This window comes from Strix uralensis, chromosome 8 (genome assembly GCF_047716275.1).
Source record: "Strix uralensis isolate ZFMK-TIS-50842 chromosome 8, bStrUra1, whole genome shotgun sequence".
In the NCBI taxonomy this organism is placed as follows: domain Eukaryota; kingdom Metazoa; phylum Chordata; class Aves; order Strigiformes; family Strigidae; genus Strix; species Strix uralensis.
Window position 1 is genome coordinate 13,478,352 of NC_133979.1, and position 288,358 is coordinate 13,766,709.

General features: G+C 38.0%; 4 protein-coding genes across 9 annotated transcripts in view; 2 read left to right on the top strand and 2 right to left on the bottom strand.

The window, feature by feature from the left end:
• The first annotated feature begins 4,455 nt into the window (after positions 1-4,455).
• ST6GALNAC5 (ST6 N-acetylgalactosaminide alpha-2,6-sialyltransferase 5) lies at positions 4,456-120,966 on the top strand. 2 transcript variants are annotated; one of them, XM_074876320.1, is made up of 5 exons: positions 4,456-4,708; positions 5,391-5,624; positions 64,064-64,473; positions 69,847-69,954; positions 120,190-120,966. In XM_074876320.1, the coding sequence occupies exons 1-5, from the start codon at positions 4,643-4,645 to the stop codon at positions 120,230-120,232; spliced, it is 861 nt and encodes a 286-aa protein (XP_074732421.1). In that variant the 5' UTR covers positions 4,456-4,642; the 3' UTR covers positions 120,233-120,966. The 2 variants fall into 2 exon arrangements, with proteins under 2 accessions (XP_074732421.1, XP_074732420.1); XM_074876319.1 differs by lacking the exon at positions 120,190-120,966 and adding an exon at positions 77,257-79,618.
• PIGK (phosphatidylinositol glycan anchor biosynthesis class K) lies at positions 88,672-160,518 on the bottom strand. Of its 2 annotated transcripts, XR_012629847.1 has the most exons (12): positions 160,386-160,518; positions 158,806-158,859; positions 156,474-156,565; positions 152,720-152,855; positions 151,418-151,529; positions 150,966-151,062; positions 150,510-150,627; positions 149,632-149,742; positions 144,713-144,885; positions 113,558-113,633; positions 109,941-110,040; positions 88,672-89,893 (listed from the first exon to the last, which is right to left on the bottom strand). XR_012629847.1 is itself a non-coding variant. In XM_074876318.1 (11 exons), the coding sequence occupies exons 1-11, from the start codon at positions 160,479-160,481 to the stop codon at positions 89,777-89,779; spliced, it is 1,182 nt and encodes a 393-aa protein (XP_074732419.1). In that variant the 5' UTR covers positions 160,482-160,518; the 3' UTR covers positions 88,672-89,776. The 2 variants fall into 2 exon arrangements, 1 of the variants encoding a protein (XP_074732419.1); XM_074876318.1 differs by lacking the exon at positions 109,941-110,040.
• Positions 160,519-176,738: 16,220 nt separating this feature from the next.
• On the top strand, positions 176,739-274,108 carry AK5 (adenylate kinase 5). Its single transcript, XM_074876326.1, has 14 exons — positions 176,739-177,162; positions 179,010-179,196; positions 180,168-180,335; positions 186,431-186,600; positions 186,721-186,834; positions 200,287-200,478; positions 227,048-227,138; positions 233,583-233,659; positions 247,025-247,067; positions 248,188-248,232; positions 257,413-257,576; positions 258,610-258,726; positions 262,704-262,892; positions 272,708-274,108. The coding sequence occupies exons 1-14, from the start codon at positions 177,103-177,105 to the stop codon at positions 272,774-272,776; spliced, it is 1,686 nt and encodes a 561-aa protein (XP_074732427.1). The 5' UTR covers positions 176,739-177,102; the 3' UTR covers positions 272,777-274,108.
• Positions 274,109-275,992: 1,884 nt separating this feature from the next.
• ZZZ3 (zinc finger ZZ-type containing 3) overlaps positions 275,993-288,358 on the bottom strand; it is a 61,971-nt gene continuing 49,605 nt past the window's right edge. For all 4 annotated transcript variants that reach the window (XM_074876321.1, XM_074876322.1, XM_074876323.1 and 1 more), the window contains exons 9-13: positions 288,105-288,200; positions 284,034-284,186; positions 280,458-280,592; positions 277,696-277,796; positions 275,993-277,335 (exon numbers count right to left, since the gene is read on the bottom strand). In XM_074876321.1, coding sequence (XP_074732422.1) covers positions 277,191-277,335; positions 277,696-277,796; positions 280,458-280,592; positions 284,034-284,186; positions 288,105-288,200 — 630 coding nt within the window. In that variant the 3' untranslated portion in view covers positions 275,993-277,190. The remainder of the gene's footprint in view (positions 277,336-277,695; positions 277,797-280,457; positions 280,593-284,033; positions 284,187-288,104; positions 288,201-288,358) is intronic.

Consider the following 288,358-nt stretch of genomic DNA (forward strand, 5'->3'; position numbering starts at 1 on the left):
AGAATTTTGAGTATGCTGCATATTCCAAGATGTGCCTTGTTTAACTTCTCCCCACCCAAAGTGATTAGAATGAAGCACAGCATTTTGCATGTGGTCTTAAAGCAGATAAGTCCATTCAGGTGAGCTAGACAGACTGTTTCTGAAACATCCAATACCTTTATTTATGCTTCGTAGATTGGGGAGAAAACTAAGAAATAGAAAAGAAAAAAACAGCAGATTCAGCAGATCTTATCTCACTATTTCCCCCCTTCTGTTTTTATTTGCACTTCTATTTCCATGCAGTATTTCATTTTTTTAATGTATCTATCACTGGCTTCTGTCAGAAGTTCAAAGGCAGCCTGCTTTCATAAAGGAGAGACAGTATTGACTGATCTATAATATTGTTTCTACTTTTTTTTTGACCAATACTCAACACATATTTCCAGTTTTGGAAAGCATTTCATGAATCACTGGGCAGTTTGAAAAATCTATAGTGTAAGCTCATTATTTGCTGGCTGCTGAATGTTTTCCGTTGGTTGTGTTTGCAATGCAAACACATCTTTCAGGTTAACATTTCATATATGCATAAATATAAAATAACATGTGGAGGTGATACCAGTGTGATGTATTTCATTTCCTGTATACCTTTGACTGCCCCTCTGTCCATTAATCCACACAAACTTTCATCATATTCCAACCTCCTTAGCACCTTTAGTCTCATTTTTCTAGCTAAAAATGTTTCTAGTCAAAAAATGGTTACTTCTGCCCCCTGAAATGTGGCACTCCCAGCCATCCTCCCAAATGTCACTGGCTGGAGGCCCAGGACAAGCAATATTCTATTCTACGCTAGTGATCATGGTTTAAGCTCATACCTCATGAGGCTGCAGAGCTAGAAGTGGGAGCTTTATACTTGCTAGTGAGCTCCTTGTCCCAGCAAGCAAAGAGGGATAAAAGATGTATAGGAGTTAATTTCAGTGGGGCCAGGATTTTACTCTTGAGGAGATAGATCCAAGGCTTCACAGACCATGGAATATAATGGAAATGAGAAAATGATGCAATTTTAACAGGAGTCACTTTTAGATTAATTTTATATTTTTAACAAGTATTTTCTCATGCTTAGCCACCTGTAGAATCTTAGTAACTCAGATTCTTCATTTCAAAGGCGTAAGGATATCAAAGTGGTCCTGATATAATTAACCTGCCCCTTCCAATCTATTTTAAGCACTTCTATCACCAATATTTTTCTGAAAAATATCTTCATACAGATAGTGTGGTGGGAATGTAAGTGCTTTCAGCACTCCTGCAGAGTAACATGCAGAACTCACACAGAGTTTAACTACTTGTATCACACCAGATCTTCTCACTCTTTTGTGAAAGGTAGAGATAAACAAAACCTTCATTTTCTTACTCTCTTTAAAACTGGGCAGAGATCTAAATCAGTTCTCTAACATATTATCTTTTTTGCAGCAAAGGAGCCACACTGCCATCAATGAGTCACCAACATTTAAGACTGTCAGGGCTTTCATTCTGAGGAGGTGACAGGGCTGAAGAGTAGCTGCAGCTTCCAGTTTGGAGGCATTCTGTGTACTGACTGCACGTGCAAACACCCTACCTCCAATTATGGTGGAAAGGAGAGAGGGACAGCAAGGTCCAGAGCAGGGTTTGCTGGAGTCACCCAGGTAGTAGCCAGTGCGCTCAGGGAAAACATCCTGGCAAACAACATCTGGGTCATCAGCAGAAATAGTAGCCATTGCCCTCACTCTAACTTGCACTGAATATTTTGGCTGAGATGCACTGGCATAGATGAAAAGTAGGAGGCTCCTCCACTTGAGTACTCATTCCAGACCAACCATAATGTGGAAAGTATGTTTATAATTGTTCCTTCTGTTAAGGTGGAGATTATGCTGTCTTTTCTCTCTATGGACTTCATGATGAATCAACCATAGTTTGAAAGGGTGTTTTATATCTATACAAGGAAATCTCTGAAAGACAACCTGGGTTAAAATGCATTATAAAAAAATTGTTATTTCATTCATCCAGACAACTCAGGGAAAGTTGCTGTTTGGGCAGGTTTATTTAGGAATTGGTGAAAGAGCTCTGTTGTGCCAAGTCCATTGACAGTTTTTGAGAAGTTTGTTTCCATCTGCATCAGTATGATCCATACATGGATTTCTCACTGTACATAGATTTTTATTTTGTCATTTGTGTCTTAGGTCCTCCTGAAGCTGCCACAAGCAGATTTTTATATCATGTGACTGTGTTGTCAGCCTGTAGCTACCAGAAAGGTGAAAGTGAGAAAGGTAAATTGGAAGAGGGGACAATCCAGTTCCTTCCACACAGATGAAAAGCTCTCCTCAGTCAAACTTTGTTGAAAAACCTAACCAGGCTCTGTTACTTTTTCTCCTCGGCTAGGGAAAGCAGCTGTTTATGTTTTAATCTGTCTTTACCCCTAGCTCTAGAGAGGAATGGAAATGCATGGACAGTTCAGTATCCCTTGCATATTGAAAATAAATTGGTTGAAGCAGGAAGTCAGATGGACTTTAAGATGTTCTCCGTATTGACTCGTTTCCAAGTTGATTAAATGCTTATGAGTTCAGCCTATGCTCTTCTCTTGGCAAGTCTAACTGTTGGGTATACAGATGCATATCTACATGTATGTAGAGTCCAAGTGTGTTAAAAAAAACATAGCTAGAACTATTAATTCATAAGAATTTAAAATTAAATTAACTAGCTGGGCTGTTTTCCAGATGATTTCTAAAGTTCCCATGCTTACACATAAAAACCTCCATAGGATTTACATTACACTACTGTATTTGTTTCAGTGAGCATTTGACTGCCAAGAATACTGTCTATGACCATCATGGCAATCTAATTAAATATTTGACGAGCAGAAAGCTGGACATTATTCAAGTCAAGCTCAGCATTAAATTAGAAAATTTAGTTTGTCTCCTTTATCAGTAGATTTTTAAATCAGCCTATTCTACCAAAACCCCTAAGTTTAATGAATTTGGTCAGACATACTGTGTAACAGATGTCTAACATACAGCCATGAGCCTAAATCATAAAAATGATGCTTCAGTTTGGCATGGCAAAATATATTAGAAAAGCTTAGAAAGGTCAGTCACCAGCAACCTGCTTGCTGATAGTTGAGAAACAGCACTGTAAAATGCATGAGCTGCCTTTTGTAGTCTCTTGCAGGAAGCCTTGGAGAGCCACAGATAATTTGCTTTCAATGATTCATCAAGTTGGCCCTTTGTTTCACTAATTTGAGTGTCAAGTGCAACCACATAATAAAGAATTACCAAGACCTGATAAGATTCTTCTTATATTGCTTCGTTTGTCTTAACAACTGGTACTATTGAAACCAAACCCACAAACTGAATAAATAGCAAGCATGCGTGCAATATGGCATTCTTCTTTGAAATGATAAAGCATGTTTACTGTGCTATCCGCTGATGTACCATACATTCTTGTTTCTTTTTTACTTTCTTAAAAGGCACTAAATGCTGCATGCTGTACCAATGCTAGAGATGGCATTTGTTTCACTGTTCGTCCTGCAGTGAATTAGTAAAGATAAAAAATGAATTTCAATGACAATTCCAGCCTTGAGAAAGCTGCTATTGTGACCATGGTTGAGTTAGCCTGCTGATCGTTTTCTCCTTAATGTAATCTTTAATGTTATATAGCTATAGGTTAGATGTGAAGCCGTATATTAGAACTATTATTTCCATGAGTAGTTTCAAGAGAAATATCTTCATGATTAGGAGATAGATTTTTTTTTAAAATGCTATGCTGTCAGTTTAATAACTTCGTAAGAAATCAACCTTAAAATGGCTTATTTTGAAGTGGCACATTTATAAATGTGGAATTCCCAGAGCAAGAAATCTATGTAATTTGAGGTCTGTTAATAAAGTTTTCACGACTGAACGGTACACTGTTAACACAAAGAAAGAAATAATAAAAAACTTTAGAAGGCTGCTTATGAGAGTGGGAAAATGTCTGTCTTCAGAAACCAGAAGGACAGCGTGGGGAGCAAGCCCGTGAGATTTACTTTAAAAAAAAAAAATGGAGAAGTCTTCTGTCAAAAGGTTTTGAAACTGGTTTTTAGGGCTTGGGAAAGACAGTGTGAGAGAGGGTGGTGTTAGTGCCGCACAGGGAGTTGAGGGCGTCGATTTTTTTACTAACGTGAATTTGAAGTATTGCCTGACTGCTGCCAGCTTCAGGAAACCCAGCTAGCGGTGGGAGAATGAGGAATTTTCCGCTGGGGAAAAATACAGATAATGTAACGTGAGGGTCGCGCCCCGGTGCCACAAGCAGGACAGAAGCCTGGGCCGAGGGAGGCAGCCCCTGCCCGCTCGGCCGGCGCCCACCGCGGGCCGGAGAGGCGCGTCCGCCCGCTGCCCGCCCGCCGCCCCCCCCGCGCCGCCGAGGCGCGGACTCGCCGGCGGAGCAGCGCGACCGAGGGGGAGGCAGAAGTTAACTTCCACCTGCCCTGGAGCCGCCGCTGCGCCGGCGGGAGGAGGCGGAGGCGGAGGCGGAGGCAGGCGGGGCAGCCGAGGACCCGGCTCTGGCAGGCTCCGAGGGTCCGGCCGGGTGTAATTCCCCCCTAATCCCCGCCACGGCGGCGCTTCCCTGGCCGAGCCATGTCTGCGGCTTCCCCGCCATGCCGAGCCTAGCGGGGAGCGGGAGGACTGGCGGCCGGGAGGCGTCCAAAATGAAGACCCTGATGGTAAGTGCATTGCCGGCACTGCTCATCCCGGCTCCGGCGGCGGGGAGGAGCGGAGCGGCGCGGCGCGGGGCTGCCCCGGGCACCCTCCACCCGCTCCAGCCTTCCCCGGGCTGCAGCCCCGCGGCTCGTGGGGATCGCGCGAAGGCGAGCAAAACCGCGGCGGCGGCGGCCAAGAACTTTCCGCCTGCTTTCTTTTATTCGTGTTGCTCGTGGTTTGGTGGGGGGTGTGCGGGGTGTGTGTGTGTGTGTGTGCGCGCGTTTTAAGGAGCGTATAGAAAACCGATCTGCTTAAAGGACGAGGCTGGAGGTAGCCGCGCGGGTGCGGGGGGAGCCTTACAGTCCCCAACACTCGTTAAAATGCACGAATGAGATGCCCAAAGGGGGACAGCTGCGTGGGAACGAGAGGCGGGGGGGAGCCGGGCACACAGAGGGGAGAAGGGGCAAGGAAGGGCTGGAAGAGGGAGAGAAGCAGGAGAGCGGGCCGGCGAGGGGGCAGGAGGAGGAGGAGGGAGGAGGGGGTTCCCCTGTTCTCTCCTCGCACTTTTGCCGGGCCTCTGGCGGCGTGAAACTTGCGGGCGCCGCGAGTGCGGCGGGGGGGGGGAGCGGTGCGCCCCGCAGGGCCCGGCGGCGGGGGGAGCCCGCTGCCCCGCGGCGCTGAGCCGCCTCTCTCTGCCCCCTGCAGCGCCACGGGCTGGCCGTCTGCTTGGCGCTCACCACCATGTGCACCAGCTTGTTGCTCATGTACGGCGGCATCGGCGGCGGCGGGGGCCACCCGGAGCCGCGGCGGCGGCAGCAGCAGCAGCAGCAGCAGGTGGCGGCGGTGCCCAGCCCCTCGCCGGGACGCGGCCAGCACCACCCAGCGCTCCCCATCGGGGCCGGCCTCCTGGAGGGCTACATCAGCGTCCTGGAGCACAAGGTGAGCCTCCGGCCGCGGGGCCGCCCCTCGCACCCGGCCCTTGGGGTAGCCGGGACCCCCGCGGTGCCCTGTCCCCCCAAGGGGGCACCCGACACCACCGTAACCTGCAGAGCTCCTCCTGCCCGCGCCGAGATGGCCGCACACCCCCCGCCCCGGCGGGACCCTGGCTGCCTCGCTGTCGGCGCTGGCTTCGGCAGCCCTCGAGGGGCTGTGCCACCTGGCCCCCAGTGCCTCTGTGGATTAACGGGGTCAGGACCCGGTGTCCAGCCTGCAGTTAGGCCTTTGTGGAGTGTCAGTTATCTCTTCCCTTGCCCAGTAGACGATGGGGGGCTGAAGTGTTTTGTTTCTGGTGTTGGATGCTAGAGGCACAGCACAAATGTGTGTTTATGATGATATTGGGAAGGGTTAAAGAGCGAAGTTTAGTTACTGGAAGGGAAAGTCAATAGGTAGGTGTTTATTCTTAGCTCATTTCATCTTGAGAAACTGAAGAGAACTGTATCTCCTGCACAAATGACCTTTTCATCCTCCTCCTGGGAAGCAGAAGTTGTCAACCATAGTCTCCATTCTAGAAATTGGGGACACCTCTTTAATGGTGAACAAAATGATGTCCCTCCCCTTGACACAGGAATTACCAGGCTGGATTGTCAGACTGTAATACCGGTTTACCACAGATAGGCAGACGAAGCTTTGATAGCTCACAGGACAGATGTAATGACATAAACTGAGCAAGATGGCACATCCATGCTGAAGAGATACTTGAGCTTCAGTAATTTTCTCAGAAGCAGATTCTTCTTGTGCAGTGTTCAGTTTGTTGCATTTACCTGGAAACTCCAAGGACCCTCTGCCAAAACCCCAGATAATGTTTAGTATTTTTAATACTTCTTGCAGTTAAAATTTACTGTAAAAATAAGCAAGGGAAGTGAGGGTTCTCAACTTTCTCATATTTTCACATCCAGACTGACATCTTTCTGAAAGATATGTTACCAAACAAGTTACTGGGCTCAGTTTAGAGGTATTGTGTGTGAAGACTAGTGACTTTGATATACGGAGGTTTTTATTGTTCCTTCTGGCTTCACTTTCTATGCAAGAGTTATCTGTAGGGCTCTTAACGCAGAAAAATAGCTCATGATGGTCCCTTGTAGGCTTTATTTGCTTTCTTACATGGTTCTTCTGGAAATTCTCAAATGTAATGTCTGTATAGAAAAAGCAAGTTTGGCCATGGGGCTTCCTGCTGTGTGAGGTGTTCTCTTGTAATTCTTTTGTTCTTCTTGAACATGACTGTAGTGATAAGGTGTAGATATATATGCACATGATTTTGGTAAGCAGTAATAATTGAAAAAGCATCTGTGTTTTTTTTAGGGTGTATATGTGAGTAGCCCTCTGACACTGGTAACCCCTTACATTGGTTTCTCCTGACTCTCAACGACCCCTCATTAATAGAACGTACTTAAAATCACTATTCAGTGTTTATTATTTTCCAGAGTAATTTTAATGTTTCCCTGTGTTTTGGAAAAAAATGATCCTCTGGCTTTTTTAATATATTGTAATATGGCCCAAAACCCACAGATACTTCATTTCTGAATTTCATTTCACATAGCTCATGCCTCACAGTAATAATCTGCTGAAGGTTTAATAACTTTTTCACATAACTTGTGTGGGTCCATAAGAAGATTGTGCAGTCCCTGCTGTGTTCCCAGCTTGCTTTGTCTTATTTTAATGCACATGAGATCATGAAGAGAGCTGTGCCACTGTGGTATACAGAGCAGTGAGGACACTGTATTACCATAAGAAGGTGATGGGGGAGAGAAGAGCTTTAACTCTTGGTAGTGTATTTGTATTAGTAATTTAACAGACCCATATATTTAACATGGATTTACAATCCCAGAATACATAGGTTTCCTGCAGAATAAAACAAGGAGAATGTAAAAGATCACAGGAATTAATGGTTTGGAAAAAGAAGGGTGCAGGATTGGTGATGATGAGTGTAGGGAGAGAGGTTGCAAGAACTGAGAAACTGTGAAAAATTTTTAGAGAACATGGTTTTTGGGTGGGACACTGGAGACTGCAGAGGAGACAGCTTGAATAGCAAGCAGCATGAAAGTCCAGCCCAAAGGAAGAGAAAATGAAGGAATCGGGGAGGTTTACGGAATATTAGGAGAGCTGCAAGAAGAGAGCAAGATAAAATTCTGTAGCTGTGAGAAGGACATGATATTCGAAGAGACAGGGAGGCCTGGAAGGAGATGAAAAGTACCTGTTGTATGAGGACAACAGGCTTGCAAAGGTAGGGGAGGAATGACTTTCACCAATGGTACATGTTGTTTTGGTGGCACAGAGGTGACAGTGTGAAATGACCATGGGTAGTAGACTTTTCACAGTACAGTTTCCTTAATTTCCCATGTAGAATCTTGGGATTATTTGTCAGGTTGAATGACCTCAAGCTGAATGACCGTTATACGAAATTCATCCTTGGTATGTGTTCATGCATGAATGACAGTTAGTAGTAGTCTAAATGTCTAGATCATTCAGATCTAGGAGCTGAAACATATTCTTAACTTTATAAAGACTTTGTTTCTGGATCCCATAGTTTGCTTTAATGGCAAAACCTAGTTTCATCTTTGTGGTGGTGTACCCATTCTAATGCATTTAATGAGAGTAAATACACACATATATGTAGAAGCTATATGATAAGTACTGAAGTTATTATTAATCCATAATTACAATGAGTATTGACACGTACAGAAGGTATGTTATATAGCAGTATAGACATTTCTCTTCAGGGATAAAATTTAACAATTGTCCACATTGTGAAATATGTATTACAAATGTCTGTCACTAGTAGCAATACACCTCATTTAATAGTGCTGGGTGATCATGTATGGAGACTATTTGCCAGAAAATCAAGGTACTTAGTAAAGTACCAATGATTTTGAAATATGGCTTGCAATATTGTAATTACCAATTATTTTCCTTCTTTTATATTCAGTAAGAATTGTAGTTCCTCATCCATCCTGTCAAGATAAGCAGGCAGTCTCTGAGAATACAGCTAAAATACATAATATGCTTTTTATGGAGTTGAAGAGTCTTTTTGCAGGAGTCTGTTGTCACTTGGTCAGATTTGTGATGTTTTGTTTCTTAGTGCTTTGCCTTCCTGGTTTCTGTAAGCCCATTTTTCCCTGCATCAAGCAGCAGAGATCAGAACCCATGTTCTTAGCTTTAGCAGCCTTTTGCAGTTTAGCAGTGCAAACTTTGTTTTTGATGAGCTGAACTCTTAAAACAAGAAAATTCAGAAATACAGTGGATTCAGAGATTGGTTCTTGGCATTTTGCCTCTGCATGTCCCAGAGCAACAGCAGTTGACAGTCATTGTTGATGGATGTTTGAAATGAATGAATGGTATCTTTTTTTGTTCCCAATAGCCAGATGTTTATATTCTAAAGACTCTCACATTTATAACAGAAAACATGGTTTTCTGATAGTTGCTGTTGAGAGGTCAAGGACTGAAACGAAGTGGAGAAGTAGCAGCTACCCTTCTACTTCGAGGAGCTGTTGTTTCTTACAGAGGCACATTGGCAGAGCATAGCACTGCTTAGCTATTACATCTGTTCTGCAGTTAGAAAGGACAAGAGTTTCAGACTGTCAAACTAACATCTTTCATGAATTCTTTGAGTATAATCCTGAGGTTTTGTCACTGGCATCGAGGGAAGCAGAATTATGCTCTTCCATGGGGAGGCATGGGGATAAGACTTTCTGTTGATTTATCATAGTGCTAGCAAGAAATTACAATGCTAATATTTTTAAAGCAATTACTGCATACAAATAAGAGACTGTTAATGACAGTAGGAAACCTAGTGCAATTCCAGAACTTGCAAGGAATAAATATTTAACCATTATATTACTGTTCTGAAATGAATGTGAAAACATGTCTCTGGATAGTTAGAAAGCTTTTTACCCAGTATTGACTCAACAGTTGGTACTGCAAATAAAATATGAGTTTGTCATGTATGTAATTGAATAATATTTCAAGCCATCAAGGATTTTGTTTCTTAGAAAATATAAAAACCCCGTATCAAAATCAATCTTGCAGACAAAATGTATGATTCATTAGAATCATGTTTAAATACCTTGAGAGCGTTGAGATCAACATGATAATTTAAGTGATCACAATGATTTCTTAATTTATGATAATGTAAATTATCATATGCAAAGAAATCTTTGTGATCCTTTTAAATTAATGCAGAGAATAGTGTAGTTAATGGAGTGTTTGAGGAAGAGTCATTCTGCAAATAGTGCCATAGCTCCTTAATCTCTGAGACACAATAAATTGTTCTGGGATGAAATTACTTTCTCTAGAATAGTAAACTTTGTGCACTTAAAATGGGGGTGGGTGGAAATCTTGCTATTTTTTATATTCTTTTTAATAAGTATTGGATAGAAAATAGTTGGAATTTGAATTTTTACCTAGTTAAACCATTGATGGTTCTGGGCTGAATAGTTTGTAGGAGGTCACTAAGCCAACCTTCATAACTAATTTATGTGGAGGTGAGAAGAAATTATTCTGCGGGTGTCTGTGTCTTTCAGATGAGTTTATCATGGAATCATAAGGTATTTTACAACAAAACAGCTTGTCTTGCCTGAGGTGGGATTGAGCCCACTGAGTTGAAGTAAACCATGTACCATGATTTTGTTACATGTTCTTATTTGCCTCTGATATTCTTAGCTGCAAAGGAAGGAGCACAGACTTTATTATGCAATTATTGGATGGAGCTTTTATTATGTGAGAGATCCACAAGGGGGAGACTTTATTCTAGAATAACCTTGTTGGGGGACACTTCCATCTGTCAGAGATCTAGGCAAGATAGGAGTCCAAAAAGCCCCTTGTTCAGTGTTTTGTTGGCTTTTTTAAAATTTTGAGGTACTGTAGTTACCTTTTATGCTGATAAACTGTAGGTTTATTAAAACCTACAGTTGACAGAGTAAAAAAAAAAAAAAAAATTAGGACCATGACAATCAGAGAATGTAATTGAATATCCACACTCACAGAGCAGAGACTATTGTTTTACTAGATTTACCCAACAATTGAATAATGACTATCTTGTGCTTTATATTTTCTTGCTTTTGAGCAACTGCAGTAGTGTGCTTTTTCAGTCTAACAAATCATAATACTGGATTCATTCGTTTTGATGACCCTTGTCTAAGATTTTTAGCAGCTTCTGTGTGCACTAGATGACAATACCTAGTGTGCAATACAGAGCACACAACAATGACAGGAAATGATGGTACATTTTCCTGTTTTCCAGGTTGCTTGGCACCTCTGCAAAGAACCAGTAGTCCTAGCCTGGCACTGTTTCAACTTAGAGTATCTTGAAATATTTTCAGATGTTTACATATAGGTATCAGTTAGCTGTGCAGCTTATGCATTTATTTTATGAAAAAGCCCATATTCTGTAGTTGGACAAATTTTTATAGAATTCTGACTTCAGGGTCTGCTTGAGAGAGGACACAAATGTTAGCTATTGGGATAATAAAAACAAGTAATATTTTACGGTTGTCAGTATTGCCTAATTCTTTCTAAAATAAGTGCCATTAAAGATGAAATCCTACTAGTAGAGATAGTGACTCCGAGCAGAGGTCAGGACCTGTTACTTAAAAGAATTGTCTGAAAGGAGTACAGGTGCTATTAAATATTCAGATGTCCCCGAAAATTGAAGGATGTTTGGCATGCATCTAATACATGGTATTATTACATTCATTCATGTACGTGATGCATAAAAACCTACCCAACCACATAGCTGTGTTCTGATAATTTCCTGGTTATCGAGAAGATAAAGGAGAGTAAATCATTGTCATTATACCAGGTGGAGATCTTGCCCCTTGCAATTTGTGGCATTTTGTGATACAGCTTGATTCTTTCTTAGAAACTGAAGCAGAAAGGTAATTTCAGAAACTGTATCACAAAATCTTGATGATTGATTTCAGTACAAACATAAATAGTGGGTAGATGGTCAGGTCAAGACAGTTAATGCAGAATTGTGTTTTAATTTTCTCACTATTTGAAAAAGTCACATCTCTCAGCAATATCTGATACCATGAAATTGGTCATAATATGTTACCTTGTTTTTACAACTGACTAAGACAAAGTTCTTTTTTTCTTTTTTTTTTTTCTTCGTAGAAGAAAAATTGCAGAAGCAAGAAGATTATTTTATTTTGCGCTTCTGTTTTTTGATTGATTCTGGATTATAGCCTTTATCCTGAATTGTGAAAAGTGAAGAATGAGTAAATATGCTCTTTCCTGTTTTATGAATATCCTGTGCATCATATTGTAATAAGTGGGTGCTGTTTCCCTTTTCTGCTTTCCTGTCTTCTTTTGTGAACATGCAAAATTCTTCATTCGATGGATATGCAAAATACTTCGAGGCAGGGAATTGGTGACACTTTGTTAGTGAGATTTGCCTGTCCCTCGTGCAAAACCCTTTACTACTTTTTTCTTTTCATTTTCATCATTAGTTTCAGTGACCACAGTTATATTTCTAGTATGTACTGAAGTGTGTTATATTTGATAACCATTTAAAGTTACCATATTGTGCACTTTTTTCGCACAGTCTTTCACTGTGAGCATTTTAAGCTATTTTCATCTTCCTGTGAAGACAAAGTGTTCTTCTGAAGGGCTTTAATCCTTAGTGGAAGCAAGTCTGAACTAAATGAGATTTTCAATGACAGGAAATGTAATTTTTGTTCACAGCTGATGGATATCTCTCAATAGAGTTCCTTAAGTTCTCCCTTTCTGCTTGTCCTGGGGCATAAGTGGATATTGAGTGTCATCCTAACTATGTGATATCCTCCGAACAATAGACTGCAGGTACTTTCCTTTTTCTGGTGACCTTCCTTATTAGTTTAACCTGTATTGCTCAGTAACGCTCCGTATGCACACCATTGATGCTGAGGTGGCATTGATAAGAACTCAGTGTATTAATTGGACTTCTAATTAGGGCAATTATGATCAAATCAGCAGTCGTTTGGTGCTGATACAAGCAGATGTGACAGCACAAAAGCTGCTTTGAAGGTGAGGTGAAACATCATGATGCTTCACCTCATCCCTAAGCAATCTCCATTAGTCATCACTCTTTTGCTCTAATAGTTAAAGCTTAAAGTTTTAAGACCAGGTTAATTACTGAAGTTTGCTATCAGCTGGAAAAGCAAATATTTTCAGTTCAGAAACTGCTATTAATTGTTTTCCATTGTTATTCTGAAAATATCCAAATATGGTTAAGAATAAGCCACATAGGTGAGGGGACAAGTCAAAGCTGAAACCTTCTACCTTCAGAGAGTCTGTTTGCAACAGAAGTGCAAAAATACAAATGAAGAAGTGGAGCTCTGAGGTGCCCCTTGATGGTGTTATATGAAAGACAGAATTGGGTGCTGAGACATGTACACATCCGTATGGAGAATATACCACATCTGAACTGAGTTTAGGCAAATCTGGTAATACTGTTAGTGCCTGGACTGTATTCAGAGAGACATACAATGTAAGAGAAGCACAATGTGTATATTAAGTGCAATAATAAATACTAGTTTCTTACTGGAACCTTGTAAGAAAACTTCAGAATAAGATTGGGCTGTTTTAAAGTACGGAGGGGCAAATGACTATACTTAATAGATTACTAGAGTATTTTTTCACAATGACAGTGAACTAGTGCAAAATATTTGTTGTCCAGGAAAAGGGAACAGTAATGGGTTCATATGGTATACAGGCAGCATAGATCAGGTTTTCTTAATTCAGATTTAATAATCTGGACTGTTCTAAGTAACATAGAACAAGAATGTATAAATGTGTTCTTCATCATCGAATACAACACGTTAAAAATTTATTGCAGCTGTAGAAAAATTTCCATTACAGAATGCACAGCTTAGTAAGAAATAACGTGGAAAGGAGGAGGCAAATATTTCTCAGTAAACAGTCAATATATTTGGAATATACATTTTTGTTTAGCAAATATTATATTTTGATTTTAGTGTGTTATTAGCATCCTCAGGTATTGACATGATGTTAATATTGCTGAAACAAAATATTCTGTAAATTTTGTACTGTTGGACAGTATTAAATTAGAATATATCTTGCCCTCAGCTATAGCAGGTCATAAAAGTAGATGTAATAACATTCAGCAGAGCATCAGTCTAAAAGTTATCTCTAAGGAAAAGAAAAATTCAGCAGTGCAAGTTTGTGCAAATGTGTATCTGTATCAGGCTTTGTGCACAGGAAAGCTAAAGGACTATTGTTACGCTTAAGAAATGGTTTGCTGAGAAATAGGCTTCTAGAGACTGCATTCATCACTGAGTATATGCTACTTACCAGTTTGCCTGCATGATGTTAAAACCTTTTCTCCCAGTTTGACACACTAGACTGTGTTTTCTAGATAGTGACGTGAGTTACATTCAGGCTCATTACCTTCTAAACTTTCTCGCCTGCATTTCATTCTCTGTGGATAGACATTTCTATTCTGTTTCAGTGAAATTCACCCTTGTGACTTGTACGAAACATAAGCATCTGAGGAAGCACATAATTGAGGCAACTGACAGGAAGGTACCACGTGGTTACGGACTAATAAAGTGTGATTCAGAGATCCCAAAGCTAGTGGAGGCTGGGTCAGTAAGTCTATGTAAGTGTAGTTCAAGACAGGCTTGTTAGCTTGAATTTGAAAGCAGAATAGTCACACTGTATCTGAGCAAGTAAATCCTGATCTTGGGCAGGTGCATTTCTTCTGGAGCTGGGCTGGCTCTGCACTGTGCTTTCTGTGGCAGTCAGGGTCGGGATAGGCTGAAGCCACACAGGGTGCCTGGGGAACGGTGGTACAGACATGCCCAAAACATTTCTGGACAATTCTGAAGGACTGAAACTGCATTTGAAATGCTAGCTGTTCATTAACTTCAGCCATCCAAACTATATACACCTTGTATTTGCAGAGGCTGAACATTTGGCCACAGCAAAGGTATGTTTAGAAAACATGATTTCCAAGACTTGTCCGTGGCCCTTATGAGAAAGCTTTTGGCCAAATGCATGGAAGCAGTGCTCTGCCAACCTTATCCTCAGTCTTTATGCAGAGTGTGGAGGCTCACGGGGAGTATGTGCTGTTGTACAACCTGTGATGTCCCTTCCCTGCTCCGCTCTAGCTTTCAGTGTGCCATCTTTGGGTCAGTCCTTCAGACACTTGGCTGAATTTTATCCCTGGAGATTAGAATAATGTCAAATGTGCTCCTAAATTTTGTTGCTGTCCATTTTATTCCTAATGCTACTGTAAAAAGGTTAGTTTTACACATCTCAGCATATTGGTTGACTCTAAAATAAGAACATAAAACCTCAAAATACAACCAGTGGTCTGACTGCAGCTGCCAGAGTGATGCAGAGTTAATACTGCCTGTCCTTCCTCAGCTCATCTGCCTGTGCCTGGATAACTGTAGGTGAACTCCTCTTTTTTTAAAAACAAAACATAACAAAACACTTTGTGTTTTATTTAGATAATTTCTTTCTTAATGCTTACATTCCATAAAATGGTCATTATTGATATTATTGATGACTATCCAAAATACATTTTACAAACTACAAACCTGTGACAAAGTCACTGCTATTTTCATTTGTTCATCTACTTATATATTCTCCTTGTAACACTGCTCCAGATTTCCTTCTGTTTTTAATAGTGATTCATGAGCCTTACGAAGACTGAGACAGTTTGTTATAATATTGCTCACATTATGCATGAGAACTACCTCGGACATGAATGGGACTATACATAATAACCAGCACTTCAGTAAGGGTTTCCCCTTCTTGCCGAGTGCCAGCTGACATGATGTCTAAGCATATGTCTATATGGGATTTTGCCAGCAGACGAGAGCATGCTCTGCCCTCCTTTTGAGCTGGTTGGAGTTGCACTGGCTCTGCTCTGGCAGCTGAGTAACTGCAGTTAGCATGTTGCTAAGCCAGAACTAACAAGCTTGACTGAGAGGCAGGGTTTATTATCTTGGGCTCAGCAGCATGTTTAGTGTTATGTAGCTTACACCATAGAGCTTCTCTGTGTCCTACAATCTCGATGCGTGGGCAGAGCTTGATTGTGGTTGGTTGTGCAGAGCATGGTCAGTATTTGCTTGCATCTCCTTGCAAAACCCTGCTAGTCCATATCCTAATGGTTTCCTAACCCTGCTCCAGAGGAGCATTTTCAGTCCTCTGCCACACCACCAAGAATTTCCTACCTAATGCGATTGGAGAATATAACTACAACCTACAGATTTATTGTACAATTGTGTACTTCTCAGTGTTCAGTTGGAAGACTTACATACCTCACGGTACTCTTGGTACTTAAATTTTGGTCATTAGATTGCCACATGTTTAGTGCACTTAACAGAAAAGACTATTTTTCAGCATTTCTCTTTTGTACAGCAGCCTATTATGATAGATGATGTTGTGGATCAGGTTTTCAAATTTTGAAATGAGACCCTAAATTAAGCTCACAGATCATGATTTAGTCATCTAAGTTGCCATTTATGACAAAATCTGCTGTTTTCACTGGGCACATATTTATCAAAGAAAATATTTTAATTGCTTTGCTTTAGAAAATCATGTTTGTGAATGAAGCTGAGTTGGTTTTGCTTCTGACATGGCTATTTCTATGTACATAGGTTATTTGATTTGTAATATTTGTGTATTCTGGTATTCTTACCATGTATATTTCTTCGGAAATGTTGATGAGTGTATCTTAATTTCAGTCAATGAGGAATTTTTGCTGATAGGATATTTAATAATAACTTATGTAAGACTGCTGAGCCTTAATGTTACTCTTTCCGTATGCAATTCTCATATTAATAGATCTAATTTTGATTTATCTTTTAATTTTTATGAATAGCCAAAAGCTCTTGTTTTTTTAACAAGTGGAATCAAAACTAGAGCTAGATTCTTCACTTTTGTATCTGCTTTGTGTCTCAGTAGCAACGCAAAGAAGCAATGAACCTAGTTATAGATATGCTGAATATTCTTTCTCTGGAGTAGTGTTGGTGTATCACTTGATGGTTAAATGAGGTACTTTGTGCAGCTGGTAGATGTGGAGGAGGGATATCAGGGCCAGGAGGGTATCTCTGGTATTAATGTGTCTGATTTCTTCCAGCACAGTGATCCCTTTTGATCTGCAGCAATTTGTGTAATACACAAGAGCTTTCAGGGTATCTTTAATTATGTCTGTGGACATTTTGGCCTGGAAAGTGAAATGAGGCTTTAGAATCACCTTTCACTCCCAGCTGTGCTGATTTGAAACTTCTCACAGCTTGTTACCACCTGTAAGTGTGTGGGGATCATGTTTCTGCTCTCATGAAAGACATTGAATGTGCAGCATCCTGAGCTTCAGCAGGAGGTGCAGCTGGCTCTGTCTTCCCCTCAGAGCTTTCACTGCTGTTAAGATGGAATAACAATGTATCCTATACATACATATACATATAATCTGTAATAGCACGTATCTTCAGATCAAATCTAGATTTGAGACAAGAACCTGAAAACCTGTCTTTGAGGTTTCATATTGATATGAAATACAGTGAAACAGCTGCATTGGGAGCACCTTAAGAGTTTATGCTAAAACCAGACAGAGCCATTATCAGTGCTCTCAGACACATATAGAATAAACTGATTGATGATAAGATGCATCAGCTTTATTAAAGTTTCTCAGAAATGATTTTTTATAATTATGCCACTTCCTAGGGATATTTTTCAGTGTGTTATGAAGATGACATATCCTATTTGTAGTGCATAATGTGAAAAAAATCGTTTTAACATGACAATTAGTGTCCTAACATTTGAACTTTCAGGTATGATGGTTAATTTTCATGGTCTATGCAAATAAAAAAAGATTAATTCCACTCGAAGGTGCAAGAGGTGATTTCAGCCATGTCATACTAAGTTCAAGGACCAATTTAAGTTCTCAAGACTTTTTAAAATTGAGTGCATTGCTCACGGGAAGTGCATGAAAACCTTGTGACTGAGATCAGTATTAAAACCAGCTATAACAGAGCAGCGTGTGAGCCAGTTGAGCTGAAATTGTAGTCCCATTGCCTCTTGATTGTAGATGATGAGGTTGCATCTGCTTGTCTTTTTTTTTTTTTTATTGGAATTGCTTTTTTGTGTTTCAGTCTGTGCAAAGCACTGAGACTTTGAAATTCAAAATAAAAGTAATCTTTAAAAAAAAAGCTAAGTTTTCTAGTTCCTTTTTGTTTTCCTTGGAAAACAAATAGATCTGTCAATCTATTTTTTTTCCTATCCCGTTCTTTACATCAGTAAAACTACTGAAAATTACATTACGCTGTGTTTATTAAAGTTGTGCTCCTATGCAGTAATACACATAAGACATCTTATACTGCCTTAAGGATTAAGTTAAGCTCCTTTGTCAAGCCTGTTGGTATGGCAGGACTGTTAATCTTTTAACTGTCAGAGTCTGGTTAGATCCTTCTTTAGACTGAGGCCACGTCTTAAGTGCAAAAAAATTAAAACGAATCAACTGTCCTAGTATTTATGCCTTCATATTTTTGCACAGAGCCATCAATAAAAAGAGTAGCTGTGTTAGGCGTACATATTTCTGTAAGAAGATTGCATTTCAGGCTCCTATTTAGCAGCATCATAATTTGCTTTATGTTTATGCTTGTGAAATATAAAGTCAAAGTTGACAGTGTTCAAAATATTAAATTTGTGAAAATAAGATGTGCAGTGGGTGACAGCTCATTGAAAGGAGGACAGGGGAAATTTTGTGAACCTACATTTCCTAATTAAAATTCCGTAGAGTTGTCTACAGTATGTTCATGTTTTATTACATCAGTAATTACTCTTACATTTTCCTTTCAAATTACAACATTAAGTCACAAAAGAAGAAATGTGCTACAGTTGCAGCATACTTAGACAAGGCAAGACTTGAAACAGAACTGTATGAAAAGAATGGTGAAGCTGGGAGGCAAAGTTAAACTCATTATGAAAGATTGAAGCTAATATTTTAGCCCTAACAGGGTATAAAACTGGTAGTAAGGAGCCACACTGTTGTGCTATAGGTAGCAAAGGTTTACATTTCACTGTGGGTGTCTGTACCATTTAATTAACGTTGTTCTAGCTAAAACTTGTGAAGAGGAATTTTTTAATAATTATCTGATAATAGCCAACTAGTGCAATTTGTGCAAATATTCATTCAAAGTGGTAACATAATCATCCAGTGAAGTGATACAGGTTGTATGTTGAAGCAGTAGGTAAAATATACTACAGAGAAGCTTTTGAGGGTGGTAGATGCCTAAATTGTACTTTTCTAATCAGACTATATTTTTTGAAATAATGGGAAAAGAAATGCTTAACAAGTAATTTTCTTTTGCATTCTTCTTCAAATACAGTTTCAAGTGGCTGTTTTTGTATTTTACCCACATATAGCCTTCCCATTTTCTGAAACAAGAGGTTCTTTACCTCAACTCATTAAATAATAATGCTTTGTATTACATATCACCTTGTTTCTGAGGATCTCCAAATGCTGTAGAAGCATTAAATGGAGACTCCTGCTTTAAAGTACAGGAGTATTAATTCCTTATGACATAGGGGAATAGTGAAACAAAAAAGTTCAAACCACAGTTTTGACCTTGAGTGTCCAACAAGGAATTTCAGGTAGGAGTTTGAAAAGTGCTGAAGTGTTGAAAACTGAGGAGATTCAACCTCAGGATAGATGCATAAGCAATCACTTGAGATACCTGACTTTCATGCATGGCTTGGAAGTGAAATTTCAGATCTCGTTCTATATAACACTGAAGTTATTTACAGTGGATTGGGAAAGTTACGCACCTGAAATGGATTCGAGGTACCTCTTCTGCTGTGAAGAGCTGCCCAACAGAAAAATGCTTAAGTGAACTTTCAGTCCAGCCTTTCTGCTTGGACAGAATCATGGTTGAGGATGGTTTAGCCCAGATAAAAGATAAGAAAAGAGAATGCAATTTGTGGTCTTGAATTGGGGATTGTACATGGAAACGGCATGTAAAGCATTTGACTTCTTGCTCCAAAAGCTGCTAAAGCACGTATTTTGAGAAGCACATAAATTGGAGATTATAGCATTACCTTGTAACTTTCCAAGGAGCTTTCTAATCTGTTTTACCGAACTGTGTAACTCCCCCAACTTCATAATGTGTGGCAGTGTTAGATGTCCTGGGAGGCTGCCAGATTGAGCCCCTGTCAGATATTATTCAGACACACAGAAAGAGCAGTCTTAAGCACAGATTTAGATAGTGGCTGAACAGGGCTTTTGAAGACCACACTTCTGGTTTTGGCTTTCAGGTTCTGTCAAAGTGTCATCAACTATGTCTGAGACACTGAGCTCTCACTCTAAGTTAGTACACAGACACTAAAATAAGTGACCTGATTTTCATAGCCTGTTGAACCACATGCATTTTGCAACAACTCTGGTGACTTAGGGCAGGTTAACTCTTTAAGCATGGTATTTGATGTGTGCACCAGGGCTCCACAGTCATTTTGGGCTCTAATAAACTTTAACGGGGCATGCAAATGCAGGCACTGAACAGTGTTAAACAGGCACCCTCAGGTCCTTAGGGAAACAGTGTATTCATCATACTGGCACCAACTACTTATACAAAGTTCATTAATTTATTATGCCTTAAAAATATTTGGTATATATTTTATATTGTATTATAGTGTGCATTTGGTATCCACTATATAACATACTAAAATATATTCTGTTTAAAAACCAAATACATGAATTTCATTGATGGGGAGAAGAATCATGATAGCACATCTCAGACTTTGTTTTGCATATTCAAGTAATCTTGTGTAAAGAAAATAAAATCCTTGCCTGACTGCAGAAGATCAACAAATAAGATGATTTAAAATGATTTGTATATAAATGTGCTTGTATAAAGTACCTGACGGATAGTTTTGGAATATGAAGTCTATCACAATCCTGTGAAACAAGAACAGTTTGGGAAGAACAGGAAAAATCTTACCATATACCTGGAAAGATCATCTCTAAGAGCAAAGGTAGAAGTAGTCTTCAGACTGGCAGCTCAGTCCTTAACCTCTCTATGACTGCTGATCCAGAGTTTCCTTGTGCATTGAGTTGTGGCAGAATCACTTGTGGTGTGATTGCATTTGATCTAGTAGATGAAAATGGTAGGTCTCCTGAAATTCCATAGACTGTAAGGGCATCCACTGTATGCTTAGTGTTCAGATAACCCATGTTTTCTTTGCCTAAAATTTGCAGTCTAAAGAGCATGTACAGAAATTGTAAATACAACAATACAGATACAAAAAGTTTCAGTTATTTTCTGTATAGCAGTAGTGAGATATGAGCAACTGGGTACAGAAATACAGGATTTATGGAGTATCATCTTTAGAAAAAAATGGAGGTCGTCTTTCAGGCTTAACATCACGCAGCTGAAGTCTAAGTGACCTCAGTCTTCTTTGCTTTCTATGGATTAGGAGTAAATATTTTTCTCTTCCCTTTCAAAGGGTAAAAATAAAGATAAGACAATCCTGTTCTCATTTAAATGAGGAAAGTTGGAGAACTGCAAGTAGTGAATCCTGTTATCATGGATAATAAAACTGCAATAAAAGCTGCACTGCACAACTTTCAGAGTGAAGGTGTACAAACCAGACCATTCTGATTAGACACTGAAATACTCATATTCCTGCCACAGTGTTGTAGCTTAAGCTAGATACATGACTCACAAATGGTGGACCCTGACAAATAATCCATCAAGTGATGTTGAGACTCTGTCAGGGAAAGCAGCCTTAAACAACTTTTTTTTTTTTCTTTATTATAATCCATCACTTCTTGTTGTGCATCTCCTAGGTCTTATATTGGCAGACATTCTTGAAAGTTTCTTTCTCTTTGTATTTCTTGGGAGAACAAAAAAAAGCATAGCATTGGGTGACTGAGGCCATTCCCACATGCTGCTTTGCAGAGATAGGAGAAGGCACACAAGGTCAGGAAATGCTACGAATGAAATACCATTATTCAGAGAGCCCGATCTTGCTTCTGCTAAAACTCTGTGGAATTCTCCCTGGAAATCAGTGGAAGCAGGATTAGTACCCAGGTCTGCAGCCCAATCAATTGTTATTAGTAGAGGCTGCGGGTGCAGGCCTGCAAGATGTTAAGCATCAGCTGCTGATGACCTAATAGAGCACCTCTCTTACGTTGGTGCATAGACTATTTCCTGGTTCTGCTTTGAAGTGTTGAAATCTATAGATCAATAGAATTTGAAGACAGAAAGGACAAGTAGCATGCAGGGTCAGGCCTTCTTTGTCAGATTCATACAAATTAGGGAAAAGAGTGGGAGGCTGCAGTCTAGGGCTAATAATTGTTAGGTCCCAAATACTTCCTACACCGAATGTTTCTAAAAATCTTTGTATATGGGTCTCGTTATTAAAGGAGCATGAGAACTTAGGATGCTGCAGAAGACATTGGAGCCATAGTGTTAATACAGAAATGGGAGTGGGGAAATAATTATATTATTTAAAACATCGTTTAGGATTCTCTGCGTTAAAAGGGTGACAGCGATAGAAGGTGACGCTTGTTTTCCTATCAACAGGTCTAGGTTTTAATAAAGTACAGACTTCCGCAATCCTTATTGTTACGTGTTACTCTGACAGTGTCTGTGCAATGACCATTTATAGGGAATTCTCATTTGAGGGTTGATGTTTCAGTGGTCATCCTCAGATCTGAGGAAATCTATATGGTTTTATGAGTGGTGCCAGGATTATACTATTGAGAGACACTGAATCTCTGTCTTTTCATTCTCAAAGCTAGCACTGAGCTCAAGTCCCAGCGGTGCCCTGAAAGGCCAGAACTTCCTTTCATAAACCACTGACCTTTCTTGATTATCTTTGTGAACTGGTGCTGTCTTTCAGTTAATAGAACTTTGTAATCAGGGAGCTAAGAGGGATAAAATAGAAGTGACAGTTTTTGCTGCTGCTTAGATGTTAATGTGAGTCCTGAATGCCTTTTAAATTTGTTATTCTAAATCTGAGGAAATGGAGAAGAGCACTTGTATGTATTAAAAGGGCTAGGAAAACAAACAAAAAAACTGTTTGTCTGATGAGATTGAAGGATGTGTCATGCAACTTGAAACTGGAGATACAGGTACAGAAACCCTTTATGAATGCAAAAATAGAATGCGGGCTTATACTTTTGTATTCTTTTTTGAGGGATTTACTATTTTAAATATAAATCCTGTTTGTAAATATTACTACACTGCAACTGGCTTCTGGTTTAGTGCTGTAGTTGAGACTGGAAGAGAAATTCAAACAGCAAAATATTTCCGGAGCTGGAATGTATCTCTCTTGGCCCCTGGTGAGAGTTAGAGCAGCTCTGTGCTATCTCTAAATTTATTCTCTCCTTTTGGTATTATCCTTTGTTATGGTAAACAGAATAGTTCAATTCTGTAGTTCTTGCTGCAGCCTAAACTAATGGCTAAGGGAAAGCTTTGTGTGAAGCCACTCTTGGACACTTCACAATGTCTGCTCACTTGAACACTCTTATATAATATTTTAAATGTATGAAATAGGCTTAGTGTAAAATAGAACCAGGCTAACTAGTCTTAGTTTGAAATCTTTGGATATTAAAACCCCAGCATTTCAGGATGAATCTCTCTTGTGTCTGGATGTGCCCCAGGTTTCAGAGAGGGTGCCCACTCCCAAGAAAATTAAGGCTCCACATCCTGAGATGTTACAGTCTTTCCATCAGTGAGGCATATGGTTGATAACTTTGTAGAAGGCATTAGCAGTATATTTTAGGTGAGGGCTGAAACAGTGGTGGTGAAAGCTCCATGTCTCCTAACCTTTGTTCTAGCTCCCACTTTATAAACACTCAACTCTCATTCCTACAGAGGCTGTTGAGAAACAGCGAAGATACAGAACAAATGCTATCAGCATCCTCATCTGACTGCAAATTCAAGAAATCCAAGGAGTGCATTTTCCTGTGCTAAGCAAATTGTTCAAACATTTCTCTAAACACTCACTGCGGATGTATTCTTCTAGGAGTGATGCTTTCTACAGGTCACACCACCAATGAAATGGTGTTTACCTAATGCTTTGTATTGAAAGCAGCATTTAAAGAAAGCAAATTACAATTGGCTTTAGTGAGTGATGTTTGGCGGTTCATTTGCTTTCTTAATACAGAAATGAAAATAGTATGACAGTATGTGAGAAACTGTTTATTCAAGGCTGTACAAGAAGTAGTCTGCTGTGAACAGACCTTGCTATTGTTCCTCGTAATGGACCAATTGGTTCCAAGGGCAGTGCAGACCGGACACAGTTACAGAATAAGGTGTTTATTTATGTTAACATTATTCCTTTAAGCCTTCTTGCAGAGCAGGCTCTAAGGTGCCAGGTGCTTTCAAACACAGGGCAAGGAGACAATCCCATTCTATTGATTGTTCTTTTAACATGATATACCTAGCACTTGCATAGCTCTTCCTAAAGTGCTTTGAGCCCTTAGGCTAAAGAATGGATCAGTGTTATGACTCTCATTTTAAAGACAAAATTCAAAGTGATAATTTCACTATAAACTAGGCAGATTGTGGGTTCGAAGTGATCCACAGGGCTGCTGCTTAGACTGAAAGTCAGCCTGCGTTGTTTGCAACCATTAAATGGGATAGAGAGTGAAATTGTATGTTATCACTTTTGTGTTAAGCATTTGTCCTACAGAGTTGCATAACTCAAGTATTAGGTGCTGAATCCAGGTGAAATGTCCTCATCCTTAGAAAACTATACACAGAATCACAGAATCATCTAGGTTGGAAAAGACCTTGAAGATCATCCAGTCCAACCATTAACCTCACACTGACCGTTCCCAACTACACCAGATCCCTAAGCGCTGCGTCAACCCGACTCTTAAACACCTCCAGGGATGGGGACTCCACCACCTCCCTGGGCAGCCCATTCCAACGCCCAACAACCCGTTCTGTAAGGAAATACTTCCTAATATCCAGCCTAAACCTTCCCTGGCACAACTTGAGGCCATTCCCTCTTGTCCTATTGCTTGTTACTTGATTAAAGAGGCTCATCCCCAGCTCTCTGCAACCTCCTTTCAGGTAGCTGTAGAGGGCGATGAGGTGTCCCCTCAGCCTCCTCTTCTCCAGACTAAACAACCCCAGTTCCCTCAGCCGCTCATCGTAAGACACGTGCTCCAGACCCTTCACCAGCTTCGTTGCCCTTCTCTGGACACGCTCGAGTAATTCAATGTCCTTTTTGTAGTGAGGGGCCCAAAACTGAACACAGTAATCGAGGTGTGGCCTCACCAGTGCCGAGTACAGGGGTAAGATCACTTCCCTGTCCCTGCTGGACACACTATTTCTGATGCAAGCCAGGATACCATTGGCCCTCTTGGCCACATGGGCATACTGCTGGCTCCTGTTCAGCCAGCTGTCAATCAACACCCCCAGGTCCCTCTCTGACTGATAGGTCTCCAGCCACTCGTCCCCAAGCCTGTAATTCTGCTGGGGGTTGTTGTGGCCAAAGTGAAGAACCCGGCATTTGGCCTTATTGAAACTCCTATAGTTGGCCTTAGCCCATCACTCCAGCCTGTCCAGGTCTCTCTGCAGAGCCTCCCTACCCTCGAGCAGATCAACACTCCCACCCAACTTGGTGTCATCTGCAAACTTACTGAGGGTGCACTCGATCCCCTCATCTAGATCATCAATTAAGATGTTAAACAGGAGTGGCCCCAAAAGCGAGCCCTGGGGGACACCACTCGTGACCGGCCGCCAACCGGATTTAACTCCATTAACCACAACTCTTTGGGCCCGGCCATCCAGCCAGAAAGCATCAGAACCTGGTGTCTGTATTTTGCATGCAATTGTCATGTTCTTTTTTCTGTGGAATGGTTCAATGGTGTTAATTTTTATTTTACCCTGTGTAGCATATCTAACTGCAGAAGTAGCAGGCATTCTTTGCCGCCTTTGCCATTTAATCCAATTGTGTATTTGAAATCACTATTTTTGAAGATATGATGGAGGGGACACCAGATTCAGTATTTTCTCACTAATAAAGCTCTTGGAAAGATTCTTCTAGCTTTTGAAATGGCTCAGTTGTGCCAGCTCAGATTTGAGTTTCAGAATGGTTCATCTTCTTACTTGCAGTAAAAATGAGGATAGGGATGGGATATGGGATGGGATACAGATAGAATATGTATTTTACCTGTAGTGAATTTGTGATACATGGTGGATTTGGTTTAAAAAAAGAAAAGGTTTGGGCTTTAAAGCCCAGTGATGACAATATAAGTAATTTTTAGTTACATCATAGCTGTGTTTACCTCAAATTATTTTGAGACTCCAGTGCTAAAGTGGAATGTAGTGAAACATTTGTTCTCAAGTCAGAGAAACTAGCTCCTTGGTCTTCTTTCAGTAAAGGTTAATCCTGTATTGGAAGAACAGTAGTCTCAAAAATGCTGATTGTACTTCATATATCATCTCAGTGTGACTTTTTTTTTTTTAAAGTTCTTTTTCCTTTGTGTTATTTCCTCATCTCAGTGCAGTCTGTTGCTGTGCATTCAAATGAAATACACCATTAAGATATATAATACTGAAAGCCTCTGCTCTAAAGTCCAGTGAGACACATTTTCCCTTTTACTAGTAGATAGTGATAATGTAAGTCTCTAATCTCATTAGTTTGAAAGAACCACCCCATAGCACTTGGGTGCTTTAAAAAAGCAAGAACTAGAAGAGACATGATTAAGTTTGTAGAAATTGGAAGGAAAATGTTTCTTTTGAGGTAACAATACACTTACGCTAGTTCAGTATTAATGTTCTGGAAGACAATGGAAGAGTATTTGATTCTGAAGTTAATTTGCCTGTGTCCTGCATGAGAAAACTTAGTAATTTGCATTAGTATGTTTGTGATACAACTACAAAATGACGTGTTGATATATTTTTTCCATTTGTAATTTGCCTTGCTGTCAATATTGTTTTATGCTGTTTATTTTCCCACCCTCAGTGAGAGGAGTTGGCAACTGTTTTTGTTTTTAGCTACAGTGTTTATGATTATTCTTAGGTGTGTGTTGCTACTCTTGGCAACTACAGAATCTATCAGCTCTTCACAGACATGTTTAGTAAGTAGCGTTATTGTTTTATTCAAGCCTTTAAATTTGACTGATAAGTTCATCTATGTGGTTTTTGCGAAAGTCTGTGAAATCCATTTATTTGGTATTCTCATATAATTGCCTGTGCTTGTGTTAATGCTGTTTTCCAGAAGATTAAGCATATGCTATAGCATCTAAATTCTGGTTTTTGAAAGAAAAGTGCTGTTGATTTCAGTGTTTGATTTAGATAGAAAATTAAGTTTGATAGGGCACAGACAAGAAGCAAGTGGTAAGAAAAATGTCAGATCAACTCTTCATGTATTGTTATTCACCTGAGCAATTTTACCATCTGATTGGTAGGTCTGTCCCATGCTTCTGGATGTCACAAGTCTCTTATCCCTTTGTGCTGCTCTTAAATGTAAATGTCATCTTAAATTTGTTTCTCAGACTGTTTTGTTGAAAACATGGAAAAAGGCTAAAAGGTCAATCATATTTATTTTAATCCAAATTATTTCCAGTACTTGTATTTTCACTCCTCATTGATTCTAATGGGACATAATGTACTATATGTGCCCTAAAATCAAAATAAAATACACAAGTACTATTTATAGAATTATGAGTTAAAAAAGAGAAATACCGATTATTATTCATGTAATACTGTATGTGTTTTATCAACTGCGCAGTATAATTTATCAGATATGGTACATTGAATCCCATTGAAATCAGTGAGAAATGGATATGTGACTATTCACCATGCTCATTTATTGTAATGTCTTGGTTATTTAGAGCTGCTAGAGATTTATAACCAAAAGTGTATTTTTGTGTGTACTGCAGTTACCCTTAAAACTTACCAGGTAAATTAGCACTGAGAATGGAATAATTTGCTGTAGCAGCATTTCTGATAGGTATACCATGTCATGTCATGTCTTGTCTTTCCTCCCCTTCCTCTCCCTCATTTTGTCCTGTCACACATATATATATATATCATACATATGTGTTTAGAGAGTGGTGGTGATGATGAAGGGGTTTCACATGTGTACTAACACGAGTTTGATCTACTCACTTTGAGTCTTGCTGTGGAAAACTCGGTTGTGCTGTAGGTAGTGAAGCAACAGTCTTTAGAGGTCCATGGCAGGCAGTGTGAAGACTTCCTATATATATGTCATCTAAGAGATTTATGGTAGAAGATGAGCCATATTAAGAAATGAGAGGAAGGGCAACCAGTAATCCTAGGGTTATAGTACCACCACCTTGAATTTGAATAGTTACTGACTGTGCACTCCTCTCCAGAAGGAAAGATGCTTATTTAACTTGTCCATCGGGTTATAGAGAACTATATCCTTACTTGGAGAGTTACAGTCTTAAACCTACTCTTTCTCCTTGCCCTTTTGCAAAGCTTTATCTTGTCACTCTCTGGAAAACTGTTGGCCTGTAGGTACCTTAGTTATTCACCTCTTTTGATAGGAATGCATATGGTGCTGTATTCTACCCCCTTGTTCCACCTCCGGTGAGATGGTCCTCTAAAATTCAGTGCTTTTCCAAACTGTCTGCTCAAATGCATCCTTCAGTAGTGGTTGTGTCTTCTGGAATGTTAATGACTAGTTCTTCCTTAGGGTTATCTTGGTTTTCGTCCTGAATGTCAGGTAGCCCAGTGTGGTGAGCATATTAGGCATTCCGGGAATGTAGACAGCACTTTCATCTTGTACTTGGTCAGAATTTATTAAATGAATATGTCTTTTGTTGGATTGTGATGTTCCAGAGTCAATACCAAATTCATCAGTGACTTCTATGGGGCAACTTAAGGGATAATAATAAATACTGAAACATATTCTGCAATAGCTTTCTATTATTCTTGTCATTGACCCCCCCAAAAAAGTTTCTTCATTTTGGGACAGGCAGTCTGTTGTCTCAAGGAAGCTAGGAGATACATTTCCTTTTGCTTCATTTCCCAGGAACTTCCAGTTATGTAGAATTGAAAGCCACAGTCCTTCCAGCATGTAAGTTCAGATGTTGAGCTGTTCTAATAGGTGTATCAGTATTTTATTTGGTAATGTATGTGACAGACATCAGAGCTTATACTGCAGGTCTGCAGATTTAAAACCAAAGGATGCTGTAGTAGGAGCTAAAGGACTGAACTGCTCTAGCTTGAGCTGTAACAGACTCTATGGTAGAATGTATTTTCACTGGAGAGCTAGCTATATGAGGATATACATATTATATGTGATCATATAATACATTATTGTAATTTGCACACTGAAAACTATTTTGATTCCTGGAATGTGAGAAAACCTGAAATACAGAGGAACTTGTGTCATGAATCTTAACACTCTAGCGTAGGGGTTCTTGAATTAGAAACTTGACTTGTTCATATACCATCTACTCACAGCTTTTAAGTGAATTGATTAAATGCAAAGTGCATTGCCTTTCTCCCATCCTGTACATTCATTAACATAATAATCTCTGGCTTTTTGAAACCAGAAAATGTTTGAGGTTTTGTAGTTTTCCTTCCTTTTGGAATAAAACTCCCCCCCCCCCCCCCCCCCCAAGATTTCAGTTTAAGTTCTCAACTGGTCTGTACACAGTCTGGTATCATTCAGTCTTTTGAACACTTATACAATATTGGTCAAATGATTTCTACTATCTGCATGTGCCTGGAACTAACACAGTTCCCATTTCTTCATAAGTTAGGTCTTTCACTTCGGGTGTAAGGAAAGCCCCTTTCAATGTTCTTAAGTATTCTCTGCAAGATTTCCTGGTTGTTATGCAAGTGTGTCTCTGAAGAGGTGGTGTGCCCTTGTGCTAATTTAGTTCTTAATATTTTAACTCTCCATACAGAAGTGTGATACGGGGTCTGGTTTTATGCACAGATTGGAGAAATAGAATGTAATCCAAGAACATTTTAATCAACAAGTGTAGTTTCATTACTTCTAATAGCTCATTTATCCACTGATGGTTTTGTATTGTAGAAGATCGGGATTGAAATTTTCCTCCCTATAGCTGTAGGTTGAAAGTCAGTGCAGCGGGTCAGCCCCTTAGGAAGACTTCTGTGCTTATCATCATGCTGCGGACCACTGTGCTTGCAGTTCACTGTGGAGTGGTCCTGTGTGGAGTTAGTGTGACCCAGCCCCCCTCCCTCAGGTGCGTCCTGTCCCATAAGCACCTCGCACTGTATTATCTGGTTGGCTGGTAGGTGGAGTGTGCTTTTGATCACCTTTCTTAACCAGGTTTCGGTGTCAGGAAGAAAGTTGATGAGTGCTGCTTTTTCTGATCCTCTCTGAATACCAGTTACAATTGTGAGATGTGTTTGAAGGCGCACGAGTTGTGTTCCCACTTACTGAAGAAATTTTCTTTAAAAATTGTCCCATGTCATTATCAGTTATATTTTCTAGTGCTCTCTTTGAGACTTTTGACTTTTACCTACTCCATAAGTGTAGTTTTCTTCTTTCATATTACAGTGTAACGCTCGTCATGAAATTTCACATTTTCTTGCCTTTAGCCCTTTCTTCTTCTTTGCTTTCTACTTTCTACTTCCTGCTTGCTTAGTTAATCCTGTTTCATGTTTTGTTTTACTTCTGCCTTTCAATTTTCCCAGACTTCAGTTGTATCTTTGTGCTGAGTACATGTTGGAGGCTTATGGTACTAGTCAGGGCTTACGATGCTTGTTTTGCCTATTACATGTAAGGATCGATACCTCAGCTTGATTCCACCTCAGACTTCCGTATCTTTAAACAGGAATTAGGTTTGAGCCCCATAACTCTAGCTAATGCTAGACATGTCCATAGCCAAACTACTGCAGACAGCTTACCTGTTTGGAAACAGATGGGGATTTGGAGGGCCGTAGCTCCTCTGCAACCACTGTCAAATTTCCTGACATTCAGAGCTCAAAAAAGTTGTGCTTCTTTGGAGTAAATCCAGGCAGGCATCCAGCCTGGAACTGTGCAGAATTTCTCAGTCATATTTAATTATGCAGGTCTGTCTTTAAATTGTGTTTCTGCAGGTGCATTTCTTTTGTCATAGAAAGCCTTAATCCTAAAAAAAGGTGGTTTGAATTTAAGCATTGAACAAATTTATGGTTAGTTACCTTCCCAAACTACATTGTAATAAAAGTGAAGTTAAATTTGATGCCAGGCACCCAAATCTTTGTATTAGTTACTAAATAAAAGGTATCCTATATGGTTAGTTATTTGCAGCTGTAAATATTCTTTGTTATTATGTATCAGGTGGTTTTATTAATAGCTTGTTTGTTTAAATACAGTTGTAGATATGTTCTGACAGCTGTGAACATTCATTTTTCCTATGTAGATGATGGCATGGAGAACAAAACTTGCCTTCTAAAAACCTAGTGATATGATGTGTCAGGAATATTGAAGGATATAACAAATGTTATTTTAGCTATTTATTGGGTAAATTAATAGCCTGCACCTTTGCATTTTTTAATGGACATTCATAAGTAACCTATGGGAGAAAGGTAATCTTGAGCATTGCTATATGCTGTCCTAAAATGAGGCTGTGGTTTGGTAACTGTAGTTTGCAAAGGAATTAATTATATTGAGTATACAAAATTACTTTAATATGCAGTGTATTTCCCTGTATTTTGATGATCAAAGAAAGCACAAACATGAAGACAAATAGGATCTATTTACTTATTTTGCTCTAAGATAAAAAGGAATCCCAAGTGAAATTAAATTTATTTTAATTACTGATTTAATATCAAATAATTTGCATGGTAAGAGTGTTTCTTCAGTTGTTTTTAAGTTAATGGAATGGATCTGAAAATGTTACATATAGTTCATATACTTTATGTATTTACCAATGAGCCATATTATAATAGTGATGAGAGGGTGAGTTTCACCGTTCTTCCATATGTGCTGTATATAAAGGGGCCAGTCTTAAAGAAGTACTGTGATATCAGTATATCTGTCTTCTTTCTGAGGGAGAACCTACCAGAAAACGAAAGCATTTTTTAAAACTATATTAAGGTTTTTTCATTTTAGATATTTCAAAACCAGATTTTCATATTAACATATTTTGATATCTGGAAAACTGTGTATTTTTTTAAAACTATGTTGCATTTAAAAATGAAAAATTGCATTTTAGTAGAACCAAGTAAACCTAATACTGAGGGAAAAACACTTTTCAGAAAGCTTAGGGGTCTTTTTTGAAAAAAAAAATTTTTTTCAAAGCACAAGTGTTTTGAAAGGTTTTCTGTGAAGAGAATCTATGTTCAAATGGTGGCCATCAGTATTTTGCTTTTCTTCTAAAGGAATCAGTTAGTATGGTTATGGTGTGATATTAGTTTGAGGGGTAAAGTTATGCCAGATCATTCATTGCCTTTCACAGTGCTGTTACAAAGTTGTAAGTTTGACCATTAAATATATAACTGAAATATTTGCCTACATCTGTAAATTTGTAAGGCCAGGACTCATCTAGCTCCCTTCAAGCAGTTCCCACTCACCCTGTTAGTGACTTTCACTGTACAACTTCAGATTCTTAAAAGAAAACAAACCCCCCAAACCCCCAAACTTCCTTTGTAGTCTGTAACATTGTTATGAACAAACATCGAATGCAGTAATGCAAGTTCCAAGTTCCAACATCAGAGCTGTGTGTTGTAGCATGTCAGGGGTTCAGTGAATAATCAGGGCAAGGCACATTTCTCTGTAACTAACAAATTTGGTATTTTCAACTGTACCATACTTTTCAAACTTTATAAATGTTTGATGATGGCAGCATTTAATTATGTGTTCAAATTCCAGAGATTGTATTTATCATGAATTATTTACTAGGATGAAGATTTTATTCTTTTTTTTTTTGTTCAGTCTAGTAGATTTTAGGAAAGGCTACTTCAGAATCAGTTTTAATGCCTATTTAAATGCCTAACTCGCTTTGGCTTTCTATTGCTTCACAGGCCCTTGGGGAGGCATAATGTTTAGTCAAATAATGCATGTTACTGTATTTTAGAAGCATCACTGCATTGGCTATCTGAATACTTGGGGATATCTCATGTATGGGATAGAGCAGCATGCAAGTTCTAACTGAGAAACTGTTCAGTGACTCTGCTGTTGAGGCCCCCTCCTCTTAGCCACTGTTCTAAGTCTTACTCCAGAAATGTCCACATGCTTTGAGGAATCTTTATTTAGTGATATTGAAAGATACTGTCAGGAAGAATAGGCCATAATTACAGCTGTATTTCAGTGAGGTATTTAAGCATGTAAGTTTGTCTCTTACTTCAGTAAGAATAATTAAACATTTAAGCACATGCTTAACTATCATGCTAGTGAAGGCTTTAGTAGTTAGTGCTGGACTCCTGCTTATCCTAGTCTGATTCCAAAGTGGCGTTGGCTTCTCCTGGTGCATGTAAATGTTGTCAGTGGCTTCTGGAAGTGATGGCCTCTCATGAAGGGATCTGGTATCTTTAGGAATGTGTGGCTACTTAAATCTGCACATGGGTAGCTTTTGATTAGTTACTATCAACATGATGCAATCCATAAAAGTGGTGTTAGTGCTTTTGTATCCAGAACTGAAGCCCTTGGCATAAAAAGGGCTCCTTCTCCCCCAGTTTAATGTTGTACCTTAACGGTATGAAAATTCATGGATTTTTGTGCATTTATGGTGAGAGTCTGTTTGAAAAAGATCACAATAAAGGACAATATCTGTTGGTTCTACCGGAGAGATCAATTGTTACCCTGTCTAAATCAGCACAGACTCCACGAATCCTACAAATCATAGATTATAGAGCATTTTGGGGGTTTTTTTTAAGGATGGTTAAATTCTACTTACTACATTTGGCTGTATGCGTCAAGCTGCGCTGAACTGCTCTTTCTTAGATGGAGTAGTTTTCTGTTGAGTGGAATGTACAAATTTGCATTGCTTTTGGCCAGAGAACTAGAAAGAAACGAGAACTGAGGCGTTGTTGGTGAGCAGTGTCCCTAGGGAATTCCAGTAGAGAACCTTTTCTGTTACTGTGTATGTATTTTAAGGCACAGGTAGGGAACCAAGCCTAAATGTGCCAGGAACTCTACAAACTTGTAATAAATAGATCAGTTACCAGACATAAAGAATTTGAGGACTAAGTAAGATAAAAGGCAGTAGGTAAGGCAAAAAGTGCAGGGTAAAGCATAAAGTAACAGTCAAATGACTTACACTACACTTGCATCTGAACTATGAGAAGTTTTTGAAATGCTAAAGTGTTACAGTCATTGTTTATCTCATATTGGTACAGTTATATAGTAACTTAAATAAATAATGTCGCTGTATCAAACACCAGAAAAAACTCAAGAAAGTTGAAGCATCACAGGATAAAATAAGTAACTGAATTACCTACAAAATTCTGTGCTTCTTGTAAATGCCACTGCAGTAGAAGGTTACAACAGTACTGCAAAATGTTTTGAAGGCTCTAAACTCCTGTGATCCAAAGTCATCTGTCTTAGCAGAAATGGGGTTCTCAATACAAGTGTGAGGATATATGCCTGTGTGTGTCACTCCTGGTTAGGCTGACTGTGTATGGTAGATAAAACAGAACCAAACGTTTTACTGGGTTTAAAAATGTACTAGATGAGATTAAGATTATTAACTGTTTACTAGGCTGCAGAGGAAGGTTGAAATATTTCTTTAGAGCACTGGTATCAAAGCAACGTATCTGATGCATGTGAGACATCCACTGTGGGGATTACCTCATATATCAGGTACATTGTTCAATTAATGTCTGTGTACCTGTTGCTTTCTCAGATCAACCATCTTGTGTCCTTGTATTGGTTCTGATCCATTAAGAATACAAAAGGCCACATTTTTCATATTACTCCAACGTGTGTAGAAGCATCACTGCAAACACACAGTGAAAGTAGGATATTTTGGTGTATGCAGTTAAGCAGTGGCACCTGAATATTAGAGAATTTTGGCATGATGCAGTTAATTTTTGAAGTATATTCCGAAGAAGAAAGCTTAATATTTTGTAGAATATATTTTGAAAGAAAGATTCTGCCTCATTTTGGTTTGCTGTTGTGACACTGCTCATCAGCTGTGTAACACTGTAAGGTACTTCAGCATCTGTCAGACTTGTGATCTGATGAGCTATACTTGGAATAAACCTGAGTTGATGAAACAATCAGTGAGTCTTTGGCACTCTCAGAACTGATTAGTGAAAATCTAGCCAGTCTTTGCTCATGTGACACATAACACTGTGCTATACACTAAGGCTGATTCATCGAGGTTTTCTGCTGTGACTGACCATTACTTAATGCTAATAGCTGCTAAGGGCATGATCGCCTCATTTAGAGAGATCGTATATCCTTTCAAATGTAGAATTGTGATTATGTAGATACTTCAGTATTTGTTGACAGTTAACCACCTATTGAGGGGTTTCTTATTGATATTCCAGAGAGCTCTGGTCATTTTTCCATAGATACCACTAGTGCAGTGACTGCTAAATGCACAGGAATGATTGATTCAAATTTATGCATGTTAATTTTCAGACTTTCCGTCTAGACTCCATAAAATTAACCAGTCATCCACTGAGATATAACTGAATTTCAAGGTACTGCATGACAAACTCTATTGACAGCTCATGTGACACCTCCACAAAAAGCAGCGAGTACTTGCTACATAGCTGATGTATGACACGTACGATACCCTATTTGGAATATAATACTCCATGCATTACACCTGTAATAAACGCACTTAACATGGTTCAGGGAAACAAGTATGCACTTTTCTGTTTGAGAAGGATTTGTACAAACCAATTGATGTGATTACTTGCATGTATCAGATTATGGGATTGGTCCTGAAGCCTGTGGATTTACTTGAAAGTACAGTCAAGGTTTGTGACCTTCATTTGCAAGCAAGCAAGAATACTACAAAATGAACTGATACATACAGCTATGTAGTGTTATGCTGAGTGATTTGAACCAAAATCTGTCTAATAATTCAGTGAAATTCAGGAATGTTTTTGGCACTCTACATTAGTATCAAGTAATTATCTCCAGCTAAGATAAAATGAGGGTCAAGACTGATTCTGGCTATTAGAGTTGGAGTGTTGCTTGCTTTATTGAACATGTTAATTTAAAGCTGCATTAGGAAGAGATGAAAAAAAAAAAGATTCTCCAAAGTGAATTTCATAGTGACTTTTTTGAAAGACTGGTCACAAGTTGGTTTTAGAAATTAAAGGAGGGCTGTTTGCAATTAACTGTATGTTGGTTGGTTGGACACAAGCTGTCCTGAATTGATACTAGTTGATTATTTCTGGTGTTGAACTCAATATCTCACATTTAGGGCTCTTAAATGGAAAGATCTCATCTCTTATTATAAAATAATGACACCAGGTTTAAAATCTGGCATTTTGTAAAACTCATCAGAGTGATACATATGGGTGAAAGATCATAGCCTGGTGTCTTATCCTGACATGCCTTAGACTGGTAAAATTGTAAATGATGTCAGTTGGTTAGTGTGGCTTGGTCTAGCCACACGAGCATGGAATCATTGTACCTAGGAGTGATGGGCAATGCCATCTAAATGTTTTGCCTGGTACCCATAAATATTATAAATATTAATAAATACTATTTGACATATCTATTCTTTCTTTAATGCCTAATTTCAGATCATGAGATCTGAAACTGACATTGCTGTGGGCTGGATACTGCAGCACAAATGGATGCTGGGACCTTCCTGCCCAGCCTTTCCTTTATGACAGGACCCTTTCCGTGCACAGCTGTCTTCTTCACCTGTGTTCTCCTCAAAACCTACAGATACTTTTTGAGTTGCATAGCAGCTCTGGTTTTGCTTTGGAGAAGGATGTGAGCAGCTCTGTCCACTGCTCCTGTGGGCCCAGGAGCCCCATTTCAGCCCAGCCCAAGGCCATGAGTCCCTGCCCCAGTAAGACCAACACAGTAGGAGTGCCGGCCCCCAGCTCTGCCCAGCCCTGCTGAGCTGGGCCCAACTCACAGGCTGACATCCTGGCCTGGCCTCAGCACATCCCTGTCCAGGCAGAGGTGCGTGTTGCCCAGGGCTGGGGCTGCCCTGCAGCTGTCCTACTCCCTGGCTGGGATGGTGAGGCTCTGCCCTGCTGGCTCCCTGGGGAGTCCTGCACCCCAGGGAGCTGCTGGACCTCACTGGTACACATGTGCCACGATGCGTGTTGGGATCAGCGCCTAGCAGTTTTAGTATAATTCAGTATTTCGTGGATTTAGAACCCCGATTTTACAGTTATACCAGCATATTAGCCATTGTGCTAGGAAGGGATCAGGCTGCGCAGAACAATATTAGTGTTTGAAAGAGTTTGAAAATGTTAAAAATTTTAATACGAGATTATTTTCTTCAGTGAGGAGGGTGCTGCAAACCTCAGCTGATGGTTTGCGTGACTAAGCCAATTTCTTTCCTATGTGAATACATTAACTGTGATGATAATACCCTGAGAAATCCAGAGGCGCAGTTCTTCAGAAGTAGTTTGATGAAAATTCTCATTCATTTCAAACATATTTAAGTGTCTATGTGTTTTAAAGATCTAGGGCAAAATATTTTAAAATCCACAACATTAAATAGAAATAATGGAAGTTAACATCTTTTGTCTGTGACTTAGTCTTAGGTGAATGTGTTGGTTAGCTGTTCATCACTGCTGTGGTTCTCACCTAACTCTTTAAATTAGGATTTGTTTGGAGGTTTGTTACAGTTAATCAATTTTTCATAATGGCCCTTGTAAATCCAAATATAAAAATATATTCTCGGTTGTTTATATTCCTTTCTTCTAGCACAAGAGAAATGCTTTAGACTATGAATTTGCATCAGAATAATTCATAAAGCAGAGTATGTTTCAGGGCTATTTATTTCCTCCTAAGCCCTCTCACAAAGTAGCCGTAGCAGAATTATGGATGCTGTGATCTTTCTGTGAATTACTTGTACAATTGTACCAGGAGGGCAACTTGATACTGGACAGCGGTTTAGTAGATCACGGGTGCAAATTAGGATTGCAGGAGGCATTGCCTAAGAATGCAGCTGGAGATAACAGTGCTCAGTGCTTGGGACAACACAACTGTTAACATAAGTTTCCATGCTCTGTAGAGTTGTTGAAGAAGTCCAAGCAGCATAAGACAGTATGTATGTTCATCCTAGCACATCACAGACTGTTCAGAAGCATACGGTTTGAGCTAGGAGGAAAAAAACCTACATGTATGCTGGTGTCACAGCAAAATGTTTTGAATATGTTGGTGGCCAGAATGTATCTGGCCACAGTAGGGAAGATGTAGTATTTTTACATTAAAAATAGTTTGGGTTGTATTCATGAGTTACTTTGGTATTTCAGAGGAACATTTCTGGATAGCAGGTAGGATGGTTCTGTCAGTGTGAGACATTTCGGATTTACTAGTAGATATTCCTGTCTGAGCACCTGTCCTGCAGAGGTCTGTTGCTTTGCTTCTCAGACAGTTTTACGTTGTAAACATTTTGGTTCTTATCAGCCCTGTCAGGAAGCAGACAGTTTGCTGCTCTGTCTATACGTTAAATTGTATTCTGAAAATGGAAATATTTGGAACACAAATACTCTGAATAAATGTTTCAAGCAGCACAGTGATACAAAGCAACAAAAATAATAAAAATGCTAGGCTCAGACTTGCAAAGAGATAACTCCATTGAATGTACTTCATAACTGTGGGTCTATTTCCATCTTCTATAATTACACAATGTGGAAAACTATTAGTGGAAAGTCTGTATGTGCAAACCCTCAGGACAGCATCAATGAGAAGCAAAGTTTCCTTTCTGTTGATAATGGTGTGCCTTTGATGTACAAACAAAAGATAACTGCTTTTTTATGCTTTTTTTTTATCAAGAACCCTGTTTTCCCCATTTTTGTTAAAAAGTGCCCTCTTTGTTGTGACTGGTCTATGTACAGTTTCTATTCAATTATGTTCACATCCCTAATGGAAATAGTTGTCTTCTGCCATGGGCATAGACGTATAGTGTCAAGATGCCTTATCCCAGAAATGCCTTTTATTCTTGTTTTCCAAGACTAGCTTATCATGGAACAAATACCTTTATACCTCTAAGTCTGCATCCATATTAAGACAATTGTACTGTTTTAATTATACTTTTATAACTAAAATGATACGACTTCCGCATGTGCTCTATATTTCAGTGAATTTATTGCTTTTGAAATATTTTTGAAGATATCTTATTCCTAGCATATTTGTCTATAATCCTACCTCTCACTACCAGTAGTCTATTACATGTATCTAAGTCCCTGATGGTGCATTGTATCCTCAGTTTAGCCCTTTCTCTGTTCATAATGATACCACTGACCCCTCTGAGGCAATTCCTTGAAAAAGAGATAACAGTTTTTCCCCTGCCCTTGACCAGTAGGCTGACTGTTATGCTCAGCTCTCCTGAGGACACTGTTCTGTTTCCCTCAGGAATGCGAAAAAGTAATTTCCCCAGATAACAGCCAAAAACCCAATTAAGCTTAGATTAAAGAAAAGGAGGATTTATTGGCATTTTATGGAATAGAGAGAAAAGGAAAATAAAAGATAGGAGATATTAAATTGCCTGAAGTGGAAACACAGACTGTCCAGTTGCTAGCGTTACTCTTCAGTTTACAGAATAATTGGTGGATTTTTAGCTGGTGTTAACCATATAACAGTAAAACACGGGCTCTCTCACAGCCCAAAGCCATGTCTGTCTTTTTCTGTCAGAGCTGGAAAGACCGTGACATGCTGTCTTTGAAACACTGTGTGTGGCTGGAAAACCCCCTCAGTGACTTTGGTCTCTGAATTTGATGTGAAGGTGTCAGTAGTTACAAAACATGTTTGTTTACCCAGTGGGATGCTAAAATACATGCAAATTGGGCCAAGTGTACAAGATTTTAATTTCTGTGTTCCTAGTACATTGTATTTTTAGCACATGATTTTTAAACACCTTTCCAAATCTCATTGTATCTTCCAGAGGATCCATTGTCTTCTCATCACCTATTTAAATGGGCAGTAGGTAGCTACTTCCTACTTGAAACACAGGAAAACAAATTATTTGCATATCTTTAATTAACCCTCTCTTTGTGTAGATTAAGATTGCCTTTAGTAACTGTCAGGTTTCTTGGCCAGTTGAATAAACAGCTTCTTGCATGCATTTCAATTACTGCACTTTTGTATTGCTAATGAGACTAAGCAACAGTTTCTTGGAGGCAATCTTAATTTAGCGATTTCATTCACATTTTTATACAGGTACAGTGTTCCAGCTATGTAATTAATGGTGCCATCTCAGCTTTAGAGGTGGATAGAGAATTAAAAATAAGCATGACAAATACATCAGGTTGAATTCAAATTGTGAAACCATGTTATAAATTAAATAATTTTCGTACTGCAGAGTCCCAAACTGCTTTACAGAGTATATGTAAAATATACATACTACAGACCACTCTGTCCTCAGAAGGCAGCAGCCACGTGGACAATATCTGACTTGGGAAGGTTCAGTCGTGGCCAGAACATGACTGTTGTGAATAAGACATGCCATCTTCGGTCTGGGAGCAGGCAGGACTTCATGGCTTTTGTGGCCTCATTAGGAGGGTTTCCTCATGGTGAACTGAGTGAGCCTCGAATGGTGAAGAGTTGACCTCACCAGTCTTACTAATATAACCAAATTCCTGCCCAAGCCAATGTTTACATGTACAATTACATATTTTGAAGTTTCAGCAGCATTCAGAATGCTCTACAGGCGAAGCTGTGCTCTGGTGGACAGCTGCAAAAGCAGTAGGATAAACTGCAGTAGGATGATTTGTAAATGAGCCTTAGGTCTTTTGTAGTCAGTTAGAGGAAACTTGATTAGAGATAAATCTCATTATACTATTAAAACTAGCATTCAGCTTTTTTGGCCAGATTACTTCAGAGGACTTCGGAACTATTGCACCAGGAAAGCAACCAGAGATATTCCAGGGTCAAATGGTAAAACATCATCAGGCAAGGTTAAAGGCGTGCATTTGCAAGTCAAGAAGACATTGAAGGGGATCTAATTATAGGCTTAATCGCTGTAGGTAATGACAATTCAAGCTACTAAATTTAACATAGCCTGGATAGTATAACTGAGGTCACCCAACAAATGAATCAACACATCCAAAGCAGATTTTCAAGAAACATTTAGAAAGGAATGGAAAGTTTTAGACCTGCTGAAGCCAAGAGAACTGTTGTCAGTGAGTCAGGTTTTCCAGCAGAGCCCAGACTTCACCCTATGCATAGAAGGACTGTGGCTTTGTTTCAGAAAACATCTTCAGTACTACCCTTCATAAATTTCCAGTAATGTATATGCCTATCATTTTGCTGGAGCAGTGCCCATGATACGCTATGGGTTTTACAGCTGGAGGTTGATCCAGAGTACTATGGTCCCATTACCAAATCCATCACTGGCTTGTGTGGTGACTTTGGCTGAGGCACGTGTGAATGTTTATGATTCCCAAGTCTCTCCACATCTAAACTACCTATCTGTCTTCATAAAAAGCTTAAACATCTGTGATGAATAGTGCTATATAAGTGCAATAACTTGATGTTTTCAAGGAGGAGACTAACAAGGGCCAGTGGAAGAGTTGTCTTGGGTGGGTGAAGGTGGATGTATTCTCTGCATTCCTACTTGTCCATAGTTGTAGTTCACAAAAGTGGAAACAGTGTGGTATTAATTCATGGTCTATAAAACAAAATCACATTTTTAGTCTTGCATTTTAGTTGGTCTCATTTTTATGAACTTTGCAGTTGGGTTTCACTGGGATGTATTTGGCTGCTTGACAAAGTGACTGGAGATTTATAATTCCTTATTAGTAACTCAGGGCTCTAAAGGGAATAACAGAGTACTTATTTGCTTTTCTAGGTCAGACTCATGATGTAGGAGTTTAATGAACTTCTGCTAAACAGGAATTGAAGCAGAATTAAAATCTCGGAGTGCATCTGTCCAAAAAGTTTATTAATCTTATTTTCTATAGGTTAGATATTTTTTCCTTGTTTAGGCTGCACATTCTAAGTAATCAGGCAAGTATATGAGATTCTCATATAGAACCTGGTATTAAGTCAATGCACTGATGTGATTTTGCTCTGAAATTACATTATGTCAGATAGCTATTTATGTATCAGTGTTCAGGGCAATAAGATCCCAGTTCAAATGCGCTGAAGAAGAGTTTGTGATTCATGTTAGCTTAACTATTGCTGCAGTTTTTATGCCTCTCAGATATTGTTTGAATCAATAAGGTGGGCATTTCTCTTTCAAGAACATGCTCAAATCTATGTTCAAGAAAAATAGTGCAGTATCTATGCTTCTCTGTAAATGTGAAGGGAAGACAGTGTTTCATATTCTCACAGGAGATATACATTGGGATTTACTTGAAATTACCAAATTAGTGATGTAGATAAAAATGCATGGAACAAACACAAAAACAAGTTATATAACCACTGTCATGCTTTGCACTGGACTTGGGTTGCAGGATATAACATCTCCTCTTTATTGAAAAGAAGAGTTTGTATTACATTCAGAAATGTCTGTGAATCAAATGTGTAAAACAATAATATATTTGAACATCGTAAGTATTTCAGTAGATACTGTTTAAGCCTTGGAGGTATAACTGGGTATGCACATAAAATGTCAAATCTCCTTGATTTATGCAGTATTTAGTAAATATATAACCATTAATGTATGTTTCAGACAGTATACGATTATCTGGGGGAAAAAAAAAAAACAACAAAAATACAAACCAAGAGATAACAGAAAACAATGAGTGAAGGGTTATGTCTTAAATATCCTGTCTTAATGCTTATTCATGGCTCTAAAGAAACACTTTCCTTCATGCTGTCCTAAATGCTGATCCTGAAATAAGTTCCTTCGCCCTTTTCTCAAAAATCAGAGATCAAGATCATCTTTGCAAAAAAACATCTTGTCCTTGATTAAACAAGAAAGTCCTCTGCTTTGCCCTGAAGAGTAGCCTGGAGGTTAGAATGCTTATCTAGAATGCAGAAGGCAAAACCTTCATGTCTTCCTTGGTCAGAGGTGATTTACAGTTATTTCTGTAAGGATACAACCTTAAACTACAAACTAATGTGAGGGTCAGAGTACTTCAAACTGAGCAAGTGGGAGAGCAAGCCAAATGCTGAGAAGAGCTTGGTTCAACCCCTACTCCTCTTTTTGCATATTACCTAATGACCATTTTACATAGAAATCATGAAAGTCCTGGGGGCATTGACTAGCTTCTTTAGCCTTCAGGCAGGCATGTTGTACAGTCTCTGTTCACCATTTATTCTTATTATTCACATTAGATTTTCTTTTCCTTTGGCTGATTTCTGCATTAAATGATGGAAAGAAGTATTGAACTTCGAATTCTTTTTCTGCCTAACTCCTCATCAACCAAGTTGCCAACTGGCAGAGAGTGCAGTATCCTAATTACTCTCTGTGATTTGAGAAAGAGAAAGAACTTAGCTCAACATTTGGATCCCAGGTGCTCAGAGACACATGAGAGAAAAACAAAATGGCCTTTTTATTAAACAAATCTGATGTAGAAGAGAGGGAAGAGGGATTTTATATTTGATTTTCTGGTTTTGACCAGAGAATACTTGGCTCAGGAGCAATAAACTACCATTATTCTTGCTTGTAAAAAGCACTTAAGAAGCAGGACTGCAAATAGCAAGATGAAATTCCTATTTAATAGTAAGCAAGCAAGTGTGCCCATGTGACAGCCAAGCAGAGAAGTGAACAAAGGAAGCTTTCAAAGCATGACTGGTCAGTATGATTTTGTAGTTGTTCAGTGGGAGGACCAGGTGTAGTTGTTTGCCAAAAATAAAGCCTAAAGAAATAGGAATTTCTAGATCTTTTGAGGGGAATGCCTTATTGAAATGACAGAGGAGGTTGTTGGCTTCTTTAGGATGTGGATAATGGGAATAACTTTGTCTGTGCTACTGTTGATGGTGAAGGGAGGAAATCAGATGCTGGTCCTATGCTAAGGAGCCCTGTAGGTGTTGAGAGACGAGAGGAGGTGTGATCATGGACTAGCACAGTTGTTTTGGAAGAAACTGTAATGTAGAAGCATTTGTACCCATAAATCTGGTAGAATTTCTCTTGATTGTGAGGGGGTATACAAAGCACTTCTTTACCATATAGCTGTATAACTGCTAGGACTGCTTTTTTGGCATAATATACTTGTTTTACTCTAACAATAACATGCCTCTAGAATAAAAAGGACCTAAGAATGGGAAAAGCTGAATACAGAGGAAGAGTGTGTCTCTGTTTGGGAGGGGTCAGTAGAGACAATAATGTAATAATAGCATTTCTATCCTATTCATTGATCTGAATTTTTTTTTCCACTAAGATACATAAACTACCTTGAAAACTGGGTCAGCTTAAATGCTGTCACAAATGCTCATCACCAAGCGTGCATACCTGTCACACTCGGCAGCTGGAACAAATTTCGTGAAGAGACTGGGGTAAAAGGTGAAGCTCAGCAGGATTATTGGTTGTGAAGGAATCACACTTTTGCAATTTGTCTGGTACAAAACAAAGGAAATGGGGCAAAATTGTGCCTTAATACTGATAAATACAAATAGTATTTGTCTTTTTGTTTTCAAACTGATATTTGTTGTTAGATTTATTTGCATACATTTGGTAAATGCAGTATTATTCCCATGGTGGATTATTCTTGCTGCTTAAGAGACTGAATTTATTGACATATCTAGACATTGAAATTTACTGGGAATTGCTTGAAACCCTTTAGGGGTTGAAAGTTCTTTAAATTGAGTTAGTTTCAGTGTAATAATGGGATTGTTGGTGATAAATTACAATATTATGTATTTACTGCTAAGCAAGGAAGAGCTTTTTAGAAGATCCTTGCTCTTTTATGCCAAAATGAAGTTACATGGGTGAAAGCCATGGTGCACTTTCATGGCATATCTTTGTTCCATCAACTCTTGATGATCATGGTTCACTGTAGAAGATGTAGGATTTGTGCCAGAGAACAACAGCATCTCATCCTAAGTGAACTGTCCAGTAACGCTTGGGAAATAATAGCATATATGATTGATGGGCCTCTGTGTTGCATGTAAGTAGGTACCTTGCCAGCCTGAAGAGAGCCAACGTCAGGACTCAGGCCTGTACTCTTAACACAAGCTGAAAGCGTCCTCTAGACAGATCATAAGCTTTCCTGTGTGTGTAGGAAAGTGGTAGGGAGCAGTAGTTCACGCCAGCTCTGCAGCTAAAGCCTGCCCTAGGAGTGATTCTGGTCTGCAACTATATCCGTTCAGTCCTTGGCTTTTTCACTGACAATGCCTTCAGGATGCCAGAAGGCATCGGTGGCTTTGTGATGCAAATCAGTGCTGCCAAGTCTTACTTGCTAAAAAGGTGACTCATTCATTCGGGATCAATTTTTAAGGCAGCTTGTAACATCTTTCTCATTGGGCATGAAGGATTTTGCCGAGTGTTTCAATGAGACAATTACAATCTCACTCAATTTTTTTTAAAAAAAAATTTCCTTTCATTCACATTGTCACTCAGAGGTGTATGTGAGTGCCCAGAACTGGTCAGAGAGACTAAAACGTGAGATATTTGCTCTCCCAGGGTGAGCAGAAATTTTGGCTGCAAGAATGAGTTGACGGGTTTTTTTCGAGAGGAAGGCAAGAGCAGAGTGGTCCAAATGACCTAACTGTTTTTACCAGGACATATGGCAGGAGACTCCTTAGTGGCCTGTTCTTCAGGGAAAGTGGAGGGGAAGCAGCACAATAGAGTCTTTTGTTAAAGTGGGAAGAATAAAGCAAATAGAGGCTCCAGTGCATCTGTTTGGGGGGGGGGGGGGGGGGGGAGTAGGAGTAGACTTGCTGAAACCTGTGTGGCATATCCTGGAGTACAGGGATGGAGCCAGCAGCAAGTGGCCAAGCAGAGAGGAGTTGATGTGTTGCTGAAGGCACGTTACCCTGCAGAAGATTTGAGTATACAGGAAATGTTCAGGTTTTGCTGCAAAACTGATTTTGGGAAGGAGAACATATTAAACTGACTCAGAGGAAGTGCTGGGCGTAGTTGGAGGCAGAGCAACTGAAGCACTGTTCTCCCAACCCCTGGTAGGAATCCTGACACTAACAGGGTTACAGAGGAGAGTATGATGCAACACTTTACAGTTAGGACTACTCAAAACTTCTGGGCAGAGAGTAGATACAGATTAAGTAGCAGTGTCTCAGTTGGGATAACTACAGAAGTGAGTTTATATGACTATTCTTCACACGTTGCCTAGATGTCATAGCTCTGGATAATCAAACAATCAGAAATTGTGTCCAACTAATATATAGGTTTAAAAATCGTAAGCTGTAAATACTAATACTACATTTGGAGGTTTTTTCCTTTACTTTTGAAGTTTCATTGTGTACTTAATGTTACACTTTCCAGTTTCTCTGCCACTCTGAGAAACTTGTTCTCTTCTAATCCCATCACTCTGGGAGCTGGAGATTTAAGAAAAACATGTAATGTTATTAAATATATAATAAAATTGTAACAATCGGCAATATGGTAAGAAGAGTAAACAGATCATCAATCTAAGACTACTATATGCAGTAATTCATCCTTCTCAATTGGTGATGCCTGAGTCAGGAAAAGCTTTATTAGGTTGCTAGAAGGAAAGTTGTCTGCTAAGGTCCAGAAATGCTGTTAATTGCAGGTTTAAGTCATAAGCAACGGTCACGGTATTCCCAAGAGAAAAAAATACCCAGAATGTAGACCCTGAACTTGTAAATATATTGAAGTTACCAAAATATGCTTTATTACAGTAACAGCTGTATGTTTTTAACAAGTGACAAATACATACAGAAAACACATTTTATAAACTGTCCATAGGCTGCAGTTTATCCATACAAAGTTTTTAGTAACCCTATGCTGATAGTAAATATGAAAGAAATAGGAAAAAGACTGAAATCTATAGTGTGCCCAGCTGATTTCTAGAACTTCCTAAAATTCACATTCACATCCTCAATTTTTGATGTGCTCCCTTCATCCTTCAGAATGAATTTCAGGGATGTTTCAAATGTGTTCTTAATTTACCATACATGCTTCATGTATGTTGTATCACTGCAATGGCATACATGTGGCATAGAGATTTTAGCCTAGAAAATAAAGATATACTGGGGAGTGAACAACCATGAAAGAAAGGAAAAAACACCGAAAAAATAGTGAGTGGAGAAGCTTGGTGCAAAGGAAGCAGCCTAGATATGAGAGAGAATTCAGTGATGCCAGCCTGCTTTTGAAAGCTTGCTGAAGTATATTAGTTGGAAACAGAGTTGTAAAGGGGAAATTTAATCTCCTTCTTAGAAGACAGCAAAATTTAACTGATGCTGGATAAAGGGGAACCTCCTGTGATGCTGTATGGCTAATTTTCACAGAGAATGTGTAATTCTTTCAGATACTGCAAGACTCCATTTACTGCTTTAGTAAATAGAAATTGCTGCTTGTGAAAATCTGTTTAGTAAATGTTATTTTGGAGGGTGTTGGCATCTTATGCAGTACTGAGGCTTCTTTATCCACTTTTTACTTCACCTGCTAAACAACTGCAAATTTTCCTTCATTCAGTAAGCTTTAGCTGAATTAAAACCCCTACCAATTCTTAATAAAATGATCAGATAAGAAAAGGCATGGTATTAAGGTGAATGGTTATTATGTGGAAAATTATTCAAGGTAGAAACATTGTGCCTGCAGTTCTATTAATTTTATCAATGCATATATAGTGCACAATTATGGTATATAAGAATTACATACACCCATGTGCAGTAAACTGCATGGTATCTACCAAATCTTTACACTGTAAATAATTTACATTTATTGCCAAGCAGAATCAGAATTTTCCAATCTCAGAGGAAAATAAAGTCTTGTCAGCCCATCATGTTGTCGTTATTACTGAATGCCTAGTAACCATTTCCACAAATGTAAAAGTCTAGACATCCTACCTCTTCTTGGATGAGATAAGTTGATTGATTCCTGGAGCCAATTTGCTCAAGATGCAACTGTCTTTCTCGAACTCGATGTAGCATTTGCTCTGGGTAAGAAGAACAAAGAGAATGCTAGTACTTGTTTGTGCTTTGGGCTAATCTGAAAAGGGGAGAATATTTTATTTTATATTTTATATACCCCCTGCTACTATTCTTGCTATCAGGGAGAAAGGAGGCATTTTTTTACTGTGATACTCACAGTGCTTAATTAATACCAGAGCTAAGCCCTGTAGAAAAATGCAGGTAAGGTTCTTTGTTCTTGAAAAGAAGAGGGGGGCTGACCAACTACTAAGACCCAACTTGCCATGGGTAACATAGGAAATATGCAGTTATTTATGATGAAGTTGGTGTGTTAACATTTTGTCTGTCTGTGGGCTTGAGTTGGTCATTCCAGTCTTTTACTCAGGAGGGACAAACACATTTTAAAATATTGTGAGATTATGTTGGATAACTGGTCTTCAAATAGGTTTAAAAGGCCTCATTCAGAATGTGAGAGAAAGCTGTTTCAACATGCAAAATGCACAGAACCAGATTGCTTCAGACTATATTCATCTGCAAATAGTAAATATATATGTAATTCACATTTCCATAGTAAGAGTTTGCACACTGCACAGAGCTTGCATAGCCTATACTTCATAGGCAAATACTGTTGAAACAATTCAGGGTGGCGATCAGTGCAACTTGTGTCACTTCTCTAATTTGAAAGTCCTGTTGATGGAGAGTTGCACAAGAAAGCTGGTTTGACATAAAAAAATACGCATTGAACTTGAATATATAGTTTGTCTGTGATACAAGTGCTGCCTCTGTAATGCAGATTTCCTCTCTCAAGAAACATTCACTTCAAAGTGTTATGCAAACTACTGCACTACAGCAGCAGCCATAGCAATATACCGCAGCATGTCCCAGCTATTACACACACCTGTCGAGTTCAGGGATTGAAAAAACAATCACCCAGCAAGCGCTAGGATTGCACTGGTGCAATATTGTCTGGCAATTGAAAGATAAAGACCTAGGATAGGGTTGGTGTAATGTCCAAGGGAAGCCTGTTGTGGATACCAAGCTATGGCATTATGCTTTCAACCTGCTGTCAGCCCAGAAGAAAAGATGAATCTGTTTTCTTGGGATTATTTGAGGTGCCACTACCTGGCAAACCAGAAATGTCTTCCATTTATGCACACTAAAGTGAGCACTAAGCAGGGCATGTCTTTATTAGCTCTGGGAAAGAGCTTTCCTATTCTTGTGTTAGCAAAGGCTAGGATTTATTACAACATAGTGTGGGAAGAAATTAGTCATCCATGATGTGGAGTAGAATATTTTCTCTTTCACATGGTTTCTCCGTTTTGCCTTGTAAGCCACTAGCACTTTCCTGCATTTTAGATGATAAATTTGCATTTTCGGTTTGTACATTTCCCTTTCTGGTTTTGCTCTTCATTGTCAGATAAGAGGGGAATAGATAAGAGAATTAAGGGGAAAGGTGGTGAGCACACCCAAAGCCGCAGCAGAATGGTTTGGGGAGAAGTGGTGTCTTTAGATGCTGCTATGGCATCTGGATACTTGGAAACTACATCCATGCGTGTGAACTAAACATAGAAATGCCAAGGTACTTACAAAAGGGCCCGGTTTACAAGTCATGTGTAATTTTTGCACTGAATAACTGATTTGTATTTGCAGTTAACACCATTTGTGTCTGAGATGGAAAAGTAAATGTAGTGTCCTTGTTGCTAGCGGTTCAGACTTAGGACTCTAATGTAAAGTATAATGTCGGGCAGTGCCTCGCCTTGTCTAATTTATGGCTTTGGAACAGCTTGTTACACACCCGGTGTGGGACTGGGTGGTGGGAGTAAAGAAACCCCCACCTTTTCATGTGCCCTAACAGCAGATTGCCTGGGTTGCAGAGCTCTGCTGCATCAAAAGTAGATTAAATCTTTATCTAAGAATCACAGGATGGTGATAGTGCTCTTAAACAGTAGCTGCTATTAAAATGTCAGCATTGCTGTCAGTCACCACCGAGTACCTGAGTTAGTGCTGTTTCCCTTGATATTCAGAATGAAAAATAGACAGGTTGCTACTTAAAGTGAACTATTGTAAATGAGGAGCACAGATTTAATCCTTTCTGATATGGCTTATTATCCATCTGTAAGATTAAAAATGTATGTTGTATTACTTCAGGGGTTGCACTGATCTCTAGATTTCATGCTTCTGGATTTTACTACTTACGTACCCTTATTATTTTTATTCCACATTTTGGCAATACCAAGGCTTAGTCATATATGTGAAAGAAAATGTAAAGTTACAGATAACACTGTAATTGTCCATTTTGTGAAAACTTTAGGGCTTTGTCTTGTGAGCATTGTGCAAAATGGCAGATATTGATATCTTAACTAATTATTCAATCAAGGATTTGGCAGGTCAGTCAATGGGAATGATGTACAGTGGACTAGAATTGATCACACTTCATTTCCCATCAATTGGCAGAGCAAATGGTAGTTCAGATGATAAGTTAGGATCATTGCCAGTCATTTTTGGTCTCATGCCTTTTGTTTTTTCTTTCTTTTTTTTCTTCCAAACGAGAACCCCCAGACTATTTGATGACAGTGAATGTCCTCTGATGTTGGTGAATAAAGCAATGCAGAATTTTTGTAGCCTCTGAGGGACATGAAACTATTTCTGGCTCTATAATTGATGCTGCTGCATAGTCCTATAATCACCTAACCTTATTGAATTGTCCCCATGTGAAGATTTGATTTCAAATTTAGTAATCATTATACATCATTTATTTTCACATAGATTACAGGTTCATCTGTAAAGTGACAGAATTTCACCCCAGAGCTCTTTGAATGTTCGGCTCTTCACTTTTACTCTTTTTGGATATGCTTGTGACTCTTCCAACTTTGGTGATTTACTAGCAATTAGTAGGCTTCCATGACAGATTTATTGTAGCCTTCCAAAGAGTGATGAATCAGGTATGTGGCTTCAAAGAAGTGGCTCCCTAGGACTTTTATTTAATAGAGGAACACAGAGTTAGATCCTATGAAGAGCTCTGGTGTGTAAAGCGAGACTTAACCCAATTAAAACTCCACTCCTAAACCTAAACGTAAAAATGCAGTTTAAAAAATTCTTTGCTTAGCTGCTGCCTAACCCTGAAAGCACATAAACCAACTCACTGTTTCCTCATTTGAATTTCAAGTGAACTGGATGCCTACACTTCTTTTTCTGCATCTGCCAAAATCTTTGCCTGATTCCTGTATAAGGCTGCTCAGGACCTGGAAATTAGAATTTCTTTCTCCCAAATGCTCTGCCTGGTTCAGCAGACCCACCCTACATTCATACAGCCAGCCATGCCCCGGGAGACTTAGCTGAAGGGATGGTGTCATCTACCCACAGAAGTTGTTTCTTCATATCACTGTTGTCTAGAGGGTAGAGCTACTGGGTGTGAGGTTTTTGCACGCATTATAGTTTCTGGGGTTGTATTATTTTGTTCCTGTCAAAAAGGTAACGTACTATTTAGCTTTTGGGATAGGGATTGATTCCTTTGGAAATGGTGAATATTCAAAAATAATCTAGTTGTGACAGGACCAAATGTTTTTGCGTTAACGAGCTTTCTTTTGAAAATGCATTGATCTGTTCTTTTTATTTGCTTTCCCAGATTTCCAGTATTGCTCAATTCTGATTGAAAAAAAAAAACCTCATTTCTGATGCGAAATCATCCAGCTGCTAAACAAATACATATTGAACCAAAATAAACTATTTTAATAACTTTATTTTTTAATTAAATGCAAATGTAGCATCCATTGCAGTCTGTTAAAGCAAACAAAACCCTCAGCACGTTTAGCATGTTAAAAAGAAGATTTTTGCTGTGTTCACAATGTTATACAATAATTAAAAAGGAAACCAGCTAAGCCTTCAGAACCTGTCCCCTTCTATAGAATGTAATTAATTTCTGTTTAATTATAATAGTAGGGCTGTAGCGTGATTATTATTTTTGAGGGGTAGAAATCCTGCAGTGTTGCTGTTTTTTTGTGTTTTGGGAAGCAGAACACATGACAGAAAGGGAAAGATTTGAACCACACTCCAGCTGTAATTAAATGCTGTCATGTCAGTGGAGTTTGGCTGCTCGTTTCTTCAAATGTGGATTTCCAGGACAAAGGCTCCTCCCAGCTGTACCGTGCTAACAGGAGCAACGGTTTCTCCTGGGAGGACGTGTTGTTTTCTCCTCGGATGTGCAAATCTGGGAAACAGGCAGGCCTGACACAGTGCAGACATTGCCATGCTCCAGGTGAAATTCCCACTTTGTTCACACTGGCTTTCAGGATGTCAGGGTGCCAGCTGTCCTCAAGGGCTCTCCTTGCCAGCGGTTTGGACACTCATGGTCTCACCATGCCTGCCACCAGGCAGGCCGAGTCAGGATTATGCTCTCGTGCCATCTCCTGGCAGATTCTCACTGTGTTTGCCTCTCCTGTGCTGTCTGTGTCCCTTCTGCCCTGCCCTGTCCTCAGCAGATGTATTTGTCACAGTGTGCCAGCCCTGTGAGATCAGTGTGAAAGCCAGTGGGGCTGCAGGTGGCCTTGTGTGGGCACAGTGGGGGATCGGAGAGGATGGCGCAGGTATGGGGACACTGCGCAGAGCCCTGCTGGGGTGCTGCAGGCTGCGAGGGTCAGATGTTACACCTGCGCAGGGTGGGTGCAGTAAGGTGGGCTCTGAGGGTGTGACGAGAACGTGAAACATCAGGCAGTTCCAGAGAACCTCCTGATATACGTGGACATGTGGGCAGCAGAACCACTTTGCCCTGCCAGTGAGGCGGTGGGGTTGGGGCAGCTGCAGGCAGAGTCTCCTGGCCCATTCTGCTGCAGGGTGAAGCAGCCCCTGAGGGCAACCCAGGGGCCATGCAGTAAAGACAGGATGAACCACCTGATCACATCTTTGTTCAGTGGAGTGAAGCAGTTACACTTGATGAGTAGCTGGTCTTCCTCTTTTTAATTCTTTACTGAAAGATTCCCGTACGAAAAACCCAACATGTCAGTGTTTCTCCCCTAGAAGAAGAAAATACCCTGCCATCTCTCCTGAGAGTTGAAATTGTGGCTCTAGAGAGGTCCAGGTTTGTCAGAAATCCCGTTTAGGTGGGTGAGCATTATTTGGGGCAGTAAAGCTGGAAAGATGACCTACATGTCCAGTGCAGAAAAACTACTTTATAATATGCCTATTGCTGTGAAGAAACTGTTTGACAGAAGTTCATTCACATGAAAGAAGAATCCTGGGCTGCAGCCAGGCATGGTACAGAGACCTAAAAAGCAAGCACTGGTTACAGAATTTAAAATTTCCTGCTGACAGGTACCAGTTTTATGTCAGGGTATGTAGTAATGGTGATTTGAAACAACGAAAGAGTAAGAGATAACTTTGAAAAAGCTCTGCAGCCTAGCACTTCTTGGTCATGCTGCCATGTTCTCATTTTCAGTCTTCCATGACCACCACCACCATCACCCATCTTATCTTAGCATTTTCACAGAATCACAGAATCATCTAGGTTGGAAAAGACCTTGAAGATCATCCAGTCCAACCATTAACCTAACACTGACAGTTCTCAACTCCACCATATCCCTAAGCGCTATGTCAGCCCGACTCTTGAACACCTCCAGGGATGGGGACTCCACCACTTCCCTGGGCAGCCCATTCCAACGCCCAACAACCCGTTCTGTAAAGAAATACTTCCTAATATCCAGCCTAAACCTTCCCTGGCGCAGCTTGAGGCCATTACCTCTTGTCCTATCGCTTGTTACTTGGTTAAAGAGGCTCATCCCCAGTTCTCTGCAACCTCCATTCAGGTAGCTGTAGAGGGCGATGAGGTCTCCCCTCAGCCTCCTCTTCTCCAGACTAAACCACCCCAGTTCCCTCAGCTGCTCCTCGTAAGACCTGTCATCTAGACCCTTCACCAGCTTCGTTGCCCTTCTCTGGACACGCTCGAGTAATTCAATGTCCTTTTTGTAGTGAGGGGCCCAAAACTGAACACAGTAATCGAGGTGCGGCCTCACCAGTGCCGAGTACAGGGGTAAGATCACTTCCCTGTCCCTGCTGGCCACACTATTTCTGATGCAAGCCAGGATACCATTGGCCCTCTTGGCCACCTGGACACGCTGCTGGCTCATGTTCAGCCGGCTGCTGGGGGTTGTTGTGGCCGAAGTGAAGAACCCGGCATTTGGCCTTATTGAAACTCCTACAGTTGGCCTTAGCCCATTGCTCCAGCCTGTCCAGGTCTCTCTGCAGAGCCTCCCTACCCTCGAGCAGATCAACACTCCCACCCAACTTGGTGTCATCTGCAAACTTACTGAGGGTGCACTCGATCCCTCGTCTAGATCATCAATAAAGATGTTAAACAGGAGTGGCCCCAAAACATTTGGGGCTGAATTTTATGTGCATTGTATCACAAAAGAAAGCAATGCTGTCCACCTATCTTCTTTTTTTTTCTGCCTTGTTTGTACTTCTCTTGCCTCCTGTTCCCATTGTGAAATGGATCCATTGTGAAATATACTCCCCACCCCCCCAACCCAGGAAGAAGTGAGCAGGAATTGTTTAATGTCACTACCAGGTAAAATGCACTTCAAATGATACCTACATCACATCCAAGGGGTACAATTTAGGACTAGTAATGTAAAATAAAAAGCAGATAAAGTGTGTAAAGCACCCACAAATCCCCTGGGACTCTGCGTTTCACCTCTTTGCGGGAAGGTTTTGTCTCTACTGCTGCTCACTAAAAGATGACTCCTTTTTTCCTGATTCCTGTGGTATCTGTTCTGAAACCTACCTCTTGCATCCTCTCTGTGGCACACCCTTCTACACTTCAAATTTCTTGAGCAAATGAATTGGGTAACTGTGGATTTAAGTTACATCATCTCCCCAGTTATATAGAAGCAACATCTTTAAGCAAGGAATATTACTGAAGAGTGTTAGCCAAGTGCCTGGGATTGTACTTCACGGTAAAACATAAATAAAAGCATTTATGTGCCACAGCCACAAGAGATGGCACAGTTATAAATGTCTGTGAAATACATAGATATGGAAATAGACATAACGCTACTTCTAGCAAGGTCAAACCCCCTCTCTCGCTGTAATTAGCTGACTTGCTATCAGCTCTTTCCTGGCTCAGTTTTTCAAGGACTCCCTCTTCTCATTTGCCTTGTAGCTCAGGGTACCTTCCTTTGAGAGAGACCTTCCTTTCTCTCCAGCCAGTCTTTTCCTCTGGTTCCTCCAGAGATTCTGGTTAACCTCATTTTTTTCACCTGAACTTACTTATCCCTAACTTATTCAGAAGATAGTTTTGATGTTCTGCTACAAATTGAAGAGCATCTCTTTGGAGAAGCAATGCCACGTTAGCAGATAGAGTACCATCCCTTGTACTTGACTGTCTAATTAACTCTCAGTGGTAGGTGCATTTCAGTGCTATATATTTCCATCCACCAAGTGTTTAATTTCATTTCAACCCGCAGCTGACAAATAGACATGATACAAACATCCTGGTTGGATAAATGTGTTTATTCATTTATTTTTGTCTCCTGATCAGGACTGTGATAATAGTTAAAAATTGGAGAGATGTGTTTGGAATGCTTAAGACCCTTAAAAAAACCCGCAAAAAACTCAGAGCTGACCCCTGAATCCAAAGGATTATTTTTCAAATTCAGTTGTAGTACAAAACCAGTTAAAGTTATAATGGTGTATAGTTGCAGCTATAGATACAGATTTTTAAACATGTCTTCAGGGTGGTTTCTTTTCATCTGGTTTAGTCCAAAACTGAATATACAAATATTTTAGCCCAAAACACATTCTCTTTTTCTTCTGTATATATGTGCATGGGAGAAATTCCCAGTGACTTTCTGCATCTTGTAGCTATTGAATGAAATGGATGTTTTGACCAGTTTTGCTGCCAGGACCTGTTTCCAGCATCTGTCCTTAGTGTCAATATGCCAGTGATTATGGAGGCTACCTTGGGATCCTGCTGCAGAGGTGGTAGAACTTGGTGTATTGCTGAACCTGATACCTCCTCAGAGAAACATTTTAAACTCAGATGCAGTATCTTCTGGAAAAAAAAAAAATCTGCTTTCGTTCACTAATTTCTGATGTGCTGTTAACTCAGAGGGACAGAAGTAAGAGTGTATAGAGCAGTGTGGGTTAATATAAAATAAACTGATGAAGATTACACAGAGCTAGCTACATGAAAATTGAAAGGCTTCAGAGAACACCATGAGGCTGAACATTTTTGAGTTCTTGAAACAATGACCTTTGAACAAAATTTTTGAACAAAGACCTTTCAAAGGAACGAGTAGCCTTATTTTTTATTTCACTCTACTTCAACAAGATAAAGAAATACAAGACAAAATATATGTTAGAGAAAATTCTCTATGGGGGTCAGTAACTTTCTAGGTAGACATTTGGTCTTAAATTTCATCTGGACTGTTCTAGGGACTCTGCATGCTGTGTTGAAGTTATGTTAAAACTGGATGCCATTGGAAAGGCTCACCTGTGTCCTTGCAATTGCTATCATATTATTGTCTTGTTGTGATAATAGTTGTAGTGAGAGTTTAGATTCATTTGGATGAGCCAAATAGTGTCACAGAAGGAAACAGGTGCTTGAATTTAAACTCAGACACAGACTTTAAGAATCAGTGATGCTTAGCTTTAAAGCTAGGTTAGACAAAAAAAGTGACCCTGTAAAACTTGAAGCTCAAAAAAAAATCTTGCACAGCCATGACAGGTGCAGAGAGAGCAGCTGAGGGCATATTTCCATGAAGCATTTAAACTGGAAAGAATTGCCAAAATGTACCAAAGCAGATGAGAAAAGTTGATGCGAAAACTTTCTGAAGCAAAAATCCAAACTGTCCAATACCTTTTCTGTAGACCATTGAAGTAATTCCTGTTTTTCTGACACTTCAGTGATAACAATTTGCATAGTTAAGGCACCATGCCTGTGGCTTTACTGCATTTTAGTGCAGAATGAAAGAAAAGCAGTTTGATGTAATATGGATGTCTATTTGCACTCCTTTTAAGATAAACATTAGGCAATAACCATTTCTTTAGAGCCTGTATATTGTTCATATGATTCTCTCTCTTGTATAACAGCTCATGTTCATCAACATGATACATTCGTGCCTGATTTTCCAGTTCTGTCTTTCATTGAGGATATTCTTTCCTTTCTCTTAGATTGCTTTTTCTTCTTAGACCATTACTCTAGTTGATAGCTTCAGGTTATCATTGTATCCTATCTCCCTCTCCAATAAGCCTATGATTGATACTGATCTTCCTCATGGGACATATTTATAGGATGCAGGATGGAAACTACTCTCTAAATCTTAGTTTTATATGTGCTGACAATTTGCAAGGTTGCACCTTATATTCACTTCAGGTGGCTTAGGGGAAAACATCAGCAACTGGTAATCATGCTTCCAAATAAGAAGAGAAATACGCTCCATATACTAAAAGCTGCCTTGTTGTTCAGTCTCCTGTGCTATTTCTGCTTGTATTTTATGTAACTAGAAAGGGCTCGGTTTCTATAGGTGGTCAATGTCCTGTAACCAAACTCATGCCTTTTCTTTCCAGTGAGAGGAGCCATATTTTAATTAATCTAATGGAAGCTTTGACTAGCAGGCAGTCCCCTGAAAAAGAGTTAATGTGCCGGAAAACACTTCACACAAGCAGAAGACTCTTCATTGACTAATGTGCTTAACGGTACTTTTTCTAAGAAAATTATCCCAGTGAAAGCTTTATGGAGAGCATTTGTTTTTCTATTTTTCTTTTCATAATATAGCCTCATGTTTTGAAATTGAATTAGATATGTCTAGGGACCTTTTGAAAATAGAATTATATTTTTACTACAGGTTTTGCAGATGCCCATCAGTATAGTGTCGTGGAAAACAAAAATATTCCATTCCTTGGAGGAATAAAACCTAGGGCACTGTGATCACTAGTGTGATGAATGCATTTGCTGAAGTTTGGCTGTTTCACTGTTTCTACTTATCAAATGTCTGAAGGCAGAGTCCAGTTATATAATTAATTCTGAAGAATCAATGGGAAATGAAGATGCTAATGTTTCTATGACATTTGCATATTCAAGCTCCACAGCCCAAGAAACAAAGAGAAGTAATAAGAAATTCATTTGTTTTATCTTTTATCTTTTTAAACAGACATGCATTTATCTTTATGAACAGACTTGCCAGACCTTTTTTGAATTGCAAAGTTTTGCTGCAAATGCTTGTTGTTTGGATTTGCATAAGGATTAACAATGTTGGGCAAGTGGTATCTTCTAACCCTTTCTGTTTACTTGTGTGATATCAGTCACTGGGATACAGTTTTCAAAGCAATCAGTGCTTTTAGTTCAGTGGATAATGGAGTTTGTTTTCACGGCAGATTCTCTAACATTTCACAAGTCTAGTTCAACAAAAATTGTAAATGTATTTGCTCAGAGGACTTCTGTTCCCCTCTTTAAGAGCTCTCTTAGCATAAGGGTTAAAGAATGAAAATTTATGAAACTTGAGGGGAAAGTCTGAGCTGGCATGCAGAGTGTAGAAATTAAGCTACATTCCTTATCTGAACATACGTGTGAAAATGTCATGGTCAAAGCAAAATCATCTCTTAGATCAGAACTTGGCACCACAAAATTGAAGCAGCCAGAGACTTGAAAAGGGCGTGTACCACAGCAAGTTGAAGTTGGTTGAAGTTCAATACTCTCTTCACGCTTTAAGTGTTTCAGTCTGGTTTTTTGTTCCAGCTTTTTATACACAGAAGTGTTACCTCAAATATCCCAGTATGCATCTGAATTATTTTTACTGCTCAGAGAAGACTAGTTTGAGAGCATCATTTTATAGTGTGTCAGGTAGATGGGACTTGAAAAATACCAAAGTAAACTCTTTGTGCTTGAATGTTTTTTCATTTTTGGTTCTTTTCATATTATTATGAAAGCACTGTTCCAACATTAATATATTACAAAGCAAAAATTATCAGGGAACTTGCATTATTTTCACAGGATCATGTCTCCCAGAGTACTTGCATTGTGGAAATCATTTCTGAAGTGCACAGCTGTACTTCACTAATGAGACAGCTTAAGCCCCACAGCTTGCTGCATTGAGTTACAGAACAGAAGTTACTTTGCAAATGTGAAGCTTCAGGGTTTCTATTCTACTTTAAGGTAATTGTTGGGAATTTCTCAAAGAAAAGCAGGTTTGGCCTTACAATCATCAGTCTTCTAGCGAAAATATAAAGGAAGAAGGCACACTGATAGAAACAATATGTATCGCTTGCTTATGAGGGATGGATATAATGGCAATAGAAGCTTTATACCTGGAGCAGTGCTGAGTGACAGGCTCACAAGAGCTGGAGCAGCTGTTTGTGATGTGCCAGCAATGCCTTGGGGATGCCTGTAGCTCCTGCAGAGGTTGGGGAGCCCATTGTGACAGGGGGATTGTCCTCAAAGCCTCTGGGAGAGGAGAACTAGGAAGGAGCAGCCAGCCTAGGGGAGCAGTGGTCCTGAGCCAGCAGCTTGTGAGAAACCTCAAAGCTACAAGAAAGTAAAAGTTAGAACTGAAACTGCAGGACGAAATATTGTATTACTGGGAATGCATTAATTACTTAGTGTTGTTGCCGGTGGCTGATGACCCAGCAATCGAGAACAAGCCATAAGTAATAAATTACACTGAACATGGGGTGAACACAGGGTTTATTAACATCACATATGAAATACTGATTAAGTTCTGTGCACATAGCAAAGAACATAAAGAGCAAATACTGAGGTAACATACAGTGAGTGTCATAAGCTGGCTGTTGTGCTTAGGGCAGGCACAATGGGCACTAGGCAGGGGAGACGTGAAACTCCTACCAGTGAAATTATCTGCTTTATAACAAAAGGAGAAAGGTAGACTGCTCTGAAATAAGCTCACTTTGTCCTGAACCAGTACAACTGTCTCTTGTAGTGTTTATGTGTGCTTTTTCAACCATTAATATAGTCCTATACTGCATTAATTCAATTGAAAATATGAACAGTTTTGCTTTCCGGTACATCAGTCTTCGTACTTCTACCACTGCTTTTACTTTAGTGGTCAGTTTGGGACCTCTTGCAGAGAAGGTGGTTGGTTCAGTAATATGGTTCGGGTAGTTAATATAGAGTGAAGAAGCTCTGTAGCTTTTCATTCCAGATCAAACAGACAAGCATGCTGGTGCTGGCTAACAAAATGCTGTAGAGGTGTTGCAGTGCAAGAGAAGAACATAGCTGTCAAGTAACTTATTGATATTTTGCACTTTCAGTCTCAGATGCTTAGTTAAAGGTCATTCATCCAAAATGAATTTGGATATTCTTTAACCTTTCTCAGTCTCTCTTGCTCTCTTCCAATACACTTTGAAATCATCTGTAATATTTCCAAATGTATCTATGAGGAATGCTGGTGTTCATGAACTGACAGGTGGTCTTTTTCTGCTGAACTCAGTAATGAGCTGTTTGTCACTCCAGAAGATCTTTTTCGTCTTTTGATTGTGTGTTCATCATTGCCAAGATAAAATACTTTTATTTATTTATTTATTTATTTATAGAAGGGAAACTTTTATACTACTGATCATGGAGTGATCTGAACACAGGGGGCTTGAAGGTACGTCATTAAGTACTCAGTATAAGAAAAAAATGTGTGTTTTTCAGTGTTCCTGATTTTACTGGAGGGAATTGTCTTGTTTTCTAAATCTTGGCTTTAAAATCAAAAGACTTCTATAAGCAAAAAAAAAAAAAAATCGGTCATTTGATTTCATCACAAAGAAAATAATTATATCTAAGCAGAACATATTTTGAATCAGGAATAGTATTTTTTCATTGATTTTTTTTTTTTTTCTTTTGAGCAATAAAGTGTCTGAAAATAACATTTTTCTGTCATTGGACAACATGGATTTAAAAGTCAATAACAGCAGATTGCTTCAAATTGGAAAATACAGAAACAACTGTGGCACTGCTTTTTGTTTCTGTTTGTCTGTTGGTTGGTATTAAACAGATCAGATGTACTTACTGGGCTATGATCTGCGTAAGTGAAAGTTGCCCAGAGTCAGTTTGCCTGTGGTATTTACAGCAGTGCAAGGCAGCACTCATTTGTTATGGCCGCTAAGGTGCTATCATGGGGCTTACCAGAACCTAGCAAGGTTCACCTGCTCCCTTCATTCCCTTGGAATAGCCCATCTATTCCCAAAAAGCACCAGCTGATTTTGCTGTCTTCTGGGGTTCCTCTGTTCTCCCTCTCCCCATATGTATTTTAGGTGACTAGAACCAAGAGGTAGTTTGATTTGGCTGACTTTTGTTGTAGAAGTAGCCACATGCTCTGCCATGTCGTGCACGGTGCTGTACGTATAGTTCAGGTGCACATGAAACTGTGGCTGCTTATTGACAATGGATACAATTAAATGTCAGCCGCTTTTACATGCATGGTATGTTACCTTTCACGGTAATTAATACGGATGCCATAAAACTCACTGCCTCTTGCCCTATCCCTTTTCTGGGCATTTTGAAGCAAGGCTCATCAAGTAAGGGTTGCATTGCCTACCTAAAATATAACTCATATGTCATGGGTTTGCTTTTTTTTTGGTTTGCTTTTTTTCCCAGATATCACTGTAATAATTACCGTAACAGAGAGCTTTCTGTGGAGTTAATGTTCTTCTGGCTTAATGGCCCCTGGTTATTCTCAGGCCATCAACTTTTCTCAGCTGGTCATCAATCCCAAAGAACTGCCTTGTGCCTCCATTATTATTGCTTAAGTAGATGACATTTCTGGTGCAACCGCTGCCTCCCGATGAGATGATATTACAGCCAATAGCTTTTTTCCCCCTTGCTTTCAATATTGTCAAAGCATTATAAACAGTTGGTACGAGAATGTCGTGGCTGTTGGCTGTGAATTCCTCTGACAATTTTTAGGTGCGGGTTTTGTAGACTTCGACTAAAAGAATCTGAGTGAGGTGACTGAAAATTACTTGCCCGGAGCAGCAGGCTCAGCCCCCATGCATCATTCAAGAAGTAGCTAGGCAATACCTGAATGTTTCAGTCTAAAGACTTTTTCCCGGAAGGAACAGTTTTCAAACAAGATCTGGGACAGATGTTTTGGGGGGTGTTAATGTTTATCATCTAGCAGATGTTGACATCTCGTTCCCTCAACCCCCTCCCCAAGTTTCCACAGCTCCACTGATGGTTGCCCTTGTTTCCTAACAATTGATGAATTCTCTGTCAGACTTTTCAAAGAAACAAGTAAGTTGTAGCTCAGTAGGCCAGAAACCAGCAGATATTGTTTAGGTGAAAATGTCTTGCTATGTGGATATTCAAACCCATGTGAGTTAACATTGGTGCTGACTACATTTCCTTTAACCTCATTAGCACTTCATCTTGCTTTTCCAAGCATGATGGTGGAGCAGCTAGTTCACCTTAGAGCCTTTTGCTAGGCAATTCATCAAAGTGGCAGATGAAAGCTTAAAGGAAAATGCATGTAAATACTGCATTAGGAACCTTGGCTCACAAAGGCATGAACATTTCTACCCATATCATTAGCTCTGGATTACAATCCATATATGTGAAAGGAACTTTGTTGTTTGGGGAAGATGGAGATACAAAGCTCACTGGTTGTATCATTATGCAAATTGTATAGTTTAGTTATTTTCTCTTTAATTAAAAAGCACTTCATCGTTTATTAGCTATTCTCATAGAAAAAAAGCTCAGACTGCAACCACTTATTACCTGCAAAATTAAAACCAAGTTACTTAAGTAAAATATACCCCCTTTAAATACTAGGGGCCTAAGCATTTTCAAACAGGGGATTGAGGTTGTCTCAAACCCAGGTTATGTCTTCTTTTCAGCTTTAGAGTTTTAAGCTGTGCCTCACTGATTTAGTCATTTGATTCCTATATCCAAGTGGTTGATACTAAGTGTAATTATATCTCACCATAACTTCTTCTCATTGCTAATAAACCCACCAGGTTTACACCTGGAGACATGCTAGCCATGTTTGTAATGGTGTGAACAACAAGCTGCCATGGAGAGCCACAGGGTTGGATCTCGAGGTGCTGAGGCCCTCATTGTCAAACATGGGTTTAGGTTGCTATAGCGCTCTTCAGAGCCAATGAATACTGTCACCTCCTTGCTATACTACAGGATCAGGCCAGTGCCACAGTGCAGGAGACGACTGCTCTCAGCATGTTGTGTGTCTGATTTGGAGCCTCTGGAATTAAACAAGCCTATTACTCACCAGGAAGGTATTGGAATGCCATCCTTTATGGTTAACGATGAAAATAAAATTCTGATGGACATCCTTAGGGAAGAAGATCAGTAGATCAAAATGGTCATGAACCAAAATGGCCTTCCAAGGAACCTCAGACTAGTGAGCAACCACAGTTCAGTCTGTTTGCCTTTTTTTTTTTTTTTTTTTTTGCAAAGAAAGTGTAAGATACTGTGTATGTTCTGTAATTGATGTTACTGGTCTTAAATGCTGCAAGATACTGTTCATGGAGGGCCACCAAGGCACACCTTCAAACAGTCTTTATCTCCCAGTTTATTGTATTCTTGTTAAAAAGCAGCACTGTGGGGATACTGTTAACCCTTTGCCCCTTTTTAGTTCTCATGCTGAGCAGCAGATACACTTAGATACTCCTCTTATTGATACCTATATTGGTGACATACTTCAGTAATATGATTTATCATTCATTTTCATTTTCCTGAAAGCTTGTTTTACTCTCCTGATTTCATTAGGTCAGCCACGCGCTGAACAGGCACCTCCTGTTCCATTTTACTGTGTAACTTTTAAACATGACCTGGTAAGCTAGAAAAAGTTCAGTGTACTAACTCACTGTCATGTAAAATACACAAAGACATTAATGACCTGCTCTGACTGTTGAACCACAAAGGAGGTACGAGAGCCCTGCAGTGGTTATGGCACCAACTTCGAAATAGCGTGGAAGGATTGCACCAAGGTATAATTCTCTTCCCTTAGCAAAATGTCTTGACCCCAAGGTTGAAAAGCTATTCACACCTGTGCTTATGAGGACTTACAATTGATTATTTCCTGGAAAAATGAAAAATACTCCAATTACAGCTCATTTATGATAAGTGGAAGAAGTACAATCCTAAGCAGCTGGGAACAGTATAGAAACTGTTGTGATTATTGTATATGAAGCAGCAGTGGAAAGGAGGATTTAAACAGCGGTCGTCTTAACTCCACAGAGGACCTTTAAGGGCTACACCACATTTTCCCTATATACAAAATGTACAGGTAATGTGTCCCCAGTTATTTGGTAAGACTGCTGGGAGAGATTTATGTACTCTGAGATTTTTGCTGTAAAATAGGCCACGTAATGTAAAATACAGTTATCGTGTAATGAATGGGAAGATGTCTACAGCTAATTTTGAAGTATGTATGTCTTTGCAGCCTTTAAAAATGCACTGCAAGAGTTGTGCGTTGGTAACCAGCTCTGGACACCTTCTGGGAAGTAAACAAGGTGACAGAATCGACGAGACAGAGTGCGTAATACGAATGAATGATGCACCTACTCGAGGTTATGGAAAAGATGTTGGAAACAAAACGAGCCTTCGAGTCATTGCACACTCCAGTATTCAGAGGATTCTGCGAAATCGCAATGAACTCTTAAATATGAGCCACGGTGCTGTGTTTATCTTCTGGGGTCCCAGCAGCTACATGAGGAGAGATGGTAAAGGCTTGGTATATAATAACCTGCAGCTGATGAATCAGATACTGCCTCAGTTAAAAGCATATATGATTTCTCGCCACAAGATGCTTCAATTTGATGACCTTTTTAAACGGGAAACTGGGAAAGACAGGTGAGAACTTATGTGGCTACATTTGGGGGATGTCATACAGTAGTAAAATAATGTAGTTTATATATACCAATTTAAGATCTGCTCAGAGAGACCATCATACCCATTAAATCCTCTGCCTCATGAGTTTAATATGGTACGACATGCCAAATAACATCACTTGTAACATAAGTAAAAAATATGCATCAAAATAATTTGTATGGAATATTGCCTCATCAACTTAGAATACCAGAATCTGGATGTACTATTTATACAGCCAAGGAGGCAGGAGCTGTTTAAATCTCACTTTGGGGTAATATACCTGAAAGTTTTTTTACTGATTCTGAAAAATCAGAATGGATAGATTATGTTTTCTTATAGAGGAAATGCCACCATTCAGTGAATTATAATAGCTGTTTATTGAATTTAAGCATTCTTGGAACATTGCAGCTGTAAAGCTTCTTGTAAAACAAATAAACATTAGTCATACATTAGGTGCTTCAGAACAGTTCATCTTACATTTCCAACTGGGAAAAGGAAAGTTATTATGATAGTTACATCTTTATGAGACTGTTTATGACTTGTAGGCTGATCTTCAAATCAAATTTTTAGTAAGTGACCCACTGCAGGACTTGAGCATTTTCACACATAATGTTTGAAAAGCGGCATTTAAACCAAAGACTTTCTAGCAAGAAACACATTTATTTTTAATGAATTCCTATTTTTTACTTATTAAATACGCTGCTGTAAAAACGGAACAGGGTCCCCACTTAGGTACAAATAAAGAGGTAGGTTTATTGTGCAGTAACTCATGGTGAGATTTTTTAGCTTCATAAATACTGTACGTACACACCAAAGCTTGGAGCTGGCTCGATCCTCTTGTAGACAGGGAGGACTCAAGAGCACGGACTTTGTTTTCGGGGCTGCACAACAAAGGCAGAACCAGTGTTAAAGGAAACTCTTACATCCTCTTAGCTGATGGTGATTGTATCTTTGCTTGGCATTTGCTGCCTTTGTCACAGCCCACATGGTTTGCTTGCAGGGCTCTGTTCAGCTATAGTGGATCAAACTACACATCTAAGTTCTTGACTGACTCACAGCAGCTGACTAGAGCACACAGCAACTCGGTCAGTTTATTACTGTTAAAGGTCCTTTTGACTTCATCCTCAAATCAGTGCTTGTGATTCTCTGCCAGAGACCCTGCCTCTGCCAGAACAAGAAGGAAGGAAAACAAGGGGAGGTACCCTGCCAGTTCTGATGTGTTATGGTCTTTTCCAGGTTTTTTCACCCAGAGTAGAGTGAAGTAAGCAGGTGAATTGAGCATTTGAACCCTTCAGGAAAAGTGAAAAGGATCCTCTGTATGTCCAGTATTTACAAAGGCATGAAAGTTAACAAAGCTGTAGTTGGACTGTAACATGGGCTACCCTCAGCCCTGAGGATCAGACCCTGTTCAAGAGGAATGCACACTGCCACCTCCCTGCCTGGATTACTCTTTCAGTGTCAGACCGCATGCAGTCCCCAGTTTTGAGGAACACTTGACCTCCTCTGCTTCAGTCTGGCCAGTTCTGCCATGGAGAGCCAGGGTCCCATTCCTCCCCTGACACTTGCTGTGCACTTTCAGGCAAGCTGCTCTTTCTGGTTCTGCATCACCCATCCGGAGCAAGAGGCCTATAGCTGTGCATGTGATGAAAGCATTTCTTTTTCTGCACAGGCACCAGGCTCAGTCTTGGCTCCTGAAATATTCTCAAGGCATCTGAGACATTAATGACATTATAACAAGTTTATAGTGGACTCGGTTATGGGCACCCTGCGCTCCCAGTGTGAATCAAGGGCACCTGGATGCTAGCAAAATTCAGCCTCATGAACAGGTCCTGTTGCTTTTAAGAAATTGCAGGCTCTGCCGTGTATGAACCACTGCTTTAGAGGGCACATACAGCATATGTGAAGGACTAAGAAGATTAAAATGGGAGATGAAAATAAATGAATAGTCAGCACGGAAAAAGAGAGGGAAGATGAAAAGGAACAAGGGTAGGAAGGAATTTGTAAGGGAAGGAAATTTATGTAGCTGTGGGGGCAGGAGCAGAACATTGTTCAGCCCAGAATGTTGCTGTTCCCTGGGAGGTTTCTGCTAAGCTCTTGACATTAGTGCCTGCAAAAAACAAAGGAGCGAGAGAGAAGGCTGATTGCAAAGTTGCAATAATCAAACCATTCATTTCTGTCTTGAAAATGATGAGAAAAAAGGTAATTGGGAGTATTGTGCTTTTAAAAAAACCCTCTGATATTGAAATGAAGGGAAACCTTCAGAAAACATTGCCAGTTAAATAGTATGGTGAATGACAAAGGCTGCAGAGCAATATACTTGGTATTATAAAGTAACTGCACTTGAAAATAACTTTATAATTGAATAAGGGTACATTAAGAAAATATGATTCAGAACCAATATTATAGTAATTAGATAAAGGAAGCATAAATGAAGTAACTGCAGGAAGAGTATTTCCATAGAGATTATAAATGAGATTTTGGTGGAGCAGAAAGGCCTTTAATTGTAATTTAGTGTGCACTACAGAATTATCAGCACAGTGTGTTAGTTCATCATATAAAAGAATATCTGATAATTTGCCCTAATAAGCACATGACAGTTCTTCATATTCTTTCATTAAAGCTGATTAGGTATAAAAACAGTATTCTTTTGTGGGACTCTTGTTCAGATCTTTTATGAAAAGGCAAGACACTGTAACCCTGTTTCTATATTGCTGTCTTATAGACATGGCATTTAAAGATGCCAAAGTGAGACTTGAATAAGTTTCAAAATCTTTATTTCATTGTTTAGCTTTTAAGCTAGTTTATTTAAATTCAGTTTTCTCCTATTTATTGGAAACACTAATTTACAGCATAAGTGTGAGTAAGCAAAAAGAAAACTAACTCAGCAGACAGCCTAGCTAGGTTGCCTGACCTGTGCAAAGCCCAGCCACTTTAGTCATGCGTTATTGCTCCGTCATTTGGAATTTGGAATGTAACGTCTTAGGCACCTAGAACAGTGGCCTTGTGCAAGCTCCAAAGTACTTTTAGCCTGAATATGTTCCTGAATTACCTAGCGATTCATAGGCTCAGAAACTCTCGAGTCGCAGGAAAGCAAATATTTTAGGCTTTTCCCTATCTTTCCCTTTCCTAATAATTTTGAGCCAAAAATTATTTCCTGTTTTGTATTGTTGCAGTGCCTGAAGGCCTCTGCTCAGCTTATGACCCAGCTATGACATTGTGAAAAATTGCACCCCCCCAAGCTTAAGTGCAAATTCAGAAAATAAATAAGGCCCCTTAATTAGAACTAATGAGATGCTTAAATCATGTTATTCTCCAAATGCTAGCTTAGCCTGAAAGTCTATGTTAGGAGCAGTGAAAAACTTAACGTTTCAGGAGTTCATACGTTACCAGGTGACCTACAAAGGACAGGACAAATTACCTGGGTTCCCCAGCATCTTTCAGGCATTTTTTGTTAAAGAATTCTCTTACATTTAGAAGTGCCTTTTAACCAGCCAGCACTGATACCACCTCTTTTCTTTTTCTTTGCAATAGTCTAATTCACTGAGGAAACGGGAAACCTTGGTACAAGGCATTCCTCAATCTCACGGTGCTCAAAACATCTCCCTCCTACTGCCCCGTAGGTGACCTACTTGGAACCAGCTTGTTCAGCATTAGCTTGGGAAGCTGCATGGTAGGCTCCTGCCTGCTGAATTACATATTAGTGATTGCTGGCACCTGCAGTGGCTGTTGTGACTTCAGGTCCCTGCTTCCAGGACTGTTGTGCACTCCACTATCACTGGGTAAACTCTAAAAGATGGCCTTGGAACTGGGGTCAGGACCTGGGATTCCCAGGTGACTGCTCTGAGAGAGCCTCATGTTCTCAACTGTGCTTTTGCGGGGAGGGTGGGGGGAGTGGGGGGTGTCACAAAATTTTGCAGGTGTCAGGCAGATAGAGGTGTTGTGGATTGGGGTTAATGTAGTTTCCATATTAGTACAATCTGACACAGTGCAGAAGTCATCCAGGAGCCTGCACTTGCTCTCACAGCGCCTCAGCTTTAGTAGGAGATGAAAGAAGAGCCAGTCACTGTGACAGGCTGTCATCAGGAATCTGAGGCCTTTCTGGGTCACAAATGACACAAGCTTGAACTTCTTCCTGCGGGACTTTTCTAGCTGAGTGTGGAGCCATTAGAGAGATCTGCTGTCTCCTTCTTTAACAGTATTTGAAAGGAGATCTTTCAGTGAACTTGTTTTCTCTGGAGCAAATACCCAACTTCATGTGACTCAGTTTCTGAGAGGTGCCTGACTTGGTCCTGTAAAGTACTAAAGTACTGTCCCTAAATATGCTTTTACGACACCTTTAAGACATGCTGGTTTCACTGGCCCTCCTATTACAAGACTGCCAGCGTAGGGACAGTGCAGGAACTTAACACAGGACTGGGACTTCCAGTGCATGTGCCAGGCAACCAGTAACTGTATAGTACCCAGCTCTCACACACTAAACAGCCATGACAAGCAAATGCTAGGAAGTGGAAACATTACTGTTGCCATTTTGCAGATCAGAATCTGTGATACAGCAAAATTTAAGCACAGCTTGAAATCTCAAGCAGTTACATGGAGATAGCTCCCATTTTGCATAAATAATGCTGGGGTCAGTTGTGCTGCTTCTAAGGATTTCTCCCAGCCTGCAGAGGTGGCCAGGAAAGGAGCTGTCTTAGAGGGCTCCCTTGCAGCACTGTCATTCATATTCAAAGGTCCCACCAGGCAGGGATGGGACTCAGGGCAGGCAGAGGGGTTGCACTTAGGATGAAGGTTTCCCAGGCTGGCTAAGGGACAGGCATAGCTGCAGCTAACGAAGAGTTTCCTACCAGCAGTCATGGAAACAAAATCATGGATGGGGTGGGAGGAAGGATGGTTAGACTGAGCACTTGAGGCCAGATCTCACTCCAGCAGACAGGCTCCTCTGCATGCTGTGGGAGGCAGCATTTTAAGCAGCCCTCTTCTCGACCCTGTGATGCATCTTCCTGAGCACTTAGTGGGTAAGCTCCATTAGGTGATTATAGATGTGTATAGATTACTAGCAGAAGAATATAAATATAGGACATAAAGTTTCAGTCATTTAAAGTAAACTTACCAAAAGGTCAGCTAAATATTAACACTGCTGTGCCCAAAATTAATTACAGCAAGGGCAGTTTCTGCATAGATTAGTCCACTGACAGAAGACACTAGCAAAATCATTAAAAGATGAACAAGCAAAGTAGTCTTGGTTGCCCAATTTTCATAACCTTTCACAAGAATGAAAAAAAAGCCCAGAAATTGCTTCAGATAACTCAAGAATTATTTGTCAGCCGAGAAACTTAATTATGTTTTTGCTTTCAGGAAGATATCCAACACTTGGCTTAGCACGGGCTGGTTCACAATGAGTATCGCATTAGAGCTCTGTGACAGGATAAATGTTTACGGCATGGTGCCACCGGATTTCTGCAGGTAGGATTTATTTTGGAACCATTATTAGCCAACAAGGTTGAATGTTACAGATAAATATGAATCTTTTAATTTTTTTTTCTCTGCAACATGTCTTCAGTTGTCTTAAAGCAATTAATTAACATGTCCCCAGATCTGATTCTGAAAACAACAAACAGCATTTAATTATGTTATATAAAATATTTAAAAATTTTGTTTGTAGTGTGGGAGAATTAATCCATCTTGTTGGTTTCTTTTAGTCTCTGAATATTTATCAGCTAAAAGTAATGCAATAATTGGCATGAAATTAATCTGAAAAAAGGAGTACTGGGAAACATTACTTTTAATTTGTTTTTAAAGTTTCCCCCCAGTTAATAGAGGAACAGAGTTCTCACAGTGACTAGTTTCTAGATTGAACTTTCTATGCAACTCAAATTAAGATTGTTGTATCTCTGTCACATGAATCCCAGTCTTCCAGTAAACTATCTTTCTGAATAATCCTCACCAAAAACAACCACAGAATTTGGACCCGCAGAAGATACAATCATTTTGGTCATCTGTGTGGGCCACAAGCGGTAGAAGCAGCACACAAATTCTGTCAGTGGAAGCTATGTGACCCCTTCATGCTGTTTATAAATTAACAGCTTCTGTACATTTTGTGGCTGCATTGTGCCTCCAGCTATATTTGGGACTCAGACCCGAGGTGCTGGTTAAGGTTTCCCGCTGTGGATCAGTGATAGAGGAAAACAGTCTTCAGGACTTCTGGTACTGGACCAAAATCACGTTAGCCACATGATGCAAAGCACTGATCCAGTATAAATTCATACAAACTTGGTTTACACCAGCAATCCTTACACTGACTTAAGTATCACCTGTCCGTCCATTAGTAGGCCTCACACTCTGGCCTTTTAGAAAAATGTGGTTCTGTGCCCACACCCAGCCCTGATCCCATTTGCACCATTAGGTGACCCAGCAGTGCACAGAGCGGGTACTGGCAGTCTGGAACGAGGGCATCAGTGTAACGTTTCATCTCCTGCACATGAATCCCTTTCACTGAGAAGTACTTGCTTGATTTTTTGGTTGCAAATTTAATGATTTCACTGAAGTCTAGTTCATTGACTAATTCAAGATGCCTTTCAGGGGCAAAGGGACCAAGGCTGCAGTGACAGGTTAGCTCATCTATCAAAGAACAGGACTGCTTTGACTTTCTTCTGAGCACTGAAAAGGATCATTCAGGAATATGCATTTGTAGAAATCCCTGAAGAAATTACAGTATAAAATGTCAACACTGAATTCCACTTTGTGAGAATTTCTACAAATTATAACAAAACACTGATGATAAACGCTGTGAGGTACTGCCAGATTTCATCATGAATTCTCCAAGGAAAGTAACAAACTAGATCAGATGTTCCAGACGACATAAATACCTTCCACACCGCAGCATTTCAGTTCCCCTGTCATTTCAGTTGGCCAAAACACACTTCTTCAGTTTCTGTAAGTGGCTGGTCTCTCTTACTCCAGGAGTGGCTGTATTCCAGTGGCACACAGAACTAATTCTTAAATAAACCAATGATCTAAAAATGCAGAAGACAGGAATTCACTGCAAAGCAATGCTCAATCCTAACTTCTCAGGTGAATTCAGATTAGCTTAGATACATACACTTAATTAAAAAAACCCCAAACTCTTAAAAAGAGAGGCTAAAATAGTCACTGAGACCATATGAAAGGCTTTCGCAGAATTGATACACTGAAATCAAATCGATATATTAAATTATAACACAGCAAAGGCTGTAACCAATCCTACCATTGACAGATGGAATAATGCTTACAGCCTGCATAAAAAAAGTCTTAACAAAGGTACACTCACCTGGTTGTAAAAAGGGAAAAGGTCAAAAGAATATAAAGTGTCTTTTTACTTCAGGTTTATCCCCCAGATGATGAAGGGGAAAACTGTAGTTGCCATGACTGGAAGACACATGACGAGCTACGAAAGGAACCTCTTCCCATAAATACAGTTAACCTTCTTAGTTTGCTCTTCAGCCACTCATTATGAAGTTAAACAGTGCTTCCTTTCAAAAAATAAGACAACAGAATAGCAGAAAGAAGGAAATATTCTGTAATTTTAAGCCATATTTACTGGGTTTCAGTCAGACAAAATACAAATTACCATTTAAAAAACCAAAACCCAATCAACAAAAAAACCCACCTTGTCTCATGTGTGCACGATGGTATAGGTACTTTAGTTGCTGTGCAACTAAAAAAATCATTAAGATTTAAAAAAAAAAATTAATACTCCTATTTCTATTCAGAGTTAGTATCACCAAATTTACAACTTCAGCAGATACCCATTACTTTTAAAGTATTAATTTGTGGAGTAAGTAATGAGTGTGGGTGATCAGAGTCATGGAACTAAATTAGTATCACATCTGTAACGTGAAGGACATCTCAAAGGTATTGTGAATATCATACTGTTGATTCTGCTACAGATTATTAGCCTAAGATCATTAACCAAATTGCTTCCCACCCGTGCAGGGAAAATAGTCTAGTGAAGGAAGGAGTCTGGAGTACAGACTAAAAGATTTGTCACTATTAATTGCAACAACGTGTTTTAGTTTCATTTCTATTTACTTTCACTGGACATTGATTTTTATAGCTGAACTGGAATTGGTGACCTGATTATTAAAAATTGTTAGTACTTTACAGCAAAGCTATATGTAATACCGAATCCCTTTGCTACAGATTTATGCTGTAGTAAGGGTTAATGGCTTTTATTCTGCTCTCATACTGTTAAATACATCTGACTTGCACATTCTAGAAGATGAAAGCTTGTGCTGCCATGCACATGGCAAAGATTTTGGAGAGTGTGTGCACCGCTCTCTTCTGTCACAAGAAAGACAAGCCATCTTGCATTTTTTCCAGTGTGCTGGGATCCACTCCTAGCCTTTGCTGGAGCAAACTAGCAGCCCAGCCGGGAAACATGTCCCTCTCTGAGCTCCCTTTGGCAGCCTCCTGAACTGGGACATGAGGGATTTTCCTCCTGCCTCTCTAGCCCAGCAGCCAGACTGTGGTGCACAGACAGATAGCACCACCATTCCTGAAGGCACTGCAGTGCTGCTGCTTTTCTTGGTGGCTGCTCAGCAGCATCGGTGGGAAGGACACAGACAAGCCTGAATGCAGTCTGTAGTAACTCCAGTGAGAGGTTGGTTCCTTGCAGGTATCTCTGGGTACTCAAGCACACAAGGAAAACTAACGGTGTTAGTGAGAAGAGCCCTCTTTAACCCCCTGCCTCTTCATGGGCCTTCTGGAACTCAGAGAAACTTAAAGCTTCATTTTGAGCCTTATTTTAACTCATATGAATAATTTTTGCTCCAATTATGGAGCCAGATAATTTTCCTATAAGAATCCTCATTTGACTGCCAGGCCATTTCCCATCTGTGATAATTTGCCTGAAAATTGGCATTTTAAATCCTTTAATTTATTCCTTTGGGTATAGCTTTTAAATCTAGTGTTTTCTTACCTCCCTCTCTCCACTTTTCAGTTGCTTTAAATCAAGTGCAAAGAAGCAGTTGTTGCTAGCTACAGTTCCCAGGTCTTACAAGGGGCTTAATGGAAGAAGGGGTACTCACAGGACTGTGAGCTATATGGGAGATAGTTATGCCCTTTGGTCCATATGCCTGAATCGCACCTCGTTACCTTAATAACAAAATTCATTAATGGTTTGGAAAACAGGGCTAGTATGGAGGTCAAGGAAATGGGATTCTGGGAATAGAAGGCAAAAAATTACCCAGAAATCTTCACAGTCCTGGCACAGAAGCTTGCCCATCACTCAACATATTAATGACACTTTATTCACCCTTCAAAATATGAATTATTTTACAAAGCATGTGAGTACATACAGTTTTAGTGGGTTGATTTATAATGGCTCTTCATTTGTAAAGGAAGAGGTTGACCAGAATGTGAGATGGGATGGCCTTGTTTTTCTGCCTTGTTTCTTTTGAGGCAAACACTGCTGTATTTTCAGCTTTCACTGTGGGTGGATACCATCTGTAGGAAAATGTGCACTGAAGTGGCAAACAGTAGATGACTGACATTGGGTACAGGCACTTACACAGTTGCTGTGCTGGCAGGCTATTAGGCAGGAAGTATAGTGTATTTTACAGAGGAACTTTCCTAGATTCCTCCCAGCTGTGATATTAATATGCATGCAAAGTCTGACAAAATACTGATTAATGTCCAGTATCAGTCAGTGATAAAACAGCATCTGTTTTAATGTTAATAAATGAGGTGGCAAGCAATTTCCGTATAGAAATTACTCATGCATTTCATTTGCTGGTGACACAAGCTAATTGCAGAGTTAGAAGATAACACAGTACAGTTAATTTGGGTTATGGTGTAGTTACTCAAGCCAGAGTTCAAATCCAAACCTTACTAGCATGCAATCTAGGGGAATCCAGAACTCGCACGAAAGGTGAAGACTTCAGACAAAATGTCCTAGGTATCCAGCTGCCTTTCAGAGTTCCTAAATCTGAAACAGAACATTTGGAACTTAGCCTCAAAGCCTCAGTCAGCTGCAGAGTAGTCTTGGAGAGGTCTAAAGCCATGAGCATTTTTATTTTTGCATTGCATTCATCTCCAGTTCAGCCAGCAGACCTCCACCCATCAGGCAGCACCCATCAGGTAATGCCTGAACCCAGCAGGGTGCCCAGACCATGCTCCTCTGCCTCTCTTGCCTGCCAGGCCCTATGCAGCTGCTGTTCCTGGACTGTTTCTAACAGGACACTGCACAAAATACAGTGCCCTGTTACAACCTAGAGCTAAGGACATCCACTTAAGATACTCTTCATGTTAGCTTCAGAGCCTCTGATGTACTGTGGAATCCCTGTCTTCAAAAGGGAAATCCATTGCTAAAATATCCACTGGTAGAATACTGATAACATGAGTGATAAAGTACTTACTGGGAGGTACAGGCTTCAAAACTGGCTTCAAAGAGGCAACAGAAGAGCGTAACCCTAGGTAAATACTAAGTTATCAGAGTGAGGGAGAAGAAAGAGAACCATTATCAAGCCTTCTCTCCTTCCTCTCTGCACCTGATCCACCTGTATACTTTGGGGTTTGTGTGGAGAAAAAAAAAAATGACCAGCATTTCTATAGATCTCCATGAGAAATCTGATTACGGTTATCACCATCCTCCATTGCTAACTTCAGTGTACAGCGAAGGAACAGGGAAGAGACATACAGCATTAATTTCCTGCTTTTTGCTCTTCCAGGTCATCTTCTACAAACCCAACTCAGGCCTTCATAAAAAATGGGGTGGGGTGGGGCAGCAGAGGGAGGATCCCAACCAAATGTACCCGGAGGTATCGGGGCCAGCAGCCCTGCAGGCTCACTTTGCAGTACGGGGCCCTCAGCAGTTAGTTAACTTATTTCCACTGCACTTGTTCAAAGTCTGTTGGAGATACGATTTCAACTTTAGTAATCCTAACTTTAAAGCAGGAAATTTACATCAAGCAATATAGGTTTACCCTCAAGAACACAAGAGTAAAATCCAGCTTCACTGCAGAAAGGAAGAGCAGTCTTAATGAGAGGCAGATGCCTATTTGTTCAGTAGTTCTTAAGAAAAAATGAATCACATTAAAATGTATCCTGTTAGATTTACAGTAACCATACAAATGATTCATTTAAGAGATTATAATAAGAGGACCAATGTATCAAAAAAGTATGTGAAAAATTAATTGAAGATTGAGATCTAATAGTTGTAGCTAAAAAAAAAAAACCAGAACATTAAATTTCTATACGAAGGGTATTTTTTACTTTACAAATGTTTTCTGTAGGTGAGGTATTGAAGGATTTTTTTTTTACATATTCCAGTGAGAATATATACAGTAAATTTAGAATCCATCTAATGCTAGAAATGTAATTTTATTGTTATTCTGGTCTTGTAAGATTGATCACCGTGTTGTGTTACCAGGAAGCTAGATTGATTGAATTAAAGCATTAATCTAAGGTGCAAATGGAAGGCATCAGCAATGTCATATATTACCACTGCACAGACAATATGGATAATGGTAAAATAAGAAAAATTAAGAGAATTTCATAGGTGACAGAATTACACAGTAAAAATAATGACCAGGACAGAATACTGACAGATAGTGGATGCATTCAGTTGAAAGTGAGCTTAAATATTAGCTCTTCAAAATGAAAATAATCAACTCTCTATTAGAGCTGACAGCCCGGAATCTGCATGAGATTTCTTGCTCTTGTACTAAGGGCCTGTTCAGCTCAGGCTTTAACATAGAACAGTCCCAAGGCTTGGCTAAATGGTAGTATTTGCATTAACTTTTCTGCCACTACAAAATAGTTTGTTGGTAGCAACTGTGGAGATGGGAACAATTGGGTTATTCTGTCTGGGACAGCTATCTCTCTTTGAATTTATGACAGAGACACTGTATGAGTTCTTGTCAGCCCAAAATGCCTGTGCCCAAAGTAAAAATGTATTGGTTACAGTTTAACGTAGAAAATAAAAGGAGAATTAATCACTTTGGCTTACTATAACAGAGATTGCTTTTTACGAATGTAACATTAAAACATCGAGGTTAGAACTGCTAAAACAAACTTTATCTGAAGTATCTAACTGCTCTTTGGCATATCCTGTGTGTCCCCACATGAGTACTTGCCTCTTGCTGGTTAATGCCGATGAGCTCACAAGGACACAAGACGCTATGGGTGAACAGTTTTAATTTTTAGCTTAGACACATGAAAGCTGCCATTGTAAAATGAAAAAGAACTAATTTCTACCTCAGATGTTTGATTATAAACCCAGCGACTATCAGTGACCTGGCATGCAGATACACCCATTGAAGTTGTGCACTCAGAACCTCGTGCACCATGCTGGGAACGTTCAGCTGAGCTGATGTGACACAGATAACCACCTCCCCTCTATCTTCCCCTTCCCTTTCTTCCCCCAGTTCAGTAAATACCTCTGCAAGGCTTTTTACAAGTCACAATCTAGATATAAATCTCTTAAGCAGTTTGTTTCAAATTTCAGAGTAGTAACACAGCCCTGCAGCACTCTTGCTTGTTTTTGAGCTACTGCTGTCCTTTATTTAACTAGGAGGAGAGGATTAAACAAAAGTAATAGAAAGTGCAAAGAAAACACCTTTTTCCCATTCTGATGTATTAAATATGCAAGAAACATACAGCTACCTAGAAATTTGGTTTAACTGGGAGAAAAGGTGGATTTGAGCCCATCCGTTTATTAAAGATAGCATCATTTCAATCAGTAAAAGAGAACATCCTGGGCTTCCATCTATTTTCTTTCTTCCACAGGGATCCTAATCATCTTTCAGTACCTTATCATTATTATGAACCTTTGGGACCTGATGAATGCACAATGTACATTTCACACGAGCGGGGACGAAAGGGCAGTCATCATCGTTTCATCACAGAGAAACGAGTGTTTGAGAACTGGGCACGGACATTCAATATTCACTTTTTCCAACCAGACTGGAAACCAGAACCACTCGCTGTAAATCACCCCGAGATTAAACCAGTGGTCTGAGGGATGAGTGCACAAGGCCGCAACCACAGCCACCTACTGTGTCAGCCTTGGGGGTGTTGGACCTTCTGGGACAGCAAGGCAACCTAGAGGAGAAGGGTAACAGGATTTGCAGCCGATAACTGCAACAGCAGTCAGGAAGTTATGATGAAGGAGCAGAGCGTATCAAGAGTACTTTCTGTCGAACTGTGTATTAATCCAGTATATAGCCTCTTCTGGCCATCTGACTTCCTGTATGTGTATGTGATTTGTGAAAAACAACCCGAGTATCATTAACAGATTGTTAATTCATTATGGTTTTTTAAAGTACAATGCCACTGAATTTTCATAGTGAAAACTTAAGTATTTATTTAATGGAGGTTTTTATGCAACCTAGGCCAGTATTTTTCTAATTCACAGTTACATGGTTGTTTATCTTTCATAATCTTTCAAATCCAAAATTAATATTGCTGATGGTTTGAAAGGCCTAGCTTTTTATTTATAAAATTTGTTGGGAAAATATGATTCTATATAGCATGTAATTAATATTTGATCTGGAAATGTTGCATTTCTTTTAAAAATTTTGGGCTCTGTTCCAGCCTAAAGCCTTTAACAGCAAGAATGGTCCCATGTGCAGATCTAGCTAACTTTACATTCTGACATCTCATGTTAATATGAAAACGGTAGTGAAAATTCTGTTTGATATTAATGTGCATTTGCTGCTGTGCTATCAAGCTGCTGGTTTTTTAATTAGGGGTGGGAGGAAGGAGGGCAAAGTTTATCCAAAAAAAAATCACTGGCTATAGCAGCATGCTTTTCAGTGAAGAGAAAAGGCTAAGGCTGGAGAGGTTGTGTTCTGTTTTGCCTCTTGTAGTCCTGCAAGAGGCTGAAGGAGCACCCAGTCTGAGACAACAGACTACACACCAGGCAACAACTGCTTGGAACAACATGACCAAATTTCTGCAATCAAGAAGTTAAACTACCAGGTACGACAATACCAGCCATAGTAGCCAAAAAGATTACAACACTCCACCTGCAAAAATCTCTGCCTTCCACTGTTCCCAGATCATCACTATCTCAGAGATCCTGGACAGCATTAGAGTTGGGAAGTTAATAGTTCCACGAGTACAAAACCGGCTCCTTCAAAAGAGCAAAGTGACACTTGGCAGTTTTTTTGTGAAGTACACATGCAGAGCGAGTCCCTGCAAAGCAAGGGGATGGACAGTGCTAGTGCTGTATATGGAACCTCACAGTGTGAATTACTGGGTTACATTTGGCTTGTGAATAAAGAAGATTTCAGTTACAGTATTATTTTTCCTTTCGCCTCACAAATATTAAATCTCTAATTTCTTCAAAGTAATCAGTAGGAGTAACTATTGCATGAAACATACCTCAGGTGGCAACAGGTGTCTCTCATAGACAAATACTAAAGCTAGAACAAAGATATTACCTTAAAAAGTATAAATCCAAGAAGATGACCTCAGAGGTGACACGCAGAACTGTGACTAAACTCACTATCATTTAAACCCACTTACAACACAGAGTCTTCCTCTTTCCAAAACTGGACAGCAAGAGCTGCAGCTGCTCTACAGATACCCCAATTCTCTGGGGACAAAGTGACTGCCCTGTCAGGGGCAAAACAGTGTTAGCACTGCCTGGACCTGAAGAGCAGGCCTTCACGAGCCACTCTCCTTGCTGCAGCCCTCCCCACTATCAAAGAGCAAGAAACCATAACCTATTTTGCCTTAAAAGCTTTCTTTTTGTGTTCTTCCTGGTGCACACCACTCAGCATACAAACTGAATGCAAAGCTCTACTATTGCCAATTTCTTGTAACCTGTCTCTTGTCAGCTGATGTTTAACTCTTCCTCTTTCACTGATTGCGTTTTACTCCTTCCACTTGATTTCACAACATTCTACAAAAAACAGAATGAATTTTGAACTAATGGTAATTTGAACATCCCTTTCAGCATGTGTACTGGGGCGTGTATCCGGCATATATTGCTCAAATTGATGAACTCTGTCAAACTGATTTACAGATCATTTCTAATGTGACTGCAAGAGATGGTACAGATCACAGGAGGTCCTCTGATGCCACCATACTTTTGTTATTTTATTAGTGATATAATAATAAAAGATCTTGTCATTCTAAAATAGAGCTCTTAGTTTTTCCATTAGTCAAGGGCTGCAGGATACGTATGCTAAATGTTTAGTTACGTTATTGTTAAAACCAGATCATTTTAAAATAGATTACACTGATCTACTTTTAGTATACAGTAGAAACATGGGGACTTGCCAGACTCCATTGTGCTCCACATGCTTGTTTCCTGTCTGCAAGACTGTTCAATACCAAGTAGCTCAGATGAAGCATTAAGAATGTGAAAAAGAGACATGGGCTAAACTGACACTAAATCTCCTAACTTCTAACAGAGTGAAGCTAAGGATTCTAAATATTGCTTCTTCAGTTTCTGTTAATAACAACTATGTGTTTTTGTTACCCTTACACACATCCAGGCTTTTAAACAAAACAAACCCCAAACTCACTTTAGTCTCATCGACCTCCTGTGAAGTTTCAGCAAGTTCCCCCATCTAACTACAAAAAGTATGAAAGAGTATTTTCTACGAGTAAGTCACACCTGCATATATAAAACTCACTGCAAAAGGCATTTGATGGAGCCAAGCAGACAGCAAGTTTTAAAGAGGATTGATCACACAGATTTATACAGAATATAAATCCAGTCCAAAAAGCACAAGTTATCAGAGTGCAAAAGAAATGTAAATAATTTTTAAAGTGCTGCAATTTTAATTTACAAATTACTGATGTATTTTTCTACAAAAGCAGTTTTTGAACTACAGTATATTCTGCTACATTTCAGCCTGAAGTAAGGTTTTATGGCCTAGTTATAAAACAAACAGATTTATGAGAGAAAATGCTGTCAGACCTGAGATAAGTAGTACAAACTAGGCACTGCTGCCATTCTCTGGTTTATGCTGTCATCTTAGACTCTTCACTGTAATTTGATCGATTCATGATCTTCAGCACGCATCATTTCACACATTAAAAACAGTTGCAAAACAGTGTTTACAGACATCAGCAATTTTAAGATCTATGTTACTGTAGTTCTGAACTCCTTGCATACCTTACGCTTTTATGCTTGGCTTCATCAGAGCAGCTATTTTTCATCTTGAAGAACCATAGCTCTTATGCCGTGATATGTGCAACTGAAATTGAGAATGGTTAAGAAAATACCTCTGCAACTAACAACAGAAAAATGCAACTATTGCCTTCTGTTGTTTTGGCACAGTGGTTGCAAGATGCCCAGCTAACAAACAGCATCATGACACAAAGCAAAAGCACGACACACTTTGAGAAAACCTTCCACCCAGTGTTAAAACACCTCAGAAAGACCAGCTAATTATTCCTGGGTAAGGACACTCAGCAAAGAGGAGGTTAAGAAACTTACTAAGACCAAGTTACAGCCTTAGAACTAGATTTTGGAGAGATTCGGGTCTGCTGACAGCTACTCCTGGCTCTGCCCTGTAGAACACACAATGACAATTCCATGTATTACATATACATACACACAAACAGTTTAAATTGATAAAATTCTGCAAGAGGTGCTTACCTGGGTCTTATCCTGCAGTACTTCTCAAGTAAACTTCATAGGAAATTAAGTGATTTTTACCCAAAATAAGAAGGCAAGGACACAATAATCTAAAAATAGCTGAAAAAACACTGGTGGATGGGGTGCAGGGAATCTAAAGAGTAAGGAATAAAAAGCAGTTTGCACTATCTAGCTATATTCTCCTGGAATATGAAGATCGAAGTCAGGCTGGAGCTGACAGAGTGGAAAGTTGTGGGTCAGTCACAATGGCTGTCCTGCAGAAGTTTCTTTTCAATATTCTACAAATTGATCACATGTGCCACAAAAACTCTTTGAAAAATTCTGATAATCACCTCTGACTAATGAAAGTTAATTATTTTATTTGATGCGAGGAGATGCAATTTCTAGTTCAATTAAAACATAGCTTAGGGATAAAAAAACATAAAGAAGCGGTTATACAGTGAAACAGTACTTGTAAGACAGTGAAATGTAGTGCAAGAGAATAAAGTACAGAAACCTTACAGGTATTAATACTCCATCTTTCCTGGTACATCAGTTAATACTGATCACTTTGAGTTTCCAGATGCCTACTGCCAAAGCACACCTTGCATATCACAAGTATTAAGATTTTATAGGGAGAAAGGAGAAGAAAAAAAAAATTAAGGACAATCTCCTTTAAAAAAACCTAGGAAATATGAAAGGGCAAGAGCCTAAGGTGGTGAGAAATTTCTTTGTACTGAAGCAGAAAAGTATAAAACTCAAAAAGATGTTTTATAAAATGGCTGTAAAATGGCTCTGCTTATGCTAAATACCATTAAAACTACTAGAGTGTTAATGTTTTCTACACTGAAAATAACAACAAAACATGAAATGTCAAATGATACCCTTTGAGTAACCTGTGGATGGAGTTTCAGTATCACAGTGGAAACAAAGATGGTGCCTTTATCATGGCTGACTGTAGCACAGGCTCCACGGCAAATGCAGACGTGCGGAAAGAGGCCGTGAACCAGCATCTCCTTCCCTTCTGTGGCACCCTCCCAGGGGTGCCAGCAAGAGAGCACCCGCTGTCACAGGACACACTCCTGCCCTGCCAGCACAAAAGGAAGACATCTCTTCCTGTTGTCTGTCGTTGAATACCAGACCAAGCCAGAGAAACTACTCAGCAGGTGGTGAACGCATGGTGTCCTTGTTGACTGTGGAGTACTTCGGGAGTTGTCAGGAAGACAGAAAACACAGGAAACAGCAGACAAGCAACCCCAACAACCCAGACAAGTGGGTGGAAAATTGTAACAACAGAATTAGCAGTCACGAAGAAGATACACTGGCTAAGGTGTAATACAGCTTTTGTAAGAAAAGTCATGCCTGGCAAATCCAGAATTCTTCAAAGTTCTCTGAAGCAAGTGGACAAGAAGATCCAGGTGATGAATCCACTTGGGAGTTCCACAACTGGTTTTGCAAGGTGTCTCTTAAAAGACTTCCAAAGAAGCTATGGTACCACAGGGTAAAAGAGAAGATCCTCACCTATGGAACTCATCTGAGCACAGGAAATAAGGCTAAGAGGATGCATCATCAGCCTAAGGCTACAAGCAGAATTCCACAGGAAAATGTCACAATGTGTTTTCTCTGCTTTTCTGTACTCTTCCCTTGGCACCTACCATAGGTAACTCCTAGCCACTGGATACATGAGCTGGACTCTGTCCAAAAAAATAGATAAATAAAAAAATACAAAAAAAGGTATTGTACCCAGTGAACATCAACTTGTACGCTAGAGCCCAGTTACAGTCTTGCCATACTGACAATGTGCCAGGCAGCCACAAGATCCAACAACAGTAACTGCATTCTCATCTTACTGAAAGCGATGTCAAAGCATCTAGCTCAGATGGAGAGCAAGACTGGACCCTTTTTAACAGCCAAGGAAAGTCATCTTAATAATTTGGTTTCTCAGAACAGGTTTATCTCCTTTAGGAGATGCCTAGCAATATTTAAATCTGCCAGCTTCTTTACATATCCTGGACAACTGTTAAGATAACATCAGTAGCTTTTAGGACATTAGATACTTCCTGAAGTACAGGAAGGATAAAGAGAATAATGTATATTTAGCAACGCGTTTTATGACTTTGCTGACCTCACTTTGGCTATTGGATCAGTCAAAGCCTATTACTTAGGATCCAAACATAAAGCATGATGCAAGTCTGTTAATAGTAAAAGGAAGGGAATTCTGAAGGGAACCATTTGGTGTGGCTGAGTTTAACGCAAGAGCTTAGGTTAGGTTTATGTTTTAACAAAAAAGGCAAAAGTGAACAGATTTATAACCTCTGAGGATCTGCTTCCCCCCATTGCATCCTTGCTGTAACCAAGCTGCACACAAAGCCTGAACTGAAAGAGGTTACTGGTATTCTGTGGGGCTGTTCATTTGTGTTGGACAAAATTGGAACATTTCCCAATACAGCAAATTTTTTTTAATATGGCTATACATCTGTAGATGAGCATTACATGAAACACTAAAAAGCTATTCCTTGTCACTCCACTGCAAATGATATTGCAGAGAAAGAGCAGATATACAGAAATGAGCAAGAAAAGCAAGTGCAGAAAACCTGTACACACACACACACAAAAAAAAAAATCAAAGATAGGGACTACTGCAGAGAAGGGTATGTAAAACAACTGTACAAAATACAAACATACATTGCAATGATACACTGATGGCCCTATTTGCCATTCTACTTGCATTATAAAGACCAAAGGAGGTAAGGGGACCCTAAAATTATCACAATTTGAGCCATGATATTTTGAGCTACAAACTTAACCTGGGCAGGAAAACCAGTACAGAAAAAGTAACTTAATGAAAAACAAACTAATGCTTAGTGATGCTCTTCACTAGTAAATATCGAAGCATCTGACAAAGAGAGTAAGTACCATTATATTGGAACTCGATATAAAGTACAGAGCCTAAGCTTAAAATGCCCACTGCAGGCAAAACCAGTGGACCTGGTCAAGCATATAATATATGACAGCATTATTCTGGTAAGGCCTGTTGCAGGCAAGAAAGGAAATATATTTGCTATTTCAAATTAGTCAACTTTGACATAGGGACTAGTATGACATGCCACATACCTCCCAGATAAACCACAGCCCAGTGGCCTGGTCTCTGCAGAACTATGTAGTATGTTGTGTCACCAAAGCTATGTAGCAGTCATCAGTGTGAAAAAAAGTCATTTCATAAGAAATAGCATCTATGCTAGAGCTTTGCCAGCAATGCCATTAGACTACTGAAACAGTCTGTTCCTGATATAGCTTGTTCTGTTCAACAGGTTGCTGTAAACAAACTTCTGCTGATACGAGTCACATCTCTATTAAGCCTGTTGGCCAGAGCAGCAAAACCGGCTCAGTTTTGGACAAGGCTTCAGTGTTCTTTGCGCATATACATTAAAAGAAAGGAAAGACAAAAAAAGTTAAAATTTGCACAGGGAAGGTGACATGGCACAATCAAACATTAATAGATGTATGTCTTCATAAACTTTGAACTGAAACCTTAAACGCTATCAATTTAATGACTAAATCAGGCAGAAATACTCATTAAGGGAAAAAAAGTAACTCATTTTGAAGAACTTGCAAATGAAATTAGTGCTATAAAATACTGATTTCAGAGTACATTATACAGCCTATGCAAGTTTTCATCATAAAACACCAATGCTTTCAAGATGCATTTCACTATAGCGTATTATTTTTAAAAGTTCACAGAAAGAGAGAAAGCAAAAATAATAGCAGAGTGCACACAGCAGAGGATATTATCTTCCATGAGAAACAGTTTTCTCTGGTTTGGTTTTTTTTTAAATTTGCCTTTCACCACTTAAAAAATGCAAAAACTATTATGCTCATTATTGTACAGAAGTGTGGAAGTGATGGTTGAGAAGAGTTTTTGTGGCACATGTGGTTGATTTGTAGAATATTGAAATGAAACTTCTGCAGGACAGCCATTGTGACTGACCCACAACTTTCCACTCTGTCAGTGTCAGCCTGACTTCGATCTTCATATTCCAGGGGAATATAGCTAGATGGTTGAGAATACACTTTCATTATATACACTGCTATTTTCTGTAGTTCATAACTTTATGGATGATTAGTCTCTTGGGTGACATATTTTACGCTCATCCTCAGTCTAAAGGTGAATTAGTCTGGAAGCATGGTAAGATTCCACCAGGTCACACACAGCTCTGACACAGACAGAGCTGGAAGATCTGCACACAGGGACACCTAGTTTTCTGCCGCCGCCAATCGTTGGCCCCATATTGTACCATATACAAAAGTTGTCTTCTCTCCAAATGCCACAGACTCTGTGAAATACACCATTCCACTTCATGAATTGCCTTCCACTTCATCTATTTTTATCAAGTCCATATAATCCTGAACTTGTAGAAGCTTTTCAGCTCACAACACAACATACTGGATCAAATCTATTTACCAGCAACTGGCAGCATCTCATTTCCCCATCTATATTGAAGGGCTAATTGGCTCAGTTTTTGTAAGTCTTCAGCCCAGAAACAACTTTTTATTCCTCCCCTCTAAGCATCCATCGGAGAAGAGAAAGAAGCAGCTCTCAAGCTTCAAAAAAACCTTGAATGACATGCTGTTGCTATCAGGATTGCCAGGGCTGCAGACTTTACTTGTGTCTCAGCAGGACAGTTAGTCCTCCAAAACTCTTTTACAGCAATAAAGTACAACACCTCCCTGTCCTTATCACTTTGCAAATCCTCTCCACCCATGATAAATTCACAGCTGAATCTGGTCTTTGTTCTTTCACAAATCACTGATTTAGTACTATGTGCAACGCAGCCCTGCTTTAGCATGGGATGATGCCCACCTGAAGGCACATTAGGCCACGAGATCCATTCACTTCCAGAATGTTTCATGGATGTGGTACCAAGAATGGACATCCCTGACTGCTGAAACAAGAGGTGGAAATGGGCTCAATTTTTAGACACTCAGCAACAGAATTAGAACCAGATTACATTTGCTTTTCTGTAATCAGTAACGTAGACCAGCTTTTAGGGGGAAAAAACAACTGGAAAAAAAAAAAAAGTCCACTCTCTAGATGCACTATCGCTAATGGTATTTGTGAAGATACTTTTGAACAGTCTATGATCTTTGCTTATGCTAAGATGACAGCATCTTCATGGTGAGAGTCACATAAATATAAAAAGATTCAGCTGGCATAGACCAATGAAACGCTGATTGTCTCATCACTGCTCAGGCTTCTTTCTCCACTGATTTTTGTAGGAATCTCACTTTTCAGTCTGTTACGGAAGCGTAGCTGAAAGTCATACAGTTGTGTAAACATTTAGGCATGGTCATACAAAACAGCATTCCCAAATATGTACTGCATTTCATAGACAGTTCAGAAATCAAATGAAGTGCAGAAAAATGAAAGAATGTGTATGTAAGTATAACCCTAATCTTAACTTACCATTTCTTCAGTTCAATAACAGTAATGCATTTCAATACATGATCCTGAAAGAGAGCTGAAAAACTGAAACAACTTATATTTTTATCATCCATGAGCATTCAAAACAGTGTCTATGAAACCCATTGTAAGACCTGTCAATGCAGTTACACAGTACAAATATGAACGTACAGTATTTTTCAAGCATGGCATGCTTGGTTCACAGACCTATCTATGTAGACTCAAAATGCTGAAATTTAATTCTGCTCTAGAAGTTTCTATGCAAAGAAACATCAAGAAACCGCCATCTGGCTTGTTTTCTGGATTCCATTATAAAGATAATCTGTGCACAATGGAGGAAGCATCTATACTGCACAAGCACATTGTTTGTCCTGTAAAACACAAATGGTTTGTGAGTGAGAACAAGCTGGCTGGTTCCCAGAGCCCAGATCCCAAACAGAGTTTGAAGGGCTTTCAGGGAGAATTAAAAGATTACTAACTTCAAATAAATAAACAAACAAAACACATTTACATACAATTTTTTGACATTCTTTGACATTTCTACACTTCCTTTCAGACTACAACTATTCAAGGAATAAAAGTTAGCACAGTATAGAAAATACTGTCTTGTAAGTGTAGCACAGGCAACTTTATGGTGACACTGAGAATGATCTATTTCAACTCACTTTGTGCATATAAAAATGTTAGAAATGCCTGAAGCATAGTTTGCTGCATTCCAGTCAAATTGTTGTTCTCTCTTCAAATTAATCACCTTCACAGGCACACTTACTGAGTGCTTCTATTCATAAATTGCATTTTAATAACCCACCTAATTGCCTCCTTTTCCCCAAGCAGATAAGCTTTTAAAAAGACAGCATCTTTGGTATCTTCTGCTACTTCCAAAATTCAGCTGAGTTCTGTAGATGTTTCTATCACTTCCTGCAAAAGGTGGCTGAAAGAGGGAAAGAGAAAAATTGAATAAGGCCTGAGGAGTCTGAGTAAGTGTAATTGTAACTGAAGCAAGGCACAAAGCTCTATCAACTTCATTTTTGCCACTTCTTAAAGTGTGACAACTTGCCTATAAAATAATTAAAAATATTAATTACAATTGAAAAACAGTATCAAAGGCTGAATTAAAAAAATGAAAGCCAAGCAAATCCTCTAAGAAATTCTGTAGGATTCATTTCTATACTGTGTCCCTCTGCATTTCCATACAGTCTGTCTACAACAGATCTTGGTTGACTGTCGCACTACAAATAGCTGAAGGTGGGGCAGGGAAAGGTTTTCTGATTTTAAGAAAAGTCACCATTGTAGCAGATTTTGGACACAAAGTCATTGCTTATGAAGGGTGCTATCCAAAAAACCAACCCCAAAACCCAACACATTGTGAGGAGATCCAGAGATCCAGCACTAGGAATGCTGCTCTGAGCCCTTCAACTCCTCCCTCTCCAAGGGAGGCACTTGCAGCAACCAGAGCTTTCATTTCTCACATTAAGTTGCATTGTTGTTGGCAGGCAATACCTGTCCATCAGTTATACAAAAACTTCTCATCAGCAAACTGGGAAGAAATCTAGTATTATTTATCACAGAATATCTGTTTACCGAACTGTAAGGACAGTGGTGTAGGAATGCTTTTGTTTTAAATACAGATTAATTCCTCTTCCTGGTGCTTAGTGCATGCTACTAAAAACAACTCCTGCTGTTCACAGAAAAAGCACAACAAAGAGGTGTAGCAGGCAAGTGTTTACCTCCTGATAAGGGATCATTCTGTACCTTTATCCTCTCCAAGCCTAGAAGATGTATGGAGAATAAAAAATAAGGTTTTAATGCTCAAGAGATGTACTACACTGCTGGTTTTATTGTTCTCTGGCATCAGCCCTTAAAAACAGCTGGAAGCCTCAATGGCTGCCTTCTCTGTAGCCCTCCCTCTCAGTGTATTCGCACAGCTCTTAAGTTCACTATCCCTAACCCAAGGCTATGATTCCACAATCAATCTGAAAGAGAAGAAAAAAGGACAAAAATGTTTATGTGCTCAGATGTGTATGTTCTATGCAATATCAAAACACTCAATGACATATTCTAAGAAAAATATATTGACTCTAATATTATGTGTGATTACAGATAATTCCTAATAACTTTTAGAGATATGTATCTAGCACTTACATGATGTGTACATGGTGCAGGCTTTATTATGATTAAGCTAGAGAACAGGTTCCAAAAGCAAGCTGCAAAAGCTTCTCCTTGCTGACAGACTTGTTTCTATACATGCACAAATTTGCTCTTCACTAATATCAGTATATTATACAGACAAAACCCTTTTAGCATACATTCATCAGTAAATGTTCAAGAACAACAAATCAATATACCAAAACAGAATTTACAAAACCTAGGTGATAAAGCTCATTTTTCCAAGGGCTCAGAAACTACACAACACAGTAGTACAATTTATAACATTTTTCATCCTGATGCCAGAGTCGATTTTCTTCTGTGTAAAAATCCAGTGCACTGAAAATGCTGAAAGCATCCAACTCCATATTGTATAGAGTAAAAATACAACACCTATAAAGAGTTTTAATGGACACAGTGAAGTCATAGTTTCACCTTTTTTTGGTATTTTTTGAAGTAGATTCAGTGAGGTCATCGTATATTTTTGTTTCACTTTCACCAACTCCTAGAATCCTAGACTCAAAACTGCCTAAGTTGAAAGGACTGATCTAAGGGTTGTACTTAACAGGGAAGAAAAAAGGAAAAGAAAAAAAATCAATATATTCTAGAGTATTTTTATTTTTGTGAAGAAAGCTTTCAATACGTCATGCCAAAGTCTGTAAAGTAGCTTAAGTTTTTATTGATAAAATGACATCTTAAATAACGTTCTGCCCAATGTCTAGTTCTTTAGTGATAGGCTGACTACTTCTAAGATTTACTATGAAGTACAGGGGAAAAAATTTGCCCATTTACAATTCACAATCAACCTCAGAAATTCTGTTCCTGTGTTTAGGTCCCTCCTCTTTTTTAAGTTTAACCGGAAAGAAAAATTGCTCTGAAAAGCATTAAAATATGTTTAAAACAAGACAAAGTAAAACAAGAGTCTAATATTAAAAACATTTGTTATAGACTATCTTCAGAAAAAGGGGCAGAAGAGATGACTTCAGAAGAACCTTCAGAAGCGAGATCTCAACACTTTTTCACTACAACCGTAACACACACAGAGAACGCGGATGACACCAGTGAATCCAAAGTAGCAGTCGATGCAATCATCCTGCTCAAATTCAGAAGATGTGTTTCATGTGCTTGATTCCATATGTTTTGAAGAAAACCATGATGATCAATGCCCAGAGTCCTAAAATAAATCCTCCAGGAGGATGCCAGTCCTTTTGTTTTGGTTTCTGAAAAAAAGAAAAACCAAACAAAGAAAAAAACAAAGAATTCATATTCAGTTTTCACATTAAACAGGCACTGTGTTTATCAAGTGCAAAAAAAAAAAAAATCCCTGCAGTAGAGAAAAATACCAATAAGCTGTATGTCTTCATAAAGTAGAAGCATCTTTCTTCTTGATGTGGTGGAAAGGCCGATGGGGAGGTAAGCTGCCACTCAAGCAGGGAGGTTAAGTACCACAAGCAGGCCACTAGAACTGTGCCCTAGACACCACTTCGACGGTGCGCATCAGCGTTGTGGGACATGTTCAAACTCATTTGTTTGGACAGAATTTCTCATATCTGGTCTCATGTTAATACAAAAGAAAAATGCTGTGAGTATGAAAAACAGTTCCTACAAGTGAAAATGTGAAAGAGAAAAGATGGTGTTGTTTTTCCACTACCTAGAATGTTTTCTACAGCTCCTTTTGTACTCAGAATTATGTGAATAAACAGATATCTAACCACATAAGAAGCTAAGATTCATTATTATAGGAATATCATAAAACAAAATAGGATTGTTTTTAATGTCAATCACATTTCCCAGGGGCCTCATTGAGTCTAACTGCCTTTCCTTAATGTAGGAATATATTCTGCAATTCAAATACCTGTCCTTTCAACAACTTTTTCATCTTCAGTAAAAAGCAATACACTGCAATTTGTTTAGGCCTTTTCTATCTCACACTTAGCAGTAAGACAAGATAAAACTTGTCTGTCCTCTTCCTCCTCTTATTTAAAAAAAAATTTAGCTACTCCATATTCAGTGAGAAATAGATTGTAGAAGATAAGAGCTGCTATGTGCCCCAAAATCTGTCTCTGGGGCTAAGAATAAGGTGAAGCTATATGAATGCAAAATTTTAGTTAAGACTATCATAACAAAAATATCAGAATTACAGTATTTAGAAGCATAACTCAGTCCCTCATGCCTGTGCTTACTCCTGCCCTCAGCAGGTATGTTTTACAGATCTTCTAGGCAGACAGAGATGATTTACTATTACAATAATAAATACTGAAGTGCTTGCTGAGCTTTTTATTCCTGCCTTGGTGAAAGACTTGCACTATTTTGTCCGTGTATAGAATGAGACACAAGGGGCATAGAGTATTTTGGTTTTGTTGCATCTAAGTCAAATTTAAAATTCTCTTTCTGCCATGTGAGTAACTATTACAAAAGATGGTACTGTTTCAATTTCTGCATTAATCTGTGTATGGAAGCTTGTCGTTCTCCACTAAATGTACCAGGTGGCTGGTGAACTTTAATGCAATAAGGAACAGTTTGCAGCGTCTGTTCTTTCAAAACAGCTTTCCTATCAACAGGAAAACAATGTTTGTTGATTGCTCAGCTCCCATTTTCTAAGCTACATAGTTTTAGCTTTAGGATTTTTCTTTAAGTACCATGCTTGTAATTAAAAAGTACAACAAATAGTCATGTCACTTGAGACACCTGAAGAACTTGGCATTCTGAAATATTAATGATTTTACTCTGATACAGGAATCACAGAACCAGCATTATAATTTACATCAACAACAACAAAACCAAAGATATGAGCAGAGCTGGTGTCTTTATATGCAAACCACCCAATTTCCTAAGAAGCACTCAGCAGCTGCAGTGTACTTGCTGTTGGTAATCTGCCACCTCGCTGATATTCACAATCACACATCTCCATATAAACATCTCAGAAAATCAAGTCTGCATGTTCAAAAAGGCTGCCAGCACACCTCGCTTCTGAAAGTAACAGCTCATGACACTTCTCCACACAAAGGAACTTTCTTGTTTAAATCCTCCTAATTAACCCGTAACTTCGTATGCATATTGCAGTGCCTGTTTCATCAATCTCTTTGTACTATCAATCTTTCCCTTCTTGGATCTCAGACAAATTCCTTACCACAAAGTGGCACCTGACCCTTCTAGACAAATGACTTCAATTTGCAGACAGTGACACTAAAAGCCTCTCTCTCCTATTTTGTATAGAACACGTAATTTAATTTCTTTAAAGAATTTATATGAATAAATATTTATAAGGTGATCTATGAGTATGGTTTTACATTTTGTCATGCCATGTACTGAAGCCTCCATGGAATTCCACAAGGAAAAGGAGACCAGTGCGGCTGTGGCTCCGCGCTGGGAAATCAAGGACATACATATAGTTGGTTTAAAGCCATGGGATGCAATGTTAAAATGTGAAATATTAAAAACATGAAGGCATGACAAAAAATACATATGAAGCCATACAAGAGCTACATTCTTAGTAAACTTAAAACTAAATTATCTTGATGAGAAAGATTTACACACCCAAAAACTGAAATCTACACATAAATATTAAACCACAATAAAAGGGCAAAGAGATGCAACTCTGTTGTACATCTGTAAGTCAATACTGAGGTTAATTGAGCACAAAATTATACTAAATATGCCAGTATTTTCCACTAGGGGCACACAGACATCAAAACCTTATGAATACCTAAAACTGGATTATACAGATTCATGTTTAAACCTACAAACTATATCTGGAGGAGCTGAAATATGTAATTTTCTTTAAATTAACTTGATCACAGATTCCCAAGAAAGTTCATTACTGAATTAAAAATTTAATTAGCTGTCAAACTGAGAAGTTCATCCTTCTAAAATCATAACAAATACAACATAGAAAACTTCAGTAACAAATCTTCATCCAGCTGGGCATGTCAGCTAAGCAGCAAATAGCACTGAAGTTCCTTTACAAAAAGCTGCATTTTGCGCCTGTGAATCACACCCATTTACAGGTAAGATAGTGTCGCTGCTTCCATAAATTATGTCAGCAATTTGTACTTGTAACATAGACTGGTAGAGAGCTTTCAGCCGGCACCACTGTAACTGCAAACCCAGCAATTCTTTGCTCTTGGCACAGCTGTGTCACTGCCAAAAGCACTGCCAGTGTACCTATGCCAGCGAGGAAGCGCGCATCACTCCGAGCTGTCACAGCTACGCCAGCAGCGTTGTGTAATGAAGTCAGAGGCCAAGGCAGAATGTCCTTCTATAAACATACGTTAGTCTCAGCTGTATTGCTGCAGAAGCTGCTTTGACTATTTTGTGCAGGCAGGCGGAAAGAGTCACAGAGATCTCTCCTAATGGGAAAAACTATTAAAGTAAGCAAGAATCCCTTTAACAGCAAAGGAAAAAGTTTCCTTTTTAGACCTACATACTAGAAAAAGATTTAGAAAAGACAGAATTTCTTTCTATGCTTATACCAGTTCTGTGGCCATAAGCAATCCCTAGATAAACTACCCCTTTATATCAATTTTAGGACTGATCAGAAAGCATTAGTGAATATAAAGTTTTTCACAGATTTCTAAAAAAAAACATAATTCAGTATTTATCCTGTGAACATTGCCTAGTTCAGAGTCTTACTCCAGCAAATTTCTGTGAAAGTCAGGCAATTTTTGAAAGTCAGGCATTTTCTCACTTGCAAGAAAATGCTACATGGACAAAAAAATGTTAAGTGTTGCAGTCTTTTAATTTGCAATTAATTATGTATCTTTATTATGCCTAAATTGATGTGAGAATGTGTACTATTAAAAGACTATAGATTGGTTGCAGTACTTACAAATTATGCATAACTATCTCATATTTGGGACTGATATGGAGGAGCAGAGACAACAGCTCTTTTGGCTCAAGTTATTCTGAATTTCATTGTTGTAGCAGACCCACCTAAGAACTTAGTATACCAAGTCCTGCTTATGTAACTGATATTAGGTTTTGTGATTTACGCCACAATACAACCCCATTATAAATGCCCTCTTTATCTCTACAACAGCAGCAGTAACACATTGGTGAAATGCACGTATAAAATGGTACAGTGTGTCATGAACAAATACATTTAGCAGCTTAAGGGCTAGTCATTATCGAATTGCTGGAGATTCCAAATTAAAAAGATAGGTAGCTAAGCAACAGCAAGCTTCCTCCTGTGAACAGTTTTCTGTTGTATGCTCTCCAGTTCTGGTAGACTCATTATCCTGTGGAACTTAACAACAGTTAACAGAGAGTTGCTCCAAGTACTGTAATTAAGGAGAGGATAAAACAGTGTATTTTCAGACTGGATGGGTCTGTAGGGACCCAAATGGAAAGTATCCAAGACTTTCAATGAAGGTGTTTCATAACACATGCAATACTTCTTACTCCAATTAAAATGAGTTTTATGCAAAAAATAATAAAAAAGTATTAAAGCTGAAGTGGTAATTAGATTAAGAATGGTTTAATTTTAAAATGTTACATCAGAACAGGAATAAGATTTAAAACATCATGTATTAACATTTCACATAGAAAACACTGTGTTAAATATCATTATAATCCAACTCTACAGTCGTCTTCTAACAGAACTCCCTTTACATTAGTGTCCTCAATAAGGACAAAAACATTCATACAGCAAGCTTTGGGTTAAACCCAGAATCTGCATTTGGGCGATAGCAGCAGAGTCAGTGCATACAGCCAGGAATGGAGTAATTCCCAAATGGAAAAGGGATACGCAAATTCTTCAGTCTCCTCTTATTCCAAACAGGGCTTTAAAAAAGTGGGCAAAACCTTAAAAATGAATGTGCACATCACCCTTGTTATGGGGGATGTTCTTCCCAACCTAAGGCAGATGGTGTGTGTTTGTACCATGAGTGCAAAATATCCATATGTAACTGCACAAACATAAAACATTCTAAGTGCTGTGTTCCAACAAGTCCATTAAAGTGGCAGCTATCGTATTTCAAATTAATCCCTGCTTAATTCTCTCTGGAGTTTCAGTGCAGAGTGCCCTGTACCCAGTTTTGTCCTACTTATTGCAGCACGTGTGGTATAAAATATCACCCCGGGTTCTGGGGCTGCCTGTCAAACAGCAGCAGTGACAGCACTGGGGGGAAATCCAGTGCATGCCCCTCTGTGGAGTTCTCCACCTCTACCAGTCTTGGGGTGAGCAAGCACTCGCAGGGAAGTGAAGTACGCTTGCTGCCTGTCTGTGTGGTACTCGCCATCATTATTAGATCACTGGGGTGAATTTTATGTATTCTGGGGTGTAAATTTCCAAGTTTTCTTCTTGGTCGTTCTCCATTTAAACGAACATTTCTATTTCTTCCATTGCAATACTGAAGGTTTTCTTTCTTGTTTCTCAAGATACCTAATGTAATGTTAGGATCTGTGCTAAAGACCAGTATTGAAATTTGAAAAAAGAAAGATTCACATTTCAAAACAGGTCTTTGAAAACCAAGGCCAACCTCAGATCCAAAACTAAAACAACCCGCGCCTGCTTCTCATCACAGAAAAAAACCCACTGATCTCAAACTGAAGGACCAGGAAACTCCTTGGAAAAGCCAAATTCTGCTATGTGGTGTACCGTGCCAAGAGCACATTATGTATTTCCAAGAGGCACTCCACAACAATTCAGGTTTACTTGCAATTTAAAATTTCAAACTGGGTAATCCTCTCAATTCTTACAACAAAGCACATAACAAAGTTTAATTTCAGAATGAACTTATATGTATCACAAGCAAATCACAGCATAAAGTATGTCCTCAAAGCTTTTAGGGGAAGTGTGCACTTCTAATTTGTCAGTTACAGTTTGGATTTGGGGTCCTTGCAGGGGGGTGGGAGAAATCAAATAACCCCAGCCATCTAGTAATAGTTTAATCCTCTTTTGTGCCCACAGCAAGATTAAAGTAATAAGAGAACTCCAACATAAATGGCGCCTGTTAATCTGCAAAACAATTTAAAGCACTTTTGTCTAATCTCCCAGGTTTTATTTATTAACCACAGTGCTGTGATTACTGATATCTCCAATATTAACAAAATAATGAAGAAAGTTCACTCATCAACAACAAAAACTCATGAAGGATATGGGAAAGAACAGCACTTAAACTAAATTAACATATCAATGCCAACAACTGCATTTTAAATATTTACTTTGAAAACTGTATAATCACCGTAATATGAACTACAATACTGTTATGATAGCTTTAGTTTTTCATTTCCTTCCAAAATATGTAATCTATAAGGGCTTTTTAGAAATGAACTTCTACGTATTATTCTCTACTTTCAGTGTTATCTCTCAGCATTTCATAGCACTTTAAAGTGCTTTTAGCGGTTTAACAATTATTCATTAATCTTCCAACCTGTGACACAACACATAATATACTTCTTCTAATCAAAGGGAGCTTTCCCAGCACCTGGGACCCAGTGCAGTTTAATTCCTGGACAAGCCAGCGCTCAGATGAATGATGCCCACCTGGCAAACACAATAGGGACTGTACCAGGGGGCCTCCAAACCAAGGCGTGTGATGTGCTACATCCAAAGCTAACACACACATCTCTGTACTGGAAGCAGTAACCACTCGTATCTGCCTTTGACAGCCTGTCAGAGCAGAGCCCTTACCTCTGCTGAGGTACAAGGGCTGAGCTCTTACCTGCTCAGCTACCACTGAGCTACATTACGGAACTCACGTATGCTTTAGGGTAAAGGTGAAAAAAGTCATAATATAAAGTTGTATTTAGAAAAAAAAAACCAACCCAACTACATCTATTTAAGGTATAGTAAACAAACTATTTTTTAAATTATAATCAAATTCATACTCTTATATGAAGCCATGATCATGATTTTTCATAAAAGGGCAACTAAGTCCACAGCAAATATATGAATTACATTCCCAAACACAAAGCTTCATGCCAACTGAAGCATGCAAAAATATAAGATGAGCAGCTTAATTAAGTAGACTTGGTATTCAAAACTTGGCCACCACTACCTTGAGAAGCATCCTTTTTTTTAATGTTTATATTTAATTAAACAAGATGAGGATTATTAGCAAAAACAAGACTAAAGGCACTCAGTGCACAGTGCCATGCCACAAACGGAGAGATAAACTCCTTGAGATCCTTACACTGGAGGGGGTCAGAAAATGGCAAAAATATTCACTAGTGAGGCAGACAGACCCCAGCTGAGAGGACCTCTAAATATGATCAGATATAAAAGCAGCTCGCTGCTACCACAACTTTGGGTTAAGCAAACAGCAGCAGCAGCTGCAAAGAACAAAGGTGAAAGGGGGGTGTAGAGGCTGCTAGAGGGACAAAGATATTTTGTATTCACAAAAATACAATTGTGTAAGTAGGGCCAAGCTATTCTCAGAGCACTATTCTTCCAAGAAGCACGTATTCGTCACATTCCCCTGGGAAAAGATTATCTCCAAGTCTTCTACGGTGCCGATCTTGTCCATACAAATACAACGTCATGTTGCCAGTGGGAGCAGAACCAGAACCAACCTCTCAGCTCCACAGAGACAAGGCAGTACATGCATGCGTGGTCTCCTACCTGTTCTAGTCTGCAATGATTCCTCCAAGTACCAGCCTCACCCAGCCCAACCTTTCCAAGGGGCACAGCACTCCCACTTCCTCCTTGGAAATCTAACTTGGATTTCCCATAGTGTCTCTCTGGGCCACAAGGTGAGTCCATTCAAATGCTTTTAGATCAATATGCTCTAAGGCAGGTCTTTTTCTTAATCTCGTAAAATTAACTGTATGTCTTAGAACTTCTATTATGAAACATAATTTTGATCATTCAAATTCAAACAAAGTTGTTTCTGTTTATATAGAGAAACCATGATGTTCATAAATTATTATGCTATTCGTTTCAAAATAGTAGTGATGCTTTTAACCACACTTTTTTTTTTGGATATCCCGTAAGTACCTATTCATTTATTTCCAGGTGACAGCCTGTATTAACACCAGATGTTAGACAGCACTAGATCTTATACTCAATATGCTATATTGAGTACAAGAACTAATAAAATATTTCAACAGCCATTTTAAGAAACTGGAATCCAAATAAATATTCCTTATTTATGTAGTTTTTACTGTTATTTTTTTTAATATCTACAACTATAATTTAAAAAGTTCTCCTTAGCCCTGAGCTGTGTGCTACACTATCTGTGTGTGCAGTAGAGCTCCACACTTTCTAGCTCCAGCTGCACAACTCAAAACAGCATTACATTTAAGAGGCAGGCATGAAAAAATGGATGGAGGGAGAAGCAAAGCTGAGGCAAAAGGTGCCTGCAGATTTATATGAACAAGATCAAATATGGATGTGTTTTTATTGAAAAACATTTACATTTTCAGTGAGAAATCAGTATATTACAGCTAGTGATAGATCAGTTTGTTTCCCACCACCACCCAGCTTCTAAAGGCAATTGTTGTATTCAGTAGTTTTGCACTCATAAGCCAGACAAGTACTCTCACCCATGTTTATGTTGCACGTGCTTTCTACGTGAGCAGAAAAAAAGGAAAAGGAAAAAGAATATTCTGAAATACCAGCCTAATACTTCTGGCTATTCTAGATTTGGCTATACAACTTTGAAAACAAATCATAAAACATGGGCACAGCAGTAAGTAATACAGACACTTATTTAGTGGCTGCACATAATTACACCTACACCAGAAAACCACTTCTGTTACGCTTGGTATGTCAAAGAACAAGGAGCCCCGAAGAGTAGATACATTCCTGCAAAGAGTTTTTGTAGGCAGCTGCCATTAAGAAAGAAAGGCAGATTTATGGTATCATAAATATTCACTGTTCCCATATGACATCTGCATGACACTCTGTTCATCAGTTGAATGCTACGTGGGGCTCAACAAAGACCATCTTTCTGGAAGAATGAGTGTAGCTGAGTATACACCCTCCCAGACTGCTACATGTAAACAAGTATCAACATCTTTCCAAAAGGGTAAGTCTTTAAAAAAAGATAAGCCCACAGATAGTTTGATCTAGTGGCAAACCAGTTGCACCTTTCCTGCCTACCATCTAAACTAACTACAGGTTACTAACCTATTGATGTCATGTTGTCACTCAGTCCCCTGTAAGTACTATTCATCATCTGTCAGCCATGTACTTGTAGATGGTCTTTTGTGATAAGCACTCCCTCCTGAAAATATATGATCACTCCCTAATTCACTGAGCCCCACCACTGGAGCTGGACTTCTCCAGGAACACCGAGCCAGAGGAGACTGCTATCAGTGTGCAGGGCCTCTCACCCTGGGGGGAGGCTGAGGGGAGGAGAGCACTGGCTATGGCAGGTGCCACACACTGAGCAAGAAAGCCCGTCACCACAGAAGTAATCGCTTGCACAAAGCTGAATCACAACCTCATGCAACAAATTTGCGCAGGAACGACAATGCAGGGTGCTGTCTTGTCTGTCCAGCAGTATGAATACAACTGCTCCGTTACTGGAGTCTTCATTCATTTACCCCTTCCATTCATTCTTCAAATGGAAATGATTTCATCAAATTTCAACCCTCTGAATTATTTAGGAAAACAATTCTAGACAGAGCACTAGAGAGCAGCCTGCCAATATCTCTATCTCTGGCCATTCATCAGACCTGTCAAGAGCTTGTGAGTTACATTGCTGTGTTCCTCACGGCATGCTACTGAAGGGTAAACAAAATATAATTAACTTAACACAAAAAAATCACCAATAACGCCCCACTAAGTTTACACGGTTAAGTGGGATAAATGTGTGGATATATTTGGAGCTAACAGTGCCTTCACCTGAGGGAAAGTGTTCCTAAAGGTATCTGCCATCACAGCACTGCAAAATACATCAAGCTAAGATTGATAACATTTATATTTCTTCCTTATCAATGTGAGCTTATTGGTAACAGCTACTTTTTATGCTGCATAAGCCCAGAAGAAATATAGTAGATAGAAGAAAAAAACCTAGCAAAACTGTTACTGCTAATTTTACTACTCACTGAAATACCACTTAAATAAACACTATCAGAGAAGCTTCCATGTGTAAACAATAAAAAAGTGATGATTAAATAAAAACTGTACAAGTTTATGTGAGAAATGAAAATGTTACAGAACAGTGACCTGACACCAGAAAACTGAATTAAATCTTGCATCTTGGACAACCTACTATAACATACTTCAGTAATCTTTATATAGAAAGGTCCTGATCCTGCATATATTTAGTGACAGGTGACACAAAGTCAAGAATTTAGTCTTACACTCAAATGACACATGTGCTTACACACACACTAATGTTGTTTCTATGCCCAGTGCAATCAGTATTAAGCAATAAAGTAAGGAATAAAGACTAAGAAATACTTTGACCTTTGCCTAAGGATCTAACAGCATACCCCCTCCTTTCCCTCCACTCCACACGCACATATCCATGCACGCACTTGGCTTTGTTATTCCTGGCATTATTAATCCAGGGACACAAATACAAAACACCAAAAACCTGCAGACTGGAGAACTAATTTATAAGCCAGAACCCTCCTATCCAGGCCTCATCTCACAAAAACTGCACAACCATATTGTACTTTTAGTCAGGTAGTTCCCATTCACAGCTTTTGGGGAGAGAAGAGCTAAGGAAGAATCAGACCACTGTAAAGTACACATCAAGACAAAACGACAGCTGGCCTTGACAGAAGCCATTCAGCAGTGTCAGGAAAGGTGATAAAGCAGAATACACCTCTGTCTTTTTGCCAGTTTCTATTGTAGACAAAGCCAGAAAAATTCTCAACAAGTTGGGCATAATTTGGAGATGCCAAACGCAGCTCTTCTGTAGCCCAAAGGGGCTTCTGCAGAAAAATAAGCTGAAATCCAGGAAAGAGGCCCCTTCTCTGCATATAAAAACAAAAGTCTTACTAATCAGTGATCACTTTGGAGTATTGCTTTGTACTGGTTTTGGCTGGGGTAGAGTTACTTTTCTTCACTGTATCTAATATGGGGCTATGGTTTGGATTTGTGCTGGAAAGTGTTGATAACACAGGGATGTTTTCATTATTGCTAGGCAGTGCTGACACAGAGCCAAGGGCTCTTCTGCCTCTCACCCCACCAGCGAGGAGACTGGGGGTGCACAAGAAGTTGGGAGGGGACACAGCCGGGACAGCTGACCCCAACTGACCCCTGGGATATCCCACACCATATGGCAGCATGCTCTGCTTATAAAGCTGAGGGAAGAAGAAGGAAGGGGGGGACATTCAGAGTTATGGCATTTTGTCTTCTCAAGTAACTGTTAGACGTGATGGAGTCGCCTTCCTGGAGATGGCTGAACACCTGTCAGCTGATGAGAGGTGGTGAATTAATTCTTTGTTTTGCTTTGCTTTGCTTGTGTGCACAGCTTTTGCTTTACTTATTGAACTGTCTTTATCTCAACCCACGAGTTTTCTCTTTTACTCTTCCAATTTTCTTCCCTATCCCAGCAGGGGGGAGTGAGCGAGTGGCTGTGTGGGGCTTAGTTGCTGGCTGGGGTTAAGCCACAACATGCTTACTTTCACATCTGCCAGTAAGTCTCATTCCAAGCGCAAAGCTTGTTCCACTAAGGACTCCTCCTATGGAACAGCAAAACCAATCACCAAACTGAAAGCAACTCTGGAACAGTACTTCTTCTGTTAAATACTGTATTTGCTAAAAGAAAAAGTGATTTAATTTACCATTAAAAGGTTTTGATAAATCAGTTTTCCTTTAATTAGGAAAGTCCTAAAATTATTTTAGGTCAAGCATAAATTTTAGATTACTACACTAGCACTTCATAGGCTGTTATGATACAGACAAGATTTATAATTTTTTAATTCAATAAAGATTAACAAAATAAATGTAGCAGTAGCTCTTCATTCAATGATATTTTCAGTTTTTAATTTACATTAAATGACCATGAATAAAGTAACTTTTTTTTTTTAAACGTAGACTTTTACTGCTACTGTTTTGTTTACTATAATAATGAACATGATAGTCTCTGCAACCCCAAAATTCTACTCCTAGGAATTACGCTTTCTCACTAAGGTTTCTGTGGTTTAATTGTCTTCATGTAATATTGATATTTGGTACTTGGATGTAATTAATAATAGGGGAATCATTCTTAGAATACTATTCCAATCCATTAGGCAAATTTTCTCACTATGATACGAAGATTTTCATCTACTTAATTAGCACACCAACTTCTTCCTAAGTGCACCTAAGCTACGTTTTATGATGGCCCAAGGAAAAAAAGAGAAACCACAACACATCAATTATGCCTCCACTCAATTGTACAACTATTTTAAAATGTGTGAAGAGTTAAGACAAAATTGAAAAATTACCATAATAGGCTTTTGACACTTCCCTGCTTAAGCAAAAATTAATTCTAACTCCCTGTTTTTATGCAAAGCCTTTATAATTTCTCTAATCTCGAGCTCCCAAGAGAGAGAACACAATACTTTCAAGTACAAGAGTGTGAGGCTTGGCATCTTCTCTTTTTAGTTATGCAGTTTATTTGATGGAAGCCTAAACCGCTAAGCCTCCCTTTGTGCTTAATATAAGCCATCCTCAGTGGAAATACAAGTTAATTTAAGTAAAATGAAGTTTTAGGAAGAATGCACTCTCTTGCACAGAAAGCTTTACTAAAGCAAAGCTTTTTTAAAATGCAGCATCTGTTCCCTGAATTGCTCTAGAACCTGTAATAAAAATAAACTAAAAAGAAGCAAAAATTTTAAAAGGTACTTTAACATGTGAAACATCATAAACATAAAAACAGTCTAACAGAGTAACTTATTTATCATTTTACTGTATATTTTTCAGTTTCATCTTGCATCATGCAGTGTAATGAATTAGTATGTTCTAAGTCTAAGACATTAAGCATCTTCTGTTTTATTAATGGTGACTATTATTAAAACCTACTGCTTATGTTACAAAGTAAATCAGTTATATCGCCAATATACACTTCCATACACAGTAAGGTGCATGGATCACATACTAAATCCACAGAGTTATTTCATACATTTCTTTGCCCTGAACCACAGTTGAAGTATTTGTACACCAGATACTATGCTACAGCAGCACATGGTGTATTATGATGCCTACAAACCTATTAAGGTCACAGAAAGCTTGTGCATATATTTAGTCTATTCCCACATGAGGCAGAGGTATATTATTTGCATACCATTATGCACTGAAAAACCTATTAAATTATCCCCACTGGAGACAACTCACCACAGTGACCTAAATAGTATTCACTTTTCCAATATTTGAAGGAACAGGAAATAAATGGGACTCAGTGCAGACAAATCCAAAAAGACTTAGAACATCTAAGAGTCCAGGCTTATAAATGACAAATGCAAATGAATGCAGACCAGTGTATCACAAAAAAATCTCACGGAAGCAAAGAATGATGAAAAAAGTGAATTATATTCTTAATAGAGGACTACAGTGTTGAGAGTGAAAATGGCCGGAGAGGTAATTTTAGCAAAAAAGCTCAGGCATTAGCCAAGATTATTATGACCACAAAGGAGAGAAAAGAGTCTCAAATCACAGAACTCACTCAAAAATAACCTCCTTACATTTGCAGTGACAGCAGCAGTTCTAATATCAGCTGCCCAAAACAAAGCGAGATAGCTATTGATATTTTATCTACAGCACTGCAACAATTCACATGACAGTAGCAACTGAAACCCATGGGACATGTAAATATGGCTTCTTCAGAAACAGCTGTAATATTGTGCATACCTTCTATAGTCACGTACATGTCCTAACATGCTGTAATTGTCCTCCTCATTTATATTCCCCCTGTAATTACAATATTTTGATTAAACATCTACTAACCTCTGCTCACTCGTTTTGTCTAGTTATCCTTCCTGATTTCAATATACTCAGAAAGAAGGGAGAATATAAATAAAGTATCCATGTACTTTGTGCAGAGTCAGAAGTGATTAACATTACAGTCCTTCATGGCCTACAAATCAGAATCTCTCACTCTTAACCTTGTTTTGCTTTTTGCCAACATGCTATGTGAAGTTTACTTTAAGCTGTAAGCATTTTTGAACCTGTCTCTCTCTGTAAAGCTCTGAGCATAGCTACAGCACAATAGAAACAGTAACCACAGTCTTAAAATCATAGTTGTGAGCAGGTTGTAAACCACAAGAAAAGGACATCATGTTACAATCAGTCCAAAGCCAAAACAAAGACATAAAAAGATCAATAGTGCATATTGAAAGGTTTGTGCGTACAGGATGTTCAAACACATGGCTGATTCAGCTGAAAAAAAGCAAAAGTTTTTTTAATATATGAAATATAGTAATTTTTAGAGTTCATGGTCATACAGCTACTACTGACCCTTCAAATGCAGTTATTGGAAGTTCAAATGAGTAAACCACAAAGATCTACAGCACTCTATAAAGCCTGACATGTTAAAGTCACTTCCTGAACCTCTTCCTTCATTTTACATCTTAGATAGTGCTTATTAAAAAAGAAACTATTACAGGAATTACCTCTTAAAAAAGCTGCAAATCCAACATGGCACCTCTAACAATTATAGCTACTATAGAGCCAGGGTATCTTTTCATATATTTTTTAATAGTACGTCTGACAATTCTATATGCTGGTGGGTATGAAACTGATGTCTCATAATCCGTGAAATGGATGACACTACATTCACATATAATGCCTCTCATTACCAGTATTCTCAAGGGCAGACTGAGCACTCCCATGACATCCACAAAAGCCTTAAACTTACTTCCATTTCAACTTTCCAAAGTAACAATTATTTTCACTCACTCTCACCTGCTCATGAGAAATATAAACAAGAATTTTCAGGGAATATACATACACTTTATGAATTTTGGCTGATACTACCTATTCTAGTAGACTTTAGAAATCCTGTAGTCACACCCCCAGCCAGGCTGAAAAGTGCCCCTTTTTTTTAGGCAGTAGTTTTCAGCTCACTGCTGTGCTTAACGAGCACAGGACTCTTAACCAGAATGGGGGAGAGTGGAGTGTGGCCACTTGAGGGGCAGCCCCTAGTTAAATTACTCCAAGCTGCCTGTCAAACTGATCTCCCATCCTCTACCAAAGAAGAATGAAGATACAATGCCAATCTTTAAATGTAAGGGTTTTCATAGGTCAGGGAAGGAGAAAAGAGACATGACTGCAGAAAACTGAACAGTTCAATGCTACACTTCTTTGTTCAAACTGCAGAAGCTATACAGCCTAAAATAGTAATTTTGAAAACACTGCATCCGTTGCATCCATTTCTCCTATTGCATCTCCCTGAAGAGGTGACTATCTTTGAGGGAGAGCATGGTCTAGGGGTTATTGTCACCTTTCTGGGTGCCACTTCTGTGAAGAAGCAATAAATTCACATTTCAAGACATGACAGCAGAGACTGGAGCCTGCTGATGCCCAAACAAGCTAATAATGTACATTGAACAGAATATTTTGATAACTGCTGAACTAACTGTTCTTAACACAGCTGCGTAATAAGAAAAAAACAATAATTCTTTTATTGTTTACAAAATATACTTTGGTTTCATTTTTAAAAAATGCAAGGAAGGAGGTGAAGCTACATGTTTTAATGCATAAACAGGGAAGAAAGGATAGACATGCATGCAACATTTCTGACAAGAAAAAGCCACCATCCTCCATCTCCAATGTCTTTGGACAGCTGGAACAGGCCATTGCAAAGTTTCCCCTTCTTGGCTTACAGAAAATGTTCAGTGTGGTATTTCTAGTAGGAAATGGTTCAAAAGAACCACCCCACAACTGACTGTTCAGGTTCCTCATGAAAGATATCTTTCAATGCCTTTAGTTATTCAATCTATTGTATCCAGTTATAATTGGAAGAATTTAATACTACATTTAGTCCCCCTGTAATGCTTGGTCAGCAACACAACCCACTCATGCTTCTTTTCTGGCTCTGCCTGTGGTGGTGCGCTTCTCCCCCCCCACAACCTGACCTGTATTTCCTGTATCCCCATTCAAGTGATAACCACCAATGGCAATTGTAATGGATGTGTCTGGTCATGATGGTGGCATCCCACTCAAAGTGGATTCGGGGAGGAAACTAATGCTAAAACTGAAATCTTAGCTAGGTGATACAAAAGATTGATTGTGCGCAGATAATCCTTTTAACATAAACCACTGGTCAAGTCTGGGACTAAGAGTGGATCCAGCTGCACCTAGACTCCTCTCTCAGGAAGCAATGGGGTCCATTCTGAACCTCATGACTCAACAGGAGGGTCTTCCTGACAGTTGTGTCTGACCCTGTCCTCTATGCAGTAAGTATCAAGTGAACCTTTGCCATCAAATCTTGTTAAACCACTGTTGCATTTACTATCAAACTTTATTAAATCACTGTTTTATATCAATAAACATATTGCTACTTCTCTCTTACAAGTGAAGTGCCTCACTCCATCCATGACACTGCTGAGCAGTGTTGTGTGAAGACAAAAGAAGAATTCCCCATGCATGAATATTTTGGTAGTCTATCCTTATGGAAATGAAGTTCCTCATAATTACTGCTAAATTTTTAAGATTTAGGAGGCAGGATCTGAAAGAAAAACCATTCTCAGACACTTATCTTTATTGTGTCTTGAAGACTAAGAGAAGACCTTCCATCTAATATTTCAACTTAAAGATATAAAGAAATGGATCTTTCCCTGTGGTTGAGAAACTGTAAAAATAATGATCCTGGATAGGCAGAGAGTGATCACACACAACAGTCTTTTAATGGGAAGATGGAATAAAAGAGACTGCTTTACTAGGTCTCTGACTCCAGAGGGTTTCCCTCACACTCAGATGAAAAACAACAAAAATAAAAGCAGCTGCGCCTTGTCTGTAAAAACAGATCATCAGTAAAATATGCTAACTCCACATCATTGTATTCTGTGATTGGAAAGAACTGATGAGAAAAACAACAGCAAATCAAAAAAATTACAGTTTAAATCTTTTACAAAAGTGCTCTATGCTACCCTCAGAAATATACTCTATTTCAGGAATGTTGCTTATGAGATTTCATTAGCCTAACATGCTACTAAAGTTCTGAATAAGAAAAAAAAAGGACAACTTTATTGCCTGTGTAGACCAGCTTACATATGAAGGCCCTGAATACCATCACTGACTGCAGTACTTCACTGGATAAAAAAATGCCTGAAAATGTTTCTGGTTGAATGTTTTGCCAGTAAAGACCTGTACCATCTACAACCAAGTTAAGAATGTGTTTGGTGATTTCTTGGAGTGAGTCAGAGAAACAGGGGACTATTCCATTCTAAATTTATTATTTATAGAAAACAGTACTATCAGAATAATTAAGCACTCATTCTCTACATTTAAAGGTACACACTGCATATATATGACATGACTCATACACACAGCAAGACTGCTACTCACAATTTTTTAAGTCAACCTTAATATTAGAAGAAATATTAGGGAGTGAACCTCAAAGCACCTATATGCACCAAGAGGCACACAGTGTTGGCAGGAATATCTTTCCTGCTCTGTAACATATTTGATTTGGTCGTTGGCAAAACTGTGCAGTAATAGAAATAAAAATAGTAGTAAAAATTTCCACAGAAAGTTTGTTTTGCCCCTTTTGAGCACCAAATTTTCTACTAGGTAGTATTCAATTTAAAAGAAGCAAAAAAAATTTAGATAACTTAAGTGACAGTGAGAGAAATTAAATCCACATAATGTATATAATTTAGGGAAACCAGCAAGTTCTTAATTTACTAGATAACATCCAGTTGTGATTCTACTTGAGACCACTTCCACTAGTTATAAAATGCAGGCAAACCACCTCTAGGTTACACAATTCACAAACATATGTTTAATATAGAAAAGGAACTGAAAAAAAAAATTCTCAGTAAAACACATTAAATTCTAACTTCTATACATCCCAAGTGCCCTAGATGAATAAAGGCTGGTTCAGCAAAAGGTGTACAGCACACCTGGGTTTAGTTCTGCGCATGAATATAGTCTGAATGCCTGAGCCCCAAAAAGGACTTCAGGCCACCTGGTAAGGAAGAGGATGTCGACAGATTTCCATGAAATGCATCAGAAACAGCTTTTGTCACCTCTAGTCTGGAACAGACAAAAAATGAACACTGCCAGAACAGGCTGCTGTTCTCCATATATTCCAAAGTGGCCACAAGAAGTGGCAGCAGTAAGGGGGTGACAACACCATCTTCAGTACGTTGCTCAGAGTTGCCAAAATAAAGCCTGACCAGGCAGGTGTCCTAGTGCAAGGTGACATGACACAAGGCTTTTTGTTGTGTAGCCACGTAATGCATTTTGTTAAAATAAAACTGAATTCTAAAGTGAGAGTACTTTCTAACCCTTGATATGAAAAATTAAATTTTAAATCATCCTGAAAAAATTCAGTTCTGAAAAAGAAAAGCATTCCTGAAAAGACCTGTCTGTGCTAACAGGTGGAACAAAATTTGGACCTTTTGGTGAAAGGTCGTATTTTATCTCTGACATCATCTAGATGAATACTATGACAAGAGTTTTAAAAAGCAAGCTATGCTTTACAGTTATTTTCAAACACAGCTACAGGAATGGATTTTCAGAGAATGTATAAATAGCCATGTCTAAAACGTTACACATCCAACTTGACACATCTAAAACATCACAACTTGCTTTTGAACCTCTTGTAAAGACACAGTAAAATGCAAGTATCACTTAAAGTACTTTAATAAAACTTTTAATAAATTATTATACGTAAACCAAAATTACTGTCTGCATCAAAAAAAAAAATCAAAATCCGGGCTACTGCTGTGCTATTAAACACCTTGCATACTTGACCAAAGTTGTGAACACAACTGATGTTTTTTATAAGACATAAATAGGAACTCCAGAGAGACTCCAGTGTCAGGACAGATGTGGACTGAGTGCAAGAGGACCTCTTGAAACGTAACAACTGCCAAAGGGCAGCTATAAGGCAATGGTCAAGGCACGAGTGTGATCCCTGAATTTTAAAGTTATGCTTTCAAGACTGTATCAGCATTTGATGGGTTAATTTTCATATCGAGCATTTCACAAAGTTCATAAGCCACATAAAACCACTTTAGTGTTTGTGAAAACATTTCAGTTTGAGACCTAAAATTGTTGTTATAATCAAAAAAAACTTCAAAAAAATCTATACAACTTAGTGTGTTCTATTTTCTTAATACTGTTTCAACAATTTCTGCCCAATGCTGCTAAAGAAAACCTCTCTCAATTAAATCAGCGTGAAACAGGAATAACATCAACAAATGCAATAAACTAACACCCCTCTACTATGTGAGAGTAAGATCCCTAGAATGAATAAAAACTAAACTTCAAAGCAAAAAGATTGGGGCAGGGCGGGAGGCAAACTCATTAAAGCAGCACAGAAATTACGGAAACAAAGACCTTCTTGCAAGACTTAATATGAAACTGCAACTCCACGGTCATCTTTGATGGCCATCAGCCTGTGCATTTCTAATTCTGGAGATCCCCCTCTCATCTATTTTAAATTATTTAATTTCCCTTATTGTGGACTGCAGTCAATACCCTCAAACTAGACTGGATGTGGCAACTTCCTAACATCCTCTGAGTCTAAACTCAGCAAAGCTAATGGTGCTCACATGAGTTGCTCAACTAGAATCTGGAATAGACATATTCACTCAACAGGGTTAGCATGATCTCCCAGTAATCTCCTGAGATTACAGAAGGCACTTTCCACTGAGGCTTCCACACAGACTAAAGAAACACACTGGTTAAAAACTCTACAAAACAAATTTAACACATACCTTCAAAAGGAAACTCAATCTAATTTAATCAGAAATTATACCTAACATTCCCCCATGCATTCTCCTACACGAGAAAACACCTAGGAACTCTTTATTTTAAGTAAATGTGCAACTGTAAGCCATGTAGAATTTTAAGTAAATTGTGCAATTGACACTGTGGGCTGGAAGTTATTTTCATGAAATACCATCCTGTTTTAACAGCACATTAATTTATCTGCTTAATATTTTACAATGGCCTAAAAATAAGTATACAAGTTGATCATGGTCTGAATTTGCTGTTTCATTTTGGTTTCAATTATAACAACATCAGGAGATCTGCCATTTATCCACTGAAATGTGCCTTTCATCAATAAAACATTCTTCAATCAGTAAGACACCTGTAACAATTTAAATCTCTTCAATATCCTAAATCCCAGTTAGGCAAAATATATTAACACATAGTGACATTCAGAGCATGAGCACTGGCACTGAAGTTAGGTACTTTTATTAAAATACCTTGCTGAATTGGAAGGCCAGCAATGAATATCCTTTATGATAAATGAAAACAATCTTCTCAAACGCAGTTTTCCCTGTTCTTTCACCAGACCTGTTACAACTAAAGACAAGTGCAGAATTAAAGTAGTCTCTCCTCTTTCTCCCCACCTGCCCTTTTTTTTTTGCCTTACTATTCATAAACTTAGTCTAAGTAGCAGCATTGTATGCACGACTGTACACAAAGAACCTCATTAAAAAGGTTGTGTTATGTGGGTATTCCTCGAAAAGCTTAACTTTTGCCATTTTAGAAGTTTATATTAATGACTGCATTCCTTTACCAAGCACTAGTGGGTTTTATTTCAGTTAAAAGCACATTTTCCTTTTTGTTTTTGAAAATGGAGAAAGCTACTTTATTTACAGATGTCTGATTTTTGGTTCATATCTAAAAACTAGTGGCTTAAATGTTGGTATTTGTTTTCATTCTGCTATTCATGTTCATTTCTTCACATATGTCTTTTTAATCAACCATGATCTAATGCATTAAATATAACACATTTCTGAGAATTGGAACTGTGAAATTTATAGGGTTGTTATTCTTTTGTTTTTATACTGCTATAATAATAAATAATCACTAGTGCCATAAAGTTTAAGATTAATCCCAGAATAAGATTCTGGGTGTCCTTTCATTAAATAGTTTAGGATGTACCAAGTCTGAAATTTTCTTGTGGAATAATCAGATTAGAAATCAAAAGGTAGTTTCTGTTCATTAGTATAATACTTTTTAAAATACCAGAGATTAAGTACTGAAGAGAATGTTAGAAATCACATGTAAGTACCAAAGGAAAATATGTAGACTCTTAGTAGTGTTCAGGAGAATGAATTTACAGTGAAATTTGGATAGCCATGTTGGCTACTAACTATAATTAAAACATATTTTGGGATTATACTGATTTAGGCATTATACTGATTTAGGATACCTGTCTACCACTGTGAAATTTTAATGTATATTTATGCTATAAATATACATTACTGATGCCTTTATTTCTGCCTAGAGCTAAACAAAACATGAGTTAACGTGAGAGAAATCTTACATGTGATACAGAACCAACAACAAAGGCCCATACTAAACCAGTGATCACACATTTGGATAAAGCATCATAACATCACAATTACTATTAACTGGTTTTACTCATTTTTTATTTCTTACAATTTCTTTTTTCTTCAAGTAAAACAATATTTGTTCATATAAACTTAACATGGACCTTGCACTACGTGTCCCGGCTCCCTCAGAAACAATACATTATAATCTTTGCAGTGCTAATTCACCAGGACACTGGTGCAGAGTATGCTTAGCTGATTACAGCTCCTAGAGGCTCAAAAAGGGCATTGCCATCCTACAAAACCAGAGCGTTATGCCTGACTCCCTGACATGATAGCTAAACAATAGTAATTTTATTCTGTTTCTCTACATCAAAGACATCTGCAGTTCTGTTGGGTCTGTTTTGCTGCCTTCTGTGGACCACAACTCTATACTACCGGTAAATTTGTTACAGCAAACAGATAAAAGCACATAAAAAACAGATTTCTGCCTTTCCACAGTGCAATACTCTATTGCAGTATAACACACAGTAGCCAAATGAACCCTCCGTGGTTATTACCCACCTAATGTTGTAAAAATATTACTATGACATTTTGTCTGGTCGACCATCTTAAAGGTTAATTCTGTTTCCTATTTGAGATTTTCCTCTAGGTGAGCCATTCCGTGCACTTTCTATTTACTGATTCCAAACAACCCCCAAACTGTTTCATTGCTCACTCTCACTGTTAAGAACATATTGACTGGCTGCCTGCTCTGCTGTTTAATTCATTTATGCTGAGAGTCAGGCATGAAGACAGAATTTTAAATGTGACATTTGCAGGCTGTTGGGTCATTTAAAGCTCTGACAACACCAGGGAGTTCCTGACATACAAACTGGTCCTGATTTCCAATCTTCCATGTTCTGAACACATCAGAGATTCTTCCCGGAGGTGCAGATTTCAGCCAAAAGTTTTAAATCCCTTGTGTTTACATCTCGCAGAAATGACTTGTACACTTTAAAGTTTTAAAATAAAGCTTATGTTTCCTTTAAGGTAAAACCAGCACTGCCTGCAGTGTGTGACTCAACTGCTTAAAAACACTGATTGACAACGGTATTTGGAAAGATCTACAATAATAATTAATACTAATAGGGAGATTTTGTAAGCAACTTCGACATTTAGTGGACTTTTATTTGTTCCTGTTGATCTTTAAGCAATCAAGAAAAGCTCAGCCTGAAACCACAGCTTTATCTAACATTGTCTATCTGGCTTATCGCTACTTTGACCAACACCAAATTTTCATGTTGGAAGTTTTCCTTATCTCAAGGCAGTGAATGGACTGTACCATTTTGTCTCCTGTGATGAACTGTTATTATCCTCCCTAACTTTCAGGTCAATTTTTCAGAGTATACCTCATCACGTGAAAGATTCCATACTGCCCAGGTACCATTAGGAAAACAGTAACCTGACCTATTCAGTCATGACTTAGGAAAACTACAGTTACCTGTCCCTGAAGCAGGACTCCACATGCATCAAGTTAAAAATAACCTTTTTTTGGAGAAAATTCCAAATGACTGCAACAGAGTAGGTCTTTTTGCTTTCTTTAAAGCATCATCAAGAAGGGAGATGCTAAGTCTCAATACTCATGTTTTACAGTGTATAACAAGCTTTATGTATGTTATTTGGATTGAGTGTTTCCACAAAATAGGCAGAGACACTGTGGCTAACAGTGAAGAATGTGAAGACGTGAATGCAGACTGGGCATCTAATCTACCAGCAGGATGGGTTGAGAACCAGACCTTGAACTTTGACAAAAGAGCAAAAAGGGAGTATAGAATCTTCTGCACAGAAAAAAATCTCTTCTTTCTCCTTGCCACACATTGGGGGGGGGGGGGGGGGGGGGGGCGGCGGGGAAAGACATGCCATAATAAAAACTGTTGCCTTCTATTCAATCCCAGCTCAGATGTCCACATCATCCCTCATTTGTTTACTTAAATCAATAGAAGAGTATTGATTTTAAATAAAGACACAATTAGAAGGCACAATCTGGGTGAAATCTCAATCTCTGGTTTTTTTATTGTGCAAACCAAAAAGCAAACAAAAAACCCTGTGCAAAGCCAAAAGTATGATGACACTGGTATAGGTAGAAATAGCGCTAGTTCAGAACTGTATTAGGAAAGGAGATTGTGTTTCCTACTCAACTCACCATGACAATTATTCCACAATAATGATTCTGTACTTCAGCTGCTTTTTCAGGAAGGGGAATATGATTTAGGTCAAGATGCAAATTCGAAAAATTAATGTTTTTTTTTTTTATTTTATATCAGTAGACACAACAATTTTAACAGCACCTCTGAAGTGTTAACTGTGTCATACAGCAAGCATCTTTTCATTGCCAGAGTAAGACTTTTATCATTTAATAGTTCTAATCTGAACAAGAGTATGTTGTTTTTACATACTTCCAACATGGGGATATTGATTCTGTGTGACCTAGAAAAGCAGTCTGAATATTACAGATGTTGTTTATTCCCAAAGAAAATATTTAAAATATAAACACATACCTGGTGTATTATCTGAGCTACAGGAAGTTGTTCAGCATATTTTAGTGGTTCTGTTGCCAACTCATCCTTTGGAAGGCTGGGAAGAAATTAAGTTAACATTTATCAAAGGTAGTACAATGTTTACCAAGTTAAATTACTGAAATTTAAGTTTCAACTACATTACTTTAAAAGGCATGGTATCTGGGAGATTATTTTGGTTAAGATGTAGAAAAAGCGTACCCTAACACCTTAATTGAATATATTTCTTACAAAGTTGAGCGAAATAATAAATTTATAGTAAACAGAAATGTATGTAACATTGTGGGTTTTTCCCTGACCAAAGCACATAAAACACAAATTTAGCAGCAGAACCCTAAAAAAAAAAAACCACCTTTAAATGTAGTTTTAGGTGAACAAAATGCTGGTGAAAGCTGGATTGAAATCCCTGCAGAAAAAAAGGCTTATGTATTTACAGAGCAGAATCAGCACTGTTAACAACACAAGCTTTTTCACTCAATCCTGCCCATTTCAAAAGGCAAGAGGGATTATTCACAGTTTTCCATTTTTTGCTGCAAGTACACATCAGTGTTCAGCTGTGGTAGAAGTTCAACACCCAAACATTCGTGCATTTGACAGGACAGTAGTGTGTACTACTGGTTTCAAAAAGCCAAAGAACTAGCATGAACAAAGAGTAGAATACTTCACAAAGAAAATGCATCATATCCCTTTAAACTTCGAATAAACTGTAGTTGCAACTGAAAATTCAGAATCCATAGCAGTCTCTTAAAAGAATATTGAAATGATAGTAAATTAATATGAAAGCATATTTTAAACCCTTCAACCATACCGCTTTTATCTACTGGAACTGCACAGCATGTACTACATTTTCAAAGTATCATTCAAGGTTTTCATCAGTCATTCCTCAATCTTTCTGAAGAGTTCTAATATAGGAGTTTGAGTAATATGACAAGAAATGAAAGGGAAAAAAAAATATCCCTACAAAAACAAGGTCTTTCTCTAAAGCTAAAGCAGAATTACTTCAGACAAAAACTGTGGCCAAGACATTATTTTCCAGGTTCAAATTACTACCTTATACCCGTTCTAGTTAAAAATGATACATGCTTGCTGGGTTAATTTACCTGCGGATCGGCTGCTGGGTTAAGAGCCAGAAACTGCAGGCCTGATCTCTGCACTGGGAGTCAACAGGCTACGGTAAAAGAGAGGACAATAAATGCACATCTCTTCCCTTGTCCATTTCTGACTTTCTGGGGTGGTTTGAAATGCTTTTAAGCTCCAAATAGAGCCTGAATACCCAGAAATTTGTAATGAAGAGTACGATGAAGTATAAAAGTGTTACTGTATAAGAAATTTAAAAGCAGAGAATGAAAGAAACGTGGTAATATTTCAAAGATCACAGCAACAGCCTGTCTAGAACCATTTAATGTGCTTAAGAAAAATGAAGTAAGCAAGCTCTCAACTACTGAAACTTGTCTACTGAAAGAGCTCATTTTCTTATATGGTTTTTAGAGTTTTTAGACTATTACAGCAATGATGAATTTGTACTCACAACATCAAATATACTGCTGTTATAGCCCAATACAACCATCAGAGCTTAGAGTGGGCTCAACAACTCTACTGCACTGTGCAGAAGGAACCTTTCCACTCCTTTCCTTTCTAATTTCTATCATTTGTGGAGTCCTGACTGGCAAACATACCACTATTTAGCTACCCACAGTCAGTGTGAATTTGAGATGACTTCTGTTCTACTGGGAGCCTGTCAGCTGACACATCACCTTGATTTATGGATACCAGTTACATAAACCCATTTCTTAGCCATAGTTCTAGATAGGAAACCACTGTACACAGAACAAAATATTCATCAATATCTCTACAGTCTTTACAGGGACACTGCAAATCTGGAAAAAAAACCCCAGTATTTCAAATCCCAAAATTAAAACTTGAAGCTGCAAGTAACAGCTAAAATTACTATAAACGGAATGTTAGGGGGGAAAAAAAAAAGGGCTTGTCTGTTCTATCAAGGACTTTGTACATTTGGCAATGTTTTCTGTCTAGACAGAGTCAGCATTCCCTTGCATAGTCAAACACCCTCCTTGTCAACTGCAGAAAAAAAAGACCTTTCTTCAAATGTCAAAGGATTAAAAAAGATAGAAAAAATTATCATGATAGTTTTGAGCCTTAGGAAGCTTTACTAAAAAAATAGGGAGGGGAGAATAGTATAAACATGTATTTTAAAGCAATTAGATTTAAATTGAAATTAGGCTAATAGGAGCCTTTCAACATCAAGAAAGACTATTTTTTAGCTTTTTCTAATTTATTTTCTGCAAGAAATCAATTGAACTACACTACATTTTATATATATACAAATTATAGATTATGTATATAGGTACAGGATAGGTAGGTGCACTTTATAATATAGATACATACCCACACAATAATATGTAAAAATGCATGCACACAGGTATTTTGGAAGAAAAGTTCTGAACTGTTCTCTCGAAATTTTTGCTTAAGTGCCATGAACGTCTTGTATATGTACTCAGTGATGTACTAGCTGTCAAGTCTACAAAAGAGTTTTGATTCTTCTCTCCTACAGATAAGCCTCTCAACTGGATGAACATGTATCTCAATCTTTTATATGAAACTATATAAATTAAACCATGGAAGCTCAAAACTCTTGACAAAAAAGCTGTATGAAATATTGCCCAACTATATCCTCTACCTGGAGCAAGTCATTAACTTGAGCTAGCAGGTATGATAAGGCAGTGTATCAATAAACTTTGGGCCTTTGAGGTTACTAAATAAAGTGCAAGAATAACTCAGAGTAAACGATCTTTGCAAATTTGACAATAATAGTGTAGTCTTCATTACTATGATACCGCAGTGCTCTCATCTAATGTCACTGCATGGCATTTTGTCAAGTGAAAGAACATACCACCTCCTCCTAGTATCATACACTCAGATCCATCTAACAAAAATAAATTGTGAGAAGGATCTGCAGATTATTGAGCCAACCTAAAACATCAACAAGTTTTTACTGACCATGACTGATTTTTAACTTTTTTTTGGCCTAAATTCATAAGCATATATATGGCTTCACAAAGGTTTTCCTGAACACTTTGTTCCCAGCTCTTTTCTCTTCTTTGATCAACTATCAGAATATTTCAACTCATTTTTCTAGGGTTATTTTCATCTGCTTCTACTCATGGTTCTGACCAAGGCTCAGATCACTGTTCATAGTACCTTACACACTGAAAAATTAAAAGCATCTAATACTAGTGATGTTCTTTTTAGCCAAAAAAGGGAATTACCCCTAAAAGTTATGTTGTATTTTAAGCAAATAAAAAGTAAAAATTTTGTGAGAAAACCATGTTTTGCTGATTTAGCTTTCTAATTTTCCCATCAAGTGATGATACCTGTGACAGTAATTGAACTTTATGACAGAGGTACTTTCATACAGTCAGTACACCTTACATACAGTCAGTTTGGAAAATGCTTCAAAGTGCTTCAAAGTGTCCAGCATGCTGTTTTACCAGTATAACTATGTCAAGTTAACCATACCACTTTCAGTACTCATTTTAACAGCTATAAGCAATATAAACTCCTCTGAAGAGAACTGTATTACTTATGAAGGCTCCACAGATCTCATTTTCATTTCTCAAGAGCAAGCACCAGTTTACTGGTCTAAACATTTGTATAACAGGTATAAGGCAACTTCCTCTAAATTTCTTTTTGCTTCTTTTCTTACCAACAAAACCTGTTTTGCAATCATTCCTTCTAACAAAGGTGAAAACTGGATGATGCAACAAGAAATTGCTATCCTTTACAAGCAGCACAGAGGATGAAATACTATATACAAAAGGCTTCCATGAGACAGCATCCATCCTGAAAGCTCCAAGAACAGGAGTAAAGTCAGACTTGTCTGTCCTGAGAAAAGGCCAGAAACAGCTACTGGAACCTAAAATCCCCTGTAAGTGGGCACAGAGGCTCTATTTTAAATCGTGTTTTAAATAAGAAGAGACAGCTCATTGCCAGTAAGATCAAGCAACGTGATGCAGCTCACAACTACATGGCTGAATTCTCTCCCCCAAAGTGGGGACTGAATCCAAAACTGGCTACTCTGGACACATGTTACGCCCTGAACCACGTGCAAGCATTGTCCAGGACAGTGCTAGGTGACATGAGCCAAAATAGTATCAGGGACCATGCTACAATTAAACATCACATATGATCACAAGACAGTACATCAGTCTGTCTAATTCACAAGCACAGAAGCTGCATCATACTCTGTCTCTAAGAAAATTACATTTGTTAGCTTGGTCAGTTTTGCAAGTGGATCAAAGAAGAGCCACAATCCGGACAGTTAGTACCAAGGAGAAAGAAACTTGCTGCAAAACTGCTACTTCATTTTACACTAGCCCCAAGATTAGCAGCCCACTAACACTGGGCCTCCTAAACTAGCAGAAATACCTGTAAAAGGCAATCCTCTAAGAAGCATAAGGGATAGGAAGGCCATGACTAGAGAGGAGAAGGTGGTTAACACAGGAGAGGATGTTCTACTTCCTCCTCTTTTGCAGGGTGAAAGAAGAAAACAGGTCATGAGAAAGATCATCTCCATTACAATCATCCTGACCTTGCCTCTCCCTTTCACAGAGGGACAAAAGTAAATTGGTTACTACTCTCCTTCCAGAGATAATTTCCAGATGCCTGGGGTGACATTCACTTTTGCTCAAAACCAGATATGTCAGGAAAAAGAACAAATACAAAAAAATCTCAGTTGATGGAATTTATGCTGAAATCACGTGTGGCAATTTGAGGCTGTATTTTCACAAAATTAGTTGGCCTCGCTGTTTAGTTCGTTTATATTTGACACTTAAACCTTTATAAAATTAAGGGCTAATTTGTTATAATACTAATTTCTTTGTATGTTTATTTCAAAACGATTCCATTACAAAAACAAAAGTAGTTTTTCATTAATTCATTTTGCAGTAAGAAATGGTCCTTTCTGTCTCAATTGAGCATGACAGCAGAGTGCTGCCAACAGTGCCAAAGCAAGCTAACACAGTGGCATATCAGCATATACAGCATCACGCCTGACAGCTGGTAATGCAAAGCATAAGGAGATCTTGATTTTCAGGGAGAAGACTAGAAAGAAACATAAAATCAGAAGAGAAGTGGGAAGCAGTAAGAGATAGCAGAAGAGGAGGATCTCGAAAAATTCAATTTAAAAGTTATTTTTATATTGCCACTGTCACTGCTCTTAGATGAAGGAAAGTAAGCATGAAACAGAAACTGTGGAAAGTGAATCTAAATCCAGTAAAATGTGTCAAGATATTTAGTGGAAAATCTTATTTGTTATTTATATTTGCATGCTTGGTCTTATGGGAAAAATCCTGAGAGAGTCAACGTGTGCTAAAGAAAAATAAATCCCTAGCATCAAGAGGTGGCACATTTTGCCACAAATGCTAATCCAGCCTATGGTCTGCTACACAGAATAGCTGCAGTGGCTTTAGGGCAGAGATATATTTTATCTCATGCAAGTATTACAAAAATACAGGAAAAAAAAAGAGCAACATCTGATCACTAACTGGTTTGCTCATGGCAGAAATGGGCTGTTAAAACACTTCAAGAGAGAGAAGAGTCTAGGTAACAGGACAAGCCATAAAACCTGTCTGTCTGGGCAAATATAAACATTCACTAATTAAATGAGGCAACAGAACTATCGCCAATATTTCTTCCTTCCTATACAGTCTCTAGATTTGATGGCTTGGACAGCTCACACATTCTTTCACGTATATGACCCATACATAGGTAAAACCACACCTCTTTAAAACTATTGTTCTTTGATGGTAAGTCCTAATATATAACCACCTCTCTTGGAAATTACACAAAATCAGAGTGTGAACAGGGTAAAGAGGAGGATATCAGAGACAAAAGTGCATTATGGAAAAAGGGGTTTGGGGATTACCTTTTTTATTTGCTGTAGATGTACACAACTCACACTGCTCCTAAAGAGCAGCCTGTTTTGTTTGACAACTTCTGAATAGTATGAATAAAAATACTGGAACAGATTATCCCACTTCTAGAAGTGGCTCAAAAGCAGCAATACTGCAACTGATAGGACAGTCAGTATGTGACCAAAGGACACAAGTAACACAGCAGTGGCCTAAATGAGACACCCCAGACTGAAAGGTTGAAATTATTAATCTAAACCTGTGTATAGCACTGATAGGTTTATTGACTGTAAATACACGAACTCACTTGCATCTGGCAATAAAAAGAAAACAAAATACCAGAGCTTTATGCACCACATCAGAAAAAGTTATTAGGTTTCCTATTAAAGAGAGGCTGAAATGGGCTATGTCGGGTTTGAGTGAATAGTTTTTAAAATTGGCCATTGAGAAATTTATCTACCATGTCCATACTACAGAAGATTAAGAATTAGGCCTTGGATTAATTCCAGGTACTTGATCTATCTGCTAAATCCTAACTTCACACATATTTAAGAATAGGGTACGTTTAAACAACAGAAGCACCGATGTACATGGAAAATGCCAGTGCCTGGAAAGATGAGCTCGTGGTTAACTCTGCTCTTCCCCAAAAGGTGTGCTAATCAATCCTTTTCTTATCTTTTTAAGGGAATGCAAGATTTGCCTACAAGCATGTTTACCACATGGATAGTCACAAAGAAGAGAAGCATAATCATTCTAGGGAACTTCCTCACAACATCTCCTTCATGGCATCGGTTTCTTCAGTTAAAGGGTGTAAACAAGTCTTTCAGCTACTTAGGAAAGCATTCAGTGTACACTTTTTTGCTGCAACCTTTGCTCAGATGAGTGTGGATGTCCCTCTCTAAAAACCTGTTATACCTAATAATGCAAACAACTTCATACACTACCATACTACTGAGCTTTGGTAAGCTGGACAGCTGGCAGCTTACCTTGGGAGACCTTGCAGGACTGTCTAGCAGAATGCTAATAGGCACCTTTTGCAGTTCATTGCTGTGGAGTCTGAAAGTCATGTCTTTGAATGGGCAAGCAATTAATGCATATTCAAAGATGAGGAAAGGAGGGAGCTATGTCTACAGTGGAAATACACAGGCATTTCACAAGTACAGCCAAGCACACCAACATTCTTTGGTCCACAAATGCTGTGACCTCCACTTCATGATGCATGCAGAACCTAAGGCAGCAGGTGGCATACTATCAAAGATGGCTTTAAAAGATGATTGCACAAAAATGAACAATACAATATGGAGATAAAGGAAAAAAAACAAATTGAAGGTGAAAATTATCTCTGATGCAATGAAAAACTAAATGTTAGACACAATCAGATTTATAATTATCCGAAGAAGGAAGCTACTGACTTGCATTGAAAAGAAAAATTATTTTACTTCAGTGTGCTGGCCTTTACAGAGAGATATTCCTGTAGAATAAAGCAGCAGAGGATCTTATGGTTTAAAAATGCAAAATAACTTTCTGTAATCTGTTCATTTCTTTTCAAATAAATGTGAAAGATTTTGTCCCAAACTAGTCATACAGACTTATTCCTGGAGTTAAAAAAAATACCTACAGTCTCTGAATGCACAGTGGTTTCTGTTGGACCTGATCATAAACAGGTCTGCTGGCGTTCCCAGAGTCTGCCAGACACATTGAATTACAATCTGTTGCTTCATGAACTGGATAAAACTAGACTGTAAGAAATGTTTCCTCTGCCTTTCTGTGATCCACACATAATTTCTTATCTAAAGAATCTCAGGTGATTAACCTTTGTCAAGCCACATATTCTTAACCATCCCAAGATCCTAAAAAGTGGTAATAGAAGTCTAATATTTTGTTTCAAAACAGGTTGACCAATATTGTCTCTACTCTTTTCTAGCCAATGACTTTTGCCATAATATATTTAGTTCCTGAAAGGACTCTCTGTTCTTCCTGCTACTATTTTTATACTTAGGCAAGACACAGGACAGGAATTAAAAAGAATATTAGCTTAAGTAAGCAGGACTGATTTTGCTGCTACAGGAAAACACATGACCTGTAGGGCTTCATTTTGTTATCTCAAATATTCCACATTTTAGGTAAATTAGAAAATCTCTTTTGAATTAATTCAAACTTCAACATGATGATGCTGCTGAAGCACAAAATGCTAATCAAAAATTGGAGATAAAAAGACCAGCTAAGTCTCTCCTCTATCACTGAAAATCACCATTTGAGTCCACAGCTAAAAGTAGGTACTCATTGCTTAATGTTAATTCTTCCTCACAGCAGGCAGGATTTGGGGAGGGGGAAAAAAAAAAAAAAAAAAAAGAGAGAACGAGTGTCTCTCTCAAATTTCCCAAACTCTGGGCGTGTTTATATAGACAAGTCCAGCAATATCAGAGGAGCTTCTACTGATGGTCCAAACCAGTCAGAAAAGAACATCACCTAGCTGAGCAAACGTTAAATCTAGTTTGAAGTGCGTATGTGCTGTATCTAGTAACGGAGGCTGCAAATTTCCCCCTTGGACCCAGTTCTTCCTAATTGCACAGAAAAATGTTTAAAAAAAGTGGTAAAAAACCCCACAGGTTATTATTGCTCTATGCTAGTAGTTTGGAAACCCGTGACTGAATTTCACAGGAATCTCAAAGAAAAAGACCAAACCCTCCCCTGCCACCACATCGCACATGCACTTTAAATACTACTATCAGTACATGTTAGAATTATACTTTCAGCTGGATAAAGCTGGCTTGTTCATTTTTCATAACTGAAAGTTTATCAGCAGTGCCTAATCTTTACTTTGACCAATTCAACACCACCTGCCAGTGCACAGAAAGTCAGAAAAACCACCAGGAAGACATTTTTAAAACAAAGAATTAACATGGGAAATGTGCCAGGATAGCAATTCCATTATTTAGTGGCCACAATTAGCTTTACACTGAGGTTCATTTTTTGTTTAATAACACTGTTCCTTCCTGCATATGTTCAAATTAAACAATGTATCTGCATTTGTTTATAGTTACACTTTTCAGCAAGCACCTTTTGAAACCCTGTAATGCACACATTTTCGGTCCCAATATTTCTACACCTACGGTACATATTTCTATTTTTTCAGTTCATGAGTCACGTAATGCACCATCCAGACATAATTTCTCATGAGACTGCTTAGTTCACTACAAGAATCTGTCAAAGTAGCAGTGGCAACCTCTGTTCTGGGTCCCACATCACCCTCAGACCTTCTACCTTACGCCCTCCATTTCAAGCTTCCTACTCTATTTTTTTTTTGCCCCTTTACTCCAATTAATCAGTGTAGATAACTACACAGAATTACAGAAATGTTTTTTCTAACAGACCTTGAGATCATCTGTTTTAGCCTCCCAACAACCAGATCAGGTCAGCCATGGCTTTTTCTAGCCAAGTCGTCAAAACCTCCACAACCCCTCTGTGTAACATGCTCAAATGCTACTTTATCCTCTTTGCAAAAAGATTTCTCCTAACGTGCAACCGGAACCTCCCAAGCCACAGCCAATGCCCCTTGTTACCAAAAGAGTTTACCTTAAACATCTCCGCAACTGCATCTCTAACAGTTGCAGCCTGCTATTACATTTCCCATCTTTTCAAGGCTAAGCAAGCCCAGATCTCTCCACCACCTCTCACAGGTTGTGTGCTCTAGGCCCTGACCATTTTAGCAACCCTGTCCACTGTCTCAGCATCTGTCTTGAAGGGGTAGGCCAAAACCCAGACACAGTATTTCGGGTGGGGCTTCACCAGCATCAAAGAGAAATAAATGCAATATTGCTCAATCTGCTAATCATATTCCTCCTCGTGTAGCTCAGTAGGCAGCTTGCCTTACTGATGACGGCACTTCCAACCTGGTGTCCACCACCGCCTCCAGATCCTTTACAGCAGGGCTGCTAATCAGCCTGTCAGCTTCCAGTCCCTACTGATATGAAAAGACAAGAACAAGAAAAGACACCAATAGAACTTCTTTCTACAAGTGTATAAAAGAGCATATATTGGTACCAATAATAGACCCAGATGTTCTTGAAAGAAACATGCTCTACACTGGGCATTCAGAAAATTACAGTTCCGGACTTTTGAGAAATGGTTTACTGTGCAATCAAGTCTCCTCTGAACACTAGATGTTGCATTTGATCTTTCTGGATACAACATGATCAGTAACACATTTCCATAAAGCAGACAACCAAGATACACCAAGAACTGCAAAATGCTATACCACAAAACTTAACCAACTGCCAACTGCTTTCCCTTCTTTTACTAGTACTGGTCCTCTCTATAGTCAACTCTAAGAGTGGCCACAGCAGACAGAACTGAGTAGCATTCCAACCAACTAGCAGTAATTGCTTTAGAACTCCTGTCAATGCACGTACCTAGGTAAAATTAGATTGGCAAGCACATTAGGAGGGCTTTTCTTCACAGAAAGCTGCACAGAATGTCTGCAACTCTTAAGCTTTTTATCAGTCTTATCTTCTAGACTGTGATTTTCTGTTATTTATAGATGACTTGTGCACTTTTTTTGTCTGGATTCTGGTTTTGTTCGTTCTTGTTAATGGCAGATGAAACCTCAAGTTCAAATACAAACACTTAGCTAGATTATATTCTCTAAGGCCAAGGTACTGCAGGTTACTGAGTCTGCTGATGTTGAACAATGAATCTATTAATGTTTGACCCTGTAAAGCAGTCATCCTTTTTCTTCATATTGGTATTTTATGGTCTGCCTTTCTATCCTCACTTATTTCACAGTATTAGGACTAGAAAGGACTTATCTCCTGTCCACCACAGACCACTGCATATTAACCAGAATGCCCCATATTAAGCTCAGTGACTTTACAAACTTTACAGCCTTTAAGCCCAAATGATTTTAGTGGTCCACTCCGAGGAACAAAAGCAGCAGCGGCAAGTCATACTTTCCATGGGTCAAGTACATGGCACACCACTGCCAACCTCCCAACAGGCATACAAACTTGGGAATTCCCCTGCCCATCCAGACAAGTCACTAGGTCTGAGGTCTGTGGGACAGACAGGGACACCACCTCCTTCCACTCAATTCAATGTTCCAGTAGTTTCAGCATCTGCCAGCTATACCTGTACGAGACATATGCCTGGATTTGCAAGTTATTCCTGGTTAATACCAGGAATAATCAAACAGTAGGCTGGACAAGCCAGATTTCTAACATTCCAAAGTGATTTCTAATCCAAATATTAGACACGAAATCCAGCATCTCAGACACCTGTCAAAATCTGAATTTCCGATTACCTCACTCTCTCCTTTCTGGGAAGGGACAGATCCAGTAGCTCCGAGTGTGCCACAAGCTATCAGCTCCCTTTCTCTATGCAGTCTCCAAGGGACAAAGCTAAAGCAGGAACAGAAGCAGCTCTGAGGGCTACAGGCATGTCCCTCCCCATCTCTCCTTCTCAACTACCTTAAATTCTCTGTAGTCTTTTATTTGTCTTGCTGCAAAAGTAAAGAGATAAAACCATTTAGTGTAAAGAAGCTTTTTTTACAGAAGTTTCAGTTTATATCCATACCTATGTTGATATGAATTCTGCAACGTCTTAACCATCAACATGAAAAATGCTAAGCAACATTTAAGCAATCAAACATCTTCTTTATAATGTAATAAAGCAAAAGCTACTTCTATGAAATGTTAAGTTCCTAAAAAATTAAGAAGTACATTTTTCAAGAACACCTATGAGTTGGACCTCACCCACAGTAAAAAATAATTAATGAGTCAGTAAAATTATTATGCTAACAAAAATGTCTAACAGACTAATACTAAATTTAAGGGGACTTTAACTTTTGAAATTAAACCTTCAGTATTCAGCCAGAACATGCCCAAACTTAAGTTGACCATCACTTTCTAAGACTGTCTTATGGCAGCAGAGTACATATTAAATGGGTTGATCTGGTTTTACTTTCCAAAACAAAACACAGGAAAAAGAAAAATCCGCTTCACTCTTTTGTTAGAGTTCATGTTATTATTTTTTTAAACAAATGTAAGGGTTTACATTAAAATGATTTGCAGTTTTAACTAAGATTGAAGTCCTACTGTTATTAACCTAATCTCGGTCTTTATCTCATTCCAATGGTAGGTTCTTCCATTATTTAACCATTATTTGAAAGTAATTTCCTGCAAATGTTTACAATCTACAGAACATTGTATCAGCAAATCTGAATGTTAAGTATACTTTATCAGTAGAAACTACCAGCAAGAGACTGTGTAAAGCAGAAAACATCACAATGCCAATCTGTCACTCAGCTTTTAGTCAGGCTCTCAATACACCTTACATAAAAGGACAAAATCTTCAATGCTGCCAAGGTCCTTCACAACCCTATATATAAATATATATGTGTCTCTGTACATATACATAAAAGGCAACTATGAAACTAAGACAAGAAGTAAAAGTTTCTTAGTTCATTTACTATAGATAATGAGGCCAGATTTCTCTTTTGCCACCAGCAAATGGAATAACTAACAGTTATAGAAACAATGGAACAACTCCAATTGCACAGTAATATGCTCAAGAAAAAAAATCCAAAGTGAGGGAATCACAAAGACATGCAATAGCCAAAAGATTTCTTCCTACAAAATTTTGCATGCTACATCTTATCAAATACATGAAGTCTAGTAAATACATTCTGTCCTACACCTTTTAACTTCATATTTTACAAGTATTGTGGAAAACAAACTTGATTTCTAAATCATCCATATTCTCTCATATTTTCATGAATGTCGGTCATGACATACCTGTCACCAAAACTGTTAGAGTACTTTGAATGTAAGCACCATGGTGGCAGGTGTGTATCCTTCTTGCATATGTTCATTGCTCAGCTACGGTGGACCTCATTCATGAGTGGGACTCCCACACACTATTGTGATACAAGTAACCAAAACAATAGGCAGTGATTTTTTTCAGCAGGAATATCAAACTATTTTAATATACATACTATGAAGCCCTTCTACTTTCATCATCATGTAATTCTACTCTGGTTTTGGAAATTAATGATAACCAAAAGTATACGATGGCAATCAAGTATGCTGGTCCTCTACCCAAGGAAATTAAGAAAAAAACAACTTTCTTTCTGCATTTTAAGTCTAATACCTCTGCAGTAATTTTTCTACATCTACCCTACAGAGGCTATACATTCTAACAAAGTCTTATTGTAAAACTTGGGAGTATGTGTTGACTACTTGTGGCTAGTATATGTATTCTTTATGGCTGCTGGTCAACTGACATTTCACGGACACAGGCTTTTTATACTTCAACATCTCCCTGCCTTATTTCCTAAAAAAACCCCACCAAACCAAAGCAAACCCAAACCCCACAAACCAAAAACCTGCTTCTGCTGCATTTATCATGACTAGGCTGAATGCAGCAAAAACACCCATCCCCACCAATGAATATGTAAGTCACTTTAAAATGAAAAATTTACATTTCAGTAAATATACCGCACTGTAAAGTATTGAATTTTCACTAGAGAGCTGCTTAGTGACTGCAGTTACTGTCTTATTACAGAGTTCTGGACTGAAATGTGATAACATAATATTTACTGATGCACTGTATTCATTGAGAGACAAAGGCCTGAAAGACACAGAGTAGGCAAAACAGCCATAAGAATAACAAGCTTACTGCTAAGCAGCCAAAAACATTTTCACTGCAACACTTGCCCTTTAGGAGAGGCAGTGGTTTCCTCAGTATCATGGCAGAACCATGGTGCCATCACCTTCTCAAAACAGCAGACTGGGGTCTGCTGGGAAGCCATATAAACTCCTGTAAAATAGGATTTATGACAAGAGAAAGACAGTGCTGATGGCCCTCCATAAGTGGAAGACCCCGGGAATTTCTATTTATCTCAAGAACATGGGGGTTTTTTGTTACTCAAATATTTTTGCTACTGATCTCATGGCTATAAAAAGATGTTGACCAGCTATGGGTCAGTGCATCTTTAGTAAAACCACCATTATGCAAGAGGTCTTTTCAATGGGGAGGAGGAGGAGGAAAACATAGTTAAAAAATGAGTTATTGAGAGATTATATAGTCTGAATTCAAGACAATGACCAGTGCAACACAAACTGATAACATTATAATCACCTCCAGGAGTACAATGAAGGAGTGTTGCCAGGTTTGGGGTTTTGTTTTGTGGTTTTCTGGTTTATTTTTTTTTAAACCAAAACATAATAGAACCACTGATCTATTTGACATACTACATTAACCCTTAAAGACCAACCACATACATTATATTTCAAAAATTATTTTCTACTGGAAATTGACTCTACTTCTATCAGGACAGTAAATTGACAGTAGACTATTGTAACTTACTGTTTGAAATTTGTTTTTCTCATAAACAAGAGTTTTAATTGTATGTACACAATATTGCTGTAAAGGTAAGCAAATCCAAGTGAAACTGGCAGAGGATAAACTGCAACAAGAGAGATCCTGAGAGATTTTTTTTTCCTCCAAGCAGATGGTAAGTCTGAAAATGTCTCAGTAAGTCCCTAGGAAGGATATTATTTCACAGCAGCCGCTTCTGATAGCACAGCAAAACACAGTAGAAGTCCTCTGCTACCTCCTATGTCAGCCACCACCCCAGTTATGAACACAGCATCGTGACACCAGCCTACACTATAAGAAAGGCAGATATGCAAGTCTAAGTCAAAACCAGAGTGCATTTTTTTTCTTTTATGTGGAAAAGCAGTCTAAGACAGAGTTAAATGTTAATATCTATTGTATGTAATCACAAATGAAAAACCAAAGACTGTATTTTAATTTAGTGAAAGACATCCTATCCCAAAATTTATTCATCTGGAGAGAAGTATTTTGCAAGGTGATTTATTTGCTTGCACCACCTAGTGGGGTTTAGTTTAATCTACCAAAATAGAGCTCAGTCGTGTTCCTACCTCATGACATTAGTGACCGACTGCACTTTCTCACAACATGCTTAATATTTCAAGCCAGCATGACCCACTAACAGCACTACAATTCTAAGTTTCCACACATCTACAACAAGACAGCACAAAAAAATGCAAGAAAACAATACCTATTTTGCTTGTATTAAGTTCTGGAGGAACTCAACAGAGATGTCATAGAAAACTGTTTCACAATGTAATGTTTATGAGTTTCTAATTTGAAGTACATGTCAACAGCACCTTGTCAGAGTGTACCATATCTAATCTCAACAGCCTTAACAGACTGTGTTCTGTGATAACAAGGCTGCACACTGAGATTTGGAAGATTTCTACAGGACTTTTGAATGAAACCTCTGGCAGAGGCAGGCAAATGGCACCAAGGGCAGTGTCTGCAGGAAAGAATGATCATCAGGGAGCAGCAATCCCCTGTAATAAAGTCCAACTGCAGCAGGAATGAGCACCTACACAGCCTTTGCCATCACAGTTCCTGGTTGTTCCACTCCAGTTTGTGCTTATAAACTGGCTGCTTTATAATGCACTGCCCCAGCACAAAACTTTACAACATGAAGTCCAGCCACACTGAAAAAGTTCTTTTCTCAGGTCAAATCCCAACCTGATAATAGACAAGAATTAATTAAATATGCCATTTAGGACTCATATTTAAACACTGAATGGATTCAGAATACATTTTTCTCATAGTTATTCCTAAGGAAAGATTCACACCCTGTGGTAAGAAGTCTGTTGCATTTCATCTGGAGAAGAAATCATGCTATAGAGGCTCTACAGAATGGCTTTCAAATGAGGCAATTAAATAAACAAGAGATCAGTGCCAAAGTTTGCTCCTACAGCTCTCACCTGAAGTTTCCAGAATAGGGACCTTAAGCATTTACAGAAATAAACACCACCTTTCTTTTTTACAACAGTTGTTAGGTCATGATTTCAGCTTAATCAGTTTCAGTTCTCACTTCAATTTAGACACATATTTGTAACTCATACAATATCAGAGGAGAAAAAAATACTATGCCCACTTTACAATAAGGAACTCATCACAAATGTTTCACTTGGATTCACAGGAAGACTTTGAGGAATAATGCAAAACTTTTTATCCTTCTATAAACTTCTATATGAGAAAAGAGGAAAACATTTTCATTTCACAGTGATTTATAAAATAACCAAAATCTGTTTATTCAAAAACAATGCCTTTTTTTCCCCAGAGGAAACAGACACTAGTAACAACTACACTGATATGTATGCAAAGCCCCAGGCTACAGTACTGTCTAGGACAGTAAGTACAATCTACTACTATACAATAGAATTATATTCTAACAATGTCAGAGGATAACTGTGCTGCAACCAAGCAGACACCACCACAGTCCTTTGAAGAGAAAGCAAGAAGTGAGTCAGACTGTATTTTGAAGAAAGGATAAAGTGGGTTTTGTTTCCCCTTTTGTACTCAAACTTTTAGATTGTTTCAATACTCATCCAAAGCGCTCTTTCAGGGTAGAACATTAAAGTGCATTTTTCATAGTCTTCTTATTTGCTTAAGGTTCCAACATGGCCTGTTTTGCTCTATGAGGACTAAGATCAAATTTAAGACTTAACAGCTGCATAGGAAGTAGAAAAGAAATTACACTTGCAATTTTATCCCATGTGCATTTGATGTTCACCCACATAAAATCTAATTCTGCACAACTGTGAAGCAATATATAGGCAAAACACCCAATATCAAATCACTGCAGAATGCTGACTCCATTCAAAAAGGTGTATAAAAGCTCAGCCTTTAAATTAATCACTGATATCAGAACATCAGTTCAGACACAAAGGCACAGGCAACTGACTTTACACATTATTTTACATAAACCTGTTATATACGGACAACTCGCACCCCTAAATTTACCAACATTGCTCCTTCTTGAAATCTCGATGTTCAAGAATTTTAAAGCTGCCTTTGCCACTCCTGCACTTAAGGGAGCGTGACGTGGACAGCTGACCCAAGGTAACATCCCATGAAGAACTCACAGTATTCCCACTGTAGGACCACATTTATTAGTAAGACTTTTGGTCATGTTTATATTATGCAAGGCATTTTCAGAGCTTATTCTACCACACAGGTTACGACTGCAGTTACTCAGAAAACAAAAAAACCCCAACTCATAAAACTTTTACCCATTTTTCACCAAATTCACAGAATTATCTCCTTAATAGGGTTTAAGAGACTCCAACACTAAAACTTCTTTATCAATAGTGGTCCTCATATTTTTATTTTAAAGACAATCTGCTTCTTATCAGGGATTTCTAAGTTATAAAAGCTGAGTATTAATCATATTTGCCTTAAAATTTCATTTTTATTTTTTAATGCTTTATGAAATGGCCCTCATATTTTCCGTTACATTTCTCCTCTTTTTACTTAGCTTCTGTCTAAAGCACTGGTGGTTGCTATGGTAACTTTGGCTTTTTTCCCCACTGTTCATGCAGGTTTTCATCAAACCCAATGACTTTTTTAAATCTTATCTGCTCTATAACAATAGTTCCTTGACTAAGGTGCTGTATACTGTACCAGATGAGAATCCTGGTATTTCACAGTAGTAACTGGAAGAAATGATAAGTTCTGCTAAATTCTGAAAACTAGCAATTGAAGTGGGGGTTTTTAGGGGTTTTGTTTGTTTTTTAAACCTCTGAGTACATTTCTTTCTTTTAATCTGAATATTATGCAGGTAAAATATACTAATTAACACACCAGTAAATGTAAGATAAAACCAGTAACGCTTAAAGAACAAAAGACCTTGTGTGGTAACTTTTTTTTTTCTGAAAGAAAACTAATCACTGTTTCACATAAACTAAGGAGGACACAACTGAACAAAATGAGAATGGAGTTATTTTCTGCACTACCATCACAGATTTACTCAATCAGCTCAAATCTCCCTGTCACTGAAAAAAATACTTCTGGTCACTTTAATAAAATATTTCTTAAGATTAGCACATAGTCTGTTATCAAGTTGGTCTATAACCTACAGGAAACAAACTCCATATGCCAACAAACAGATGAAGTATGTGCAAAGGCTTGAGCCATTTCCAAACACTCTTCACTAAGATTCTATTTTAAAACTATTTTCCAAAAAATATTTAAGCTTAGGGCTAAATTCTTCAATGCAGATTTGAAGTTTTGCTTTTCCTTGAATTAATGCAAAGGAGATGCTCTCTTGACATTTTCTACAGGACAATGTCATCTTTTTCTGCTCCAGATAGGAAGCACCCCTCATGAGTACTTCACACCTTACTCATGGAAAGTAACTCAAACACAGGGATTCAGTCAAAAGGAGCCGATTAAACAATTACACAAAACTCATCCAACATACAGGACTGAGCATTAGAAAAATAAATCCACACCAAACTATTAGCAACAAACAGATTAACTACTTCACTCACTAAATAAGGTCCAAAAGTAGTATTCCTGGACTAAAGTTTTACTTGAATATGGTTTCCTGAATCTGGCCCCTAGCTTTACTCTGAAATGACAAGGCCATGCTGGAGACAGCTCGGTCCAGTTCGGTAGAGTAGGCTACTGTAACAACCTCTGGTAAAATTAATTCACCTTTAATTTTGTTGTCCTTTTAAGCAATATCAATAATATACACAAAAAATAGAAAGGCTTTACAAACTAAGAAAATTACTATTACTAGAATTCAACTCTGAGAATGATTTTGCATTTGTTGCAAATGCATTTTGCGTCTGTTTGGGGATGGGTTGCATTCAATATCCATTTGCCTCAATAATAATTCACCTTTTCATCATATATTATGGATATGGAAATTTTCCTTAATTTCAGGTTTTATAACCAGAAACACATTTTTTTACTTGGGTAGACAACTAACATGTACTTTGCTGTTATTTCTGATTATATTGATTTCCTGATTCCCTCTTCTCCTATTATTTTCAATTCAGTTTGAAAAGAAGCATACCTAAAAATTACTCTTATTTTACAAGGATAATTACCAGTAAGAATAAATAATTTACAATTTGCTTCATTTCAGCAGTTTTGTTTCTCTTCAAATTTTTGGTGAAGTTAGCTTTATTACATAATTATTCTTTTGTACTCTTCTGATTACATTTAACAAAATAATCTGATTACTAGATGAGCACAGTAGGCACAAAATGCATTAATACATTAATTATTCCCTGTTTCAATTTATAGTACACTAGCTTTACAGAGACTTCAGTCTGTTACCATGTGCAGGTTGCATATTCATTTGGCACATTAAAAGATGGGGGGATTTCCTCAGTAGGTGGGATTTCCTTTCTAATGATATCTAGTCAGCCATAGTTTCTACAGCTTTCTCTTATGCTCACAGCCAGATATAGGCAACAGTCACATAGCGATTAGGTCTATTCCATAGCTGCATTTTATGATAAAATCACTGACATGTAAAATGAGCTCTCCCTCCCTTTTTTTTTTCTTGCAGTCTCAATATGTCTTGTAAAGAACTTCATTTTACATCCAGAGACAGGAAAAAGAAACAGTTAGAAAGCAGTAAGAAACAATTATCTAGGGTATCTAAAAACTCAACTTCCCTCTTGGGTGATATACTACCATAAATAAATTCCATGTCACGTTACTAATCACTATTATTCTAAGGCATCTCTGGCATCTATTATTACCAGCGATAAAACTCACATAGGTGTATACAAAATTCAATACAGTGATAATGATAATCTTTTAAGAACTGCACTGTAATTTTAAATGCTTTATATTTAGTATTAGCTGAATTTAAGAACAGTCATAATTTGGCACATAATTACCAAATGACTCATGCATACTCTCTCATGGTGTTAAAGAAATAATTATGTTTGCATAAAACCCTGATAGTGCAATATAATAAGAATTTTGTGAGCAGTAATGGAAGCCCTCTGTTTGCAGAGTATGTACACCACCAGTACTTCTTTTTTTTCTTCCCCCCAACCTCCATCACCAAACTGAAAACATTTCCCTCCCCATAGCCTTTCAAAAGCCACCAGTGCTCCTGGAAGCATCCCTGAGAATGGCAACTGGGAAAGCTGCTTTCATGGAGCTTCTTAGATGTTTGCTCATTAGTAACTGAACAAACACACATCACTTGTATGCAATTATTACTATAAAATATTTAGAGCGACCACTGACATAAACCACCTTTGAATCTATGGCATGAGGAGTCTTCCTGCCACAGCTAGCATAGTACTTTCTCCTATCCTCCCTAAATTACTTTTTAAACCCACACATTAATATGCAGTCTAATATTTTTCAATAGTGCCATTAGATTTGCAAACCACATAGAAATAGTCTAAGGACAATTTTCCATCTAACCATATTTTTTGTGCACATACAGTTTCCAGTTTTAAAACATTACAGCAGAGTGCAGATTTATCCATTTTACAGATACACCATATATTTTTATGGAGACATTTGTAAAAGCTCCTAAGCATCTAGTAAGGTAGAAGTCAGCTCAGAATATTTTGTAATAAAGTACCTATTAGTAAGAACTGTATCAGAGGAAAACCACAAACAAAAGAAAAAGGAACTAGGGCACTCATTTGACAGCTAAAGAAGAAACAGAGGTTACGTCCTCTATGTCTGAGATTTAGAGCAGTTTCACTTAGTGGCTGTTCTGCTCCAATTCCCCAGATAAAATTTAGACCTACAGCAAGAAGTCTTCATTCTTATTTTATTCTAGCGGGAAGTCATGGTTCAGACTCTTAAGTAACCAATGGAAAAAAAAAAATACTAGTCAGTGGGGAGCCATGAAGCTTAAATATTATGCTACAGTTAAATTGAGATAAACCTTACAGTAACTACAGGGTTCATTATATTCTCACAAACTAAAATGAATCATAAATTGCTAAATAGGTAGAGATGTAACTTTCATCCTACTATTTCAAACAGAAAAATATTACTGAAATTTTAGAGTGGTTGAAACATGCCTATGGCAACATGTCTCACTTGCTTGGTAACACAGGACCAGAAATCATCCAGGAATACAAGTAACCCTTTCTGATCTTTATCTCATTTGAGTTATTTAACACTATTATAATATTATACACACTGTCCCACCTGTCAAATTTAAATTACACTTTGGTAATCTTTCCGATTGCATAGAAAATCTAACCATTCCTATCCTTCAGAGTGCCATGCTGCTCAGGAGGAAATTCAGATGTATAATCTGCAAGCCACATTTGTCCCTAGTTTAGGAAAGCTTCTGCCAGCAGAACCATCGCCCTGGACTGCAGTTCCAGGAAGGCAGCCATGGGGAAAACATATTGGCACCAGGCAGCCCCAGCCCTCCTGTCCTTCTAAGAGCCCATATGGGGTCTGCGCAAACTGAAAAGCAAGTCCTGCCATCCAGCAGGCCGCCTTCAGCCACGCTGGCTAGCATGTCCTAGCCACAGATTAGTTCTGCCCCCTCCTCAGTGAGGAGCAGAAAGACCATCTGTTCTCTCCTTGCAGTTAATCTCCCTCCCAGCGAGGGCAGCAGGCTCTGCTATGCCAGCGCAGTGCAAGTTAAACACACTAACAAAGTACCTGGGACCAGCTACAGTATGGATACATAATGTGGGACATGCATTTTAGTGGCTTACTCTGATTAACCCATAGCAGAATAAATGAGCCCGGCTTTGGCTTAAGAATATGCAACGTCCCAGGCCAGCAAAACCACTTTCAGTAATAGTTAACTTCATGGGCATACTCAGATTCCTAATGTTAAATGTGAATTCAAACTTTTTGCAGAATAAGTACAAGATGTAGCCCACTTCTACAAAGTACCTGTCCACATACCTTCTGAACCTGTATGAATCCAAACGTGTCATTTATCATTCATCACTGAAAACCCAATAATCTAATAAACATTTTTTAAAATACTGAAAGGCTGAAAACATATAATCAATTTAAAGATTATGATCTGTTGAAGATTATTCTGAAAGATTAGCAGCGTATTTCCTTATCATCAATCTGTCTAAAAATGTACCAACACATGGTTAGTATTATTCAGTCTTTCCTCTGCATCTGGTCCCTGAGGAATTCATTTTTAAAATATTTTTTACATAGCAATTACACAGAAAATACTACTGTAAAATTAAAAATTCAGCAACAAGAGGCAGGAAGAAGGTGCAACACAATTGCTTCAGTTTCTGATCAACCATTCCCTTACTACTAGAACAAATGTATACATCAGCTAGACTTCAGCAACAATTTTTTTTAACCAGTAGGAATAGAAACTTAAAATAGCTATCAAATAACTCAAGGAACTCATGCTAAAGCAACTGTGAATACCAACACTCAACATTTATTCTTCCCTTCCCCACAGAACAGGAAATCCTAGCCTCCATTGTGGTCTTGCCTTCTCTTTGGAACTACTGGATTAAACTATTTGTGCCCAAACACTTGGCAGAGGTGGGAGGAAGGCATATTCTCCATCTTCAAATTTGCTTCTAAATCCTCTCTCCTGCCTGTCACCAGAACACCATGCAGGTAATGCTGTGCTCTCACTAATTCCATATAGTATGTACAAAGTGAAAGTGGAATTCCCTAAACAATACTTGTGGTTTCAATTTATGTTTTTTGGACATCCAATGATTTGAACCATTCCCGCATCCATAAGAAACATAAATATAGTTTGGTTATATAAAAACCTAGCAATTTCAGTTTGCAATGAAAATATGTTTGTTCCATTTATGATATGAGAATATACTGCTTTCAGTGGTAATAAATTCTGGTGCTATATTACAAAACATGAAAACACCTCTACACATATACACACAGTAGGAAATTCCAGTTCATTTTGTGAAAGAGAAATCCTGCCTGTCTTTAAGTTAGATCTGACCTCTAGGCAGATGACTAAGGTGTTTTAATGCTTTTTAATTCTTTTTCAATATTATGTGAAGTTGAGGCCAATTTAGTCTTGCTTTTTTAATAGTAACTGACACAGTGGAGATGGGCTGTCACCATTCTATGAAAGCTGAACATCCACAGTTGCCACTATACTCCCTTGCAGCTCCAGGAACCTCTAAATAGTAACTGAAGCCAAGTGAATTAAATTTACTAGAATTCAGAAGACACAACATATCCAACCCTTCAACAGCTATTCCTCCAACTCCCTTTGTATCTCACTTTTCTCTTTTTCTTTTTTTTTCTGCCTTCACGGGATGCAGAACACTATTGTGTTTCATTACTTTTTGTTTGTTTCTCCTAGTATTTACCAATAGCAACCTTTCATGTAATCATGGTCTTCTGCCTGAAAAAATGCTGAATAAATCCCATTTTGCAGTAAGTTTCTTTGTTTACAGAATTACTTTCTTTTCCACACAGATAATATTCTGCTGTCCTACAAATTTTGTACAATAATCTTAGCAGTAGCTTGGGCACTTTGGTAGATGTATTCAGCATCTGTTATTTCCCCTCCCACAGTTTCTATAGATTTCTGATACCCTTGACCAAGCACATAAAACAATCTCATTTTGTAAACTAATATTAAACAGCGTTCAGCAAGCCATCTGTAAATCCATTTCTTTATGTGATCAGAATCACCTTACGTAATCACCTCTAGTTTTCTTTCCATCCTTTGATGCAATTGTGACTTCCTTGCTCTCCCGTTGCCAGAAATTCGCACTGGCCTATTCAAACAGCTCACCAGATAAAAAAGAAATGCCTCGCAACAATGCAATGGTTTTTTTGGAGCTCAGCTCTTCTCCTCTCACAACTCACATTTCACCTTTTTAAAGAACTAGGGCCCTTAGTATGCTCACTATGAAGCATAACTTCTCTGAGTCTAACAGAGCCTTCAGAAATAAGCAGTGCAAGGCAGTATCTTACTATCTTCCAGACCGTTGTGCAGTTTACCAACATGAATGATAGCATTTCAAGGACTTGCATTTAAGTAACAAATTTAACAGCTCTATGACAAGAGCTTTGGTCCACCAAACACCTGACTTGAGAAGAGTCTCTCCTATTTGGAGAGCTGGGAGAAGCAGATAGAGATCATTTTATGGTCTTTTAGCTATCAGTTATATAAATGTGTTGTGAAGGCAGAATGCCTCTTTCTCCCCCACAGCTTTGGACAAGACATGAATTTTCAGTGGCAGAAATCTCTGACCATCTGGAAGGTAATCCCTCAGGCACTCAAAAAACAAGTGTAAGCTATTTCACAATATCAAAACAGGGAAAGACTAAGAGCATTTGCATATGCCTTAATACCATATTAAAAAAAAACCCAGTAATGTTGCTTGAGTCCTGGAGACTTAATAGTTACGTGCCTAGATTCACTTCTGGAGCATAAGGAATGCTAATGTATACTTGGTCACTAAATTCCAAAGACCTAACAGTCCCATAGACACTGCTTCACGCTGCCTGTTTGCTCTTTGCCCCCAATTTTTCTACCTCCTAGAAATTTTCTTCTTAATCACATAAAAAGCGTATCCTAACAAACATCAACAGCAGCTCTGGTACTTTTGACAGGAAGTTAATAATAGTAATAGAATTTTATTTAAATCATCATGCTATCTCAAAGTGCTGAAAATATGCCAAAATTACAGGAAAATATTTCCTGGTCAGACTTATGCCAAATACTACAGCTGTCTGCATGGTCTTCTTGAGCAGCAACATACAGTACATAACTACATAAGCACCTCTAAGAACAGACATGAATTTGTACTTAGCACCTGGACAGCAAAGCAAGATCAAACCAGGACCTCCATATAAAGTCTTTCTAGTGCTCCATATAAAGAGCATTAGAAAAACTAACAAGTGCTTCAGGAGACTAGAATTATAGAGCAGTCGACTCAACTGCAAAAATAATAGCAGGTAAAGATCACACAAGGGAGAAGAGGTGAAGACGACAAAGTAAGAATGCTACATAGGAAAGGTGTAAAAAGGACTGGGCAAAGGAAAATGAAATAAAAAACCTAGTCTGAATGTCCTATGATTTCTGGGTATTCTCAGCTATCTACTAGATTTACTTAAGACCTCCCTCTAAACCTGCCATGCAACAATTTTAGACATGACCTGTCCATTACTTAACACTTTGATGTGCACAAGTCAATTAACATATGCAAGTCACTTATGAAGAACATGTAGCTAAAGTTAATAAAAATATTGCCATTGACTTGTATGTGCTTTACAGCACCTCTACAGACCAAGAGGTTTGTTTTGATGTCAATACCTATTAAAATTATACATGGGAGTAAGTAAGTATATGTAGGTTCAGCAAAGTAGCGTTCTACTGAAAACAACATGAAATGATAGAAGCAGAATCTGGTACTAATAGTTGAGGGTTCCTCATAGAAGAAATGCAGGATGCCACACAAAAATCCCACTAAAAGTTGGAGGAAGAAGTAAAAAATCATGCAAGACCAAAGAAAACCTGACTCAAGCACTATAGTTTTGCAATAAAACATTTTTTACAAAACAGCAAAATCTGGCAAAAGGCATGGCCAAAAAAACCCCCCACCCTTTCAAATGAACAAATAATATATTGTTCAAAGCTGCTTTTTAAAATATCTTGCTAAACAGGGACTATAATTACCGAACATAGCACTTCAATGTATTTAAAGTCTTCCTAACACAATTTATACCTGCAGTTCCTTTTGATATTGTCAGCCATCCTTATTTTATACTAATGTTATACTAGTGCAATTGTACCCTCCTACAGAATTTTTCCTACTACAGCCTTCATACTAATTTTAGTTGTATTACCTTGAAAACTTCTTTTACACTAGCAGGTGTAGGAGCATATGTATATGTGCATATGTATATCTTTAAGCAAGCAAAGAAAACTCAAATATATTTACAAAATACTTTAAGAAATATAGCAATAATATTAACACCAAGCATTGGTTCATCCATTTTTTTAAATTACTTGTAGGCTATTAAAACACACATGAATCAGAAAATCCACACTTACAAGTTTATTCTATTATAATGGTAAGACATTAGAAGAAAATACGCTACATGTGTAGCTGATTAGCATGTTTCATAAATTATGAAATCCATCTGAAGATGTTTCCATAAAAACAGTGCTACCTGGAACTCACAGCTTCATAATCTCAGTGTCAATTCAATACAGACCAGTGGAGGCCTGCTAATTTGTAAGTACTTTTTTTATTTATATATTACTCAAACTGAAACACATTACATCTCCACAAGGTTGCTATTCAGTGGGAAAAGTGGAAAATAAAACAAAAATCTTGTTATCCTCTCAAACTCACAACAAACGACAAAAAAGTTCAACTCCTCCTTCCCTCCCTATCTACAGTACTTTCAGACTGATCATGTAAAGGGGGGCGAGGGGGTGGGAACCACACAACCCCACCACAACCCCGACTCCCTTTCCACATTCAAGATCATTAAAAACCGCTGACGCCCTGTGCCCCCCCCGAGCCCGCTCCCCGGGCCGGGGCCAGTGGCGGGCGATCGCCCGTTCCAATGCTGCCACCTGCCGGCCACCGACCGGGCACCCACCGGGCACGGCCGCCCCCCCCGGTACCGCCCCCCGCCCCCGGGGATCGGAGCCGCTCCCCTCTCCGTTGTGCCGTAGCGGGGGGGGCCCAGCGGAAGGCACCTCCTGCACTATGGGGAGGGCACTCCTGCAACGCAGGGCAGCTGCGGTCACCAGAACAAATACAGCAACTTTTGTCCTTCACAGCCTCCGCATAAAGAATAGGTGGAAAATACAAGGGGGGGGGGAAGGTGATGTGAATTTATCACTGATGTAACAGCAAATCAGGATGCAAATGAGAACTGGGATTTCTCACAGAACAAGAGCTTTCAGAATTAGTCCTTAAAATGATTTATAAAACTTAGAAGAATTACAGATCTGAGGCATCTGGTAAAAAATGAACAGTGGTCTCAGAACAAACTCAGCCTTTTTTATTTTAAGAAAAGCCCATTGAGCTGAACAGCTTCTACTTGCTAAAAAAATTACCTATTGGTTCACTAACTGGATCCCCATGGATTCAGGAACACCCAACAACGGCTTTACTTATTAAGCACATCAAACTGAAAATAACTGGTGGAAAAGAAGAAAAGACAGAAGAGAGACGCCAAAAAAAAAATATTGAGAGAACATTACCTATTAACATACTGCAAATGAACCAATTACTCACAATTATTCCCTGTTACACAAGCATCCTTCCTAACACAAGTGGCCAATTTATTTATTTTTAGGAAAACAGTCACTGCCCGTAGTACCACAATTCTTCTTAAGAGAAGTATTAAATATGAAGCCCAATTCTCAAAAGCAATGAAACTAGGATGGTTTTATATGACACTGTCTTTAATTCACTTCTTACTACCCTCAAGAGAAATATTCATCCCAATTTTTACCAACGCTTTCCGCTGATACACATCTTTTCCTCATGATAGGAGCTGAAAACGAGAAAGTGTTCCAACTGGCTGTAGAGTTACAATCCAAGTTTAAGAGACACACTCCTAATTTATTAGATGTACTAAACTCTGCAAGGCTCCTCCTCCAAAGCTGCAGGATTTCTTCTACTCCTTAATGTTTACTTTTTGCTCTTTCATGGGGATTTAGACAAAATATAATCAGCTGAAGGCCCAGAACCCCTACACTGTCAGGTCTTCTGCTAAAATTGGCAGCTACAAACCCAGCCAGGCCTGCGGCAGCTGCAGAACAAGCCCTTTGAAGTGAACGTAGCTTAGATTGAAACTGCTATGAAGAAAGGAAACAGCAGAGGATTTTTCTTTTTATTTTTTAAAAGCTTTTACTGACAAATATTCACCTACTACTATGTGGATAGAAAGAAAGCCTCTTCTTTTGGTTAATTAGTAGTTGTTCTTTGTACAAGTCCCAGCCAAAGCCAAAGGAAACTTCAAAGGCCTCACTCATCAAATGTCACGGCTTGTGCTCAACATGAAACTGCCAGTTCTGATCTGGTTGCACAGCTATAGCTCACACTGAGCTTGGGAGTGGATCCGTATTACGAAGTAATTGCTAAGCAATTGTGTAACAAAGAACAAACTTCTATTGAAAAGATTTGGCAAAGTCACAGCAGTGGGTTAGATGAAAACTTGAACAGTCTGCCAGCAGTATGATCCCAATACCTGTTCATGCCTCACGTGATGGCATCTTCTTTACTCATTATCTGCGTAATCAATGATTTATCTCTTTTGTTCATTTGTTTTTTAATGCCCTTATCTGCACATATGACACTTGCAACTTTAAAACAAATCAGATCTAACACAGACTACTTAAGACTGTGTCAGAGCTGAGGTCTGTATTTCAGTTTCTGGTTATGCTTAGTAACACAAATATTCTGTAGCATTCTACTGCCACCAGTGTGTGAAAGGAAAAGGAAAAAGGTATCAAGCTAATACTGAGGGAAGAAGAAAACAAAGAGGAAATGATTCATAAAGAAATGAAGCCAAGAGACTATATCAAATATTAAACCAATAAAACCTCTGCAAATTATCTTTTAGGAAAAAAGTGTAACTGGAATGCAATACAGAAAAAAGGAAAAGACCTAAGATTCTGCATAGATTTTGTCAGAATAAAAAAAATCTGCACACTCAGTAGCCAATGTAAAACATAAAAATTTGTATTGGTGGTATACATTTGTGATCTATCAGATAGTTCCTGGTAAATACTTCTTGCAAACCCTTAAGGGGCACGAGTTCAATTCTACATGACTTTTTTCCTCTTCACAAAGGCTTTTAAAACAGTATTAGGCATGAACAAGATTATTCATGACTAATTAGGAAAGATTATTCATTTTTAACAAGTTTGGTTTAGATCTCTCCCAATGATACCAAAAAGAATAAATCAGGCTGTGCTAGCCCAGTCTTTCCCTAGCTGTTTTACTTAAGAGTGCAATCTGGGGTGTCAACAGCCACGACATTCCCAAAAAGCACAGAATGGTTTAACTAACACTGAGAAGGTTACAAATATGCACTCACATTCTTTCATTCAAGATTCATTCTCATATTAATTTGGGACAATTGGGGTAGTATCTATTCAAAGATCACATAATTTGTGAAGTGTTCTAACTTCTTAACACCCTCAGAAATAGATGTGTGTAATGTTTATAACATTCTTTAAAAAAAAAAAATAGTTCTTGCAGAGCAGACCCTCCAAAACTGCATTTTTAAAAGCATTAACGTTTTTAATTAATAAATTCACTTCAAGCTATAATTCCTAGATTTGCTGTAGCAAAACAGATCTCTGTCATACCAAGAGGTACTGACTTCAGAATTCTGTGTAGGGTATTTATTAAGCACGCCGCATCACTATCTACGCAGCTATAATACAATTTTCCAGCACTTTTCTACAAGGTCCATGCTTTCTTCTCCATTAAAAACACACTCTCTGTAAACTCTTCCAAAGTGGTAACAAGAAACTGCGAACTGAAGTCCTTTTTTTGGAAAACTGTATCTGAATATAGTGCAATGAATAACTTAGTTTTACACAGGATCACTTAAAAATGGTCATACACGTTACAGACATGAGGCAGTATTCCGTGAGCTACTGCTGTGTGCTTCCATTCCGAGGCATACACATTCCCAAAGACCCTTCCAAGCTAAAGGCAAACTATTTAGCTATTAAACCAGCATGTTCCTTCCAATCTCTTCCAATTTCACAGACTTAAGTTAACTGGAATTGCCATGATAATGTAATAGAGCTTTCATTAAATATCAGAACATTTCACAAGGATAATATTCCTCTCTGTGCATGACTGCCCATTTCTCAACATTGCTTCCATGTGTCCAATTCAGCTGAATATCAGATACCTAAAAAAACCTCATATATTGGCACTAAACCAACTCAAAAATAAAGCTGAAAATCCCAGTTATTTCCTGTTTCAGAACAGTAAAGTCATCCGAAACCTATTTCACCTTTTAATTGTTCACAAATTAGAAACCCACATAGGTAATTTTTCATCATGGTTTTTGACTGGCAAAATATCTGTTATTTGCAAAAAGCTTTTTTATTCTTCAGAGAAAAAACAAATTTAGTGTCACTAAATACTATTCTAAACTAAGGAGTCACAAAATTAGCTTAAGAAATATATGGTTAGTACTAATGCGCATGATACAGATAAAAATACAGTATAAAAACAAAATATGAAATATACTAAATCATGTAGGATGTTTTTAATTATGAGGACCAGAGTTACTGTTATCTTTAGAATAGAACAGACTATTTCAATTGGAAGGGACCTACAGGGATCATCTAGTCCAACTGCCTGACCAATTCAGGGCTGACCAAAAGTCCAAGCATGTTGTTCAGGGCACTGTCCAAATGCCTCTTATACACTGACAGGCTTGAGGCATTGAGGAGTTGTCTAGGAAGCCTGTTCCAGTGTTTGACCACCCTCTCGGTAAAGAAATGCTTCCTAATATTCAGTCCAAACCTCCCCCGAGTACTTTAAAATTAATAAAACTGCTATTCACTAACTTCTTGTTTACTGTTGCTCAGATCAAAGAAGGTAGACAATAATTTACATAAATTTATGGGTTGAAAAAGATTTCATCCCTGGTACAGCAAACTATTTCAATGCCTTTTTTTCTGTCCTAGAGGACAGTATCATGAAACATAAAAGATGCAACAGAAATGGAAGCACAATGCTAAATAAATTCTGCAGTACAAGCACATCTTCCTTTACATGTTCCCAATAGGTGGCAACAGAATACCAAAAATACAAACTAGTTTATAATTCTTTCTTCATCCACAAAGTAATGAAAGCCCCGTTACAACTTCTATCAATGAACTTGCACCAGCAATTTTATTCAAATGAATTGTTGCATCTGAGCAACAGAAATTCTCACGACAGTTAATGTCAAAAGCCAGAGAATTCACAGAACAGAAACAAAGCGTTTCTTAAAAAGCTAGTTGTTATGAAACAACTAACTGATGGCTTATACTCAGAGCTTATCTGAGGGAGTAAACTATTACAAGCAGGAATTTACAGGAACAAAATTTTTCTGCACATTAAAGAAGAAATGTTAATGAAGAAAGAAAATTTTAGACTAATTTTTTTGTTGTTGACATCCACATCTTGGTCATTCATTTATTTACAAGCCTGAATAAAGGGGTATTTTTAAACCAAGTTTTCAGCTGACAAACGCCAACTTTATCATTAGTAGCAGATCCATACTAACTCCCTGATTCTTTGTAAGAAATGACAGAAAATCACAGTTCTTCTTTCCTTGGCAGTTACATGACTATTTTGTTTCTGTGGCACAGAGCTATACAAATCAAGTCTAAATAATGACTACTTACTTGCTTTCAAAACCAGCTAAGTCATTGTCCAAAGAAACTGTCTCTGTTGTAATTTCCACCTTTCTCACACTGCCAAAGAAGTCTGTTATCAGAACATTTTGTGGGTCACGCTGAAAGAGATCAGTTCGGTGCCCAGGCGTGGAAACACACAAACTTTTTGGACAGACCTGAAACTGAAAACCAAAATGAACAATCATATCCTGCCCTTCATTCATCAATAGTCTCTACATACACCTTCCAAAATGAAATCACTATAAAAAGAAAGATAAATGCCACACATAACTTACTTGCATTCAGTACAAGCTCCACAGCTGACAAAAATGACTGAACAAAAACATTAAAAAGGCATAAACATCTTCATTATGCATTTCAGAAAATCTTTATCCTCACAATTATGCCATTTGTGTTTAGAAATGCTTCTGTGAAAGCCAGTCATCAGTTACATCTAATTGATTAAATTAAATTGCACAAATGTATTTCTGAATATAGATGCAGCAACACTGCTATAACCTTCCAAAACACACAAGTGGGTAATAAATTCTTCTTATTTACCAAAGGGAGGCAGGCGAGATTAAACAAGCGGTGATAAGTAGCTAATAGTAAAGGCTTCATAAAGAAGCCTTTTTCTTTTGACTGAAAAGAAAAAATCTTAGTCTTATTTCCAGTTTATAGCCTGCAAATTAATGCAGAATTAGGATCTTCAAATATCAAAGGTGTTTTATGTACATTTAGTTCACAGAGACATACTGTAAAACCCACAAAAATTAGCTATACACCTTATTGTTTATTTTACCTATATATTTTATCTACGTATCAGATCCACTATAACCAGCACACATTGAAACACCCGGAAGACAAGAACAGCACTAAAAAACTGTTTTCAAGGGATTCAGTTCTGTATAAAGGTACATTTGCAGAAAATACGTAGACATAACAGTGTCAGATTTGTTGTAACATTTAGAATATATGACAAGACAGCATGCCTATTAAATAACAAAATTGTTACATATCCAGCAGATATTCAAGGCAAAACCAGTGCATTTTGGACATAATGCTGGTTTGCACAAGTCCTACCACACTCACCACAAAAGTCTCTAATTTCACATCTGGACAGATTCCCCATTTCAAGAGATCTTGTAATGCACAAAATGTAAAATAATAAATAATAATTTATTTGTATTTTTATTAATAATGCTACATAGCTTAAAGTGCCATGAAATGCAACCCAAGGCCTCACTCTCTTTGGCCTCCTTGATGAGTTTGGAAAGCTGAGTTCATGTTTCAATCATTACAACCAAGCACACAACTCTACTAGATATGGGAGCTAGACACACATTCCTGCTAGACAGAGACGGTAGGTAGCTCAACAGTGCTCCGGACAGTTTTATGAGCAAATGTTGCTGTCCATTCAATCATTTCATAGGCAAACCGCAGACCACCTGGTAACAGTGATGTGAGTCCTCATATGTTCCAACAACAAAGAACATTTAACAGAACAGATTAGCGTACAGGACTATGATGGACACTCTCCACATAGGTGCTCATCTTCATTAATCTTAAATTCTCCAAGTGATTTTCACAAACAGGTCCATCAGTCACTGGATCTAGCACTCATTATCGCTAATTACATCACGGGTCAGCTCTTAGAAGGTTGCATTCTTAGGACAAAATCACAGGTCCTAATTAGCTCAATGCAGATACAACCTCAATTATCTCAGATTATGACTGACAAAACTTGTGAGTTTCAGTCCGTACTTCTAGCAGAAATTCTGTGCTCAGCCTGACAGAAAACGCATGGGCTTGTGCAGCTCCTCCTCTTAGGACAACAGAGCCCTACATTTAAAAACCTTCTCAGAGAGGAAACAACGTACCTGGCTTTTCTTCATAGAGGACAAATTCTATCTCCCCATTCCTCTCCTCTGCTCCATTACAGTTTCCCTTTCATACTTTGTCTTTTTTTTGTCTGAGCCTGTAAGCATATGGCATTAGGCTGCTGCTAAAGAAAAGACAGGAGCAGATCAAATCTCTGTTATCCTCCCTGTGAAGTGAAAATGAACTAGACTCATCAGCATCACGCCTCTCATACAAAGCCACTTGTCAGTGTGCACAAACCCTCTTAAGTCTCAGTTTCACCAAAATGCAATCAATTTTCCTCAGCTCTGCTCCAACTAAGGGCACAAACATAAAAACTAAGTCTCTGAAGTAAGCTATAACAGCTATTTGTTTTAATCCCACTATTTGATACATAAAGCTATGCTGCAGTTATACCATTCTCTCCTCCAAGCTCTCAAGAGTGTAAATGTCCCAAAAAACTGCATCAGCACTAAAAGTGGGAAATTGATACTGCACCCAACTATTTCTTACCTGTCCCACAACTCACTACTATGTTTAGATGAATCATGAACAAAAACATGTAATGGCACCAAAAAGATGACTTCAGTATAAAAATCTACCTATCCACTACGAGTGTGAGAAAAGGGCTGCAAAGCAATTACACCACAGCAGACTAACACTAATAACTGAGGTTTTCTGACAAAAAAAGGCTAAATGAAACCTATTTGTTCATGTGTCGATTTTTCCAATTTTTTTTAAATAAGATACTATTCAAAAAGCTAAACAATTCCGCAGAACAGAAACTTTGTTATCTTGACTTTTCTTAACAAAATTTTTAGCTATTTTATGACAAATGAGATCTCATTTTGAAATTTATTTGAATCTTATTTTAAAAGTTCAAATCTGTGACATTTCAATTTAGTCTTTACTTTTTTGGAATTGTGATCAAACTGAAAGCCAGTCATTTGCACAGCTTTATGCTATCCCTTAGCAACACAGATGGAGCAGGTGGGGAGTAGGTGGAGTGGATTATGAAAAAAGATGTCTCATTCTTTGCAGGAATGCAATATCCAAATCTTAGGTGGATGTGAAGGGAAGCTGCTTTAAGAGTGGTTGGAGAAAAGTAAAGGGGTGTTGGGATAGAAGCAGTGTAACAAATGCACAGTACTTCTAAAAAAGAAGACATCTAACATATCAGAAGATCAAACAACTAAACATTAGCTAATAATTTTAAAACTATTTAGCGAGCCACTTAATATGTTATCCTGAGTTTGGAAAGTGTTAATTTAAAAAAAAAAAAAAAAAAAAATCAGACTTGGATGAGCAGTAGGTCGTTGTTCTCAAACCAGCACAACACTAACAGGCATTCCAGTGCCAAAGTATCCCCTGTAACTGCTGGCAAATAAATGGTCTTATATCCTTACCATGGACTAACCATACGTCATTTTGGAACTCTTAGATGAAGCCCTGAAAAGCACCAGCTCGAAATCAAAAGGTCATGTTTGCTGAAATACACGCATATTATGACTCAGTACGTGATCATCATAAACCATTATATATTTGGGTCCGTTCTCTTCCCTTCCCAAAGCAGCAATAAGCAGATTGACATATAATAAGATGACTTACATGATGTAAGGAATTTACCAGTATGGGATAACTTCCCACAGCTCTTCCTGAGTATTCAGCATATAAGCAAAAACAAGAACACAAGGGAGAACGGAGAAGATACCTAAACAAAGAGCTTAAAAGGTAAACTACTTGGCCAGCTAACAAGTTTTCTACACTTTCCCAACAACTGGATTAATATCTAGCTGGCTAGACCAGTTATACCACTTCCCAGATGGTGTCTTACTCGGTAGAAACCACTGTTCATTTTTTATGACTTTTTTTTAAAACATCAATTCATTTTCTGGTTTACAGAATAGAATTCTAAAGTGCTGTCTGAATGAACTGGCTAGAAGAAGATACTTAATCAATAAAGAATTTGCATATTCTTCTTTAACAAGATTTATTTTAAAGTTATCTGTATGCCATGATCAGAAGATTTTAGATTACAGGACAGAATTTCATTCCCATGGTAGTAAAAGAATCTTGAATCTTAGTCACTGAATCAATTCTATATCAACATAAAAATCTGTCAAGTGTGGGCTGTTTAGAGTGAATTCCACTACACATCTAGCAGCCAGGCTAACACCATCCTCTGTAGACAGAGGGTGGCATAAAACTTTTCAGCAGCTGCTCCTTTCACAAAAATGAATCAAAGACAATGTGTTCTGTAAGCGGTGGCTCTCAGATCACTGACACAGCCTGTCAGGATTTACAGCTACAAGGCACCAAAGCATAATATATTACCACAATGAAACTAGCATTGGAACAGGTATAAAGGGTTAATAGAGTAAATAAAATATGATTACTTTTTATGTCATCTCACCAGTGTATACATCTAACTGTTGTACAGGCATTTTTATAAATTTCACCATAGGTTATATGGTTGTGGTTTTTTTTCCTCCTGCCTCATCCCCGAAAGCTACAATTAATATTTGCCTAAGATATAATTAACTCCAAACATTGATGAATTTGGATGTATTTTGCTCTGGAATCTAAGCAGATATACGGAGAAATTAGTCTCTGCAGGCATTTGTGAGTGCACAATTAGAATTTTAACCATTTAATCACCTTTGCAAAACAATATCAATGCTTGCCTTTCCACATGTGCAAAGTGTCTGCTATCCATTAAGATGATTTTAGAAGCTTCCTACTATCATTTTTCACGTGCGAATACTTTATTCTATTGAAATGAATATTTAATGAGTACTTTATTCATTTTTCAGTGAATAAAAAAAATTGGCTAATTTTGGTTAATTTTTTTCTGTAGCCAGCAAACCACTTCCACACTGAGGACAATCCTTGAAGTGCTACACTACAACTACATTCAATAATGGCAAAAAGACCCTCCTTCCAAAGCTGCTTCCGAGAGAAACAGCAGGATAACAGAAAGCATTTGGAGAACGCTGTGGACAAAATAAATTAGTTTTGAAACTGTTAAAGTCATTAGCATATTCATGAACGTTGAGTATTCTACTTACTAGGTCATTCATATTTGTCTGACTAGCTGGATGAATTTCTTCCAAGAACTCTAGCACATAGAATGTGTATCTGTCCATAAGATGAACGCCAATCCCAAGATCAGGTTGATGCTTAAAAACAACACACAGCAGTTATTGGACTTGGTATTTAGGAGAGGGAACAGAATGTAATAGCATGTTACAAAAGTTAAGCATAATGGCTTTTTGTTCTTAGGCAAATTATGCAAAGAAAATGACTAGCTGTGAAGAAACATACTGCTGGCAAGCTGACCAATACAGTTTCTCTTCATTTTTCTAGACTATATCCTGGTAATCTACATGTTTGCCAAAAAGCAGGGAACTCCTTCTCAGTGGTCCAGTACAGAATTGTGGGCTGCCCCAAGCTTCTCAGGACTTGGAAAACAGGGCTGGAAGAGACAGCTTATTTTACAGCACTGCACAGGTTAGGTAACCCTGACATGCTGGTTTTGGTCTGGCTAGGATCCCTCTCATCACTCCTTCTGTAATTCAACTGGGATCTAATTACAGCAGGTGAAAGGTAGTGGCTATTGTTTTGTATATCAAGTGTAAGAAGCCCTAGACTGAATATTCCCCACACATCTCTCAGCAGTCTTCCCATAAAATTTCTTCCTATCCTAGCCAACGCATAAATTGGCCAACAAGCACAGAAATCCATCATTAGTGTGGTTCTTTGGGTCAGCGCACAAAAACAAGCAGAAAAAGTACACTTACAAGTTTTGTCAAAATCACATTTTGTAACTAAGTATCTTACACATTCAGCAATTAGAAGAGAAATTTCTAGTTAAAAGCCAATAGGACCTGTGCTTTTAACTCATGCGTTCTGAAAATTGTCCTCAGGATCACAAAAATCTACTTACTGATAATGAATCTTCTCCTACTTGGCTGCTAGCCAAGGCCATTATATTAGGTGAATAAAATCGTTCATACATGGATGCTCCTTGACAAGTATCAATAATAAACAATAATTCATTGTACCTGAAAGAAATAAAAGAGCCTCCTTACCCATCTCTCTTTAAACAACATATACATACTTCTGCTTTTTAGTTTCTGGGACAGCTGCTAGGTACCTAAGGGACAGAAGAGTTCACACTGATTGACTGTAAGATGTGGGTTTAGTCAAGGCAATACATTTGAGCAGCTGTAACTGCAGGAAACTGAAAACAAAAATTAAAACTCTTCTTTCTGAATGCAGGCTTCCATGCAATTTTATGGACAACAGATAGTATCACTGCTGAAGGTGAGGCCTACCGGTAAGACTTTGGGCATGTTCATGAAATACAGTATTTAACCTCTAAATAATGTTTTTTTCTTACCTTCTTTTCTGCCACATTTGTTCAAAGGCATCAGCAAGTTCTACATTTGTGATTTCTTCAGAATCTTGAAATTTCAGGAAACCATTTCCACCATGGCCTGACAGAAAAATCAGAAGCTAGGCAAGTATGTAGTTTAAAGGGAGATATTCAGCCTGGTTTACCATTTTTCTAAAAAAAGGCAAACAATTCTTTCTCCAAACAGACTTCAGCAAAAGAAAATATTAATACAGTAAGAATAGTACAGATATGTCATTCAAACTGGAAACTGTACTTGCTAACTATTGCCTTACAGGTTTTTTCTTAATTAGTATGACATGCTAAAAAAAGAAAAAAAAATCCTTTTGTTGATCCTTTTGTTTGTCTGGACTCCTGATGGGATTTCACACTTCCAAACAGGCTCATCCAACTGAACAACAAACACCAATAAACTGTATACAGAAACCTGTAATCACCTGTCATGTATATTAGAATATTGCTTCTGTCATCAGAAAGAAGACGTTTAGATCGTGGTGTGCTTGGTGGGATTCTTCCCGTTAATACACGCAAGAAATTTTCGACAGTGACCTATGAATAGAAGCATAAAGTAATTTTCTAAAGAGAAAAATATTGATTAACAACTCTAGGCTGGGTTACATGAATTAACTAATGGAACACTTATATATGCAGTGTATCTAACCAGACATAAGATTGCACAGTATAAACTGCATAAACAGACATTTTCTGTTTAATGTTTTACTGCAGGTTCACAATCATATGGTACCTTCTACTTTATTCCATTAACATCAGCCTGTTGCTTTATTATATCCAGTAAGTCTACCACCATTATAATTTCTAAATACATTTTCACTGATCTGAAAACCTGCCAGCATACAGCTTTATTCTGCCAAAGCTGCTCATGTACTCACAAAATGCTCCAACATTAGTGTGTGTTACCATGGAAAAATAAAAGTTTAAATTCCCTCTGCAACTCAGGGAAAGAAAAAGATCAATTTTGGTTATGTAAGTCTGAGTGATCAGGTAAGACCCATCTGGATAGTGATTGTAAAACATCACATAAAACACCACTTCCTCTTCATGCAGATATACACAGCTCAAATGCTAACAACAAATCCATACTCAGGAAAAAACATGATAAAAAGAACATAACTATCTCAGTGTTGTATCTTCATCTCTTTATACAAAGCTTCAGAGAACTAAAACATCTACTATATACTTAAATATGTTCCTATAAACCTTTAGTAATGATTATATAGCACTATTAAACCATGCAACTGATGTCCAATCTGAGATCAACTGGTAAAGACACTGTCTGAAGGAATATTACACAAAAATGAATAGGTGATAGAATGCAGATTTCTATATAGTAAGTACAGTAATTATTAGGTTATGGCTTTTGTTTTATTTTGATAAAAGTATATACTTAAGATTAGAAATTTAAGTAGGTCTCCCTAATACGCGTTTCAGTTGCACACCAAAAGTTTCACGGTGGTGTTGTTTGCAAGGTGAGACCCTAAACAGTCATTTCCAAAAAGAAATTTCAGTAATATGTGTGTATTCCTAACACATACAAGGAGTTCCATATATTATTTTAACTGTGGAGATTCCATTATTTAAAACAGCAATACACAAGATGTTTCTAGCATAATAAACTTCAAATAAAAAAAACAAGGGGGGGGTGCATTTTAACCTATCAGTTGATAACAAAAGCCCAGCCCAAAATCAAAGACCCAGTGATTTAATTAAAGTGTAGTCACCTCATAACTTCTGTAATCCACCTCCACATCGTCTCCATAGACATTTAGCTCCATGTTTTTATGACTAAACACAGTAGCCGGCTTGGGATTCCTGGGATTACATGCCATATCATCTGCCAGCATCAGGACAATGTGACTACGGAAAATAAGACAAAAACATTTCAGCCATTCTACTTTCACATAACAGTCAAACAGAAATTACAACATTGTACCACAATTACAGCAATAGCTTAAAACATTAAGAAGATTCCTGGAATTGTAAGTGAAATTTTGTTTTGTTATAGGCTATTTCCTTATGCACATCCTCACTACTATAAAGATACCCCACATGGAAATGCAGCTATCTGTTATTTACCTGCAGGATTAAGTTAGGCCAAAAATGAGCATGAAAGTAGCTGACATTAGCAACTTTATGATACAGACTTGCCTGGACCTAGACTGGCAGAACTCTTTATAAAAAATCTGGAGATTTTGATGGGGCACTAAATCATTTCATGCAGCTCAACTGAAGAAATCCCAGCCTGTTTGCACCTTCTCAGACAGATCAATTAAAAACATTATGACAATTTTTAATAAAATTTGAGGAGCTCCCGAACATTTCTCAAACCATTATACTACATCTGATACACTACTCTATGATTATCTGTGTTAATGGAATTTTCCTGAAGAACACCAATAGGCTGACACAAGACATTGTCTTCTTCATAGTACCAAGAAAAAAAACAAACCAGCATTTCATAGTACCAAGAAAAACACCCCAGCACATTATAAAGCTGTTCCAACTTGCATGCAGCCAACGATCTGTAATTCACCTGTCAGGGTCAGGTTTGGGTCAACATATGAAATAAACAAGTAGTCACTGGAGACTTAGCACTGGGAAGAATGTGCCAGAGACATCTGGAACAAGGTGAAGTCAGTCCTTTCCTTGGATAACCTTGTCTTGAACATAGTTTCTCCTGGACAGTGATCTTTGTGTTCTCCCAAACAATGCTTACAAAAGGAAAGCTCTGTATCCTGCAAAGAATGCTGTTAATTCAGATTCTCAAGCACCCGGTTATAAACTAAACTGTGTCCCACCATCCCTGTGCTTGCCATCGTTCACCTGTATCTTTTCATGAGCACTTTAAGAGTAAAGTTATTCTTTATCAAGTGCTGATACACTCCACACAGCACACAGAAAAAAATAGGAAGCAAAAAGAGAGAGATATGCTGTCCAAAATAACATAAGCATAAATCCTCAAGAATAATCAAATTATTTCAGTGGGAATAAAATGCTGGCATAAATATGAAGCTGTAATGACAGAAGCCAGAGAAGAACAACTACAGAAGAGAAATCGAGTTTCTTTTCTCCATACATGCACAGCAGTGCAAAACTATTTTTATAAAAGAATACGATTAAAAGAGAATTAGTTGGAAGCAAGTGTTGAAAATACATCTTGCAGATTTACTGAGATAGTCAGATGTAAATCCATTTTTTTGTACTATACTCAAAAGCAAATATTCCAGACTAAGCCATCACTAGGCCTACAGTTTAGCATTGTATTTTTGCTAGGAATGTGTCTACTAAAAAAAAAAAAATTAATAATCACACACACTCAGTAAAAGGTTCTGCACAGTAGTAGTACAGACAGGTGAGCACAAACATGCAAAGTTTATATACTGTATGGCATTCTTAAAAGCGTATGAAATATCCTGTGGTTAAACAGAACCACTGTGTACAAGTGGTTTGTACATGCAGCAAAACAATCTAGTTGTTAACTTGAAGCTTAACTGTTAAACCAAAGCAATCTAACCACATAATACATTAATGCCATTTTCATGACATAAAACTTTTACCAAATAATGAATAATGGAATCAAAGAGAATTTCTAGATTAATTTTGGATTTTAGCAAAAATTTTCTTTTACGAATTAGAGCATTGTGCCCACATGTCAACAATCCAGAGCAACTTACAGTTATAAAACCACAAATCATTTTCCTAATGAGTTCTCTTGTTGAAGGACAAATCTATTTAAATCTCCAAACTGACACAGTTCCATTCAAAATGAGACTATGTACAAACCCCTCCAAAAACAACCAACCTCAATAATCATGATAAATGTTTATTTTTAAGATGTGATTTGGGGTTTGTTTTTTGAGTCTTACCAAGATTTTTAATGAAGTTTTGCAGCAAAGAAAAAAAAAAAAAAAACAAACAGGTAGAGGAAGAAGTTTGTCTAAGGGAAAAACCCACAGAAATCCATATAAAAACTGCTGCAAATGAGAAGAAATAGGCTCTCTCTCTCGCTAGATCTTCTTCAATGTCTTATTCTTGACCTTAGTCTAAAGCATTGCTGACTTTTTGAGATGAATTTCCAGATCTTTGGGTATGGATAAGAAATGGATCAGGCTGCTGAACAACAAAAATCTCCAGCCATGCTGTAGTTTTTGCAGTATTTCTAAAACTGCCACCTACTATGACCTTAATGGTAAAGATGGATGGATGCACAGAAGATGAAAGTTCTCGGGTAAGGGCAGAACTAGTGAAGGAATTTCTAAGGTAGTGCCTAGGGTGCCTATGCTTCAAAGGCTATATAGGAGAGAAGACAGATGCTTCTGAATGAGATGTGCAAAAAAAGATGCCATATTTCTGTGGCTTTTAGCCCACAGTGCTCAGGCAGTACTTTCCCTTGGATGTGTAGCCTCCAAGAATTAGGCTTCAACATCCCATTTCATCTTTCAAAAACCAAGAAGTCCCTCTTTTTATTTTTAAAAATAAACACAGGATACAGGATGATACTTCCATTGCATTCACAGTTGAGTGGAAGCTAAGTGGGGATTCCTGATACTAGAATTTTGGACTTGGACAAAAACGCAGTACAAATTTAATCCAGTGGAATATGCATTTTGCAATGATGAAGTGGGCCATACATCTTTAGGCAGGTATGCTGGAGAAACTACCAGTCCTATAAATTATCATTAAAAAACAGGAGTTCCATAGGAGCCTATGGATACATATAGCCTATTATTCAATGGATGTTGGTGCCTAAAATTCACTTCCACAGTTCTGGTACAAGTAAACTGCATTCCAAAACAGCTGGATGGAACTATGCTAATACCCCTAGAACTTTCATTAGGAACACAACTAAAAAGCACTTCAGAACAGTTTGCTCACCTTCCTAATCCTGTTGTCAAAGAAGGGATACTATTTTAACCATTATGCTACCACTAGAGAAGTACAATTTGTATGGACGAAGCTTCTGGTTTCTCTGAAAACATCACACAAAATGGATTTTTCAAGGCTACTTTCAATATGTAGGAGCTGCTTTGTTCAGGGCCTTTAGTTTAGAGACTCTCAGTGTAATTGCAGAAGTCTTACATTTTAATGCAGTTAAGGTTACTAATGTCTCCACGCTGAAAGAAAATTAAAGTACAGCAAAAGCCATATCTCAGAGTAGTACTGTCACTGCTGAATGCAGTTATCAATCTTCACATTATGCTTTCACCAATTTACTAAGTGGTACATTTTAGTGGCCAGATAGCACCTCATGTTTTTAATCTAATTAGCCGATTCCAACTGGAAGGTTTATTATATAACTTGTTGCTTTTCCTTCTAAACAATATTGCCCCACCTTTCAATACACTGATGTGATCATATCCCTCCTTTTTACTTTTATCCAGTTGAACTGGGAAGAGAAATTTTTATACTGCTTCAGACAACAAGAGAACTTTAATAGCACATTTGCGAGGAATTTATTCACCAAGATTCCCTCACCTATCAGGAATGCCCAGTCTCTTGACACTTCTGTATACTGAAAGAGTATTTGCCACATGACGATAATTAAACCAGAATCGAGATGTACACACCTTGGAAAAAAGAAAAAACAACAAGGCCTATTAAATAGTGTAAAAGATACAAATGGGCCTGGCACATTGCATCAGACCATGATGACAGGAATATCAACAAACTAGTAACAAATCAGAAAGAACATAGCAACACCAAGAAACTCGTGATAAGCTATATAAATCTTTGCTGTACCAAAGCAACAAATGCTGAAAATAAAAGTTAAAAAAAAAAGTTCTTAACATACTGACTCATGAAAAAATTGTCATAAAACCCAACTAAGTATAGAAAGTGGCACTTTAGGGAGTAATTCAGCAATAGTAAGTGGATAAGCTAAAGTTTTTAATTTGGTTTCTCCATATCAAATGGAAGAAAAAAAAAAATCAAAGGAAGAGCTCTCATCTCAATAGCAAACCCATTCTGGGAGCATTCTTGCACAAAGGCATAAGTGAATTCAAGCAGAAGCCACACACAGGGGAAAATACACTGAGGACATTTGGACTTAAGGAGTCAAATATAATAAAGAGCTAAGTGAGCTCTAACCAAAATCTAAATGCAAATTCTCAAAAATCTCAAAGGAGTTCAGGTTCTACTGTTCTAACAGGCAAAAGTTTGGGGATCAGCCATTCCTGTACTTAAACTATTCCCTAGGTCAGATATCATTTAGTCTGTCGCCAAAAACCTCAAACCAATGAGATTTCAAAAACCTTCAGAGGCAATCTGGTGGAGTTCCTTACTATCATTGTCCTTGTGTTTAACCTCAGTTCACTACTTTTTGTTTGTTCCACACCATGGACAGCAATTCTCCTTTGGAAACAAATTGCTTTTACAAGTCTTTCAAACAGACAAAGGAAGAAGCATTTTAGAAGAGGTGACTTTAGCATCACAAAACCAGAGAAGCAGGGACAAGCATTAAAGACAGTTTTTTAATTTTTCAGCTTTAAATGTACAGCTCTAATTTAAATAGAAACATCTTTAAGTTACACTATATAACATCTTTTTCTCTAGCCTTTTCATAAAAAGAAATGAGTAGTAGCCTAAATAATAATAAAAATTCAGCCTGAAAGGATCCCCTTGTGTCTCAATCATCCCATCAGTTAGGAATTTAAAAAAAAAACAACCCACAGGAATCAGCCCATGAGAACATTTGCCCTTCAGCAAGATTTAAAGCTCTGAAAACTAACTGTGGCCAATCTAGCTGTGACATTTCAAGGTATTATTGTCCGTCCCTTTCCTCCATTACCTTACAACACAGTGAAAAATGTGTCTATGCTTTAAATATAGCTATTCACACTGCAGCACATTAACTCATACTACAGATGAGGTAGGATTGTGGTATGTTCCCAGGCCTGAGGTGCCTGATAGCAGCAAAATCCTATTTTCCTGCTTAAAAAATTAGCAGCAATTGTTATAAACCTTAGTCATTAACTCCTGAAAATGTATAACCAGCAGAGAATCTGTTGAGGATAGAAAGTACAGCTCCTTGGACCTAATTTTCCACCTTCTTTGTGTGTTTTTATGGGTACTAATAAAAGCACCTATTTGTTAGTAGTATTAAAGTAGTACTTGATGTTTTAATAGTTTCAAGTTTGCACATTGTAGAATATAGAAATTATTCCTTCTAATTCAATTAATTACTGTTAACTTTCCTTTTATATTGCTCAAATTTAGTATCTGGAAAACAAACAGCTGCTACTGAGTAATTACAATAGTGTTCTGAAACAAATTAGTCATTAAGATCTGAATTGTGAATAAGAACTAATTGTGCAGCATGATTCAAAGCTAATAAAAGATCCATGGCAAAGAAAAAAAATAGGATAAGAACAGTTGATCTAAACATTATGTTGCCTGAATTTATTTTATTCTAAGCTTGTTATCACAAGTTAACAGATTGAGTAAGAACAAAAATCAGAAATAAATGGTTCCTTCCCGGTCAAAGAGATATACTTCTCTGATATGAGAATTAGAATTTTGTTCAATATGCAGTATGGTAATTTAACTGTTTTAATGCTGACAGAACTTTTGTTTTATAAATCCTGCCATGCAGCTAGATGTTTGAGCGCTTGAAATGCAGTCATACTGAAAGGATAATTTTGTTATAGTGTAATAAAACTGCAGGCACAATTTCAAATTTATTCGTTTCCAAGTCTTTATCTTTAGATTTCTTTCAAATGAACAGAATTCTTGAGTGACTGTTACAATTACGGCTCCTGATGAAAAACTGTCAACTTTATTGGAAGAAAACAACCTGGACCACGCTTACCAAAACTGCCCAGTTATTTGTATGTCCACTTCTAAAGAACTGTTCTGCTTGATCCTGAAAGATGGAGAAATTATTAGATTTCTTCAGCAATAAGAAATGACCACTCATAATTTTGTTGTTTCCACAAAAGTGTCCAGTGCATCTGTTTACCTCACATTAACACTGAATAAACCTGACAAAAGCTTCAAGAAAGGTAGTTTTTCTTATTCCATTTTGCACATTTCATGCAACTTAATTGCTCCAAATCCTTCCCCAAAACTTGCTAAATAACAAAGGAGAAAGAATTAGTAGTCACTTGCAGCTTAGTTAAAACAAAAGCCCCACACATCTCTATTTGAAAGGACACTCTGAGAACAAAACAAAATGAGGTATTGACCTACAGTTTCTTCCTTAATGAGAAAAGGAGCTTGAATTAATTTGTTTTCATTGTCCTCCTCATCTTTTCAAAAGCAGGTAAGTGAATCTGCAATTTTAACCCATTTTAAATTCCAGGTAGTTACATTTATCTTCCAAAGTCAGGAGTTATGACAACCACCTTCTCTATAATCTGTGTTATCCATAGTTCCTACCATGCTTTGCAGAGTAGAGGGCCCTATATTTTTAACAGTATAAATCAGGACACGGAAAGGGCATAACACATCCCAGAGGTAAGGGAACAAGTCTCAGAGGACAAGGATGCAGATTTACTGATTCTTAGTCAGACTCTGTAACTCTCTGAGGGGTACTGGGCTGATGCCTGTGGTCTCATACAAAACACACAGGAACAGAAAAACCGTTTGTTAAAATGTACGTAAAGCATACTGTACTTCAAGTAGCAAACTATTTACAGTTTAATTAGTAACCCAAGGACTCTAAAAATATTTCTATTGGCTATTTTGTGTCCTATTTGTAATTAATTTCGAGTATAACAGTTCGTTAATAAAGCAGAATTGAAACGCAAACACTACTCCAAATGTAGTGCGGGCACTGTGCAAAAAGCGTAATTACTGAAATATGAAATTACTCCCACTTGAGAAAAAGAATAGTAGGTCCTTCCGTGTGTCCATGCCTCACCCCTGCGAGAAGGGCACACGGCAATCAAGCCCAGCTGAGCCCGGGACAGCGCCCAGCCCCCGCCCTGGTTTTTAACCGGGAAGCTCCCCACACGCGCTCCGCCGGCGCACGGCCGGACACCACCGGCTGCTGGCAGTTACACGGCGCAGCTGAAGAGAGACCGAGATCCACAAACCCATTAAAAGGCTTTTTTAACTTTAAACACGCTGCACGTGCGGGGCGAGCCCCGCGGAGCCCAGGACGTTCCGCCCCGCAGCGGACAGAACGCGGGCAGCGCCGGGGCGGGGCCGCCGAGGGGCCGCCCGGGGCCGGCAGCGCGGCCGGCGCCCTCCGCTCCGCCGCGCAGGGGCTGCGCCCGCCGACGCCAGCACCGCCCCTCCCAGAGCGCCGCAAGCGCCGCGGGGCAGCTCCGCCGGCGGGGCGGGCAGCCGGGCGGCGGCGGGCGCGGGCTGTGCCCGCCGAGGGGAGCCAGCAGCACGACCCGCCGCCGCCCGCCCTCTACTCCCCGCCGGCCGCTCCCTTCGTACCTGGACGCCGCCGGCGAGCGCTGCGCCGCAGCACCCCAGGAGCAGGGCGGCTGCGACGGGGCGGACCCAGCAGGCACCGGGCACCGCCGCCGCCATCTTACCCCGCCTCCTCCGCGAGGTGCCGGCCGCCGCAACTGCCGGAAGGGGGGAAGCGGCCGCTGCGCATGCTCCGCGCTGCCGCCTGTCATTCTCCCGGCGCTGGGGGGAATAGTGGCCCCGCTCGGAGCCACGTATCGGAGCTTGCTTTAAATTCGGTTTTTACAGAGCTGAGGCGGCAACGGTAGCAGATCTCACCGTTGCCTTGAGCGTACGCGTTCGTGGTGGCTCTGTCGTGAGGTGTGATGCAGCCCGACCCTGACCTCACCCGTCCCCTGGACAGGCGCGGCTGGCGGTAGAATCACAAAATCCCAGAATCATCTCGGTTGGAAAAGCCCTTGAAGATCATCCAGTCCAACCATTAACCTCACCCCGACCGTTCCCAACTCCACCAGATCCCTCAGCGCTGGGTCAGCCCGACTCTTCAACCCTTCCAGGGATAGGGACTCCACCACCTCCCTGGGCAGCCCATTCCAACGCCCAACAACCCGTTCTGTAAAGAAATACTTCCTGTATTATCTCACTAATAGCCAGTCTAACCCTGCCCTGGTGCAACTTGAGGCCATTCCCTCTTGTCTTATCGCTTCTTACTTCGTTAAAGAGACTCATCCCCAGCTCTCTGCAGGAGAAAACACTGGTCTCACTTCTCGCCTTTAGCGTGGGAGGCTCCTGGGGGTGTAACAACAGACGTTTCTCTCAACTGCCTACCCAAAATATGCTGAAACCACTGGGCTTTGTTGAAGTTACTACAAGGGCAGGGGGGGCGTGCTGAGCTGTGGGCTGAGGGTGGCCTCAGGCCTTGGTGGCTGCAGGGCAGAGCTGCCTTGGGAAGCGGAGAGCTGTGGAGGGGGACCACCTTTGGTGGGGATGAGAGGGGGATCTGAACATACTGATGTTGGAATTTCAATAACATCACGTTTGCTGTTTGAAAGCATCACTGGTTTCCTCGATAAAAATAATCACCTGTACTTAGGTGGCCTTTTCTTTTTGTGCCTAAAGCTAATGAACTTACTCCTTTTGAAGACTATAACCACCAGCTCCTGTTGTGCCTGAACACCTCTTCTGTGTGAGCCTGTTATGAACCTACTGAGAAGTGCTGTGGACATGTGTCCCTTGGTGCCTGCTTGTCAGCTGCACTGTTCATCTTCTGGCTCCAGAAAACTAAAGGAATTTAAGACTAGGGCCAAGCTTAAGCTTTTTCCTTGCCCTTTCAAATGTTTCCACTTAGGTCTGATCATTCTCAGATGTGTTCAAGATGTGTCAGTAATTGTAAAGGATAGGCAGCTATCCTTTGGAGCATGTACTCACATGTAGTTTTACAAACTGGTGAGTTGATTTAATGCACTTGGATAGCTTCTCATTACCTTTCAGCTCACATGTGCAAATGGTCAGATAACACGTGACAGAAGGTCTCAACTTTGAACTTCTTTCTGTTAAGCTTAGTTCTTTGCTCTTTGCATTTATTACTAATATTCATCCTTTGGTATCATGCATTTTGGTCAACAGCTTTTCCCATGGAAAAAATGTCATCAGCTGTATCCTGATGATGCGTCTCTGAACCAGGCATAAGTCCCAATGTTCGTACTGAATGAAAACTTAGGTCAAATGTTACTGAAAGATAACTTCAGCTTACCAAGAAACATTCCTGACATGAGAAGTAATGAACATCTTTTCTGTGAATAAAACTTAAAAGCATCCTATTAACTTAAAAACTCCTGAACCTTCTGAAATTTTTATGACAGGTGACCTTAATTTTGTCATTCTCTGGAATACTTAACTTTGTAGTTTTAATAACGTTCTTTTAAGGTCACCGTGTATGATTTGCTACATAAGAGAAAAGGAAATGGAAAAAAAAAATTCTGTCATGTAGCATTGGAATGATGTAAACACAGGTTATCACCTATGGACTGTACAAGCAGACATCTGCTACTTGTGCTGAGCAATTAACTGTAGCAAATTTTCCTTACATGAAAGATCACTTCTAGGGGATGAGACATGTAAAATACTAGGTTTCACCAATAGTCAGAATAGTTTAAGCACACTGGCCAGTCAATATTGCTGCTATTTCTCATGGGTTGTATGTAGTTGGTTCTGTAATCTACAGGAAGGTTTAGCTGGTTCTTGATGTAAAAGCAGAGCTGCAAACTCATCAGTCTTGTGTCACATGCTGTCTGCTGCAGTGTGTGGGCAATGTTTGGATCAACTTACAGTTACACTGCCGGTGTTACTCTTTGATTGTAGGTGTTCAGGTCATATTGCAGCCTTTCCGTCCCAGGGCAGAGACAGCACTGAGTTAGGGTAAACTCAGTTTCACAAGCTCATTGGAATATTCCAAAAGAATGTCTGTTATTCCCTCCGATTTATATGCCATGTAATACAGAGCATAGTTCGCTTTTTTAGATTGGTCTCTGGTTTGCCTTCTAGATTCCCTTAGCCTGCTTGAGTGCATTTTGTAATGGATCTATTTCTTCTACTTCTGGCTTTTATTTCTTTACAGTCTCAGTCTTTCATATGCTTTAGTATTCATCAGACACACATGAGTGTGCCAGTGCTTCAGGCATTATTCCTGGAGGTGGTATCACTTATTTTTTTCCCCAGCAAGATAGTACCAAAAGCTTTGCCTTCATTTTTTTTCATCTTTATTCCCTTAGGCAGCTCTCAGTACAGACTTGGTGTTTGCTTCTGTGCCTGTACAGGATTTTTTTGTTTAGAAATTAAGCTCTGTGCTGACTGCTCCTGTTTCTTCATTCTTTTTCATGCTAATCACAGTATTTTTCATGCTCTGAGTCTCTTTAGTTTGACCTTTGCCACAATGTTTCTTGTACCTCATGCTGAGTAACTAGAATGGACAGCAGATGCGTATCCCAAAATTATTTGTAATTAAACCAACTGTTTAAAAAGCTTCTATAACTGCAGCTTGGTGCACATCCTGGTGCCCTTTCAGATTCTTTCCTCCTCCAGCAGGCTGCTCAGGCCCTAATCCTCTAATCTATACCCTCCAGAAATTGCCCTCTAAGAGCCATCTGTCAGTTTGCTCCTGTCCAGCATGGAGCAAACCAACCTAGCCTTCCTCTGAGGAGAGGCAGCAATCCCAAGGATAATGCTGTAAGCTCCTAAAACAGGGATTTGTGCCTGCTACAGTTTACCTGACACTTTTTGACCACTAACTTTTTTTTTCTATACCAAAACCACCAATTAAATATCTTTAATTTTGTTGGTATTAACCTTGATTATATTACCTATATGTATCATAGTGTATCCCTTCCTTCTATACTCTTGATCCTTGTTCGGTGTTTCTTTTTTTATCAGACTTGCATGTACTGCCTCATAATTTTCTACCATAGAAGATAAAGAAACATATCTTTGGCTGTATTTATTATGCTTCCAAAAGAAAAATGAAAAGGAACTCTTGCAATGAAGTAAGTTGACAAGACTGATTTTTAAAGAATCATCAATAATAGCTCAACTGTATTATCTCACTAAAAAAATGCAGATTTATTACTTTCCTCATTTTGACTGTCAATACAATAGATTAAAAAATTTGTACTGACCAAACAAATCTACTACAGTTTGGTATCTGAGCTGATAAAATGGCTATCTTCAAATACGGAACCTGAAGGAAACAACAGTAATCAAATTAGTGATTGATCTTATTCATTTGGGGTTTTTTCCATTTCTGTTAGTGGAAGACTGGCTTGACTACAGAATGTTTGTACTTTGAAAAGATTTACAAAAGCAAAGTAATACTGATAAAAAATATGCAAAAATAATATGGTGAGAGTAATAGATACAGAACTTCCCAAGGAAAGTAACTTGGAAGAAGTCTTGCTTCTGATATTATCAAGCAGAAACAATTGTACTGAACTGTGTTTATCAATAGATTCTCTTTGAACACTGAGTAAACACAGCAGAACCTAGACTTTTGTTCATCCATAGCATCAGGTTGCTTACCTCTACATCAGAATCAAACTAGACAATATTTTTTACTGTTATTTACAAAGTAAGATTATAGACATCATTTTTTTACAGTGCTTCTGCAGAATAGAACACAGGCAAAAACCTTGAAACCTACAATGAAATTCAGTTGATGTGTTCTAAATAAATTAACCATCTACCTTGTCATCAATTCTGTACTGTCATTGATGACACAAATATCACCAGGCATGGAGTTTCCATAATGTTGAATTGTGTAATAATCCAGTATTTCATCTTCAGAAGACATGAGGTTACAAACCATTCCAACAACTTGTTAAAATAAGTAAAATATGAGAAAACAAAATATGAAAAAACAGTTTTACATAGTTTGTTAGGTATAATGGCAGTCATGAAATATGAATGCACACCACATTTGGTCTCAATGCATCAATATTTTTCTCAATAGAAAACAATGCTGAAAGCTTTTGTCAAAACATTCTCATTTAATAAAATACGTGAAAAATACAGCAGCAGAAAAAAAACCCACTTTTTAAAACTACCCTCTCCATTGTATTTTTTTATTAATATTTCAAAAAGGTTCATTCTCCCATAGAAAATTCATGGATTCCTTAATTAGGAACAAGATAAGAATCTTAATTAAATTGCCCTAAATAAAGCAAAGTTTATAACCATAGTTTTACTCTTGATTTCAAGCAGTGGATATAACGCTTAGAATCATTAAGAAGACATCATTTTTATTTCACTACTAGTTCTGACATCTTTATGATAAATCTGTCACGTGTCCCAAACACACCAAGAATCTGAATGTCTCAGGAAAGTCCTCCCTGTAGTGATTGAGCTGAAGTAGTCTCAGCTCTGCTGGTTAAATTGACTCAAATAAAGGGCTGTGTTGCTGATGGACTCATTTTAGCTCCCAAACCATTACTTAAAGCTATTGTGTGTATTCTTAGACTACTCTACAGACTGCAGTCTAAATATATCCTTTTGTCTTCCAAGTAATTGTCTTCATTTTTTACTCCATTGAGGACTACTCATCAGCTATATGAGAAAACAAACACAAAAGTTTTGAAAATTAAAGGCTGAGTGCACATCAGCTTTACCTGAAAAAATATTAGATTTGATATTATGAAAATTGTATTAGAAATAAGATCTACAGTGAGGACTGAGTCAACTTTAAAAAAGGTTACTCATACACCAAGTACAATAACATTGATTAACATTAAATATTTGGACAGTGACTAAAACTGAACCCAGTAAATTGCCAGAAAAGGTTATGTAGATCACTGTGTGATGAGTACTGAAATGTTATTAGAACTGATTAGTGGCAGATTGCACTCAAGAAGCAAAATTTAAGACAAATCCAAAAATAGACCTTTAAGAAATTTAAAGAAATACTCTCAATGGAAGGAATAATTTAATTTTAAAAAATGAAAATATGCATGATTATTTCTGTTTTTCCAGGAGTTATGCAGTAGAGTAGATCAAAACAGCCCCAAAAGATTTTAGACAAAAGCTCATGTGTACTTTTTAGAGGAGCTGCTAGGCTGGGAACAAAAGTGTCAGTGGATCAGCAAACCTTAAAAATTTCCCTGAGTACTCAAACTGTGTAAAGCAGAGCGTTTGGTTCCCTCTTTAGCTTCATTTAGCAGGATACCATAAAAGCAGTTATGGATCAGGTGGGAAGTACTCATGCTGAACTAAGCATGGAGTATCCTTCAACATACTATAAATTCTAACTCCATGGTCTTTGAAATGAAAAGTACCTATTTCTTTGAGCGTATTTACTGGAAACTGTTCCCACATAGAAATGCCAGAATGACTTCATAAATTGAAATCATAATGCTTGGGAGCCAGATTTTGCTATGATTTATAAAAATGCAGTCTTGTTGAAATTTCCTTCTGTGCAGAAGGTCAGAAAGAGGCCTTTTCACCATTACAGTGCTGGCACTCAGTGCAAGGTGGAATTTTACTTAAAAAATTAAATGGGCTATTACTAAGCAGAAAGTCTGGATGAAACCAAATAACACATTCAGCAAGAAAGTAAACCAGTGACTAGGCAATCCCCCAAATTCTTTCTTAAAAGCCAACTTGTGTGGCCTAAGTTGATCATGATATTGTGCAAACTGAGGAGAACTGCCCAAATGAGAATGTATACAGTTATGAAATCTATGGAAGTTTTTCTAGATTGTTCTGCAACTCTCTCGTGTAAAAAAAAAATCCTAACACTTTCTTTTTATCTGTCTTTATGTTTGTGTCCTGATGAGATTTTTCTAACTGAAAGAGACCATCAAGCAAAAGTCCTAGTGATAACAGGAATTATCACTACATGAATACATGCCTGTCATTTCTATGTATCTGTGCTGTTCTATGACCCGAACTAATTGTTTTAGCTGCTAAATATATATTACATGAAAATGTAAAAGCTACAATTACTGCAGCTAATGACCTTTTACATTTTAAGATAGGCATTCAAATTTACATGTTCATTCGAGGTGATTGATCTTTATATGGAGAAAAGACACCAATCAGTCAATCAGTTTCAACTAATCAGTGCCTTAATGGATGCATTTGCAAAAGTATTCTCTCAGCGATAATCGCCTTCCTGCACTTTAACTCTCTGATATTATCAAGGATTTCCTTAAACAAAATTTCTCATTATAACATGATGTAAATGCTGAAAAAAAAAATTCTTGCACTTTAGCTGCATGTTCATATTAAATATATATCTCAAGAAAATTGTATATTTACCGGGTACAGAAGTGTATGCTCTGTTTGTGGACTGCAAGAATTCCAGATTGAAGTTGCACAAACAGGACCTTAAAAAGAACAAATTAAGATTATCCTTTTCAGAATAATACCATCAAAATCATTGTAGGAGGTCAAGGGTACATAACTTTACTTGCTACTTAGCTTTGGAAAAAAGATTATAATCATTTGACTTTGTTAAATATAAAAATAATAAATGCTTTCCATCTGTGCAGCACCTCTTACTGAAGGATCTGAAAGCATTCGGTGTTAATTTCATGTCATCTTGAAACCAGGACACTTTAAACCTATTCAAAAATTTTGGGTGCTGCTACTATATATTAATTTTTGCTCTTTCATCTGGTTCTGTTTACCTGCATATTTCTGCAAAATAAGGAAAACAATTTCCATTTTTTTAGATTGTTATATATTACCATGTTATGAGAAGCATTTTTAATACAGATTCTTTTCCATGGATGGATTTTTATCACAAGATTCAAAAAGTATTTAAAATTAAGGAGACTGAACATATTTGGCCTGCCTTATATCCTCATCTAGGAACCAGAATAGTATAATCCATCTTTTCCATTTCCTTCAGTAATTCTATATCTAGTTATGGTGATCTAAAATTGCCATATTGGTTTTCAAATCCTTTTGTGAAATAAATTCATCCATTAGGCTATTTATGTGCCCAGAATTCTAGAAACTAAATGTATTTTCTCTCTCAGAGGAGATCTTCATAGGTTCATAAGTGAAAAATTTGTTTTGGAAAGGGAGTATTGTCTGTGTATGTATTAGTAATACTGAATGGTAAAATCAGTCTTTTTCCCAGAAATTGCTCATAATGCTGTTTCCATAAAAGAAGTCAGCTAGGAAAGCTCTACAGTCTACCTCTACAAGTCTTGATTCTCTTTCCCTAGCCCAGAGGCTGAGGGAATAAAAAGTTTCAGCAGAAAGCCAGGAAAATGCTGTAGAATGTCATTGTCAATCAACTTATACAGAACAATAAAATGTCAGCTACACTACAGGGTAATTTTAAAAATTCTGTTGAAAACTGATGTGGAGGTGATTTAGCTCTATAATGCAGAGAAAGAAGTAATTTAAGAGATCTTTGAATATGCAAATCTTTTCCAAATAGTACCAACTCATCTGTAAGCCAGCAACAAAAGAAACAGTAAAGACTATAGCAAAATGCCTGAATCTGATCCATTTGTTAGACAGAATGTACCCATTACAGGAGGGGGGGAAAAAAAAAAAATTACTTGCTTGGTGTTACTGTTAATAAATTCATTTCTGATTTATCAGATACAAAGTATTGAAACACATGGTAAAGTTAATAACCATGTGTAAAGGTAATAACCAAATAAAGTTAGTTTCTTCCTGTCCCAGTGTAGTCTGAGAGCTCTGAAAGACATTTTTAAGACTGCAAACTTCGAGACAGCCACACTTTCAAATTTTTTAATAAATCAGGACAAGGAACATATTAGTTATTCCAGTTTTATAAGATAACTTGAATAAAAGGAAATAAAAGATACTGACAAGGCTTGCTTCAGGAACCCACTAAGATCCAGAATATACAAAGAAAAACATTGGAAGCAAGTGATCACTTTTTCAAATACATGAGTCAAAATAATATTTTAAACAAATTTTTCCTGAACATTTATGAATAAATCTGAAAGCCGCAGCCACAGACTTTGTCACTTGTACAGCTGTGTCATTTTATAGTGACCTGCCTCTTGAGACAAGTTCACAGAGGAGCAGAACTTTGTAAGTTCTCCTGAAAACAGCTATTCTTAACAAGCTTCTCCTGAGCCCTGCCTTGTGTCATGACTCCAACACCCAGCCAGGGTTTATTTGCTTTCCAGAACACAATTGCCTCATCTCCTGTATTAGTAAGACAGGGCTAAGGGTCCTGTCCAGCACCGCAGTTGAACAGCTACTTGGATAGCATGACAGGGAAAAAAAAGCCTTGGTGATTCGAGAAGTGCTGATGATTATTAGTAATTTCAAATGTTAAAAACTATTCGGTATCAGACTCTATCCAATCTCAGGCTAAAATCTTTCCTTCTATTTAGCCAAAAGTTTTCAACCCATGCTTTGTTGAATCTGAGTTCAAGTTCAACCATCATACGACATTTTCATCAACTGTTCTGTTATCTTTGCTAATAAGCCATCTGGCAGGGTGTCATCTTCTACTGAAAACAGGTGTTTGATCCAGTTCTCATTTGTTATACTGAAAGCATTCACTGAAGTTGGTGACTAAATTCAGGCAATGTTCTTGTACGTCAGCAGAAAGTCAGGATGAATTTCAAATTAACATTAAAACATTTCCATGGTTAGAACATTTGCCAATTTCTCTCATGTCTCTCAACTCATTGTATTTTAAAATGCAATTTCTTTATCTTGCCATTGTTCTATATTCTGATTGTTATCTCATTATTATGTAACATGCATATTTTAATCTCTATATACTGCATTATATTCATTGCAGTGCAAGAACAAAAAGTTATACAGATGAGTTCAAGAACTTTAGATTGTTAAAAAATTACTTACCTCAATCAAAATTAAAATTGCCCTCACAAAAAATGTGTTCCGTACAATAGATTTCAGAGTTGTGAGCCAATACCTGCCTAAATTGCAGCCTTCCTGGGTTTAGAAAGAGGGTTTGGACAGTCATTTCCCACTTTATTATGAAATATGAAAAACAAACAGAGCTTTAGTTCTAAAGAAACTAAGTTCTTTAACAACGAACACCAGTGGCTGACCGACATTTTGCCAGCTACTCCTTTGTGGTGAATACTGAATACACACTGAATATGGAAATAGGTGACTCTTCACTTTTTACCGGAACACTACAGTTATTGCCATGATCACTCTCAACAAGAGCACATGCCAACGTTATTCCATTGTGAATCCTAATTATAAGAAGATTGCCATGTCACAAAAGATTATTTTTCCTAACATTTATTCTTTGGCATACATGTACAACCTGACCAAACTTAATAGTACTTTGGTTTGACTACAGCGAAACAAAAATCTTTATTTGTAAATATCCTATGGGTCCTTTCCTACTTGAAAAAAGTCCAGTCAGGAATCCCTCTTGACCCTAGGTAAAAAAAACCTATCAAGTTACCTTGTGCTTTTTTCTTTATGACTTGACAACACAATGTGTTGGGCCACTGTAAAGATATAAGTATCAAAAAATATAGACGGTTTTTCAGCATGAGGAATCCCTGAAATCATGATATGACTCTTCTAAGCCCTTCATATAGGGAGTTGGCATTACTTTCAATTCATTTTGCTTTCTATTTAAAAAAAAAATAAATTATCTTTTCAAGAGCTGTACTTTGTATCAAGGGAAGAGTTTCACTCTATGATTGAATAACAGGTTATAGAAATAATGTCCTAAGGCATTGGTCCATTATACCACTGAAGTAAAACCCAAATGATAAGTAGCAGGGACTCATACTTTCTAACAGTCTTATGCTCCACAGTGTTCCCAAGTCGAAGTCTAATAGCTGTGCTTGAATTCTTTTCTATTCCCAGCACCACCACCCACAAGTCATTATTCAGTTCAAGCCTATTTTATTAACTGAATTTTGCTGTGTTTCTTTGTGGTTTGGGGTTTTGGTTTTTTTTTTATTATTATTACAGCTACCCAGATTTCCTTAGTTCATAAAAAGTAAATAAGATGAACTGCAATTGCTTTACTGTCAGTATCTATTTGGGGACAATTCATAGATTAGAACCTTCAAATCTGTGGTTGGATCCTTAGAATGAAAAGGCGAAGAAATTAAGACTTTATTGGAAAAAAAATAACACAGCACTTCCAAGTCATTGAAAATTCAGTATCAAATGATTTGAAGTGTTTATTATTCAGTTACTGAAAAATGGTAACTGAGGAAAACAAAATAATCCTCCCAAAAAGCAATTTCTGTTACATTGCGGGGAGGAGGGCAGAATTTCAGTGTAAGTGAAATAAATAAAAGCAAAAGGCATCAAGAAGCTGTAATGGATCAGACTGAAAGTCTGTGTAAGCCCCCAGTCTGTGTTCTCACCAATGGTGACCAGCCATCTTAGGGACTGAGTTAAGAACAAGGAAAACCTCTACAGGATCTCCTGCCTTCCATCTCGCAGAGGCTTAAGGACTTCCTGAGGTGGTAACCTTGAATTTATTAAGTTACATAATGCCTGTACAATATCCTCATACTATCTAATTATTATGAGCCAGATCAAGGATAAGGAGTTAAATAGAAAAATATGCATCATAATTGGGAATTATTTAAGAAATGCTAGCAAAACAGCCAAAACACCAACAACCTATGACTGGAAAAAAAAGAAGACAGCACTAATTAAAAAGCAATTTGGCTTGAAAATAAAGATACATAAGAATAACTTCTATAGCAAATACTAGAAGCTGCAAGAAATATATGTGAGAGATTTAAGAACTGTAAAAAAAATGAGAAGGGAAACAAAATGACCTAAAGCCCAGTGGTCAGATTGGTGGGACAGCATTTACAATAGCTGTTTTTCTAAATAGAAGAAAGAAAAGGATCCTAACAATATTAGTGGAATATGCTTGCACAGATATAACAAAAGCTATTGAAAGACTCCACTAAATATTTCTGTTCTGTATATAGAGAAATAATGTAATTATACCATGGGATGATGATAAAACAGTCTCCATTACAATTGTAATCAGGTAAGTTTTATAAATAGTAGCCACTAAAAACAACTGAGTAAATCTGCATATTTGGATAAATTGTATCAGAGTTTTAAAACAGCTGGAAAGGACATTTTGGGCCTCTAAGAACCCATGAAATATTTGCATTCTGGGAATATGTTAGACCAGTACTTTAAAAGGGTGGTGGCATAGGGAATTATAGGCCTGTCCACCTAACATGGAACTTAGTGAAAAAACAGAACTGATAAGAACATACCAGAATATAGTTTATATGAAATTTAATTAATGCTAGTCAATGCCAGTTTTTGAAAAATAGATCCTCGGATCTATCCACAGATACTTGTTCAAGGTTTGTTTTGGCTGATGAAGAAAAAAGGTGCTGATCTGATAGCATTTATTTAGTGCTGCGGGATATTTTGTTTAAGATACCTGAAACAATCAAAATTAATGCACATATATTTAATGACTAATTGACTGGTCTCAAAAGTGAATTGTAAATGGGAAATATTAAGTGAATTTCTGGTTTGGTTCCATGGGAACTGTGTTTTGGCCATGTGCTGTGTAACAGTTTTATTGATAACCAAAAAAAAAAAAAAATCACTGGTACCACTGGCAGATAACAAAGACTAGGGAAGTGATAACGCACAAAGGGGACAGACAGCTCATCGGTACTGAGCACACTGATTGCTTGGTAAATATGCTGCAAGTAAATATATGAAGTCATATAGCAAAGAATAAAGAGTAGGTGTTGATCCTAGAGTGGAGGAATCTATGTGAGAAAACAGAGTGGAACGCAGAGCTGCTGGGAGTCTGCTAGATAACCAGCTACAGGTGAACCCCGTTGCAACAGCAAGGCCAGTGCACAAATTCAGGCCATTGGTGTGAAAACAACAGAATGAGGACTGTGAGGCTGTTACAGGCAGGCTGAATCACATCAGTACCTGGCACTGGTGTGACCATTTCTGGAACAGTGTGTCCTGTTTGATGTCTTCGCTGAAGATGCCTGATGATAAATTGGAAAGAGCTCAGGGAAGGGTTACAAGAATAATTACACTGTAATTTGAAAATAAAAGCTACAGCTATTTAGTTTATCAAAACAAAGGTTAAAGACTGACTTGATCATAGCTTTTTTAAATTTTTTTTTTTCTCAGCGGATTGAAATATGCATCCTCAGACTTCCAAGTGGCACAATCTTATTTCTTCCCTCCCAGGTTTTATTCATCTTGGTGTCCCCAAAAGTTACATAAAATGGCAGTTCTGGGACTCAGTGAAAATTAGATCCAGAGATTAGATTTTTCTAGGTAGATTTTTCACTACCTTTCAATTAGTAATTTAATTCAGTTAAGTAACCTGTTTAGGTATCAGTAGAAAAGAAAAAACAGTTTAGCAAAGTGGAAAAGAAAGGGGGGGGGGAAAACAACTGGTTTTAAAAACACGTTAACAACACTGTAGCAAAAGAGTTCAGAAACAGGTTTCTCATTAAAATGAAAAGATTGTTTTAGCACTCTTAGATTAATTTACATGATACTAGGCACAATAGGGAACTGCAAATAAGTTTTGCATTTACATTAAAATCGTATTATTTCTAGATCAGAAGCATATAAGTTAGCATATTCTATTAAAAAGGCTACACATAATTTTTTTACTTACAGAATCTACAAATGCAAACTGTCCACATATGTTGCACCAGCCTGTATAAGCACAATCCAAGGACATTGGTTCTGATTTAATAAAGACATCTAGCAGAGCAGTAGCTTATGTGAAAAATGCCAGTCACTAGTGCTTGAACAGGCACTAGACAGAAAATTAGAAGACTCTTACAAAATACTGGGGGATTCTAAAGTGATATTTCAAAACATCGAACCTAATTAAGCTTTGACTGAAGGCTATGGGTGTCAGGTAATTGGTTTAACCAAGAGGAAGAGAAGACCCAGAACAGCATATTCAAGTTGATCCCATGCTAATTTCATATTAGTTCAGCTTTGCGTAGTTAATGGAGGAACCAACAAGAATGAGAATGGAATCAGACTAATGATAGGATCCATAAGAAATTTTCAAGATTAATTTCCAGAAGTGTTATCATTTTGATAGCAAAATTGTGTTCTTTCTACTGTAGCTTCTTCCCCTCCAGAAGAGGTAGGAAGTGGCAGAAGTATAACCAAAGTGATCCTTCAGCCTCACCCCAGTACCATGAAGAACTGCCCATCCATACTTTCAGGAATGGGCAGTGCTCTGGAGTGCAAATCCATGTTCCCATTTCTGCAAACTTTTTTTGCATCCTGTGTTATTTTCTAAGGCAGTAAGACCACTTCATTTTCATCCATGCTCTTGATCAGACACAGTTAAATGACAAACAGCTAACCTTCTAAAGCTGCCTTTATGCTACCTACATACCTGAAATGACAAATAACCCAGCTCTGTATGCCCATTTAGTTAACATATTATTAATCTTTTGCTGCTGATGTTCTTCAGAGCCTTTGAGAAGCATCCACCTGTGACCCTGTGTCAGTATGGGGATTTTGCCAAAGGCAAACGCATAACAAATTACTTCTAGAAGGAGGTACCGTATTATTAGATCCAAAAAATCCTTTCCAGATACATTTCCCACATTCAGTCTGATGGATTTCCTAAATGGCCAGATTTTTTCTGAGGTGGTAATTTCTGCAACACAGAATTTGATTTTGTGCAACAAAAATCAGATTAGCTCAAAATTTTTTTGAACAATAATTTAGATGTGCATAATGATAATAGTTTTATGGCAGAAGTCAGAATTTTTTTCTGTTAGCATTATCTAACTGAGCAAAATGCCTGTAAGCCTACAGTTAAAAACAAACATCTCAGACAAGACTTTACACAAAAAATTTTCACGTTCCTGAAGAAGATGCCATGGAAAGCATGTGAAAGGAAAGATTTTTCTCTATCAATCCAGGACACTGGATGATATACTAATTTACCCATAGATGTTGAATATATAAAGATATATATGCCTGAAAGCCTATAAATGGAATTTGTCTGAGACAATGATAATACAACTGAAATTTTTGTATAAACTAAAAAAAAAACCACCTCGCAAAATGCCAAAACCACAGCTCTGTCTTCCAAAATAGAATGGCATCTTCCATTAGCCCTCCTTAGGAAAGATCTTATTTTAAGAAAATATCTATTTAATTTAATTCAGTCTTCCCCTTGTCAAGCTTCATTTAAGGTCTTTTAAAAGCAATTATATTTCCTATCTTTTGATTAGGACATTGAAGCCTACTCTATTTTTCACTCAATCCAAATTACAATACTGTGCTTTTCAAGGAATTGATATTTGAATGTATTAAAATCTTAGCAAGAGAAAGTAGGGTTAAAGCCACATCCAGAGTTTGTGGGAAGATGAGAAAGACTGCAGATGAATGCTGATTAAACTCTCCAGCAAAGGCTAAGGTCCTCCTTAAACATATGAGAAGTGCCAATTCAGTGACATTACGGCAGTTTCCCTAAGTGGACACTGCTGGATTCATAGGAAATGGAGCTGGAAAGGATCTTAAACTGTCTAATCCAAACTACTTTCCAGCAATACCTCAGCTGAAGTGGAGAACAGGCCATCCATTAGTCGACTGCTGCAAAGGGAAGTTAGTGGCTGCCCTTCAAGTGGAAGCTGCTGGGAGTAGCTGGATAACTTGGAAAACTTTCCAGTCCCATTTGTCAGCAGATCATGGGACTGCCTCTGGGGCAGTGTTTAGCAGCTCGGGAATGAATGAGAACTGGAAGCCTCTCCAGAAGAAAGGGAAGTGTCTACGTAAAAAGCTGGACACAGGGCAGAGGAAAAAGAGGGCAGTTTAACAGTAGAAGCAGCAAAACAAGGAACATGGCTGCACCTGAGAGGGAGAAACTTGTAAAACTGATAGTGATCCACAAATCACACACAAGGGGGAGAAGCTTCTTAAAAGACTCCTAAAGAAGACCTATCCCATGTCTGAAAAATACTGAGATACAGAAAGCAGTTGCTCACTGTTGTTCATAAGCTTCCACTTATGTAACCTATTTCATGCATCAGTGTAACCACATGGAAGTTGTGTTAGAAAAGATAATCAACAAAATTAAAATCTAATTGGAACATCAGACTTGATATAGGACAATTAAGGAACGGAAATAATCCACTCTGACTTCCAGTATGCTACAGAATATCACAGAAGCTACCCCCTACCTAGCACTCTTCAGAGCACATCTAGAAGAATGCATCCCGTTTGGGGCTTCCCAGTAAAAGAGAGATGTTGATAAACTGGAGTGAGTGGAGTGGACAGCCACGAAGATGGGCAGGGAGGAGAGCACTTCCCCTTGAGGAGAGTAGAGGGAACTGGGCTTGTTCAGCCTGTGGCGGGTTTAGAGGGGACATAATAGCAGCTCTCCAATGCTCCCACGAAGATGGAGCCAGGCTCTTCACAATGGTGTGATGGTGGGCAACAGACAAATTAGGATAAGGGAGGTGTTAACTGAATAGAAGAAACCCCTTTTCCACCACGAGGCCAGCCAAGCACAGGTTGCCCAGGGAGGCTATGCAGTCTCCATCCTTGGAGGTTTCGCGAGATGAGACTAGAGAAAGCCCTGAACAACCTGCCCTTGCTCTGAGTGGGAGGTTGGACCAGAGACGTCTTCAGGTCTCTTCCTGTGACCTGAGGATCACAGATCATGGGTGCTCATGAGCCATGACAGTTCATAGCCCACGGCGTATGGAATGTCTCGCTCTTCAAAGCGGCAAAAAACGACGCCAAGGGCAGAGACCGCGGTATACCGGGAAGCTTCCACCACCTCAGCGCTCCACCCGTGCACAGCCCTCCCCGCAGCCCTGCCACAGCCCTCCCAGCCTGCGGGGCGCGCCTGAGGACGGCCAGAGCGGACGGCGCCTCCCGGGGAGCCGGGCTCGGCTCTCCCCCGGGGCACCCTGCCCGCGGCTCCCGGCCAGGCACAGCCCCGCCCCGCCCCGCCCGGGGGCTCGCCGCAGGCACCCCCCGAAACTTTCCCCGGCAGCCTGCGCACGCTCTTCCTCCCCGCCGGGGAAAGCGTGCTCTCGCTCCCTCCGTGCGGCGGGGACGGGGAGGCGGGCAGCCTGCCTCCTGCCTCCCTCCTCCCCCCCGCCCCGGCTCGCCCGCCCGCGGAAGCCTCGCCGAGGCGCCCGCATTGCACCGCCGTGCCGCGCCGTGCCGTTGCCGTGCGCGGGGCTCGGCGCTGCCCACCCGCGCCCCGCCGGCGCCCCCGTCCCCGGCTGGCGGCATGAGCGCCGGCGAGGCGAAGGAGTATCTGGCCCGCAGGGAGATCCCGCAGCTTTTCGAGGTAGGCGAGGCGGAGCGGAGCGGGAGGGGGAGCGTTTTCCGCCCCGTCGGGGGGTGCTCCGCGCTGGGACCCCGCGGCGGGCTGAAGGTGGCTGGAAGGACGGAGCCGGCAGAGGCTGCGGCGCGCGTACCTTGCGCGGGAAGCCGTGCCGCGGAGGGCTGGCCCCGGGCCGGGGGGTGCTGCCGGGCGACCGCGGCTGGCGGGGCCGCCCGGCAGCGGGCCGGGGTGGGAGCTGCCGGCCGCGGAGCCGGCGGTGGAGCCGCTGCCCACCTGCCGTGAGGCTCCGCGGGCGCGCAGGCGGCCGCGCCCCTCCGCGGCGCTGCGGACGGCCGCGCCTGCCTTCCTTCAGGCGGCCGGGGAGGGAGCGAACTTGTGTGTCCGCAGGGCAGAGGACCCCCGGGGCCGCTCTGCCGAGGAATTCAGGCGGGGTTATCCTCCAGGTTTTCTCCAGATTCTCATCGGTCTGGGAGAGGAAAATCCGCAACTGCTTAGTGAGGTTTTGTTTAGCTTCCTACAACTTACCTGCTACTAATGGTTGATAATTACTTCTCTGTGCAGTGTGGATTTTTTTTTTTTTCCTGAATCAGGCATCCTGCCATCTATATAAAACACACACACAGACGCGTATGTATTTTCCCTGCTCTGTTCTGAAGCTAGTAATTTTTTGTGTATTTGAAAATGACAGGACATAGACCGTGCTAATGTTTTACTAACACGTTTAGAATGTCAATGGTCCAACAAGAGATGCAGGCAAAACTGTTTTTCTGTAGAGGCTCAAAGCTTGAGCTAGCAATTTTTAAAAATTGGTGCATATCTTCTGCAAAAATACGTGTCTAGTTGCTGTGATCGGTTAAGCAGTATAAGGGCATAGATGCATATCCTATTTAGATATCCATAGATGATACCCTATTTTATAAATTCAGATGTGTGTAAATAACAATTATTGTATAAACTGTAGATAATAAACAACTGAGCAAATCCTGAATTGGCATTATTTATGTTTATTACTGATACCAGCTGTGATCCTCAAGTTTATTTGCACAAAAATTAGGAAAAGCACAAAGGAACAGAAATTATCCTGAAAGACATTTATTGTTAAGAGAAGGTTGGATGCAGTTATCTTGTGGAGAGGTGAGATGATGACTTATGTACCACTTTGTCAAGGAAAATCAATTACCGTGCGTCAGAGGAGGGCCTGGCATTCCTTCTTCCATGCTCCCAATAATGCTCATAGGTACGATGGGTGCAGAATTAATACTGTGGGCAGGAGCTTTCTAATGGCTGAGAATTTCTGGTCAGTTAAATCTGGACGCACCTATGAACTTGGTTTGGGGTTTATTTCCAATATTGATCAAGATGATATTTTGAGTATTTCTCGTGATTTTTAAAAATCCTTTTTTCATTATTTGTGTAAGCGTTGACTCAATACGGATAAGATGCTTGTGGGTGCACTGGTCTTTAAGGAAAAGATAAATTTTAGTGATCTAATAGGTGACTCAGAATATGTAACTTTTGGGGCTAGCTAGTGCGTTGCTCTGCATATATTTGCCAGTGGTAGTTCTAAGAAAAATGTGGGGAATTTTTTTACTATTTTCAGTTTTTATTACAGTGCAAACAGACAAATACAAATACAAAGCCAGAAGCTTCCTGTTCTGAATCATTTTTGTGACATTGGCAAACCAAAATCATACGATTTTTGCAGGCCTCACTCTCACACATTGGCTTGAAGTGGAGAGTCTGAATATAAAAGGAATATGGACTTTCTCCGTGTAAAGTAAAATTCAACGTAAAAGTGTTTTTTCCTGCCATCTATCATTATAGTATGTATTTCTGATCTTATGTTGCAGAGTCTGTTGAATGGATTAATGTGTTACAAACCCGATGACCCAATTGAATATTTGGAAAGCTGTTTGCAGAAAGTGAAAGAGCTTGGAGGATCAGAAAAAGTGAAATGGGACACTTTTGTCAGCCCAGAAAAGAAGACCCTGCCTCCACTCAATGGAGGACAATCCAGGAGGTCTTTTTTCAGGAATGGTAATGTATTAAGTATAGAAATGATTGTATTTGTTGTACTGTACAAGAACTTTCCATCCACTACTGAATGGTTTTATACTTAATTCTATACCAGATCATGCCTCATTCGGATTTTCCTTAGGCAAAGGACTCTAGGATTCTGTTTCCTTGTGTTTTGGCATTTGTTTTGCTCCTCGCATAATAGATGCTATGCAGGAGAGGAAATTGTGATCATTTTGCAGCCTAATGATGGATGTTTGCTGTGTAAATATTTTAACACGTTAGTGCAGAGATTTCTCGTATCCTACCTAAAACATTTGCAAAGATAGGGGCAAAGTTGACTCAGCGCACTTGGCTTATATTTTTAGTTGGTCCTTATGGATGACGTACGTAGTAACTTCCATGCAGTTACACTTGTTTTTCTAGTTTATATTGGAGCTATATGCTAATTTACTAAATACAGTGTAAATGATAAGCTCTCAGAAAAAGGTACGTCTCATAAAATCTAAGCATATGTCATACCAATACCTGTAATTATTTTATTTGTAATGTTAACAAAGAGTAATTAGCTCATCTTTCAGTTGCCATAGTTATTTTTCCTTGCCATCCAGCATTTCATTAAACTAATTAGCAAGAATACTATCTGTGTCTCTGTGTACAACATGTATCACCAAAAGAGTTCTGTTTACTAGTACAACACAAGGTTTTTCTTCTCCGAGGCCAGTGCCAAACTCTGGGTGCTATGGACAGCTTTTCACAGAAAAGCTGATGTGCTTGTAAAGAAACACCAAAGAAAACTGACTCCTAGTGGTTCCAATGTAATAAATCAGCTAAATAGAGGCAAGGAATATATAATATTGTAACAGCAAGCGCATTGTAAAATTAGGAGATATTTATACTTCATTTATTATACTTATTTAAATCTGTGTACACAATAGATTTTGAGTTTCTGTGTATTTCCACAATTCCCAGTTTATCTCACTGTTTTACAGTGATGCCTGATAATTCTAACTTCCCATACCGACGGTACGACCGACTGCCTCCAATCCAACAGTTTTCAATAGAAAGCGACACCGACCTCTCCGAAACTGCTGAGCTAATTGAGGAGTACGATGTATTTGATCCTGCAAGATCTCGACCAAAAATTATCCTTGTCATAGGTATGAAGGCAGAGTCATTTTGACAGGATTTTATCTTTGTTACTTTGCCTTTTTATTTGTACTGCAAATACATTGAATGCCTATATGTATTTAAATACAGTTTTTCCATCTTCCATAGCAAGTGGTGCAGTCCAGTTGGAGTATATCAGAAAGTGCAGTTGTTAGTGCTGAGCATATAGGATCCCAACTGTAAGCATTTTAGGGGCTACAGTGAGCACCTGTGGTCATGTTCTATAAACTAAGATGCCTGTTAGCAGCTGGAGAGCTCATGGTTTGCTTATGGAGCACATTTGCCAGTTTGATTTAATCTAAAACCCAGCTCATGCATTTCGAGACAGCTCCACAGTGTGAACCGAAGTGCTCTTCCAAAGCACGCTCCAGATCTGGACTAAAACACTATTGTAGATGTACTCAAAGCTGCTCACAGAAAAAGATATTTAAAAATATTGGATAAGATAGCTCAAAGAGGTGATAGGTGACTATTGTTCTCTGTATTTAGAACCTTGAAAACTGATCAGTACGTCCAGCTGGAGTGAGCATACATGGTCACTAGTCCACTGAATTGATAAATTAATCCCTACATCTATTTGACAAGTGAATCCTGTGCCAACCTCAGGGAGAGTGAGCGATCAGTTAGCATTACTTAATTGTTCTCTCTCCACAAGTTCTCAGTTGTGTGCTCTTCAGTGTCCTTTCTAAGTAACTCATACCTTCCAGCCTCAGACAAGCATACTGTCTATTAAGAAATAGCTGCAGTTTGGGTCTAAATCAATGTTTTATCCTGGTTCTGAATACAAGTTCTTTGAACTGTTTTCCTTTTCATCTGGGATTTCAAAATTTTACTGCCAGGTCTAATTCTCTGGACAGTTTAAATAGTTACAGCACAGGTGCCAGGTGATGGTGAATCACATTTTTAGTCTATAAAGCCTTACTTATATTAAAGAGAGATATTGTTTCCATAACAGAATATATAGTATAGTAAGAGAGAATAGAAATGTCTTCTCTGTATTATAGAGTGGGATCTCCAAGAACAGCATGTCCTCTAGGCTCTGCATCCAGCAGTTCTCAGAAGTGTGATACTGGAATATATTGAAAACAGAAAACCAGTAATTTTTCTAGATATTTGTGGTATGCCAAAAGAATTCCTTAGGCATTTGATTTTTCTTAATCTTTTGTTTCGAAATTACAAATCTCAACATGCAAATCTCTCCATGCACCGTTGAACTATAAAGCTTGCATTAGATGGAGAAATAACACATGCCTTTTCTTCATCTTAATTAAGTAGCTAGCCTTTCTTTTCATAAAGGAGAAAACTGGCTCCTTTTCAGTGACCACAGAAGGCTCTTAATGCATTGAAATCCATGTAGCTCTATTGCGGTAGAGTGATGAATGAAGATTTGATCTAGGTGAGATGAAGAGAGATTGGCTTTCACCTCTGGAACTGAGTGCAGGAGTATTTGAAGTGAAATCCTTGAATGCCAGGATATACTGGACAGACCATGGATTTTACAGAGCTTTTCTTTTCATCCATTTATATAGGGAACATTGTAAACATTCCACAAAAGCTATTTCAGGTTTATTTTCCAACTGAGTTTCTCTGAATCTGTCTATTATAGTGTGATCTGATAGAAACACAATACTATATGTAGCTTAGCAGCTATTCTCCAATTTTGTACAGTCTCAAGAAAATTTCTCACAAGTTCAACTTTCTATTGATATAGCACATAAAAACACATACTGGAAAGAACAAAAGAATAACTAACATACTGAAGGAAAGAGAGAAAATGGAAAAAAGTGTACTATTAATTTCGAGAGACAAATATTGTACACAGAAGATGCGTTGCATATTTTTCAGTTTGCATAAAATGCTGGCGAAAACTTCCATTAAGCATATTTATGTCTAACTAGTGATGACTAACCATACTGCCTAGCTCAGATAGTACTGGTCCCATTCATTGTTGGGGGCTGAAATGAATAGAAGCTAAAGACCTGTCTTCTGCTTTGCAAATTAGGTGAACTTTTCTTTAATAATGCATTAGCCCAAGATCTTTTTAATGCTTCCATAAAGGTTTTTACAACTTCTTTGCTTTATAAAATCTATCATGCTTATAATGAACCAGGTAGCTCCAAGGCAAAAAAGAACTTGCTTATAAAGGTGAGGGTTTTGTTCTTTTTCTGTGTTTGCAGAAAAGTCTTCCAGTGAAGTGTAAAGCTATAAAGCTGCAAAGTGAGTATGTGACTGGATTTTAGAAAAATTGGATGGTACCAACCAAGATGGCACACATGTGAATCACTGGAAAATTAAGTTTCTAAGGCGTTATAACACTAAGAAACTAGATAGTGTTTAAAAATGTGCTTCCTAACATATTTTGACAAACACATTTTTACTGTTAATACTGCCTGAATACAAGGATCTTAAAAAATTAATTACCTGCTGTCATTAGCCTCATAGTTCAGTATGTTTTTAAGCTGCATTTAACTAAAAATATTAGTTAATAATAAAAGAATACGTTTTCCTTTTATAATCAAACTTTAAAGGATAGATCAAAGATAGCACTGTCAGGAGGGGGCTGGCCCGTTGATTTGTTAAATCCAGTCCACAGCTAGCTTTTAAAATCATAAGTCATTTCAGAAATCTTATTATTACATGACTTTATTCTGAATTTGCAACAATATAAGCAAAATTGGAATTTTGAACTTCCATTGACAGAACTGGATTAAAACAACTGCTTTAGTAAAACTTTTTTGGGCATACAAATCTTCACTTGAAACCAGTTAGCAAACATAATTTTAGATGTAACAAATGTTCCCTAGTCTAGACATCTTCTAAGAAATATGTAAAATAATCATGCTTTTCTTGAATAATGTATAATCTCAGAATAAGTGAAAAGAATGAAAAACAAAAGTGATTTGATTTTCCTTTCTTGTGAACAATTTGTCAGTATGATTTATCAAAGAGTCAGGAATGGATACGTAGTTCAATAAATTACAATGATTTGCTGTGGGAAGTAATTTTGTCCTATCACTTTTCTCTTTATTACCTGAATGTTTCCCCTTAGACTGTAAATGGGTAATCTCAGCTTGCTATAAAGGGATATTTTTAGATTGAGAAAAACAAAATATATGAGAAGTTTATGCACATTAAAGCAAATACTTTATTACTTTTTCCTGCTTACAATTCAAATTGAAAAACAGAAGTGCCAAACTACTTTTTTTTTTTTTTTTTTTTTTCTGCTTCTCTTTAATGGCAAAGCAAAGCTCTGCCTAGCAGGACTGTAAAGTCTGTCTACTTGGTTTCAAAAAGATTTTTTTCAGCTATTTTACGGTTTTACAGAGACTGATGTTTCTTGAAGTAACAGTTCTGTTTTTCTGGCATCTTTTCTGTGCTGGAATGTGGATACTGTTTTCCTTGGTGTCAAATTTTCTGTTTCTACATGTTACCTATATATGCTTTGCATCTTTATTGTTTCTGGGGTGCAACACAGTCTCTTTCAAACTTGTCCTGAGTCTCCAGGGAAATAAACGGAATTTCCTTCCTTGGAGGTTTTGTATCCGCAGGAATTAAGCACAGCATTGGCTCCAGTATGTTTTATAAACCCTTTGCTTCGAAGCACAGTCACAACCTAGTGCCCCTGTTTCCAGTAGCTGGGATTATTGTGAGTAAATAAAGCCACGTAAATTCATAGTATTAAATGTTACACATGTGTATGAACACACACATATATAAGATACAGTATTTATGTTATGCTCATTAGATTGCAATATGTGGCTTTATATATAGAGAGAGGGTTGCTTATGGAAATTTTTGCACAGAGTTAATAAGACATTCCAGTAACCAGTAATAATCCTATTCATTCATCTGGCAGAATCTGCTCCATACAAACTGGCAGCAATCACTGAACAATTAGCTGCCCTTCCTTGTGCTGTTGTTTTCATCTATGTAAGCAAAAAGACACTGGGAATCACTTACTCCAAACCTACTATTCCAGATTACCAAGAGCCTGTAATAAACTAGAATTATCTTGTTTGAACACTTGTATCAGGTATGATTTTGATACAGGAGTGAAGCACAGCATAAGGTTTGGTGAAATGCGTTTGTCAGGGGGAGGGCTGAGCATGCCATCGAAGGGAGCGGGGAGGGCCAAAGCGGAATTGCTTTGTAGCCGCTTTGGTGGAGAAGGCGGTTCCTAGTATATCAGATGCTTGCATATCTACAAAAGAGAAACATCCTGTATTCTAATGAAAAGGATAGCTAAACAGCCTATGAAAGAAAGAGTTCAAGCTGAAAAAGTAAGCCCATTTGGATCACCTAGAAGATCTGAAATGGAAGAATAGCTGTAAAACCTAGCATAATCTGCCAAAAGAAGAGAGAAAGCGTGTGCCTTTTTAGGAAACAGCAAGCGAACTGAATGAGGGAAAAATATTTTTCAGTTGTAACCTGACTGTACAGAGATAAGATACAGTTTTTCTTCCATTGCTTTGCTTGTGTGTTTTATGAACATTCATAGCTGTATTGACTCATTGGATGTTATGGATAAATGCTTGTATTTGCATTTATCTTAACCTGGCTTGATTTAAGCATTATTTAAACTAATTGGATAATGATAAAACCTTTCTCTCCCCAAAGGTATAACTAAACTGTGGGCAGGGTATAGGAACACCTTAACAATACACAAGTTTCCCTGTGCATTCCCTTCCAGTGGGTCCCAGTGTGAGTTACAAAGGCCAGGTGGAGAGTTACCATCACAGCGTCAGGGGTACAGAAGAGTTCCTAGGCCCTACTGGTGACACTGAAAGCTCTCTGACATGCAATATTGGGGCACAGGTTTGAACATGGTTATGCAGAGAGTGTCATAACCTTATATGAAGAAGTACTCTAAAGCTTATCCTGCAGTCACATCTGTATTAATTATATAAATGCCTAAAAGCTATGTATGGGAATAATACAGATAATATACAAGAGTTGTATGATTATTGACAAGAAGCTCGTTGTATTATTATTTACTTCCATTGCATTGCTGTATTTTTTGAAGTTCATAGAAAATGTATATTTTTAATAAATCTTAATTCTTTCTCCATTGAAATAAAATTCAATGTTCTTACACACAATTCCCCAAAACATAGCTAATTAATGTTGGGATTTAGTATCAAAACATTTGTTTTGGTTTTGCTTTGTTATACTATTCAGTAACATACACTTTTCTCTATGTAAACATTTATTTTTGTCAAAACAATTCCTTATTTTTACATACCAGATTCCAGTTTTTCTTTTCTTCACATCATGATGTGTCTTTTTAGTTCTTTTTTACGTGCATTCTTGCTTCTGCTGTCCAGCTGACCTTCACTTCTGCATTCCCTGCTCTGTAACGTAGCTGTTTTCTGTGATTTTGATACCTATTCTGCCTATGCTATATTGAAGGGTCTCTTTATTCTTCAAGTTGTCCAGCAAGCTGAACCTAACTAATTGCTTCTCTATCAGATGCTTCAAGCCTCAATACGAGAAGTATGTGTGGTTCAATAAAAGTCCTTGTACCAAATCACTATGGAAACATCTCGGCTGATTATTTAATATTTTTCTGTATTTTAAAATTAGAAAACCTCAGAAATTCATGCAAACATATTTAGAAGCATATTTTATTAGTACCATTTCATGACTAGTCCATTGATCTAACTGGCTTATTTAACCAAGTGTGATTCTTTCTGACATGAATCTGCTTCAGACTATCTGACTCTATCTTTGGATTCACAGAGTTCAAGAAGGGACTGGTTCATTTGTCTGTTCCTCTACTACAAATCAAGAAAAATTCCTTTCCAGGAACGGGTTTAGAATGAGGTCAAGCCTAAAAGAGTGTGTTTATTTTTAATTCACAGGTAGATTTGGTTTGGTTTTTTGGGTTTTTTTACGTAATTTTACAAGCTGTTACCTTTATGATCAGGTAAATGAGACCTATTTCTAATGTCTAGTAACAAGTAACTAGCTGCAAGATTTGCTCTAATAATGGTTGGAAAATTGGTGCTGATAGCAAAGATTTCACATGTGATTGGGTACTTCCGATGAAAGGTTAATTTGATGTTTTGCTTATAATTAACAATAGGTGGCCCAGGAAGTGGTAAAGGAACACAGAGTTTGAAAATAGCAGAACGTTATGGATTTAACTACATATCAGTTGGTGAATTGTTAAGGAAGAAGATCCACAGCACAAGCAGCAATAGAAAATGGAGTCTAATTGCCAAAATAATTACTACTGGAGAACTGGCCCCTCAGGTACAGCGTGTCCTGTGTTAGTGTTTACTTTCAAAGGATTTGTACATGCTGTATTAATGTGCACCATGAAGAAAACCTCCCTTGCAATATTAAATAAATAACTTCTTTTCTCTGTGAAAGGAAACAACCATAACTGAGATAAAGCAGAGATTAATGCAGATCCCTGATGAAGAGGGTATAGTGATTGATGGATTTCCCAGAGATGTTGCCCAGGCAATCTCCTTTGAGGACCAAGTAAGAGACTGTTTTTATTCTTAAAATAACTTACATATCTCTACAACAGTTAAGCTTCTTGAAATTGTCAGTCAGATTCCGAGAAAGACTAGATGTTATTTCTAACTGAGCATTGCTCTTTAAATCTTTGCAAGTACGTAATTATAGGTTGACGAGGGGTTATTCTTTTGGTTTACGTTGTATTATGTCCCGTCTGAAGACAGAATATTTTATAAAAAGACAATGTGATAATATAGCCAATATTCCAAGCCTCTTATCTCAGTAATGAAAATCCTTTCAAGATAAAGAAGAAAATAACATCAAATCTAACAATTAATATTTTTTTGTATCTTAGTGATTTAGAAAGGGGGAAGACATATTTCTATATTTATTTGTTCAATTTAATCTATGTTAACAGAAACATACTTAAATCAATGCATATCTTCACAATGCTTTTAATCGCAAGTTTATTACAGTACATTGAAGATACTGGAATAAAATAAGGGTTAAAATTGCCCACATTTTGCAAGTTTTTGTACACCAAAAAAACAAAAAATCTTTTTTTAGAAATTTAGATAATTTTGGTTATTCTAAACTACAATTCTAAGGTTTAGTCAGCTAAAACTGTATTCCTGAGTGCTATTCACATGTTGTTTTCATGTATGTATTTTAAACTAATCTCAAAATACCTAAATTCAGTGGAAAAACAAACAGCATGTGTCATTTTCTGATCAAGCACTGTTAGTGTAACAGTTATGGTCACAAGCAAAGGTTGCAGTTTCAGTGCTGAATTTTAGAGTGCCCTTCATGAAGAGCATCTCAAAGTCCTTCACAATTGCTGGCGTACTACCATTTTGGTACTTTGAATTCTAAGTGGCATTGCCAAGACAGAGTAACAAAAGAAAGCAGCTAATGAGGCATTTCATTAGTGTGCTTTTATAAGGTATTATTCTGGGCAAAATTTAGAAGAATGAATTGAAAGGAAACAGACAAAATAGTTATTACAGAAGATAGCCAATGACTGCCAGCTATATCTCCTTATAATTAACAAAAGAGAAGATTGACTATTTTATAAATGAAACAGGAGAAATTTAGGCTTAATGGTCATTTCCTTGCCTCATTTTTTTGTCCAGTATATTGTGTGGTAGTGTGACTTGAGTGTATTTCTTGGTTCTATAGTTTTGTGCTGATGATGTGTCTGATGAAAGAATGGGAGATGTGAAACTGGTAGAACTGGCAGGAGTTAAATTGTTTTGAGTTATCCTAGGGTCAGATTCTCCTTCTACAAATGAAAACCAGTTAAACAACACTTCAACACCCATCACAGGGTCCATTAGTAATGCCACTAAGAAATGGAGTCCTGGAGGTAATAGAAAAGGCGCAGGCAGTACTGTGCTGTAGAAGGGGAGAAAGATGAACGCTATGTTTCATATAAGTTTGCCATCTAGAGGGACCTTGAGAGATGAGCCTGTGCAAACCTCATGAAGTTCAAGAAGGCCAAGTGCAAGGTCCTGAACATGGGTCAAGACAATCCCAAGCACAAATACAGACTGGGTGATGAGTGGATTGAGAGCAACCCTGAGGAGAAGGACTTGGGGATATTAGTGGATGGAAAACTGACTGTGAGCCAGCAATGTGCACTCTCAGCCCAGAAAGCCAATGGTATCCTGGGCTGCATCAAGAGAAGTCTGACCAGCATGTCCGGGGAGGTGATTCTCCCCCTCTATTCCGCTCTCATGAGACCCCACCTGCAGTGCTGTGTCCAGCTCTGGAGCCCCCAACATAAGAAGGACACGGACCTGCTCAAGCGGGTCCAGAGGAGGCCACGAAGATGATCAGGGGGCTAGAGCACCTCCCCTGTGAGGACAGGCTGAGAGAGTTGGGGATGTTCAGCCTGGAGAAGAGAAGGCTCCAGGGAGACCTTATAGCGGCCTTCCAGTACTTAAAGGGGACTGCAGGAAAGATGGGGAGGGACTCTTTATAAGGGAGTGTAGGGATAGGATGAAGGGTCATGGTTTTAAACTGAGAGAGGGTAGATTTAGATTAGATATAAGGAAGAAATTCTTTACTGTGCAGGTGGTGAGACACAGGAACAGGCTGCCCCGAGAAGTTGTGGCTGCCCCCTCCCTGGCAGTGTTCAAGGCCAGGTTGGACGGGGCTTTGAGCAACCTGGTCTAGTGGAAGGTATTCCTGCCCATGGCAGGGGGGTTGGAACTAAGTGATCTTTAAGGCCCCTTCCAACCCAAACCATTCTGTGATTCTGTGAACATTCCATTTGCACCATTCTAATATGCTTTTATATTATCTCCTCATTTCAACTGAAATATTCCCCACCACCAGCCTGGTTAGCTCTTGTTGACTCTAGAAAACTACATGGAAAAAGGACTGATAGAACGACAGATGATAGAACTCCTAACTTTGGCTCCTTTTTTGGTATGTGCTATTCCCTCAAGGATGCTGTAGATTAGTCTTTTATTTTTTTAGAGAAGAGAGGATGGATTTAGTAATTTTAGACCTGACTATATTCTCAGAGAGTTCCTTCATTTTCAGTCTAATGGGATTTGCTAAATCATACTCCTCAAGGCCTATTTCTTCCTGAAAGACAGATGGCTATCTGAGCCTCTGAAAAAATCCCTGAGCACTTCACATAGGGCCACCTTTCAATCTTAGCTATTCTAAAATAAATATTGAAAAGGAAAGAAGGAATCATAGAGCTTTTATAGGAGCATAGGAGAGAAAATTCGGTCTGTTTAGACTCCACCTTTTTCAACTTTCTTTGCAGCTTACCTCTTATATGAGCATATCTAAGGCCATGAAAATAAATTTAGAAGGGATGTATATATTTCAACATACCACATCTGTTTAATCCAGTGGGATATATTCAGTGTTTTATCTTGGATTTATATTTTAAAGAAATAAAATATGCTTGTTATTTCTTTAAAATTCTCTGTTTAGTAAGCCATAATGCCACACATGTGAGTAGCAAGGTCTTATGGTAAGGAAAGGGGACTATCAGCAGTTGTGGTACCCATCTTCCTTCACAGGATGAGGCTGACAGTAATTTGTAGCATGTCAGGTTATTTACATTAAACGTGCTAAGATTTTTAAGGCACTCGGAGATCCCTCAATGGGAAGTGTAATTGAGTTGTGGAGAATTCAGTAATTAACTGTTGTGATAATTTGTGTAGGTGTGCAGTTGGAGATGCTACAGGTGTTTTCCACAGCTTAGAAAAGTTACAGCTTTCTTGCTAGCAGTGTGTAGAAGAACAGAATTGTTCTCATTAGCCAAAAATGACAAGATGAGAAATAATTAGTTGAAATTTCAGCAAAGAAAGTTTTGATTAAATAGTAAGACATTTTATAATTAGATCAATTAAGCAGTGGAACGTCCTTCTGAAGAAAATAGTGAAATCCCACAAAACGCAAATAGTGAAATCACATTATTTTGTAATACATATGCCTCGTTCTTATAAAGACATCCCCTGTAGAACACTGAGATCTGTTGATAAAAAGTTCTGAATGAGAACTAGTTCTTACTGTTATCATGAATTTTGTCATGGGTGAATACTTATTCTTACAGATGGTCCCTTTAAGACCACTGCATGCTTACATACCTGAAAACAGCGGAAAAGGTTGTATGACACAAGCCATTTTAAAGGTTAAATTTAGGGGAACTGCCAAAAGATGCATGAAGTAGGAGTTACTATTTATTTAACTCTTTTCCCTCATTCATGATCCCTTCACAGCTGTTAATTGTTTTGATTACAAGGGTTTTAAAATGCAATTGCGTGCTTTTGAACAGTGACTTTACATTATTATTTGGTCTATAAAGCAGCTAGAACGCTTTTGGATTTTACAATGTAAATTAAAATAATGATGGTAGGTTTGTATAAAGGTAAATAGTGTATGCTGGCTTTCTCAGTTCTTTCAGCCATATAGGATATAGAGTAGATGCCAGTGGGATGAATGAGCAGAAGGGGCAAGGGTGACTGTTCATTTATCCTTCATCATTTGAATATGTTGGGATGCGTATTCATCTGTAATCCCATGGAAGCTTGAAATAAGCAAAGAAGCATTCATTTTAAAAGTGGCATTTTCCACTGTATAGCCAGCCTTTCTCCTTTGCCATTGTTTACACAGAAGAGAAACAAACTCCAAGAACATATGTAGTAATAGCTAAAATAAATTGTGGGGGGAGAATGTGAAAGACAAATTATTAAACTGAATGGAAATAGAGGTGAGTAATACAAGATATTGAGAGACTAGGTAAGGCTGAAACAGAGACTGAACAAGTGTGAGGAAAATAGGGGATCTATTAACAAAATGGCTACAAAACCCTAACATTATTGTAGTTCAAGAAAGCATGTCTGGTCTTTATTGATTATAAGAAGTCTATATTGTTTTGTTACCCATATATTGTTCTTCTTTGTGAGGCATGATGCAGTGGGATCAAGAAAGTGTCTAGACCCCATGTCACATAAAGGGGCAGGAAGTCAAAACTTGATCTAGATGTGAGCTGGCCACAGTGGTCAGTGAAAGGTGGACCAGGACAGAGCCTATATGGCTTTTGGTCTAAGCCACGTCACCTCCCCTTTCTCCACTAGTGCATGTTGTGGACAGTAGGTGATGAACAACTGAAAGGCAAGGCACAAAGGGCATAAAATGTGTCTTGCTCCCAAACACTAACATTATAATTCCCTGAATGCTGTTTACTGAACCTTTTTGTGTATATTATTACATGGCCTTCACGAGTAAGAACTGTGCTGTGTTATTGTAAAGATAAGCTAATTTATATTGGAAATGGTTTACCATATTAGTAGCGGAAAAGGAGAAGGTCAGCTCAGGTGCCTGGTTTCTCTTGCAAGCACATGTAAAATCTAACTGTGCTGTGTTTGCAGACATCTTTAATGTAACACATTTATGCTAAAGTAATTCCTTTGGTTTTATGGCTCACAGGGCTGTTACTGAGACTTGACACTATTTAAGCTTTCATAATCTCATCATTTTGTGAAAAAATCAGATGGATACATGTATGTCTGAACTCTAGTTACAGTACCTGTCCTGCATAAAGTTCTAGTGTAGAAATACATACACAATGATAATGAATTATTTTTGAACTTTGCTTGTAATTGCTCTTGGTACTACCAGAACATTTTTATCCCTTTGACTAATCCAGAAGCTGAACTTTTCTGTGGGAAAAAGTTATTTTTAGTAAATGAGTCAAAGCAAACCAATTTATGCTAACATTCCCAAACATAGGTATAGCTAAAAGATGACAATTTCTTCCTTATTATGTTGCCAGACTCACGTGGACAGTAAGTTCTCAACGTGTTGCTAGGCAGGATTGTATGAAAACACATTGCATCTCAGTGACTAGAGCGCCTTAAGATAAAGCAATCATTTGCAGCAATCACAGTTTTTTCGCTCAGATCTAGAAACCAGATGTAACAAACGCTGCTTCCAAGCAATAATGTCAATCTAGAATAAGTGGACTAAAAAGCATTTTACACATCTAAGGAATTTTACATTTGAATTAAAGCTTTTTTTCTCCTCTCTTTTATCAAGTTTTGTTAATATCAATTTTCAGCAGTGCTTGCCAGCCAGCAGCAACTCTGCCATTCTGGTCATTTACACCAGCTTCATTTCTTAATGGTCAGCTACTCATTGCAGACTCATTGCAGCCTGTGAGAACTCGTAGCCATGAGCACTGCAGTTTTCTCTAAGTTTCAGTTTTCTTTGAACTTCTTGTCTTAGTTGAAACAAGGTTTGTATTTTTCTCTTTGAAAACTGAATACATGACATATAAATTCTCTCATTGGAAGTCTTGGATTGCTGCCAAATCCTGACTCCCATTTCATAATTCCAGAGAGCAGAGTCAATACTGCCAACACTTTTGATAGGGGTACTTTTAATAAAGACCTGAAGTCGTGTGACTGAGAATCTCATTTCCCACTTTAAAACAAAGTTCCAAGCAGTCATGGTTGTGGAAAAAAAATGAAAGCATGAAATTTAATGTCTTAAGAGCAAATAGAACTTCCAGTTTATGTATTTGTTTTAAATATATGATAATTTCTGGACTTGGATCACTTTGAAATCCTTCTGCATAGTAGCGCAGATTTAATACTGATTTATTCAGCCTTTCAGTTTGTGCCTAGGCATAAAGCTATCCTGAACCACAGATTTCTAAGGTATCCATGACCTCTGCTGAGTGCAAATAGTAGAAAGGTGTTTAGATTCCAAGCACACATTCGAAAATGCCAAGGAGAAAATGGTTTATTTACCATTAACCTGTCAGCTTGAAATTCAGCGAGTCACCTACAGTACCAGCATGCTCAAGCATGCTAAATATCTTCCTCTCCAGTAACACTGTAATGAAATGCCTCTGACTAGTGTATTGAACTCAAATGACTTCTGAAGAAGAAACTGCAGTTTGACTTTCAGTGTAATCTCTCACATGGCAATAAGTTTTTACCCTTCCCAGGAGAAACAGTTCCGCACTTCAGTATTTTCCAGTTAATTTCAGTTACTGCTCTGGTTTGGTTTTTTTTTTTTCCCCACTTTCAGTCATTCATGCATCATGTTCCTTCTGATTTCAGTAATTCCTTCAACATTAGCCTTGTTAGTTTCAATAGACTGAGTACAGATGAAGTTTGCTTAAAATATATTAATTGCAAGTTTGTTAATAGTGAAATGAAATGTGGAGCAGGTATTAGAATTAATGAATATTCATTAATGAATGTAATTTAATTCCTTGACAAAAGAGAAAGACTGTTTTTGTAGACATTATCTTAAAACTATTTTTCTGTTACATGGCCTGGGTGACAAGACTATATTCGAAGAAGTAAAATCTTAATTTAAATAATAAACAGGGGCAATAAATTTTATCTGATTCTTTGTTTGTAATGTCCCCTTAAGAATATTCATAAGTGCACTACACCTACAAAGAATAACTAGTTCATCTTGGCTGTGATTTGAGTTAACTTTTTAGCTGCCAAATATATTCCTTATGAAAATTATTATGGGAATTAATTGTGCTAAAGTAGAACAAACTATGTAGATGGCACAACATAGGATGCTGGGAAAAACTGACTCATCCTCTCACAGGCTAAGGACAGCAGTACTGTTCCTCCAAGTCCAATACTTAAACCTCCAAGCAGAAATGATATCTGCAGTTCCTTAACATTTGACATAGGTGTTTGTGGCCACCTGACCTGTGGTGGTCCAACTGCCAAGCTCTTGCTCTGCAAAGAGCTTCTCATAGAAGACCTGCTCTGTCGCCGGCCAAGAGTCGTGGGCTCCAGAACAACTAGGAAAATGAATGCAACCTTTCTGCGAATCTTAAGAGGAAAGGATCTGTTCATTGCAATAGGTTTTTGTTCTGGTAAAGGTATTTTTTCTGCATCATGGTCTATAGGTCTTCATTCCCTTCTCATTTTCTATCTCCCTTCTCCCAAATCTCCACTTCATTGTTCCAGGCTGATGAGCCTCAGATACAGTTCTCTACTGGATCTATGTACCCAGTCATCTGTATGAGGAGTGGGAGCGCTGGCATGTCAGGAGTCTGAATCGCTGTGGTTCCTCTCATTCATTTTCTTTGGCCCTGTGAGTTTTACGTTGCTTTCTTAAAGCCAAGCCTGAGCAGGAAGCCTGTGGAATGGTTTTATCATTGTCTGTCTTCTCCCCTGGAAACCGGAGCACTCTCATGGGAAAGGCAAGCAGTGGTTCAATTTTCTGCTGGGTAAGAGACCCTAGACCTCAGGTTTCCTGTTTTTCTGGACAAGGGCTCTTCTCTGCTAGCCAGACTAGCCAAAGGAGAGCTCATCCATTGCTGGTCCTTAACCCTCAGGAGAGGACCTGATGTTCTGAATTCAGACTGGGTGGGGATGCCTGCTGAGCGGTTCTGAACCAGAGGTCTGCTTAGACCTTTCTTTGTAGCATTAGTGTTTACAGATAGGGATTCCTATTGACTAGCTGCCCTACATAGGTGAAAATCTGAATCAGTTCTCCCTAAAGACACCTGGCTTTCTCAATCAATTATTAGGAAGCCTAATTATGTAGTCTGGGTAATTTGCTGGAAGCTTGTTTCTTGGGCAGTGTGAATATGGTTCAAATGCAGTTACCAGAAAAGAATTCTACCAGCAGGATTTGTTCTTTGACAACATGATTCATGATTTTGCTTTTCTAAAACAAGAAAAAACTATGCAAACAGTCTAGTAACCCAGCAAGATGAAACTATAAAAAGCAAATCAGTAATTACAAGGGAGAGCACCCATACAATAGACATAAACTAGCTTGTTAGTAACCTTGACCAATTAGGATAAAACACACTATTAAGTTAATGACAATTGTTCATGAGCTGTCAGTTAAGTTTCCTCAGGAGTATCTAGTAGAATATACCAGGAATTAAGAAACAGAGCATTTTCGTCTTTTGCCTAATGAGGAATAATGAGAGTGTAATCATGTAATGTCTAGCAAACAACCACACTACTCTCACTAACAAGAGGAGATGTAGAAAATATTCCTAGAGAGAAGAGAGCATCTTTCCAGTTATACTGCTTTATGTCAATAACACCACAACTTGCATGGAATTGCTCTCAATTTACTCCTTGTTCCAGTTTAGGAAGGAGATTCAGACCCGAAGAGAGTAGGATTTACTTACTAGTAAATACTATTCTAAAAAATGAGAGGATGTACCCACCAGTTTTATTCTGAGTTGATGCCATACGCTCTTTGTCGTATTTAAAATTCAGGAGGTTGTGAATAAACAGAAACCTGTCTGTTCCCATAGGCAAAGATTCTCCCTTCTGCTGAGTTCCAGTTAGTAAAGTAGTCAAATTCACTTCCCTGAGCCCCGCAGTCCTTCCTCGCATGCATTTCTGGACATGAGTAAGACCCTCTGCCTTTACCACAAGTTGAGTGTGTTACGGGAAATCAGCATTAAGGAATCCAGTTCTTCTGTCTGTGCTGGTTCTGTACACCTTTTCTACAAGCTGAGTCTCAAAATAAAACTTATTCCCTAGTCATAAAACTCAACAACAGTTAGTTCTGAGTTTAAAAAATAGGTTTGTTTTCAAATGAGTCATAAAAACCCCTTTTCCTTTGTTAGAAAAATTTGTACTCATATTTACGTAGGAGAACTAGATATGTTTCTAGAGGAATAATCCCAGATGTCCATATGATCACACTAGCCTGTTAGATTCCAACTTGAAGTATTTATAAGCGTGTCTTGCAGGCAGGTGCAGTTGAGATGAGTGGAAGCAGAGTGGTTCATCAGAACAGGAGTGAAATATCAATAGCATTTCAAGGGTTTAACCCTGAAGGTTGTAAATGCATGTAGGAGAAATATATTAAGTGCTATTAGGTCTGTATACCTATGGATATAGAAGAGATGTTACGTTTTTGTGCATCTAAAACCAAGCAGAGGCTTGTGTTTAATAAATGCTTTTCAGCTACTTTCTGATGATAAAGATGCATATTCTGCAGGTAAAAGATGAATTCATAGAGGCATCACATAATCAGAATCCGCTTTGTATTCCTACCTCAAATATGCTTGAATTGCCTTTTTTTCCACTTCAAAAAACATTTTAGACGATACTTCATTTGAAAGTAGGCTTCTTGAACTGAAAATTTTAAACCATTGTTTTCAATGACGTTTTATTTCTGTGAGTGGAATGTATTTCAAATTACAAAAGCCAGTGTCAGAAAAAATAGTTCTAGTTCCTGGGATTCTGATACTGTCTTTTGTATTGTTGCTGTTAGTAGTCAAAAAACTAAGAACAACAACAGTACTCACCTCCTGTAGAGAACATTCCATTTTAAAAAGCAGTAGGAAATAATTAAAACCTAATTAATTAATTTTCCACAGTAATTACTGTGTTGTATCTCATTATTATCCTCATTTTACAATTAGGAAAAAAAAGAAAATTAGGCCTAGGGAGTGCTTTCCCATTTTCTTAAAAAGGAACTGACCTCTGAAGCCAGGGCAGTTTATGGGGACCGAGCAGACGAGAACCTGCACACGTGATGGCGTCATGGTGGCATTCAGATCCTTCCCTAGCTATGGGGCTGCACTCACTCAGCCACGGTTTCTTTAAAGAACTGATTGACTGTGGAAAGCTGTACTCCGATGTTTGTGTGAAACAGGAGACCTTCCCTTTGCCTCCTCCTTCTTTCTCCTTTAGGGCTAATTTCATGAGCAATCTATTTATTCTATGTATTCTCTGCAAAGTTTGATGCTATATGTGAAGTTATGTGATACGCAAAAGCTGAAGTCCTACACTTGAGGAGGTCTGGTATGACTTCACAGAACTGCTAGTCCTGAAGATGTTCGTGAGCGAGCATTGAAAGTAAGAAGGCCAGCTACAGTTTGGAGCATCTAAAGATTTCTTACCATCTTTCTTCGCTATTATTAGGATGCACAGAAATGGAAATACTAAATAAAACTACTCACTCATATGAACTCCTTTTGTCCTTCATTTCACTAGATCCCTGCTTTGCAGTTATAATTTCTGAGTCCTTGTGTAATGTATGTTAGGAAGCTACAATCAGCTGGACATCCATATCGGGACTTCAGGTGTCTCTTCGCTGAGTCTGCTGCAACATGCATCAGCCATTCCCTTTCAGGAAGTAGTGTTCCATGACCTAAAAGGCTTTGAAATTTTTCAGAATCTGTGTCATAATTTGGATTTCTTTACTACAGTGTGCTCTTTAAATTCCCAAGTTCCTCATTATGCTTCTACTACTAATGAAGCCATCGTAATTTAACAGAGCTACTTTTAATAATGTCCATATTGCATGAAAGTCTAACACAGAAACTTTACTTTCATAGTCTTTCATGTGAATAATTATGTGCCTTAAAGCTATTATGTGGTAGTAAAATTAGCTGTCATAATTAATTCATCCCATGAAAGGACAGAATAACTCTGTCAATTATGTATTTAGAATAGTCTGAAAAGGGGAGGAAAGTTGACATTGAGGTACATGTGTTAGAGGAAGGAGAATGCTTCTCTCCCACTGGCAGTTATTCTAAAAAAAGATAGATTACAAGGTAATTGTTTCAAAATCTAATAGATACTCATTAAAAATTACCAGAATTAGTATTTTTAGAGTTTGGTTTATGGTTTTTTCCTCATGTGTCCAATCATCTACAATGTACCTAAAAAAGAATTTGATTTTCTTTAAAACCCTATTCAATTTTCTGTAATGAGAGAGGCCACCAACCTGCTTGCTGGTGCTGCTTATCAGATTGTCCTTTATTGTTTGAAAATGGCTCTGGTTTTTAGGCACTTTCTACTTCCTCATCTCCATATCCCACTCTGTCAGTGACCTCCTTTGTAAAGGCTAATGACCATTGCCTCAGTTTCGAAAAGTTGTATTTGTTTCTTTTGACTTTAGGAGAAACTTTTCTTGTGCTCAGATGTCCAGGAGAAAAGGCCAGACTGTACTTCAGGTTGTATTCCCTTAAATGACACAAACTCAGCTAGACAGGATTTTTTTTTTTTGAACTTAGTTATTAATTTTCCAGATTGTCCACCTGTGAAGTCTTGACTATTCAGTCTGGTATATGGTTGCCTTTAGGCAATTTAACATCCTTGGATAGTAGGACCTAGATATAGAGATTATTCAGAAGCATAATTGGCTTGTTCTGGCCCTCAATAGTGATGTATTAATAATGACCATATAATGAACATAAAGGTATAAATAAGTTCATTCTCTACCGAGTAGTAGTTAGAATACATGTAGATGTTTTGGTGATACTTTTGTATAGCTCGAATTTGACTATCAAATTTACATAGTATCAAGCTGAACAAAGTCAAAATTATTCTGAAGATAGGAAACATCATGAGAAAGTTGTTTATTTAGCATTCTTGATCATCCACCATCATTTGTAACATAACTAGATGATGTCATTTATAGAATAGTAAGCTATTTTTTTTGCTAATATTAGTTAAAAATAAAGTATGATCTTTTTTGTTCAGGTAAATACAGACAGCAGAAATGACTTTGTGCTTGTATGTGAGAACAAATAAACCCTTTCTAATCTGTAATTGGATAAAAACTTGCACAGTACAATAGGCTTTGGTTTTACCTCAAATCTTTCTTACAGAGAATTCTAATATGTTTAAAAGGCAACACTAAGCTAGTGAAAAAAAGCATTTTTAGGTGAGTCTTTAAAAGAGGTAGATTTCTTTTTAACAACAGGGTAGAGGAAAGAACAAAATCAGATCTTATTAATATGGTTAATGTACACTTGTAGCCCCATTTTTAAAATCCCGTGAATTCAGGTGTCTGAGCTACTTTAGGACGAGAAGAAGCGGCCTCAAGTTGCACCAGGGGAGGTATAGATCGGATATTAGGAAAAATTTCTTCACAGAAAGGGTTATCAAACATTGGAACAGGCTGCCCAGGGAAGTGGTTGTGTCACCATCCCTGGAGGTAATTAAAAGACTGTAGATGTGGCACTTAGGGCCATGGTTTAGTGGTGGAAGGGGCAATGTTAGGTTTGTGGTTGGACCCGATGATCTTAAAGGTCTTTTCCAACCTAAATCATTCTGTGATTCTGACTTCTGTTTTTTCCATCACATCTACTAAATAGTGGTGACCTCCAAAGATTGCCTGTGAACATTGTAGCAGCATTCCTAAGAAAGCGGGGCTGTCATTGCTTTCTCCACCTCACACACCAGAGGTATCTCTTCTATAACTGTTTGATAGCATGGGTAACCGAAATTATGAAGAACACTGAAAGCCATAAGGACAACTTGAATTTAACTAGGAAAGAGCTAAACTTCCAAGAAATTTTTTCTTATTGCCATAAGGTTGTAGTTTCTGACCTTTAGTGTGGGGATGGGTGTGACATAAAACAGTGTCACCACACACACCAAAAGGATGGGAGAAATTAAAATCCTCTTAGCTACCACACCCAACCTCTTGAAGAGTACACTGAAGCTTGGGTGAGATACAGAGAAAGTGTTATAAGAAACTGTGGATCTTGGAACAGATCTCTTTTTGCCTGGTCCTAGGCATCAGTGAGCTTCATAGTGGCTGCTCGATTTTAAATACCACCTTACTTAAAGGCTTTTTAGATGGAAACCATACAAGCATTTTCCTGAAGAAATGAGACATTTATGTTTTGCTCTTTTTAAAAATTTTAATTTTAGCTAGGGAAACCTTCTGGTAATACAAATGATGAATATAGTCTAAAGAAGGTTTCTGGGGTGAGGTAGGCATTTTTCACGAAACTTTTTCCTTAACATTTCAGGTGAAACAAATTGACTAACCTTCACATAAGACAAAAAAGCCCCTCCTTAAGCCTACAAATTTCCCTTAAAAAAACCCAGAAAATGAATGACTTCATCAAGTTCCAACTTACAAAAATGTAGCATATCTAAGCCTCACCTAATAATGGAATTGCCAAGTCCTGTAGTGCTGGGTAGTCAACTTAATCACAGACTTCTTGAATTGCTCTTTCCACAGATCTGTACCCCAGATTTGGTGGTGTTTCTGGCATGTTCCAGTCAAAGGCTGAAAGAAAGGTTACTGAAGCGTGCTGAACAGCAAGGGAGACCTGATGATAACCTGAAAGCCACTCAAAGAAGACTAATGAATTTCAAGCAGAATGCCGTCCCATTGGTTAAATATTTCCAGGAAAAAGGGCTAATCATCACAGTAAGTCCTTTAGTATATGCCTCTGAAACCTTAATTGTTGTTGTGGTTATACTTGGCTTCTTAGTTGCTTTAAGGTAAGCTAGATAAGTCAAATTATGTTTTAGGTATACACCATGGATAATGAAAGCAAGCTTTCAGTTTGCTGAGAGTATTTTCTGCAAAATGCAGTAACACAGAGCAAATTTCTTGTGCGTGTAGATGACATGGTAAGCACCATGTCAGTTCTTTGCTGCAAGCATAAATTCCTTCAACAACTGGTTGCAAACCCTTTGCTCAGAAATTACTTGCATGAACGAAGAGCTTGCTTTGAAACACTGATTGGTATGCCAGTGCCAGCAATTTCATCCCTTACAAATAGTCATGTATTTTTTGGATGACTGTCTTGAAAGGGGAGGAAAGCAGAAAAACATTACATTTTAACAGAAAGCATATCTTGAGTTGGATTAAATCAATACAGGTTCTCCAAGGAATAAATATATCTGGCTGCTGACTGACTCAGTAAATAAAAAGTCCTTAGATTATCTTATCATGGTTTAAATATGCCTTATTATGTGGTCTCCTACAAGCATCAATGTTTCAGATAAGAATTTTCATGACAAGAAAATTGCAATGTAAATAGACCACTTGGACACCAGTAAGAGTACTGATTCCTGCAATATCTGGGGCAAGAGGAGCTATAAACACAGAACATACTGAAAGCTGCGTTCATAAATAAAGCCAGGAATACTTTATGGAAGTAGGGCTGGCAAGTACTGCTGAAGTATATAAGTGCTTAATGATGACGAATTCAATGAGCAGTTGACACCGGTTCAATTATTTACATGTTCTAAATTACATACTGTGTTTGGTTGTAATAGCACACAGTGCTTGGTACCACATATGGTACCATGAGAGCACAGATGGCCTATTTTGTTTCTTTTGAAAGCCTAAATAACCTAGGTAGTTCACAATGGTACGTTCTCATCACAGCAAATATGACTAATTCTATGTGCTGGTCAGATTCATGATGGGCCAAAGCATCCTTAATTGCAAAGTCATCTAATGATGTTGGTAGCCTTAATAACGCACTTCAGCATCTTTCTGAATTTCAAAATGAAAATCCCAGGAAATCATTACATTGTTTTCTCCGGAGAGTATCTGTTCAGTTTAGGATTTTGATTAACTGGAAAGATGAGAGGACTGGAATTCTTGGAAGTTGCTCTTCATTACTGAGGAAACGTGTATTTTGTGACATTTCTATAGCCTTAACAAGCGGTCCTCCTATAGAAAGCATAGTTAGCTGCTTCAGGGAGAACGTGCCTTTGTAGATAAAGCATGTGGGGCATCTGGATAGAATTCCTTTTCTGTGATGAGACCTGTAAAACAGGAGATGTTTGTCCTGTTGAGGTTTCATCTTCTGCTTTTTAGCTCTGTTTCTTGAGAGTTCTAAAGATAATTTAAATTGCAAAGTTCACCTTAGATGTCACCTTAGATACGTTTTTGATGGATATGGAAATGGTAACATGGCATGTGAATGTTATATTACTGTCCACTATAGGACAAGGAAACAGCATGGGCAGAAAATGCTGACTTGGCAACATGTCAAAGAAGTCTTTAATATGAAAAAATCTGTAATATTTGAATTTACTCCTTAACTATATGGTATCTACTCAAAGTGTGTTAATATAATTTCACAGAGATCTAGAAATTACTCTAGATTTACATCGGTGTAGAAGTGAAGAGAATTAAGGGAGACTCTCTTGTTCACCTATCATCAGAGCTGCTACAATGCAGTTGCGTTTCCCTTGTTGCAAAGCAAGGATGCATTAGTAAAGCCAAGCCCCGAGAGTTAGATGCATGAGTAAGTTCATGGCCAGTGGATAAAAGGATCTCTTTCTATAGATGCTAAAGAGAATATATATGGCAGACTTGATTTCCACAGCATTTCATTGCATATGGAATGAAATTTTTGCAGTTGCCTAAGGCAACTAAGTTGGTGGGGGATAAATGAGAAAAAGGAGTAGCTAGGAAGAGAGTAATAAAAAGAGATTAAGCATGCATACTCCAGAGCAAGTAAACCACTGAAAATTTCTACAAAAGGGCATTTTTTAAAACCACATGATCTTGAAACAGAGGAAACATGGAAAATTATGTACTATTACAGCAAGTTGTAAATTTTAAAATAAGTGTTTTTATAAAATGGTTATTTTGTCACCATTTGTTCCTTTTCTTAGTGTTCAATTTATAGATCAGCATTATCTATAGTTTTGAGATTCTTCTGACAATGTAATTTCTTTTCACATGTTCATTTTGTGGAAATTCACTTGTCCAATGGGAAATCTAAATATGTTTCTGCCAATTTCCTGTCCTATTCCTTTAAATAAACAGCAGTGGAGATAACAAATGTTTTCTTACTCCACATGGCATTGATTCTATTTCTTCTTCACTGATGAGTTTTATTTTTTTTGTTTTGGAAAATAAATAAATCATACAATTTTTCATAGCCATAGCCTTCCATCAGTGGGAAAGACAGAGTTTTCTTAGAAAGCCATAGGATCCAAGAATAATTGCTGTCTTCATCATCACCTTCTCCTATTGGAAGCGTTGGATCTTCAGCTTGCCTTTACTAGTATGTATCTGTATAATACACATGTAATATTAACACTTCTACATACATTTGATGCACTTGTGCATGCTACTTCCCTACAGACGAAGGAAGGAAGAAAAAAAATTGCATTCATCCTGCTGATTATAATATTGAACCTGGAAGGCACTGAAATATTACACGGATGAGAGCAGTGTAAGAACTAGAACTGCATAAAATAGAATTACACTAGCCTAATTCCTAGAGGAGTGAATCCTTGCAGCAAGGTCAGGCAAGGTCATTGTTGACCAGGAGGAAAAAAAAAGATTTATATTTTTCTTAAATCTCTACCTGCACCTTGTCACTGCTATTAAAAGCTCTAAATCTCAGACATTTCTTCTACCCAGCATCAGAATTCTACTCAGGGAAAAGAAACAAAACCATTTGTCTTATGTAGATTTTAGAACCACAACTCAAATTTTAAACATCTACTTAAATGTGTTGTTCTTCATCAACAAACAGACCAAAAGAGAAAAGAAAAATTCACTGAAATAACTGAATATCATTAATGAGCAGACATTTGATATAATTATATCTACTGTTAGACACTGTATGAGCAAGAAAATAAAAATCCAAATTCCCAAACAATATTACTTTTCCTGCTCTAACAGTTATTCCGTACTGTTTTTAACATATTTTCATTAAGTTAATAGAATTATAAAACATGTTCTTCATTTAAATCTTATTGATTAGGTTGCTTAGGTGTAATTCTTTCCCTTCATCTTTTTTTTTTTTTGTCTTTTGATCTCTGATAATTTGATACAGTACATAGCTTGTACTTGTTTGCTGCTCTGTATGTCTTAAGTTTTCAGTCTGTGCATGGTATCCCTGCTCTCAGAGGCTGATCCTGGTTTCTGTTTTCAAGGAAGTGAGGGCCCCACCTACAGTACTTCTAAGAAACAGGAAGATGTAACTCTATCCTTTATGAAAAGCACCTTCTTTGCAATAATTAAGTTGGAATATCCAACAGTTTGGAGTATTGTTTAGATCAAACAGATCTGTAAACTTCATTACAATTAAGAAAGAGAAGTAAATATCTGATATTTTAATGAACACACAGTCTGTTTAAAATTCTTTTTAGCAATCTGTCAGTAGGTCGAACAAATCAAAACCTGGCTTTACTTAAGTCCAATTTGATTTCAGAAGGTATCAAGACAATAGTAATAGATATCACAATGTTGGACATGGATTATATAAATAGATGCATATACTGACATTTATTGTATCAGTAACTTTTAAAAAATCTTAGAACATTATATATTGTTTATCTAGACAGTAACTAAGGTACAAATTACTGAGGGGGAAGGTGTTAGATTAAATTATAAAAGGGAGAAAATGTAAATGCCTAGATGATCTGCAAGTACTCTAATGTTTAGCAGAGGACTTCAGTTCTGAATGCAGTTTAATCCATTCCCATATCCTTCCTGCCATCTAGCAATTATTTAAGTATGTTAGAGTATTATTATATTTAGTCTCAGGTGCTGACATGATAATTGGTATGTGTACACAGCCATGCCCAGTAAGCCAAGGCTACTGCTGAGATGTGGTCATGAGAGAGAACTTCAAAATGAAAGGGTCTGTGTATCCAAACTTCTAGACAGTGCTCGCTGTTCAATTAAAAATACTTACATGGTTCATACCATTCACCTATGAGAATCATTGTTAGGTACTTTGTTCTTTTGACTACAGTACTCCTAGAGATAATAGTATGGTATCATTTCACTTTCTAACACTGATTTATAAGGATTTCCCTCTTTTTTTAATTAGATAATAATGAAAAAGTAAGGCAAAGAAAGAAAAAAACCCTAATCCCTATGTAAGTAATGTCCTTTAAGCTTTTAATGTGGTTGCTGTCCTGAAAGATATCTAGCTTGCTCTGATAAAATGTGCTGTGAATTACAAATAATAAAAATTAATCTTTCTCCCTACCCCCACCCTTGGCACCCCAGCCTAGATAAACTGTGTGTCAGGAGAAAACTGGTTAGCTGAAGGTCTAGTCCATCACATTTTTGTTGTCTGGTGAGAACTTCCTGTTAAAGAGAATTACTATTAAAGAGTTCCTTAAGAATCAGCTGGAAACTTCAAGTGAAAACTGTTTTATTGTTTTGTTAATTTTAAGATATGTTTCTCTTTTAGATATTATACTGATGTTTCATTATTATTAGACCTGCTGCTATGAATGACCCAGCCCTTAAGATCTGTAGGATAAAGCTCAAGGAAATCACATTCATTGACCTTTGAGTAAATTACTACCGTATAAAATTATTCTGAGTAGGAAACTCTTTTATTTACATCCCATCAGATGTAATTCATCCTACTGCAGGGAAGTTTAGAGAACACAATACAGCATGGTAGACCATAATGAACAAACTGTTGTAGCACTTGTATCATAATGTCCCTAACTCTAAGTCATAAACAAAATCTCCCACAGAAAGCAGCCTCTTTGCCTACAAGAAATGGTTTTTTTTTCTGCTCAACTGACTTGGTTAAGTTGTTCTCAGTCATAGGGACAAGTGATATTCTGGAGAGAAAGGAGTGAAAATTCAGATAGTAGATGGTGCCCACACAGTGAAAAATACCAGAGTTGTACTTTTTTTACTAATTCACTGAGGAATATGCAAGAAAAAATTATGGCTACTCATTTTTATAAAATGAAGCCCTTGGTAACAATCAGCCATATTCAGTAAAGTAAAAATTTTGATCATGCTATGGTTGTTGCTGTTACGTTTTTATCAGAGAAAAAAGTTATCAGAGGTGAGGATGGCAAGATAATATGCAGGATTTGTATCTCCAGATAATCTGTATTTCAGAAACTAGTTATTTGTATCAAACCAAAACTAGTTGTGGGAAGATGGTAGGATAGAGGAGGAGTTGGGTAGAAAGGAAGAGAGAATTCAACTGCAGGTCTCTGCTCTGCCTTGTTCAGATGAATTTTAAATCTTTGCTATTCCTACCCTAGTGATACCCATCGCTCAGCTACTGGCTATTTTGAAAAGGGTCTCTAAATCTCCACTTTATCTGGACTGTAATCTGGTATAGATATTGGTATAGTCATTGGGGAGGAGATCACTGGGTTACAAAAATCTGTCACAGTTTTTAAAGCTGTTCTCAGAGAGCTTAACTGTTCTTTGTAGAACATATCTCTTGGTCTAGACAGAAAAAAAATTTTACAGAGCTCATCGTTGTAGGAGTGGAAGTTTCTCTTACTGGAGACAGGATTAGGCAGTCTGCCTTATTTATAATAATTCTATGGTGTCAAGCTTGTTATGTTAGTAAGTCTGTGTGTATTTTTAAAAAAAAAAAAAAAAGACTGCCATTATTGAGACAGAAATGCTAAACATTCGAAGAAGGTTCTGGACCTTATTTAAACAGCCAGAATGGGACAGCATCCTCTGGCATAAAATGCTGATTTCACTGATATCTTCATTATCTCACTTGTCCTTTTAGGGAATTTACCATGCCTATGCAAAATATTAAAATGACATTCAGATTAGTCAGAGAAGTAAAGAAAACCCAGAAAAAGCAGCTGAAGCTGGAAATGGATTTTGAGCACAAATTTAGAAGTTAAATAGTTGCTAGTGAGGGAAATACCTTATGTAGCTGTCTGCCCTCATTACCATCAAACAAGCCTAATGGCTGTCAACTGTCACAGAAAAATTCCCCACAGAACTGCATTACATAAAATTTTCTCTTGATTTGGTTAAAAAAGGGGGTTTTGCTATAGCATTGCACACTGACATGAACTTTAGCTCCAGGCTGTGACTTACCAATACACTGACAAAAATATCAGTTATAATCCATTTCTAAAGTTTTAGTGCTATCATAGCAAACTGTTACACAAAGGCATGATCTGAACCTCCAGCCTGCTTCCAGGTCCTGATGGCAGCCACTGCCAGGCACCTCTCTCAAACCAGAATGCAGCTCCAAGAATCTTCACCCCAGTGGAGGAACATGCATCTGGTTTGGCAGAATGCAGAATGACTAGCTGTTCTTGATTTTATGGCGGTGATACTTGCTCTCATCCATGCAGTTTTGCACTAAACAATCCTTAAAAAGAAAAAAAATATATTCCCCCCCCCCCCCTTCCCTGAAGTAATGCTAGGAATAGAGACTGTTAGCCACCACCTCCCCCGGGTGCTCTCACTTCTCCACTGCAGGCTCAGGATCTCATTTACATGTCATCTGATGCCTTGGATCTTGCATTTTTGGCTGCAAAGTGATACAGACTTGTCAGGAATGGTTCACTCGAACCTAGCCTTGCTTGTATCTGAGCGTAGCCTTTCTCCCCATAAGTCATAGATGTGGGTTTGAACTTGCTCTGCTTTGTAGATGGTACTGAACTGAGATTTCCCATTGATTGGCCCAATGCCACCAATGTATTTTCAAATGCCTCTCAGGTGTTTTAAAAATACAGCAGTCATGAGCACAGTCTTGCAGGATCACATTAGATGTGCTTTTAACATGACTTCTACCCCCCTGGCTCTTCAGGGGACTTGTTTCTTGGTCATTACCAAGGGTGGGGTGCAAAGAAGAACCCAGATAGCTTTGAATGTCAGCTGGAGAAAAACTTCAGTGTTTCGGGAACTTTTCAAATCAAACAAGGCATGTAGGCAGCTATTTGTGGGAACCTGGAGACCAGAGGTTTTGTTTGAGATTCAGGAGTCTTCCTCTGTTTTGCTGCATGGTTCCTAAATCTTTATGTGGCTCCATGAATATATATGCTTATATAATAATGAAAAAAATTACTATACAGAGAAAATGAGATGTGGGATGGGAGGTAATTACTATTACTTTTCAGTTTTTGGTGATTCAAAGCAGTAAAAGGTAAGTTGAAGCTGAGAACAGGTAACCAGATCTCTGCAGACTCAGAAAGTGAGCTAGCTGTCATTGCAAATTAAAGGTCTCTGTGTCTCTCCTATGTTTGATAGATCTTTGGCAGAAAAACTGGGATATGAGAAAGAACCTGGACCTGTTTCCTGTGGAACTGCTGAACTAGAGAAAGTTTATGCATGCTCTCATCACTGCTAGGTTTTACACTGTGTCTCAACACTTTTTATGCGTTACTGCTTTGTGAGATATTTTGAAGAACTACAAAAGAAGTATATAAATGAAATTTATGTAGAAATGTGTCTAAACAAACTTTGTAAATATATTCATATTTTATATGGGAAAGATAGATGAGTAATTTGTGTATATGTAGAAGTATGTGCACTATATACACTTTCCAAGCCTCAGAATATTTTCAACCTCTGATTATATGATTTATGTCAACAAGTTAAGTATATCAGAAATACTAATGTCTGCCAGAGAATGACCAAGCTTGGAAACTTGCCATCTGTGTACATGCAAGCATGCAGAGAAACCTTGAGGGTGGAAATTCTTTGCTGAGGTCAGTAGCATTGGTGCAACACTATGTTCTTTTCTAACTTTGGAAGCATTATGATTTAAATAAATACCAGCTTTTTGAAATCTGCCCTGCCCCCTGTACACCCAGTAGCTTGAATGAAGTAGACTTTGAAAAAAGAAATAAGCTTTGACAATTGTGGCTATAGAATTAGCCATTGATGAGTGCATGGGACAAGCTGATTTAGAACTCCAGAAGGAGAGGGAATGCTGTTTCTGACAGCCATACTATCCCAGATTTTATCCATTTCTGGCACTGTGAAAGCTGATACATGTTTAAAATTAACAGAGGTTTTTTTACAGAGCTGAAGCTAAAGCTGAGATAAGTAATTAAGCCAAGTTATCATGCAGAGAAATGAACTGTAAGAGATATTTAAAATAACATGCCCTACATATTCTTCAAGTTAATTTAAACAGTTCATCTTAAGGTAATTAAGCTGTGTCCTTTGGATGAATATTACCTTCTAATTTCCTTTTTGTAGTTAAAGTGAGGCTTAAAGAAGATTAATTCGTCTTATTTAGAGGAGACATTAAGAAACCAGCTTGGAAAAAATACCTCTTCTCTGGGAAGTCCTTTTGTATTGAGTATGGCATTCATAAGCAACCTTTCCTTTCCTAAACCATACCTGATTTTGTGAACATCCAGCAGAAGAACCAAAGCTGCATTTCAGCCATGCTTTGCTGTAAATGTTAAAATACCGCTTTCTTACCAAAAGTTCCATTAGTGTTTTCCAGCTCTGACTACCACTGGTGGATCTTTCCTGTGAAAAGTTTATAGTCAGTGACTTCCCATTTTACAGCAAAGCCATTTCGCTGCCATTTGGTGGAAATATTTTGGATATCAACTCATGCAAGTTGCTACATCAGTAGAAATAGGATGGTCTTTCAGCTCTCACTCTCACAGTCCTATTAAAATGTTACTACATCTAGTGGCTCGTGTCCTACAGTTCCAGTATTTAACATCCTTATTTCCCAAATCTTAAGTTCTTATCATTAGCTGTTGTTAAATATTTCTGCTTCCTTACAGACATGGCAACTGAATGTTTGTTCTAATATCAACCATACTCAACTGAATCAAATGGGTGAAATGAGTCTGAGTGGACTGGCCTCTAGTCACGCAATCTAGTATCATCCTGTAATTATTTGAGCATTTGCTCCTGTTCTTCCTTTGCTGTATGAAAGAGAGGGGAGACATAAAAGATTACACTAAATTGATTCACATTTGTGAACGCTCAGTTATTTTAATGTTGGAAGCCATTTAAGTGTCAAAATGGAGAAGAGATGCTCAGACTGTCCACAGTAAGTCTGATGCAGTTCATCTTCTGGACCTGGTTCTGGCATTTTTCTCTAGCTTTCTGGAGTCTTATTTCAGCATTTAGGCTGAAGACAGGGTTAGATGCAGCTACAGTGTTGGTGGAGAACTGAGAAAACTGCAGGGCTACTAATGTGTTGTGTGACTCAGGGAACACACCACACTACAGTACACAGTACTAAAGTGAGAACTATCTTCCCTTAGTACCTCTTCCCCTTTGCAGAATATCCTTTTGAATGTTTCTGGTAGCTCTTTGGAGGATTTTTTTTTTTTTTTCTAGCACAACTAAAGAATATCTACCAAACAGTACTTTGAAGAACTGTATGAAATACTTCAGAATTAGGAAACAGTGCTATTGTGTTAACTCAGCACTTCACTGAAGTCATATATCCTTGTGTCTTAAATTCACTGATAATTACACATCAGGTAGCCACTAATATGGCTACTTTTTTCCTTGTAACTGTGGTACATCATTTAGTGTTAGCACAAACATCTCTGCACAGCGTAGCCTTGTATCATGTAGACATAACCTAAAATTCTTGGCAAAGACTCTCTTGTGAATCCTCTGCAGTTTGTCTTTATTATAACTAAGCACGTTTCCTTTATCCTCTTGCACAATTATCATTCTTCCTACTCCCAGGGTTAACATTTGTACCTTTACATCTGATACGGGACTGCAGTTTGCTTCATTAATGGCCAGTGAATATAACTATCTGTTCACTTTGTTGTCACCATATCACATTCTACAATCCAGTAGTCTACTTAAATAATAAAATGGGGAAAGAAACCTTACCAGACATAACTACAACACTGAAATCACAATTATCATTGTAATTTTCTGTGAAGGGAGAACTGTGGTCTCCATTCTCAATGGTTAATCTATTTTTATGCCAACAACATGGCCATTCATGCCAGTCACAGTATAGCTGATAGAGGACTTGATGTGTAAAATGTGGCATCTTTTCACTGTAACTTGTTATGATCAGTTATTTATATATTTAGGATTGTTCATACATATATTACTCATTGATCCGGTTTGTTTAAAATATAATTGCTAAAATTATGTTGATTTTAGGCAAATCTTAACATTTTTTCATTATGTCCTCCACTGGATTTCTCCTCCTGTCTTTTAAACAGAATGTCAAATTGAAGCTTCACATTCATGTTTCAATACCAGTACTTCAAAATTCTCTGCTCTGTCTAGCATGTTAGGTCTTGTCTTTTCTTGCATTCTACCATCCATTGTGTTTTGGTAATAATACAGTTTTTGTAATGCCAAGGTCATTTCCCTCGCCTGCCACTGCAAGATGCCAATTAGGCAATTTAAAAATATACTTTTCACTAGTTTCCTACTGTTTCCTGCCTTCTGTGCTGTTTTGGTCTGCTCTACTGAAAAGAACAGACTTCTGTGTAAACGCAGAGTCCTTACCACAAGGGAACCTAGAATGTGGGCAATACAGTTTTTAGTCAAGTTGCTTATTAAATTTATCAGTCCTTAATACACTGAAAAAATTGCCAATAATCCGCTTTGTATCTTCACCTATTGCAAGAATTTAACTATATAGATTCTACATAATATAGATTCACACAAACTCAAGGCAGCTCATTTCAGTTTCTTTTACAGGGACATTATTTCTGCTGTCCTTCAGGCTATGTATGTCACCTCAGTCTGCTGTAATAGCCATTAAAGGTTTTGTGGGTACTTTAGCTTTCATCTCTGACCTTGTTCATGGGGTGCAAGACACAAATGAGCTCAATTCCAGTACTGTGAACAGAGCTTGAAGGAAGCTTTTCTTCATTTATGCAATTCATGTTCTCTCATATCTCTTGAACTTTAGAAAGAGGGTCAGGAGCCATGTGAATTCTGAAATAAGTTTGGTTTTAAGAACTATTCATTATATCCTTGACCTACAGTCAGGAGACCACTCCTCAGAAAAATCACTAAATTTAGTGAAGTGAGTGTAATACACAGTAAGCTAAACATATCTAGATATTTCATAGGTTAGATAGGACTTGTTAACAGAAATCATGTCAGTGTTTCTTTGGAAGATGTCTCTACTGAAACCCTTAGCTTAACAAGCAGTTATGTTATAGAAAACTTTCAATAGAATTTATTTGATAGCTTCTTGTTAAGGCTGCACAACGATTTATTATAACCCCATTTTGATGACATACTTTGTAAATATTAATTATTCTTTAAGTTAAAGGTTACAGTTGCTCTTTTCACATTGATCAAGTTCAGACAAAATTGAAAAATTCCTTTTTTCCCCATGAATTGCACAAGCATGGTGAACTTTGCTGATGAAAAAAAAAAAAAGCCCTGGAAGAAGATTTACTAGAAAATGACTGACACTTGAGGCATGAAACAAGACCTGAATGTAACCTTTTTCAAGTGCATGATTTGGCTTAAGGATGAAAAAGGACAAACAGAAAAGTCTTAAGCAGGGATAGAAGCTTGTGATAATTTATTAACTGGAGCAGGGATGGAACATAAGTATGTAGAGAGAGTCACTCTACCTCAGTGAGTATTTATGTATTTACAACAGTTGTACAGCTCAGAGAAGGGTATTAGGAAACCTTTTGCAAATGAAATCACAGGCAAGTACCCAGAATCTTCATTACATGAGGTACGAGAGTGTTGAGGTCACATCAGGGAATCAGTTAAAAATTAGCTGGTGTGCAAAATCAATTGCTTGTAGTGCCAGCATGTATAAATGGTCTCTATGTAGACTCTTGCCTTCCACGCTGGAAGAAGGAGGACGTCAACAACATCCTAAGACCCAATGGAGGGCTTTTAGTGGAAATGAGATCTAGTTTGTTCAGTGTAGACTGGTCCATATGAACTTTTGTTTATTGGGGTATTTGTATTTAGTCAGTTCACCTACTCCCTTGGCATAATTTTAATACAGACTAAGCTTTACAAATAATTAGAATCTGCCTCTAAATTATTTTTCTTCTTTTACTACTCTCAAAACTAATAGAATCAAATAAGAGATTACAGTTCTCTTGAAGTTTGGACAGTGACTTCCAAAAGTTTCTGGGAGCTAGAAGACTCGAGTTCAAGCTAAAGGAAATTTTCCTTCCCTCCTTAGTAATAATGACTGTATGGAATGCAGTCGTTGTTTCAACTTAAGATTTTACAAAGTAGTTTTAAGAACTAGCATGTCTGAACTGTCTTGAAAACTCTGCAAATCTTGTCTTCGTTCTATAAATTATCACAAATCCACTTGGAGTGAGTCTGAGTATTGATGCTTCTTGCACAATACATTGATTGTGCTCATTGGAGAAGACTGTGTCCCTTAGTATGAGAAAAATAATTTATCTTTGATGTAATATTCCATAAGAGTTAGAAGATCTAATAATGTTTATGATATGCAAAAGGAAGGAATTGGAATTGTATTAATGATGAGTAATTAGGATATGCTTGATGGGACACATGAACTTAATTTGACTATCTGCACAGTACAATGCCATATATTGTATTACTTAAAAATGGGACAGGTAGCCAAAGAATGCCAGAAAACTGAGTTAAATATAACAGGTTCAGGTTTAAGACTATCTGAAATTATTTCTTGTTTAAAGTGATCTTTACTGTCAGATTAACCAAGTCATTGTATTCAGAATTAAAACAAAAAAAAATAGAAGGAGAAAATTTAAAATAATTTGTGTTCTATCTTACTACAGCTTAAACCAAGTTAAAGGAGAATGGGAACCTAAAATCCTCCCCCAATTCCTTTTGTAAGCAAAAAAAATTGGGATGTATTCACGCTGTCTTTTTTTTTTTTTCCATTTTAAGTAATTTCACTGCAAAGGTAAAGAAATCTTCAGTTTCTTGGATGTCTTCTGTTTAAGTAGAATCTTAAACAGAAAAAACGCAGTAGAAGATATCTTTAAGCCTAGTATCAAATGAATTGAAGCTAAACATCACAACACTTAATGATGAATTTGTTCTAGCCTTATAAATTGCATCTTAAGACTTCATTCATTTACTGAGTAAAAATACTGTATTGCTTATACTCATTCACATTGCAACTTTTCAGAGTATCATGACCAATATGAAATATAGATAATTTTAGAATTTGTCATATATATCTCATTTCTTACATTTTTGTGTCTTAGAAGCATGCAAGAGTACCCGTTTACACTGAGCTGCTTTTAACAGTGCTTCCATAAGCTTATACTGAAGTAATTTTCAGTTGCTAACGTAAGCATACATTAATTCTTAGTCATAATTGTATAGCTGTTTCTTAACTGTTGAGAAGCAGAAAATCAAATCAAATCAATGTTTTCTCCTAAAGCCTATCCTGAATCCAAACCAACCTGTTTTCCAGGGTCTATAAGTGTGATGGAGCCTATGCTATCCACTCTGTCTGGATAATGTGAATGGTTTTAATAATAATGTTATCAATAGTAAAATTTTAATAATAAAAGCAAACAAATTGAACATCTGTTATATTAAGGTAAATAAAAAACAACTGATAATTCTTAAATTATAGCTAAATATCTATTATGTCGAGTCACCACTTGAGTTCTAGTCAGTACTACAACAGTGGTGAAGGTGTACTACTTTTTTTTCAACCTTCCGTACACTTTGAGCTGACTTACGTTACAAAAAGCAGACAATTTACAAAAAACCACTTAATTTTGTAATTTGCTGTCTATGTTTTGCCAGGATCCCAGTAGAAATTAGTATCACTGTACAGCTGTAACATTGAGATTATTCTGCTAAAATAATCAAGGGTTGAAACAATCAGAAAAAAACCCCATGCTGGCACTAGGCAGGAAATGGAAGGGTAGAAGCTGCAGTTGTATGCCGTTTCACAAAGTGACATTGAAAACAGCCATGGTGTGAGAAGTGCCACGATGTAGTCTTATCCAAGAGAAAAATATAGCAATGGTGTAGGGAGCTGTGGTGGTGGAGAATAGCCAGAAGCTACTTTAATACAGAGAAAACCCCCAGTTTATAAAATAATTACTGTTTAGTAAGTGTAAAGTAGTGGATTCTCCTTTATATCAGAAGTTCTAATTTTCTGTCTAAATTGAAGCAATGGCCAGTTATAGCATTTTTATAGATAGTGTTGTATAGATACTCCATATAGGTTGTTTGGCTTGTTTTTGCAATAGATTATTGATATCTCAACAGTGTATTAATACTGTGGTGTTAGACCTCAAGTGTTAGAATTTCAGGTATTCTGTAATTCACTTAGCTCAAACAAACAGGTAGTGGACAGCCAAAGGTAAAGTTATGAAATTATATTAAAAGAAAGATTATGGAGGCTTCATTTTGATCTTTCTTGAGTTTTTTTTTTTTCATCTTCAGCAACACACACTACCGTCGCATTACACGCATTTCTTGACACTATTGGTTCTCAGACTTCATTTCCCTAATCAGAGTAGGTGAGCTACTCTAATTCTCTGATTTTTACTTTCTATTTCCTTGATCAATATACTGGGCATTCTCTGTACTAGTTGTTGTCAAGACATCCCTTGGACATTTCTCATGCTTTTTTTTTTTTTTTTTTTTAATAAACCCATTCTATTATTTATTGCTTCCCTAAAATTATGTTTCATTTAATAGCTTCTGGGTAGAAATATTGTCAAAAGCTTTTGAAAGTTAAATAAATTATGTCAATCAGTTCCACTTCATCCACTTTTTTGTTATATTTAAAAAATGCTTTCAGCCTACATAATCACGTGGGCTTTTGTCCTACATTTGTTTTCAAAAAATACATGCTAGATGTAAGAACGTCATATTCTGTGATGACTAAAGCAATAGTGTTTGTCAGTATCTTCTTAGCTTGCCAGCTTTCATTTATAAATCAAATAGTCTCCTTTGTGCTCTGAAGCAACACGCTCCAATAATTTAGACAGCTAAACAGAACTTTCTGGTACAGAAATTAAAATAGCAGTGTGCTCACTTCTTGCTGCAGGAAACAAATTCAGGTCCTTCCTGAGGCAGCGAAATTGGAAGTTGGTTTTATGAACCCATCCTGAAATCAAACTGACATTTGCTGAATATTATCCTGAGTTTGGCATGAGTCATGCTTCTAGAGATAAATAATTCATTGAAATTTAGCACTGTTCAGCTCAAGATGACCAAAGAAAGGCTTATTATCAAGGATTCCAATGCCATTTATGACATTTATTGATATAGAAACCACCACTGGAAACACTGCTTATTCTGGGTCAGAATTAATGTAAATACACAGCAACTGTTTAGCTGGGAAGTAAAGTTTGTCTTCCAAGGAAAGTAGAAAAGCTAATAATTTTCAAATGTCCTAGTTCTTACAGTCTGAAATTCCACTTCAGAGAACTACAACTATTGCAGATGAAACAACCTATATGCTGAGGTGTTAGACACATACAAATGTTAAATTATTTACTGAATTAAAAGTAGATTTTGCATATTAAAACCCCACAGCAGCTAATGGTTAAGCCTATGGTGTACCCTGTGCTTTTTCTTGCATCTGAGTCATTAGTTCTCGTGCTTTATTAAGTAGCTAAATTTGCAGTTGAATTTAATGCAGCCCTTTTCTTGTTAGCTTTCAGTTGGTAGCATTCTGCCTTAGAAAACTGTGATGATACAAAGGCAAAAATCATATTTTTGGTAATAGGTGTTACCATTAGATGATGTTGTAAAGGACTGTGGTGGTTTGACCTTGGCTAAATGCCAGGTACCCATCAAGTCGCTCTATCACTTCCCCCCCTTCCACCTTTTTTCTCAACAGGGCAAAGAGGGGAAAGAAAATAAGATAGGAAAAAAAAAACTAAAACAACCCTTGTGGGTAAAACAAAAGCAGTTTTAATATAAGCAAAGCGAAGCAAAGGTCCGCACGTGGAAGCAGAAAAAGAAAACAGATTTATTCTCTACTTCCCATGAGCAGGCGATGTCGGGCCTTCTCAGGAAGCAGGGCTCCAATAGGTGTAGTGGTTGCCTCAGAGGACCAAGCGTGACCCGACTCCCCCCCCCTTCCCTCCTTTTTCCCCGCTTTATACTTGAGCAGATATCATATGGTGTGGAATATCCCTTTGGTCAGTTCGGGTCAGCTGTCCTGGTTGTGTCCCCTCCCAAGATCTTGCCCACCCCGTCCCACTGCGGGGGAGAAAATGTTGGAAAGAGCCTTGGTGCTGTGTAAGCACTACTCAGCAGTAGCCACAACACCAGTGTGCCATCAACACCCTGCCAGCTCCCAACATAAAACACAACACCATGAGGGCTGCTACAGGGGAAAACCAATTCTGGCTCAGCCAGACCCAGTACAAAGACCTACAATATTTTAGTATTTTTCATTTAGAGCTTCTGCCACAAAAGCCAACAGGAGAAATACTATTGATCTTGAAAGGGCAATATTAGGTGTATTTGGCAGCAGTATCAATTCTTTTAATTGAAGCAAAGTGCAAACTATCACTGGAGGAAAATAATATTTATAGGAAGAAATGTCTTTTATTTCCGAGTTCTTCTAAAATTTGTTTTAGTTGCCTTATTTGAATTACAGTTGCTGCTTGCATGGACCTTTTCTGGGAAACCAGTGTTGCTATATATTTATTTTGGGTGCCTGTCTGCGATCTGTATGTGCTGTGGAAGTTGATGCTAGAAAATGGTTTGGTTTTGTTTTAAACAAAAGGGACAGTGACACAGGAGCTCCAGGAGCACTATAGGCAGAGGAAAACATATGTTTTAAACTTAATTCAGGAAAAGTCTCTCTACACACAAACATACTGGTTAATGTCTTGTAGCTTTAGGGATCATTCCTTCTGAAAAGTACTGTTGCACTCAATATTAAAAATTAAAGGTATTGAGGAAAGCATTTATTTGAACATACTAGTAATCAGATCTGTTTCACTGAACTGGGTGCTCTGGGAATGGGAACATTCCAGTACCCATCTCATGGTATTGGAGGAAGTAGGGGAATTACGCTGTATCAACTGGTCCTTAACTGGTTTATTCCCAAAGAGTTTCTTGGTTTTTATGAAATAGGCTGAGCTCCCATGAACTTCTAAAGAACAAGGACACATCCAAGTCCTATCAGAAGTCTTCCCAGATAAAGATGGAAGAAAAACTACTGGAGGACAAGCATTATTGCTGTGGAATGAAAAAACAAAGGCATATGGGAAAGAGTTGGGTCGTTCTAGATCTTCCTGTAATGTCACTGAGCTGTGTGTAGCAAACTGACAAATACAGCTGTTATTGACTGAGTTTCATGCAACTTGTTTGTACTGCTCTGTCCTTTGTCTATGTTTCAAAACACTGAATTTTACATTAATGCTTCATGATTTGCAACATCACTGTGAGCTCCAGTAATATAAGAGGAAAGAAAAGATATTGCAACCTAAGACACAGAGGGCTGTTAAAGCCGTATGAAGATTTGGACGGCATCCAGTCATACCTGACTGTAATCAGTAATATCTTTCCCCTTCCTTTAGGGTTAGGTGCATTAAAGTAAAAAATCAAACAATTTATTCTAGACCCGGTGGAGGTGAGAATAAGATGATCTCTCCCTCAGGCTGAATTTTTTCCTGGGTTCTACAGGAACAGAGTAACAAGTAAATCATGGAGCATCTCCTAACTCAGACTGTAATTCAGTTTTCCATTCAGGCTCTTCAGTAGTGATCTGTCTTGATGCTTGACACCACTGCTCTCGTTCTTTGTAATACCATTTGCCTCTTTAAAGGCAATTTCCTTCAAAAAGTAAACGCATAGTGCAAATTACTCTAACAGTGGAATGCATATTTTTTAAAATGAGAAAAAGTGTTTGTGCTTTCAAGGTAGAAAAGGTCTCTATATGTGCATTTGCTAAAGCATCTCTTTGTCTTTAATTAATCTTCAAAAATAATTAATATAGTTGACTGTGCTGTAGAGGCTGGTGGACAGATGTAATACATGTCAAGGTGCAAGTTCTCAATCATTGGCAAAGTGAATATGCTTAGAGAGTTGATATGTAGAGATGGTGGCTGTATTTATAGCTTGAAAAGTTACTTGAAGTCGACAAGTCAGATAACCCAAAACAAACATGCAGATCATGTCCCTTAAATACTATGTGAACTCACGCATATGCTGCCTAATTCAGTTCCGATTCCTGACGACAACTTCAGAGAGAAATAGAATATTTATTGTAGGAGTCACAGTAGTGTAGAGAAATGGTCGAAACATTTTGAATTATCACTATGTTAAATTGACTTCAGCTTTAAAAAGTTAAAGAGATACATATATATAGTGGAGGACAACGCCTATTGGAAGCTCAGAGCCCCTCTGAGGAAATGGAAAACATGATACAAAAGTGATTTTAGAAATAAAACAGCAATATATTTGCTTTCCACATAACAGTCACCAGCCATCCAGATGAATATCCTTATTGGGAAGAAAAAAACAGCGAGTGCTCTTAAGTATCTGCTCAGACAGAAGGGCTTTGCATCTTAGTGTTATGGAAAGTATGTATGTTCCACCTGTGGCACCACTCTCCCTCCATCAGCTTCCCTACCAAACAAGTAATTGCCTTCTGCCCCCCTGCCCCTGTTCATTAATTTTCTACCTACCATGCCACCAAATTATTGGTTTCTCCCCTCACCCCCAATCAAATCTAGCTCTCCTTCAATTTGCCCATTTTCTGGTCTACAAGGGCCCATAATTGCATGGTGACTTTCCCATCAACTCTGAACACCACATTGCCCGAGGCGCTCATTTTTAACAGCTGAAAACTGATGTAAGTCAGGGTGTTGCTCAACATGATCACAGCATAACGATAGAACTTCTCCCTCTTTCTGCCTATCAAAAGCTATTACTCCACATAAACCTACAAAGACGGGCTATTACTTCTGCTTACTGTTAATTGTTTCTTCAGATAAGACATACCATTTACTTGGTGTCATACTGTTCCATAATACAAGTATGGATGCTGGCTTAACAGAGTTTTACTGTGAAAGGAATTAAACTGTCAGAACATTTCCACACTTGTGTGCCATAGCACTAAGTTCTTGAGTTTAGCATGAAATAACAGAAAATCACTTTAAGAACAAAAAAACCCCAAAGCCTCTCTTTTGTAGTAACTGCATTATTTATATACTGCCAAATTAATAGAAAAGGGAGGTGATCAGCAATCAAACTGCAAGTGTCCCAAGATATCCTCTTTCATACTAAGATGGGAATGGGCCAGATTCTGACATTTTTGCATTTCATATCAGCTGTAACAAAATTCCTAAATCTATTCGGGGTCCATCTCTTTGTTTCTAGATGAGCAGAGCAGGTTTGATCTGTCTGTGTGCATGGGTGTGAATGTTCATATTTTCACATTTTGTGGTATAAGGCAGTTAAATTAGCTGTTAAGTTTCCATTGTAACTGTGTATTTTACTTTTTGGGGGTCATTTCAGTTCTCGCTAATGTTACTGGAAGATGTTATTTGAATTTGATGGTTTAATTTTAATTTTTTCATATCATACTAGATTTCTTCTGTGCACCTAATGTGTTCAAAAATTATGTAGTTAGTGGCTTCACATTGCACCTATTTTGAGTAAATGAATTTGGGACATACAAAAGCTAGCAGCAGCCCCTACAGAACTGTCAGCTCCACTCAGGGCTGGTGAACATTCACCCTCATGCTTGTTTACAAGTAGCACTCATAGCAATAGACACTTGCATGACAAGTGGAACTTGAGAAACTCTAGTGATAGAAGTATGGGGACTCTGCGGTGATTTATGAATCCTCTGTGGAACTCCTGAGGTAAAAAAATAAGGTGTTAAGTGGTTTATTTTAGAAAACCCGCAGTATTCCTTAGGATTTTAATAATGGTGGTAAAATCTCCGATTCAGTTTCTTTTCTAAATTTCTGCTTTACACCAATTTATTACCTCTGCTAACTGCATAATTTTTTATAAATCACTGGTGAGCTCTACTGTAATTTCAGTTGTAGTTTTTCTTTTGTGATACAATATCAGATTTCAGAGTATTTGATATAAAAGTAAGATAATAGAACTAGAGAATGGATTACAGAGAAATCTATCTCCCCTATGTCCTCTCCCCTTCATTTTATGTTTGAAGGTTTTTTGTTTGTGGTTTTTTTTGAAAGAGTATCATTAAAAGTAGTTCATAATAGGGAAATATTCCCTGATCTCCCAGTCTGCATATTCTAGTTCCGTTCTTCTGTTCCTCTGCTTATTATTTTACCTGTACAAGGCTTCAATTTTTTTCTTGTCCTCCCTTCCCAGTGGTTATTATCCTACCTTATATGTTTTACCTCACATATTTCTTTGCTGTTTTCCCATGTTGCTGATTTTTTTTCTTTTGCATTTTCCACAGTTCTCTAGAAGTAACTGCACAAGTCAATTAGCTTGTAATGATTAAGAAAAGCAGACTAGGGATGGAAAAATAAAGGGATTTCTGTGTGGGTGTCTGAAAATCATAAAGCAGCACCTACACATTCGAAGTGTGTGTCTCACTTCACCTTTTAGTATTACCAAGGGTAAAATAAAACTAGTCTTACTTGTTTTCAGTCCTTCAGGAGCAAACCCATGCCTAAACCAGTTTGAATAAAAATAGTGAGCTGTTTTTGTCACATTTGTAGCCACTGCCACCTGAAAATCATTATAACTTGCTCAATCTTACAAATCTCTTTATGTTACTAGCTAAAGGATTGTCAACTTTTCAACCAAAAAATACCAACGCTTCAAGAAGAGTGGTACAATCTGACTTCTAAACTAGGTATCTCTTAAAAGCATGGGATAACTGTGATACCAGAAGCCATGATTTCTTTTCTGTGGCTTACTATGCTTTTTTTTTTTTTTATTTAAAAAGAAATTCTTCTGTTGCAGGTGATAATATATGGATGATTTGTCCACTTCCTAAACAATTGTGTTTCACTTCCATGTATAGCTGGTTAATAGATTATAAAGCCAGAAGTGACAGCTATGGCTATGTAGAGCAATTTTTAGACTGCAGACTTTCCTGAGTTAATTCCTATTTGAATTTGAATTTATTACTATTTTTCTTTTTAGGAACAATCTTTAAAACATTCAAATCATAGGTAATCCGTTGCCAATTATGATTAATTAAGCAGAAAAGAAACTGGCAGCAGAATAAATTTTGCTGCTTGCTTCAGTTCTGGATTTGTCTCACTTGCTCTTCATCCTTGCATCTTACAAGTTTGTCTGCTGGATATAACAACTTTTTCTAAAATTTCTGTTTCCTATGGAAAGGTACAGGAAACATTAATTTTTCAGCCTTTGATCTCAGCCCTAATCCTTCACTTATTAGACATGGTAGTCAAATAATCATTCTCAGAGCCCATCTGGAATTCCCTCCAGTTCATCAGCTGTGGATATTAGCACTGCACTGAGCATCCAGGAGCTATCACCCCTGAGCCAAACACCGCAATGTTAATACTTGGCTTACATTCAGCATTCCTGCTGATACATCTAATTAGACCCTCTGACTAAGCAGCACAACCAAACTCCTGTTCACTTAATTGTTCACTATAAATCTCCCTTCAGAAATTGCTTTGTCTGCGAAAAAAAATCCCCTATCCTATTTATGACTGGAGGTCTGATGGCCTATTTTCCACAGCCAAAAATTAGTCAAACATCACAAGAAGGTCTGTACCTGAGGAAGTGACTTAAAAGAACAACTCAAAGCAACTCTGTTTTTTTTTCCTGACTAGCGCTGACTGCAATGGTCAGAGGCTCAGCACACTGTACTCACTTCTGCTCTTGAAGACCAGTGACAAGTAACTTCCTACTGAGACAAGACCAAGAGATCCAAAGAGCACATATGAATACCATCTTACTTGTAGCAAGTGGGTCTGATAATCAGATCACCTGTACCTTTGAATGTACAGTATTTTGGACATTTCTTCAAGTGACATGTTTCAGTGACAGAGAAAACACTCAGATGTCTATGAATTGCAGATATTGTTGAAGTTTTTGCCTGCAAAGAGAGCAAATAGAGCATTCATCATCCAATTCCTGTAATCCTGTTTGATTTTGAGGTGGATGGAGATATTGCCATAGAGCAATTAGCCCAGTGTTGTTATTTTAATTTGGACATGGCTTATTTTGTTTTCATTGACATCCATCATGTTCTAAAATAGAGGACATTTTCATCTACTGTTGCAAATGCTTTTAACTACATCTATTTGCTTGGGATTTATTTATGCTTTCTCCATTTCTAACTTTATTTCAAAGTGCACAGACAAGAATTTCTTGTGAATCTGCTGCAACCAGATTTATTTCTAGTTTTTCTGTACTCCAATTTGAAAGGCTATTATGATCCCCTATTTTGAGGCTGTTATTTTGGACAAACCACCTGCAAAGACCAGCAGTGTCACTGGGGGTGAATCAGTCTGTGGGGGGCAGTGCGAGGCTGAATGACTTCACCCTCACCCAAAATTCTAGTTAACTTCAGTTTTCTTGATGCTTGACACAGATAGACATGAGGAAGGAGCTGTGCACTTTTTTCTTCAACTCAATATGTGGTATTACCAAACCTCCATTTATCATCATTGACCAGGGAAATTTGCAACGTTCAACAACTTGGACAGTTTTTCTGTGAAGCTCCTGCTAGGATTTGTTGGCTACTTATTCAGAAACACTAATCATTTTCTCCCTGAGAGCAGCAAGTATATCCTGCTTCCCCTAGAACAATAATTTACTATGAAGAAGATCTAGAAAATATTTTCCATCATTTTTATATATAGCACTGTGCCAGCATCAAATCCTCCAATTCAACAATGTTCATGTGAAACTGGGATAAACTTTCCAGAAAATTCATCATTATGCCGGTCATCATTGATTTAAAAAAATAATAAAATCAATCTACACTGAAGTACATGACTTCTACTAGTCATTTCTTTACTAAATCATAGTGTCAGAGCAAAGCAAAACTATCTGAAACTCAAGTAAAAGAAATCTTGGAGACTTCAGGGATCTGTTCTTGTTCCTGCTTTAATCCTTGGGATGTGTTCCCCCAAATCAGGTGGGAGCAGAACAGCGTGTACTGTTAACTACAGCATGTGAGTGTGGTAAATTCACATCCTCCCACATGATGCTGTATTAACTCTTCCTCCTGCAGAAACACCATTAATTAACTGACAGGAGAAAGAAGGTAGAAAAAGCTTCTCGTACTTTCCTTCATCACAGGGAGATAAATCTTGGAATCAGGACCACTCATAGAAGTGATGTGGATTGCTGCCCTGCAGCTTTCACATGTATATGTTGGGCAGGAAAAGGACTTTACTGGATTTTTACCAAGCATAGCCCCCAAATGTGCTTCAGAAAGGTCTGTGAAACCTGTCTTGGCTCAGAGATTTAGGCTGGTTTCTTAAAGAAATATGATTCTCTTGTCCTCAGAGGTCCTCCCTCATCTTTTCTTGCCGCAATAAAACAGAGATAGCCAAGTACAAAAAAACCCCATTAGTGCCTCATTGAGGGAAACACTGTAGAGTGAGTTCAGACCTCAGACACCACTGACTTCACAGGGAAGAAATAATTTGCTTCTTCCTGGATCACCGGTAAAGATTATGTCAATTCAGACAACAATACAGTTAACATGTCTTATGTATTGCAAATGCTTTCAGTGGCATGTTTAATAAAATTATATTTCTATAAAACATAGGCCTTGACTATAATTAAATTGAGCCATCCATAAAGATACCAGTAGATAATTTAGTTGCAAAGAGCTGTGTTTTGAAGCAAGTAGGGATTTGTTTTCAGTAGGGAAAGCAACCAATTGATTGAGACATGTTCTGCTAAAAGTAGAGTTTTACTGTTTGTTCTTTGTGAATAGGTTTGAGTACCTTTTATGTTTTATTCAAGCCTCCAATAATTATCAAAGGATTTAATTTTAAAATGTTTAGCAATTCAGTGAGGTACAGAACTCACATGGTTACTTTCAAAAATAATTTCTGTGTGAAAGCTACCTTGCCTTCCTGTAGCTCAGGGTATTACAATTCTCATTTAGTGAGTGGAAAACTGAGTCTGTGCGCAAGCTTCAAATAATTGGTCTTCTTTGGGTGACAACATAGGCTTTCATTACAAAGCCCAGATTTTTCAGAGTACTGAAGCACAGCTGGTGTTCTTTGAATGGAGGAGGTTGATGTTTCAAATTCTTAGAACCTTCAGAACATTTTGAGATTGATCATGTGTTTTTTCATGGTAAACTGGATTATTCAGAGGAATGCTACTAATGAGAAAGCAAGCCTGTCATCTCTTCAAGTGTGGTGTGACCTACACAGTAACAATCAGACATGACCTGATTACAATTTACTCGTTTTTATGCATACACATACCTGCAAACATCATATTATATGATATGTCTTCCCTAGCATATCTAATGAAATGCGTACATTTTTTGCTGAGAAGTGACAGAAGAAAAGCATATCCCCACACTTCCTTGGAGACACACATTCCAAAGCTGCTCTTTTTGCATGGATAATAAATTGTCCAACAGCAGTGCAACAGCTTCATTTAAGACCTGTTCTTCCACAAGCCTCAGTTTTGACACAAGTTAAGGTGTAATCTTTCTAATAGATAAACACAAATTTCTGCTTTATAAATAAAAAATAATGCTTTGAGTTTTGGTTAATACTGAATGGCAAAAGAACTCCTCAAGAATAGCTAAATGTCTGCCCAGACAGGTGGACAACGGTGCTGCATCACAGAATGAATCCGAGTGGTCCTCAGGTCAGAGCCAGAAACTCCATTTCAAGAACCAGTCAGAAACCTCCGTGTATTGATAGGTATAGTAGGCTTGTCTGTGATGGAAATGAACTCTAGAGCTGAGCTAAGCATAAAGCTAAATATTAAGACCTTAAAGAGTTAAATCAGGACTAAATCAATTAGGATTTGAGCACTCAGACAGGTGTTGAGAGTTATGCTTGTTGGCAGGAAACTTTCTACAATGGTTGCCTCTCTCTAGTATACTCTGGCCTCCCACAAGCTTCCATTTTCTTTCGTTCACATAGACTCAGTTTGTAGAATCATTCTTTGTCTCTTTGATGTTCTTTCCCTAGTTTTGAACTATTTCTGACATTTGCCACTCTAAATAATTATTTTTGGGCTGATACTTCCCTCTGAGTTTACCTTGAGTTGATGACAGAAAATTCCATAAGAAAGTGAATTTCATTACCAGCAACTGAACAGCTTAAGTAATATAGATAATACATAAGTCATCATAAGGCATAATGAAAAGAGTGATACTGATTTTGCAGTGATGGGTGTTAGACAAGTAATTCAGTATCTCTCTAAAATTAACTCACTATCATGCTATAGTCTGAGATAGATATTCCAAAACAACTTCATCTCTATAAATGTTAGCTTCTGCAGCAACATTCCTAGTAGGGTTTCAACTTCTTTCTCCATGGTAAAAATAATAGGTAGTGAAAAGCCATGAGACAGGCAGGTATTGATGAGACATCTGAAAAGGTGCTTAAGAGTCTTGGAAGAAAGAGCCCACTGAAGTTCATGAGCTTGCATCACTAGTGTAATGCTTTTTGCCCTGGGACTCATTCTGCATGTTAAAACATTACACTGAAGATACAGAACTATTGAAAATAGTGACTATTATGCAGGGTGGCATGCACTGAATGACAGCCATATGATGTGACCATTATTTGCTTGCTCCTGTAACTCGAGGTTACAGTATTCCCTTCTTCCATAGTAACATGCCTGGCCTCAATTCAAGAAATAAGAAAAAGTCCAGAGCAACAGTAATAAAATGTCCTAGTCTTTTTTCCAAAGGAGGCTTCAATAAGTGATCATCTAAATGAATGAAGCTTGATAAACGTGATAAGATAAAACACAAACGCACTGTCAAGCATGTCACCTGGCCATTAAAAGAAACCTGTCAGAGCTGAGAAAAAACTTGGGAGAATCAGTATCAGAATTCAGGCAAAAGATAGAATAAACAAAAAAGTTTAAAATGGTAATAAGTTATTTGAATTTTAAAGGACATTGCTTTCCTGATTTTATTAGTTTATCATTGAGCTAATACATTTTCTGCTAGTGCGAGAGCAAGGAAAGCTTTCTTTTCTATATAATAGGGGACTTTCAAAAAAACCTTTTTGCTAAGAATTTTGCTCAACTACTTGAAGAAATTTTACACACATACATGTCACAAAAATTGGTTTCAGACAATTCAGAAGTTGCTGAAAATTTTTTTATCAAGAAGGCTTGGGGTGAGAAATCATATTACATGTTGATGTTCAGCCAAGTAGTAAGCAGTGTCGTCTTTTTTTTTTTTTTTTAGTTTGATGCAGACAGAGATGAAGAAGAAGTGTTCTTTGACATAAGTTTGGCAGTTGACAATAAACTATTTGCAAACAAAGAGGCTGCAGCAGGTGAGTTAATGTAAGATTTAGAGAACCACATTTTTTATACTGCATTTGACATTGGTGGGATGCCTTTCTCATATTCCTCAAGTATGGAGATATGTACTGTAGCAAAGTCTTGCCCAATCTCAAACATTTGCACAACCAAGGGCAAAAAAATTGCTTTACACTTGAAAACTTCATACAAACCACCTAACATCTTGTTTATCTACAAGCGCACCTTAAAATACTATGGCTATTCCACTAAACTGTATTATTAATACAAAAACTTTGTAAGTTGATTGATTCCACTTGCTAACTGTTTCAGTTCCAGATGATACCTCAGTGTTCAACAGAAAACCAGTCCTATGAGATTAATGATAATAGTTCCTCCTTAATAATTGGTACTAATTCTGAAACTGTGTGTGAATATAAGTCAGGCGTTTGGGGGGTTTATTTATTTATATATTTATTATTTGTGCTTACTGAGGCTTGAATGTCTTCAAAGAAAAAGCCTTTGAGGGACAAAGGACTGCAAGAGAATTGAAGCTAAGAATCAAAGCACTGAAAATCCATAACATCTGTCAGAAATATTTTGCTTGAGGAGAACAGGAAAATGTTCCTTGGTAACTTCACAACTTTTTCTTTTTACAGATGGCATCCCTGGCTGCCTTCCAAATAGACCATGAGGGTTATATAGGTAGATAAGGTCATAAATGTCTTGTGAAACAGCACACAAGAAGAAAATTCTAGGTGAAATATTTTCCTGTAAAATGTACTAGTTTTATTAAGACAAAGATTAGATACGTATAGTAGAGAAGATCGTGTATCTGATCTCTCCTCTGTTTAACGGAAAACTCATCTACCATAAATCGTCAGACAGCATAGCTTCAGTCGTCTGGGGGCTGCCAAGGCAGAAGAAATTGATGAAGCACAGTGAAGTCTAGTAGTAGCTATACATCTATTATCTCTTTTTGACAAAGGGGGTATTACTTTGTTCTACTAGCAAGACATTTTATAGAGCAGTACTTCAGAGAAAAAGGTTAGGTCATATTTTGAAGATCTGAAAGGGAGTTCCCAAGCTAGCTAGCCTACAAACCCCACCCATAAGGCTATTTGGTAATGTTCAAAATGAGATAAAGATGAATGATCAAGAGGGGGGGGGAGGTGCCAGGGGTAGGGGGTTTGAGAATGATAAAAAGTGCATTAGCTAAAAAAACCCAGGTTTTTAGTGGTCAGCCTCAAGATAAGCTGCACACAGGAATAAAAACTACTAGCTTTCTCTGTTAAGTAGCACCCTTACCTCTTTTGTGCTTAGCTGTATTCCTAGAGGCAAGAGATTGATTCCAAAACTGTCATTCTCACTGTATAGCATTGTATTGATAATTACCTCTGGATACCCTAATTAAATGAGCTAAGTACTGAAAGCAAGAAGACAAAAGAAGCGACATAAAGGTGCTAGCTCTGACTGATTGATGAAAGCTAAACAATTTGCACAAATTGGTTGTGATTCTGGATGAGTTCCAGCCAGTTCCTTGGAAGTCTGATCTACTTAATAAATTCCTAACCAAAATAATTGGAGAGCTATGACCTTTATCAGAAGCCATGCCACCATCATCTAATTGGTGCTTGAGTACCAATAATAGTAACAAGACTGAGAGTAGGATTTCTAGAGATCCTGTGAGACCAGATATTTAATTTCTGGAGGTCACAATTCCAGCATTGCCTTGATCTCACTTCTTGTCTTTTAATCCTATTAGTGATATTCCAATATATTTTGGTTCCTGGTGGCAAACAAACATAGTATTTCTAATATTTTCATGCATTCATATCAATCTAATTCATGTTACACCTGTAAAATCCAGTCGTAATCAACTGTGTAACAATATATGCTGAAAGAAAACAACTGGATATTTTTATAGATTAAAATACAATTTTCTCACTGCGTTCTATGACATATTAAGGCTGTTGCCAAGAGCAACAACCTGTCATGAAACTCAACAGTGTAAGGTTGCAATAAAATAAAAAAATTCTCTTCTAAGCATTTGTTTTGCCCAAATACTTATATGCAACATGTATTAATTGAGTTATTCAACGGTGCTTCAGAGCATGTTCCATAACATAAAGTCATTTTTATTTTACTGAGCTTAAACACGCTATTAAAAGAAGCAACATGTTTCATAGGATAATGAACGGTGCAAATACTATAGTAGTTAAAATATGAGTATAGGCATATTTGAGCCAATGAACCATACTGAATAGAATTGCTACCAGGATTTGAAATAAGTAATGGCTTTAAGCAAGGGTTGGACATCTATTAGCTGATTTGCCAAAACACAAATGGTCCAAGGAGCAGACTTAATTAACTCACATGATGGGGTATAGCTACCTTGTAATGGGAAGTTAAATCAACTGCAGATCAGTACAATTTAGTTTCATTGTATAAATTAATTTAGTAAATTGTGGAAAAGCAATGCTTGACATTTACATTCATGAAAACTTAAGGATGAACACACTTGCAGAGAAAGTGACGTCCACCCAGGCTCAGAACACTGAAGTGTTTTATAGGACCAGAGACATTTACACAGCCATGATGCCCCTGGTTCTGGGGTACATTTCTGTGGTAGGAATCATACACCTGCATGTAACAGCCATACCCTTTCAGCTTTCCATGACCAATCCTCTGCAATTCAGCTTAGGAGCAACAGACAATATGTAAGATGCAGCATAAAATTTAAAAGTACAGCCTCATGGTGAAGGAAGTGACTGAGCACCCCTCTGTGCATTTTCCCAGACTGTCAGACCTGGCAGTGGTAGCTCTTGTACAAGGGTGTGCTGACAACTGCAACCACCCGTTAATTCAACTCATCCCTCAGTTCTGTGTCATTGGATCCTCTTGGGTTCATGGCAAGACAAATCTTTATGAATGATGCCTTCGGTGTCAAGATACAAAGCCTAGCAAAAAAAGGAATGCATTCTAGCTGATCTGCTGTTCCTGTTTTCAGCAGCCTGCTCCCCACACCCCGAGAGCTGATTATTCAGTTAACGGGGATTTAATAAAAACTTCAACTGATTTATTTTTTAATTGTGCAGTACTGTACCTAATAAAATCCTCTCTGTTTTTTCCCTAAGGAAAACAGGGCACATGAAAATAACCAGGTTTCCCTTACCTCAACTTCATGCATGCACTGAAATTGAGGAAGCATATTTTAAGTCATAAGAGTACCTTTTCATCTCAGGTGCTTGCAAACTATTTCTCCATGGCAGTAGAGTTTTCATGCATTTTCTTAATTTTTTATTTTTTTTAACTGTGTTAATTTCAAAAGGGGAAGCTCAACAGTTACTCAGATTGTTTGCAACAGATTCATACAAGCACACAAAGGGTCTAAGTTAATCAAGAGCCGAGATTATCTGGTGGAATGGGGCATCCTTTAGAAAGAAATTAGGACAGTTCAGACTGTAAAATCTTACCCCAATGGTAAACAAGTATTAATTTTTTTTTAAGGCCTAGTTCTCAGTGTACCAACTTACCAAAGGATAAACAACTCAACTTACTCAAAAAAGGCAATGAAACTTACTTATGATCAGTTGTTTTGTTGTCAGAACATGAGATGTGCAGCCTGCAGACTCACTGAAAGCAGCAGGGCATGTTTGCTTCCAAACACTTTAACCAATCCTCCTCTTTTCCTTAAGCCAATATTTTGTGTTTCTCCTTTGATAGCTGAACATTGCCACAAGTTTTACGTAAAATGTTGCTGATTGAAACTTGGGCTTAGAAAACCTGAGCTGAGTTTTGAATTATCCACTCTTTCTCACACTCTCCCCTTGGCTTAGCCTGTCAGTAGCTTTGCCTACCACCAGGATTACTGACTCCCAGTACCTTGCTGAGTGGCTGCCTGTTACGCTTCTGCTGCCACGTTTACTAGTGATTAGCTAGCAAGCCTGTTCTCCCCTAGAAGACCTGTTTTAGCAAGATTCAGTCCAAACTCAGCAAAATACGCTCCCTCCAGCAACAGACTGAGCTGGAGGATAGCAAACTACTCATGCTTATTCGTACTGCACCAGAAATATCACAAGTACCCTTATATGTCCCCTCATTACTTTATCTTGTCCTGAGAGTAGCCATTTGTTTCAATTCATTTCTGGTAGGTTTGTCTTTAGGCAATTTGAGAAGGGTAGAGAAGTCTGTATACTGTTCAGTGATAGATGGTTATGGGCTTTGTTAGTTTTCATGAAACCAAGACAGACACATATTTTCAATTTTCCTGACCTTCCTGGAATATACGCCAGAAAGGAGCTATGCTTCCCTAAGGAAACTGGTGCCCTAGTTCAAGAAAAAAGGCCATAAGATGCCTGACCATATTAAAATTGTATAACCATTACGGCTTTTATCACTTAAGATACATTATGCATGAATGTTCATTTTCAGCCTGACCTTTACATTTAAGTTTGCAGCACCATATTTCATATTAACGTTTCTAGCTAAGAATACATACTGCTCTTGGTAGTTAAGTGACAGTTAATCAAATAGTTGCACACAAGCGCCTTTAAAAGTGATTGATGTGTCAAGGTAGGCCAGTGCTGGTGACAACTAAGGCTCAGTTAAATTATATTACCAACAATGACACAGTGTTAAGAGTGAGATGTCAGCTGTGTAAAATAAATCAAAAAATTAGGATTGTCTCAGCAGTTGTAAATCCATTTGGTTGTGTATATCTTTTACAGACAGGTATTTTCAAAAGACGGTAAAGTGTATATGCCAGAGAGCATGCTGCATATACACGTGTGACATTCTACAGTAGCAAGAGTAGAATCCCTGTCATTTTTTTTTTAATAGCAATCTGATAAAGTATACATGAACATGGGGGGGGGGGGGGGGGGGGGGGCAGAAAAACACCAGCAGATGGTAGACCCAAGTCTTTCCCTGGTATCTCTTACGTAGTCCAAAGAGTTGCATCAAAGATGAATTTGGCAGTAATTGTAATATGGATTGCAAACGAAGACACCCTGGAATCATCATCTCTACCAAGCAGTTATGGTTTTAGTCATCATGACATTCAGTTCCTCTCCTCTGTTCTTTCTCTTAGTGATGTTTAGCTCACCACGCACATAGATTATTACTATGTAAACTTTAAAAGCAAACAAAAGCAGATAATACATAAATGCATCTGGCAGAAATTGAACTGCAAAATCTGTTACTGATAGTGCTTGTTACAAAGAGCCACCCGTACAAACATCTCTGATGGTGAGAAAACAACTCCAGGTCAGCAATAGTCTTAAAACTATGTATCCTCAATGCCATTGCTTGCAGGAACATCATACCAGGTAGAGACACCAGTAACCCAGGAGGGAAGGAGTTGTATTCTTCCTCATCAGTGATCTTGTCTGGCTGGGGACATGAGAGCACCAAACAAAGCACATCTCTTGTACTTCCCCTGGTTTACCTGTTGCTCCCCACATGAAGACAGTGATTGGACTCACCTGTAGCTACTGGCTGGTTACATTTTTTAGATCTCTGTGTTATTACAGTGTTTTTGTTATTCTCATGTTACTAATGCTGTGAAAAGTACTCCTGTAGTCACATGCCTATTGACATTTTAATGTATGTTGAATACGTGCAGGATTTGGTTTAGGCCTTCATCATCTAGAAGGCACAGGAGACTGTTTTCTTCCTCACTGCCCAGGAGTGAGATAATCTGAATGGGTTGATAATGCCAGAATACGATATCCATGCTGCACCCTTCCTTTGTTTATATAGAAAGGTGATTAGTGGTTTATCCTCCCATTCTGGTTTAGCAGCAACTACCACCCCAACACGACTTCTTGAAATACCAAGCCCAATTTCTTTTAGCCTGCACCTTCAGTTCAGCTGAAGCTAAACTGTAAAGCTCAGCCAGGTCAAGGCTTCTCAGCAACTGAATTTTGTCATCCCAAGTGCAAGAGACCGCATGACGTGCTGATCCTGTCACAGGAAGATGATGGGGAGAAGGGGCAGAGCCACACTGTCACCTTAGAAAGGGGTAGTGTAGGATAGGAATGATACTATTGCTGCTGGAAGTATGGCTGCTTTGGTTGCCCATCAACATCACTCCAGGATGCTTATCTGCTAATCCCCAGTTATTTCTTTTCTCTTTCCTAAACATGGTTTGTATTCTCTCCTGAGCCAAGATCCCTGTGACAATTTTACAATTGCAAGTCATGGCACGCAAAACACCCTGCCCAATAAGTCTGCAGTCTAGCTGAAACAATTAACCTTTTAGGATAACCATTCCTTATTATTTTTTGTGGTAGTTTTATGGATGCTTTGAAGGCTTTATTAAAGCCATACCATTCACCTGGGTACTCTAGGACATCTGAATGGTTCCTCAGATCACAGTTTTTGCATACATATGAACAATTGGAAATATTAGTGTTCCATCACAAAGTGAAAATTTCCAATCCATTTCTGAAGTCTAATTTTCTTTCCCATTTTAGGGCCAAATGAACTTGATTGCAGTCTGATAATGGATTCTGGAGATACTGTTTATACAGAATTTGACTTTGAAGACCAGGTAATTTTATGTATTTATGGTCTCTCTCTAGAGAGTTTTCTAGTTTATGTACATACTGTGCTATACAGTTTGTCTGAACAAGGTGGTGGAACTTTAAGGGTACCTGAGCCAAAGTGCCATATAAGTAAATTTGTGATACACAGAGGTTGCTTTCCGGTTATGGGAAAAGAGTGATTATTACCATGGTATTAAAAGCCCATATCTTCCATTGCTATATATTGCTGAGTTTCCTCCACAAATTTTAAAATGCTGGCAAATAGAATTGTTGAAACGCACCGTAAGTCTACTGTATATTTAAGAAGGAAGAGTAAAACACTTTTCAAAGGAGAGGCATGTAAGTACAAAAAAAGTGTGAAATGTAACTTAAACCAAATCAAACATTCTCCCCTCAAAAAAGGAGAGTGTTTTTAAGACTAAAACAATAACAAATGCTTACAGTGTGTTGTAACCAGCCTTTCTACTGATCCCATTCTATCCACATCTAAAAACTAAATTTTGATGGTGTTTTCCATGTACATAGGAAGAAAGGAGGCTAGAGAGGGGAAAAAACGTTGTATACATCTTTTCTCTAATCTTCACCTCAGCACTGGTAAGATTAACATCTGGAGTACTGTGTCCAGTTCTAGGCTCACTGGTACAACATATGGAGCTACTTAAGAGAGTCCAGTGAAGGGCCACTAAGGTGATTAAGGGACTGGGCCATCTCTTCTATGAGGAATGGCTGAGAGAGCTGGCAGTGTTCAACCTGGAAAAGGGCTCAGGGGGGATCTTATCAATGTCTACAGAAATCTGAAGGGAGGGTGCAAAGAAGATGGAGTCAGGCTCTTTTTAGTGGTGTCCAGTGACCAGACGAGGCAATGGGCACAAACTGAAACATGGAAGGTTTCTGTGGCTTAAATACTGTGCTAAGGATAAGTGTTACTATTCTTGTTACTGCACTGTGGACAAGTATTAAAAGAAGGATTAAAAAAACCCCCAACATTTTAAAGCCATCTGCCTATCACATCGCCATACTTAAGGGTGGTGTTTTTGTATGTTTTGTTTTCTGCCTTTCACTTTTGCACAACTCTGTTTGCATTTTCTTCACAAATACCACAAACACTTCTCTAGATTTGTAAGCAGCAGCTTGGCAAAGAATGTTATTTTGTGTTTCTGTTATCATTCAACTAAATGCAGTTGTGAATGTTCTCACCTCTTTCCTCATTATTCGCAGAAGATATCTTTTCTTGTGAAATTTTAAAGCTAGTGACAAAATCAGGACCAACAGAACTGAATTTTCATTCAGTGTCATCTGTTCATTCATTGGGTTCTTTCACAGTACTCAGGGCAACACTTTATCCTCACCTGCAACATGTTATATATTCTATCCCTACTCATTTCTGTTAATTTATGATCCTTTTACTGTTCTTTTTAGCTCGATTATTTCAGTTTGGCTCTTTTCAAGCAGACAGCTCACCTCTGTCTCCAAATCCCATTTTAAATCCCATTCTTTCATAAATACTACTTAAAACATTCTCTACCCCAGGAAACTCTCTTAAATTTCTCATCATCTGTGTCACGACTGTACTACTTCTTTATTGCAGGGTTTAGGCCTTTATGCCTTATAAAGCAGAATGTATATTTAAATCATGTTTGGATTATGTTGATGTTAAATTTTGCATTTTAATGACATTCTAAATAGGTTCTTTTGGCAGAGTATGAACACTAAAGAAATTATACTCTTGGTTCATAATGTTTGAAATGCTGTTCAAATAATAAGTTTTGTAGTTACAAAATAAAATTAGCAGAAAAAATATATGAAAATGATAGTAATTTATAATTTCCAACTGTATGGTTCACTGATGATATATTGCACAGTCCATATAAAAGCACTGACTGTAGTTTTGAATGAAGTTGCCTGTGGTTCTTATGTGAGACTAAACAGGGCAACTATGATGGGACCTTATTGTCTTTGTAAATAGCAAATATTCTTTCTGCCAGATGTGGTGGTTAGTTTTTCTCATTATTTTGCCAGACCAACACATTGCCATTCTGGCAAGAGTGGAATACTGTTATCAAACAGAGGAGAAATGAAGTAAAAACAGCGCTAAAAACCCTTCAGTCAAAAGAGAGATACATAAATATGAAGCAGCTGACAATGATTCCCTTCAACTGCAAGTTGATATCTTTATCAGTGACATTTTAAATAATGTAAATATTTCTATTACTTAGAAATATTTTATATACCCAGTTCATATGAGATGCCTTATACAAATATAAAGGAGAAAGCAATTGCAACCAAAAGCCCTTACCATCTAAATTTTGAAAGGATGCAAGCAAGTATTATATACAGAAGCAAAGAAGGGAGTGGAGATTACCATAAAATCATAATACCATTTAGCTACCCAGTCTGAAAAACAAAATTAGAAATTACTCTCAGGAAGAAATGATCAATAACTAAACTCAGGAGTGAGGAACTGCTTGCATTCGAAACTTGAGCTCATTTTGACTGTGGCAGTGATTTAATACTCCAGTGATTTACCACATGCTGTTTATGAATTGCACGAAGCACCAACAACCTTTACTTAGAGAATCTCAAGTGGAAAAGGAACACGTGTCTGGATACAAATGTGTCATGCAGTGATGTTACTGCATAGGAAATCTGTCATGAGAATGTGGGGGATAAGAAGGCTGGTTTCTAAGCAACCTTACACAGCTGAGCTGCTAAAAATGGCTGAATTTTAGCAGAACATCTTAGTAGACTCTGAACAAGAGAAGTTGGGGGTTAGAGCAGAACACAACACATACTGAAGACAAAGCCACAGCTGGGGATGAGTATCACTTGGCACAACTGAAATGGACATACACAGATACCTTTGCATTTTCTCAGTCTTGGAATGAGCCAGGAAAATCTCCAGTGTAAACTAAGCCAACAAAGAAGTATCAGAGTTCTTCAGATGTACACTACTTCTTCCTGAATAACCTCTTACTGGCAGGCAGGAATAAGGAGGATGAGTGGTGTGGTTCCAACTACTGATGTAGTCATCAGCTCATCTAGGAGTGCTGCAAAATACAGCAAAGTGCTTCAAGAAACACTTGGTACCTGTTGTTGAAACAGTGCAAAGCAACACTAACGCAAGCTAAGATCTGAATTTTCTGGAAGCTTACACAGGAGAAATTGTATTAAAAATAACTCAGAAAAAGCTTGAGCTTTATACTGTACATTTTATAAATGAATGTTTGGTTAAATTCATGTAACTAAATTAAAAGCAAGCTGATTGTTTCCTACTCACTATGCATGGATGTTTCAAGAACTAGAGCACTTGTAATCACTAAGTCCTTACAGCACTGAAAGACAGGAGGGAAATACCCACTTAAAAAAAAAAAAACACCACAAACCCAAAAACCCCACCCTATTTTCTCCAAATCACTAATAACTATTTTTCTGTTCTCAGATCTGTAGCTGTCAGATCCTGTATTACAGAAGGAATAATCTAAGCTTTTAGAATGACAGCCCAAAATTGATTCTTCCAAAAAATAAAAGCAGACAGTACCTCTCTTTGAGAATGCCTTGTGGAAGAACCAGTCAAAGTTTTGTGCGGTAGCAATCTCTACAGCCTTTTCTGGAGTAATGGATTACACTACTCATAACTTGATTGAAAAACATAAAAGCACAGTAAACTGATAAGGTTCAGGTATTGTCACCCATATTAAGACATCAGGAATATGTTTTGGGCCACTCATTTTTGGGTGCAACAGCATAGCTTCTAATGAGGGAAGACTTGCGCTTTATAGAAAATCCTCAATTTGCAGAACTCACTATCATGACTAGTGTCTGGTTTAATAAGGATTGTCTTTTGCTGCTGGAATGTTCTTAAGTGTGATACAGGTTTTCACTGCTCACTGTGTTCATTTATACTTGTGATTCAATTTGTCAACTTTGCCGGAGAGGCTGTCAATATAATGCCACTTGTTTCCAGGGATCAGACAAGTTTATCTTTAAGAATTGGATTTTTAATTAGAAATCTACCATTTGGCTTATTTCAAGTGCATTCAGGTCAAAAGGGAGTATTGAAAAATTGGCATCGGTGAATCCTATCAAAGACTTCCAGAAGAAAAAGCATCCAATTATTTTCTTGGGAGAACAAGACTTTCAAGACAACCTTAGCTTAGTTAGTCTGAGGAATATTTAGACAACTTAGAGAAAAAGTTAAAACAAAGTCATACAATTGTAGAGTGAATACACTCCTGAACAAGTACTTACAGAATTGATAACTGTAAAATTTGGGAAATATGAAAAACAGATAAACTTCAAGTAAAAACCTTAAAAATATACTTAGCCTCTTCTAATATTTGGGGCAGGGGAAATACATTTCACATCCACAAAACATGGAAATGCATTTTTGTGCCTCAGAGGAAGTTACCAGTCCATAACCAAGGCATTTCCATGTCCTTCCAGTGTCAGACTGCATTTACTTATGCAATTAGGTAAATGCAATGGCACTTGCAAAGGACAGATTGCCTTTCTTTTTTTCCCCTCAAGTGTGTCAAAGACCTAGGAAAAGTAGATGTAAAAGACTGGAAGATGATAAAAGGTTTTCTGTTCAGCAGCGACAGGCAATCTATTGAATTAAGAAAATTGCATAACCCAATCTTTGCTGCAAGTGCAGAATGTTTTATAATTAGAAAATGTGACAGATCACTTGAAAAGCAACAAGCAAAACCAAAACGAAGTGGAGGAAAAAAGCCCTCAAAGAGACTTGCTCTCATTCTAAGGAGAGGAAACAAGATCTTGATTAAAAGTTGTTGCCATGTAGTGACAATTCTTCTTACAGCTTGCTGTCATTTCCCACCCTGAGCACATACGAATCCAGGCTTTAGGGGAGCAGGAGGAAGGCTTTAGGTGAACTGATGAAAAGCAGACTCCATTGCTACCAAGACTATAACAACATTTTCGGCCTGACTGATTATCATAGCTTGAAACTTAAATATTCAAGAGAGAAAATGAAAAGGCCCTGAAAGTTTTTTTCAGTGCAGAACACAAATATTCCTAAAACTGATGGGCAACAGCAGATTGAAAGCCTCATTTAACTAAAGACCGTTTTCCTTCATTTACCATGTTTCATATCAGTTATCACCGTATTTTGACTCCATTTTCTCTACATCAAAGATTCAATCTAAGTAATTTATTTAACCCTTCAGACCCAGTACTCCAGTACATTATAATATGACAAAGAGCAAACCGCACATCTCCATTAGCAGGAGAAATTTTTATTTAGACTTCTAAAGCTACCTTTCAAAATTAGATAAACATTAATGAAATTATTTAAGGGGTCACATCTAGAATGTACTATATTAATCATATGCTTTCTCTTTACTTGAGAACATAAGGAACTTCTGGTATAACAGTTTTATTCATATATGCTGTGCAGCATTAATCGTTACAGGTCTTAGTAAAACAACCAAGAGTATCCAGAAGCCATTTGGGCTTTTAATGCTGAACATTTCTGTGGTGTCCATTTCTCTTTTACTGATAGGCTACGGTATCAATTTGAATTACAGATTTTGACTCTACAGGGAAATGGATTAAAACAGGAGTACGCCATAGAAAAGAAAATGGGCTCTGGGAAACTCAGAGAATGACTGTGAAACTCTGTTCCCTCAACATTTGTTTTTATTAAAGAGCACAGAAAGGTGGAGTCCAATCTAGTTTAAGGATATCTGCAAAAAGAGGTAATGAACAAGCATCCAAAGAGATGAAAGAGCTGGAGAGGCAGGCCTAACTACAGAGAAAAGATGTTTAATAGAAATGTACTGAAGTCAATGAACAATCTGTTCAGTTCAAGTTGCCATGGAAACTATCCTATTAAATGCTTTTAAAAAAAAAATCAGTTCTAGAAACAAAGTACTACAGTTTGCCTGTTACAAAGTGCTCCCTTAATAAGCTCAAACCAATTGTATTTTGGTGCTTCTATATAATTTTGTAAACTTGAATTATTTTTCTCTTTCAAAATCACCATTGTACACTGTAGTAAAGGCATGCGAAAGAAAGCCTACTGCTCGATTTTCCCCCATGCAGACCATAGTGAAATGGGAAAAAAAAATTGCTGTAGACTCAGTCTGCATTTTTTTTCTTTGGAATGTCAGAAACAGTTGTTTGCTCCTCCTTTCACAGACATTATTTGGCTTTACTTTCTGGTGATACATATTTTAGGGCGGACTGAACTGCCAAAGTTAGTTGAAGTCTTTGCACCCCATTTCTTTTCTGATTTTGAACCAGTTGTTGCCTGCAGCTCTGGTGGGCAGTACAGAGCGCAAGGATTCTGTTACAAGGATGGTGAGCTCATCTGAGTTACTGGAGATTTAAACAACAGTGACAGCATAATTCTTCAAGATATGCTGCATTTATGCTCCACTGAATACTTTTGCAGTAACTTAGGAGGCTCTTCTCTGTGGCTTGTGGAAGGTGTCTGTAGAAAAAGTGTTACAATTTACAGTATCTCACCCTCATTTTTCTAGGCAATAGCACTAGGATAATGTACCTCCTTTCCTCACACCAGCTTGCCCTTCAGCTGGCAAAATGAGGCCTTATCCTTTCATGCACAAAATACAACTTCACAGCTAAATTTATGAGTTCTGCATTTTACATGTCTACCTTTATAGCCCAGAGAAACGGCATAATTCTTGGGGAATATCAGGCATCCCACACAGTTGATACAAATAGGATCCACATCAGAACATTTTATATTGCACCTAAAGCTGATAAAGAAATGCAAAGGTGTATTTTAAATCCCCTCCTCTCCGCCTCCTAGATTTAGACACCTTATTCAGAGCTGTGGACCAGTTCTGTTCACATAGCCCAGCATACCTAAAGACAGCTACCAAAGCCCTTCCTTAAAAATATTTATAGCAACAATTCCTATATTTTAAAGCACTGAAGAAGAATCAGCTTTTTATAAAACATATTAATATTTCTTAATCACTGTCAAAGTACATACTATAGATTGTTACACTGACATTAATTAAACTGCAGTGATTGCAAGGATGCTATTTTACTGTATGGGATACAAACTGCTCTTTAAATAACTTATTTGTATTGTGTTGAAGCAGAAGAGTGGCTTCTCTGGGTATATTGGAAAAAAACCCTCTATGTATTTTCAGGAAGCCATATGTTTCCTATTTGGTGTCTTTTTACTCCTTATGTATCCCGTGATTGTGCAGTCAACTTTAGTCAATCTGGGCTTAAATACCAGTCATAAGGAGTGAGAAGTGGCCTAGTTTTAGAATTCCTTCACAATAGTTCATCTCAGATCAGTTGACTGTTTCTTCCCACAGTTAAATTCCTTCTTAATAGAGAAGTTCTTCATAAATACTGTAAAAGTTCCTTATTGAAAGTTATAAAACTACCTAATAAAACATAAATAAGTGTTTTAGTAAACCTAGAATATGCTTCGTCAAACATTAAGCAGAGGTGGTCTTTGAGATGTAAAATTTGAGCACAGCTGTCAACTTTTAATAGCAGCAAATCATGAGATTTGAGACCACATACTGGTCTTATTTTTATAACACCCTATTCTCGTCCTTCTCTGTGGCAAGATCGTTTTCTTTTTGGAAATTGAATTGAGACTGGCCTGCAAAAAAGCCTTTTTCATCTAAAGTTAAAAAACCCAACCAACCAACCACCCAAACAAAAAAAAAACCACACCAACACCCCACTGAAATCCAAGTCTCAGAAGGCAAAGGAACAGTTCAGGACAGAGGGACTCTGCATATAGTGCCAATGGTGTATGATTTGAGGGATCCATTCATTCAGATTGTCATTAGCAGTCCAAGAAAAGGAGCTAAGCAGCTCTGAGTTTGTGGTTCAAATGCACTCAAGGTTCCCTGCTGCAGTAGCTTGATGTAACAAAAAGCCCCTGGGAGAATTTATACCAAACAGCATAAATACTCTACATAGAGAAGAATCGTTTAAGGAGTGATGGCGATTTACAGAAAAGAAGAACACTAAAGGAAAAACAGCAATAACTTCTGGGAAGAATTTTGTAGGCAGTGGGAACTTTCTGTAAATATAGATCTACTGAAAAGTAACAACACTGTATGTGACAGAAGTATTTTAAAATGAGCGATAGATAATAACTGTGCACAGACAATACAGGTGTCAAATGTCTTCAAAACACAAAGATATTTAAAAATCAAGTCCCAATTGTTCTTCAAGTTAGATACAATGCTGTCTCCTCTAGTTCAGCCTTTTAAACCTAATATAAAAATTGCAAATGAAGTGTTTGGTTTACCAGAACACTCTTAGGCTGCTCCGATCATGCAAAATGCTGTTACCCTGCTGGGAGGGGTGTTCTTATTGCATACCTTGGTTGGTAAGTTTGCCCTTAAAAGTTGTTTTCTTTCAAATTCTTTCCAGTTTTCCAGTGTCTGGAAATCAGTATGAAACTAAATAAATTTTGCTTTCATTTTCATGCTTAATCATCACATGCATTTCTTGTCATTAAAAAAAACCTACAGAAGTTAACAAAAACCCAACCCCCACACACTATAGCAAACAGACTGTGATTTTCCCCCTCTAAAGTACTGATAGGTATTATTCTATATGCTATTGAAGAACAAGAATGAAAAATCTGAAAAAAATCTTGCATATCTTTAAAAGCTAGATAACTTGATCTTGGTTTACAAGTGTTTAAAGTGAGTTAATCTCTACCTCTGTATAGATATAAATTTGTTTTATTTTCAGAACTGATAATTAGGTTTATTTTAAAAGAATGTCAGAAATTCATGTCTTTGCTAGAAACCCAGAAGTAAAAAGGTATCATAGTGATCTAATAATCTGTCAGCGTTTTGTAGATGCTATTATAAACACTGATTTTTTTTTGCATTTTCCAGTTGTATGTACTCCCAACAAACAAAGATCACCCCAAATAACATTAGCACCCTTCTGTCATCTTAATTACCGCTAGTCCTTTTTGACACAAATAACTCTTCTGGGAAAAAAAAGCCTTGAAGTCTGAATGTATCTTATCTTATTTACACATATTCATTAGTTCTGGACCAGAGGAGGTCAGAGCACAGCCACCCCTGCTTTCCAGAGGCATACTTTAACACTCAGCTTGCAGAAAGCAGCTCAGCCTCAAAAAGCTATTTGAATGATAAATCAAATTTAATGGCAAGCAACTGTATGGCTCGTATGATCCATTCCCAAGGAACAATTGCCCATACATAAAACCCGAGAACAGGAATTTAGAAGACAAATTCCATAGCTGAGCTCTGACTAGCCCCAATTTCTTCTGATGCTTAACTTCGCCTAGATAAAGCTTGCTCGGAGTCTTCACATTTTGCAAAATATGTAAGGACGCCACTTAGTGATAACTACATTTTTATAAATAGGGGCTGCATACATATAATCTGAAAGACTATCCTCTGTGATTAGGTATATGCCTATTAAATCCAGTTGCAAACACATGTCAAACTCCAGAACCACAGAGGTTGCGACAGACTGGACTGTGCTGAAGCAGACAAATTGTATACCCAGACAGTGCTCAACAGACATCTCATACTGCTTTCTGATTCCTTAAACTATTCTTAATCAGTGAGTTTATTTAATTGAGAGCTAAAGCTGATTTTAAGGGTACTAGATGTAGAAGCATCATCTGCAAACATTTGAGATTTCATTTAATATTACTTTATTAAGGACTAGAATTCAAAGTAAATCTACTACAGGCTAAAGATGTGAAAGTGGAAATCGAAGTCCTAAATCTAGTTCTGCTTCCATATATAACTGTGTTTACATTGACAAGTCACCTAATATCTCTGCCAAAATGGAAATAATGCCCTTGCTTCTGTTCCCAAAGGAAGTACAGGGAAGATTTATGTGGAACTGTAGTGATATTTGAAGAAATAAAATGCTACAGGAGTACATAAGTGTTTTGCATACCTAGCAACAAACAGCAAAGGGAGAATTATATAACTACAGTGTGCTGAGAAATTGGTGGTTATATACCTACATTCCCAAAGGAATGCTGATGAGATCACCATGATAAAACTACATAGTCAGTTCTTGCCTGTACTTTCTACTGTATACATTATGTCATTCTGTATTAAAGTTATGTTTGTCTCTGCTGCTTTTTTTTCTTACACATTAAGTTCGACTCTCAATATTTTTAGGCAGAGAAACATGTAGTTTTTATTTGTTTAAATAATTTGTGCCTGACATGTTCCTTTGAATATTTACATTCTCAAATTCAATCTTGAAAATTGAGCATAATTTTAGGCAGCAATCATGCTGTATTTTAAACTAGCTCTACCGCATCTTTTCTCCTTAATCCATGATTATTTATCCTCTCCAGTAAATTTCTAGGAGGAACTCTGAGTTATATCTGTTAGAAATCTGAATAAAATGTAGCAGTCACTTTCCACCATTATTTTCAGGAAACATTCAAGTAACAACAAGGTGATAAGAGAACTTTTTTCTTTTCCATGTTACAAAAAAAAGCCCCAAGGACTGGAACAGAGGTTATTGATGGGTAACAGAAAAGCTTTTGCTTTTCATCAGGTAACAGTTAACATTAACAGTTTGTCACTAAATCCTAATGAAGAAAATGTCCCATCCTTAAAAAAAAAAAAAAATCTGCTTTCTTTAAAGTTATATGACTTAAGAGTCCTAGTTCATTAGCAACAAAACTCAAAGATCTGGAGAATTCTGTATCATTTCCTTATTTGCTGTGACTTACTGTCAGGTTTTTTTAATTATGGAAATTACTTCACAACCTAGCATTCCTGATGGCAATGTGGTGTAAAATACTATTAGCAATCTAGTAGTTGGTGGGACTTTTCCTTATGTGATCACTTGCTAAATTCAAGTTATCTTCCAAAGCACTTTGGTAACCTGCCATTCACCATTTAGAGACCTACTTGATAGAAAGACACAATCAGAAGTAGGTATTGTCAAACATAAGTATGAGGGGACTGGCATTAACCAGCATGCCAGTCTCTGCCACTGTCTCAAGGGACTAGAAACCAAAGAGCAAATCTAGCTGCTCACCAAGATCAGCAGAAGAACTGGTTGCACTTTTGAGGAGATTGGGAGGAAAGGGGTGAAGGTAAATGGTTCTAAGTTGAGTTGAAGTATGGAATAGTGAAAACTGTGTAGAAATACCTTGTCAAAGCCAAATTAATTGTAGCCCAACTGTTCTAATTTGTTCCTCCTGACTTCTTACAGCTCCCTTAGAGACTAGGCTTTCAGGACCTCTTTCCACCCCGGCTGGATGCTGTTCAATTCTGTCTGAAAAAAGTGTATTTATGGAATAACTTATTCTCTGAAACATGGGGAAGCTTCTTTTATCATGGATGTTCAGCAGGGCTGGTGGTCGCGCTCGTATCAAGCTGTGTGCTGAGTTGTCTTACAGAATCATGAAACAGAAACTTTAAAAAGAAAATGTGGCCAAAAAAAGCAATTCGTTTGAAAATAATATTTCTGCACCTGAAAAGTGAGCAGTTACAGATATAAACAGAATTCATTATTTTGATGTTCTGGGTTCTGATCAATGTCACTGTCACACTTCCTATTTACCTGCTTCTGAGTAGTGATTAGAATTCATTTTAATGGCTTTTCATAGCAGTTGTTCCTTATGCAAACATGGCTTGTTGGTTAGCTAACATGTTGTTCTATTAAAGCAGATATGGTTGGTCAAATAAAAGCAACTGATAGCTTATTTAGCTTCAGTTCTGTGTCTAGTTTTTATGTATCTCAGCTCTAAAAAATTAGAGCTGTTCCTGACTTGAACTGACCTTTATTATCACCTGCTGCTCTGAGCAGCCCACCAGGGTTACAGAGTCAGTTTTGTTCTGCAATTATAGGGGAGAACAAAGAGCAGTACTTGAAAGAAGTAATGCCTCTTTCATTTGATTGTAAACTTGTAACTGTGATCTTGATTTTTAAAGAAACTTAACTCTAAACTCTGTGCCTAAAATTATTTTGATCCATAAACCTTCAAAGGCACGATAAGAAGTTGAATCTAAAACCAGGCCTTTTATATGTAATATAACCTTTGCAGGGTAAAAGATTTTATTGTATGATTACATCAAAGAAAAAGCGTGTAGGCTTAATACTGTCACTTGAATTGTAGGAAAGAGATTAATGTCTTATTTAAAAAAAGTTTTTCCTGAAATACTCTCCTGCAAGCTTAGTGAGTTCAGTTGTTTTTTCTAATTTTGCCCTTTTTTTTTAAGATGGCAGTTCTCCTGCTGCAGTGTAATAGGCTGAGAATTACTGTGAATCAAAAAAAGGAAAATGTTCTATGTAGCCAATGTAATGGTACTTCAGCCTAATGAAGAGTGCTTCTGTTTCAGTGATAATGGGAACACAAGGAGAAACCTGCAAGGGTCGGCTGTGCAAGAGCTTTGCAAATTACAGTGGCCTGTAGTTTACCAGTTCTATTCACCATGCTGTTTGTTTCACTTCATCTATCCATGCAGCTATACAAATTTCTAACAGTAGCTATTTCTGACAGCATAGTGAAGCAGAACTGTGAGAGACTACAGCTTGATACCCCTGTGCTATTTGAGAGGACTAGCATAGTGTATTGTGTTGATACTACACACTGATGATGTAATATGAGCATGTTACTGTCAGTGCTATTACTGACGTTTTATAGACTAAAGCACTGATGGTATGAGTATATTGACACTATGTAACCTAGACTGTGTCCTGCATATATATAATTCTGATTTATAAGAACAACAAAGAATTCCCACTCTGACACTCTTGCTGGCCAGTATTTGTAATTCCTCATTGGTTGTACTATACCATATGTGACAAAATAATTCAAAGTGCCCAAGTATCAGGGAAGTATCAGGCCAAGTTCCCCATTTGCCAGGTGTAATCCCTCTTTGTAGTTCAGCAGCCTTTGTAACAACTTGTAGTTTGTGTTGCATTCAGAATGTAAACACATTCAAGTTGTTCTAGACCAAAGACTAATTTCATCTTTATGCTGTGGCTCACTTCTAGAACTTACTCCAATATTGCCTTTCCACTACTAACAGCTTATCATACTATATTCAGTTTGGAAGCAATTCAGCATGCACACTGGTTTTAAATATCGTGCTCTAATGGTGCAGTTGGACACTGAAAAAGCTGTTCCTTGCAAAAATAATATGGGCCAGTTAATCATCTCAAGTTATCTTGGGTTCTTCATGCTCATGTTCTACCAACTGAAACAGTACTAACCGCATTTCTGTGACATTGTTAACCATATCTCAACATAGATTAAAACCAAGAGGTTAGAATATAGAGAAGATAAAGATACACAGATAAGCAGATATAGGAAGAAATGCAAACTGTGCAGAATATCCATTTCAATTTGTCAATTGCTTAATTAACAGGAGGAGGATCAGTCAAGTTTTTCTGGTTATGAGAGCACAGGAGGTGAGTCTCTTTTTCAGTGTCATTTGTCATTTAATTTTCAAACCTTTGATTTTCCCTTGTATTTAAATAGTTACTTAGAAGGTAAAGTGAATTCAGGTTTATATTGTGAAAGTCATGCCTCAAAGAATTTTATTATCTTCGTTCTCTTTGAATGCAAATTAAAGCTTGTAAAAGATATTTCTACACTCTCTAGGCCAGTAGATTGAAAATTATTAGAAAATATTACTGTTAATCTGCGCATCAGATCTCATCGGTGTTTTCAGAAATCAGCGGTTACAAAAAGCTTGTTGGAAAGTATGGGCTGCTAAGAGTCTAAGAGAAATGAAAGGATTAATCAAAACCTTTTATGGCTAGTGACATTGTGTAATAAGAGATGTACACATCACAATAAAAAAACAAAATGATGTGCGGTAAATTAATGTGTCTTGTAGGCGATTAAGTCAAAGCATAATAAAATTCCAGCAGGCTTAGATGGTGCAAGGTCGCCTTCAGTACTGGTATAATCAGGCTAATGACTGGGACTCAGACTAGAAGGAACTGCTTTTTTAAAACATACAATTTCAGTAAAAGGCAAAGCTGTAGAACACACAGTAGTTTTGGTGCTAAAGCGACAGTAATACCTGGATTTCAGTTAAGATTATTATTATTTGTCTGAATTAGAGGCTCGGGGGAATTTAAGACTACATCTCAGACGTAGTGCACCAAATACAAAATCTGAATGGGATGTGGACAAACTTCCATAGCAATTATAACGTAATAACGTAGTCAGATAAAAATGCAATGGCTCAGGAGGCACATTATTACATCAAGATGCATCTGCTTCTTGTCATCGTCGTGTCCCCCCCCACCCCCCCTTCTCTTTTTTTAAAGAACTGATGTGTATGTGCAAGGTCTAATTTTCAGGTAAAATATTTTTATCATCTCTGCAGTGAGAACTACAGAACTGGGAGATAAACAGGTTTGTAGATAATAGCTCCTTTTGGAATGCAAAGCATTATAGTAGAAAGTAAATCTAGTAAAATGAGATCACCTTGCATGAGTATTACACAGTTCAGTGTAGAAAGTAGCTCAAATTAAAATTAGTAGCTCTTGCCAACTAAAGACTTTATTTTCATTTTAGACTTTTCAGAAGATCTGAAGAAATCAAACATAATTTTTGTTGTCGGTAAGTAGGATTCCTAATTTAGCTGCTACATTTGAAAATCTCCATGTTATTTAGTTTTGATTATATGATTTCTTTTAAAGTTTAGCGGAACAATTTGGTTAAGAGTATTTACACTACAGTGGTGGTTTAGTTTTTTGAAAGAGAGTTAGGATTTCATATCTTGTTATTAACCTCGGTCTGATCATGCTAACAACAGTTGTGTACAACTCAGAGCAGGAGTTATATTTAAGTGTGAACACATTGAAAATCACCTTAGTTCCTTTGTAGTTACAGTAGCATTGCATGATCTCCCACAGAAAGCTGCCTCACCAGCATTAGTTAAGATATGACCAGATTGGATTTATAATTCAGAATTTTGAGGTTTATAAAAAGGTTGAAATTTTGAGATAAAAAAAAAAAAATCAAGTCTCTTCACCTCTTCATTTGTGAAACAACTTTTGTAGATACAGGTTGCAATTCTGCATGTGTCAACATGCTGTTAAAAAGTCAATGGGTTAGTCACCATTCATGATACTTAGCATGCACCGAGGCTTTGCAGGTTCAAGGTTTACTTTATATTTGCTTTCTGGAAATCCACAGAGGAAAAGTGCCATGTTAATATCCAATATTATATAAGTGTGACTAATGTAATTAGCATAAACTTTGAACAGCCTTTTAAAACAAATTATAACCAGAAGATTTACAAGCTTCAGTTTAAAGCTCAATACTGGTAACTTGGAAAGAATAATTGGGTTTGTATCAAGAAGAGTTTTTCAGAACTGCTTTACGATACAGAGCACATTTTCAAGTACCAAGTACCTGAGCATAGATACTTTAACATAAAATTACCCATGTTTGGGTAAGTCACTCTGTATTCTTTTTCTTAAAGGAAAAAAAGTGACTTCTGAAATCAGGTATAAATGAGTGGAAGTTTCATTCCGAATTCAGGAGGCATCAAAAAATACCAGCAGGTTGAGGGAAGTGATCCTTCCTCCCTATTTAGCACTGGTAAGGCTGCATCTGGAGTACTGCGTCCAGTTTGGGCCCCCCAGTACAAGAAAGATAATGACTTACTGGAGTGAGTCCAGTGCAGGACCACAAAGATGTTTAAGGGACAGGAGCATCTTTCATATGATGGGAGGCTGAAAGAACTGGGATTCTTCAGCCTGGACAAGGCTCCAGGGGATCTTACCAATATGTGTAAGTACCTGATGGGGGGGAATGAAGATGAGGGAGCCAGAATCTTCTAAGTAGTGCCCAGTGACAGGACAAGAGAAAATGGGGGTAACTTAAAATACATTAAATTCCATCTGAACACAAGAAAACACTTTTTTACTGCAGAGGTTGTCAAACACTGCAACAGGTTGCCCAGAGAGACTGTAGAGTCTCCATCCCTAGAGATGCTCAAAACCCAGCTGGACACAGTCCTGAACAACCTACTCTAGCTGACCCTGGTGTAACATTGTTGTTGGACTAGATGATCCCAAGAGGTTCCTTCCAACCTAGAGGATTTGGTGAAAAAAAAGCATGTTTGTGTGTTGTACTTTTATCTCGCCCTATCTTATACCAAATACAAGTTGACTCAATTTATTGAAAGCCTATGGTGAATGTTACGTGTTTGAAAAGTAAAATTAGGTTACTGAAGAGTTCATTGGATACTTTGCTTAAGGGAAAGATGCATAACAATTTTCAGTCTTTAAGCAAACTGTAATTCCATGCTTACTGAAGTATATCTTCCTGCTGCTTGCTACAGTGACAAATTTTCCTTCTCTCTGCCTCACATATCTTATTGGAAAGTTACGTTTGTGCTTGTACAAACACAGATTTTTTTTTTTTAAAAAAGTGAATACACTCAAGGAATTTTGCTTCTGAAATTGTCCATGGTAAGGCATAGCTTTCATTTACCTCTAGACTGCTTTTTCTTTTGCAAAGAGAGGTTTTTAATTTTCATTTATTATTTTACTACTAGCCATCTTACAGCTTAAAACCAAAACCACACCTTTTCCCTATTTATGCCTGCTCTTAAATCCATCTCAGGCTTTCTACTAAATGCTTTCTAGGAACAGAGGAAAATTCTGCTTAATCAAAAGTCTTAAGTTTTCTTTGGTGAAAATGTTCTAATGAAAAGTTTGACTACGTCCAATCATGAGTTACTTCTCAACAAATTACATAGGATAATTTATACTTTTCCCCAAAATACCCCCATCCGCACCCGCCATCCTCCCACTACTGAAAAGCTTCTTTAAATCTGATGTGAAGAGTGAGGGTATATTTTTTTCTGTGGGGTTCTTTTGGTTTGTTTGGGGGGTTTTTTGTGACCAACATGAGATCTTCACAGTTGCTTATTTGGCTGCAAAATCTTGATTTTACTCCATCTAGGTAGTGAAAGTAAATGGTATTTCCCAGAGAGACAGATTTCTTGCTGGTGCTAGGTTGGAGTGGCCACAAGCTCTTTTTCCTTATGGTCTTTTCAGGCAGGTAAGTCTGCCTGAACCACCTGTTGACCCACATGCACCCCAGGTTTAACATTATACACACTAGCCAAATGCATACCATTTGCCTAGGCAGTAAGGCTGTCTCACGTGTCAGTCGAGCTGAAGTCTGATCGCTGAATTGTACAAGGACAAAAGAAAACTTTGAAGAAGCTTCACAGGAGCAGAACAAAACTGTGGCAGGTGGGAGGGAAAGAAAAAAAGCAGCACCACAAATTCTCAGTGGCTAAGTATGCCATTGCAGTGGACAGCACTAGAAACGTTCAGCCTATGATACCTTGACTAGAAAGAAAGCAGAGAAGATGGGTTGGAGCATGCTGCTGTAGATACTTGAACAGGAAAAACTGTCTAGGGCTCAGGTGTCATTAGGAATGTTTATTCATTACATAAATGTATTTATGAGGAAATAATAAGATGCTTATAAAGATGTTTTAAAACTAGAGTTCTGAAGATGTGCATCTGAACTAGTTTACAAACTAATTGAAATAAATACACCATCTGCCATAGCCGAGGAGATACTGTTTATAAGACAAAGGGAAAAAAAGCAGACAGTCCCCTCCCCCACTATTTTCCCTTGAAAATTGTCCAAAGAGGGAAAGAAAAAAAAAAAAATCTAATTAGCAAAGATTTACATTAGAGCTAATGTAGGAATTAATTGGAATAACAGTCAACTTGGATTAATTAAACAACAATGTCAACGTTTTATCCAGACAGCAAAGTGGAGACATAGAACCAGCAAGTCAAAAATATGGGAGATAACAGCAGGGTAGTAAAAGAGGTAAAGCCAAGTTAAATTTGGCCTATAAAGTTAAAGAGAAAAATAAAAAATTAAACAGATGCAAAGATAAATTTGGGGGATGTTCTGATATCCAAAACTTAGATAATTATTGCCAGTCACTAAAAAAAACACACCACACAAAAAAATCCCCACCAACCAAAAAAAACCCTTTTTAAATCAGAGCAACATGAAAAGTAAAATCTTAATCACAATGTATGATTTTATCATTCTTAACTAATGTGATACCCTGTATCACATCCAGAGAATTGTCATACATAACAAAATTACTGGGAGCATTATTCCACCCTATCCTCTATGGAAGTTTCATAAAACATAGCCATACTTGGCTTTTGTTGGGGCTGAAACCGAAGCAGAAAGTTTTTCGGGAATCTTTCTGCACTTTGAATCAGAGACCAGCTCCCCACTTAATCTTAAATGTGGTGTTTAAAGCTTAGTCAGTGTAACCAATTTCCTCTGCAGAATCCTTGTCATATTCTGGCTGATGTACCAAAGCTGATAAGGGTTTAAGCTCAATGTGAACAAGACCAGCTTTTCAACTGACACTCTGAAGATATTACCACCTACACTTACAGGTAAAACAGTATCAGCTGCAGACACTAGCTTCTTGTGCATACAAAAAAACCCTAAACTACATCACAAAACCCAAAACTCTTTATTTGTTCAAGGTATCTCAGACATTGAACGACTTGATCTAACTTTGAATTTAACCCTGCTCTGAGTAGAGGGTTTTATCATATGAGGTCCCTTCCAACCTCAATTATGCTACAATACCTGTATTAGATATAGCTCTTTCTACAATCAGATAGACCTAGGATGAGCAGCGCTGATAATTAAAAACCCAATCAATCCAAGCACTAACTCTAAAGCTGAAGAAGGCTGCTTTCTCTGACTTTCTATGAAATGAACTCCATGTTTTCTTTAAGAGGGACAGAAACTCAGTGATGTCCCAGAACATCACATCACTCTGCCAACATGTGTTCCAGGTTGTTTTCTGATTAAAATAATCTTTCAGGGGGGAAAAAAAAAAAAAAAAAGTGTTGAGGGTATTTTCTTGTTGTTGTGTTTAAGTAACAGCATCATTCCTATATGGTTTCACTCAGACTAAAGTCATACTTGAACAGATGAGGTGCTACTGAGAAGCCTTCAAATGCCATATTCTGAAGCTAAGGCTTATTTCTAGATGTATACATCATCCAAGTAACATTGATAGGATTGCCAAATTGATCAAGTCCTCCAAAATCATAGCTTGAATATAAGGATAGCTTGACTGGGGTTATTTTGATTTCAATTCTGACTTCTGAGGTTCCATTGTACAGCTAAGTTTCCCCTGCAAGCACTTTTCCATGATACAGGAATAATACTTATTATGAAAATAAGGTCTAGAAATTGAAACATTTTAAAATGAATGGTGGGACTCTGTTGTAAATCCTGCTGCTGACATTTTATGTAAATGATCATGGTATTTTGGTATATGATAAACTCATAAGATTTGGCAAGTTTAAAATAGAGACATCCCAGTCTGTCTGTATGACACTTCTGCTTTATTAATATTTCTGGCAGCAAAGCTGGTTCATGAACTGCTCATATTGCTTGTTCCTGTCCCTGCTCGCTCGCAGCGGCAGTCCTAGCTCCCTCTAGCATCATTAATTCATCTGCTTGTGATGATGTGCTCTAGGCCAGATGGGTACATTTGAATCACATGCCTAGGCTTGTGGTCTTTCATAGTCTGGGGGGGGACTGGGGCATGAGGGAGAGCAGGTGTAAGAGACTCAATTTCTTAAGCTAAGATCTTTCACTGATCTGAGGCAGGCTGCAGTTAAACATTCAGAAGTGCTGCTTGGGCAGTTGTCACATACAGACCTGCATTTGATTTCTGTGCTCTGTCTAGTACCCTGGTTCCAGATACTTTCAGATACTTGCTTCCTGTTCGTGTCAGGAAGCACAAAGGGACACCAAAGGATTCAGTTTCCAAGAATAATCTCACTGACTGATACAATGTGCTTAATTTCTTAGTCTGCCATTTGTTATTAAGTTAATGAATGATCTTTAAAGGAAGATGTACTGCACTTAGCAATACTAGCATGATACAAAAGCATGCTAACATTGAAGAACTGCTGGTAGTTCTTCTACATTCTCCTACAAGTTACAGCACACTCATAATTCCTGTGGCCATTTTCTAGGCTTTAACTCTTTACCTTCATGTCATACATGAAAGTCACAAGACAATATGATTAATCTGAACAACAGGTTACTGTGAATAAGTCTGTCACTGGTTAACACAATCTTTTTTTCCAAAATAAATGTAGGCAGAATAAAAGATGACAGCATACAGAAAAAATGACAAATGTTCACAAAGAATTTTACGCCTTCACAACCAAAGTGGGGACATATTTTCCTCCTCTTAACAATTGAGCCATTGGGAAACTTCACTACCTTTTTCAATGCCTCAAGTTTTTTCTGTTTGAAGAACAGCATAACAAATTGCAGTGAAGCCTTCTTAACTGAAAATATTTTTGTGCTAGCTTTTGTTATATTTTACATGCAGCTGTTGTTCCTTATAAACTTTGCCAAGTACATTAAATTTTTCTCATTTTTTAAAGGTTTTTTTAGAGTTCATAAATGAGACCCTAAAAGAACTAAATACAGTTTTTTCAACACTACAAATTTATAGTAAGCCTCATGACTGCAGGGTTAATTTGTTGTTAAAAATGCTTACATAGCAGTCCTATAACTATATACCCTGAGCAGGAAGGAAGTATCTAATTAGTAAGGAAATGTACTTTCACATTTTTTCCCAGCTAAATAGCTCTTTTTTCAGTCACATTAAATACTGGCCTTCAGAGGGAGACAAGACATTAACTAATACTTGAACTTCAGGCATGTAAATTAATACTGGCATAAATGCTGAGTATGTGTTTGACCCTCAATGCTGAATTTCCCAGCATCATTCAGCCTATTCACAGATCAGGCCAAGCAAGAACTGCAGTCTCATTCATTTGTAAGAAACCACAAGACTTGATAAAGTGGGTCATATACATTTGTCAAGCAGGAGGATGCTTTGCTACTCATCAAGGGATACTAAATTAAGAGCAGTGGCCATAAAAATTACCATTTTCAACACATAACTTATTTAATTATGTTTTTTCCTATTTAAAAGGCTCAGCATTTTAATCTCAGCTTTGTTGGAACTCTTCTATGCAAAATAAACATGGTCAATTTTAATTAATGTTTTGAAGGCACAGTAATTCTCATTATGGTGTATGCCCTCCATATTGCATTATTCTGACAGTGTTCTCTTTTAGAATACTACACATCAACTTTTCTGAATATTTACCTGCTAAACAACCAAAAATTGTCCTGTATTGTTATTTCTAAAAAGTTTTATTCAGCATATGAAGGGACATTATGAAATTTCTGTTTCGGCTCTACATTCAGAGGAGAAACAGTTATATAAGAAACAGAATAAAGTTATATTTATAGCTGTTTTTTTCTAATACTGTGTATATACAGCAAATACATAGGATTAAATTACCACACTTCAAGTATATTCAAGGCCAGGAGACAGAATGTGTAAACAAGCACGTGCACACACAAACTCACTAATCCAAAAAACCAAAATAGACCAGAAATAAAATTAATTGCCACTACAGATATTTAATAGTCTCATTATAGATAATTTGCCTATAATTTCTCTGCATCTATTTCTCTGTAGCCCCTCTTATTTACTCCTTGTTTTCTTTCCATCAGTGCTTTTACAAAAGAAAAGTGTTTTATTAAAGCAATAGAAAAACAACATGCAACCCACATTGGCAAGAAAATGAGACTGTGACAAAGATATTTCTAGCTAAAATTGTAGCACAAGTGTGATTCTCACACCGTGGGCTGATAATTGTCTTTGTGAAGCTGAAATAAAAGACTCCAGGTTACAGTAGACAAAATCATTCCTTTAACACTGCTGCCTTATGACCCAATTTTTATTCTCAGCTACAGTACTGCAACTTTTCAGAAAATTATATGCTCAGAGCAATTATTTCTTAAATTAAATTCAAAAGTTAAAAGAAAGTTCAAGTCAGGAGGAGATGGTGTCAAATTCACTCTATTGTGAACTTGTTTATCTTTCTATGAACAAATACAGGAATAACAAAAAGAAAAATCACATTTTCTAGCATCTTAAATCCACATAATAGAGCTGTGTAAGTCCCAACAATTGATAAATACAGAAGTCACATGCTTAAAAACCTTCACCGTAAAAAGGTGGGGTTTTTTATTTTGGCCTTGCCTCTTCTTTTGATTTTTCAACACTGTCTCCCTACAGGGGTGTAATTACCTCCTGCTGCAGTAGATCTTCTGAACAGATCCATCAAAGACTGTAAAAATGCTGCTACACACCTTGAAATTTCTCCCCAAATCCTGATATTGTCACAACAAAAATTTGCTTTCCTGGCTTCCCCCACCCCTAGCACCAACATGGCCCCTCAGCCCTCCCCAGCCCATTCAGCCCTCACAGGGTGCTCACCTCAGCCCTGCCAGCAGCTCTAGAAGTCACAGCCGTAGGAGCAGGATCCTTGAGAAGTATCTTCCAGCAATTTCTGTGGTCTTCCCATCTCTCCAGGTGGGCTGGAGTGGCAGCTGCCACTCAGCAAGCGGCTGAAGAGACATTTGCTGTTTCACATGGTCGGCCTTCAGGGTGAGGAAGGAAAAGCAGCCACCTCCACTGAGGAGGTGGGACAGGGCAACCTGCAGAGCAAGGCTGTGTCCAGAACCTCTGAGATAGCCCCAGAAAAAGGGTGCTTGCCAGAGAGACATCCAAGAGAGGCAGAGTTTTGGGACTCTTGAGGTGGTGGCAGCTCTCCTGTCAAAGGACAGAGGGAAGCTTGAGGTGCCATTTCTGACAGGAGAACACCTGCAGCACTCGCCTGAGTTGCTGCCCTTCCTCTCCTGCCATCTCTGTCTCCCCACAGGCACTCAGGAAATGGGGGCACCCAGCCTGCAGCTGTGGTGAGCTGAGGGGCCAGCTGCCGGTGCCCTCTCTTCAGCCTGGGGGAAAAATCCCTTGAGCAGCTTCACCTGAGCACCCTGTGGGCTGAAACTGCCCTTCATCCCTCTGGTTGTTTGACTCTCGGCCTGATTCAGAGGTGTTTTTCCAGCTGAGTACAGTTGTGGATGTAGAAGAGCGGGTGGTGACAAGGCCTCCCTGTGCCCTTTGTTGCTGAGCACTTTCCTCTTGCACTGCCCTGCAGCACACATGAAGAGCAAGGCAGTACCACAGCTGCAGGGAATGGCATGACTGAGCCTTCCTCAGCATTCAGCAGCTTCAACACCTGGCTCTCAGTTATCAGCAGACATACCATCATGTGAGCTTTCCATCTCAAAGGGAGAGGGTGCAAGCATGGTGAAATTTTGCTCTTACGTTTACCACAGTGCAGGAGGGTTTAGTTACTGGGACACCTACATGCATCCCACATAACAGAGGCAGGTTTCACTATCTCTTTTCATTTCCTTTCTATTCCATAAATGGGGGCAAAATATTTCCCTCGCAAGGATGCAGAGAACATTAGTTTGCTAATATTTGTTGCAGCTATCAAGCTGAACGTATACTGAGTCAAATACCCTTCCCTACTGGCTGTCTGTTTCATGTTTTTCCTTTACATAGTAGTGGTGTTTTAGGAACAGGTTCTCTTCTGCAAGAGATTTCACACTGTTGTGACTCCTTTGACTTCAGTATGCATTTTTGAGTCAGCGGTGTAGTGTATTAGAAGGGAAATATATAACTTTTTCTACTGTATAGAGTGTCTTTGCGAAAAAAAATAAGCAGTCTCATCAATTTCCTCCCATTTTCTTGGTTGCTATAGTTTGAGAAAAGGTAGATACTTCTTCTTTTCTAATTCTAGATATTTTTCCCTCACAAAGGTGGGCCTGGCTCTGGCAAAGGTAGCCAATGCGAACAGTTAGCCAAGAAATATGGATTTACTCACCTGTCCACTGGTGACCTTCTCCAAAATGAGTTATTGTCATTATCGGAGAGAAGTAAATTGATCAAAGACATCATGGAATGTGGTGAACCTGTGCCTGGCGTAAGCAATGGTTTTATTTGGGGTCCTAATCGTTAAACAAGGCAGTGGTAGGTAGATTGTGTAAAAGGGTGAAAATAATAGACTAGAACTGATGATTCCCATTTAAGTAAAATCAATCTGCAACTTGAGGGAGAAGTTTCCTCCTTACCAGATCTGTGGCACTTCTTTCCCCTTTCTATGCCAGCATTTCTTTACATTTCAGACTCAAATAGGCAACAAATTAGTCATGAAATCCAGTGAGACAGGTGCTGTGTTATGCATTGCAAAATGTAAGAATAGGTATGGGAAACAGAAACTTTATGTCCATTTTATAGCTTCACATTTCAGATTCAGAGCTGGTCTTCCTGGCAGCTATTCTGATTTACAATACCTGCGGCAGTTCCCTGCAGATCTGGCTGACATCCCAGAGTAGCTGGACTAAAGTTTAATGGAGACTATGAAGACAGAGTTTGTTGTTCTCAGCTGGACTTGTCTTTTACATGGCAGGTCTGCAGCCCCAACTCTTGGCAGGTCTTCAGCAAGTACAGCTAGATTGTAGGATGTGTTCGTTAATGAAAGATACTGGGAAGTGCTGCTCAGGGGAAACTAAAAGCTGTGCTGAGGCTTGATTGTGATTGCTTTGTTCTTCGGTGTGTTTGGTCAGATGGTGTCTCTTACCACTTTCCATGTAATATAATTATATCAATGACATAGCAAAATGCACTCAGATTGGAAAATGCTGCAGCAGTACTCCAAAGCTTCACAGGTATTCACATTAATTTTGAAACTGTGAAATATTCCCAGCTATCTAGAGATCACTTTGGGAACTCTTGGATAGGTTGCAACACTAGATTTGTGTAGCATATAGCTGGTCCCGAGAGAAGAAAAAGTAGGGTGTGCAGCTACCTGCAGGACAGGAAGAACACCTGCATTCACAGGACCTGCTTTTAGCAAAACCAGTTCTCAAGGGTGTAGGACTGAAGTCAGTGTAACAAACAAAGGTATCAGTCTTTCTTATTAATTAAGCAAGTAACTCCCTTTCTTTCCAATGCAGGGTATTGTCCTAGAGCTGCTGAAGGAAGCCATGGTTTCCAAGTTAGGGGACACAAAAGGATTCCTGATCGATGGGTATCCCCGGGAGCTGAAGGAAGCAGAAGAGTTTGAGAACAAGGTGACCATATAATTGTAATGCTGTTATAACTCCTATTAAGATACGACTGTACTTCTGATGCTGCTTGGGTCCCCATCTTCAGCTGATTGTAACGGGGATGTGTAAAGAGCCAATCCAACGGTGTTGTGCTGCTGATCACTGAAACTTTGGCACCCCATCATTGTAGCAACTCTAGGTTTTGCCTTCACCTACACAGACTCTGTAATACCAGGAGAAGTAAAGGCTGATTTTACCCAAATTTAATATAAACCAGGAACAATTCACATTTAGTGGAAAGCACCATTTTTAGAATCTGTTTTCTAATTTTAGTGGATGGCTGCTATACTTCTCATGAAATCTCATCAAGCACTATTTGATGTAGGTTCATGAAAACATGTATCTTCACAGTTAATATCTCTTACTATTGAGCTGGCTCTGCTAAAGCTTGCTGCCACTTAGAAACAGCAAAACACAGATTTAATTTTTGTGATGAGTAACAGGTGGCGTAGCCATAAAAAGAGCGTTTTGCAAGTGACTGCGTGGCAGTTCAGAGAGTTATTGATTTCCGCAGCATGTGCTAAGACCTACTGAGAAGTCTCAGCTGTACATTTCTCAATCTGCAGAAAATACTCTATATAAGGCCTATGAATGAATTTGCCAGGGTTTAGGAGAAAAGAAGTGGTGAACTAGGGGAAATAGTTAAGTATCTATTCGATCATATTACACTCCACAAATGTCCTATACAAGTTTGAAAGGCAATAAAAACTTTAATGAAATCATCTGTTTTCTCCCTGAATCTTTAGCTGCTTTGTTTAGTTGATTACCACAAAAGCCTAGCAAGATTTAGGTATCAGAAGGTGGACAAAGTAGTGGGCAATAGGATTTGCTATAGAAGCCATACACGGAAGTGTTGATCTGTTAGTTCCTTTACTAAAGTGCAACAGACTATTAAAAAGACTTTGGAGATTTGTTTCCTTTTGTGTAGAAGGAAAAACTATTTCAGCAGTGCTGCTTTTCTGGCAGGCATACGTGTCCTGTCTTGGTGTATGCTATAAAGTAGGACTTAGAGATTGGAGTGTCCTGGACTGAGGCATTGCCAAGCAAACAAGTCTTGATGCATACAGTGCAAAAACAGAGCCCCTTTCAGATCCTGTAGACACTGCAGCAGCAAAAGATCCTGTAGTCCTGAGCTGCCTTTCACATTTGGAATAAAATACAAGGACCCCCAGCTGATAATTTTGAATGTGCTAAGTCATCCCTGTTGTATCCATGTATCCACTTCAGTTTTCACAGGGTGAACTTGGCTGGCTGTAAGCTACTTGGTAAGTCTGTGAAGTTTTTTTAAATGAGTCATTACTGACATAATGCTTTTCAGTTCTTTCTAAAGGGCGATGAGAATTTCTTCCTACATTATAATTGAATGAAAAGAGGTGAACATCAGGCTTTATTAATTAATGTCAGCAAAGTGCAAATGAATAATGCTACATATCTACATGATGTGTAAAAAGCATTATAATTGTTAACAAAGAGCTTCTTCTCTTTAGAAGACATTGGGAATAGTGCTTATACTTAAAAGCTTGACAGCCCTCAATAGAATCAGCTATGTAAAACCACGTTATTCTCCAGCCAATTTTGCCCAATTCCTTTCTGTTATATAATTGTACTTTTACCTAGCTGTAATTCTAGAGAAGCACATGTCTCTGTTCCCTCCTCGGTCTTTCTGCTACGTGATAAGTAGAAAACAATATTAAATTATAAGTTCCACATCACCAGGTGGAAGATACCCAATAAGACAGAGTAAAGACCCAGTACACTAGACTTGTTTGGCTTCCTGCAGCTGTTCCCACGGCATGCATTATTTAAGCTAAATTCTGTCAGGAAAACTGTAATTTAAAAAAACCCCAACAACACAGTAGTAAAATTGCTGTACTATCTGATAGGGGCATTACGTTTACTTTCTGCAATTTTTAACTCAGACGAATGACATTTCTGTAACATTTTGAATTCCAGAGAATAGCAACATTGAACCTTTAAAGAGAACCATATAGATTTTTCAAAAGCAAATCAGGCCTGGTCTATCAAACAGGATACTATTATCTGATTCTATCACTCAGTAGACTCCTTCATATCCTCATTGTAAGGTGATGATGTGACTATAACTGATGAAAGCAATCATTCCTCATTTATTCTATTATAATTTAGAATAGACCATGGAATTCCTCATGTGGAGCTTGGATGAAATAGCTTCTCACCATCCTAGTCTGATTATACAAAAAAGACATTTGTTTAAATCATTGATTAAGCCCACATCTTTTTTAACTTTTCTATCTAAGTCTGTTAAAACTGCCTCGTTGGCTTTTTAATCCCCAAACCCAATACTGCTGCTTCTAATAGCATTAGTGTTTTCTGAGCTGTGTGGAAAAAATGGATGGATAAAAGCCTGTCATTGAACTGTCCGACATAATCCCTTGGCTTCAGCTGTCTCTTAGAAAGTCATTAAGGTAGTAGAAAGGTCAACATAGTCCAGACAACCTCAGTCAAATGCAGAAGGCCTAACATAAAATATTTACCTTTGGAATATTTCTTCCTTTAAGAGCTGTCAACAGAGGTAGCAATGGCAATTTTTATATATCAGTCCTCTAGACTTTCTTTGCTGTAGCCATGGTAAAAGCATGAATTTCTAATGGTCACTAGTGTGAAGAACAATTGTCTTTTCTCAGGACTTCTCACTCTTTCCTAAAAGGTGTTCTCCAAATCCCTTCTGGAAAGGGAAAGAATGAGAAAAAGCCCGAGAGCATCATTGAAGGATTTAATACAGAACTGCATGGAAAAATTGTCACATTACTTTTCTCTGATCCTTTAACATCTTTATTTTACTTGATAGAGTGGAGTTTATCCCTTTAGACTCAGCCCAACAGTCATTGCTCAGACAAAACCTTGTGTCAGAGAGAGCTGTGCCTGAGCAGGGTGCATGACAGAGTATATTGCAAGATTTATGCTAAATGACACACATATTTTTCAGTATCTTGGGGAAAGAACGATGGGAATTTTTGTTTAGAACTTTTGGCTCTCTCCTAAAACACAAGGAACATTTTGCTCTTTCTTGCCAGTTCTTTTTCACCCATAAAGTGCTGCAATATCTACAGTCAAATGTAGATAGAGACAATTATTTACTATATTTGCCAACACCTGGGAATAAAAGTAAATAAATCCATATGTATTTTCTTTATAGAAAAGGGCAGACTCTCCCTTATGACTAGTTTGGCACTAGTCATAAAGCACTAAATGGTGGGTTTCTCATAGAATTTGGGAATTACCTATTTGAAAATAAAGAGAAATAGATCACATCCTTCCTTTATACCACACATAGTAATGATGTAGAGTCACACTGCAAATATTGACATAAAATAGTGTGTGATGTAAAGTAATTCACAGGATGTATTTCTGTGTCTATGTCCAATAAGAAGCATTTGATGGTGTTCCTGAGCCTGTTTGTTGATATTCATTTCTGTTTCAGGTGGGCACACTTTAATTTGGACATTTCCTTCTATTGCCTCTTGAAATTCTAAGCTATAGTTTACCACTCCCTGAATGAAAATTTACTTTTCACAGCTTGAACAAAGCAAAGGCTAGAAAAATAACTGTAAAGCATTCCATGAGTCCAGTGCTGTTTGCATCAGGCTTTTAGCAAACAGTTGCAAATAATGAACGAACTGATGATCTTCAATCCAATTACCCAGTATTTTTCAGATCATATCTCTTTTTCTCTGTGTGTGTAGAGCCCAATCAAGCACAGCCTTGATCCTGAATATTGGGATCTCTTAAGTGCTGCTACAAGGTGTTCGTTAATAAGCATAATTTCTGCATAGACAAATAGAAAAGTAATTTGCTAATAAATTCCTTGATGACTCCTTTGGTAACATTTCTTTTTAAAATTTTCCAAACCAAATCAGTTTTACCAGGCCAGTAGTTTGAATACTTACTGTTTTTCTTTGTAGATTGGGGAACCAAAACTTGTGTTCTGCCTGGACTGCTCTGCAGAAACCATGAGCAGTCGCCTTCTGATGAGAAATCAGTGCAGTCAGCACTCTGATAATGCTGAAACCATCAGGGAAGGAATCGAAAGCTATTACCAAGCATCAAGACCTGTGATCGCATACTATGAAAGGAAGACACAGTTATGCAAGGTAAATTGCTTGACCTTTTTAATTAAATTATTGCTTTTTAGTTCCATTATATGAGCAATATTTGGAAAATACTGACACGACACCATTTATGAACTGTATTAGTTTCTGCACTTTACAGTTTGTTCTCATCTTACGCTTCCCTGGTTTGTTGCAGCTTCTACAAACTTCTGAGTTCTGCAGTACAATTTGAAAGAATAAAACCACAGGTTTATCCTGAGTCTGAGAACATATCCTGAACCACTACCTCATCTGTATAGAATCTCTTCTTAAATGTTAATGCTGGAAAGCTTTTCTTTAAGTATTAGGATTTATTCCTCTATAAGGGCTTTCAGAATTAGGATGAAAGATTATGTTAATCCAAACCCCTTTAGTTAAATTTACAAAACTGACAGTATATATCCTGAAATAAAACAGATCTGCACACAGGAAAGATCTTTCTGCTGGAATAAATGGCATAGTTAGATGAATTTCAGTGAATTACCTCAGTTTGCACCTGCTCAGGAAGTGATATTTAAAGCATTCTTTTTATTCTCTAATCAATACTTTACAGAGAAGTAAGAAAAATTCCATCAATGCAGTTAACTGGTGTATATGCTGGCACATCTGTAAACCCATTTACATGGGTTGTTTATATTTCTTTTTATATATTTCTCTTCTCTGTCATGGCAAACTGTCCCTTATGTTCAGCTACAGAAATATCCAGTCCTACTGATCCTTCTTGTCCTAAAAGGGAAATAATCCAATAATAGTTTCTGGAAATATTATGGGAGCTTTTTTTCTAGAGGCTGTAGCAAATATGAAAATCACATATCCCAAACCCTTCTCCTCTGCAAAGTTCCCAAAAGAGATACATGCAGATAATTTATGCACCCATGTCCTGACCTGAGAATAGAGTAAATGATGTAGTTCTGAGAAAAATGATACTCAAAGGGAGAGTCCTGATTTGTGTCCTTTGCTAACCCCACAATAAGTGCAGAAGGCAAACTCTAGAGTGGCAGAAAAGAAAATCCCCAATTACTTTTCTTATTTAAGCTTAAGAATGATTATCTGGTTTTATTTGTATTTTCTTTTAAAATCTACCTTGCCAACATTGCAAGGATGCATCTAACTAAGAATTCAGTACAATACACCAACACAGTGCAATGCAGAGGAAAATGGAGTTCTCTGTGTCTCTTAAGATCTTATTCCAGTGAGCTGTGCCTACCACAGTGTTTCCCTTTTTGAAGCATCAGGCAAGTGACAGCCCCAGGGAGAATTAAACTATACTAAATACTTTCACAAAGTTTTTGCATTCACGGTCTGCCTTATTTCACTTGATGTGGACTCTCCTTGCCCTTCCTTATGTTACTGTAAATTCAGTCTCAAAAGAACCCTCTTAGACTTAGTTTGAAGCTTTAGAAGGCAGGCATTCTGTATTGCAGCGCTGTATGCACGGGGGATCATTCCACCTAATGTGCATACACTAAAACAAAAGTTCATCCTTTATATACCTTGAAGACATGAATATGCATACATTTTCCAAGAAGTCTCCACCTTTCTGCCTATCTATTACATTTACATAATGCTGGTGTTGCAAAACTACACTACACATTCGCGGGGGTCTCGGGTGGTCATTGGTGGTCGTTCAGGGAGTTAGCCCCCTACTCCTTTTTCCGTTTTATGGTCACAAGTCTTTTGAGGACAATTTCTTCTCCTTGGATATTTCCCAACTCTGTTGTCTGGCCAAGATGTTCTTTCTTAGCCACCTTGTTTGAGCATTTCTGCCAGGATGTATCTATTCTCAAGGTTAGGATATTTTCTCTGTACATTTTAATCACTCAGGCCTTGTTAAATACAAAGTTAAACATTGTTTGGTAAAACAATTTCTTAATATTTAAGGTATAATGGATCACTTTATTGTTACAGGCCTCAACTTGCAGGCACCAACTGCTTGCAGACATCAGCTAGCAGGCATCACTTAATACTTCTGCTGTGTTTCTGCTCCATCTCCTATGCAATCTATGCAATGGCAAAACATGCAGTCTTTTCTTGAAAGCTTATAGCTCATTAGCTCCTTAAGGGACTTGCCTAGTCTATAGATCAGAACTGGATATGTGCTTTGCACTCTTTTATCATTAGTTTTGGGGGAAACTGACATTGTGTGTTTGTATGTTAGAAAATATTCGTGCATTGCTTGAACAGTGCTTACACTGTTTTTCTTACAATGTCTGTACATTGTCTGTACTTCCTTCTGATGAATGTAGGTGTTCAACGTACTTCCATCTTCTGGGTGGAACTATTGGCTATGAAAGCTCTGTAAAATCAGCTTTATAAACATTATCATGTAAAATGTCCTTTTGAGGTTGAAAAACGTGTTCTATTTTTCCTGAACACAGGTACTTGAAATGTCTACCTCATCTGCTTTTTACTAAACTGATAAAATACACATCTACTATCAAAGATGTGATTCCGTTATGGATTTAAGTAGGGAGATGCCCCCCCTCCACCCTTATGATGTAGACAAGTACATGTTCAGTTGTTTATCAGCATTTAGAGAATGCTGCCAAAATACGCAGCAGAGGTAGGCTTTTAAAATTAATGCTCCCAAGGCTATCCTTGTCTTCCTCAGCCAGCCTCGGGTACAAGCCTGCAGCCCTGGTGCCTGTACGGCAAGGAGCAGAACAAATGTGGTTTTCATACAAGAAGCATGTTAATGTTTTATTGTTCATGGGTGAGAGAAGTGATTTTTTTGACCAAGCATTGTTGAACAGTTGTGGGAATCTATTTTAAAGTTTACTTTGCACCTATAGTGAAATTTGAAAAGTAGGTCTGAACACTTTTTTGCACAGGGCAGTTGACTTCAATAGCTATTCTGATCCAGATATTCCCTATCAGTTCTGCAGTGGACAGTTCTGTAATAAAAAAACCATTCCATTTTGGAATACACCAAATACTGCGAAACAAAATAATTTATTTTCTGGAAGGAATGCTTGTATAGGAAATTTTTATAGTCAGTTTTCCTGGATAAGTGAACTCAATGTGTTTAATCATACAGTCTGATGTGGTCCATGACACAGCTCAAACATAGTGACTGGCATAGTGGCATCCTTCCCGTGCCCAGTCCTGCTTTGTACAGGATATTGGACTAGATGACCCACTGGGGTTCCTTCCAACCTGTATTATTGTCCTGTAAATACACATTTTACAAACACATACATTATTTGGCTCAACAATTTGAAGAATAATGACAAAGCCAAAACAGGTAAGACTTGATCAACAGCTGTTTTGAAACGAAGAGAACTAGATAACACAAAATGTGTAACTTAGATACGTGGGAAATTAAGAGAAAATAGACATTTAGGTTTACGGTTTTAAAACTATTTCAGCGGTGAATATGTTTAAGCTGCATGTATTGAAGAAAGCAGAGAGTAAAGGGGAAGTTTGCAATTCCCAGGACGCAGAGTTAGTTTCTTATTTATAGCAGCCTATTTTACAGACTGTTAAGCATTGACATTAGCAGCCACTCTGATGTTATCCGAACGAAGAAAGGAAATTCAGATGGAAAACAGAAAAACTTATCAGTAATACTTCCGACTGCATTTTTTTTTGTGTGGGCTAGGCTAAAATAGTTGTTGGCTTTTGTTATTTGTAATATCATATATATACACAGAAGACTGAGACTTTACCTAGAGGCAGTTTAACATGTTTAATTTTTTCTTCCTGATTTTAATTATAACACCACATGTTTTCAGCTTTGGAAATCTGTTCATTCCTAAGTGGGTTTTATTACCCTCCAGCATTGACCAGTGCTGGCTGAAGATGTTAATGCTCCATTAAGATGCTGCCGCCTCTATAATTCTGCTCACTGAAAGAACTGTGTATGTGTTTCCTAATCCATTTTAGGCAAAGCCACCAAAGGTAGTAACTACAGACCAGAGGCTTGTGCACTCTTATTCTCAGTCAAAGCTGGTGGGATCCAATAGCTTCAGGGAAGTGATGTCTTACCCAAAGGTGCTATTTACAGATCCAGATCAGTCTGTGATCCCAGGATAAGCAATGGCCAAAGCATCTGAAGAGAAGCTATTTAAGCGAGGAAGAGAAGGTTTTAAAAGAATCCTTAGTTGCCTTCTTCTGGAGAGTTATTCCTGCCCAGGCTAGTTTTTTCAACAGAAGCAGCTCTTCACTGGAAGGCCCATGTGAGCTTTACGTCCCTTGAGATTCCAGTCATGCACTTTCTTAACAATTCAGAGGAGTGGATTTTGGATTTTAAGAGGAATATTAGAGTCTAAATCCCACCTAACTGCCATGAAGATTCAGCAGTAACCTTTTCTAGCCAGCTTACTGCAGTGATGTGACTAAGCACCACTAATAATTGTAGGTGAAACAGTGTTTAATTGTATAAGTGATCCTGTCTTGTAGAGTTTAGCAGTAGCACGCAGTCCCTGCCTTGCCACAGGAAAGAAAATCAGAATTGTTAAATAGAAAACAAGAAAATAGGGTTGCCATATTGGTATTGTTTGATTTCTCCATTTTAAGTCTACTTAGGGCTGAGCAAAGTTTTTCCCAGATTTGGAACAGCACATGGCAATGGTGGTATGTGTTTAACTTGTCCTATCAAGCCTAAAAGTTTTCAGTCCTAAACCAGGCAGATTAAATATGCAAAGTAAAATTCAGTCCTGGGCATAAGGCCAGCAAAAAGTCTGGTGTGGGAATTAGATGCTGGATGAGCTCTCAGTGGAGGAGGAACTGACCTGTCACGCCGTATCAAGGTGTACTTGAGACTACATTGTCAAATTAGCTTTCCTATTCTCTGGATTGGAACAGATGTTACATCACGGATGGTAGGAGCCTAATAAACACAGTAGAGACAGAAGAACTCAAGTCTGACCTAGCTTCCTCTGCAGTCATTAGGAATTCTCTCTTTGCTTTACTTGCACAGAAGAGACAAAGGTGTATGGTTGTAACAGCATTCCCATTTTAATCAGTGAGAATTTTATGACCTTCTCTAAACCTCGAGTTATTGTGCGCAGATGCATTCATAAATAACTAATATGCTGTTTGGAAATGGAACATCCATTCCACTGAGCTCTAAACAAGAACAGTGACCTGATGAAGCTGCCAAAAGATCAGGACTCTGAAATTTCCCCTTGACCAAGATTACCTGTCAGTGTTTCTGCTCAGTGGTGGAAGCATGAGGCATGCACAAAGGGTGGAGACTTTGGGTGCCGATGAAACATCTGTGAACCTGACAGGAATAAATAATAGTGATCCTTCCAGCCACCTGGCTGAGATGAAGAACTGTGATGTAACTCACGGGGATGTATTTACAAGGGAAGATAAACTGACTGAAGAATGAAGGGTGAAGAATGACAGGGTCCTCTGATCACTTTCCTACTAAGGCATTGAGTTTCTAAATTGTGTTCTGGAAGGTAAAGTAGGTGTAACAATAAGTTAGAAATTTTCTAATTAATTTTTAAAAAATCATGTTCTGGGGATATAGTTTAATATTCTGTAATTTCTTTCATAGTCAGTTACAGAACACCCACCTGCCTCTAAGGACAGCAAGTGGGTGCTTTTTAACAAAGACCTCATACTGGAAATGCAAGGACTGAAAGCCCTGCTCACACAACCAACAGTTGCAAGCTGCCTGATTCTGTGGGAATTGGGTATTTCAGATGAATGAAATAGAATGAAATGAAATGAAATGAAATGAAATGAAATGAAATGAAATGAAATGCACAATGGTAGCTGTAGTAAGCAGGTAGATACTGTTGTTTTTAAATTTATTTCTCAGTGATTTCCAAGGCAGCTGCACAGAAAAGTGCATCTGAAAATTTAGTAGGCACCTACTTGTGTTTTAACGTGGGGAAATGTAAATACCTTTGAATATATGGCCCTCTGGCAATTAAGAAAGGGAGAAAAAAACCTGATTGTTTTTAATATCTGACTCATCCTTTAAAGCTTTTTTTCAGGTGACAGTATGTAGGAGGGTAATAAGTAATAGAGAAGAGCAATACATTGGTAGTCAAGCAAGACAAAACTGATCCTGTCTAGGTAACGTAAAGCACCTAGTAGGTGTCTTAAATATAAGTTCCCTATTCGAAGTCATCTGAGGAAAAGGGGCATGAGTATAACAAAAAAGGCAGGCAGTCCAGAGCAGAGGATTTTCAAGGATGTCCGAAAACCTTCACTGTTTCAGATCACATGCCATGGAAGCTAGCCTACAAAGTTCAACCAAAATGCATTTTTCTTTTTATTCTTTTTTCACAGTGTTCTACTGTTTTTTTCTAAAATCAGTTGAAATCACATGATGGGTAAGCAGTAGTTTTTAGATTCTTATCACAAACATTTTCAATAACCATTATGAAAGAACAAGTGACCATCTACCCTCTCACGATCTTCCACTTCTGAGCCTTCTCATGCTGATCCCCTGTTAGAAGTGCCTCTGGGGAGGGACAAATGTGTGCTTTTCCCTTTAGAGAAGGGATAATCAATAGTAATAGTGATAGCAGGTATGTAATTTATTTCTGTCTTTTGAAAGGTTGTCAGAGAATCATTAACCCAGGTAGGTAAGTAGGTGGGGAACAAAGGAACAAGTGTTTCTGTGTCACCGCCCTTGGTGGCTTGTGACCCATTAGATGAGACACCAGTCTAGAAAGATACATCAGAATCATTAGCAGGGGATTATAGATAAAACACAGCGGTAAATTCATGCCAGATGTGAATAGGTATTGGGGCAGCATGTTTCCACTGGATTTCCAGGCAGCTTGATCCATTGCTCTGGGAACGAAGTACTACACTGTCTCAGCAAGGTTTTTAACACTCTTTTTGATGACAAAGATACAAATGTTAGTGACAACTGACGTTTGATATGAAGCTTCTAACTAGTGAGTTTATTCCAGAGTCTCTGTCTGTCTTTCTGAAAATGGTGGTCCTCAGCCATCCTCTCTACAGACAGTTGTTTTTTCTCAGTGGCAGTATGTGTTTAGGGGTCTAAATTCCCAAACCTACAACAAATGGAGATTTGATGACAGAAAATTTAGTTGACTGATTTTAATGCCAAAAGGAGCAACATCGTACTATGGAGATGATTACTCCAGTCATTTTTCGTATGAGCTCATTAAATTTCTCTGTATTTGAAGTTACCTAAAGCCGTAGTGGCATTTCAAAACTGCAAGCGCTATGGAAAACTGTATCTGGGTCTTGCTTTTATGAGAAGACAGTAGCCTTGAATAACCTTGAAAACAGTCCTCATTTATGGGGTTTGTTATAATCTGAGAAAGAGAAATACGCAGTTTTCTCTCCTGGAGCTGCAGAGAGTGTCACTGAATTACTGTGGTACTAGCTGTGAATTATTGTCACATTAAGTTAGTTTTGTGCCACGACTTTAAGTTAGTTTTATGAATTGGACCTTTGTCATTTAGGAGGCCAGCATGGGAAGCATGGGGCTGTCATTAGTCACGCTCATCCATATTTTACTGTGACTGTTAGGAAGTCAGCGTTCCAGCCATTCATAAAGGGGCAGCAATTTCCATGCTTACAAACCTCATTCTTCATCACAAGTGCCTAGATCTAGACCTGAGTATCGGTGCCCGTTCTAGAAGAGGTTGCTGAAAAGCCAATGGCAATCAGCTGTGCTGATTAGGTTAGATTGGCTAGCCAGTGCAGATGTATTTATGGAATAAAGAGATCATTAAAATACATATTAAGACAAGAGAGCTTTAAAATGGCCGTGGCCTTCACCCTGTGGGACATGTATTTCCCGTGGAATAGTCATATGAAAATAGGTGTCTTGGCAGCTGAGACACACAAAACAAGCTGCTTTATAGCAGCTGAGATGCCAGTTGCTAGCTTTATTGTAACTGGGGAAGGTAGGCATTTGGTCCAGAATGGTTCACCATTCCCCTTTTCTCTTTGCTACTAGTAAGTAACCCCCTCCTAAACCCTTTGTTTCTGTGGTATAGAAAACTTCTGAAAGACATGCTGCCCTTGTTTGGGAACTGACCTTTTTAAGGCACCACCTGCTGCTTCACAAACTATTGCAGCACATGAGTGCTTCAGCATTACATAAATACAGCAGTGTCAGCAAACACCAAGATGACAGAGAGCAAGGGAAGCAAGCGAACTGTGCTTCTGAAAGCTTCACAGGAGGGGAGAGGGTAGTTCAGCTCAGACTGTAAGATACCCTTGCAGTGAGTCAAGGGGACTGGGCCGGTTCCTTAAAGGTTGGCCAGGCTGGTCGTTTCCAGTGCTGGAACTGCTGTGTGTGGAGGTGGGCTGGCTGAATGTGCCAGCACTTCTGACAGGATGCAACAAGGGACCAAACGTGGCAGCATCTGCAGATGCCACCAAGAGCAAAACCAAGCTACAGAGCGTGAATGCGATCCCTTGCTGGATCTCTGCAAGGAGCAGCTGCTGACTCCCACACAAGACTTAGCACAGGGGGACGTAAATGTACATTGAGTGCAGTCAGACTGTACAGGAGCTGTCCGCAAGCCAGCACTGTATCTGACAAGAATTTCATGGCCTATTTCAAAAATATATTTTTTGGAGTTTGAAACTCCTTTTATTCTCCTGCAGAATAAAGAGGTGGCAGAAAGTATGATGGTCAGGAATGTCCTCAAACATTACAGTTGTCTGGCATCCTGGTCAGCAACTTGGAGATGAAAATGCAGCACAAAGTTCAGAAAAAGAGGCTTTAGCAACATTGTCATGGGCCCATTTAAATGTGGGCAAACTCCATGGCATGCATGCATGAAAGACTAAGCGTGGAGAAGCAGAGAGGAAGCTTGCTTTTGAGTAGAGAATCAAGGCTGTCACCAGGCATTTGAGAGGAATTGAATAATCATCGGATGCAATCTGTGTGGTGTACACAGCCTACATGAAAGCTTCTTCTGTCACTACTGTGAAGGCAAAAGACAGCTCTCCTTCCTCAAGGAATGACCTGCATTACACTCACTGCATGGGATGGACATGAAACTCATCACTCAGAAAAGCTCGGTGCTACATTATGTTTTCTAGGGAACACTCAGAAGTATTACTGGCTACAAACATCATTCCTCTTTGCTAAAATGCCCTGCTCTCTTCTTCAGCATAGGAGAATAAATTGGTCTTGTTTTTCTTGAAGTCCAGTTATGAAAAATAACTTGAACAGCTGGGACAACCTCTGGCCAAAACAGAATCTTTGGGGTGTTAAAGAAAAAAATTCTTCAATGAAAGTGAGTTCTTGTACAACAAAACCAGTGCTGCTATAAAACATGCGTTGCCCAAAGGTCACCGTAACATCAGAACCAATCCACCAAGCTTGCACATACCGGTGCACAGAAACACACAACCTTGCTAAGTTACTGCTGTTTGAAAAGTTTTAGGTTAGTCATAGCATTACATACCCTGACACTTTAGATGACAAGAAAGAAATTAACAAGTCAGTGTTGTTCATCTCATTAACAGTATGATATCAAAAGTTACTCTGTTAGGCTTCCTTTGGAGGGTATTACATGTTAAAATAGTTTCTAAATATCTCTGGAAACTGTTCTGTATACCAAAGGTGTAATTTTATTTTAAAACATGACTACTTAGGAGAAAGAGCATAAGCTCCCTCATTTGATTAACGTACTTTGCTCCGGATGATGGAGCCTACAGAACCTTCTCATATAAATCTGTGGAAACACAGTGAATAATTTGGTTTATGGAAGCTGCTCCTCTATGTTAGAATGCTTATAACATGAAACAGAACAACTTCTATTTTATATCAGACCATTTTTTTGTGCCAGTGTTTAGATTCTGAGATAAATCTTTGTAACAATCAAAACTAATGTTTTTTGCCCGTTTCACAGGTTGATGCAGAAGGAACACAGGAGGATGTATTTCTGGAAGTCTGCAAAACAATTGACTCTTTTCTGTAAAAGGAAGAGGCAGCATTTTCTTTCTCAACAGAAACGCAGTAATGGTGTGTACAGAGCCTCACCTCACATGCACTTGACAGTCATGGTTAAAATGCTGTTCAAAGCAATACTGCTTTCTTGAGAGGTATCTGGAATTTGTGCATGTGGTATGTTATTTTAGATGCAATCTTTTTTCTCTGTTCTGACAATACACTCAGTAGAAAGTGGTCTGTATGCTAACTCTAGGAACCGTATCTTGTTTATTGGTTGTTTGCCCTTCACAGGTTAAAAGCGGCACAGTCAACAGCAGCTCTGATATGTATTTCATGGTCTCATACATTCGATGGGAAATCAAACAGTGCCTGGCCAGCAGTGAGCTCTTCAACCACACCATTCACCATTTAGCATATTAACTTTAAGATTACTGCGTACAAGTTCCCCATTGATTATTTTCTTCTAATTAACAATTTTTGCAGTATCACTTATATTGTTCTTGGGCTTTAGTGACCAAAATCTGTTCTGTTACATGCAGCTGTAAAACAGCTGGAATTAGTCAAGTTAACTTTTCACATGTCCACAGAACACTATTACAACAAGAAGCAGAAAAATTGAAGGTGAAGATACGGCTGAATATTGTGGAAGTCTGTCAATCCATTATTGTGGAGCAGACATCGTTTTTTGAGACAGCCTTGTCTTCTGGCGGGAATTGTAGGATATTATAAATGACGACTTCCCAGTTTTGGGAGCTGAGGTGCAAATGATGATTGTATTGTATAGTTAAATGTGCAATCCATTGATTTTCCATATTAACAGCAGTTTTACTATATTAATTAAAGTCTACGTATAAAGCTGACTGTAAGCCAGAATGTATGAAGATGTCTTTTAATCATACTTCGGAAGTATTTCAAATGCAAAATTCAGATCATCATCTGTTGGCTCATACTGGCATTGCCAAAACTTGGGGAGGGGGGCGGGGGAAGAGAAGGAAAATGTCAGGGATTATTTGATTCATATTGCTTGCATCTTTAGTAAGCCATTTATCTGTAATATCTGCAGAAAAGTCTGTAAAAATCATACCATATTTCCATTAGGTTAACCAAAATATTGTGGAGTTTCTTTGGTATTCTGATAGCTAAGTAAAAGCTTGTTTGACATTCCTGTAACGTAACTGCATCCTCTTACTGGAACTACTGGATGAATTCACAGTTGAAGTGAGTTGCATGATTGCTCTTACTGTCAAAGTTGTACTTTATGCGTCAGATTTGGATTTTTAAAGTTACCTTTCTTGTAATGAAGACATAATACAAATAAAACATGTACAATAAATGAGCAGTAATGACTTCTGTTACAGTATATGTGGGTTTAATCCTTTTTAAAGCACAGTACATGACTTGAAAATATAGCTCAAATCAGCATGCTTACAGAACATGTCCTTTTTCCATTCAGGGCAGATTCTTCTGTTTTCTTTTTCTTCCTTGGCATTTGCCCTGTAAATGCTAATTCAGTTATTTTTAAGGGACTGTTTTAGATTTACATTTAGATGTTCTTATCCTTCATATCCTGGCTGTTCCTTCTTTCCTGGGTCCTTTCATAGCCTACATTTTACCTCTGATGCTCTAGGAAGTGCTGTTCCAACTCCAGCCCAGTGCCATTAAGTGACCAGTAACATCTGCAGTACAACAGCTTTAAGCAAGAGACTTTCAGAATGCAGCAGCTTGAGAAGGCAGGTTTTTCTAAACCAAGCCTTGAAGCACTAGCAGCTGTCTGGTGTAGTATTTTTCCAAAAAAAAGTTAAATATTCTGGAGTTACCATGAAGTTACAAATTCATCTGGGTAGGTTTCCTGGAGTATTTTTTATTACTCCTAATTACAATATAAGTTAAAAAGTACGGAGTATCATACTTGTGCAGGTGGGAACAAAGGCAACAATCAGCTGCTAATTTTTTTTTTTTTAAGTTACAAAAATTATTTAACATACAGTTTCAGTTTAATTTTTCTTTCTGCTTCTTCTGGTCTTTTCTGTGGAACAAAACAAAAAATTCCCATGCTTGATTCGGTGTATGTGCATTAGATACCGGTTTGCCTATGTTCATAATGTATGCAAGAGAAAGAGCTGTATATGCATGCATATGGAAATAGAATATTTATACATATTCAATAAAAAGAGGACTTATCCAAGACACTTCTTTCTTGGGTGATTCAGACTTGAGATTCTCCTTCTGCTTCCAATCTCATTCAAATTATACCATGGCTTTTTGTTCTTCCCAAGCTATCCTGAATCAATGACTGAATACTTTCACTAATGTACTTTTGTTATGTTCTTCCAATAATTTTTTCAGGATATCAACAGGAAACAAATCTTACCACAGATTCTCTCCCTGATAATACACCTTCACCAACTCTAGCTTCCTATGAACAGCATGAATGATGTGGAAAGCACATTTTTTATGGTCTTGGAGAGCCCTTCAGAGCACTATCTTTTCCAATTAAAAACTAAAATACATAATGTGAATTTTTGTGTTGTTTTTTTTAAGGTTTTTAAAATTTATCTAAGTATACTAGATAGGTGAGATGTTTACATATGAGACTTGCTCAGTGTTTTAATAACTGTACTATATTACCTTCTAAATAGATTAAATGCTTAAAATTGGGGTTTTTTTCTGAAGCAAAAAGTAACTACACCTAAAGTTATTGCAAAACTTAATACTGATCAGTTTATAATTAAAGTTATTAGGTGCAGCCAGCCAATTACCCTTCTTATTGCCATCTTTTAAAGCCGAATTAGTTTCTTTTCTAGCTAATTATTCCGAGTATTCAAGTTTCAAAGCAACTGGAAGTCTGTTACAGTTATAAAATAATCAAGTGTTTCCGAATCACAAGCTGTACATTTCAATAGAAAATATATTAACTAAAATATGTCACAATAATTACAAAATTTCTCAGACAATGGTATACAGTGTACCAAGGCTACTAAAATCTGAATTTTCTGCAATCTGAAAAAGAACAGTCTGTGAGTAAGATACGAGAAAACTAAAATGCTAATCCTGCAAAAGGCAAAGCATATTTTAGGAGGCGCAGAGCACCATCAGTTCCCATTAAAATGAAAAGCAGAGGAAGGCGCCGGGCATCTTGCAGGTCTGCATAGTGATATCTGTATGACGTATTAAAATGTCCTTTTAATGTTTTCCATCTCAGTTAAAAAGTCAGAACTACACAGAAAGGAAGTCACAGCAAGCATTCTATATATAAACAGACTGTATCCACATAGTTTATTTCTCACAGTTCTCCTGACAATTGAACATTATTTAAGAACATACTGTATACACAGATAAGAAGAAACATACAAAATGTTTTAAATGATGCACAACAAAATCCAGCAGTATAAAAGAATGCATGTGAACCCTTGCTCACTGCTCAGGCTAAATTTAATCACTGTTTAAATAGTAATAAAAATACAATCTTTCATGGATCTTGTGCAGACTACAAAAGAGGAAAAATTATTACCATATATATGATTTATATTAGGCAGTTTTCTTTGATGAGTTGCACTAACAACTCCAAATACAGAGGCAGAAGGCTGTGTATTTTATTTTAAAGGAGTTAATGTTGAGTATTAGAGACTTTACACAGTTACTACCACTGGCACTTTTCACCATATTTTGTACACATCACATGATCATCTTATATAACATTACATTTAAAAAATATATCTGAGTGACAATTTTATAACATTCACACACCATGAGCTGGTTAAGGAAGCAATGCCACAGTTGCCCCCTGTAGTGCTTCACTGTTGGTAAATAGAGTTCATCGTGGTTTAAAAAAAAAAATTAAAAAAAATTAAAGAAATTGAAAGTCAATGTGATTAAGCAGCTCCAATTTAATAAAGGCCTGTAACCAACCCTTGCTGAGACAGTATTTTTTAGAGTATGTCCTAGAAGCAAACACTGTCATTGGTTAAAACCTTGCCTAAAGAAGTCAGTTACTGTGCTGAAAACTATTTCACAACAAAACTGCAAGCTACTAAACTGTTTTTATATAAATACTTCATCTCCTCTGGATCTCATCATAACCAAGTTCTTCAAAGCCTCTGGAATTTACTCTATCTTTAATGTGTGCTCTCATTTCTGGCTCACCCTTTTGTATGTTTTGCTTTTGTGTTTAGATTCACCACCTAAAAATGACTAATGTGGTGAAAGAAAAGTCTCCCAGTGAAACCTTCTGCACACTAGGAATGTTCAGCTGCTGTTCAGTGATCTAGAACCATGACAGCTCAAAGCTGTAGTTTGACAAGTACACCCAGGAAGCTGTCATGCTGTGAGCGACATTTCAGGGAAAGCAGAGTCTTTCCAAAATGTGCACAGAATTAACAATGGTGCCATTGTTATTTTTCAAAGAGGATAGTAAGCCCAAGATGGTAGATCTGCTTCCCATGTCATCTATTTGCTGGAAAGTAGTTTGGGTCAAGATAATTGTAACTGGTGCCCTGGGACATGCAGTAGTCTCTGTCTAAAAATGTCTCTGCTCTGTAAATAGGTTCTAACTGATGATCTTCCTTATGAATCTCTGTTTCATGCAGACTGCAAGGGAAAGAAAAAGATAACAGTTTAAAAGTCAAATATTTTCCTTATTTTTAACTTTCAGAAACAGTGATCATATTAACAGATTCATACCAAATTTGATACCAATTAATTAATCATTTCCCCTGCTATTTAACAGTACCAAACCTATGTGTCCACTGTATTAAGAAGAAAAATTCTATACATCCAGAACATGCTTACAAAATACGTCTCCCACAAATATACACTAAAGTAACTTCCACTTTAACCAACACAGAATGTGTGTCCTATGCTGGAGCAGATTTCCAACACACACAGCAATTAAGCTACATAGAGATTCAAGTTAATTACAAGTAACGAGTAGAAGCATATGCTGCTCACCAGTCAGAACAAGAATCGCAGAAATCCAAGGACATTTCTTGGGGGCAGTCTTGGCAGTGCCACCGAACACCCTGGATAGGTTCAATTCCGCAGTTATCACACTGTGAAGCGGATGAAAGAGCACTTAAAAACCGGCAACTATAACCACTTATGTTACTAACAGTATAATACCAATATCCCATATAGAAAGACAGATACGTAGGTTGATTACTGCTAGCCCACACAGCTGAATTCTTCTCACCACAGACCATAATGTATTCATGGATAAAGAAGTCCTCATCCTCTAGGAGAGGCCCTCCAGAACCCTGAGGATTGACAAATCTTTCTCTCGCTTTGCTTCGCACTCCTTAAACGGTCCATGTTGACATTATCCTCCTGCTCAACAAAAGCATACCTAGTCCTGCCTGCAGTCACTGCTCATCCTCACATGGCTACAAGAACTGCTGCGACACAATACATGAACGTGATGTTTCTATAGCTTAAGTCCAACCATATGAAGTGTCTAAATAGAGATCCACTTCCCATGGCAGAAGAAAGCAGTAAGACTAGATCAGTAGAGCTTTTTGGGAGGCTGTTGATGGGCTGTGGATCAGGACATGACAGGTCAGACAGATGCACTTTCAAACTCAGGAAATACAGTAACACATTATAGGTGGGCTGGAACTAAAACCCACGTGGCTGGGAAGGAAGTGGGACAGACAACACGTTCATGGAAGGGAACAGAAGTCTAAAACTCAGACTGAGCAAGAAGACAAGAACTAATACCCTGACAGGAATCAGGGACAATACAACAGCAGGTACGTACAAGAAGAGTGTGGCATGAAGAGGAGGAAACAAAGTACAACGGAAACATCAAGACTGGATGAAAAATGGATGATGGTAGAGAAGGGGGGCAGAAATGTAATAATATTTGATAAAAAAAGGAAACCTGGGAAATGAAGAACTTTTCAAAACGAGAAAAGGAGAACTTTTCAAAAATCTAAACTGTAAAGAGTACTGCAGAGACAGAATTGAAAAGGGAAAAAATGTGGGAAACAAGCCTGTGCTTCCATAGCTCATCCTCCTTCAGAACCTGAAGTTCTCTCACAGCATCTGTGAAACCCACTCACACAGCAACACATTCCTGGCCACAACTAATCCACTGAGGGTTACAAACATCTTACACCTTGCAAACAGATTTGCCACAGCTGTATCCCTTCCTTCCACAGATGGCTTTCAGAGTTTGAGGGCTGATGAGGAGGGACTAAGCATACTCAGAGCTGTTCTCTGGAAAGATCAAGTTCAGAATAATGCTAAATACTTTAAAATTATAAATTGGTTCCAGTTGTCTCAATTTGAGAACCAAGATAGTAGAAACCCTTGACCTTAATTTCTGTGCTCCAGCTTCCCTTTCCCCTGTGAAACAGAAATAATACCATCCCTTTCATTTCCTAAGAAAAAAAGTATTTGCAATGTGCTCTGATATTATAGCAATGAAAGCCATAAAAAGCCCACAAGGGATTCAATAATTCAATATTCAAAGTACAGTTTGAATAATGTGCAGTAAATGAGGCTGAAGGCCATGCACAACTAAAAGGGATCTGAATGGTTGCTTATTAGGTGAGCTCCGTCCAGCCCATTCACTGAGCGAGGTAGCACTCCTGAGAGAAAATAGTATATAATCACGTAATTTCACAGCTTACTATAATACATAATAAAATCAAATTCATATTGCAAAGAAACTTTTAAACTTCAAATGCTTGACACTGCATAATGCCAATTTACTCTTCATTTTATGTAGAAAAAGCAACTAGTTTATTACCTAGAAGTCTGGTCTGCCTGCCTGATCAAAGTTTTGATTTTTTGGGGAAGAAATTACCAACTTAAAAACAAACAAACAAAAAAAACCCCAAACCAAAAACCAGACACACCATGCTAACTTTAAAAAAGTAGCAAAAAATAAAAAGCGTCTTGGTGGACTAACAAGTAAGTCTGTCAATGTCAACTGTCAAGGCTGTCTTAATTTTCCAGTCATTTTGAACTGAACTTTAAAACTGACAATCTTTGCATTTACATAGATAGGTATTAGAAAATAAATCTAGCTGCATAACACTAAACAAGGTGAAGAAACTGTTCCAACATAGAAACTAGTTACACAGAAAATGCCTTGCAAACCAGAAAATATAACTGAGAAGATGTCCTTTCTTATTGACTATTAATGGTTGATACTGGGACAACATATTAGTTTAACTTAATGTTTGTTTTCTTCATTTCATGTAACTATTGTTTTGTGTCCTCGCTTCAACTTCTGCGAGTTATTACTTAATAGGATTGGGAAGTTGCTACAAAACAAAAAAAATTATTAATCTATTACTGTTCTCATTCAAAACCTTTGTGCCTTCTTTGGCCTCAGGTGGAAGCCAAATGACTCCAAATTCATAATCAGAGAACTATCATCAATGAACCATTGTCAAAACAGAGTGTAGTGTCAAATGGAATTCTACAGTGATTTAACAAGGCTCTAGAGCTGTATTTTCATAATATGAATGAGGAAAAGACTATGCTTATTAATTTTCATACAATATCAGTATTAGTGAAATCTGAACTATTGGAAAGAGTGAATTACTTGGGTTGTTTTTATTAAGGAAGATGAGGGAAAGCAGACACAGTGAACAAGAACTACGGAACCAAACTTGCTAGATTAAACAAAGAAATCCAAACCATATTATCTTTGAAAACTTCTACAATCCACTGAGTAACAGAAAAACATCTCTTAAATTCACCTTGAATCCCACATGCTGCACAAATCCACTTTCTGCATGCATCTGCTGGAGTTTCTGTTTCTTCAATTTTTTAAACTCTAACAGTTCTTTGTATTCAGGCAACTCTCGATATGTTATTGGAATACTCTCTTCATCCTGTTCATGGTTAAAAAAAAGAGAGAGAGGCATTCTTTACTTTAGGAATAGAATAACTACCAAGACATATATTCCATAAATCACAATATATGATTAATAGCCTTTGAGAAAATTCTGGCAATATATTCTAAGAAACATACTGGGAAATTATTTTTAAAAACATAGAACAAAATGGCGCATACAGCTAACTTATATTTTATTTTCTATTATTTATACTTTACTATTTGCATTAAAACAAAACCCACATTATCCTACCAACAAGTTTCTTCTGGTGAAGAGCTTAGCTGTAGTATAAAGCAGAAAGCAGTACCTAACTTTATTTCCTAGGTTTTTTCTCATCTTAGATGTCTAACTGCAATTTGCATATAATCCACTTGTCCACATGCTGTGACCAAAATGGCAGCTGCAGTAGAAGACTTTGCTTTTAAGGCAAACCTAGTTTATTCTTGTTTTAAATACTTGGCAACTGCTATTCAAGTCAGTTTCCTCAAATTAATTGATCTTTCTCTTTACTATTCTGTGGAATGGCATGGAATAATACTATTCTAAGGATAGTTACGATCACTGTTCTGAAGTAATTCCAAAGCTGTGAAAATAATAAAAACAAATGACACCCAAAAACTTTTTACAGTTCTAAGAATTTTTGCACAAACTCAGATTTTTAAAAGACCCATAAATCAAGACAGTACCAAGCTTCCACTATATGTATTTTTTATTTGAAGACAGTCAATCTTAACAGTATTAACTTCTCACCTTTACCTGTAAGAATAAAAAGTAATGAGAAGCATCATTACATGACTGGTAGAGTAGAAGTTTCATAGTTATCCAACTCCTTCATCCCTTTACTTCATGCTGTCTATTAATAGCTTAAGAAAATAGACTGCTATTTTTCCTAAATTATGAAAAAGTTTGTCTCCCTACAGGCTGGTGCATACCACTTTGATAGATATTTATAACAAATGGTTCTCGGTTTTTAAAGAAACACACTATTTCTGGTTTTTCTCATCCGATTTTCTTCAACAAAAATTGAGGACCTCTATGTTATGAGAAGGCAGAAGCTCTCATTCTAATTCAGATGCCTGTTTCAAGATGGCTATTTAACTGTAGCAGCTGTACTTGGTAGATGTCAGCTGTTTTCAAAGATGACAAGTCTTTATTGATATAGAGCAGTTTTCAGATCCTATACTGATAGGAACATTCAGTTATGAAAAACAACTACATGATAATATTCAAAATTATTGTAAGGTAGCCTACATACATAATTTCAATTTCTTTCTATGAACCCATGAAGATTAATGAGTCTGTATTATTTAGTAAGTTTATTAAAGGAATTGAGGGAAAGAGGCTTGCTTTTCAGTGTTAGATTTCTAAAGGCCTTATCAATTATTTAATTATGAACCTATATAAAGGACTAGACTCCAAAAAGTCAAGGTTAAATGACATGATTAAATATGTGGTGAAAAGCTACATTCTCTTAACATAAAACAGGGATTCACCTTCCATGCAAATCTCAAAAAATTTTGTGCCTGGCACAATATAACTGTATCTTGAATAAACTATTCTATAATAGCTCTCTCTGTGGACACTTCATTCTGGAACAGTAAGTAGTTGTGTTCTAGAATAATTAAGACTACTCACAAAATGAAGAAATCATAACTGAAAAGTAAATTCACTCTGTTGGGAATAGAGGGTCTTCACTTGGGAATAACTCATTAATAGTAAAATAATTTTTCAGGAATGGTTATGCCAGTCAAGTTGACTGGTAATATCCAGGCAAAACCCTTAATTTTTACAAGGGAAGAGCACCTGGTACTTCCATTGTAAAGAAGCTGAAGAAAACCTTTCCTATAATTTTCTTGCTACACTGAATCTCTTCACCATGCTGATGCAAAGCATTCTTCTCCAAGACAGTGACTGTCACTAAGACACCTGACTTTTAACATTAGAACAGAATCCTGTACATTCATTTTGAATATAGTTCATGATCTCTTTTTTCTTCCAAATTGCTTCTATTTTGCACTGATAATGGGGATCTTTTTGGTAACTGAGCTCACCTGTGCCTTTCTACATTACTGCAAGCCAGAAATATATCCATCTGGAAATGATGCACTAGCGAAGAAAGAAAAAATTTAAGACAAATTTAAAAAAAAAAAGGGAGGGGGCACAAGTCCACCATTATCACTGCAAAAATATAAACCAGCAACTTCTATCCAAATTAATAAATCTATGGTGCCCACATTTATTAGTTAGGACACCATGGCAAAAGCAAAATGTTTCAGGAAAATATTCAGATCATTTAGAAAATATGTATTTAAAGAGAATACAGAACAAAAGAATGTTTGCTCAAAACCAGTTCCATTGAGATCAATAATGGTAATCTGCATCTCTTCTAATATGCATTTTTCTTTCCAGGCCTTTTAAGGCTCTTATTGTAATATGCAAAGTTATCAGGAATGTCTGTAGATGAACCAAAACACCATCAGAGAGAGAATACAGAACATGAGTGAAGATGGGATTTAAGACTGAGTAATAGATGAGCAAATTTAATAATTTAAGGAAGATTATGCAGTGCATATAAAAAAGTCAATAAAGAAAATGAATAGACTTATACTAGGTGGCCTTAATACTTCTGTTACGTAACAAGCTTTTCACACACAAGATGTCACTAGGCCCACAAAAAAAAAAAAAATTAAAATTAACAAGTCAGGTTCTTCAGTCTAAGCACAGTAAAGCCACAGTGATTCACACCAGCTGTGAAACTTGTCCAGAATCCTAGCAGTAGGATACAGTCCTTCTCTGATTCTATATGGAAGTGGGAAAGACATATGTCTAAATTCTTGTAGTATTATTGCATGTGATAAGTTAAGAAAGTGGAACACTACATGATGTAATAATACATTGGGTTAAGATGTCTACCACAATTTGACTCTAAAAAACACATAAATTTGCCTTTTGGACAATTCAGTCTGTTCATGCTTTGAAGTACATTTAAAAAAAATCCATAATTAACTCAGCCAGTGAAGGAAGACAAAAGCAATGATGCCAACAGCATTCAAATTTTACCAGAGTTCTATGTAACTTTTCTAAAACACATCTTTAACCAGAATCATAACTATATAGTTTATATGATTTTCAAACTCATCTCATGTCATCACTTTTTGAAAATATGCAACTAAAACCTTTTAGAGCTGTTTCAAGAGAAAACTGTTTTATTACTTCTTTTACATACCTACGTTCCTGATTTGGTCAAAATTTTCTGCAATTAGAGGCCTTTATATTAATGATGTTTTATAATTCAAAATGGTTCATGAATCTTACCACAATTTAATTTACTTGATGATACTTATTTTATGGCAAAGATGCTTTATTCTCATATTATTCATTAAACAAGGTTAAAATGACAGTAAGCAAGACATTCTCTGACTGATTTAAATGACATACCGATACTTCCTCTTCTGCTGCAGTATCCATATGGCTGTGAAAACTGGATCTGTCATCATCTTCATCCATATAAACTGGAGGTTCATGAGATGTCATGAAAGTTGAAGGTTTGAAAAGATGTTTATTTAAAGGATGCTGCCGTCTACTTGATGACTACAGTGAAAAAATGATATATTTTTAAAAACATTCCTTGACTATTATTTAAGTAATCTTCACCGATAAAACCTTGCCTGAAATTTGCTCTTTTGCACTAAAGAGTCTATCATCTTTCCAATTATTTTTACTTAAATCTCTACATCAGAGCCTCGTACAGTTGGGAGTTTTTCTCCCCTATAACAAGTGAAATCAGATGAACAGTGCAATACTTCTTTGGTAAGAATGCGTAAGAAAGAGCCCTTACCATAAAAACCCTACCACCTAAATAGATGAGACTGACAACAACAGAAGAACAGAAAACAAAGCTGTTACAATTTTGAGGACTGAGAACTGAAGTGCAGAGATACTAAAAGACTTCCAAGAGTCATGAATGGTGTGAGGCTAAATAAAAAAGTAGTTTTGCACTGGTCCAACATCCAAGAGACCAGTCCATGCTTGACACTTATCAACTTGTATTAATTTCTGCCTTAGAAAATTTAAGTCTAAGCTAATTGTCCAGATATCTTTCCTTGTCCAGAGAGAGAAAAGGCAATTCATTGCAACATAAAAGAGGTTTCTAAGAATTAGAAAGAATTGCTCTCTGAAGGTTCTTTTTCATTGCCACTGACTGGAAAAGGAACCTAAAAAATGTTAGATGAGATAAATTACTCCATTAGTGTATATCTAAAAGCTTTCAACTTTAATGCTGTCTGAAGGTGTAGAATACATGGCAGTTTTAAAATAGATTACTTAAAGGCACTCAGCCCCTATTACTTATTCCCCATGGAAGAATATTAAATATCAAAAAGGAAGAATTTAGGGTGAAGGAAACTGACTCAACTTTTTACTTAGCTACTTTCCAAACCAGCATTTTGACATCTTAAATGTCAAATTTTACATTCCTCAATTTAAAGAAAACAGTGTGAATCAAAAACCAGAAGTATGAAAAGTGTTTTTTTAAATAATCGTAAGAGAGGATTGTCTTACACTGAGTCTAGCTTCTGCCATACAGATAAAGCATAAGGAATATTTACATATATAGTTCATAATAGCTTCTTTTTATGCAAGACTTTTTATGCCAAAGATTCCTATATCAGTTACAAACCTGTAATACTATAACCATTTATTTCTAAAGAGGGATTCAATGTCTAAAGAGGGATCTAGCATTATTTTGCAGTTGTGCACAGTTTAAAAAGTAAAAGCAAAGATCACAGAAATTATATGGAATGTAGCTATGCAGACAGAAGTATAACAACGAAGTGAGACTAGCTTCATTCAATCTTGAGGGAAGAGATGAAGTCTGTAGTAATGATTGGAAGCTGCTACCTCAGATCTGCAGAAGAACTACAGTGCACAAAATAAAAATGAACATTTTGATCTAAGACTAATGTACTATCCATTGCATTGAATTTTTCCACCTTCTGCCTTACGATCAATGACTTCCTACGTTTTGCTGCTTTTCTCATTTTCTTTAAGATTTCAACCCCCCCAAAATACTTCCATTTATAAGGTTAGACGGTATTTCATCTTGAACTGACACGGTGATTTAAATTTTCTGTTAATAGAAAACAGATCCGCATTCAGTACTAGATCTGGAAATCAGGAAAGGAAAACTGTGTCTACGCTTAAATAATAGCGCTGCTATGCATACAGTTATGACCTAGGAATTTAACTGAGGATTTCAATTCTCTTTTTAACATGATTCTACTTCTGGTGAAGAATGAACTAAAATACTACATAAAAGCACACCCTTAAAAAATCGTTTTTCCTGTGGGAAATGTATCCTTTGGATTAAGCTTAAAAGCAGGTGCACTAATGATATATATAAGCATTACATTGAAAATGATAAGCCGTAATTGAAGAACTGAATACTAAACAGTCCTAAATCTCTGATTCAGTTTTATTTTCACCAGTAGTAGATACTGGTTATACAGGAAAATAAACTGATGCCTCCTGTTTAATTTCCTGTATTTCTTATCAGAAGAGACATTATGTCGTATGAGGACACAGTAACTTCAACAAGATGTTCAAGAACAGAATAGGCTTCTCACCTCCCCAGTAACCATTTAAGAAAAAGCATCCTGGGCAATCCCCACGGAGAAAGGCAGTTACCTTCTTGTGAAGCATCCCTTTTGACACAATCATTTACATTACATATATCTATGCTTTTTATTCTCCCATAGATACGTGCTTTAAGTATCAGCATCCAATTTTCATACTTCTATTGTTGGCAATAAAGCAGATACTGCAGTTTATAGCGTATGTGCATGCTCAATATCAAAATGAGGACAAGCACAGCATAAGCACGACCCAGGCTTCCAATACCCCTTGCATCTCCTTTCTGCCACATTATGTTATCTCCATTGGAGACTTGGGAATAACTACAGCCTGGTACAGTGTTGTCAATCTGTACTCTAAGTAGACAGCTATATTAACAGACTGAGAACTCAATTCCCCCACATATGCTATTGGTTTGATTTTTTCATCTGCTGTATTTCTTATGTGGAATACCAATATAAAATGGAGACACTAACTTAATACAAACCAGGGCACAATGACCTTACTCCTATGACCTCGTAATAAGCGTATCAATCATACTGTGAAAGCAGACATAAGTATTAGATTTGTTCTACATATGAGCTTAAGAAAAATCTGTAGGATGGTAGCATTACCACTGTAGGATGAGAATGTTAAGAATTTTATAACAAAGTATGCTTCACTCTTGGTTATACTGTGTACACAGAGCAGTGGGGTTAAAGAACTCTATGGATCACTGTTCAAATTAGTGAAAAATACGGTTAAAAATGTCACACACGTACTGATTAAGTATTCCCACTAGTTATCAAATACAGTGATCTGCTGGTGGCAGCACTGATCACATTCTGTAGTAAGTCTTTCCAAATAAAACTAAGAGAAAAGAAGAAAAGACATGTGACTAAGGTCATCTAAAATGGTAAGGTGACAAAGAACTCAAAGCATTATAATTTTCTGAACTAAATTTTCAACCCCACAGTATGGTAAACAGAGTTCTGACAGATGAATCTTGCCATAGTATTTGACGTATCAATGTTTCCAGCTGTTTTTTTTGGTTACACTGCCAGAAAGCACTTTTCCAATAGACAAGGCGGCAGACAGAGTCATGTCTGCACCTTCCCTGCCTCTGTTTATAGAGCAGAATAGTAGACTAAAATACTGGTGAAAGTAAAATGGCATTACCATGATGGATGGCAAACTGGAAAGCCTCTGATACGAGCACTTAACATTTGCAGTAACTTTCTTTTGCGAATTAAGAAGATTTCTCAGAACTATGTTCTTTTCTCATCCATTCCAAGATCAGGAAAAGCACCATATTTTAATGGTCATTTATATGACCATTCTATTTTAATCATCAGATATGTTGCAAATCAAGATTAAACATGTCATTTCAGTCCTAAGCCTATGCTTGTGCTAGTTCAATATGCTCAGTTATAAATAATTTTCTATGTTTTTGTTAATTAGAAGATGACTGTACAATATGAATTATAAGGCTCCTTGTCCTCTTCCAACCAGGTTCTCATTATCCTCTTCTAGATCAACTACAGTAAACCTACAAATGAGGAGAAAGTATCCCAAGACCAATCATTCAACCCTGTTAGTTCAGCCTGCAATCTGACTGCTATGTTCTCTTTTCTGACACTTCATGTCCCCGAGATTATCTGGTAGAGATGCAATTAACAGATGTTGATGTGAAACTAAAATAACACTCAACTCACACTACAGTGCTAGTGGCAAAAGAAAAATATTACTTTATTAAGTAAGAAATACATGCAAGGTAGAGCTAGTTAGTAAGAAAGCACTAATCAAGACTTAAATCTATTGAAAATATTAATGATTGAGACTCAATTTGCACATATATGCAAACAGAAATACTGAATTTCTGCTGGAATATTGTCTCACCTTTTTGGAATATAAATATAAGTTTGGAGTTCTTCCTGGAACTGGAATACCAGCTTTAGTCAGTTTAATAAAATATTTTTGCACTCTACTGGCAACCTAGGAAAAACAACATGCAACAATTAAATGTCAAATGAAATGTAACAGGCCTTCACTTCAAAGTTTTCCCAGCAATGCTACATTGGTTCAGGACAAGAAATCCTCATTTTCTATTTTGCAACAACTACTCTAACCGTTACCTATCTTGCAATGCAGCA

What these genes read in the sequence shown, in the direction of transcription:
- PIGK (XM_074876318.1), bottom strand. Translation starts at nt 160,481, where the DNA reads ATGGCGGCGGCGGTGCCCGGTGCCTGCTGGGTCCGCCCCGTCGCAGCC. An exon ending in TGGATTACAGAAGTTATGAG is followed by an intron (nt 151,530 to 152,719) that starts GTGACTACACTT and finishes TTCTATTCATAG; the next exon opens with GTCACTGTCGAAAATTTCTT. An exon ending in TAGGAGAAGATTCATTATCA is followed by an intron (nt 149,743 to 150,509) that starts GTAAGTAGATTT and finishes GTTGTTTTTAAG; the next exon opens with CATCAACCTGATCTTGGGAT.
- AK5 (XM_074876326.1), top strand. Translation starts at nt 177,103, where the DNA reads ATGAGCGCCGGCGAGGCGAAGGAGTATCTGGCCCGCAGGGAGATCCCG. An exon ending in AGATCCCGCAGCTTTTCGAG is followed by an intron (nt 177,163 to 179,009) that starts GTAGGCGAGGCG and finishes CTTATGTTGCAG; the next exon opens with AGTCTGTTGAATGGATTAAT. An exon ending in CAATCTCCTTTGAGGACCAA is followed by an intron (nt 186,835 to 200,286) that starts GTAAGAGACTGT and finishes CTCTTTCCACAG; the next exon opens with ATCTGTACCCCAGATTTGGT.
- ST6GALNAC5 (XM_074876319.1), top strand. Translation starts at nt 4,643, where the DNA reads ATGCCGAGCCTAGCGGGGAGCGGGAGGACTGGCGGCCGGGAGGCGTCC. An exon ending in TCAGCGTCCTGGAGCACAAG is followed by an intron (nt 5,625 to 64,063) that starts GTGAGCCTCCGG and finishes ATGTCTTTGCAG; the next exon opens with CCTTTAAAAATGCACTGCAA. An exon ending in GTGCCACCGGATTTCTGCAG is followed by an intron (nt 69,955 to 77,256) that starts GTAGGATTTATT and finishes TTTCTTCCACAG; the next exon opens with GGATCCTAATCATCTTTCAG.